Raw genomic sequence first — 288,358 nt, forward strand, 5'->3', positions numbered from 1 at the left:
AAAAAGAGAAGATCAATGAATAGGTCATGCAACTAAAAAGTTAGAAAAAACAAATTAAAAAACCCAATTAAATACCAAATTAGAAATTCTGAAACTCAAGGAGAAATTAATAAACTTGAAACTAAGAAAACTATTAAACTAATAAATAAAACTAAGAATTGATTTTATGAAAAAAATAAAATAAATTTTGCTTAATTTTATTAGGAAAAGGAAAGAAAAATCACCATCATCAAAAATGAAAAAAGGTGAACTTACCACCAAGGAAAAAGAAATTAAAGCAGTAAATACGAGCTATTGTGCTCAACTGTATGGATGAATATTTACAAAAATATCAATTGTCCATATTAACAGAAGAAGAAATAAATTACTTAAATAGTCACATTTTAGAAAAAGAAATGAACATGCCATTAATGAATTCCCTAAAAAATCTCCAGGGCCAGATGAATTCACAAGTGAATTCTAAGAAACATTTAAAGAACAATTAATTCTAGTACTATGTAAACTATTTGGAAAAATAGGTTATCAAAGAGTACTGGCCAGATTTCTTCTAACACAAATATAGTACTGATACTAAAACCAGGAAGAGCCAAAACAGAGAAAGAAAAATAAAGACTAATCTCTGTAAGGAATATTGATGGAAAATTTTAAAATAAAATAATAGCAATGAGATTATAGCAACTTATCAGGAGGATAATATACTATGACTGAGTGGGATATATACCAGGATTGCAGGGATGGTTCAATATGAGGAAAACTATTACCATAATTAACCACATCAATGACAAAACTATCAGAAATCATAAGATAATCTCAATAGATGCAGAAAAAAGTTTTGACAAAATACAGCACCCATTCCTATTAAAAACACTAGAGAGAATAGGAATAAAGAGGACTTTCCTTAAAACAATGACTATCTATCTAAAACAAAGAGCAAGCATTATTTGTAATGGAGAAAAACTGGATATATTCCCAATAAGATCAGGGGTGAAACAAGGATGCTCATTATCTTCACTATTATTTATCATTATATTGGAATAATTGGCTTTAGCAATAGGAAAAGAAGAACAAATTAAAGAAAGAAGAATAAGCAATGAGGAAATAAAATGATCACTCTTTGCAAATTATATGATACTATACTTAAAGAATCCTAGAAAATCATCTCAAAACCTATTCAAAACAATTAACAGTTTACAAATCATCAGCACACATACACACAGCACACACTTATGTGTGTGTGTATGTGTAACTGACAAAACTTAACAGCAAGATATAGAAAGAGACATCTCACATCCCATACCAAAATAAGATCAAAAAGGTACGTGATTTTGGGATAATGGATGATACTATAAACAAATTGGGAGAACAAGGGATGATTTACCTACCAGATCTATAGGAATTTGTGACCAAAGAAAAACTAGAAAACATCATGAAAGGCAAAATGGACAACTTTGATTAGATTAAAAAGCTTCTGCACAAGCAAAACCAACAGAAACAAAATTAAAAGGGAAGTACAAATTGGAAAAAAAAATCTTTAGCGTCAGTGTGTCTGATAAAGGTCTCATTTCTAAAACATACAAAGAACTGTGTCAAATGTATATGAATACAATTGATAAATAGTGAAGGATAAGAACAGAAAAATTGGAGGTTAATGAAATTAAATCCAACTATAGTTACATGAGAAAATGCTCTAAATCACTACTGTTTAGAGAAATAGAAATTAAAGCAACTCTTGAGGTACCACTTCAAACCTTTCAGATTGGCTAAGATGACAGGAAAAGGAAAAGATAATGATAACTGTTGAGGGGTATTGGGAAAACTGGAACACTAATGCATTGTTGGTGAAGTTGTAAACTGATTCACCCATTCTGGAAAGCAATGTAGAACTATGCCCAAAGGCTATAAAACCATGCATATGTGGTTTTGACCCAGCAGTGACATTACTGGGTCTTTGCCATAAGGAAATCATAAAGGAGAGAAAAAAGACTCACATGTACAAAAATATTTATAGGTGCTCTTTTTGTTGTAATTAAGAATGGGAAAATGAGTAGATGCCCATCAATTGTGGAATGGCTGAACAAGTAATGAAATATTGTTCTATGAAAAATGATGAACAAGTTGATTTTAGAAAGATCTGGGAAGATTTACATGAAATTATGCTGAGTTAACCAGGAATACATGGTACATAATAACAGCAAGAATTTTCAATGATCAACCGTGAAAGACTTGGTTTTGAGAGCCAAGATAGGGGAAAGCAGACATGACTCTCTGTGATCTCCTCTGACCTTCTCTCAAACCAACAGCAGATTAAGCCTCTAAACTGGCTTTGGAGTCTCAGAACCCACAAATATTTGGAGTACAACACATTTCCAGAAGAAGATACTTTGGAAGAACTTCAGAACAGGGCTGTTTCAAATAGGCAAGGGGACAGTCTGCCAAGCCCAGACCACAGCATAGGGATCCCTGGTAAAAAGCTGGAGTGGGGAGTCATAGCTTCCATGCACCTGGGAATCTTCTATGAGCCTCTTAGGCTACTCTGTCCTGGTTGTAAGTGGATAATTTAGAAGATTTGCTACAAAAGGCAAATTGTAAACCACTGAGCCCCGGAAGAATGCTGGATGTAGCCACCATTACCCAGCACTGGAAATCAATCAGCAGAACTGCCCCAGGGCAAACTAAAGCAGCTGTCACTCCTTTTTGTTAAGAGCAGACCTCAAGCTTTAAAAAAAATGAGCAAAAAACCAAAAATAACTCTCACCATAGACAGCTTTTATGGAGAGAGAACAGACCTTAAATCCTGAGGTTCCTAAAGGCAAATCAACTACAGATGAACCCTCAAAGGGGGAGATGAACTGGTCCCCATTTCAAAAGGATTTCTTGGAAGATTGCATAAAGGATTCTAAAAAACAGATGAAAAATTGGGAAAGGAAATGAGATCTTTGCAAGAAGGGTTGGTTTTTCCATCTACAAAATAGATTTGATGAAATGGATAAAGCATATAATATCTTACAAAATAGATATGTAAAAAAATAACAATTCATTGAAAAGCAAAATTTGTGAAATAGGAAAAAATGCAATGAACAAAACAATTCAATTGGCCAAATACAAAAAGAGCTTAAAAATGTAACTGAGGAAAATAAGACACTAAAAATTAGAATTGAACAAATAGAAGTGAATGACTCAATAAGACTTTGAGAATCAAACAAAAACAAAAAAAAAAATGAAAAAAAAATAGAAGAAATTATGAAATACCTCCTGGGAAAAACAACTGACCTGAAAAATAGATTTAGGAGAGACAATCTAAGGATTATTGGACCTCCTGAAAGCCATGCTGGAAAAAAGAACCTAGACATTATCTTATAGGAAAATCATAAAGGGAAATGACCTCAATGTTTTAGAATCAGAAGGTAAAATAGCCATCAAAAGAATTCACTGATCACCTGCTGAAAGAGACCCCAAAATTAAAACTCCAGGGAATATTGTGACTAAATTTTAGAACTATCACACCAAGGAAAAGATATTTTAAGCAGCCAGAAAGAAACTATTTAAATACTAAGGAGACACAATTAGGATTACCCAGCATCTGGCAGCTTCCACCTTAAAGGGTCAAAGAGCCTGGAATCTTATATTCCAAAAGGGGAAAGGAACATGGGATGTAGCCATGAATCAAATATCCAGCTAAACTGAGCATTATCTTTCAAGGAAGAATATGGACATTCAGTGATATGGGTGAATTTCATTTATTTCTGATGAAAAGACCAGAGCTGAAGAAAAAAATTAATCTCCAAATACTGAACTCAAGAGAAGTATAAAAGGGTAAAAAAGGAAAGAACTCTTGAGAACTATATTTCTGTATACTTAGAGTATACTTAGAGAATATGAATATAATTTGATTTTATTATGATAATTTGAAAAAGAAACTAGAGGTGTAAAGGGGATTATATAGGAAAAAAGAGAGAAGGAGGTAAAATGAGGGAAATTACATCTCACACAAAGATAAAGAAGAACTATTATAATTGAGGAAAAGAAGGGAGGAGGATGAGCACTGTGTGAATCTTGCTCTTCTCAGATTTGGCTCTAAGAGAGAATATTAAACATAATTGTTATCATAAAGAAACTTGTCTCACCTTATAAGGAAGTAGGAGGGAAAGGGGGGGAAATGGAAACACTAAGAGAAGGGAAAAAGAAGTATTAGGGGAAAGGTGTAAAAAAGGGAGAGGGGCTCTAAAAGGGGAAGGCAGTTTGAGGAAGATGGTCATCAAAAGCAAAATACTGAGGATGAGGGAAGGGGGAAAGGAAAGAGAAAAGCATAATTTAGGGTAAATAAGATGGCAGGAAATACAGAATTTGTCATTTTAACTGTGAATGTGAATGGGATGAACTCTCCCATAAAATGGAAGCAGATAGCAAACTGAATTAAAAGACAGAATTCTACAATATGTTGTTTACAAGAAGCATTTCAAGCAGAATGATAATACAGAGGGAAAATAAAAGGCTGGAACAGAATTTATTATGCTTCAGGTGAAGTAAAAAAAGCAGGGGTAGCAATCCTGATCTCAGATCAAGTAAAAGCAAAGATAGATCTAATTAAAAGAGATAAGGAAGGAAACTATATTTTACTAAAGGGTACCATAGGTAATGAAGCAATATCAATACTGAGCATATATGCACCAAGTGGTAAAGCATCCAGATTCCTAGAGGAGAAATCAAGAGAGATGCAAGAAGAAATAGACAGCAAAACTACAATGGTGGGGGATTTCAGAACTAGATGAATTGAACCACAAAATAAATTTAAAAAGAAGTTAAAGAGGTAAACAGAATGTTAGAAAAGTAGGTATGAAAGATCTTTGGATAAAATGTTGGAGAAAATTGAATGGAGACAGAAAGGCATTTCCTTTTTTCTTGGTGGTTCATGGAACCTATACAAAAATTGCCTATGTTATTAAGACATTAAAAACCTCATAATCAAATGCAGAAAGGCAGAAATAATAAATGCATTTTTCAGGTCATGATGCAATAAAAATTACATTCATATAAGGCCAGGAGAAAAAGACCAAAAATTAATTGGAAATTAAATAATCTAATCCTAAAGAATTAATGGGTGAAACAACAAATCACAGGCACAATCAACAACATCATCCAAGAGAATGACAGTAATGAGATAATATACCAAAATTTGTGGGATGCGGCCAAAGTGGTAATAAGGGGAAATTTTATATCTATATATATTTACTTGCATAAAATAGAAAGAGAGAAGATGAATGAATTGGGCTTACAACTAAAAAAACTAGAAAAAAGAACAAAAAAAATTAAATACCAAATTTGAAATTCTGAAAATAATAGAGGAGATTAATAAAACTGAAAATAAGAAAACTATTGAATTACTAAATAAAACTGAGTTGGTTTTATGAAAAACCAACAAAATATATAAAATTTTAATTATTTTGATTAAGAAAAGGAAAGAAGAAAATCAAATTGTTAGTCTCAAAAATTAAAAGAGAGAACTTTCCACTACTGAAGAAGAAATTGGAGCAATAATTAGGAGTTACTTTGCCCAACTATATGCCAATAAATTTGATAATCTAAATGAAAGGGAGGAATATCTGCAAAAATATAGATTGCCCAGGTTAACAGAAGAGAAAATAAATTATTTAAATATTTCCCATTTAGAAAAAGAAATAGAACAAGGTATTAATTGACTCACTAAGAAAAAATTGCCAGGGCTACATGGATTTACATGTGAATTCAACCAAATATTTAAATAACAATTAACTCCAATATTATATAAACTATTTGAAAAAGTAGGAAAAGAAGGACTCCTATCAAATTTCTTTTATGATACAGACATGGTACCAATATCTAAACCAGGTAGGATGAAAACAGAGAAGGAAAATTATAGACCAATTTCCTTAATGAATGTTGATGCAAAAATCTTAAACAAAATATTAGCAAAGAGATTACAAAAAATCATCCCCAGGATAATAGACCATGCCAAGTAGGATTTTTATGAGGAATACAGGGGTTGCTTCAATATTAGGAAAACTATTAGCACAATTGCCTATATCAATAACCAAACTAACAAAAACCATATGATTATCTCAATACATGCAGAAGCATTTGATAAAATCCAACATCCATTCCTATTAAAAACAGTAGACAATATAGAAATAAATGGATTTTTCCTTAAATGGTTGCATCTATTTAAAACCATCAGCAAACATCATATGTAATGGGGATAAACTAGAACTATTCCCAATAAAATCAGCAGTGAAACAAGGTTGCCCACTATCACCATTTCTATTCAATATTGTATAAGAAATGCTAGTTTTGGCAATAAGAGAAGAAAAAGAGATTAAAGGAATTAAAGTAGATAATGAGGAAACCAAACTATCACTCTTTGCAGATGATATGATGGTATACTTAAAGAACCCTAGAGACTAAACTAAAAAACTATTAAAAATAATCCATAACTTTAGCAAAGTTGCAGGATACAAAATAAATCCACATAAACCATCAGCATTTGTATTACATTACTAATAAAATGCAACAGCAAGGGATACAAAGACAAATTTCATTTAAAATACCTGTTGATAGTATAAAATATTTGGGAATCTATCTGCCAAGGGAAAGTCAGGAACTATATGAGCAAAACTACAAACACTTTTGATATAAATAAAGTCAGATCTAAACAACTGAAAAAATATCAAGTACTCCTGGATAAGTTGAGCGAATATAATAAAGATGACAATACTATTTAATCTGTTTATTTAGTGCTATACGAATCAAACTCCCAAGAAACTATTTTAATGACCTAAAAAAATAACAACAAATTTCATCTGGAAGAACAAAGTCAAGAATTTCAATGGAATTAATGAAAAAAAATTCAAATGAACATGACCTAGATGAACCCAGATCTAAAACTATATCATACAGCAGTGATCATCAAAACTACTTGGTACTGGCTAAGACATAGACTAGTCAAACAGTAGATTAGTTTAGGTTCATAGGACAAAATAATCACTGACTATAGCAATCTAGTATTTGACAAACTCAAAGGCCCCAGCTTTTAGGATAACTCACTATTTGACAAAAATGCTGGGAAAATTGGAAACTAGTATGGCATAAATTAGGCATTGACCCATATCTAACACTCTTTCCCAAGATAAGGTTGTAATGGGTTTATGATTTAGACATAAAGAGTGATATTATAAGCAAATTAGAAGAACATAGGATAGTTTGCCTTTCAGAGATGTGGAGAAGGAAAGAATTTATGTCCTAAGGAAAAAACTGGAACACAAAATTGAACGCCAAATAGATAATTTTGATTATATTAAGTTAAAACCTTTTTGTACAAACAAAACTAATGCAGACAAGATCAGAAGAGAAGCAATAAAGTGGGAAAACATTTTTGCATATAAGGGTTCTAATAAAGGCCTCGTTTCTAAAATATATAGAGAATTGACTCAAATTTATAAGAATTCAAGCCATTCTCCAATTGATAAGTGGTCACAGAATATGAACAGACAATTTTCAGATGAAGAAATTAAAACCATTTCTTATCATATGAAAAGGTGTTATAAATCACTATTGATCAATGAAATGCAAATTAAGACAACTCTGAGATACCACTACACACCTCTCAGATTGGTTAAGATGACAGGAAAAGATAATGACAAATGTTGAAGGGCATGTGGTAAACTGTGACACTGATATATTGTTGGTGGAGTTGTGAACATTCTGGAGAGCAATTTGGAACTATGCTCAAAAAGTTATCAAACTGTGCAGTGTTTCTACTGGGATTATATCCCAAAAGCATCTTAAAGGAGGGAAAGAGGCAAATGTTTGTGGCAGCCCTCTTTGTAATGGCTAGAAACTGGAAACTGAGTGGATGCCCATCAGTTGGAGAATGGCTAAACAAGTTATGATATATGAAAGCTATGGAATATTAATGTTCCATAAGAAACGATCAGGAGGATGATTTTAGGACGCCTGGAGGGACTTACATGAACTGATGCTAAGTGAAATGAGCAGAACCAGGAGATCATTGTACAGAGCAACAAGAAGATTATATGACAATCAATTCTGATGATTATAACTCTTTCCAACAATGAGATGACTGATGTTGGTTCCAATGATCTTGTGATGAAGAGAGCCATCTACACCCAAAGAGAGGAACTAAGTGTGGGTCATAACATAACATTCTCACTTTTTTGTCATTGTTCTCTTGCATTTTGTTTTCTTACTCATTTACTTTCCTTTTTGATCTGATTTTTTTTTTTTTGTGCGGCAAGAGAATTGTACAAATATGTTTATATATATTGGATTGCTTGCCATCTAGGGCTGGTGGTGAGGGGAAGGAGAGGGAAATCTGAAACACAAGGCTATGCAAGGGTCAATGCTGAAAAATTATTTGTGCATATGTTTTGAAAATAAAAAGTTTTAAAATAAATTTAAAACGAAAGACTTAATTCTGCCCAGTGGTTTTAATATTCGAAAGCAGTCCCAATAGACTTTGGACAGAAAATGCCAGCTGCATTCAGAAAAAGAAGTAAGGAAACTGAATGAAAATGAACACATGCTACATTTACTTCTTTTTTCTATTTTTTTGTCTTCTATTTTGCTCTGATTTTTCCCTCACACATATTTTATAAAGCAATGAATATTAAAAATAATTTACTAGGAAAAAAAGAAATTTTGAGCAAGACATAGTGGCATATATCCATAATCCCTCCTATTGGGGAGCTTATGGCATCTGATAGATGGCTTGAGTCTGAATTCTGAACTTAACATTAGACCTAAAAATGATTATATGTCCACAGTAAGTCTAGCACCAACTTGATGGGAAGGACTACCAGACTGCCTAAGGAGCTAACTAGCCCAGAACGGAAATAGAGCAGAGCAAAGGCAATGAGGCAATGAGGAGTGGGATCACTTCCATCCTAAATAAGGATACATAATGTAAAGAGGAGAGACAGAGCCATAGAGAGACAGAGGTAGGGAAAAAATCAACAGAGACAGAAAAAGGCAAAGTGAAATGGGGAGAGAAAGAGAGATGTAAGAGAAGGAGGGAGATAGGGAGATGTGGGAATGATGCAGCTATTTTATAGATGCTTTAGGTTTCTTTTTTAGAGCATCTGACAAGTGCTTCTTCTAACTTCCTCCTCATAGTGTATAAATGACCCTGAATTGTCAAAAAAAAAATGCAAGCTCTGGGAGAGGCTACCAAGTTGGAAAGGTTTCTTCTAGTATAATTCTGAATGGATTGTAATTTTTTTTTGAAAATAACTTCACAAATCTTACAGAAGCCATATGGCCATCAGTTGATAAATTCATTTTATTCTGTTTTGTTTTGGCTAGGAAAACTTACCACATGATCTCTGAAGGTTGAAAGACTTCCTATTAAATCTTTGCTTGGGGCCAACATTCAGAATGATGACAGTTCAGATACAGTAAGCCTTTCTTGATCAATTCCCTAGCAACCAGTTTTGAGTGTCCTCCTCCAGGCATGCCGAAATTCTTTTTTATTTATCATGGATTTATTTATGCTATGGATATATTTTGTTTACATTTACTTATGTCCTTGTTATTCCCCACCTCATCTTTTCTCCAAGTAGAATGTAATTAGTCCATGACCTGATAGATGAAGGAATCTTAAGTAGATTCTTAAAATGTATGGCCATTCTTTCAATCAGTGAAAATGTCAGTAATATCTCAAAGTTTAGATTTGGAAATATTAAATTTGCATCAATTTCCAAATGGAAGAAAAGCTCTGTGATACCTATCATTTTTGTAAATGGACTTTCAGTCTGCCTCATGTTTGGTCTATGACACATGACCATATGTAGAGTTAATTGGGGATGATGTGGGGAATCATGACAAATGGATGTTGTCTTAGGTAGATGAATGCAATTAGAAGCCTTGAAAATGTGCATAAAATTGGAATTTGTTCTGGTATTATGAAGATGACCAATGAAAAGAGTGGAAAATTGGGTTAAAAAATTTCACTCTACTGGGCAGAGAGATGGCTATATTTATACCAGCTGTTCCTTTTCCAAGGCAGTCAACACCCTCAATCACTTTCAGTCATTCTGGCAGCCCCAGCCACAGATTTTTTTTAGTTTGATGAAAGAATTCATCAATTTTTAATCAATGTGAACTGATACCCTGATTAAAGAGTCCACAGGGAATAAAGATTCTTTCTAATAATGTCAGTCATGTTTTTTAAGGTAATCTTTATAAATCAAATTAAACAAAGAGGCATACCAAGTATACCAAGTAGAACATTGGTTGGGAAGTTAAAAGACTTAGATTTTAGTCCCTGCTCTAAAGTTAAATAGAATATGACAATTTGAAAGGCATTTAATCTCCCAAGTTTCTGTTTTCTTGTATATGTAAAGAGATACTACATAATGTTGCCTCAACCAACCTTGTTTCATAATAATGTCATTAATATATTATAATGCATCTCCACTATAAACTGGTAAAAACCTGATGAACATTTTGCATTTGCTGAAGGTGCGGATTATGTGGTAGGGCTGGCCTAACCCCTGTATTTAATGTTCTCTGTACCCTCAGTTTCCACATTGTTTAAAATATATACATAAGCATTGCTCATATAGAACTAGCTGTTCTTTATAACCTTATCTCATCTAATGTGTTTTCAAAATATTAACAATGAACATTATTGAGTAAATTTACTCCCTTCTACACAGTGTTTCTATTATATTTACTTTTTTAATGATTCCTGTAAATGACCTTCCATCTAAGACCTGTATTTATTCCCTCCATCCTATTGTAATGATCTTCTTTTTCACTTCTGTCTCATAGAATTCTTTCTTTTAAAGCCCAGTTCAGATACAGTAAGTCTTTCTTGATCAACTCCCTAGCAACCAGTTTTGAGTGTCCTCCTCCAGGCATGCCGAAATTCTTTTTATTTATTATGGATTTATTTATGCTATGGATATATTTTGCTTACATTTGCTTATGTCCTTGTTATTCCCCACCTCATCTTTTCTCCAAGTAGAATGTAAGTTCTTTAAAAACAAGAATTGTTTCATTTATATCTTTCAGTTTTAAGTTCCTAGAATAAGTATCTGCCACAGAGTAACACTTGATAAATTCTTGTTGAATTAAATTGATACCATGTAATAGTGGAATTTGACGGAAGGATTTGATTAGATAATATCTCTTTTTAAGATTCAAGAAAAAGAAAGGATGGAAGGAAGGAAGAGAGAAAAGGGGAGTTAGAGAGGGAGGAAGGAAGAAAGAAAAAAAGGAAGGGAGAGAAGCAGCAAGGGAGGAAGGAAGGAAGGAAAAATGGAAGGAAGGAAGGAAGGAAGGAAGGAAAAAAGGAAGGAAGGAAGGAAGGAAGGAAGGAAGGAAGGAAGGAAGGAAGGAAGAAAGGAAGGAAGGAAGAAAGAAAGAAAGGAAGGAAGGAAAAAAGGAAGGAAAGAAGGAAGAAAGGAAGGAAGGAAAGAAGGAAGGAAGGAAAGAAGGAAGGAAGGAAGGAAGGAAAAAGAAGGAAGAAAGGAAGGAAGGAAGGAAGGAAGGAAGGAAGAAAAAAAGGAAGGAAGGAAGGAAGAAAGGAAGGAAGGAAGGAAGGAAGGAAGGAAGGAAGAAAGGAAGAAAGGAAGGAAGGAAGGAAGGAAGCAAGAAAGGAAGGAAAGCAGGAAGGAAGGAAGAAAGGAAGGAAAGAAGGAAGGAAGGAAGAAAGGAAGGAAGGAAGGAAGAAAAGAAGGAAAGAAGGATGGAAATAGTCTTCAACTGGCATTAAGTCCATCCTCTCTATCTGAGCACAGTTAACATGTTTCATCATGATTTCTTTAGAACTGTGGTTGGTTATTGTGTTGATCAGAATTTCTAAGTCTTATAGTTAATCATGATTACAATATTACTGTTACAGTGTACAATCTTCTAAATTTGCTCACTTCACTTTGCATAAGTTAGTTTGTCTTTGCAAGTTTTTCTAAATCTATCCCTTTCATTATTTCTTAAATTTAAATAATATTCCATCACATTTATATACCATAGCTTATTCTGCCATATGCCAATTGATGGGTATCCCTTCAGTTCCTGATTCTTTGACACCACAAAAAGAACTGTTATAAATGTCTTTGTAATTATAGATCCTCTTCTCCTTTCTTTGATCTGTTTGGAATATAGACCTAGTGGTGTTATTGCTGAGTCAAAAGATATACAGAGTTTAATAGCTTTTGGTATATAGTTTCAACTTACTTTACAGAATAATTGGCCTAGTTCACAGACTTGCCAACAATGTGTTAAAATATGTATTTTTCTCTATCCCCACTATCATTTTTCATTTTAATTTTCCTTTCTTGTCATCTCAGCCAGTCTAATGACTGCAAATTATTATCTCAGAGTTGTTTAAATTTGTATTTCTCTAATTATTAATGGTTTCTTCTTCTAAAAATATCTACTCTTTTGACTATTAATTGAAGAATCGTTTTTCTTGTGAATTGGACTCAATTCCCTATACATATTAGGAATAAGACCTTTATCAGAGAAACTGGCTGCAAAGATCCCCCCACCAATCTATTCTAATTTTAATTTCATTGGTTTTGTTTGTGCAAAACCTTTAAAAACGTTATGCAATCAAAACTGTTCATTTTGCCTCCTATGAACTTTTCTGTCTCTTATTTGGTGATAACCTCTTTCCTTATTTATAGTTCTGACATAATTTCTTCCATGTTCCACAAATTTATAATGTCATGCTCTATGTGCTGATTATATGTCCATTTGGAATTTATCTTGGAATATGTTGTGAGATATTGATTTATACCTAGTTTCTGCCATTATTTCCTACATTTCTGACAGTTTTTTTCCTTGTTGTAAGTTCTTACCACAATAACTGGGATCTTTGATTTATAAAGATTAGGTTACTATGCTTATTTACTTTTGCATATGGCATTCTTACTTTGTTCCAACAATAAATATGTTTGTTTCTAACCCAGGACCAAATTATTTTGATGATTACAGTTTTAAAGTAGTTTAAGATATAGTAGTAGTAATATATTTTAATTTTTCCCCATTGGTTTCCCTTAATATTCTTAATCTTGTATTCCATAGATGAATTTTTAAAAATATTTTTATAGCTTTATAAAATAATACTTTGGATATTTAATAGGTATGTCGCTTAATAAAGAAATTAATATAGGTTGCATTATCATTTTAATTATATTGGCTTACCTACCTATGCAATCAAAATTTATCCAATTATTTAAATATCCCTTTCTTTGGGTGGCATATTTCATAATTTAAGTTTATATAGTTATAGTGTGTGTCTTGGCAGGTAGACTCCCCAGTATTTTACATTGTCTTTAGTTATTTAAAATGGAATTTCTCTTTTTATATCTTCCATATGGGCTTTGTTAGTATTATGTAGATGATTCAAGTGAGTTTATTTTATATCTTTCAACTTTGTTGAAGTTTTGGATTGTTTTAATTAGTTATTTTAAATGATTCTCTAGGGTTCTTTAAATATGCCATTTCATCTGCAAAAAGAAATGTTTTGTTTCTTCTTTTCCTATGCTTAATTTTTCAGTTTCTTTTTCCTTGTCTTATTGTTACATCTAGCATTTCTAGTACAGTGTTGGATAGTGATGGTAATAATGGATATCCTTGTTTCACTCCTGATTTTACTCAAAAAGTTTCTAGCTTAACCTTATTATAGATAATGCTTATTCTTGGTTATAGATGGATGTTCCTTTTTAGTTTGAAGAAGGTTACATTTTTTTCTATACTTTCTAATGGCTTTAATATGCGCATGTGTTATATTTTGTCAAAAGCTCTTTCTGCATCTGTTGTGAAATTATCTTACAATTTTTATTGATTTTGTTACTAATAAGGTTAATTGTGCTTATGATTTTCCTAATATTGTTCCACCTCTTTAAATATTTGTGGAAATATCCTCTGCTAACAACTTTAGATATCTAGGTTTTGGTTGTCTATGGAAATCATGGTTCAATAAGACCTGGATAAATTAAATCTATAACTAAAATCAAAACATATTTTAATTTGAAATTATTGTTGTCACCTTTCTTTCATATCAAATTATTTTTAATTAATGTTTCTTACATAGTGCAGAATGATTTAATCAAGTTTTCTTTTGTTTCTCCCATCCTGAGGGATAAGTGCCCTGTAGACTAAAAGTTAGTTATAGAGAAGAAAAAGATGAGAAAATGGAGAAAAAAGAGGTAACAACAAATAATTAATTTTAATAACCTAAAATAACTGATCATTGGATAGATAGGACAGTCTCTCTATCCATGCAAATTGGCTCTTGCTTTGTCACTGATAGATAGTTCAAGGAGCAACAGTCCTTAATCCCTTTTGTAATGAAGTGAAGCCTATGAATTCATTCTCAAAATAATGGTTTGGAATAGGTAAAATAAAATATAAAGGATAACAAAAGAAACCAATTACATTGAAATTCAATTTTCTATATGTTAAAATAAATTCAAAGAATATAGGTTAATAAGCCTTGCTCTAAACAGTTACCTGGACACTGACAGATTATTTGACTTATTCAGGGTCACAATATGTATCAGAGATAATACTTAATCTCAGGTCCTTCTAACCTGAGACTGTTTCTCTATTTACTAAATCATTCTGCTGCTTACATATAATTAATATGAAATAAGTATAAAAGAAAGGGACAAAAGTAGTTCCACTGAAATCTGAATAGGGATAATTTTTATCCCCAAGTGTCAGAAAAGGTCTTATGGAAGAGATATCATTTGAATTAGGTCTTGAAGTATGAGAGGAATTTTAGCAAATAGAGATTGGGAGGGAGGTGTCCATTCTAGGTATGGGGCTGTGGTTAGGAAAACTATGGAGATGAGGGAGTACAGTATGAGAATAGGGGATGGAAAGTAATATGTTACAGATAAGACCAATACTTATTTGTGATTTTTATCCCATCTCCATCCTCCATCAATTTATCTCCATAATAGTCACTTCTATAGCTCATTTTTGTACCTTTCTATCTACTTGATTTTTTTATTGGTTACAGCAATTCTCTTCTTAAAAAAAATAAACAAAAAACCTACGCTTGAGTCAGAAGAACCACATAAATGATAAATATAAAGACAACAGTGATATAGAATGGAAAAAAAGTAAAACAAAATACTATTTATTATGATTATAATGACCAAGCTTAGACTTGGAGAAGAGTTGAGAAATTATATTTCCTACCCTACAATGCTATGATGGACTTTAAAGATTGAGCATTTCATATACTGTTAGATGTGGTTGGTATACTAATTAGTTTTGTTGACCAGTTTTTTTTCTTCTTTGTTTTAATCTTCATTAAAAAAGGAAGATTTTCTTGAGTAAATTGTCTAACTTCCTATGTGTAGTAGATGAGAAAGTATATGTTTCGGTATTCAAGTGGTTTAAAAACAAAAATAACAGTAAAAAGAAAAAATACAGCTTCAAAATTCCTTTGATCCTATTATTCTCTCAAACTATCATCCTTGAGCTTTCTCAAGCCAAACCTCCTAAAATAATTTGTCCCAAATTTAATGTCCCCAACTTCTCATTCACTCCACAATCTCTTGCAATCTGGCTTTCAACCTTATTAATCATTTTATAAGGCTTTTCTATTACCAATGACTCCTTAATCACCAAATCTGATAGTACATTATTAGTTTAAATTAGTTTAATTCTTCTTGCCTTTGGTAATTGACTAGCTCCCTCTTCCTAGGTAGTGTCTCTTTCATGGGCTTTCTGGGCTACTCTTGCTTATTTTTCCTCCTTCCTGCCCGATTACCCCTTCTTAGTCTTCTTTGAGTCATTTATTTTACTAACTGTAGGCAAACTCTAAAGCTCTCTCCTGGGCTATTTTCTCTGCTTCTATCATCTTACAGATATCATCAGTATCACAGGGTTCAATTATCATCCCTAAGCAAAAGCATCCTTATCCAACCTTGGTATCAGTCCTGAACTGCCATACTGTTTTTTCACCAGCTGCTTCATGGACATTTCATGCTTGATGTTTCATAGGCATTTCATACTCATCATGTCCAAAAGAAAACTCATTACTTTTCCCTCTCTCCCATTCTATACCTTTCCCTAACTTCCCTGTTTTTTTTCTCAAAGTTACTACCATTCTTCCTATCAACAAGACTCATCACCTCAGTCATTTTCATTCATCATTCTCTCTCATCCCACATAACTAAACAGAAGCCAAACACTAGTTTTGCAAATCCACATTTTTTGCATCCTCTCCTTCCTATACACTAACATTGCCAACCACCCTAAGATCAGACCCTCATCTTTTTTGCTTGAATTACTCTAATAGGGGAAACAAAAGGAATGGTACAATATCACAAAGGTTGAAATGATAGTATCACAAAGTTCAATATTTCATTTTTCTCTCTTTTTATGTATACTAATTCTGTTTCTTCAATCAGATTGCAGATCTCATAGATTGAGTTCATGCCTTAGACTTCATTTGTGCCCCCTTCCAATGCCTTCTCTATAGTAGACACCCAATAAATAATTTGTTAATTTGTTAGGCAGTGAAATATAGTAAAGAGTCAACTCCATAATCAGGAAGACATGGATTCAAATCCTAGCTCTAACATATGTATGTGTGTGTATGTGTGTGTGTGTGTGTGTGTATATATATATATATATATATATATATATACTCAAATAAATGCATGCATTTGATCTGTGGAAGTTACATAACCTCTCAGTAATCCAGGCAACTCCCTAAAACTATGTAAATTACAGATGTCTATCAGTGAAAGGAATTTCCATGCTAGAAGTTCCTCCACACTAATGAACTTACAGATACAGATCGAGGAAAAATAATATTAGATGTATAATATGAAACGTGACATGGTGATATACTAAGTTGGTGAATGCTATGTTTAATCTTTGGAGAGATCTTTTTATGTTAAAAATCACATAAATATCTTGGAAGAAGTCTCAGCATTGGAGAAGATTTTGTTACTAAATAGATGGAAGCATGTTAAAAACTTGCATTAATGTTAATTTAAGATAAATGTCAATAGGAAAATTATAACATTATAATTTATACATTATACATTTATACAAAATTATAACATATAATAATTATAATAAAAATTAGAAAATGAAGAGTTAAACTCAAAGCTCATATATTGTTCAAGTATCCCAAGGAAAAAAATGTTCCTGATAATGAGCTATAGCTGCTATCTAGATCCAGGATTGGCTAGAATAAGGGGGAAAGGATACGAAACATGATCAAGAAGAATGACAGAAACCAATTCCTTTCTTATATCTTGCTTTAATATTCTTTGAAGACTAAAAAGAGAAAGATTATTAAGAATGGGGAGTATTAGATAAAACAAGGACTATTTAGAGCAACATCACTGTGACAGAAACCAGGACTTAAGAGTAGTGGGAATAAAAGTCATGACAGCATTTATAAGCCATGGCTGATTAAGAAAATATTGACCCAATGAAGAATTCTGAAGGACAAATGCTTGGTATTGGTGCTTGGTATCAGTGATTTAAAGTAATATTATGATCATTGGTTTTATTTTTCCTATAGCTCCATCACTAAGGAGAGAATTTATGCTTGTTGGGGGACACAAATATAACACTTCCACAATAGTTTCATTGCAAGTTAACATTAAATAATGTACAGTACAAAACATATTAAAATTGCAGCTGGTTTTAATTATTTACTGTTAGATTTTTGGCATGGTTATTACTCTTTCCCCAGTGAGTTACTGTAGAAAAACAATTTATAATGCAATAAAGGAAAGAAAGCACTGGTTGGGGACATTTCCAATTCTCTCTTAGGCCAGCCATAAGACTGTGTGGACCAGCAGCCCTACTTGAACGAGTCATTTGTCAAAGGCAACTAGAAGTACCTACAAGCTAAATTATTTCTTTACATGCAATTCTGTTGATACTTCTTCCAAGCACTTAGCAGATTTTTCTTAACTTGTGATGTAAAAAAAATAATATTGGATTTTGGAGTAATGGATTTTTGTTTCAAAAACTCTCTCCTTAGTACTTATATAATTCTGAGTAAGTCACTTAAATACTCACCTTTGTTTCTCTATCTGTAAAATAGATTTGTATGATCTTTTGGATGCTTTTCAACTTTAAATCCAGTTCACAATTTATGATCATGTTTCTACTGAGTACTTTCTGTCCCTTATATTATTTGTATCTTTTTGCCATCCACAGTAATTATCTGAGCTGTTATCAATGTTCCTAAGTAAAGAAGGAGAAAGTCTAGGAGAGAGAGAGAAGCAGTGCAATGACCTTTGCGTCTGGAAATACAGGGGCTAGATTTGAATCTCAATTCTATTGTTAATTAATTGTATGATTTGATTATTATGATAATGATAATTAAATATATGATTAATCTGGTCACTTAACTTGTCTGTACATCAGTATCTCCATATTCAAAACGAAAGTATATGAACTAGATGATATCACAGTTCATTTCCACTCTAAATCCTCTAAAATAACAATAAAAATTGTGGAAATATCAAAAATTTTAGGGCATAATACTAGAATTGTGTCAATTATGTCTTTTCCCTTCTCAAATCAAATATCACCTTTTCCATGAAAGGTTACCTGATCTCCTCCTTCCCCAGTTAAAAGTATTTCCCCTCACCTATTTTTCCTACTGTGTTTTTATCATATTTCTCTTCTAACTTCTCTTCTTCCTTCTTTTTCCCTCATTTAAATTCATTATAAATTACTTATGTAATCTATGATGTGCAAAAACTGGAGATATCAAATTGAAAATATCATTATGCTTTTTTATAGGAGTTTATAATTTTAAAAGGTGAGGAAAACCTCATAGACAAACAAATGTGCTACTGAGTAAAGTTCAAAAGCCTCAACGGAGAAATTCAGACAAATGATCCAGGAACAATAGATAAGAGAGTTGGGGGTAGGGGGAAAGGAGAGAGCAGAAATCAAGTAAAGTACTATAGAGAATCGATTGGCCTAGCAGAGATGTGAGAGGCAAGGAGGTGTAGAAAACAGGAAGGAAGATCTGAGTTCAAATTTGCCTCAAATGCTAAAAGCTGGATGATACTTCTAACTCCTGAGATTCAATATCTTCATTTTCAAAATGAATATTAATATTTATATGAATATATCCAAATATGAATATAAGTAGACATAAATATTCAAAATGAATATATATCTCTATAGATTTCAATCTGGGCAATGTTCAATGCATAGAGGGCTTAAAGTTCAAATTTAGCCTCAGATACTTAGTAGCTGTGTAACCCTGGGGCAAGTGACTTCATTTTGTTCACCTCAGTTTGCTCATCAGTAAAACGAACTGGAGAAAACCCCACAGATAGTCCATGGGGTCATGAAAAATTAGATACGACTGAATAACTGAATAACAACAATATCAGTTTACGTTTATAGAAAGAGATACAAATATGTCACATTTCCTATGGCCTTAAACATGTTTCCCAAAATCACCTTGGCTTCTCACTTTTAATTCATTATCATTCAGATAGTCTCACAGGCTAAAAAAAATACCTCTACCTTATAGAGGTATTTCAGTTGCTCTGTCAGATCAGATAGTGAATTTGGTGTTTTCAGAATACAAGACAACAGATTTCCATGTAATTTATTAAAATTAGTTCAATAAAATGTATTTAATGTCCATATTGTGCCATGTGCTAATAGAAATACAAAGGTAAATAGATATAGCACCCGGCTTCTAGTTGCTTACCATTTAATATAATTAAAACAAAGTCAAAATACATGTATTGCAAAGCACAAAATGCTGTGAGAATTCACAACAATATTAGAGTTCATAAAAGTAAATTTTGACTAGAATGATCAGGAATAGGAAGGGCTTGCTGTCAGAGGGAGGGGACATCAGAAATTACTCCAAAGAGAAGATAGTTTTCCACAAGCAGGAATGAGGAATGTCATAATGTGTTGGTGTTTTTTCTTCTTTAAAATAATAATAAAATGATTCTCTCTGAGAGAAAGCAGGTTTCTCAGAGACGTTTTCTGGAGGCAGCTTTAGTTTCAGTTACAAGTAAATAATCACCCAAAATCTCAACCAGCTGATAAAAGTTCAGATCTTTTATTGTGTCCTTCAATATAACCCGGTTAGCTCAGACCTATCTCTCTGCTTGGTTCCAAGAGCTCTTGCAGCTTTGTCCTTGGCTTCTGCCTCTGCTTTCTTCAGCCTCCCGCCAACACCAAGGTGGAAGATGCAATGAATCTCTCTTGCCTCGAAGAGAGGGCTTGTGGGCTTCCTCGCAGAGTGCTCCTTTGCAACCCCAGTCAATGTTCCAGAGAAAAATTCTTTTTCAGCTCTAAGAGCTTCCTCCATATATATGATGTCCCAAAGGCTAACTCCTCCTCTGGAGAGAATGGGATTCTCTCTGGGAGATAACCCAGAGTGCTCTCTGGCCCTAAGAACTTCAGGGGAGGTGTGAACACAAGCACTATTGTCTATTAGTTGTACTTAGTACCTTGTTTCAAGTTCTGGCCCAAAACATCTCCTTCCAAGATTAAATCAATCATATTGAAACATGCTAAATTAGATAAATATTGTCTCTATCAACTCTAATGGCTTAACAGTTTGTAAAGATTCCAACATCTCCCCTTTTCTTTTGATTTAGAACATAGGTGGTCATAACCTCCCTGACTTCTCAAGGAGGTGAGAACCCCAAAAAGGTGACCACGCCTTCCCTGACTGCTCAAAAAGGAGTGAAAACACCATAAAAAGAAGGTGGTCAGCCCTCCCTGACATCTCAGGAAGGGAGATGAAAACACCAAAGGAAAATAGAAAATCAAATCAGATTAGCAGGTTTCTAAAGGGGCTCACTTGAAACAGGTATGAAACAAGGTGTACACAAATCCATCAATATGGGAGGCATTACACATAGTTACATACATATAGCAATATAACACAGGCTAGTAGTAATGTAACAAATAACATGAATTAACATGAGAATTTACACATTGTCCATTAGTTCATGTGCCAGGAATTCAATAATTCCTATAAGCTTTGAAGTAAACAATTTTTCATAACATGAATCAACATACAGAATTATACATGTCCATAAGTCCAGGTACTGAGGCAATGATATGTTGGTAAATGTTTAACAGTTGGCTCTCTGAAAAAAATGAATGCATGACACACTTTTAAGTTTAATTTACATTATTACTATTTTCATCATCATTTCCTTAAGTCAACAATTAATAAAGAAAAAAATAATTCAAGTCCTGATTTGTATTTGTCAATTTATGAGATTTAAATGCTCAAACTGAATTCTTTTTCCATTTTGCATATTTTTCATTTTTTCCAATTAAATGTAAAGACAATTTTTAATATTCATTCAGTATTTATTTTTAAAGAGTTTGAGTCCAAAATTTTCTCATTTCTTTCCTCCTCTCCCCTCTCTCTCTATAAAGAGAAGAATTTTAAATAAGTTATATATATATATATATGCAATAAAGTAAAATATTTCCATATTAGTTATTTTGTGAAAGAAGAAACAGACCAAAAGGAAGAAAAAACATCAAAAGGATAAAGAAAGTAAAAATAGTATGCTTTAATCTGTATTAAGATCCTATCAGTTCTTTCTCTGGAGGTGGATAGCATTTTCCATCATGTGTTCTTTGAAATTATCTTAGATCATTGTTGATGAAAAGAGCTAAGTTCACACTGAAAATTTAGTAATTCACTCTTGGGAGTCTATTTGAGCTGTCTCTAGCACATCTCTGTTTTGAAGGCAGTGTAAAACAAAGGAGGAACGTCATAGAATCCTAAACTTAGAGTTGAAAAGAGAGCTTTGGATGTCATTGGATACAGTCTTCTCATTTTGCAGGTAAGGACTGACAAGGCAAGACAATGAGCATTTATTAAATACAAATAGATACAAATATAAGCAAAAATAGCACAGTCTCTGCCTTCAAGAGCTTACCTTCTTAAACTTCTCTAGATAGAACCGGGCATGTGAAGGACAAATGTATGAGCCAACTTTGAATGCCCAGAGGAGGAATGTAAACATCCTTTGACATCAAGTAATTTAGGTTATTAAAATGGTTTCAAACATTGCATCAAACATTTTTTAATCCAATGTTTATATTATTTTGACACAGTTTTTCTAAATGTTTATTTAGGCTTTTATGAAAAGAAAACTTAAATCCCTCTCATTCTCATTCTCTGAAATTCTATTGGGGGAAAAGAAGGCTGATTCCATGTAAAAAGAAATAGTCCTTCATATATCTTTGAAACAAATTTTCATACTTGGATTTATGTGTTTTACTATTTCCGAGTCTGCCATAATGTACTGAAATATCAATCAATCTATTTGCATATTAGGGAAGAAAATTAAAGCAAATATTTTCATATTATCTTCTACTGAAAGATAGAGAATAGATAAGGGTGAAAACTAATTGGATTTAATTTAAAAGGTAGAATATAATTGCAAGCTCTCTTTGGTCACTATAAACCTCCATGTATAAATTACATTTGTAAATATGTAAATACATTACAAAGCAATTTCAGGACTATTCTTATATATGGAACAAAATGTTCTAATGTATGTAACCTATTAATGTCTCAAGCTATAGTTGCACTTAAAGCTACCATGTGAGCCACTTATTTATTTTACGAAAGGAGATAAGCTGAGTGCATACTGTGCCGGTTTGTTTTTTTCTCTACTTCTGGCTGACAAAAAAATCACTTGCCAAATTTGTGATTAATTTTCAAAGGGAGCATGAATTAGTTGCAACAACAAAGAGCCTGTCACTAGAGCTAAGAAAAGAAAAATTCCCAGTGGAACTCCTGTCAGAATAAGTAATATTCGAAGTTAAGTATCTATAGCTGTTGCCCTTTTTGTAAGCTCACTCAGTTTCTGAAGTTCTTCTAAGATTTGTGTCTCCTGACAGAGAGGAGAGGCAGCAGCTGGGGACCCAGGCATGGCAAATGATCAGGACACATGATCTGAGGAAGTTATCAAGGGTTGATTTTAGCAGATTGTTTATTAACTAACTCTTTAGGACCATTAGAAATTCATGTTGGAGAGTGGAGAAAAGAATCTGAGAATAATTAGGTAGAGGGTAATAAAAGATCAGTTTGGTCAGCATAGGGAGATGGAATATCAATAAATAGAAATGGAGATAATTAAATTATGACAGTGTCTTAAACTTTATAATTCCTAATCCCCTTCCCTTAGTAATGTGAAAGATTACTATTTTCAGTTTACTGCTTGTTATATCTCACTTCATTTAATCAGCTATTAAACTTTTTCTTAGATTTTTTTTTCTCTTAAGGCTCTACGATACTTTACTCCACATCTAGCCCTGACAGCTTTACCCCCAGACATATAGAGATCCTATCACCAAAGGCCCCTTATCCATAATCCATTCTGTTTCTTCTTTGCCCCTTCACCTATATCTACTCCTCAAGCAGATCTAAACCCATAATTAAAATTATGAGTGCTAGACAGAGTTTTCAATGATACAGGTAGCAGAAAAGCTATGTATTTATTTAAATTAAATATTCCATTATTCACTACCTGATATCTGGGAAAAGGAAAGGGGAGTAATTCCTTGTTCTCCATATGCAAAACACCCTTTCTAGGTACAGTTGTCATGGATACTGCTTTAAAGAGCCAACTAAGGCAGGACTTGAGTCCTCAATAGTTTCTAAGAAATCTACATAAATGTTAGGGGAGCTTTCTAAATAAGTAGCAGGATAAGCATAATGGAAGAGCTTCTTGTTCCTTGTCTGAAAAGGTTAGAAGAAACTCTCAGTGATCTACATAAGTTTGTAACTGAGAAAAAGAAGATCCATGGGTATAATACATTTGGATAGGGAAACTCCTTCCCACTCCCCACCCCATAAGCAAATGAATAAAATAAGACAATCCCTATTTTTTTGACACTGGATGAAATAGCTAGAATATGAAATCCTTTTTTTTTTTTAAAGCTAGTTCTTCCACAGTGTTATATTCTTAGCACCAACATGATCACTAATAACATAAAATCAATAACAATAACTACATTATAATAATATATAATAGATATATTAATATGTTATATATTAACATATGATATAACTGATATATAATATATATAGTGTTTACTGTGTGACAGGCTCTGTGCTAAACACTTTAAAATTATTACCTCACAAAATTGATCCTCACAGTAACTGCAAAATAGGTGCTATTATTATCCCCATTTTCCAGATGAAGAAACTGAGAAGTTCACATTAAGCAACTCATTCAAGGGCGAGGAAACTGAGGGAACAAGAATTAAATGACTTGCCCAGGATTATATAGCTAATAAAAATCTGAGGCCAGATTTGATTCAAGTATTTCTGATTCTAAGCCTGGCCCTACATGTACTAGGCTCAACTTACAGAGTCCATTTACGATGCAAATGTAATTCAGTTCAAAAAACATTGATACTTGGAAGGAACAAAAGTTTTTGCTAGAGTGAAAATGTGAAAATATATTTATGTTTCTAAGAAACATACTTGGCCAAATTCTTCCAATTTTCTAAGTCATTTTTAGTAGTATTAAATACTCAGGGAAACTGAAGCAACATGGTATAGAAGAAGGACACTTGGATTTGGAGTCAGGGGAGGTGAGTTCAGATGCTAGAACTACATTTATTATCAGTGTGACTTCAGGTAAATAAATTCATCTCTTTGGGTCTTAGTGAATGAAAAAATTGTACTAAATAATGCCTATATCCCCTTTAAATTCTACATCCTATGAGGTTCCTATGACGGAACAGTAAAGTAATATGTTACTCACCATTCTGTAATATTTCCTGAATAACTTTATTTATTCATTCATTCATAAATTTAGTTTTGGTAAGGCAATTTAGGTTAAATGACTTGCCCAGGGTCACACTGTTAGAAATGTTAAATGTCTGAATTCATATTTGAACTCAGGTCTTCCTTACTCCAGGGCTGGTGCTCTATCCACTGTGCCATCTTGCTGTCACCTGAATGACTTTAAAGGTGAATTTTCCTCCTAGATTTTTTATCAATAGTAACTTGCAAAATGGAAGAATCTAATTCAATCTTGGTGCTATTAAAGCAGTATCCAAATAGAATTCTACAAACCTAAGTTAATAAGTAATTGCAATTGATTATGTTTGTATCCTAAATCTATTGTAATAATAATTAACATGTATAAAGTGCCTTAAGGCTTGCAAAGAAGTTTAGGTACATTTTCTGAAGGAATTCTCACACTAACCCTATGAGGTAAGAACTATTAGCAACTCCATTTTATGAAATGAGGAAACTGAAAAGTACCTTTATGCATTTTTACATTTAATCTCCATTAACACCTTCTCCATCATTTTCTTTAGTTTAAGGAATAAAAACCCAATAAATTAACTGTGATTGGCAATGCTTGTTCATTTTCAAAGTGTAAATACTCAAACTGAAAATTTAACCATTTACTCTAGTGAGAAGATTAGAACTGATTCCAGCATATTGCTAGCCAAAGATAACAAGAGTTAAAAATGGAGCCTTGAACTTACATGTAAGAAACAGGAATACATAAAAGATTTCTGCATCTTAAGAAATTAGTCTAAACGATCAAGTCTGATGAACATTGACTCTTCCCAACAATGAGATGATTGATTCCAGTTCCAATGATCTTGTGATGAAGAGAACCATCCGCACCCAAAGAGATGACTATAGGAACTGAATATCAATTACAATATAACATTCTCACTCTTTTTGTTGCTGTTCACTTGCATTTTGCTTTCTTACTCATTTTTTTATCTTTTTGATCTGATTTTTCTTGTGTAGCAAGAGAATTGTCTAAATATGTTTGCACATATTGGATTTAACATATATTTTAACATGTTTAACATATACTTAATTGCTTGCCATCTAAAGGAGTGGGAGGGGAGCAGGAGGAGAAAATCCAAAACACAAAGCTATGCAAGGATCAGTGTTGTCAAATTATCCATGCATTTGTTTTGAAAATAAAAAGTTTTATGTAAAAAAAAAAATTAGGCTAAACTTGATAAACTATACATTTTTAATGCCTTCAAAGAAGAATCTATCTTACAGAAAAAAAAATTTAATCTTCAGAGGTAAGAAGGCACTCAAGTTCCAAAAAAGTGTTTTTCCTTGCTCCCAAGTCTCTCTGAATATCTTTTATTTTCTTGTTTTTTCACTATTTTCAATAGACTCATTCCCTCTAGACTGCCTCACCTTCTTCTTGCTAAGAAATAACTCTGCTTGCTCATTCATTGATTCTTGAGTCCCCATTACCAATACCCCATCACCTTTTCTTGAATAGCCCTAACTATGCTTTTTATTTCATTCTCAGTTCTATTCTCTCTCTGAATTGTTCCATTATCTACCTTGACCTAGTAGGATTACCTTTCTCCAAGGGATGTGATGGCATTAATTTATAGAAGCTCTTGAGCTAATTGCTAAATTATCAATGTAAGCATTTATACCTGGGAAAAAGGCAAATACTATAAATCAAGACTTCATCTATTGTTTTGTTAATTACCTAGACAAGAAAGTGATGGGGAAAATATTAATAATGCAGATTAAACTTATGCATACATTTTTATATACGTTTTGTATATATACATATATATAATATATGTATATATTTTTTAAAAAATTGATCACCACACTCCTGCATTTCTTTCTCCTCTACTTTATCCTCCCTTTTTATATTTTGTCTTCTAGTATTAGAATATAGACTTTTTGAGAGTAGGATCCAATGTGTTTAGATTTTTTTTTAATCTCTAGGACTTAGTACATTGTCTGGCATATAGAAGGAGCTTATTAAATGTTTTTCCCCTATTTATCATAATCAAAAGGCAAAATAATTTTTAAAGGGAACAATAGGGGCAGCTAGGTATTGCAGTGGATAGAGCACCAGTCCCCAAATCAGGAACACATGAAGTCAAATTTAATCTCAAATACTTATTAGCTGTATGACTGAGCAAGTCACTTAACCCTGATTGCCTCCTAAAATTAAATAGAATTCATATAATATATGTAATGATACTTATAGGTTATATGTGAAATATATAAAAATAACAGAATTTTAAAATAAAGTGAAAAATAACAATTTTTTTATTAAAATACTTTAAGCTTTTAGAACTATCTAATTGTGCTTAGGTCTTCCATGACTACTATTATTATTTTTTTTTTACATATTTTATTTTATTTAATAGCTTTTTATTTACAGGTTATATGCATGGGTAACTTTACAGCATTAACAATTGTCAAACCTCTTCTTCCAGTTTTTCACCTCTTACCCCCCACCCCCTCCCCCAGATGGCAGGATGACCAGTAGATGTTTAATATATTAAAATATAAATTAGATATGCAATAAGTATACATGACCAAACTGTTATTTTGCTGTACAAAAAGAATCAGACTCTGAAATACTGTACAATTAGCTTGTGAAGGAAATAAAAAATGCAGGTGGGCATAAATATAGGGATTGGGAGTTCAATGTAATGGTTTTTAGTCATCACCCAGAGTTCTTTCTCTGGGCATAGCTGGTTCAATTCATTACTGCTCCATTGGAAATGATTTGGTTGATCTCCTTGCTGAGGATGGCCAGGTCCATCAGAACTGGTCATCATACAGTATTGTTGTTGAAGTATATAATGATCTCCTGGTCCTGCTCGTTTCACTCAGCATCAGTTCGTGTAAGTCTCTCCAGGCCTTTCTGAAATCATCCTGTTGGTCATTTCTTACAGAACAATAATATTCCATAATTTTCATATACCACAATTTATTCAGCCATTCTCCAACTGATGGACATCCATTCAGTTTCCAGTTTCTAGCCACTACAAAGAAGGCTGCCACAAACATTCGTGCACATACAGGTCCCTTTCCCTTCTTTATAATCTCTTTGGGATATAAACCCAGTAGTAACACTGCTGGATCAAAGGGTATGCACAGTTTGATAACTTTTTGAGCATAGTTCCAAACTACTCTCCAAAATGGTTGGATTCGTTCACAACTCCACCAACAATGCATCAATGTCCCAGTTTTCCCGCATCCCCTCCAACAATCATCATTATTTTTTCCTGTCATCTTAGCCAATCTGACAGGTGTGTAGTGGTATCTTAGAGTTGTCTTAATTTGCATTTCTCTGATTAATAATGACTTGGAGCATCTTTTCATATGACTAGAAATAGTTTCAATTTCTTCATCTGAGAATTGTCTATTCATATCCTTTGACCATTTTTCAATTGGAGAATGGCTTGATTTTTTATAAATTAGAGTTAATTCTCTATATATTTTGGAAATGAGGCCTTTATCAGAACTTTTGACTGTAAAAATATTTTCCCAGTTTATTGCTTCCCTTCTAATCTTGCATGACTACTATTATAAAAGAGATAGACCTATTTAAAATGAGAAGTAGGATAAAGATTTTTCAGAATTATATGTTTGAAAGATTGAGAGGGTGTATACTGGGTGAGGAGGATTTTTCACTTTTAGAACCTGAGTATATTCTGCCAAAGGAAAGCAGGTGCTTTTCTCTTTAATGAGGTTCTATTTATATGAATGCACATTTAGCCACTACCAGACAGGGATGCAGGGAATCAGGAAGAGAAAGGCTGATGTCTGTCTCTGAGAAGGAAATGCCAAAGGATGACTATATACTATGGAATGAGGGCAGTAAAAGGGGAAACTTGGCAAAGATGAAGGTATGTCATTCCAATTCTGGATATGGTAACAATGAATACCATCCAGAATACCTAGAGGAAACCTATGGTGAGATGGTAACATTTTATGAGAGTAGCCAAAGGGTTGTCAGTTGTATAGGGAATGACAGAAACAGATGCTGAAATTTTGCCATACAGATGGCATTTGCTTCTCAAAAGTAGGAAATTGTGTTTTTATTCATGTAAAGATAGGGGATTGGGTTTTATTCATGATAGCAGTGTAGTGATGAGATTGATAAGAGGAAAGGATCTGAAGAAGAGAAGAAAAATTTGAAGAAAAAGAAGACTACTTTGAATTCTGCATGTGGGAAAACTATCATGGAAAAATAAACTACCTGGAGTCAAGACAGATCATCTGCATCCAGAGAGAAGACTAATTTTCCCCTTTTTGATCTGATTTTTTTGTGCAGCAAGATAGTTGTATAAATATATGTACTTATATTGTATTTAACATATATATTTAATTATGTTTAACATATATTGGATTACTTGCCATCTAGAGGAAGGGATGGAGGGAAGGGAGGGGAATTGGAGCACAAGGTTTTTCAAGGGTCAGTGTTGAAAAATTATCCTTGCATATGTTTTGAAAATAAAAAAAAATTATAATTATGGAGCACTTTTAAAGGTTTACTGTTGCCCTAGTCAAATCTTAATAAAATTCAACAGAAAAAAAGAAAAGCAAATATAAAATTATTCTGATAATATAATAGATTAATAATTTATAAATTTTCTAGATTATGCTCATTAATGAAGGGAGAAATGACCTAGAAAAACAGGGAAGTAGAATAATATGATAGAGAAGTAGCTCGAAATATAAGGTTTTACATTCAGATACACATATGGTGAGACAATTGAAAGAGAGAAAATCTAGAAAGACATGGAAAGAAGAAGAAAATGCAAAAAAGAGAGAACCGCTTACAAAGAGATATGGGCCTTCATAAAGTAACATTCTTCCATCTTGAGGCCTTTCACTTCTAGCTCTACCTTGTCTCTTTGTTTTGCAATAGTAGGAAGAAATGGACATATTTCTTGCTACTTGCCCTATGCACTGAGTAAAATTAGGTTGTGTTTTCATTAAAATTTCCATTCCCCTGTTGTAAGAAGAAAACAAACCTATTAAAATAAAAATACTTCTATGACCAACTGAGTATCTTATTCATAGCCTTAGGTCTACCAGATGACTAATTCTATACAAATTTATTTTTCTATTTTTCTTTTTCATTTATTAAATTTTTAAAAATACTTATTAATGTTTACCTGGGAAAATAGAAACTGAAGTGAAATATCAATCTGACATCACCCAATTCTAATAACTTGATTCAATACAATATCAGAACTACTTAGTCAAACAATAATCTCTGCTTAGAAAGCATTTTTCAATTTTGGCATTTTAAATGGTCTATTGATATTAGTACAAAAAGTATGCTAAATCTAACAATACAAGTGGAGGAACAAAATAACAATGGCTTTTGCTACATAGAATTTTTCTCTTTCCTTTTTGAGACTTTTTTGAGTCTTGAAAGAATAATGCATGTAGTCATCATGCTCACTGGGGCAGTCATCAAACTCAAAAGTTTGTAAACTAGAGGGACATTGTCATCTAGAAACTTTTGAGTGTTTCTTGGCATGTATATGATTGTATCTGGAAATGGAAAACTTTATTCAAGCTATTTCTGCACAAGAACACATAGGTTTTTCTGGATTCAAGCAACTGCATGAAATTTTGGTCTTGTCACTCAGTACAGACAATAGAGATATCATGCCTACTCATTTATGTAAGACGAAGAGCAACTTTCATCTGGCATATATGAAGGAATTGTTTAATAATGTCAAATTTCAGTGGTAAGTTCAATTTTCACTTTGTTATTAGTATATTTTAGTAATTATCAATATGTGCACAAATGCTTGGGGTACTTTTTAATGTGTATTCTGAATATACAAAGAGTGTGATCTGTGGCATACCAAGGACAGTTTTGGGTGAGCCAGTGTAAAAAACACACATATATACATAGACACAAATGTGCATACGCACACACACACACACATATTCTATTACTAATGAGCAAATTTTCAATAACTATCTTCATTCATTCTATTCATCTATAATCATTTGTATTTTTATTTATCTATATATTTATTTATCTACAAAGATTCAGCATGAGATTATTTGCCCCCTCGGATTCTTAGCAGAAAATTTTCTACCCTGGGAATAGAAGGTATTCTAAAGAAATCATGGTCATAAGATCAATAAAGTTTGCCATATATAAGCAAGGTCATCTGTTCACTTTTTCTCTCTTTCCAGATTAGGACTGGTTTTTTTGCTACACATTTAATCAGAGCAAGATGCTTCCTCAATGGGGCAGCCACTTGGCTGCTAAACTATAAGGATTCTATGGGTAGCCCTTATGGATAATTATTAAACCTCAAGTAATTTTTCCCATTGACAAATTAGCCAATAACAATCAAACTCAAGCAAAACAGTTATTGTAAATGAAAATCAGATACTTACTATTTACATAATATTTCAATAGTTCTCTTTAATCATACTTTCCCAACAATAATAGTGTCCATGGAGAGTGTGGGCATCCATATAAATGGTCAAGGCAATAAAGTATATTAGAAGAAAATACTTGTGGTGAGGAAAATTCATAATTATGACTTTGGTGTCATCTTCTTGTCTTAGGAACTAATTATAAAATTTCTTTGATGAATATAGCTTCTGTCTTGAGTAGATATGTACATGGTCTGCTTAACTAGCAGCCCACTGAAAATGATGTCTCAGCTGAACTAACCCAATTTAAGAGGCTTTTTTGAAGTCCTATTTCCAATCTGTTCCTCTATTAAGTTGGTCTGAGCCCACGATTGCAACTGCATTATTTGCCACTTTTATCTTCAGGTTTAGCTAATGCCTTCAGCGAAAGCTCTTTTAGGAGATGTTCAGAGATTTTATATACATTTTATTGGGGAAGAAAATTTATACAAATATTACTTTTTAAAATAAAGATAGGGATTGGATCCATGATTTTATTGGCATAGAGATCTCCTTCTACAATTGTAGATTAGTATTTTCTTAGTAACTTATAGCCTTAGAGAACTGTCTGTAGCACTGAGAGGTTAAATGATTTGATGATATCACATAGCTGGGTTATTTCTAGCTCTGAGATCAGATCTCTATCCATTATGTGTGTAATGTGTTTTGCCAAAACTGGTTCACCCAAACTGTCCTTGGCATGCCATAAGTCACACTTTTTGTATATTCAGAATATATATTAAAAGATATCTCAAGCATTTGTGGACATGTTTATAATTGCTATCATAAACTAATAACAAAGTGAATATTGAACTTACTAGGAGAGGAAGGAAGGTGGATAAGGAAAGGCATTAACAAGCATAACAATTTAACAAATGTTTCAAAGAGGCAGAAGTAACAAAAGATTGCATTCCAGTCATGGAGTTATCATAAACTCTAGAGAGTAAGGGATCATGAGTAATGAGTTAACAGAATTGAAAGGGAGGTTGGAATCCTTGTGAAAGGCACTAAAAGTCATACAGGGGAGATCATAATTAATCTTAGAGACAATGAGTTTTGTTGTATGTTGACTTAGGAAGTGATATGATTAGATCTGTGCTGTTAGGAAAATCATTTTTAGCATCTTGTGCAGGGTGGATTATAAAAGAGCAAGAAGATAACTTAGGAAGCTATTTCAATGCCTTTGAGAGACCCTGATGAGAGTCTGAACTATGGAGACTGTATGAATTTGAAAATGAAATAGATATATAAGATGTTGTAGAAATAGAAATAACAAGATTTGTCAATTGTTTGTATGTGTGAGTTAAAGAAGAGTAGGAACTAAAGACAACTATGTTTTGAATTTAGGTGATTCCAAAGATGATAGTACCAATAAGAGAAATGGGAACATTGAGAAAGGTATAATATTATGGGGAAATCAAATAAAATCTGTTTTAGGCATATCAAATTTGAGATTCCTATGAGATGTCCTGTTTTAAATGTTTTTAAATGCCCTGTGGGTAGTTGGAGATTCAGAATTTGAACCCAGGAGGTGGAGTAGGTATTTGAAGGAATTCTATTAAATGAGGGATCTTAAGGAAGTTTCAGTCATGTGTTTTGTGTAACTTTTTGTTGAGAACATGAGAACATGCTTATAGTTATCTGATGGAATTTTAGGAAAAACACAAAGAAGTTGGAAGGCCATCCTTTCTTGTGCATTAAGCAATGAGCATCTTTTATTGCATGCCTGTGTTTATGCCAGAAACCTGGCCAATTCCTTGAGTAAACACAATATCCCTAAAGGAATGAACATTTTTATTTCTGATGGGCTGCAGCATTTTGTACCTGGGAGGAAGCTACATCTCAAGATTCACTTATGAAATGAGAATACTTAGCATAATGCTTCTTTGTTCTCAACATATAAAAAACCCTTAGTGGAAGGAGACTTTGAGGATTTTGGCTAGGAAGTCTTGTATAAACTTGTTTAGCAATGTCTCCCACTCAAGACTTTGAGTAGATGCAACCATGAGTCCTCCCAGTCAAAGAATTAAGATGTTGGTGGTTCTCCGGGGTGGTAATGCTGTTTGTTTGTTAGTTATAGTGGACACTGTGTTTGGTAATTTTGTAATACTTTTGTGCTCTGAGTTTCCTCTTCTCTTATGTCGTATTTAAATCAAGGTTCTCAGCAGTAATAAACTTGTATCAAATCTCTTTAAAACTATGCCTATTGAACATGAATTCAGAACCTAGATTAATCCTACTGGAATGGAGATATTCCATTTGACTCTTAAAGATATAACAATCTCCATAATATCTCAGGGAGAACCATTTGGAACAGATATAATATATTTACTTTATATATAATATTTTTTGCTTTCCCACTTACATGTAGAACATTTTTTAACATTTGCTTTTAATGGCAGAAACTAGACATTGACCCACACTTAACACCATACACCAAGATAAGGTCAAAATGGGTTCATGACCTAGGCATAAAGAATGAGATTATAAATAAATTAGAGGAACACAGGATAGTTTACCTCTCAGACCTGTGGAAGAGGAAGGAATTTATGACCAAAGAAGAACTAGAGATCATTACTGATCACAAAATAGAAAATTTTGATTATATCAAACTGAAAAGTTTTTGTACAAACAAAACTAATGCAGACAAGATTAGAAGGGAAGCAACAAACTGGGAAAATATTTTTATAGTCAAAGGTTCTGATAAAGGTCTCATTTCCAAAATATATACAGAATTGACTCTAATTTATAAGAAATCAAGCTATTCTCCAATTGATAAATGGTCAAAGGATATGAACAGACAATTCTCAGACAAAGAAATTGAAGCTATTTCTAACTATATGAAAAGATGCTCCAAGTCATTATTAATCAGAGAAATGCAAATTAAGACAACTCTGAGATACCACTACATACCTGTCAGACTGGCTAGAATGACAGGGAAAAATAATGTGGAATGTTGGAGGGGATGTGGAAAGCAGGGACACTAATACATTGTTGGTGGAATTGTGAATACATCCAACCATTCTGGAGAGCAATTTGGAACTATGCTCAAAAAGTTATCAAACTGGACCTGTATGTGCACGAATGTTTGTGGCAGCCCTCTTTGTAGTGGCTAGAAACTGGAAACTGAATGGATGCCCATCAGTTGGAGAATGGCTGAATAAATTGTGGTATAAGAATATTATGGAATATTTTTGTTCTGTAAGAAATGACCAACAGGAGGATTTCAGAAAGGCCTGGAGAGACTTACACGAACTGATGCTGAGTGAAACGAGCAGGACCAGGAGATCATTATATACTTCAACAACAATACTATATAATGACCAGTTCTGATGGGCCTGGCCATCCTCAGCAAGGAGATCAACCAAATCATTTCCAATGGAGCAGTAATGAACTGAACTAGCTAGCCAGAGAAAGAACTCTGGGTGATGACTAAAAACCATTACATTGAATTCCCAATCCCTATATTTATGCCCACCTGCATTTTTGATTTCCTTCACAAGCTAATTGTACAATATTTCAGAGTCTGATTGTTTTTGTACAGCAAAATAACGGTTTGGTCATGTATACTTATTGTGTATCTAATTTATATTTTAATATATTTAACATCTACTGGTCATCCTGCCATCTGGGAGGGGGTGGGGGTAAGAGGTGAAAAATTGGAACAAGAGGTTTGGCAATTGTTAATGCTGTAAAGTTACCCATACATATAACCTGTAAATAAAAGGCTATTAAATAAATAAAAAAAAATTATCAAACTGTGCATACCCTTTGATCCAGCAGTATTACTACTGGGCTTATATCCCAAAGAGATCATAAAGAAGGGAAAGGGATCTGTATGTACACGAATGTTTGTGGCAGCCCTCTTTGTAGTGGGAAGAAACTGGAAACTGAGTGGATGCCCATCAATTGGAGAATGACTGAATAAATTGTGGTATATGAATATTATGGAATATTATTGTTCGGTAAGAAATGACCAACAGGATGATTTCAGAAAGGCCTGGAGAGACTTACATGAACTGATGCTGAGTGAGATGAGCAGGACCAGGAGATCATTATATACTTCAATAACAATACTATATGATGACCAATTCTGATGGACCTGGCCATCCTCAGCAATGAGATGAACCAAATCAGTTCCAATGGAGCAGTAATGAACTGAACCAGCTATGCCCAGCCAAAAAACTCTGGGAGATGACTAAGAACTATTAAAATTAATTCGAATCCCTATATTTTTGCCCACCTGCATTTTTGATTTCCTTCACAAGCTAATTGTACAATATTTCAGAGTCCGATTCTTTTTGTACAGCAAAATAATGATTTGGTCATGTATATGTATTTTGTATCTAATTTATACTTTAATATATTTAACATCTACTGGTCATCCTGCCATCTAGGGGAAGGGGTCGAGGGAAGGAGGGGAAAAATTGGAACAAGAGGTTTGGCAATTCTCAATGCTGTAAAGTTACCCATACATATAACCTGTAAATAAAAGGCTATTAAAAAATTTGTTTTTAAAACTTTTTGAATTCCAGATTGTCTTCCTTTCTCCCCATTTCCACATTCCCTTTAATAAGGCACATGTGAAGTTATGCAAAACATTTTCAGAAAAGTCATGTTGTGAAAGAAAAACATAGATTCCTCCAATCCCCCCCAAAAAAACTAAAGAAAAATAAAGTAAAAAAGTGCTTTAATCTGTATTCTACCACAATCAGTTCTTTCTCTGAATATGTATAGTATTTTTCATCATAAGTCTTTCAGAGTAGTCATGGATCATTGTAATGTTGAGAATAATAAAGTCATTCCCATCTGATTCCAGAACATTGCTATTATTTTATGCACAGTTCATTTCACTTTGCTTGAGCTCATGGAGTACTTTCCAGGTTTTTCTGAGAGCATCCTGCTTATCATTTCCCATAGAACAATAATATGATAATAATAGGGTGTGTGTGTGTGTGTGTGTGTGTGTGTGTGTGTGTCTATAAAACAATATTAGTTGAAAAAGAATATCAGTAGCCAGTATACAATTGGTTTAAAAGATTGAGAGAATTAGGAAGGAAAGTCAAGGAATGAAGACAAGTTGGAGATTTTTGGTCTATGTTTCTTTTTTCTTGTTCAGCTATGAAAGAAAGGAGAAATATGGGAAAGTAACTTGAGAGCTGATAACAGTTTTCTAACAAACAATGCTTTATTATTGATTTATCTGTTCTTCCTGAACATATTATATATCTCCATTAGCCATAATCTATTCACATGTATTTGTGCACCAAACTTCTATAATACTTGTGAGATAATGTTTAGCTCCTATGTTAAGTCTGAAATTTATTTAGTTACATAATGTCAACACTGAGATATGTACATGTGATTGTGTGTAGACATGCATGTCTAGCCATGCATTTTTAACCTATCTCATATTTCTTTTGGGCTAATGCAATTCTGCTTTTTTCATAGAGCACAGCACCTTCTTTAATGAGGGCATGCCATGCTGAGAGGTTCTCTGGCAGTGTTCCCATGTCATACAACTGATTCTAAAGTTCTTAAGAGATGCCTTGAGAGTGTCCTTGTATTGCTTTTTTTCTGACTATCCTGTGAGGACTTGTCCTGTGCTCCATAAAATTTTTATCTATTTGTTTATTCATCTATCTATCTATCTATCTATCTAACTATTTGTTTGTTTGTTTTGGCAAGCACACATTTGACATTCAAACAATGTGGCCAGCCCAATAGAGTTGTGCTCTCTTCAGTAGAGTTAGAATGCCTGGCAGTTTAGTTTGAGAAAGGACCTAATTGTCTGGTATCTTATCTTTCCAGGTGGTCTTCTCAATCTCTCTAAGGCAATTCAAATGGAAGTGACTTCGTTTCCTGGCTTGGTGCTGGTATACTGTTCAAGTTTCACAGGTATGCAACAATGAGGTCAGTACATGGGCTCTGTAGACCTTCAGTTTGATAGTCTAATACCTTTCCTCTGCCCCATTTTCCTTTGGAACCTCCCAAAACACTGAATTAGCTCTGACAATGCATATGTCAATTTCATTATCAATGTAGGCATCCCTGGAAATTACACTGCCAAAGTAAGTGAATTTATTCACAGCATTCAAAACTTCACCACATATGGATGGTGAATTTTCTTGATATTAATTGTTAGGCCAAATTAGCACAAGCAGCAGAGAATTGATCCATTCTTTGTTGCATTTTTACTTCAGAGGCTGCATTGAGTGCACAATCTCTGCAGACAAAAGATTATGCACCAATATCCCTTTCACTTTAGTTTTGGTTTGTAATTTTTTCAAATTGAAGAATTTATCATCAGTGCAGTAGCTGACTTTGATAACATGTTTATCCTCATTGAAGGCTTTTGACAATACAGCTGGAAACATCAGAGCAAGCACACAGCTTTGTTTCACTCCATTGGTTACTGGGTGGGAAGGGGGTGGAGCCAAGATGGTGGAGAAGGCACACACGACTTTCTAAGCTCCTCTCATTCCCTTCACAACAAATTATTAAATTTAGCCTCAAAAATAGCTCTTCACTGCTTAAATTCATGAAAATTAGAAGCACTACAATTTACCAACCAAAGATAATCTGGAAGATTGCCAGGAAAGGTTTGTCCTGAGGGGCCAGGAACAGACTAGGGCAGGCAGTGAGAGACTAGCATCCTGAGCAGACCAGGGAAGGGTGTGATCTCTGTGGCTAGAGAAGTTATAGAGACGACTCTGCTACAGGTTAACTGCTCTGCCTTGATTACAAAGCAGTAAACTGGCAGAGAAATTAAAGCCTAAAACAGAGGGTACTGTAAAAAATGCCAGAACCTAACAAGATCTGGTTGTAACCACTCAAACCCAGAAGTGACTCAGGCAGACCCATAACACAGCCCTGCAGCCACATCCTGCAGTTTGGAGCTTTTGCGGGGGCAGGTACAAATCTGCAAAGCAGGGAGGCACAGCCCGGGGCAGCCTCTAATCTTCAGAGTGTTGGGCTCAGTCCGGGGCAATAGAACTTCCCCAGCAGACTGTGCTTCCCCGGGCAGAGACACTTCCAGTACCTGCAGGGCCATTCACTGCTCAGCTGCTAATACCCACAGCCCCAGGGAGGGATTTGGCTTGGGGTAGTGAAACTCTCACTGCTCAGCGTCTAGCCCCAGGGCAGTCGTTATCCCACACAGCAGGAGTTCTTTGCAGGGCACTTTCCCAGCTCGGTCCTGCAGGCATGAGTTACTTCCAGGTGGGGAACTCTTTCCCAGAGCACTCCAGTACCTCGCTGCTTTTTGTAGCTGGCTGGCAGGACAGCTACCCATCCATACACCTATCACTGTTTTGCAGAGGAAGCTGGTAACCTCTTGGCTCTGAAGGCAGACCCTACAGGCTTTAACAAAATGAGTAAAAAAATCAAAAGGACGATTGATAGTTTCTATACAGAAAGAGAGCAGCTTTTCAACCCTGAAGAGACTAATAGCAGACAGTCTCCAGACAATTGTTGGGCCCCAATAAAAAAGGCCCTCCTAGAAGAGACTATTAAAAACCTTAAAAGAGAACTAGAAGAAAAATGGGGAAAGAAAAGAGAAGCTATGCAAGAGAGAAACAACTTCCTGAAATGTGAATTGGAAAAGGCAAAAAACTCCAAAGAAGTGCAGGGAAACAAAATTTGTGAATTGGAAAAAGAAAATAACTCACTTAAAAAAAATTAATGAAATGGGAAAAAATTCCATAGAGCAAAATAACTCATTTAAAAACTCAATTGGGCATATAAAAAAAGAAGTAAAAAAAGTTAATGAAGAAAATAACTCACTGAAATCAGAACTGAACAAATAGAAATGACTGATTCATTGAGACATCAAGAATAAGTCAAGTAAAACCAAAAAAAAATGAAAGATTGGAAAAAAATGTCAAGTATTTACTTGGAAAAACAACAGACCTGGAAAACAGATCTAAGAGAGAGAACCTGAGGATCACTGGACTACCTGAAAATTATGATGAAAAATAAAGAGTCTAGATACTATTTTACAGGAATCATCAAAGAGAACAGCCCAGAAGTAATAGAACCGGAAGGTAAAATAGGCGTTGAAAGAATTCATTGAACACCTTCTGAAAAAGACCCTAAAATAAAGACTCTGAAAAATATTGTGGCCAAATTTCAGAATTTTCAGACTAAAGAAAAAATATTAAAAGCAGCCAGGAAAAAACAATTCAAATACTGAGGTGCCACAATAAGGGTCACACAAGATCTGGCTGCCTCAACATTAAAGGATCGAAGGCCCTGGAATCTGATATTCTGAAAGGCAAAAGAACTTGGAATGCAGCCAAGAATAAACTACCCAGCTAAGCTGAGCATTTTTTTTTCCATGAAAGACGATGGACATTTAATGAAACAGAGGAATTCCATTTGTTTCTAAGGAAAAAAACCAGACAAACAAAAAATTTGATCTCCAACAATAGGACTCAAGAGAAGTAGAAAAAAGTAAAAGGAACTCTTGAGAACTGTATTTCTGTTGTGGATATACATAAAAACCACATGTATAAATTGATTTTACTGATATAATATAAAAAAGGGAAATAGAAATGGAAAGGCAATAGTGTAAGAAAAAGGGAACAGGGGAGATAAAAAGAGGGAAACTACATGTGACAATGAGGCAACGGGAAACCAATCATATCTGAGGGAACTTAGAGAGGGGGAGGAACATTGTGCAAATCTTACTCTCATCAGAGTTGGCTCAAAGAGGAAATAATTGACATATTTGTTTTACAGAGAATCTTCTCTAACCTCATTAAAAAGTGGGAGAGGAAAAGGGAAAAGGAAAAAGAGTAATAAGGGAAGGGTACAAGAAAGGGGAAGGGATTCAAAGGGAGGAAGGAGGGATACTAAAGAGGGAGAGCTGAGTGATGAAAGTGGGACCAATAAGTTTAATACTAGGGAAGGGGGGAAGGAGGGCAAGAAAAAGAAAAGCATAATCTGGGGATATTAGGATGGCAGGAAATAAAGAATTAATAATTTTAACCATAAATGTGAATGGGATGAACTCTCCCATAAAGAGGAGGCGGATTGCAGACTGGATCAAAAGTCAGAACCCTACAATATGTTGTTTGCCGGAAACACATTTAAAACAGGGGAGATACATACAGAGTAAAGGTAAAAGTCTGGAGCAGAATCTATTATGCTTCAGGTGAAGTAAAAAAGGGGAGCATCCATTCAGATCACAAAGCAAAATTGATCTAATTAAAAGAGATAAGGAAGGAAACTGTATCTTGCTAAAAGGTACTATAGACAATGAAGCAATATCAATATTAAATATATATGCACCAAGTGGTATAGCATCTAACTTCCTAAAGGAGAAGTTAAGAGAGTTGGGAGAAGAAATACACAGCAAAATTATAATAGCAGGAGATCTCAATCTTGCACTCTCAGATTTCGATAAATCAAATCACAAAACAAATAAGAAAGAAATTAAAGAGATAAATAGAATATTAGAAAAATTAGGTATGATAGATCTCTGGAGAAAACTGAATGGTGACATATACTTTTCTTATACTTACTTTTCTTTCCACACTCATTTCCCAGTATTCTTTTGCTGGTGTAGATGGTTCTGTTCATTACTGATCAATTGGAACTGATTTGGATTTTCTCATTGTTGAAAAGAACCACTTCTATCAGAACACATCCTCATATGGTATCGTTGAGATATATAATGATCTCCTGGTTCTGCTCATTTCACTTAACATCAGTTCATGTAAGTCTCTCCAAGCCTCTCTGTATTCATCCTTCTGGTCATTTCTTACAGAACAATAATATTCCATTACATTCATATACAATAACTTATTCAACCATTCTCCAATTGATGGGCATCCATTCATTTTCCAGTGTCTAGCCACTATAAAAAGTGTTGCCACGAACATTTTTGCACATACAGGTGTAATGTGCCAGAACTCTGGAGAAAGGTGTTAACTCAATGGAATTGATAATACAATGGTTATCTAGTTTAGCATGGTGATGAATAGTTCTCTGGTTCAGTATGATTGATTTAATCTTACAACAAATAATAGTTCCCTAATGATGTAATGATTGGTTTATATTCAATATACTGTAATGATATAATTGTAATAGAGTATATAAACTGTGAACAAAATCAGCCACAGACATTCCATCTTTGACCAGTCTCCTGGGGCTCTCCTGCCTCCTGCATACCTCTACTGAAACCAAGACCTATTCCAGAGGCACTCCAGAAAGCTAGCCTGGCCCCAGGCAAAGGAGGCAGACCAGGAAGGAGATAATAAAGGCTTTGGACTTTCTGCTGAGACCAAGGCTGGTCAGAAGGCCCTCCAGAAAGCTAGCTAGAGTATTACATACAGGACCCTTTCCCTTCTTTAATATTTCTTTGGGATATAAGATCAGTAGAAACACTGCTGGATCAAAGGATATCACCGTTTGATAATTTTTTGAGTATAGTTCCAAATTGCTCTCCAGAATAGTTGGATCCATTCACAACTCCACCAACAATGCATAGTGTCCCAGTTTTCCCATATCCCCTCCAAAATTCATAATCATCTTTTCCTGTCATCTTAGCCAATCTGAGAGGTGTGTAGTGGTATCTCAGAATTGCCTTAATTTGCATTTCTCTGATCAATAATGAGCACCTTTTCATATTAATAGAAATAGTTTCGATTTCTTCATGCAAAAAAATTCATATCCTTTGACAATTTGTCAATTGGAGAATGGCTTGATTTCTTATAAATTAGACTCAATTCTCTATATATTTTGGACATAAGGCCTGTATCAGAACCTTTGACTGTAAAAATGTTTTCCCAGTTTATTGCTTCCCTTCTAATCTTGTCTGCATTAGTTTTGTTTGTGCAAAAGCTTTTTAACTTGATATAATCAAAATTTTCTATTTTGTAATCATTAATGATCTCTAGTTCTTCTTTGGTCACAAATTCCTTCCTCCTCCACAGGCCTGAGAGGTAAACTTTCCTATGTTCTTCTAATTTATTTATAATCTCATTCTTTATACTTAGATCATGAACCCATTTTGATCTTATCTTAGTGTATGGTGTTAAGTGTGGGTCAATGCCTAGTTTCTGCCATACTAATTTCCAATTTTTCCAGCAGTTTTTGTCAAATAGTGAATTCTTCTCCCAAATGTTGGGGTCTTTGGGTTTGTCAAATACTAGATTGCTATATTTATTGACTATTTTGTCCTGTGAACCTAACCTATTCTACTGATCAACTAGTTTATTTCTTAGCCAATACCAAATGGTTTTGGTGATCACTGCTTTATAATATAGTTTTAGATGAGACACAGCTAGACCATCTTTATTTGATTTTTTTTTTCATTAATTCCCTTGAAATTCTTGATCTTTTGTTCTTCCAGATGAATTTTGTTGTTATTTTTTCTAGGTAATTAAAATAGTTTCTTGGGAATCTGATTGGTATAGCACTAAATAAATAGATTGGTTTAGATAGTATTGTCATTATTATAGTCACTTGACCTATCCAAGAGCACTTAATACTTTTCCAATTGTTTAGATCTGACTTTATTTGTGTGGAAAGTGTTTTGTAGTTTTGCTCACACAATTCCTGATTTTCCCTTGGCAGATAGTTTCCCAAATATTTTATACTATTGACTTATTTTAAATGGAATTTTTTTTTGGATCTCTTGCTGTTGGATTTTGTTAGTGATGTATATAAATGCTGAGGATTTATGTGGATTTATTTTGTCTCCTGCAACTTTGCTAAAAGTTGTATATAGAAATAATACAAGCTATTAGAAATAATTTTTTAGTAGAATCTCTGGGGTTCCCTAAATATACCATCATATCATCTGCAAAAAGTGATAATTTGGTTTCTCATTACCTATTCTAATTCCTTTAATCTCTTTTTCATGTCTTATTGCTGTAGCTAGCATTTCTAATACAATATTGAGTAGTAATGGTGATAGTGAACAACTTTGTTTCACTTCTGATTTTATTGGGAATGATTCCAGTTTATCACCATTACATATGATGCTTACTGATGGTTTTAAATAGATGCTACTGACTATTTTAAGGAAAAGTTCATTTATTCCTATAATCTCTAGTGTTTTTAATAGGAATGGGTGTTGGATTTTATGAAATGCTTTTTCTGCATCTATTGAGATGATCATATGCTTTTTGTTAATTTGGTTATTGATATAGTCAATCATGTTAATAGTTTTCCTAATATTGAACCAGCCCTGCATTCCTGGTATAAATCCTACTTGGTCACAGTGTAATTATCCTGGGGATGATTTTCTGAAGTCTTTTTGTTAATATTTTATTTAAGATTTTTGCATCAATGTTAATTAGGGAGACTGGTGTATACTTTTCTTTCTCTGTTTTTGTCCTACCTGACAAATGTCTGTGTCATAAAAGGAATTTGGTAGGATTCCTTCAATCCCTAATTTTTTTTTTTTTTTTTTTGCTGATGCAATTTGGGTTAAGTGACTTGCCTGGGTTACTCAGGTCCTCTTGACTTCAGGGCTAGTGCTCCAATCCCTATTTTTTCAAATAATTTATATACCATTGGAGTTAATTGTTCTTTAAATGTTTGTTAGAATTCACATGTAAATCCATCTGGTCCTGAGGATTTTTTCTTAGGGAGTTGATTAATAGCTTGTTCTATTTCTTTTTCTAAAATGGGACTGTTTAACCAATTTACATCTTCCTCTGTTAATCTAGGCAACCTATATTTTTGAAGGTATTCATCCATTTTATTCAAGTTATCAACTTTATTGGAATGAAGTTGGGCAAAGTAATTCCCAATTATTGCTCAAATTTCCTCTTCATTAGTGACAACTTCCTCCTTTTCATTTTTAAGACTAACAATTTGACTTTCCTCTTACCTTTTTCTAATCAAATTTACCAAGGGTTTATTTATTTTTTTGTTTTTTTTAATAGAACTAACTCTAAGTTTTATTTATTAATTCAATAGTTTTTTTAATTTCAATTTTATTGATCTCTCCTTTTATTTTTAGAATTTTAAGTTTCGTGTTTGGGTGTTTTTAATTTATTCTTTTTCTAGTTTTCTTAATTGCAAGCCCAGTTCACTGATTTTTTTTTCTTTCTCTATTTTATAATGCAAGAAGTCCTCAAAAGATATAAAATGTCCCCTTATTACCACTTTTGGCTGCATCCCACACATTTTGGTATGTCATCTCATTATTGTCATTCTCTTTGATGAAATTATTATGTCTATGATTTGCTGTTTCACTCAATCATTCTTTAGGATGAGATTATTTAGTTTCCAATTACTTTTTGGTCTATTTTCCCCTAGCTTTTTATTGAATGTAAATTTCATTGCATTGTTATCTAAAAGGATGCACGTACTATTTCTGCCTTTCTGTATTTGAGTTTGAGATCTTTATGTCCTAATAAATGGTCAATTTTTATATAGTTTTCATGATCTGCTGAAAAAAAAGTGTATTCCTTTCTGTTTCCATTTAATTTTCTTCAAAGATCTATCATACCTAACTTTTCTAGTGTTCTATTTACCTCTTTAACTTCTTTCTTATTTATTTTGTGGTTTGATTTATCTAGTTCTGACAGTGCAAGGTTGAGATCTCCCACTATTCTAGTTTTGCTGCCTATTTCTTCTTGCAGTTCTCTTAATTTCTCCTTTAGGAATTTAGATGCTATACCACTTGATGCATATATGTTTATTATTAAAATCGGTTCATTATCTATGCTGTAGGGGCAGCTTGGAAATATCTCACGACCCCATAAACAGATGGCAGCGGGTTCTTTTGTTGTTTTTGTTGTTTTTGTCACAGGAAGCAACAGTGAAGCAACAGTGGGATGGCAGTGACTGCGCTGGGATCAACAGTTGCCTGCTTGTGCTGAGTCACTCCTGGTGCTGGGTGGGTGGCCAGGTCCCAAGAGACTCTAGCATTTTGTTATAGCCCTATATAGTTATAGTTTTACCCCCTATGTTTATAGCTTCTCTGCTGATCTACTGGCTTGCTGCCAGAGCAGAGTAGCCAACACTGTGATAAAGTTCTCCCAACAGATTTTTAGCCAGTGAAGACCACCTTCCATCCCCCTCCCATCTGCTAAATGTGAGCTGCTCTCACTGCCTATCTGCCTGAGTCTGCACCTGGCCTAGGCCTGTTCTGTCCCTGCTCATGAGCAAAACAGACCTGTTCTGGTGAATTTTGAGATTATCTTCTGTTGGTAATATGTTGTATCCCCAATATTCTTGGGTTTTGATGGTCCAGCACTAATTCAGAGGCTGAGTTTCATTAAATAATTTGAGGGTTAGAACTCAGAAAGTGTGTGTCCTCTCTGCCATCTTGGCTCTTCCCCCTCAGTAATTATTTTCTAAACATGAATTCATTTTAATGTATAGCAATTGGTGTGAAATTAAGCTGTAAAAAGCATTTTTTGGCTCAGTTATCAAAATTAAAATGCTTTTCAGACATTCACAATGTCTTGCAAGAAGTGTTTGCCCTTTCCACTAAACTTTGTAAAAGAGACTTGTATATTGTATGTAAACCTGGGGAAAATCATTGGGAACTTAATAAGAAGCAATGAAAATAGTAATGATGATGATGATGATAGTGATTTGCCTAAGATTATATAGCTAGTAAATAATAAGACTGAATTTTGAACAAAAAATGTGTTATTTCTTATTCTGTACATTTTGTAATGGGCTGAAGCTGAGCAGATGCACTGAAGTTCGAGCACTTAAGGCTAATTAGCAATTGGACAATACTCTACTAATATATGCTTAGAGAAAGAATGGCCCTGCCCACTCTCTGTGGAAATTTGATGTGTTGTATAGGAGATTGTGTAGAAGATTTGGTGTGTGGAGTTTGAGAGCCAGTGGCACTGCTGACCAGATTCGTGTCACAATTGCTCTCACTTCATATCGCCATTCCCCTTCATCAAAAATCAAGGATTTTTCTTTATCCTGACTCTGGCTGATTTTAAAATACTCTGGGTGCTAAATGCAATCATCACACAGTTTCAATTACCACTAATTGCAAAAAAGATAAAGTCATTAGATTTTTTTTTTTCTGAATTTAAACATCATATTTTTTCTAACTTCTGATATTTCATCCTCAAGGAACCTGTATATGTGGTGGAATATGGAGTGAATAGGTCTAAGGACCAGAACAAAATAATCAGAACATCCCAATCTTGGAAAGGACCATCTAATTCAACTTTTATGTATATGGTAATCCAATATGTGTGCTATTATTGGAAGTTATTCAAATGGTCAATAATATAGCCTAGTCTAAATGTTTTATAATGAGAAAAATAATCTAAATAAATTAAGTTAAAAAGGAATTAATATCCAAATGTATGAAAAGGAAAGAGGTGTAATGAATGAGCTGGTACCTGAGTTTTCTGGATCAAATCATCAAATTAAACCTTTCTCCTGGAACTTGATGCCTGCTCTTGTTATAAGCATTTCTTTATCCTGGTAAAAATATTGAAAACTTTTGACAAGCTTTAAATGGAAATTATACCTGATGATATTTTTACTTTCTATTGTTCCATTATATTATTTACTATGTACCTACTCCTTCTAACCTTTCTAATTTCTTTGGAAAGTATCACTTTCTTTAATTCACCGACTTCACAACATAATTATTTTCAACTCTTCACTTACACTAATCCTCACCAACTAAACTGTTGCCATGTCTTGTTGATTCTACTTCTATACTATCTTTTCTATCTTGCTCATTTTCTCTATTCACACTACAACTACCCAGGGTCAAGCCTTCATTGCATCTCACCTTGAATATTATTATATCTTCCTAATTATTTTCCTTTGTTTACCTTCACAGCTCTTCAATCCATCTTCTACAAAGATGCTAAATTTATATTCCTAAAGCATACATCTTATACCTCACTCCCCTGCTCAAATATCATCAGTTGCTTTATATTTTCTTATGGATAGCACAGAAAACTTCTCTTTGTCTTTTAAAAACCTTCAAAATCTGACACCAACATACTTCAGCTCCATATTCTCTATATGTGTCCTAGACAAACAGGCCAACTTGCTATTCACTAAACATGACATTCTAACTCCTGCCTTTGCATAAATTATTCCCTATGACCACAATGATTTCTATCTTTACTTTCTGCCTTTCTTCAACTCTCAGTTCAAGTATGAGTTTCATTTCATGTATGCACATATATAATACACACATTTATACATATATATATATACATATGCATTTATACAAACACATATATGCATGTATATTTTTTCACTTGTTCAGTATCTGACTTCTTGTGACTATAATTAGGGTTTTCTTGGCAAAGATTCTTTACCATTTCCTTTTTTATTTAATTTTTCATATGGGAAATCTGAGGCAAATACAGTTAAGGAATTTTTCCAGAGTCACATAGCCAGGAAATTTCTGAGGCCAAATTTGAGGATTATTTTTCCTGACTACAGGCCTTACACTGTATCCATTGTGCTATCTAGCATACGTGTGTGTATATACAAACACACACACACACACACACACACACATATATACATACATACACACACACACACACACACACACACATATATATGTGCATATATGTATCTAAATCAGCTAGCACAAGAGAATTTAACACATAGTGAAAATTGTTTAACACATAGTGGAAACTGTATACTAAAATTTGGGATTAAATCAATCAATCCACAAAGACTTAACTACCTACTATATGATGAACACTTTGGGAATTTAGGGAGTAGCCTAGTTCTAGGACAAAAACTTAAGTATCTTTGCAATAGCACTACATTTTCAGAACTATATTTTTTATTGAAAAAAAATATATTTTCCATTTAACTTATCTTTGAGTATTTCAGTGCAATTCTATATTTGGAAATTTTATGAAAAAATAAGAGATGATTTTGTTTGACTAAAATGATCTCCCTTTTTGTCTGGGTGTCGCAATTTATTTATATATGGCACTTCAAGCACACTTCTGAGTTTTGGATTTCAGAATATAGTCTGGGAGATGAATTTAGCAACTATTAGAAATCAACAATATAGCAGTTAGGCAACTGTTAAATGTAGAAAAACCCAAGATGCCCTGACGTACCAGTGCCTTAATGATGCTCTAAGTTTTTATGACTTACTAGTTAGAAAACATGCTGCAAGAATTTTTATGACCATTTTTAAACAACCAAACACACTTCTCAATACATAACTTAAAACATCTACACAGTAATCTTATCAACTTGTTTTATTCTAGTCTTTATTAGATGTTTGTTTCCAATTTGATATTTCTCAGCTAAAAAGAAATATAATAAATTTGGAAAAAGCTAAGGGACTGCACACAAATATTTAAGAAAAGTAAAATAGAATGTATGAAAACATATCTTTTTTATAATAATTCTATTTCATCCAGGGAAGAAAAGGACTTAGAATGGTTTATTGTTTTAACTACATTACTAGGGTTTGACCTAAGGAAAATAATGGAGGTTGACACAAGTATCTTCGGCAGTCTAAGTTCTTTTGTCCATATCATTTTACCTCTTCCTCAGTGCCACCAACCATTCTCTAGCATCCAATGTCCATAAAAATTGATCTTTACCTCCTTATCTAAACTAGTATTCAGAGCATTCATCATTGATTAGTAAAATGACAACCTGTAGTACACCCTAAAATCATATATAAAGGGATTAAATTTCAAAGAGGTGATTTGATGTGTCAAACACTGAGTGGGGATAGAATTTGTGGGCAATGGGAATTTTTCAACACCTTTGAAATCATATAATTTCAACTTAAAGTTAAGCCATTGAACACAAAGATTATTCATCAGATCTTATTCATTTTCACAGAGGAAGTAAAATTGCAAAAGATTTGCAGGTCAGATTTAAGGAGTCACTTTATAATATCGAAAGTTGGGTAGCAGCTATTAAGTGAGAAAAATAGGTATAATCTCCTCATCTAGCAATTTTTGAAGATGTCTGATAGAATACTTTAGGAAGCTGATCAACAAGAGACAATTTTTATCACATGATCATAGATTTAGAGCTGGAAAATATCTTAGAAGCTACCAAGTTCAACTATTTTATTTTATAGATAAAGAATCTGCTTCTCAGTTTGAGTGATTTACCCAGAATCACAAAATTAGCAATTTCATGATGCAGAAATTCATCATAGGACTTCATTACTGTGAACCCAGCACCAACTAAGCCATATTGCCTCTTCTATAATTACTTCTTAACTTTGAATATGATTGTGGTTTTTTAACCAGATGCTTGCTGAAAGATCTGAAAATTAAGGCTATAAAATACATCATCATGCATTTATTAGGAATAGATTTTTTTGCCAGATTCTGTGTTAGGTGCTAGAGATAAAAATTAAAAAAAACCTGTCCTCAAAAAGCTAACATTCTGATAGAAATATTTATATTTAATTGTATTATATAGAACCAGTTTTCTTTTTGGCTTTTTCCTCTCTGGAAATAGAGGATGTCTCTTTTAATAGTTTGTGTTTCCCATCTCTAATTAAACATTAAATTAAAAAATCTTAAAAAGTAAAAATGAGATCGATAAAATTGAATTTAAGAAAAGCATTGAATTAATTAATAAAACTAGGAGTTGGTTTTATTTAAAATAGTTAAATCATTAGCTAATATGATTTTTATGAGGAAATCTCTTTTTTGTTTTTTAAAATTTTTTATTTAATATTTTCCCATTACATTTAAAACAATTTTTTACATATTTTTTCACTTTTGAGTTCCAGATTCTATTTCTTATCCCCACCTCCAGTCCTCCTTAAGAAATCATATGTTAAGTTAGCAAAACATTTCATCTTTGTAAAAGTCGTGTTGTGAAAGAAAATATAGAAATCCCACCCTAATTTTTAAAAAAATCCTTCAAGAAAAATAGTTTTGAGAGAGAGACAGAGAAAGAGAGAGAGAGACAATATACTTCCATTTGAATTTAGACACAATAAATTGCTTCTCTAGACATGGATAAGCTTTTTCATTGTAGGTCTTTCAGAGAAGTTGTAGATCATTGTATTGCTGAGAATAGCAAAGTCATTTATAGCTGCTCATCCCGGAACATTGCTATTACTTTGTATACAGTACATGTCACTTTGCTAGAATTCATGGAAGACTTTCCAGGTTTTTTTCTGAGAGCACTCTGCTCATCATGATATGCCATGATAGTCACATACCACAATTTATTCAATCATTCATCAATTGATGGACATCCCCTCAATATCCAATTTTTTGCCCTGAGAAGAGAGCTGCTACAAATATTTTTTTTTAACATATATGTCCTTTTCCTTATTAAAAAAAACTCTTTTGATATTCATGCCTACTATTGGTATTGTTACATCAAAGAATATGCATTAATTTATAGCCCTTTGGGCAAAGATTATATCGGACCATTTATCAATTGGGAAATGACTCATTTTTTAAAATAAATTTCATTCAGTTTCCTCTATGTTTGAGAAATAAGGTCTTTTCAGAGAAACTTGCTTCAAAATTCTGACTATTGCTAACTGTATTTCCCTCCATTTATTCTATTCTCTCTCTCCTTTCACTTTGTCTCAAAAATGTTTTGCTCCCTGCATGACTCCCTATCCCAATTTGCCCTGTCTTTTATCACCCTCCCCCCTTTCCATATCCCATTCCCCTCCCATTTTCTTGCAGCTTAAGATGGATTTCCATACTCATGTATGTTATTTCTTCTCAGCCAATTTTGACAGAAATAAAGTTCACTCACTTCCCCTCTCCTCCCCTCTTCTTCTCCACTGCAAAAGCTTTTTTCACCTCTTTTTTATGGCAAATAAATTACACCACTTTACTTCTCTCTTTTTCTTTCTAGTACAATTCTCTCACATCCCATAAATTCATCATTTTTTTATATTCCCTTCATATTCAACTCACACCTGTTTCCTTGGTCTACATATATTCCTTCACGCTGCCATAATAATAACAATGTTCTAAGAAGTTACAAGTATCATCTTCCCATGTAGGAGTATAAACTTATAAACCTCATTATGTCCCTTTCCTGATTACCTCCTTATGCTTCTCCTGAGCAAATTTTCCATTTAGCTCTGATTTCTTCATCACAAATGTTTGAAACTCCTACATTATATTGAATGTCTACATTTCCCCCTGAAGGATTACACCCAATTTTGCTGGCTTCACCTAGTTAATTTTTTTTTTTGGAAAAAAAAGAAAAAAAATGCAATCACTAAATATATAGTATATATAAATAGTATAAAAAATGAAAAGAGTGAATATATCACCGATGAAGTTGAAATCAAAGCAATTATAAAGAGTTATTTCAATGAATTGGAAGAATATTTACAAAAATGTAAAATGCCTAGATTAATAAAAGAGAAAACAGAAAATCTAAATAAATCTATTTTAGAAGTAAAACTTGAATAGGTCATAAACAAATTCCTAAGAAAAAAGCATCAGGACTAGGGGAATTAACAAGTGAATTCCATCAAACATTTAAAGATCAATTAATACCAATTATTTGTAAATAAGTAAATTATTTGAAAAAAATGTTAGGACAAAAGAGTCCTAACAAACTCCTTTTATGAAAATTTAAATATGATGCCAATGTCTAACCCAGGAGGAGCAAAAACAGAAAAAGTTATTCATCAATTTACTCATGAATATGTATGGAAAAATCCTAAACAAAATATTAGCTAAGAGAGTACAATAATATATCACAAAGATTATGCATGGTGACCTAGTGGTATTTATAATGGGAATTTAGGGGTAACTGAACTTAAGAAAAACTGTTAAGAAAAGTAACAAAAACCATATGACTATATCAATAAATGCAGAAAAGGCTTTTGAAAATATTCTATGCTCATTGCTATTAAAAATCCTTGAAAGCATAAGGATAAATAGATTTTTTTTTCCTTTAAATAATCAGAAGCGTCTACATAAAACCATTAGCCTCATTTGTAATGGACGTGAGCTAGAAGCATTCCCAATAAAATTAGGAGTGAAACAATTATCACCACTATTATTCAATTATTATTATTAGAAATACTAGCAATAATTATAAAAGTAGAAAAACAAACTGAAGGAATCAGCATGGGCATTGAAGTAACAAAAGTATCTCTTTTTGAAGATGATACGATACTTGGAAAATCCTAGAGATTCAACTAAAAAGTTGATTGAAACAAAAATTATAGCAAAGTAACAGGTTATAAATTAAATAAACATAGTATTTCTATTTATTGCTAACAAAACCCTGCCAGAAGACATAATAAGAGATATCCCACTTAAAATAAATATGGTCAATATAAAATACCTGGAATTTTATGCAAAGATAAACCTAAGAACAACATGAACATAATTATAAAACACTTTTTTTATAAAAAGTCAAATTTTAATGATTGGAGAAATATTAATTGTGGCATGGGTAGGTAGAACTAACATAATAAAAATGATAATTTGCCAATATTATTCTGTGTATTCAATGTAATTCCAATTATTTTATTGAGCTGAAAAAAATAATGAAAAGTTTTATTTGGAAGGAATAAGAAGTCAAGATAATCTAAGGAATTAATGAAAAATGCAAAATGAATTAGAAATATCAAGTCTTAAACTATATTATAAGTCATTAATTATCAAAACTATCTGGCACAGGCTATGAAATAGAAAGGTAGATTGATGGAACAAAACAGATATACATAATAGTAAATGATTATAATCACCTTGTATTCAACAAATGTAAAAATTTAAGCTTTGGGGATAAGAATTCATTATTTGGGGAAAATTCTTAAAAAAAAAAAAAACCTGAAAAGCATTCTGTCAGAAATTTGGCATAGACTATAATCTTATACTACTTACCAAGATTTTGTCAAAACAGATACATATCCTAGATATTAAAAAAAAAAACAACATAGGTAGATTAGAAGAACATGGAACATATTATCTATCAAACATGAGGACAGGAGAAGAATTTATGAATAAAAATGAGATGGTATTGTACAATATGAAACAGATAATTTTGGTTACATTAAGTTAAAAAGGTTTTGTACAAATAAAACCAATATGGCCAAGATTAGCAAGAAAACAAAATTGGGAGAAAGTTTAAAGGCAGTTTTTCAAATAAAAAAAAAGTCATATCTCAAATATATAGAGAACCTTGCCAAATTTATAAGGATATGAATCATTATCCAACTGATAAGTGGTCAAAAGATATAAAAAGTCAGTTTTTCACTGAACAAATCAAAACTAGATATTTCCATATGACAAAATACTCTAAATCATTATTGGTTGGATGTAATGTCCAAGCTAGCTTTCTGGATGTCCTCCTGATGGCATTGATCTTAGCAGGATAGTCACCACAAGGGTGGACAGGAATAGAGTCTAAAGTATTTATTGTCTTTTTCACAGTCTGACTCTTTCAAGTCTGTGTCTGTCACAGTCTGACTTAGTCTCAGTCTCATCCAGTCTTCTCCAGCAGTCTGACAGTCTGCCAATCTCAACTAGTCTCAGTCTCAGTCTTTGTTCCCAGTCCTCTCAGTCCTTAAATACCCTATTACAATTACATCATTACAGTATATTGAGTATGTGCCAACTGTAGAACTATTACATCACCATGCTTCTACTAAGTATATGTAAACTAGAGAATCATTATCTCATCAATTCCACTGAGTAAACACCTTGTTGTAAGTATCCTTGTTTCAAGTATACTTATGCAGAGTTCTGGCCCTCTACAGGGGGAGAAATCAAATTAAATACAACTGAGATATCTCATACTTATCAGACTGACTAAAATGATAGAAGAGAAAATGATAAATGTTTGAGGGAATGTAGAAAAATTGGGACAGTTATACACTGTTGGTACAACTGTGAACTGCTCCAATCACTTTAGAAAGCAATCTGGGATTATGCCCCAAGAGTTATAAAATCACAAATACCTTTTGACCCAGCAATCACATCTATTTCCCAAGGTGATCAGGGGAAAAGGAAAAGAACTTATATATTCTAAAACATTTTTTAATAGTTCTCTTTGTATTGACAAAGAACAGGAAATTGAGGGATGCCTATCAAATGGGAAGTGGCTAAACAAGTTGTTGTATATTATTAGAATAGAATAGTATCATTCTATAAGCAATGATGAGCAGTTTGACTTTAGGGAAAAATATGAAAAGACTTGCATAAAATAACAGAGTGATTTGAGCATACAAGAAAATTCTATATACAGTAACGGCAATGTTGTTCAAAGAACAATTGTTAATGACCAACTTATTTTGAGTTGTATTAATACTTAAATCAATACTTAATCAACTACAAAAAACCTTTGAAGGAAGATGCTATCCACCTCCAGAGAAAGAACTGATAAATAGAAATATGTGATTTTACGTATATAAACATATACATGTTTATATAACAGTAGTCTTTTGTAGTGTGAGATGAGAAAAACAGAGGAAAAAATAATAACTGCACAGCAGAGAACAAAAGAACTTAAAAGGAAGCACTGAAAAATATGTAGGGATTTTTTTTACAATTTTTTTTAAAAAAAAGTAAACAATCTGAAATGAAGATTCATGGAGATTAAATGGATTTTTAAAAAATATTTAAGTCCAAAATGGATAAGAAATTTTAAAAATATTTTAATCCTGTCTTTAACATCTAATGTCTCTGACATTCTTAGCTCTGTCATCTGAATATTTGATAAGCATACAATCTATGTCTTATTCAAATCATTGTTTTACATTCTTTAAACATGTACAGAGCCAACTATAGTTTCCCGGGACTTTCTACTTGAGACCTCCTTCCAAGTTTACATTGAACTATAAATGACAACACTGCATCTGGCAACTTTATCATTTCTGAATCTACCTCATTATATAACATCTACCAACATTTTTGATCCACTTCTCCAACTTTTCTACAGTAATGATAGAAAAAATTTTATGAAATCCTTTATTAAAATCTAAATAAAGTGAATGTACATCACTTTTTGGATTTTCTAGTACAGTAACCCTGTCCAAAATATCTAGTCATGACTTATTCTCACTGAAGCCAGTTCCCTTTCTAGATATTCACTTAGCAGTCCTTTAATAAAGCATTCTTTAATTTCACTAAATATTAAAGTTCTTGCTTACTAATGTGTAATTTCCTTTGCTTATTCTTGTCACTTCAAGATTATCTCTCTGAGCAATTTGGAACTTGCCAAAAGGGCAAACTGTGCATATCCTTTGTTTCATCAGTGTCTTTGTTGGGTCTGTATTCCAAAGAGATCATAAAAAAGGGAAAAAGATCCATTTGTACAAAAATGTTTGTGGCAGCCCTTTTTGTAGTGGCAAGAAACTGGAAACTGAGTGGATGCCTATCAGTCAGAGAATGGCTGAATAAGTTATGGTATATGAATCTTATGGAATATTATTGTTCTATAATAAATGATCAGCAAGATGATTTCAGAGAAGTTTGGAGAAACTGACATGAACTGATGCTAAGTGAAGTGAGTAAAACCAAGAGAACATCATATACAGCAGCAACAGGATTATGTGATGATGAACGTGGCTCTTTTCAATAATGAGATGATTCAGGCCAAATTTAATAGACTTGTGATGGAGAGAGCCATCACACCCAGAAAGAAGATAATGGGAACTGAACATGGATTACAACACGGTATTTTCACCTTTTTGTTGTTTGCTTACTTTTTTTTTCTCATTTTTTTCCTTTTAGATCCGATTTTTCTTGCGTAGCATGATAATTGTGTAAATATGTATATAAGAATTGCACATGGTTAACATTTATTTGATTACTTTCTGCCTAGGGGAGAGGTGGAGGGAAGGAAAAAAGAAAAATTTGGAACACAAGGTTTGTAAGGGTGAATGTTGAAAACTATCTTTGCATATGTTTTGAAAATAAAAGCTATTTTTTAAAGATTATCTTTAAGCTGCCATCTTTCAATATCCTCTTCTCTGAGGTTTACTCTATCCAGATCTGTTACCCTTCAGGCTCTCAGGTCACTCTCCCTCTTAAGGAACTCATTTCTTGGCTAATCATCTTTCTCTCCATCCAAATTTTTGCTATTATTTTGTGGGACTACTTCAATGTTCATGTTAATGCTCTCACAAACACTCTGTTCTCCAAGTTCCATAACTACATAACCTCATGACCTCCCAGTACTCAAAAAAAAAAAAAATACTGATTTCTCATTACCTCTAGTATTAAATGAGAATTCACCTGTTTGATAGGTAAATATATTTGAAATGAAGTTAAATCTGTAATTCCTGCTGCATGATACTATTTGGTCCAGCCAGACTGGCCTTTTAGACCCACATGAAATCATGCTCAGAGGTAAACGATTCTGAAGGCACTAATAAGGCAATTTTTTTTTAAATATTTCAAAGAGATAAAGATACTGAGTAAATGGATACAAATATCCATGAACAATATCATTTTGACGGTGAATGATCACATCAGCTGTTGAACTATATAACTAATTTTTCATCTCTATAACATGAGAATGAGATGTGCACATAATGAGATCTGTGACTGCTCAAGGGATTTTGACCTAACGATCTATAGAAGAAGAATCCATTTGATAAAGAGTATTTACTGCTTATGTTTTAACCCATGGGTATCTCATGGGCATCTCACTGATTTTTCCCATTAGCATACATATTCAATTCAATGAACATTTATTAAGCACTTACCATATGTCAAACTAATACAAAAAATGGTTTCTTCCCTCAAGAAGCTCACATTGTTTTGGAAAGAAATAATATGAACTCAGACATATAAGCACAAAACAAATGCACAAAATTTGGGATGAGGCTTACAATAAAATCATTAAAGGCTTTATGTACAAATGACAGTTGATTCTGAAAGAAGTTAATGATTCTATTATGTAGAAATGAGGAGGGATTAAATTCTTGAAATAGTGAACAGCATATTCAGATGGAACATTAAGTAGAATAAACAGCAAGTTTTACAGTTTATCTGGAATAAGGAATACAAAAAGAAAAATAATGTTTAATAAGACTGGAAAAGCAGGTTGAAATTGAAAATGATGAAAAGTATAGAAGAATTTCCAGTTTATCTTAAAAGCCTTTGGGAATTATTGGGGAAGAAGGATATAGCATATATGAACCTATGTTTATAGATGGGGGTGGAGGGGGATAGTAGACTGGAAGTATGGGGAGACTAATTAAGTAGGTTATTGAAATAGTATATGACAGATGTGATAAGACCATGAGTGAGAATGGTAGCAATGTGAGTGAATGGATGCAAGCTATTACAGAGATAGAATCTATGAGACTATATAACTAACTTGAATGTGGGGGAATGAGAGAAAGAGCAAAAAAGTAAACAGGATATATCCCAGGCTGAGAAATTGTGTGATTAGAAATATGATAGAACAGAAATAAGTTGTTAAGTTAATATGTTAATAAATAATAATGATTAGTATTATTTTATATTATATAATATTATACATATAAAAATAATAAGTAAAAATAAAATAAATTAAGGAAGTTAATAAGGAAATTAAAAAGACTAAAGAGTTTTTGAGAAAATAAAACTGAATCTGATTTTGTTTATGTTGAGGTTATCATATCTATACATATCTATCTCTATATATATAATATGTAAAGTATGGATGATAATGATAATCCAACAAAAGAGACTAGGTCATATGGGTGAAAAGAGAGCTAGAATAGAGTAGTATTAGAAAAACTATATTATTCAGGTAGAAAGAAGGTGGTAAATGCTATTGTGAAGTCAAGAGTTAAGATTGAGAAGATACCATTGGATCCATCAATTGAGATCCATTAGAATCATCAAAGACTATTATACTAACTGCAGGAAAACAAAGATAGAATAAGGCAGCAAGATGATATAATGGATAGAGTGCTGGTCCGGAATTAGGAAGACCTGAGTTCAAATATGACTTCAGGCACTTTCTAGCTATGTGAACCTGGCCAAGTCACTTAACTTCTTTTTACCTCAATTTCTGTATAATTGGAGATGTTATATCTGTATAAGGGAGACATTAACAGAAGGTTATTATCTTGGAAGATTGCTATGAGAATCAAATGAGATAATAATTTTAAAGTGCTTCTCTCAATGCCTAGTACATAATAGATACTATATAAATGTTTATTTCCACTCCTCATCCATTAAGATAAAACTTTCCTTGTCTCCAAGGTTATCATCAATTAAAGAGGAAGGGGATATAAGACATAAGGTATTTTTGTTTTTAATTTTAATGTAATTTCATCTATGTAGAAAGAGAGGTCCTGGTAAGGAATGCTATCTGGCAAAGTAGCCTAGCAGCTTCTCTATAATCCATAGACTTAGACAATTACCTAAAAACTGAGGTGTTAAATAAATTTCCCAGAGTCACATGTCCAATATATGTTTAAAGTCAAACTTAAATCCACGTGCTCTCACTCTGAAAACAGCTCTCTGTCCTCTATACCACATTGTCTCTTGAAATTTATTCACAAATTGCCTGATACAAACCACAGTATTATTTAGGATCACATGAATATTTAGGGATAAATACTTGGAGAACTATTTGAGGAAGAAAAGTATATGAGAGAGGTACAGACCACAGGGCCATATAAAATCTAAAGTCTATTACTCACTGGTGCAATAAGGAAAGACTCCATGCAGGCTCAACTTTAAAGAATGGGAAGGAATTCAAAAGGGACAAAAAGGTACTTTGACTTCTACACAGAAAAATCATAGAAGGCATCCTGATACTATCTGACCTATCTGGTTCTATATGTTGAGATAATACTGGGTGAAAGGCATTATAGAAGATTCAAGATAGTTCTTGCCCTCCATCACTAATGTAGAAAGAATATATGGAAATCATTATAAGATCTAATTCAGCCTACTCTCCACAATGCAAGAATGATGATTCTAGGTATGAACCATTGTAACACCTGATTTGATAAAAGGGATGGGAGAGATTATTCTGTTTGTAGCTTCAACACTTTTCACAGTATTCAACAACAAAAAAAGAGGATTCCATCTGTGTGTAGGAGCCAGGGACAGGTTGACTTCATCACATCCTGCTGAAGAATTAATTCAAAATAGTCTGTTCATGTTGATGCTCCAGTTGCTGTCATTTCTGATGATGTTTCTTCTTCCATATTTAATACCAACTCCATTAGTATAGTGAAGGTAGGGCAGCTCATGCCAATTCAGTTCTTCATTTGAAAAATCAAGCTAACTACTTCTGTTGTTTCTTTTGAGGGGTTATTATGAGGAAAGTTTTTTTTTTCCCAAATGTAAAGTACTCTGTATGTATGTTATTAATCATGATATATTCCTTCTTTGTTCTTTATTCATTGATTTTCTTTTTTTTTAATTAAAATTTTAAAAAATTTCTTTGGCAGTACAAAATGTAGCCTTGGTAGCTCTCCTCAAAGGATAGGGGGCTTGCATAAATTAAAAAAGAAATGAGGGATTTGGGCATATGTGACTATGGAGATAAGAAAATTCAACATCAAATGAGAAGTAAACCAGGGAAACACATGGCTATCTTAGGTACTCTCCAGAATCAAAGAAGTTATCTGGTACATAGCCTACACACAAGAAGGAAACTATTGAGGGTATGGTTTTCTACTGGAACACTATTAGTTAAGGAGTTAAAGTGACAGTCAATCATGTATGAGAGGAAGAATTTGAACTCAAATCTCTAAATACTGTGCAATACTGACTCTTGTGTATTTTTATTTTTTAAGTAGACCTATGATTAGATAGATAGAGAATTGTATGGCAAAAGAGAGATCTTATATATATAGATAAGCATACATAGATAGCTATATAAAGATATAGTAATATTATATATAAATATCCACAGAGGTGTAGATAGAAAGAGATAAATGAAAGGCTATTTTTTTTTTATGAAAGCACCAGTGTCTACCTTCCCAACACCACTTTTATATACCCAAATGTATACACATTTTATGTGTTTATGTTTTATATATATAAACATTCACATACACATATTATATATATGTGTGTGTGTGTGTGTATGTGTGTGTATATGTGTGTGAGTGTGTACGTCTCTTGAGAAAGTGATCCGGCAATGAGTTAGACCTAGACTTGAACAAAAGGGACAAAAGCCTGTATTGAATTTGGAGAACTGTGCTGCACTTTCAATGATCCCAAACTGTTTATTTCCTCAAAATCCCATTTTTGATACCATTATATTCCAGATGTTATATGACTGTGAATAAACAGAATATTAGGATTGTAGAAGAATCAAAATCATAAGTAATTTAAAGAACCATAAGAAATATATATATGATATAAGTAAGCGCCAGCACTTGATTATCTATGTCTTTCATGCAAGAACTGATCCATCAGTTAATCAATCAAAATTTATTAAAAGCCTACTTTGTGCTAGGCAAAATGCAGCTGTTAGAGATAAAATATTTTTTTGAAAAACTCCTGCAATCATGAAACTTATATTCTGCTTAGGAAAGGCAGCATGTACACATAAGTCTGTTTGTGTAAATACACATAAATTTACATACTTAGGTAAATATGTATCCATATTGTATATGAAATATATATTACTATATACAAATTTAATTAGAAAGAAACAGTAACAGTTGGAAAATAAGCTGGAAAAGATTCATGTAGCAGGTATTATCTGAACTTAACTCTGAAGAAAATTAGGAATTCTAAGAGGTTGAGAAAAGAAGTAACTACTATTCCTGGAATGGGGAATTATCTGTGAATAAGCACTGGGATAGGAATTAGGATTTTCTACATGTGGATCAGGAAGGGCAAGTTGGCAGGGGCAAAAAGTATATAAAAGGGAATGATATGTAACAAAATTGGAACTATATGTTGATTTCTACTTCAAGTGTATGTACAGATCAAAAAGTTGTGTTTTACATCTGATTCTAGAGCCAATTAGAAATCATTAGAGTTTATTGAGTACTAAGGTGATATAGTCAAAATGGTGCTTTGTTGAACTGTGAGACTTAAGTGTTTCAGAGACCATAAACACGTATATTTTAAATCCCATAGCAAAACATCAAGATTTTGGGATGATGAACCACGTACTGAGCTCCCTGAGTAAGGGAGAGTTACTTCAAAGTAATGGTAATAACCATGACAATCTGAATTTGATAATAGATCTGAATAGAGAGAGCCTCAAAGCAAAAGGGATTGTTGAAAAATGGAAACAGAGACACAAGTGGCAATGAGAAGCAATATTGTATGCCTAGTGATTGGAACATAGTACTCACTTCACTGCCTTTTTTCATTATTTTTTCATTCATTCATTTGCTCTAAAACCAGGGTGTGGTAGAGCAGAAGAAAAAGTACAATTAATAATGAAAATGATGGCCAGAGATTCATTGTTTGATGGGGACATGCATGTCCCCATGAGTGCCAGAAGACAGACAATAGGAGAAATAAAGTTTGTGAACAATGGAAAGGGAATTCCAAAAGCCATAATTTAAAGAAGCAGCACATATATTGAAGGAATAATACTGGGATTAATGAGAATGAAAGAATAGAAAGTGGTAATAGAGGGGAATGTGGTTCATACTTAGGTAGACAGGGTTTTCGTAACACTGAGAAAAGAAGAGGGAAAAATGGTAGCTTGCCCATCAAAGTAGTTGTAGTATTGTGACTTATTCCTAGAGAGAGAAAATCATGTTATATAAGATATATATAACTAGAAAAGAAGATGTCATATAATAAGAGATATAAGAGTTCCAGTCTGAATGAGATTGTTACCTCCAGTTTATTACTAGAACTATAGGAAGAAAAGTTAGAGGACCAATAATGGAGAATTTGCGGACAGACAAGCATAAGATTTGATTAAGATGAGGAGATATGAAATTATCTTTATTAATTAATCTTTAAAGAATGGGAAGGAATTCAAAAGGGACAAAAAGGTACTTTGACTTCTACACAGAAAAATCATAAAAGGCATCCTGATACTATCTGACCTATCTGGTTCTATATGTTGAGATAATACTGGGTGAAAGGCATTATAGAAAATTCAAGATAGTTCTTGCCCTCCATCACTAATGTAGAAAGAATATATGGAAATCATTATAAGATCTAATTCAGCCTACTCTCCACAATGCAAGAATGATAATTCTAGGTATGAACCATTGTAACACCTGATTTGATAAAAGGGATGGGAGAGATTATTCTGTTTGTAGCTTCAACACTTTTCACAGTATTCAACAACAAAAAAAGAGGATTCCATCTGTGTGTAGGAGCCAGGGACAGGTTGACTTCATCACATCCTGCTGAAGAATTAATTCAAAATAGTCTGTTCATGTTGATGCTCCAGTTGCTGTCATTTCTGATGATGTTGCTTCTCCCATATTTAATACCAACTCCATTAGTATAGTGAAGGTAGGGCAGCTCATGCTCATATTACCTCATGTGGTAATAGAGGGGAATGTGGTTCATACTTAGGTAGATAGGGTTTTCGTAACACTGAGAAAAGAAGAGGGAAAAATGGTAGTTTGCCCATCAAAGTAGTTGTAGTATTGTGACTTATTCCTAGAGAGATAAAATCATGTTATATAAGATATATATAACTAGAAAAGATGTCATGTAATAAGAGATATAAGAGTTCCAGTCTGAATGAGATTGTTACCTCCAGTTTATTACTAGAACTATAGGAAGAAAAGTTAGAGGACCAATAATGGAGAATTTGCAGACAGACAAATATAAGATTTGATTAAGATGAGGAGATATGAAATTGTGGGAGTACTGTATCAGGAAATATGAAAAAATCAAGATATGGTGATGATAACGATAATCATCATCATCATCTATTAGACTGGCTAATGTCCACAGGAGAAGATCCTCCTTCTTGACCTCAATTCATAATTTAATAGCATGTATTTTCCAGTTTTTCTATATCCAACAAATTTTCACAAAACTTAACAGGGAAACATAAAATCATGAAAAAGGGTATAATCCTATTTATAGATGAGGAAACTGAGACAAACAGATCAAGTGACTTGTACAGGGCCAAAGACTAATGAACAGTACTGCAAAATCTTATTATTGTTTCCATTTTTTTTCAAATTCCTGAATAATGGAGGAATTGAAATCATTGTTATATCTTTCCCTCAACCATTGCTTTTATAACCATATGTTTAGCCCTTCATAATACCATAAAAAGACAAATATCTTACTTTAATGAAAGGTATATTCTAAATACTGTTCTGTAAGAAATGACCAACAGGATGATTTCAGAAAGGCCTGGAGAGACTTACATGAACTGATGCTGAGTGAAATGAGCAGGACCAGGAGATCATTATATACTTCAACAACAATACTATATGATGACCAGTTCTGATGGACCTGGCCATCCTCAGCAACGAGATCAACCAAATCATTTCCAATGGAGCAGTAATGAACTGAACCAACTACGCCCAGAGAAAGAACTTTGGGAGATGACTAAAAACCATTACATTGAATTCCCAATCCCTATATTTATGCCCACCTGCATTTTTGATTTCCTTCACAAGCTAATTGTACAATATTTCAGAGTCTGATTCTTTTTATACAGCAAAATAATGTTTTGGTCATGTATACTTATTGTGGATCTAATTTATATTTTAATATATTTAACATCTAATGGTCATCCTGCCATCTAGGGGAGGGGGTGGGGGGTAAGAGGTGAAAAATTGGAACAAGAGGTTTGGCAGTTGTTAATGCTGTAAAGTTATCCATGCATATAACCTGTAAATAAAAGGCTATTAAATAAAAAAAAAAGAAAGGTATATTCTAATACATAAACTTTAGTTAAGCAAGATCAATCTGAACCTAAATGAAAAAAGACAAACGAACAACTGACAATTTGAAAATAGAAAACTAATACATTTTTGTCTATTGTCCACTACCTGCTTGAATTGATTAAAAAAAAAATCTCTTAATTCTAGTGTTTATCTTTATTACCAGATCTTCTAGTTAGCTATCTTTCTTACAACTTAATAAGAGACAGTAATAATTGTAATAACTGGAAAACTAGAAACTCATTCATTTAAACAATTAGTACCTTTTGAAACAAAACTATTAAAATGTCCAGGATAGAATTCTATAGTGCTTCCATTTGGCTTCCAATGCCTAAACCATTAAAAATCTATATTTCCACAGTAAAAGAAAAATAAAAAATGGTACTATAACACCTACTGCCTTCAATCTTCTGATAGCTGCAAAAAGATAAACCTTGTTTTGTCAAGTTTTAAAATTTGTGAAGTTTTTTTGACAAGAAATTTTCTATAGTGTGAATTTTTCTACTACTTTGTAGATTTGAGTTTGTAAAGGGTAAGCATTCAAAAGGCTCTTTATTTGTTTCAAGGTAATCTGAGGAAACGTGATATATGAATGAATAGAAAGTGAGCATTTTCTATATGCAAGTACATAGAAGGAACAAATAGAAAAGTGATGACAGTCTTTCCTCTCAAGTTGCTCACATTATGTAGAGGAGGTTTCATTTGAAAGTGAGATTGAAATATCTGATGCTTCTTAGAATGCTGCAGCAAAGTATGTGGTAAAACACCTTTTAAATAATTTCTACCAATAAAATCAATATCTGCATCTGATTTTGAGCCATTTGATGCAGAAGTCTTTGGTGTTAAAAACTTTGTTTTTTTTTTTTTTTTCCATTAAATGTGGTTACTAAAGATCCAGGTGCTTTAGAACTTGAAGAAGCAGTTTGCTAGATCATATTTTCATGGGGGTTGCTTTCTAGATGAATGTTTAATGGATTTGGGGAAGGCTTGAAGCAGGATCTGAAGTGAGGGAGGGATTACCTTTCTCAAGGCTTTTGTGTTAAAAGTTATGCTATCTTTATTGGGCTCTGAGGCGTCAATCAACATGGTACTAGTGATTTAATTCACCTCTCATATGCTATTTTCTTTTTCTCTTTCAGGCTGCTTGTTGTTTCAACTAAATTGGCTCACCTGCATGATGGGTGGTAGTTGGTTATCATTTGGTAGGGACGCTGGTTCCCTTCTTCATAACAGTTTCTTCCCTAGAAGATGACTGTGGCTCTGAGGGAGTAAGACTGGTAATCTGTGAAGTATTGTCATTTTTAGGCTCTTGGGCTTACCCATTAATGGCAACTGGCCATTGGTTGGCATTAACAGTGACAAGAAAAGTAGGTCCATTCTACCACAGATAGCTCTCTCAAGCTAAAATACTATTCATTGGTTTGGGAGGAGAGGCATTGCTATTCCATGGCTCTTAGGTTCAGTGTCCTAGATTGTCTGAGTGGTAGTCAAGGTGGTCTGACTCATCTGACCTCCTGTCTCTACCTTAAAGTACAATGGAAAAAGAATAGAACATGAATTCATAAAAGATGGGTTTAAATGTTGATTCAAAGGATCATATTAATTTAGAATTGGAAGGAATCTTAGAGGCCACTCAATCCAACAGTATCATTTTATAGATAAGGAAATTGAGGATCAAAGAGGTTAAGTGAGTTGCCATAGTTATACAGCTAATAAGTATCAGAAGTAGGATTTTAACTCAACTTTTTCTGATTGCAAACTATGTCACACTGCTTTCTTATAGTGTGTGACCACTTATATAAGGTTTCCTTATCTGTAAAATAGTTATAGCAATATTTATGGTACCTTTTTCTAAGGGTCTTTTTTCAAGAAACTTTCTTGTATACCTAAAGATATATGCAATATTAGCGTTACAACATTTTTATGAGGTAAGTCCTTAGTAAAAGTGTGTTATTTTTAGTCAACATGCCTAAAAGTCAGCTAACTCTGTATATAGCAAACTTCAGGGACTTTAATAGCACTAGGTTCATGTTTCACTACTAATTTTTCATGCTATTTGTCCCCAAGCAATAAAATACTCTTTTGATAAAGAATATATTCATCTCACACCAGATATTGAATCTAAGAAACATATATTTAAATAGTGAAAAACTACCTTATAAAGACAGAAATACCCTTGGTAAATGGTCAAAATAGTAACATGTTATATTTTTAAATTCATTTTTAATATCACTTAGTCACCTCTAAATTGTGCCATCATTGAACTATTTAATATACATAATCAATGAACTATTATTTAGGTCCTCTGGTAAGTGTTGAGTTAATAGAAAGGCACATCTCTGCCATTCTTTAGAAATTATGTTTTTAATTAGTGGCAAGCCAACTGCAAAAGGGCTTGCAAGTCCATTTCAGATGCTTAGTCAAAGTTAATCAAAATTTCCCATCTGCATTGGGCCCAGCAACAAAATTAGACTGGAATACTCTAGAGAATGTACTTCCTTGAAATACTGCAAATGCTGCTTGCTCTCTCACTCTCTCTCTCTGGGAGAGCCCAGAAATAGTACAAAAATAATTGTTATTATTATTTTGAAAAGGGAATATGATTCCATTTCCTTCTCTACATATTTCAAGTCATTTTATTTTTTCCTGGAGGACTAAATGGCAGTTTGGATAGCAAGATTGTTGGACGCAGACTTTTAGACATAAAAATACATGAGTGGTCCCTTGTGTCCCCCTCAATTCATTCTTCCTTGGTTTTTCACTGTCTTTGCCATTGTCACCTTTTAAAAAAAATGGGGAAGAGAGGTAATCTCTGAATTCAAGCATGGTGAAAGGAATGAGTCTCAGGAAAAAAAAAATGTTGATCCTGAGAGCAAACTCCCAAGGAAGGAATAATTCCTAATATCAGCATCAGTATCATCATCATCATCATCACCACCACCACCACCACCACCATCATCATTTGTTGTTACCATTATTAAAATATTTATATAGTACTTTATGTTTCACATACATTGCATTTAAATCTCTTACAACTCTGAGGGATAGGTGAGAAAAGTATTATTTTCACGTAAACATGTGGAAACAGACTCAGAGAGACTAAACATCTTGTTATGGGTCATACTAATAGATCATATTTCTATAGAAACTTCAATATTTTAATACCTAGTGTTTATATAGTATTTCAACATTAACAAAATGCTCTATACATATTTTATTTATCCTCCTAACCACCCTGGGAAGTAGATGCTATTATTATCTCTGTATTGCAAATAAAAACTGAGTGAGGTTTGTCCCAAGTATCAACCTACAATCTGTATCTAGATCAATTGAACCATTTCTTCCTTACAGGATGAAGTATCCATTCCAAATGTTTACAATGCTTTTATTCATGGATTTTGTCCTTTGGACAGATGCCAGGAAAAAATAATTTAAAAGCTAGATACTTCTTATTAAGTTATAAAATATGAATTTAGAATTGAATAGTCTTGTTCAAACTTTCTTCTACAACCACACACACACAACTGGAAAGATTATTCTCTCATTCACCTGGGAAAAGAAGAGAGAAGAAAGGAAAGGGAAGTCACACAACACAGAGAAATAGAAAAGAGAAAGGAAAAGAAAAAAAAAAGAAAAAAAAAAAAAAAAGAGAGGAAAAGAGAAAAAGGAAACAAGGAAGAAGGAAAGAAAGAAAGAAGATATAGAAAAAAGAGAGAAAGGGAGAGAAAAAGATAGGAATAGAAAGAAAGAAGAGGAAAGGAGAAAGGGAAAAGAAAAAGAAGAAGAAGGAGAAAAGAGAAGGAAAAGAAATAAAAGAAAAAAAAGCCCAAAAATGCCAAAACCAAACACCATTAAATTTACTCAACTTTCAACCCCTTTGAAAACCCAAAGGAAACCCCTCCATATTTCAATAAAAATGTAATTACAATAAAATAATAAAAATTAAATTAAAATAGTAGAATTTAAAAATCATTAGTAATACTAGATATAAAAAATTGACTAGAACTCCAAGCAAACTCCCTACCTACTAAAAAACAAAAGAAACACAATAAAGAAAAAAATAAACAAAAAATATATTTTAACACAAATTAACTCCAATTAAAAGACAAAATTTGGCAATCACTAACCCAATACCATGCAAAAATAAACCTATTAATAAAAAAATAAAAAAAAAATCCCCACCCTCTCTAATATTTAAAACAACTTTGAGCCAAAAAACCAAACTTACTGAAACCCCAACACTGCTGTAGCACCGGTCCACTTCACCACTCACACATCACCCATTCTTCCACCTCTCCTTCTTCACAAAACCAAAAACACATTTTCCCCAACACAACCTATCTTCATCCAACACAATCTTCACATTTAAGCCCGGAAAACCAAGACCAAAACCCTCCATTGATAAACAACAACAAAACTATTCTTACACTAAACCAGAACTTTTTGCTAAAAACCAAAACCATCCTCCCTTAAACCCCACCCCAACCCAAACCGTCATTAAGAAAACATGGGTTCCAACCTGGGACAGATAGCAGATTTGGGTATAAAACCGCATCCCCGGACGAGGAAGGCAGACCTAGATAACTGGTCCGGTTACAAGAATGTCCCCAAACATTCAAGAACATCCCATGGGCTTTATTATAAATTCATAACACAAGACCCCTAGAAAAGAAAACCGGCCCCCACCCTTCCCAAACCTTACCATGATATTAAGGAAAAGACAAAAAGGTTAAACCAATCCCCACGGCATGAACCTATGAGCAAGGTGGGTGACCTTCCCTCAGGAGCCCACCCCAGGAGCAAGGATTACTCTCCTCCACCAACCACTAGGATGGAAGAGGGCATGGGGGCATGACAGGACCAATCTGAGAGGCCAAGAGGGCTTAATGAAGGCCAAAGAAAGGGTGGACATCCGGAGCTAACCACTCTATGTTTCCAACCCAGTCCAATGCTCATCAAAAGTCAGATCCCCCAACTTGAAACATTAAGATCTTAAAAGGCCTGCATTATAGGCCCATCAGCCATGTTAAGAGCTTACGCTTTCAAATCACTCAGCTGAACCATGTAGGTATCTAGAACCTGACAAAATTACAGGCTTTCTGAATATAGTGAGCTCTTGAGGATACCCAACAAAATATCAAATATCGTTATCCAATCCCTATGACCAGGTATAGGTCCATATGCAGACTCACAGCAAGGTTAATTATCCTGCAGCATAGCAAATTGTGCTAATGCTATCGCCGTAACTTAGATTCACAATAATGACAAAAGTGAGGCCTTCAAAAAATCAAGGCCAGATGACCTTGCCTGCTTTAACTAAGACTCATCACAAAACTATAAATCCAACAAACAATGTTTAACAAGGCAACTCCAAGAAAATTATGGTTGCAGAAGGATTACTAGGACAGTAAGGATGCCCTTTAGAGGATTCAAAAGACCCACCACAGGCACAAACGCCTTTTATAGCCAGACTATGATCAGACTTCCAAGATCCCAACATGGTAGACAGGGTCCCTTCCAGCAAGGACTTCTAGAAAGACGGCCAATGCTTTCATGTGGTAAAGTAGGAATCTAAAGCTCCAATGTTGGTATAGAGGCAAGAGTGAGAAACAGGGTGGAGAACAAGACCCAGTACCCCATGTCCAAATGCAACAGAGGCTTCCATTGGGCCTCAGAATGTAGACAGGTTCAGGGAACGGGATGAGGGGCCCAGCCCCAGGGCCCCAGGCAAAAACTTCCAGGGGCATGATAGCAATGGTCACCAGAGAGTGCCTAGACGGCCAATACCCAAAAGACCAATCACCAGAAGCCAATGGATGGCAGAAAGGATTACACAATCCAATCAGCCCAGGAAGCAACCTGATGGGAGAAAGAGATTACAATTAGGGAGAATAGAGTTGTATGCAGCTGGAGACAACTGAGATACCCCCTGGAAGGTGAAATCTGTTCCTCTCCAGCCTATGGATCCCTTGCCTCCAAGGCACAGTAGGTTTGACCATTTTACCTCCTGAGAGCCGTACAAAACAGGTGTCCATCCACATACTGATGGAAACTGGGAATTGTAGATAAATCCCAGTCACCAACACAGGCAGACAATGTGGACTTATCACCCAGGAGAAATAGTAGCATCAGGTTTACTCATACAGAATCCTAATAAGCAGCCTGGTGATAGCCACCCAGATTCTGATTCCAGATCACAAAATCCAGCAATTTACTGGAAGCAGCTGTAAAACAAGACCTAAGCCACAATCTATATAAATGGCCTTCCATTGGAAGGATTGGAAACACTTTGCAGATTCGGACGGTATGGGTGCCAGCCCATCACTGGCCAAAGATTAAACAAACCCACATGTCTGTGTAGGAGGATCAGCACTATTAGTGCCCCTATGAGATGGACCTTTGAAGGCAAAACAGGAGTTTTATTCCTTTATAGTTGAAAAATCCCCATCAATCTTGGGAAGAGACGTTTTTACAGCATAGGGTTAAAATAAGTACTTCATTTTAACAGGGCTTGCTGTTGGCTCAACACTTTCACCTGTTCCTATCCAATGGAAAACGATACACCCAGTGTGGATACAGTGCCCTTAAGAAAAAAAAATTCACCTTATTAGATATAGTACAGAACAGCTTGACCAAGGACATTGAAACCTTCTTAAGTCCTTGAATTCCCAGTGTTTAGAAAAAAATCTGGAAAAATGGAGGATTTAACGGATTTAAGAAAAGTGAAGGACAGATGGAAACTAGGAACCTTCAGCCTGACTTCCATCTCCTAATTCAGTTGCTAAGAACCTCTTAATGAATATTAAGTATTGTTTCTATTCTATCCCTCTGGATAAGGAGACATGAAAAATTTCCTTTCATGCCCACAATTAGCTGAGCCTTTATAAAAGATATAAAGGACATTTTGCCACAGGAAGAAAACAGCCCTACTTATGTCAAATGTATGTTTTTCTTGTCAGTAAGAAAAGCATTCCCAAAAATTATACTATTACTTACATGGATGACATTTTGGATGTCACCTGAGGAAAAATGTTAGAGGAATGTCTACAAAGACCATAGAAACACTAAGGAATTACAAATTATAATAGCACCAGAAAAAATTAAAACATGCTCCTTTTCAATATTTAGGATATAAGTATACCCTAAGGTGCTTACAGTTCAAAAACTCTCCTTAAGAACAGAAAACTAAACACATTGAATGATTTTCAGAAATTGATAGGAGATATCCAATGGATGTGACCAGTGTTAGTTTGACTACCTATCAGTTACAACCGTTATATGACATTTAAGGACAGTGCTTTAAGTTCACCACGCCAGCTTAAAAAGCTCAAGAAGGCTTTTGGAAAATTGAACTGGCTTTTATCAATGTGTTGAAAGAGCACTCAAAAAACCCTTGGAATATCCATTTTTGCCACACAAGAGCACCACTCCCATCAAGGACACAGTGTGATAGAATGGTGAACCTCCCGCACAAACCAGATCAAAGCCTTACACCTACCCAGTGCTTGTTTAGAATTTTATTAAAGCCACTACATCAGTAAATTATCTGGACAAGACTTGATAAAATATAATTTTATACCAATACACAATGTGTGTGTTGTGAGAATTCCCAAGTGGAAATTTATTATATGGCTCCAAATTTTTACATGGTCTCCATTAAAGATAACTAGACTATTACATATTGATGGACTCTTGAAGAAAAAGTTTCTAAAGTTCCTCTTCAAAGACCAACAATCTTCACGGATGCATCCAAACATAATATTTGTGCTGTTACCTCATGATCTGACATAGTAATCAGAAACTCCTTTCAATCCACTCACAGAATAATTTATGCAATCATTCTAGCCTTCTTATTATCCAGGAGAACATTATAATATCTGATTCGCCTATTCAGAGTTGGTACAAAAATTGCCAAGCCCAAATAAAATTTGCAGCCTCTAATATATATCAACTCTTTAAAACTTCAAAACAAATGAAAACATCCAGGTAAGAATCTATATATTCATGTCCATTCTCATAGTGGACTTCCAGTCCCATATTTGATGGCAAATTCAAAGGCAAGATAGCCTTCTAACTATTTGGTCAATACCCCTTTGTTCCAAAGCTCAGGCATCTCATTCTAAATATCATCAGGCTGCTCGAGCTTTACATTTACAAAATAACAAAAGAGGACTAGAGCATAGTAAAAGCCTGTACGGCTTTTCCTCCGCCTACACTCTCAGGAAAAAATTGTTTGAGACCAATGAAATTGGCAAATGGATTGACCTTATAAATCTTTTGGTCGTCTTCTTTCATCCATGTTGTTAGACACCTTTTCAGGATTCACTTTTGCATAGCAGCAAAAACAGCAGTTCACTAACTCCAACATTTCCATTATGGTATACCAGTAAGAAAAAAGAAATGTTCATATTGAAACATTTTGCACATTTTTGTGCCGTATAGATTTTACAATCCTTCTGAAGGCAATAGTAGAGAGAGAAACAGAGATAAAGACATCCTCAAAAAAAAAAGGGGAACCACAAGGCAACCCTAGAAGAACTTCTAAATCTTCTTTATACTATTAACTTTGATTTTGACAAAGATGCACTGGCTCCGTGAAGGTTTATAATCCACGGAAGGTCAGTGTCCAGTGCAAGCAGCTCCCATCTTTATATGCCAGGATTAAAAAGTGGTAATGGAAAGGACCAGATAGGCTAACTGCTTTGGGGAGAGGGTTTGCTTTTCTACAGGTGCAAAGGAATAGATGGGTAACGAGCAATTCGCCTTGTCCTTCCAGAAGGGAGCAGACCTTTGAAACAAAGGAGAAGACCAGAAATTGGTGGTGCTGTGTGATTGTGCTCCATTGAAAGAGCGTGGGATGGCGTTTGACTATGGACATCAAAGATTGTTGGACTTCAAAACCCTCAGGAATCCTTGGATTCTCTGAGCCATAGGACTTGAAACCCTCTGGAATCATTGGATTCTCTGAGACATGGACTTGAAAACTCTCAGGAATTCTTGATTCTTGAGAAATGATAAGACTGTTACAACACTTAAAATCTGCTTGGAATCATTGGATTTCTAACACATAAAAGACTTTTTGGACTTAAAAACTCGGGGATCTGGATTCCTGACATGAACAATGGACAATAGGATTGGTTTTGTACTATCTCTTGGCTGCTGAAGAAGGTGTATGTGTGACTGTTGTTTAACCACTTTAGGACTTTGGTGATCTTTTCCAACACCATGTTGATTTATTTGTTTGTATTCCATCTTCGTGTACAATTTATGTTTGTTACACCACACGAGCCTGATGACTGGGGGAGGGTCATCCCTAATACCTCTGCGTTATTGCTATGTGTGTAATACCTCCATGCTGATGGTTTGTGATAATAAGACCCTTCAGCCAGAAACCCGCTAGCAACCCCTTTTTTGGTGTTTTATCTCCCTTCCTGAGATGTGTGGGCGTGATATCTCCTTTTAGCGCTTTCACTGCCTTTTTCTGAGAAGTCAGGAGGTGATACCTCCTTTACCTCCTTCCCTGAGAAGTTAGAGGTTGTGATCACCTCTTGGGCTCTGACCTTCTGAGGAGTCAGGGGATGGCATGACCACCTGTGTTCTAAAATAAAGAAAGCGGGAGATGTGGGCTGAGATTTGAGCTGATGCACTGAGGTCCCAAGTACATGAGGCTAGATAGTAATTGGCTATACTTTATATATAATGATTGGATAAAGAATGGTCCTGCCCACCTCTGTGCAGAATCCTGATGTGTTGTATAGGAAATACATTTTGGTGGGTGGAGGCAGAGAGAGAGGAAGAGAAGCTGGGGAGATTGGGCTGGGTTCGAGACTCTGGCTGTTGGTTGTGTGGTGCTGGTCGAGCTAGCTTTGACTCATGCAACACATTGCTATCGATTCCTCTTCCACCTCCTTCTTACTGAGAATAAGAGACGATTTTTCCCCTAACCTGAATTCCTGTCTCGGGCTGATCTTAAAATACACGATCTTCACACTGAGTGGAATTTTTAAAAGGTCCATTGAAAAGATCAGAGACTGTGGGAATAGGAGTATAGAATGTTTCCTGTGCTGGTAGTTGTGATCAGCATTTTTATTGATTTTGGAGAATTTTGGGGTTTTTAAACCACTTTTAGCTTTAATTTTAAGGAATGGCTTTCAGAATAGGGGAGAATGAGAAATATATTTTAAAAATAAATTTGATATAACAAAAAGCATTAAAAAAAAACAAAAATTAATGCTATGATTTATGTACTAGGCTTTGACAGATAGCTTTATTATAAAGAATCCTTTCTTGTAATGGTATTTATTCTAAAGATATTCTAATTGTATCCTATTTCTAATGATGTAATCTTTTTGAAAGCAAAGGCTGTGGAATTTGTGTTTTTGTATCTTTAGTGTTTGGCACATAGTAGGCACTCAAACACTTTTAAATTTTTAATTTATACTTATTTGAATCATGGGAGCAAGTTCATGAATCTAAGGATTAATTAAATGATAATGTTCTACTGATAAATTTTCCTAAGGATCAGGAAGTCAGAGTGTTCTGACATCATTCAACTTCAAAATCTTCCTCTATCTAAGGAAATGCATTTTATTATTATCCAGAATTGATATGCTTTCAGAAAGCAGCACTATCTTCAGAGTAATACAGACTTCAAATAGGTTTTAATTTCTGAATCTCTTTTCACAGTTGGTGTTACCACCTTTTGAAATTGATGACTGTGTTTTACTAGAATTTTTAGACTTCTCTCTTGATTTACTGATCTCTATTCACACTCCAGATGGCTTAGAAGAGAATTCAATGTACAGATGAAGCTTCTATCAACTTTTTGACTTTTTATTGCTGCTAGATTCCTTGAAATTACCTATTCCCTCTTATATTTTAACAAGAATCAGATGCATAGATACCCCCATCCTCACCTACTGTCATTAATTTGTGCTTTCAAAATGTGATGCCAAGAGAAATGGTATTACAAGGTCAGTTAGTTCCATGAAAACAATGTTAACAAATATTTTGCATCAGTGTTGGATTTTTTTTTTTTAATTTACAATAGGGTTTGGTTCTAATAAAGTGATGATATTGCTAAATAACATTTTTTGCAACCACTCTCTCTGTGTCTCTTTGTCTCTCTGTTTCTCTGTCTCCATGTCTCTCTGTCTCTGTCTCTGTGTGTCTCTCTCTGTCTCAATCTCTCTCTGTCTCTGTCTCTCTCCCTCCTCCCTCCCTCCCTTTTTCCCTTTCCTCTCTGTCTCTCTCTTTGTCTGTCTCTGTCTCTCTCTGTCTCTGTCTCTCTCCCTCCTCCCTCCCTCTTTTCCCTTTCCCTCTCTCTGTTTCTCTCTGTCTCTCTGTCTCTCTCTCTCTCTCTCTCGTGTGTGTGTGTGTGTGTGTGTGTGTGTGTGTGTCCCTCTCCCTCTTTTACAAAGAATAGGCATCTCTCTTTTATTGAGTCATAAGGAACAATTTGCTTGCCTGAGATAAAAATTAGCCATTTCACTGAGGGCTTTAAATACCTAAATTCTGCAGGCAGCATATTAAAAGTTTGAGTGTTGAGAGAAAAAGAAAAAAGGACCAACATTTAGAAAAGAATCTATATCCTTACCTTTAGGGTGGGGGATTAGAGAGAATTTCCTTTCATCCTTTATTATCTGTGACATCTGTCTTTAAAGCTATTCAATGAAGACACCCCATTTAGGAGTTGCAGAATTAGTTCAAGAGATTTTGTGACATATGAGCAAGTAGAGAACTCAGACAGATAAGGATATAGAGTAGCAGTCAATGAAAGTTACAAGTAGTTTCAAAGAGTGACCTCTGGCAGCAGAGAAGAGAGTTGGCTATGAGTTCAAGTGAGCTAGCCCTAGCAATCAAAATTTGAATTTTGTAAGGACTCCATAGAAGATAAAGGACTTCAGGGCTCACAGTCTCAAAGAAATACTTTTGGCCATGTGAACTCTTCATGCTGTTTTAGTAAATGCCTTTGCTTAAAGCTAATCAAATCTATTACCTGATGTTCAAGGGAAGCATACTACTGGAAAATTGTTAACTTATTTAAAAAGAGTATATATTTGTTAAATAACTACTATATGTCAGGAACTGTGTTAAATGCTTTACAAATATTATCTCACTTGACATGGAAGGAGTCATGCCCAGAATACTCTCCTACCCAAAGTAGCTGTAGCAGTTCAGTATAAGTTGTGGAAGTAGCCTAAAGGGGAGAGTATGTTATGTTATTTTATCATATACATATCATATTATATATGTGTTCATGTGTATATTTGTGCCTGTATGTATATATTTCTTCTATGTAGGGTATACATTAGTCTAATAGAGAAAAAGTAGGTATTATAAGATTCCTAAACAAAAATTTGAACCTTGGTTCTCAAAACAATAGTGATTTTGTGAGCATCATGCAAAAATTAAGTAATTAACTGGAACTCTAACCAGTAGTAATTAAACTGCACAAAAATGAATTTTTACAGGTAAATTGATTAAAATTTTTTCCCAAAGGTCAGATAATATAGTGTTAGATATAAGAAAAAGAATTCTAAATGTTTCATTCACATCCTCAGATAATGCATTGTTCACATAAGAAAAAAAATTTAGTCTAGGTGACAAAATAATTGGTTATTTTTTATATTATTAGTATCAACTGTTGTTAAATATGTTTATATATTATATTTATTTATTCACAATATATTTATATGATGGTAAGAGGATAAATATTTATTATATAATACAATACTATACAGTATAATTTACCATGCTATATTTTTGTTGTATTGCATTGTATAATAAATATTGTAAATAACATGATATTGTATTATATGTAATATGTAATGATATGACAATATAATACAATGTTATGTGATGTAATTTATACATAAATTTCCATTCTATTCTACTCATTTATGCAATAATACATGTTTTGAAAATGAGCATGTTCCAACGTGATGATATTGGGGAAAATGGAGAATTTATTTTGAGTATAAATGTGAATTTTGAGGAATGGAATTTCCTCTGTGAAACAGAATTCTGAAAACTATACTGCACAAAACTAACACATTACAACTCTTACTGTACCCACTTTCACAAATAAACTTCAGGTTTTTGTCTACCTTCTGGTGCTACAGGACTTGTAAAGGGAGAAGGGCTGATATGTACCTCTCCCACTTCCATGCTAAATTTCATGGCCTCTGGTCTCAAGATAGGGAGTTGCCACCTCCCTAATTTGCATGTATAGCTCCAACACATGCCAAGCAGCAGCCAGAGATTTCCAATTTATTTAGATATTTATGCATTTTAACCATTTAATATGTATAAAGTCATACCACCATTTTTATTAGGCATCTCTTTTTTTATTATTATTACTGTGTCACTAATGAAGTTTTTGAGCATTCTGCCCCAATCCTATTTTCCCCATAAGCTTTATTTTTTACTGCACAATTTTGTGGTATTATGGAAATTGTCACTGGATTTAGATGCAGTCATTTTACCATTTAGTAATTATTTGACTTTAGTCATTTCACTTCTATATTTATTTTCTTACCTATAAAATAGAGATAATAAGAACAATGTACTTTGTTATTTTAGAATAAATTTTTAGTGTTCTCTTTTGTTTTTATATTACATACACTTCTCATATTCTCCTCCATATTCTTTAACAGAGAGCTATTACTTATAATAAAGACTTTGTTAAAAAATAGGAATAAGAAAGGGTAAAATATAATACAAAATTAACTGATATGTCTCCAACAAAATCTGACATGCCCATGATCCCTTCCACCATTGCAAAAATGAATAACAAATAAATAAGGATATATTTCTTCTCATTCCTTATTTTGATCCCAACTGTATCATAATTTTATATTATTCATTTTAAATTTTGTTATTGTTGTTTCAATAGCAATGAACTTTATAACCATAAAATGTTATTCACAAGATAATTACACAAAAATGAATGTGTTCAGGATTAAACCTAACTATTGAAATATTAGGGGCAGCTAAGTGGTACAGTGGATAGAATACCAGGCCTGCATCAAGAAAACTCATCTTCCTGAGTTCAAATGTAACCTCAGATAGTTATTGGACAAGTCACTTAATCCTGTTTCTTTTAATTTCCTCATTTGTAAAATGATCTGAAAGGGAAATGGTAAACCATTCCAGTATTTTGCAATGAAAACCCCCAAATTGGGGTCAACTGAAAGTGACTGAAAAACAACAATTCAAATATTTGTACTTTATACATGAAAGGAGTTAAACCAGATTTGCTTTGGGTTTTATCTTAGAAGTCCTTTCTCCATTAATATGACACCAAGCTTATTCTTATTTTAATCAATCATCCATGCCCTCCTATAGATTTTTATTTCTGATATTTCTTTCTGATATAGTATTGTAATCCAAGAGTGATGTCAAATTAGAATATTCTATTCTATCATGGGAGAAAAAGAGAAAAATAAGCTAAAAATTATTTACTCAATAAACTCAGTCTTGTAGCTGTGATTAATGGGAGAAAAGTTTATAGATATTTTAGGACAACTTAGACTTTGGTATCACCTAAAATAGCTTTTCAAGCTCATCATATCAGGAATGATTCAGATATAACAGACAAAATTAATCATGTTAATTAATGCATGCCAGGTTTAGATACTATAGACTGAAAACAGGACTGTCCTAGAGTTCAGTTAGTAATATGTGAAACTCCAATGGTATCACCAGAATATATAGCATATCCTAAAAGTCATAATATTGTTTTAGCTTATCAAATAATAAAACTAAAGTAGATTTTTGGGTCACCCTGATGTGTTTTCATTCATACATATGCATATATACAAATATGCTTACATATATAGGAATATGTATGTAAATATATGTTCACAAATATATTAAGTCCCTTCCTTCTCTTGGGAAAAAAGTAAAGCAGGAAACTGGAACACAATCAAAATCCACCTCTTCTAAAATCCTCTGTTTGCTGACTCAGAATCCTTGGAACCATCCACACAGACCTCCTGCTATATTGGTAGTGTACAATTCTCTATGGTTTTATGATACCCCATAGTCTATCTTCATAAAACTTGGAATGTAAGAAATTTATCTCTTTGAAGTCAGTTTTTCATTCTCAAATCCAATAGAAGGTAAGATTTTGAGGGCAGGTCCATTATTACTTTTGAATGTGTGCATCTAAAACCCAACATGATGCTTGATACATGATAGTTACCTAATGATAAATGCTCACTTTATAGATTTCAAATAACTTTCATTTATGGCAACAGTTCAAATCATATTAAAATAGCTTTATATTTTTCTTTTTTTTTTTAAATATAAGAAGCTTCTGAATAGCACCATCTGGGAGATGTATATGACCAAATCAAATCTGTGTAATATTCCTCTGAAGTTCGTTGCTACTGGTAAACAGACCATGCCTCACTGAGCAGCGCTAACTCCTGAAGTCTTCATCCCATTAAATATCCTTGAAGTTCCAAATCCTGTCTCTGCCTTAATTTGATACTCTCAGATTTTCCTTTTTTGGCTACAGATTTTCACGACAGCTGTGGTTATCTAACATGCAGAAAGACTTCACAGACATTAAAAATGAATGAATACTTTAAAAATTTTTTTAATTTGATCAACAAAAATTTTAGAAAGGCATGCATCTGACAAGTGAAGGTGTATAAAACTGCAACTGAAGAATATACTAGTACATAATTGCATATATTTTGAAACATATTCCTTTAAAAGGATAAGGGGAAGCCTCATATTCAAGAATGTGTGCTTTTTATCCTCATAGTTTATATTTCCATTTGTAAAAGAAGCAGCACAGAGTGTTCTCACCTACAATAGATGTTTTTCTCAGAGTATTTTTTTTAATTGCAGCTTTCCAAAAGATTTAGTTGCATATTCATAACCAATGGTAACATGATGCCAAATGCAGAATCAATTATTCAGTGAGTACTTTGTATGGCACTTCAAGGAATTCAATGAAACTATTGAAGCTGGACACTCTTTTAAGAATTTTTTTTGGGGTAGCTGGATGTCACAGTGGACAGAGTGCTGGCTCTAAAGTCAGGAGGGCTTGAGTTCAAATCTGGTCTCAGAAACTTAATACTTTCTAGCTGTGTGACCTTGGGCAAGTCACTTCACCCCAATTTACTCAGCAAAAAAAAAAAAAAATTCATTTTCCAAAAATCAATCTAGCTAGCTAGCTAACTTCCTATCTATTTATCTACCTACCTAATCTTCCGTCATCCTATTAATCTATTTATCCATCTGTTATGTTCCTATTAGTCCATCCATCATTACCTATCATCTATCCATCCATCCATCTATCTATCTATCTATCTATCTATCTATCTGAAGCCTAATTCTTTCAGTATGGAAGCAATGTGGCCCATTTCCATTGTTGACCTGGAAGAGAAGCTTTGATCTGATCTCTTTTCCAACTTAGGCTACTTCAATCCTTAGGCAACCATGAGAGGCTCGGGATATTGAGGGCAGACAGGACAGATATATGATAGCTTTAACCCTATTGAAGTTAATAGCTCCAGAGTTCAAAGGATCTACCAGTCACAGTCTGTCAGTAGCAGAGATTATACCCTGTGCCACCAGTCCTCCATGATCCCCATGACTCCTTTTTAAAAATGTTTAATGATTGTTAGAATTGTATTGTGAAGCCTTATACCTCTGGAAAAAGTGGAGCATAAATAATATGATTTTTTTATGGGGATAATAAATAGCATCAACCTCCTGGGTTCTTATGAAGTTCAATTGGGATAATAATTATAAGGTTCTTAGCTTAATATCTAGGGCAAATTAAGAAGCATATTAATGTTAGATAGAAGTAAGAATAGTAATCATAATAAATGAGGAAGAAAACCAGTAGTAATAGTAGTAAAAGGGGAAGAAAACCAGTAAAGTGTGTGTCATAAAAGTGGACACATAGTAAATGCTGACTGAAATTCTTTGGCTTTCGTAGAAATGGCATCAAGTATATAAAAAAATAAAGAAGTTTAGAACGCTGGAATTGGAACTAAGAGAAGGAAATAATAGGCAGTCACAAGAAGGGCAGGGAAGGGGTTACAGCATTGGAAAAAGTAAGAAGGATTGGTTATAAATATATTTTAAATGCCAAAAATTTCTATTCTATGGCATAAATGTATTTGTATATTTGTGTGTGATGTAAATTCACAAGTATTATGCTAAAAATTAAAAATTCAGAAAAACTATAACATAATGAATTTTTTAAATGCTATGCATTTAAAAAAAGTTTGGTTTTACATATTTAAGGTCCTTTTTCTATAGTTGATCTTTATTGTTATTTGTTGGTCATTTCAGTTGTGTCCAACTCTTCATGACCCCATCTGGAGTTTTCTTGCAAAGCTATTGAAATGGTTTGTCAATTCCTTCTCCAGCTTCTTTTACAGATGAACAACTGAGGCAATCAGAGCCACACAGCTTAGACACACAGTGTCCAAGACTACATTTGAACTCAAGAAGATAAGTTTTCCTGGCTCCAGGACCAATATTCTATATATTATGCCACCTAACTGCCCATGTCTAATGACCTTCACTGTATTAATGAAAGGAAGACTGGAATGGCAAGAATTCCACATTTGGAGTCATAAAGACTGAATTTGAATTCCATCTTTAGTGCATAACTTTGGATAAATCATTAAAAATTTCCCAAAATCTGAAATTCAAAGGATTATTTTGAGGATAAATGATTTTGTGTAAAGTGTTTTGTGCATCTCAAAGGTGTATTTAAAATTTAGTGATGATGATGATGGGTGATACAGTGAGAAGAGTTCAGAGGACCAGAATTCAAATCCTTCAGCTTTCACTTTCTACCTTTGTAGCCTGAAAGTTGTACCCTTCTAGGTCACAGTTTATTTGTATAATGGATGGTTTCAGAGAGACTTTTAAACTCCTTTCTGGCACAATTGATATGCTTTGCTATGCTATGCTGTAATATTGTGCTATGCTATGCTATGCTATGATATGATATACTTATGGAAGCAACAAAATATGCCTTCATTCAGGATAGGCTTCAAAGACTTATTACTTATGTGACTAACCCCTCTGGACCTCAGGAACTCACTAGGATTTCTATGCAAAATTCTAGATAGCTCTAAATATTCCTTGATGGGTATAGTTTCCATGTAATTAGTTCTCTCCCAAGATGATTGCTAGACTGGTAAAATCACTTCTCTTTTCTGTATTCCCAACTATTGAGCATGTTTTGTTTTGTTTTTTTCCTTATCCCAACATCCTTTTTGACTGAGTGGCCCAGGTTGTTCCACAAGCAATGCCAACTATAAACAAATCTTCAATATCTAGTGTTCAATCAACTAAAAGTATTTGTCTTGTCCAAGCCATACTTGATTTTTATACTGCCTTGATTCTGTGCACTGAAACTATCTTTAGAAACAAACTAATCCTGAGAGAATGAGCCAGTTTTTCTGCCTTTGACAAGACTGGGAATAATAACTCATCAATAACTTTTCCATGATGTCCTATGATTCAAAATCAGTAAAAGGTCACAAACAAAACTTGAAGTTGTTGCTGCTGCTATTGCTGCCGCTGCTGTTATATTTGTTTTGTTTTGTTTTTTTATAGAAAGAAGGGGGAAGAGAATCTCAGCTGGAAACTGAAAGAGTTTCCAGTTTATTTTGAATTGGGAATTAGGTTTCAGTTGGCTTACTATTTTCTCTCGTCAGTGGGGACAGATTTTGCCTATGTTCTGCACTAAGCCTAGGGCAGATACTCACACAATTCTTATAAATTGCTTATCTACACAGAATCCAGGACTCCATTGAGGTTTGCTGAGCTAAGTAACTACGGGTGTGTATTGAATCTTGCTGCAGGGTTTCCTATCTCCCCTGACACTTACAGAAGCCATTATTTCAGCAGTGAGTGAATTGATATGCGCAAGTGTTTCCGGAGCTCCCTTAGTTCAACAGGATGATAAAACCAATTCTGCTTTGGAGGTTTGTTTGTTTGTTTTGTTTTGTTTTTAGCAAGCCAGACACCATTGTCTTAAATGCCAAGATAGGTTTCATCTCTTCAGATATATTTTATGCATGAGGCAGTAGAAAGAGTCCCGAACTTAGAATCTCTCAGAGATCTGAATTCAAATCCAAGTCACTCTTCCTTTCTGTATGAGCTTTGGCATTTCACCTCTCTGGAGCTCAGATACCTCTTTTCATGAGAGCATTGGACTAGATTATCTTAAAGGTTCCTTCCAGCTCTAGATCCATGATTCTACTCAATTGCATATATTTCTTTAAAAGAAAGTGTCAAAAAAAAAAAAAAAAAAAGAAAGAAAGAAAGAAAGTGTCTCCAGTTCTCAATTACATTGATTTTAAAGTGAGAGAAATGAAATGATGGGATGATGTGAAAAAATAAAAACAAATGTCCATATACATACTTGTTTTTGTTTTTTTTTTAACATAATCAACGTACTTTTGTTCTCTCTGGTTTCTCTTGTTTATATTAGCAATAGTAATAGATCACAAACCAGTTCAGTTGGAAATTAAATCCTTACCTAAATAAGTCAACAGGAGAAAGAGCACTAAATAAATCAAGATGGCCCTCCCTTTCACAATTAAGGACCTATTTGTGATTTACTGGGTCAGCTATCCATTATCTTCCTCCCTTGATTATGTTGCTTCTTCAGAATCAATCTTCATCAAAGGACACTGCCACTATCCACCTTCTCTGCTCCTACTCCAGATTCATTTCTGGAGAAGGCCATGATGCCAAAATTTGATGTTTTCATGTTGCCTAATTTCTACTGGTTTCCTCACTGCTGCTCATCAATCCTTTTATTCTCCCTAATTGATCTCTATTTTCCTTGTCCAAAATAAGTATTACAATCTTTTTTCTGTCTCCTCAAGTCCCCTGTACTTTTTAAGTTTTCTTCTTTCTTAGTTGGCTTTTCATAAATTGCCAAGAAAACCAACACCATCTATAAGTAACTCTTCACCTCTTCACTCCATTACCCAAATCAGCTACTGGCAGTCATGTTTTCCTCCTTTGCCTCAGTTTCTGAAAAACTGTTTTTTCTCATTTTCAAGGTTAGATGGACCTTTACTTGTATCATTAATTCCACTCTTCCTCTAGGAACTTGGTACATTGATCATTTCCACCCTCTTCAATCTTCAATCTTTCCACATCATCTGACCCACATCATCTACCTACAAATATGCCTTAAAAATATTTCATTTAATCCTGCCATTCTGGCATTATATTGTCCCAAATTTCTTCTGGTTTTCTACCTATGTGATCTCTGCTCTTTAGGTTCCTCTGTTTTAGCATTTTTCCTAAAAGTAATATACTTTGAAGTTCTGTCCTTTTTTTCTATTTTCTCTCCACATTCTTATCTGGTGATCTTATCTGTTTCTATGGGTTAAATTATCATCTTTATGGGGTTGCTACTAAAATCCAGCCTGATTCTTCTGTTCAAGTTCAAGTTACATATCACATCTTCCTGCTAGACAAGTCCATCTAGACTTTTTCCATAAGTATCTTTAATTCATCAAATACAAATACAACCCCTCATTTTCCTTCTTAGACTTTCCCCTCTTCCAACTTCTTTATAGTTGTCTGAAAGGCAGTCTCATTATCCTCATCATCCCTGTGAATTGATCTTTTAGCCATGGATTAGAGGTTCTTTGCTGTCTCTTACTCCACCAATCATTTTGTTAGGCCTTGTGAATTTATTCCTATTATTTAGTTTCCCCTGGGGTCAACACCTTAATACAGACCTTCCTTACTTATTGCCTGGTCTACTGTAGTAACTCTCAAATGTTATTCTTATTCTTGGGCTCTCACCTATCCCCATCAAACCCTTATAAATCTGCAAAAATAATTTTCTCAAAGCTCAAATGGAAGCATACTATTACTTTACTTAAAAACAAACAACAACAACAAAACATTCTGTGACTTTCTATTCCCTCTAGAATAAAATACAGGCTTTTCATTCAGCTTGGCATTTACAGTCTTCCACAATTTGGGTCTAATTTACGTTTTTTAAACCTGATTTCAATGGCTGACCTTTTTGTACTCCATCTTTTAATCAAACTGAATTACTGTCTCTTCAGCAAAGGCAATATTCCATCTCTTATCTCTGTGCATTTGTACAAGCTATCTTTCATCATGCATGGGATGCATTCCTGGATTCAGATTATTTAATTTTTGACTTCCCTAAAAGTTCAAATCAGATATCTTTAGTCTCTATCTGGCATTAACATTCTACTTTCCCCCCTCACCCCAAACTCTGATATGTTCAAGTTGACCATTTTTTGCAGGATCCAACTCAGATGCCTCCTCGTTAAGAAAGAATTCCCTAATTCACAATTTCCTCTAAATTCCCAGATTTTAGTGTTCTCTTCTTCCTCAGATTACTTTGTATTTATTATTCAAACACACTTTGTATTCTGCCAATAAGTGAATCCCTATATGGGGACACAGATCTTTTATTTCTTTTTTCCTTTTATATTTTAATATCCACCCTACCCCCCCCACCCCGATTTAACACAGTCTTATACACACTAACATTTAAATGTTGAATTGTGTGCAATAGGTGACCAAAAGCCTTCTGGCATTCAAATTATCTAAATTTTCCATAGAGCTTTGGTCACAGGAGGTACTAAAGAAACATTTAATTAAATATGTTCTATGAAGAAATGCTTTATTAAACATGAACAATTCTCTACTGAACCATTCCTTGGTGTATAAGTGGGCTAGGGCTTGTAAACTATTGCCCATAAAAGGGTAATCAAGTTAATATGCTCACTTTGCAACCCCTCTATGAAACTCATATGAAAGTTCAAGTTAGATTCCCTGTCTAGTGTTTAGTGAGACTGCCAGTGATTAAATAATATTTCAGACCCTTGCTGAATTAATTCATTAATTCATTTATTCAATAAATGTACTCAACAAACTAGTCATGGTGGAGTCAAGGAGCAGGGACAGTTCTAAAGTTTCATGGAGGAGGTAGCATCTGAATTGAATCTTGAAGGAAATAAGGGACTTTGCAGATAAAAGAGAGGAGGTGGGGGAAGGAGGAAAGTGTAGTTCATTCCAACTATACTCCAGGCATAGACTTTAACATTAAAGACCCCAGGGTAATCTTAAGTATTTTTTATCACTACAGTGACAACAAATAAGAACCTAAGAGATATATGAATTATAAAGTTTATATTACAAAAAAAGACCAAAAAAGTCTAGAAACTTCTAGGTTATATTATTTCTTTCCTGAGCAGAACATGCTTAGGAAAAAGGCAGTAAGTATGAATTATGATCATGAGAAAAATCTGCAATGCAGCATTTGGAAGATTTTAGCTTTCTATGTATATTTCCACCATTGTCAGGTGGAAAATTGGGGGATGAGGGAGGAGAAGTTTTTTTGTTTGTTTGTTTGTTTTTGGCAAGATAATTGCAAATAATTAGTTTGATAAATTTTTGTTGATTTTATCAATAGTGTTGATATCATAGAGATTCTGAGTCAAGTAGGGGAATATAGGACAGTTGTGAAGAACGTTTAGAAATGCAAGAAACTTCATTTTTAATTGTGAGAACCTGAAATGAATATTCATGTTTAAGATAGAGATTAGACTATATACCCTCTAAGGTCCATTCCAGGTTTATAATTCTATCAAGCTTTACCCCCAGTTTTTTTTCTGAGATTTACCTTTCCCTTAAGTAACTTCAGTAAAGTTAGTAACCTTTAGTAACAGGTAGAAGAATTTTTAAATTTACATTCACTCATTAAAATGATGTGTCAATCAAATTATCAATCAATCGCTGTAAAAGAAGCTAATATCCAAAGTACTCAGCTAGGTGCTAGTGGTGATAAAGACCAATAATACAGAGTTCCTGCTTGTAAGAAAATTTTTATCCAGCAAAGGTGATGGGATATACATAAGTTATTAAAATTCAAAATAGAAGGCAATGAGCACAACACTGGGGTCCATATATAATGCTTCAATTCTAGATATCACTCCCATGACCTAAGTCAGGTGTTTCACTTGTGACTTAGAGAGCATTTATTCACCAAAATTGAATGTGATTTAGTCAGACAAGCTGAGAATGTGATCGTTTCAATTTGACTTAAACAATGCACTTTGATTGAAGGCTTGCTTCGGCAGTACTGATTCTAACATGTGAATCTGCCAGGAGCTAAAAAGCTGAACAGAGACTCTTTTATGTGGTCCATTCTGTGATGATATGAGGGAGCTCTATCAGCCTTGGTAACTTTTCTGTGCTTTCAGGGCTGATCAAACCCAGAGTCATAAGCACAGTGACTAGATAAAGATGTTTCAAAACTGTAAGCAGCATTGGTCTTATCTACAATGCTACAGCATTTCTTAACTATACTGACATGTTTCAAGCTTAATAGGTACAAATTGACATGCTGGAAACCAAGGAGAAGTATAGACACTGGATTCAGATGAATGAAGTCAGGCTGCATGACCTTATATCCCGAAATATTTCTGTGTTCTTTTCCTTTTTATTTGAACAATGAAAACCACTTGCAATGATTCATCCTGTGCTATTTTCTTTCAGAGAGCATTCAAATGTCTGATTCACAGAAAAAAGTCTTTAAGTGAAGACTTTCCACATATTCTTGTGTAATTTATTTTAGTACATGTAACACCCGGTTTGGTCTTTAGTGAAGCTTTTAACCAAGTCATTTTATTTAGCAGCTGCCCATGATTCCTGGGGCTAGAAGAGATTACAAAGATTCTCTACAAATAGACTTTCATAGCTAGAAGAGGTACTCATCTAGTCCAACCCACTCATTTTTAAGGGGAAAGGAGATGAGTCTTAGAGAGGTTAATCATTTGCCCAAGGCCACAATTAGGTGGCCTACCTACAACAACCCGGGTGTCATGATTCTCAGTTCCATGCTCATTTCACTTGGATTCTGGTCCAAATAGTCACAAATGATGCTTTCTGTTTAGAATGAGAGAGATTAGGGACAAGACTGGAGATCTGAGTATTGTGGGAAAAAAATTGGAATAGTCATGGGGGGGTGAGAGAATATAATAGGGAATTGGTAAGAAGTAAATAAACATTGTGAGCTGCAGTGAGATATAGCTAACTGACCAGGTATGTTATAACTCAGTACTGCATACTCATTGGCAATTAGGTGGAACAGCTGAAAGTCAGAGTGTATCAGTACCTACCTACTATTATGTTCCATCCATTGTGCTAAGATATAGAGAAAAAGAAAAAAAAAAAAAAAAACTCATCCCTCTTCACAAGGAGATCACAGTGTAATGGAGAAGCGCACGTGCAAACAACTATGTACAGACAAGATACTAAATACTGGATCTGGAGTGCCATGGGACATCTTTGCCTGTCTGAGTTTTCTCATCTGTAAAATGTGGATAATAATAGTACCCAACTCCCAGAGTTGTGATGATAAAATGAGATACAAGCATTTTATAAACATTAAAGTGCTACATGCATGTTAGCTTATCATTATTACTTATTTTTATTACATAAATATGAAAATTGAAAAGCATATAGTGTTCAAAAGAAGCAGATTTCGTTCCTGAAAGGAGTGTTGAAGTAGCCATACAGAGAGTTATATATAGTATTAGGAATTATATAGAGACAAATCTATATCTTTATTTGTAGATATAGATAAATATATGCATGTATATTTCTGTGGAAATACACAAACCAGATCAAAGAAAATTAAGTACAACATTGGGAGAATATGAAATTGGGGTGAGGTGAGTCTGGGAGTGCTATACTGTGGTAAGTAAATATCAGAGACAGTCCAACCAGAAGCTATTTTGGATGAAATGGGTGGTATGATTATAAAGGATAAGAAATGAAACTCTTTTACCCATTTTTCTAACAAGAAGAAAAATCTGCAGATTGGGAAAAATAAATTGAAACAAAAATCATTATCAGAAAAGTGATAGCCAAAGTTAATGAAAAGAGTGTAAAAGAAAACATGCCTAATTCTATTGAGTTCTATTCACTATCTCATAGTATGGGATAATGGATAATATTGAAAGAGAATGACATAGGTATCATGTGATTATAAATAAGAAAATGTTTGGAATTCTGAAAGGTTGAAGCAAGCAGGCTTTTGACTATGAATCTTGACAACACTATAGAACATATAGTTAAAGAGATAGCTTGTAGCATCTAAGAATGATAGTCATAATTTCTAAGAGCCTTCAAGGATTTAAGAACATACTATATTAGGCTAAATTAATTTCCTTTATTTTGCTACTAATGCACATATATACATATATATAATTATATATATATACATAAACACTATATATATATATATATATATATATATATATTTTATAATATTCTTTGGACAACATAGAGAACCTCACAATCTGAGATCTGTAAACACTTTAAAAATATTTTGATAAGACTATTTCAGTATAATTATCTTTGTAATACTATGTATTTTATGTATTTAAAAACCTTCTTAAAAAAGGGCACATTGATTTCACTAGACTACCAAAGTGGTCAATAACACACACACAAAAAGCTTAAAAGCCCTGAGAACTAGAGATGTAGACAGGATTGATAAATATATTAAGATAAAGTCAAACTATTTCTATGACTAAAGTCAAAGATAGGAATCAGTGACACTTGTGATCAGATTTCTAGTAAAAATACGTTAGAGCTCTGTGTGCCTATGATCAACAGGGAATGAAATAGTAGAAAGAGAGGATAATTTAATGATGATCAAGTCACTAAATGATCAAGTCATTTAATCAATGACTCGATGGAATTACAGATGGCAAGCATGCTTATTAAAACTGTAGCTGACATGAAGTTAATAGAGCTAGCTAACATTCTGGATGGCAAAATAGAGGGCCAAAGAACTTCTGACAGACTAATGTTATAAGAAGGAATTTAGATTTCAATACTTCATTATTCCAGTGGAAATTCCTGGCTTGCTCCATGTGATTTTGTCACATGTCCTTTTGCCTAATATAAGAAACAAAACATGTTACCAAGAACTCCATTGACTCACCAATGAATGAAGGAAAGATTGATCTTGCATCCTTGCAAGAATGATGTACCCCAATTTTGTATAATGGTCACACACCTACAGAAGCCAAGTCAAGCCTTTTTATGGGGTTTAGTTAGCCCTATTTCTTCCTTCTGCATCTTGACCAATCAGGATCCTTTCCAGATTACCATTCTCCCTTATAATGTATGTAACATACCCAATTTTAAGCAAAATGTGACCTGAGCAGTTCTTCTTTGAGCTGATAGGATTGGTCTCTTCTCTACTCTTTCAATCCTTCCTTGTCCAAGAAGGAAACTCCTCTTTCTTATCACATAGCCAGTCCCTGCCCCTAAGGAGCTCACATTCTTCATGCTTATGTAGGAAGATTATCTGAGGAGGGGAAGGGTAAAGTCCAGGGACCTCCCTTTCAAATCTAAACCTCCACTCCTGATGTTCTTGTTTAAGTTTCTAATTTGTTTCATTTCTCCAATTTAATTTTTATAACTGTGGAAATCAAATAAATGCCCATCCATTTCTCACACCTAGTCATATATTTCTCTGATTTTTATAACATTCCTCAGGGATACTTCATACCCACCATGTATCTCTTCTTTCTATGCTGGATTGGTTTACCATTGAATACCCAGGAAATAGAACAAATCACAATCATATATTCCTTTGCCACAACACACATACTGCCCACTCCAACTGACAGGGGTATTTGCTTTGGATGAATCTAAAAGAGATCTTGCTATAATTTCTTATCCCTTCTTCTATTCTCTAAACTGCTACAAAATGAAATACTGAGAGTATTCACTTGTCCATAAACTCTATGTAGGAAGCCACCAGGGAAAAAAAAGCCATTTTTTTTTTCTTTTCAGATGGAAGTAACAAACAGAAACAAATGATCCACTTTACCAGAACTGAATTCTTAATTAAAGGGGAAGGAAGGAAGAACTGGCTAATTATCAAATATATCAAATATTTCCTACAGATTCAATTTCTCACTCACTCACCACCTGGTTAGATATTAATCTATGGCAGTAGTGAAAGATCTGAAATAAAGCTCTTTCTTTTACATTACTGTTTAAAGCATTTTCTTTCCCTTTAAATTTTGCCTGTGTCTCTCACCATCATTTACTAAGATAGTGATGTTGGGATTTGCAGTTAGCCTCTCCTCTGCATCAAAAATTAACAGAAAACAATCAAGTAAGTTTTTAAGTGTACAGGGAGAAGCAGCATGATAAAATGGAGATCTAGCCTCTGCATTAAAAATACCTGGGTTCATGTTCTACCTCTGATCCACACAGGTATATAGGCACTTAGGTGATGCAAAGAATAAAGTACTAGACTTGGAATCACAAAAATCTGAGTTCAACTACTACCTCAGATATTTTCTGTGTAATCGTGAGCTAGTCCCACCTCTATCTCCTTTAATTTCCTCATCTATATGAGCTCCTATTTCACCGTGTTGTTGTGAGGATAAAATGAGACAATATGTGCTTCACAAAACTCGAAATGCTATGTAAATATTATTACTATTATTATAATGCAAGGTAGGTCTTTACTTCTTAAAAGCCAAAGTCATTTAACTCTTAATAGACTTGGGTAAATACCAAGGAGTGAAGCAGTTATTGACCATCATGGGGAAGGAGTTTCCGAATAAATAGCTTTTTATACCAATTAAATCATAAGCCCTGTTCTCTTCCTCCTTACCCCTCCCCAATTGTGGGGGATGCGGAGAAGAATGAGGTACAATTCTCTTGAAAATGATTCCAATCTTATTTGTACAGATTTAGAGATTATAAAATATCATCATTCCATGGAATCCTCTTATTATGATTAGGTAGAGAGGACAACAGAATACGGGGTTTGCTCCCTGCCTACATAAAGTCCACACTCTTGGGTCCAGAAAGGTAGGGCAGAATTGCTCTTTTCCAAAGCTGTGTCCTCAGCAACCAGGAAACTCAAAGGATAAGAAATACTTCTGAGAAGACAGAAAATACAAAGGCAATAGCTATTGTCTGCAGTTGGCATTTCAGGGAGTCCGCAGAGGCCATTCAGCCACACAAAGCAACACTGTGAGGCTGATACCGCATTAAAGCAAAAGTGGAATGAGTTTCTAGCCTTTTGTAATGTCGGCTTGATCATCATTAAATTAACTATCCACACTGCCTACCATCTCAACCCCTGTCAGCAGCCAAACTCTAGGCTTGCCAAGAGATTCATGAGAAGCGATTGTCTGAAACATCATTTAAACTTGCTAACTTGCTCTTTTAGGGGATCAAAGCACTTCCTTAGAGTCATTGGCTATTCTCAAAAAGAGGGAAATGAGAAAATGCCCTAGTATTTACCAATCGTTGAGCAACCTCCTTACCCAGAATTTCCAAAGTGACAATGGAAATCTTTAAATATCTAGAGGCTAATATCCAAAATGCTTTTCAGCTGTTACCTTAATCTATCCTTCAGCCTCAACAATTAGAGATTTGAGGGGAATGCTGGTAAATGTTTAATAACTCTCTGGGGAAAAAAAAAATGTATACAAACATTGAATTTAATCTTCATTATCATTTTCTTAGCTCTAGATAGTCAACAAAACAATAAATCAAAACTTGATTTGTATATAGCTTTTGGAGATGGAGGTATAAATACTCATACTAAAAAATTAACCATCAGTTAAACAATTTAACCATGCCCTCCAACAAACTCCTCCTCCACCTCATGGAGATTTGCTTCCTGAGAAGACAAACTAACTCCCAAGCTGGGAAAACCCCAAATAGCCTCAAAGACTCTGATTGATTCCAAAGCTTTCCTTTCCTATTTATCAATTGCCCTCTGATTTTCTGGACTATTCTTATTGCCCTTGAAACACCAGGAGAATGACAAGTATTCAAAGAAAAATAGAGATAGGGACTAAACCTCTGCTTTTATTATATGGAAAATATCTACCAAAGAAGGTACTTACACATTTGCAACTCACACACTCTTAAGAGTTGCCTGGGCATTTGTAGCAAGCCTGGCTCTGAAGCTAGCTCTCTATTAATATCACAGCTAGTGAAGAAGGATAGGTTCCTAAAAATCCTCCTCCTTCTTCCTCCCTGCAACTCAAGAGACGGAATAAGTTCACAATGGCAAGTTTGAACCATAGCAGGACCCAGTTAGTGAGATCTGGACGCTGACAGTGACATTTATGTATTTCCATTTCTTTCTGCATAATTTGAAATTTGGACTTATTGGATGCCATGATGACATGGGCTTTGACTGAACTCTGAGACAAGAGCAGATGGCCTGAAGTTGAAGGTTCAAACAGTCAGTGATAAAAATCTGTAAAAATGAATGCTGCAGAGGGAATATGGATGCTGAACAGAGGCAAAGATGAGTGCATGAGAGAATCATTGTTATGATGAACAGCTGTTAGTAATCTTGGAGATTGGTAATCAAGGAGGGAATGCTATATCTCTCCCACCATATTTCCCCGTTCTATAATCTGGGTCTTGAGATGAGATCTAAGATGTTTCATCCACTCCTTTACTCCTTACACGTAGGTTTGGAATTGTTCACCATCCTCCAGAATCCCACAGAGAAGGAGCTAAATGATTAGGGTTGAATGGTTTCGTTCAAGGATGATTAAGCTTTTTAAGATCACAGAATCTTAAGAGCTGGGAGGGGCCTCAGTGGCCATGTAATACAGCTCATATCCAAAAAGAAGTTCCCACTATGACATATCACCCAAGTGGTCATCTAGCTTCTGCTTGAAGACTTCCAATAGAGAGAAACACACTACCTATTCAGGTAGCTTATTCTACTTTTGGACAGTTTCCATAGTTAGGAAAGTTTTCCTGAACTTAAATCTAAATTTTTCTTTTCTTTTTTTTTAAACTTCCACTTGTTGCTCCTGATTGTGTTTTCTAAGAGCAAACAGAACAAGCCTAATCTCTCTTCCATATGACAATACTTCAAGGATTTCAAGACAGCTTTTGTGCCTGAACGCCAAGCTTTCTCTTCATATATATATATATATATATATATATATATATATATATATATATATATTGATATAATCCATCTTCAAAGAGTTAACATCTTAGATGTAGGAACAAAATTAATGAAGAGTAATAATCAAGGAATTAGTAAATGGTAAACTCATTATTAAGTATAATAAGGGAGTTGTTATGGAGGAGTAATGGAGGAGATAATTTTGGACCAGATATGGCTTCACAGAGAAGGAACTGTACCTGGTCCTTGAAGGAAAATTAAGATTTAGATGAGCATAATTTTTGATGAGAGAGAACATGAGATAGGTCTAGTGGAAGAGTATTACACATGTGCATGGAACAAAGAGTAGCTTGACCTTAAGCAAATCATTCAAGTTCTACAATTTCTTCATCTATAAAATAAGGAAGTTGAATTTGGTAGATGACTTGGAAGGTCCCTTCCAGCTCATTGAAGCTATGACTACTAGTGAGGTGATTCTGAGACTGTTCTCTTCTGATAATTACCTTCCATTTCTTATTTCTGGATGTAAATCCTTTGCAATTATCTTCTTGGGATAATTTGTATTTAGCATTTATTCATTTATAAAGTATGACTTAAAAATGAAAAATGAAGTTTAACTCGACTCTATTTCATTACTTGAAAAAATGATTCTAAAACATCTGCAACTTCATAAGTCAGTGTTTTGAAATACTTGTAGAAGACATTTTATAAATTCTTCATATTAGTTTAGCATAAATGTTTTGGTGACATTAGATGTTTTATAATTGAGAGCAGAATGGATGTATTTCTCTACACTCTTCTTGGTGACTTCTTGGACCAAGATATTCTTTAACTTTTACTCACATTTAAAGAGCAAACCAATTAGTTTCTGATGAGTCTGGTGTAATAATGAGACCCATGAGGATAGTATTTCTTTCTTTTGATTCCAGTTAGCATTCCTTTGTTAACTTGATGCTTAATAGGTAGAAGTTTGTTGTGTTGGTTTTCAGTGATGGACTCTATACCAGAAATAATCAACTACTCAAATAGGCCAAAAATAGGGGAGCAATCTCAAAATTTGAGTACTAAGGTTAAATACAAAAGATCATTAAGAATGCAGAAAAAGGGGCTCAGATACTTGAGAAAGGCATTCTAAATTGTTTAGTACTAGACATGCTTGATTTATTTTCTTCCCCAAAGTCTCCTGATGCCCCAAAAAGATCGGTTTTAATATTTGGGGACTGAATTTAATGAATGATTAACTATTCTTTGTGGTGTTTTTCTTCTTTAAAATATAATAGTGGTTCTCTCTGGGAGGAGGTTTCTTGGGGAGGTTTTCTGGAGGCAGCCTTAGTTTCAGTTAAGAGTAATAATCACCCAAACGCAGCCAGGTGCTAAAAGTTCAGATCTTTTATTGTGTCATTCAATATAGCCCAGTTAGCTTTCCTTAGAGGTCTATCTTTCTGCTTGGTTCTAAGAGCTCTTGCAGCTTTGTCCCTTGCTTCTGCCTCTGCTTTCTTCAGCCTCCAGCCAGCACCTCCTTGCCTGGGGCTGGGCAGCTTTCTGGAGAGCCTTTCAGACCCGTGTTGGTCTCAGTGGGGGGAAGTGCGAGAGCCCAGCCACCACAGCTGTGTGAGATGAAGTGAATCTGGTTGCGTCTCTGAGAGTGAGCTTCTGCTGAACTAACCGACGTGCCCTTCTTCAATCTAATTCAGCTGAACTCCCTGAGAGAGCCTCTGTCTGTTTCTTATATATGATCTCTCAAAGGTTAACTCCTCTTCTGGGAGAATGGGATGATGGATTTCTCCCAGAGTGCTCTCTGGCCCTGAGAGCTTCAAGGGAGGTGTGAATTCAGATATCTCATACTAAACCCTGAAATCTTCAAACCTGTGAACTCCAATGAGTACTTAAATACTTCTTATTTATATGAGCTCTCTAAAGGTGTGAACACAAGCATTGTTTCTATCAGTTGTACTTAGTACCTTGTTTCTTCTGGCCCATAACACGTCCTTTTAGGATCAGATCAATCATACTGAACCATGCTAAATTAGATAATTATTGTCTCTATCAACTCTAATGACTCAACATTTTGTAAAGATTCCAACAATTCTTCAACTTGTTATGTCCAGGCTCTTCCCTGAAAGTACTCAGGCCCTGTATATGATGGGTGTTCAGGGATTCTGGTCTAGGGGTGTGAGTTTGTCTTCAAAAGAAAAGTTGCTTTCTTTATTACTGTTAAGGTGGAGAGTATTCTTTGGCTCACACTTGTCACCAACTATTAATACCAGGAGAAAGCATTACAAATAGTAATAGAATATAAACTCATGTGTCTAAACTAAGAGCAAATAGAAATTAAGAGTTATACAGACTAGAATATGCCCAAGAATACATAAAATTAAAGTTGCCCTTCAGTTGAGAGTGAGATAAGACAGCTCAAATTAGGAAAGGGAGAACATCTTATGAAGGAAACAATATTTCTAAAATTGTGGTCTCTGGTGGTCAGAAATATTAAAGGATCACCTCTGGTAATGTCCACATCTTGGAAAGCTTCAGTGGGCTACTTAACTCTTCACTGACTCCCAGGAAGTAAGTTCTACAAGGCTCTCTCTAAATAGTCTCTGGAAGAAGTATAACTAAGGCTATTAGCACAAATAAACAGTGTTTGAAGTCATCATTCTTTCAGGCAATAAAGAGATATGTCTGCCTTTTTCTACTCAGGAGCGCACAAAATTCCTCCAGGCTTGAGTGGAAGCTGGGCTACAATAATTTTAAATCATTCATTCAGTCAGTTGGTCAATTAGTCAACAAATATTTTTCAAGTGCCTATTACATATGCACTGTGCTAGGGACTACAGAAAGCTTTTTGTTGGTTTTTGCCTTAGTCTTGACTTATGATTTCACTGAGTTAAGAAACAACCTCTACCAATGTAGTTGCAAATGTGTTACAGAAAATACAAGGATAAATAAAACAAATTTTAAAATAACTCCTGACCATTAGGGAGCTTAATATCCTAGATTGGTAGAGTGTGTGACATCTACACAAATATTATTTCAAACAATAAAGACACATAAGAGAAGTATAATCAAAGGGCTAGCAGTTCAGTTGAAAAATCGATCATTTTTTATTGTATGAGGGATCATAGAAGGATTTTTTTGAGGGGATAGCACTTCAACAGGACCTTGAAATGGGTAAGATTTTAAAAGAAGTGCATAAGGAAAGAGGGCATTCTGGGAATATAGTATAGTATAAAGAAGCATTGGAGACATTTAAGTAAAGGATCTATTAGAATCATGCTAAGCAATTCATTTCACATTAAAATTTATGACCCTAAGTGGTGATAAATACAACTAGAATGGTAAAAAGGTAATGACTGGTCTTGCTATGCTTCAGTTTCTCTGAATCATTCTGCCTCAGTTTCCCTGGATTGTTCTGCTTCAGTTTCCCTGGTGGTAACTCCCCTTCCTGGCCATTAAGACTGAGATAATTAGGCCTGGGAGCCCTGGCCACTCTGGCATTCCAAAGAGTCATAAAACTACAGGTGGCTTATTTCGAATGTTTGGGCATCTTTCAGACATCCTGTCTCCAAGCTTCTTCCCTCTCAACTTATCAGAATTTATGATCCTTGCTCCTTACCTCCAACCTGTCAGAACAGAAGTTATGGTCCTTCCTGGAGTTCTGGCTCATCAGTGCTCTGCCCCTTCTTGCCTTTGTTTCCTTGATCGTTGGAGCCCTTTAAGAGTCTCTGGAATCTCTTGCTCTTTGCTCAAAGCATTCTTTGAGACAAGAATCCTATTCAGCTGGCTATTTGGCCATAGATCTTGTTTGGTCAACAGTCCAACTCTCCACTATTAAAATATTAAAAACCCTCTCTAATCTCTATCTTGCCTAAGTTTTTCCAGCATTACAGTCTTGGAGGGCAGGACTAAGGAGTTGGGCATTTATTTCCACACCAGCAACCACATTTCTTTTGGATAAGATCCAAGTGTTTGAATCTTAGGAAGAAAAGAACTTTGGACATTTTTTTGCCTGATGTTTGGATCATCTTTGTGCTTCAAACACTCATGGAATTAGCATTCCTAATGCCTAATGGTGGTATCTTTTGTCAGGAAGTCTTTTTCCTGAGTTCAGATCTGGCTTCAGACACTTACTGACTGTGTGACCCTGGGCAAATCATTTCATGCTGTTTGCCTTGGATTCTTCATTTGTCAAATGAGCTAGAGAGGAAATGGCAAACCACCCCAGTATTTCTGCCAAGAAAAATCCCAAAAGGGGTCACAGATTAGGAAAAAACTGGAAACAAGTGAACAAAATTTTCAGAGTTGTGCTGTCCCATTTTCTCCAGCATAGCCAATTGTAATGTCCCACAACTAGCCAGAACCTCTCATTTCTGACAAGTCAATTAAAAAAAAAACCTCTTTTCTCATAGGAATTGATGACTTCACTGAGGTGGCCAATATAACCTGCTTTGTTAACAGTTGTCACTGTTAATAAACTAATTATGCTCAGAGAATTTCATTTGCATACCACAAGAATCAAACTTTCTCCTAGAATGGGCACTCAAGATCTCTCAGAATCTGATACTACTTAGCCTCTGCAGTTTTGTGTCATTACTAAACATTTAGAGAATACAGGAATTCGATGGAATCTTATCTAATTTTATCTAAATATGTCAATGAATCTCCTCTTTAAGATAATAAGTACTTTATATGAAGTCTTCTGATGAAGAATCATATGGTTGTAGTATCTGAGACTTGAAACTGTAATATATCTTGAAGTTCTTGTCCTGCATATTTAACAAATACAGGCTCAGGAAATTTAAGTGACTTGTCCAAAATCACTAAGGCAAAACTCAGAATTGAACCCAAGTTCTTTCTAAATCCATCATGCTTTCCACTAACTTCATCACACTGCCTTTCACTTATATATTTTTAATAAGAATGGAAAAACTTACTTGTACCTTGGGCTTTGTAGTTCAGAAGAAACCATGATTTTCTTGACATATAGAGAGAACAGCCAATATATTAAGTAAAGATTTGAAGTTGCTGGGCTGAGTTGAATGTTTCATGTGAAGTAGTCTACAAAGACTGGATCTGCTCCTTTTTAATGCAATTTTAAAAGTCTTATGTATTCTCTGGTACAAAATTTATGGAAAAATTTCTATGTTAGCTTTGAGATTCATATGGGACTGATCACACATGAGATTTCTTAAAGAGTCAGTCTATGTGAGATAGATCTTGAAGAAGAGGAGACTTCAGAAATGATCTGTAGCAATAGCTGCAGTGGGAAGATGAGAAATTGGAAGCAACCAGTAGTACAGGAGCAAGGAGAAATTGAAAAATAGAATGAAAACAGCAGAAACTGAAAAAAAAAGAGAACTCAAAGTTGGGCTGTCTTCCTTCTCTTCCTCTTCCTTCCTTTCCTGTTTCTCTTTTTCCCTCCCTCCCTCCATTCCTCCCTTTTTCCTTTCCTCCCTTCCTTCTTCCCTCCATACCTTTCTTCTTTCCCTCCTTCCCTCCTACTCCTCTTTTTTCTTTTCTCTCTCTTATCCATCTCCCTTTCTCTTCTTCTTTTTCTTACTCCTTTTTCTTTTCCATGATTTTTTCATTTCTAGAGTTGAATGCTTGAAAATTCTAGCTTCTTCATTTTGTATGTATAAAATCTTCACCAGAACTACTGGGTTCTAAAAAGTCTGAGATTTATAAATGAAGTTATAAAAATAGTGAAATATTTTATTCAACACTTTCATTACATAAAGAAAAGTATTTTCTCCTAAAAATGACCTCAAAAGAGAAGAGATAATTTTACACGAACAATACTTCATCATAGAAAAAATATGTTATAAGCTTATATCATTTATTAATATTGTTTGAAACTGGGTTTATGGAATGTTTGTGGCAGCCCTTTTTGTAGTGGCTAAAAACTGGAAACTGAATGGATGTCCATCAGTTGGAGAATGGTTGAATAAATTGTGGTATATGAAAATTATGGAATATTACTGTTCTGTAAGAAATGACCAACAGGATAACTTCAGAAAGGCCTGGAGAGACTTACACGAACTGATGCTGAGTGAAATGAGCAGGACCAGGAGATCATTATATACTTCAACAACAATACTAGATGATGACCAGTTCTGATGGATCAGGCCATCCTCAGCAACGAGATCAACCAAATCATTTCTAATGGAGCAGTAATGAACTGAACTAGCTATGCCCAGAAAAAGAACTCTGGGAGATGACTAAAAACCATTACATTGAATTCCCAATCCCTATATTTATGCACACCTGCATTTTTGATTTCCTTCACAAGCTAATTGTACAATATTTCAGAGTCTGATTCTTTTTTTACAGCAAAATAACGTTTTGGTCAGGTATACTTATTGTGTATCTAATTTATATTTTAATATATTTAACATCTACTGGTCATCCTGCCATCTAGGGGAGGGGGTGGGGGGGGTAAGAGGTGAAAAATTGGAACAAGAGGTTTGGCAATTGTTAATGCTGTAAAGTTACCCATGTATATATCCTGTAAATAAAAGGCTATTAAATAAAAATAAAAATTTAAAAAAAAAAAAAAAGAAAGAAACTGGGTTTATGTATCTAGAAAATTATCCAATCCAAAAACCTACTGTAGAGGTCAAATTGATCTCAGAAAACCTTCAGGAAAACTAAATGGCTTTAAGGAATGTTTAGATCCCTTCCAGTGCTTGTTTTGGGTCCACCCACTGTTTGTATTTTGGGTTTCCCAAATTAGATTGACTTACCTGCTGATAGATCTCAAATTGCTCTTCTCATGGAGATTGCCTCTATAGGAGGCCAATCAGGCAAAAATCTTTATGCCCTTCTCTGAACTTTATATAGTCTAAACTAATCTAAAAGGTTGTAGAGAGACCTGCCCCTTCCTTCAGGTATTTTCTCTTTCTATGAAATGGCCCAATGCATTATTTCTAAAACACATTTCATATTTTGAGGGTTGTTCTCACAAACAAAACATTAATTCAATTCCATTAAGACAATCTTTTTTTATTAACAAAAAACTGATTCTTCTTTTATACAAGGAACAGAGACAAAAAAAAATTGCCATTTTTCCATAAATTTTGTACCAGAGAATACATAAGACTTTTAAAATTGCATTAAAAAGGAGCAGATCCAGTCTTTGTAGACTACTTCACATGAAACATTCAATTCAGCCCAGCAACTTCAAATCTTTACTTAATATATTGGCTGTTCTTTCTATATGTCAAGAAAATCATGGTTTCTACAGGGGCTGCTCATCTGCCATAGAGTCAAACCTGAGAGGTTCAATAGTTACTTCATAGATTATTACTCTGTTGATAAGAAAGTACGACTTCACCACTTGGCTTAATGAACTCAGGGGAGCTTCTTCAACTGTAGATTGAGACACTTGAATGGGAGCTAGTATACCATTTCCACATTGGCAATTTTTCCCTTTCCTGCTCTTCCTTTTTTTTTTTTTTTCTGCTCCTTTCCCTTCTTACTCCTCTTTAATGCTTCTTTTCCATTTATTTTGACTTTGAATCCTTCTTTGGCTCAAATCCATCTTCTCCTTTACCTCTAAACCCTTTCTGCCTTTATCTTGAGTTCTTCTCTTATGCTGTAGTCCTTCTCTTTCTTCCTCTCTCTCCTACCTTCAATTTCAATTCACAAATTTCCTATACCCAAATTCATTTGTTGGTTTTCTTCAAAATTCTAAAGCTCTCCAAAACACTTTCTTACCTCACCTCTACTTTTCATATATCTTTAGTTTAGTATGTCCAAGTATCTGTATGCTTGCTCAGGCTCTTCCATTCTTCCTAATTAACTTCGTTAACATTTTGTTCTTGACATCCCTTATATCTAGATTACACTAATTCTTGTAGAATTTATGCCTACTATGTACACAATAATGGCTAGGTATTGTGGACACAAAGAAAACAACATAGTTCTGAACCTCAGGGAATTTATAAGGGAGCAGGGATAGAAAACATGCAGAAATATATATTTTTTAAAACATACAATATAATAAGAGGAAAGGATAAATATAGGCAAAGTCCTCTAGGAAAATCTAAGATTTTTTTAGCTAGGAGTGTAGGTGAAAAGCAAGGAAATTTTCAGGAAAGAGGTGGTACTGAGAATTATAATGTGGACAAAGCAACTAGGGCTATTGAAACTTATAAGGAACTAAAAATTAAAACACTGATATTCGTAAATTATCCAAGTTTAAATTTTAAGTTATAGTCTAATAATTCATGTATGTTCCTTAATCTATTTAGCAAGAAAAATTATTGATTTTAATAATTTGTCAGTTGGAATGCTCTTTCATCGCCTTTTCTGTTTACCACCATGGCTGTGAACAAAAGGAGCTCCTTCTTTGACAATCATCCTTCATCATAAGGTGTGGCATTTTCCTCAGCACTGGTCTAGGATAGTTCTTTTTATTTTTCTTTATAAAGCTTTATGTTCAAAACATATGCATAGATAGTTTTCAACAGTCACACTTGCAAAATCTTTTGTTCCAATTTTTTTCTCCTTCCCTTCCCCCATTTCCTGCTCTAGACAGTAAATAATCCAACATGGTAAACATGTGCAGTTCTTCTATACGTATTTCCACATTTATCATGCTGCACAAGAAAAATCAGATCTAAAAGGGGAAAAAAATAGATTAAAAAATGAAAGCAAATAGCAAAAAGTGAACATACTATGTTGTGACTCACACTCAATCCCCACACTCGGCTCTCTGGATACAGATGGCTCTTTCCATCACAAGATGATTGGAATTGGCCTGAATCACCTCACCGTTGAAAAGAGCCACATCCAACAGAATTGCTTGTCATCAGATACTCTTGTTCCTGTGTACAATGTTCTCCTGGTTCTACTGGTTCTACTCACTTTACTTAGCCTAAGTTCATGTCTCTCCAGGTCTTTCTAAAATCATGCTGATAATTATTTGTTATAGAACAATAATATTTCATCATATTCATGTCTTATAACTTATTCAACCATTTCCCAGCTGATGGGCATCCATTCGTTTCCAGTTCCTTGCCCCTACAAAAGGGCTGCTACTTTTTATTTATTCATTTTAATTAAAGCTTTTTATTTTCAAAATATAACATGGATAATTTTCAACATTCACCCCTACAAAACCCTTGTCCTAATTTTTTCCCATCTCTTCCCTTACCACCTTACTCAGTTGGCAAGTGAACCAATATATGTTAAACATGTGCAATTCCTTTATACATATTTCCACTAATATCATGCTGCACAAGAAAAATCAGATTAAAAAAGGAAAAAAATAAGAAAAAACAAAATGTAAGCAAAAACAACAAAAAGAGTGAAATATTTTGTTGTGGTCTACATTCATTTCTCACTGGCCTCTCTCTTGGTGCATAAGTCTTTCTTTATCACAAGACTATTAGAACTGCTGAACCATCTCATTGTTGAAAAGAGCCATGTCCATCAGAATTGCTTGTCATATAATCTTGCTGCTGCTGCGTACAATGATCTCCTGGTTCTGCTCATTTCATTCAGCATCAATTCATGTAAGTCTCTCCAGGCCTTTCTGAAATCATCCTTTCTTATGGAACATTTCTTAGGAAACAATAATATTCCATAACATTCATATACCATAACTTATCAGCCATTTTCCAACTGATGGGCATCCACTCAGTTTCCAGTTTCTTGCCACTACAAAAAGAGCTGCCACAAACATTTTTGCACATATGGGTCCCTTTCCCTTCTTTAATATCTCTTTAGGATATAAGCCTAGTAGAAACACTGCTGGATCAAAGGGTATGCATAGTTTGATAGCCCTTTGGTCATAATTCCATATTGCTCTCCAGAATAGTTGGATCAGTTCACCAATCCATGAACAATGTATTAATGTCACAATTTTCCCACATTCCCTCCAATATTCATCATCATCTTTTCCTCTCATCTTAGCCAATCTGAGAGGTGTATAGTGGTACCTCAGAGTTATCCTGATTTTCATTTCTCTGATCAATAGTGATTTAGAATATTTTTTCATATGACTAGAAACAGTCTTAATTTATTCATCTGAAAATTATCTATTCATATCCTTTGATCATTTATCAATAGAAAAATGGCTTATTTCTTATAAATTTGAATCAATTCTCTATATATTTTAAAAATGTGGCCTTTATTAGATCTTAGAGGTAAAAAATTTTCCCCAGTTTTCTGCTTCCCTTTTAATCTTGTCTGTATTGGTTTTGTTTGTACAAAATGTTTTTAACTTAATATATTCAAAATGATCGATTTTGTATTCTAAATTGTACTGTAGTTTTGTTTTGTTTTGTTTTGTTTTGTTTTGTTTTTGCTACAAATTTCTTTTTTCTCCAAGGATCTGAGAGGTAGATTATCCTTGATTTTTCTAATTTGCTTATAAAACTACTCTTTATGTCTAAATCATGAACTCATTTCAACCTTATATTGTACAGGATGTTAGGTATTAGGTGTTAGTATGGCTTGGTTTCTGCCATACTAATTTCCAATTTACTAGCAATTTTTGTAAAATAGTGAGTTCTTAGCCCAAAAGCTAGAGTCTTTAGGTTTATCAAACACTAGATTACTATAATCATTGACTATTGTATCATAGACTATTGTGTTCTACCCATGAGCACTTGATATTTTTCCAATTGATTAGATCTAACTTTATTTGTAGGGAAAGTATTTTGTAATTGTGTTTATGTACTTCCTGATTTTGTCTTGGCAGGTACACTCCCAAATAGTTTATACTATCTATAGTTATTTTAAATGGAATTATGCTAATAGTTTTCCTAATATTGAACCAGCACTGCATTCCTGATATAAATCCTATTTGGTCATGGTATATTATTCTGGGAATAACTTGTTGTAATCTCTTTCCTAATATTTTATTTAAGATTTTTACATCCATATTCATTAGGGAAATTGGCCTATCATTTTCTTTCTCTGTTTTGATCCTACCTGATTTATGTAATAGCACCATATATGTGTCACAAAAAGAATTTGGTAGGATACCTTCTTTCTCTATTTTTCCAAAGAGTTTGCATAGTATTAAAATTAGTTGCTCTTTAAATTAAAATCTCCATCTAGTCCAGGAGATTTTTTCTAAGAAGTTGATTAATAGATTGTTCCATTTCTTTTTCTAAAATGGGACTATTTAAATAATTTATTTCCTCCTCTGTTAATCTGGGCAATCTATATTTTTTAAAGTACTCATCAATTTCATTTAAATTTTCAAATTTATTGGCATACAGTTGGGCAAAATAGCTCCTAATTATTTCCTTAATTTCCTCTTCATTGGTGCAAATTTTACCCTTTTCATTTTTGATACTAGCAATTTGATTTTCTTCTTTCCTTTTTCTAATCAAAGTAACTAAAAGTTTACATATTTTGTTTTTTTGCATAAAATCAACTCAGTTTGTTTATTATTTCAATAGTATTTTTTTACTTTCAATTTTATTAATTTCTCCCTTTATTTTCAAAATTTCAAATCTGATATTTAATTGTGGGGTTTTAATTTGTTTTTTTTTTTCTAGTTTTTGTTTAGTTGTGTGCCCAATTCATTAATCTTTTTTGTCTATTTTATGCAAATAAGCATGTAGAAATATAAAATTTCCCCTAAGAACTGCTTTTATTGTATCCATAAATTTTGGTATGTTGTTTTATTATTGTCATTCTCTTGGATGAAATTATCAATTGTGTTTGTGCTTTGTTTTTTCACCCACTCATTCTTTAGGATTAGATTATTTAGTTTCCAATTGATTTTTGGTTTATTTTTCTCTGGCCCTTTATTACATGACATTTTTATTGCATCACAATCTGGAAAAGATGCCTTAGCTATTTCTGCCTTTTTGAATTTGATTTTGAGGTTTTTATGCCCTAATACATGGTCAATTTTATGTAGATTCCATGTAGTGCTGAGAAATAGTGTATTCCTTTCTGTCTTCATTCAGTTTTCTTCAAAGATCTATCATGCCTAACTTTTCTAAAATTATATTTACCTTTTTAACTTCTTTCTCATTTATTTTATAGTTTGATTTATCTAGTTCTGATAGAGCAAGGTTGAGATCCTCCATTTGTATAGTTTCACTGTCTTAATTTCTCCTCTAGGAATTTTGTATGCTACACCACTTGGTGCATATATATTTAGTATTGATATTACTTCTCTTTGTATGGTACCCTTTAGTAAAATGTAGTTTCCTTTCTTATCTCTTTTAACTGAATCTATTTTTACTTTTGCTTGATCAGAGATCAGAATCACTACCCCTGCTTTTTTTTTTTTAATTTCAGTGGAAGCATAATAGATTCTGCTCCAGCCTTTTACATTTACTCTGTATGTATGTCTGTTTTAAATGTGTTTATTGTAAACAGTCAACTGTAAGATTCTGACTTTTACTGCAGTTTGCTATCTGTTTCTGTTTTATGGGAGAGTTCATCCTATTAACATTCCCACCATCTTATTTTCCCCAAGTTGTTCCTTTCCTCCTTTTCTTTCTCCTTAGTATTTTGCTTCTGACCACCATCTCCCTCAAACACCCCTTGTCTTTTATAGCTCCTTCCTCCTTTCTTATCCCTTTCCCCTTCTACTTCTGTTGTCCTGTCTATTAGCCTCCCTCTTTCCTTTCCCCTTTCCCCTCTCACTTCCCTACAGGTTGATACAAGTTTTTCTATCAAACTAAATATATCTGATATTCTCTCTTTGAGCCAAATCATATAATGCTCATTCCCTTTCCTTTCTTCCCCTCAATTGTAATAGCGTTTAATAGGGTTTTTTGCCTCTTCATGTGATGTAATTTACAACATTTTACCTCCCCTTTCGTGTTCTTTCAGTATGATTCCTTTTCCACTCCTAGTTTCTTTTTTATATCATCACAATAAAGTCAAATTTTACTTGCACCTTGAAAGTATACCCCTAACTAGACACAGTTCTCAAGAGTTAAACATGTCCTCTTTTCATTTAGGGATATAAACTTTTTAACCTTGAAAAAAAACTTTTGTTTCTTACCTTTTTACCCTTTTATGCTTCTCTTGATTTATGTATTTAAAGATCAGATTTTCTGTTCAGCTCTGATCTTTTCTTAAAATATAAATGAAATTCAACTGTTTCATTGAATGCCCATCTTTCTACCTGATTAGTAATGCTCAATTTTTCTGGATAGTTGATTCTTAGCTGTAATTCAAGGTCCTTTGCCCTTTGGAATATCATATTCCAGGACCTTCAGTCTTTTAAAGTGGAAGCTGCTAGTTCCTGAGCCATCCTGATTGTAGCTCCCCGATATTTGAATTGTTTCTTTCTGGCTACTTGCAGTATTTTCTCCTTGGTGTGATAATTCTGAAATTTAGCTACAATATTGAAGTTTTCATTTGGGAATCTCTTTCAGGAGATGATCAGTGAATTCTTTCAATGGATATTTTATCCTCGGATTCTAGGACATTGGGGCAGTTTTCCTTGATGATTTCTTGAAAGATGTTGTTTAGGTTCATTTTTTCATTATGGTTTTCAGGTAGTCCAATAATTCTTAGACTGTCTCTCCTAGATCTATTTTCCAGTCAATTGTTTTTCCAATGAGGTATTTTATATATTCTTCTATTTTTTCATTTTTTGGTTTTGTTTGAATGATTCTTGATGTCTCATTGAGTCATTCACTTTCACTGGTTCAATTCTAATTTTTAGTGAATTATTTTCTTTAGTTAGCTTTTTTATCTCCTTTTGTATTTTGCCAAGTGAACTTTTAAAGCTGTTTTGCTGATCGAATCATTTTTCTATTTCACAAATTCTGTTTTTCAAAAAGTTATTTTCTTTTTCCAGTTTATCAAATGTATTTTTTAGGGAGTTATATTCTTTTTCCATTTCACCAAATCTATTTTTAAGGAATTTTCTTCAGATAATTTATATATTTCCTTTTCTAAATTTTCCTGCAAAACTCTCACTTCTTTTCTCCATTTTTCTTCTAACTCTCTTTTAAGATCCTTTTTGAATTCTTCCAAGAGAGCCTTGTGAGATGGAGACCAACTCATATCACCCTTTGAAGTCTTATCTGGAGATGGTTTGCCTTTAGCACCCTCAAGGATTTGAGATCTGTTCTTCTTTGTCTCCATAAAAGCTATTTACAATCTGAGCTCTTTTTGCCTTTTTATTTATTTTTAAAGTTGAGATCTGCTCTTAGGGCAAAGGGTTGATTGTTCCAAGCTTCCTCTACAGGTCACAGTGGCTTCCCATTTACCTGGGGCTGATGTTTCTGGCTTCCTTCCCTTGCTGGGTGGAACTGGCCAAGTCTGGACTATTATGCTGGGATTGGGGCTCACTATTTGCCTTCTGTAGTTATGTTGAAGCTCTTCTGCTGATCCACTGGCTTCTGAACCAGAACAGAGTAGCCAATGCTATTATATTTTAGCTAAGAGTCTCTCAGTCAATCCCTCCAGAACATGGAGACCACTTTGCATAGGTTCCTGCATTGGGCCTGTGCTGGTCCATCTCTCCTCCCTCCTCCCCTTTCCCCCCACCCAATTGAGACAGACCTTTCCTGAAGTTCTTCCAAAATATCTTTTCCTGGAAATTTGTTACAATCCAAATAAGTGTGTGTTCTATTACTCCAAAACTCATTCAGAGGCTTAATCTGGTGTTAATCTGAGGGACACTCAGAAGAGCTCAGAAAAAGACCTGTCTATTCTCTGCCATCTTAGCTCCATTCTTAAGATGGTTCCAACGTTATTCCTGGACATTAGCATCCTGGGATATGTCCTTTCCCTCTCAGCTAATTGGGAATTAAGTGATTCAGTAGTTAAAGCAGAGCTCTGAACTTGAAATCAGGGAGAACTGAGTTCAAATCTCAAATACTTACTATGTCAGTAAGACACTTAGCCTCTGATTGATTGTTTCTTTAACTGTTGAATTAAAATACTAATAGCACCTAATTTACAAGGTAATTGTAAGGATCAAATGAGATAATATTTATAAAGTAGTTAGTACATAGCCTGGGACATAAAAGATAAGTAAATAGATGTTTATTTCCTTTCTTCCCATGGTGATGTTCTAAGGTCTCATCTCACAATAATTGAAGTTATCTTAATCATTTCTTAGATTATATTCACATTCTGAATTACAAAGATGATATGAGGGCACATTTAGCAGCTCCCATTAGGTGCTGCTTTCCCTAGAGAACCAAAGAGCTATTTATGGTTTTAGTGGTATCTAAGCTAAGCCATGAAAAAAAAAAAAAGATTTCAAAAGGTACAGATGAGGAGAGAGTATATTCTGACCTGTTTGAATGCAGAAAGGTAAGAAAAAGCAAAATAAGATTGGACAGCCAAATAATTAGTAAACTAGATTAGCTAGAATATAGAGTTTCTGAATTGAAATGTGAGAATAAATTTTAAAAGGTATATTGTAATCAAATTATAAAAGTCCTGGAATGTCTGCCTGAGGAGTTTGTATTATGTCCTTTATGCAATGGAGACATGCTGGGGACTTTTAGGCACAGGACTGACATGGTCAGATCTGTGTTTTTGGAAGACAATTTTGGCAGCTGTGAAGAATGGTTAAGGGAGATAAGAAACTGGAAGCAAGAAGACTAACTAGAAGATACGACATTTTCCACTATAATTGTAGCACACAATGCAAAGATGTGAATAATATAATTTAAACCTGAAAAGATAGGGCAGTTCAGGATTATGAATTATGAATTAAATGCCAGGTAAAAAAACTATATTCTTTAACAATGATACCACCATCCTAATCATCATAGACCCAAAATCCCATTCTTATTTTCCATCTCTCTTTCACTTCCTTAAGATTTAGTCACTCTTTTTCCTGACATAAGATCATTTCCTGCATTTCACAAATTAAACTTATAAGAATCAACTATAACAACACAGGCAATTACAAGATTAGTGGAAATAATTTGTTTCCTGCCTGGAAATATTCAAGTCTAATTTAGGAAAAGCATATACTTGGTCTGTGTGCAATGGATTCCCTCCCCATCCCCACCCCCATTCATTCAGTAATAGATGTAGTAGACAATTTGTTCAGTGAAGAGGGAGAAACCTATGGATTTCAGCATACCCAAGATCTCATATGTTTTGCCAAGAGAGGTGTTGCTAGCAATGCTTTTCCCAAATTGACCTATTTCCTTTATCACATCTAACCACATGAAATCATTTTGCTTCAGAACACTATTTCCCTTGCCCTATTATTCTCAATGCACTCTGTCTCAGGGGCAAACTTGAAATATGATGCCAATATTGGATGGAGTTACTGTTTCCCAGGTAACCAGGAACACACGATGTATTAAGGCTCTGGATTAAAGCAGAGAACTGATAGTTCTGTCAAACCAGTGCTTCCATTAGGATTGAGAGTTTGTCTATTTTGAACCAAGATTCAGAAATACCCTAGAGGATCACCCTGAACTTTGATCTATCGTTCAAGTCCTTTTAGTTTTATAGCCAATAAAAAAAAAGTAGGAGGAAAAAAAGAAATGTATGATTAAGTAGAAGACAAAGAGAGAAGCTGGAGTTAACCTGGCAGCAGTGTCTTAACATCTGATCCAGTTTTGATCTTTGTTTCAATCATTTCTACTGCACTGAGAGGAGTTTTTTGGTCCAGCCTGTTTATTTATTGTTAATAGATGAAACTCTCACACAGGTTTGTCTTCAATGCCTTTGTAACTCAGTTTAGAAACATTTGGATTCATAATTTTTCTTGAAACTGTAATATGCCTATTAAGGTTTTGGGACATATTAAGAAGGCTTCGCATCTTCCCCTATTTCCACTGCAGAGTAAAGTGGAAAGATTGCTGTATTTGAATCGAGAGTCACAAGACTGTTTGAAACCCAGAACTGCAAGTGGTTTTCTGTGTGATCTTGGATAACTGAGCCTCAGTTCTTCTCTAAATGGCAGGGTTTGCATTAGTTGACCTCTAAGTCCTAAACACAAGAGCCTGGGATCTTCCTTCCAACATCTACCAGCGTTAGCCATAGCAACAATTGCCACAAACACTTTTTTATTTTTAAAATTGGACCTGTAGTTTCATAAATGTAAAAAGTTCCTGATGAGGCACTTCTCTTAATGCAGTTTATCATCTTCTGTACAGTTTATATGCTAAGAGAGTTGCTTGGGACACTGAAAAGTTAAGGGACTTGTTCAGTCATACAGCCTGGTTATGTCAAAGGTAAAGGCTTGAACCTAGTTCTTCCAGATTTGAAGACCAGCTCTCCATCTATTTTATCATACTACCTCTTTAACAAGGATTTAAATATGAAAGTATTTAATTTTATACATTACATTTATTTTAATATTTGATTAATTCCTAACCAGAGAAGTAGTCACTTCCTCCCTTCATTAGGCCAGAATCACCCATACCTTCTCATCTCAGGAAATTATCACCCACATCTTTCCATTAAATCTTCCCAAAATCACCACCCCTTCTGTCAGTCAGAATAAATAAATAGACATTTATTAAGTACCTTCTGGTTACCAGGTGCTGCAATAGAGCTAAGCACTGGAGATATAAAGAAGCAAAAAGTAGTCTCTACTTCAAGAAGCCTCTAACTTTTCGTGATTCTGTGATGTCCAAAGTCCTAGAGACCTTTTTGTCAGTTCATATTTTGCATTTTATCTGTGCAGGTTGATCCTGGTGGGTGAATTTTCTCTACCTTTATAGATCAACAACCACTCTGCAACATGTTAACTGAGAGAGTCACCAGAGGCACTGAAGAATTAAGTGATTTGTCCAGAATAACACAGGTTGCTGGTGTCAGAAACTTGATGTGAACCCACAAGCCAGCTCCATTTCTCAAAGTTGTTGCCAAGCTAAAATGAGACAACTTATTCTATAGCACTTTGCAAAGCTTAAGGTGCTATATAAATACCTTGTTGTTGTTCATTCATTTCAATCATGTCCTATTCTTCATGATATTGCTTGGAATTTTCTTGGTAAAACTACTAGAATGAAATCATTCCCTTCTCCAGCTTATTTTATAAATGAGGAAAATAAGGCAAAAAGAGTTAGGTGACTTGCTCAAGATCATACAACTAGAAAGTGTTTGAGACCATATTTGAACCATGGTTTTCCTGATTTCAGGGCTAGAGTTCTATCCACTGTATCACTTGTATAAATGCTAACTATAAATATAGACATACATATATATGTTAATTATAAGTGCTGACTATGGCTTTTGTTATTATTTGACTAAATCTTGCATATTACTTCTTGCACACAAGTCATCATTGATAATATGTTGCAACTGATCAAATCCAACTTCAACTGCTTACTAGTTGTATGACCCTGCACAAATCATTTAATTGCGATTACATCTGGATCTGTGCTACGTTTTTTTCCTTAACTTGCCATGTTACAGGGTTTTAATCACTGATTGGGTATTGCCTCAGTCAAACTGAGACCTGTTAAAGATTTATCTTAAAAAGATCAAGTTCTCTTACTGCAGCCAGGGCCATCTCCTGTCATCTTAGTTTATATCTTGCAACTGGACCCAGATGGGTGCAAGGAGAAACTGAGGTTGGTGACTTTGCACAGCCCTTACTCATTTCTATCCAATTCACTTGCATGTCATGGTACCACTTCCCTGATGTCACAGGGTTCTTTGAGAACAAAGGAAAAACAACAGTTTTAATTTTTTTTTTTTACTAATTTTTTTGAGATCATATGTATGAGAGGTAGGTACTACTAAGTTTTTCAGCTGACTTGTTACAGTTCAGTTTCCCACACTTCTCTTCTTTTTTTTATTTTTAAAGCTTTTTATTTTCAAAACATATGCATAGTTTTCAACATTCACCCTTGCAAAACTTTGTGTTACAATTTTTTACACCCTTCCTTCCCCCCATCCCTCCCCTAGATAGCAAGTAATCTGTTAAACATGCTACACTTCTCTTGAGATCAAATTTGTCTTCAAGGGTACTCATATTTCAGACTTCCTGAAGAATGCAGAATTTCTCATAGCAATAGAATACTTACTTATGGAGTACTTGTCCCTGTGTCAGGGAGACCTGGACATCTATGGCTGTATAACCAAGTCATTTAACCTTGAATTGGTTGTATGACCTGGGAGACACTGGCACAAGATTGCCCAGCATGGTGTGCCCTGATCAAAGAATGTGCTGTACTCCAGGAGCAAAGCAAAATTGAATTAGCTCAGAAGAAACAGGAGATGCACAAAGTTAGAGAATCCACCCCAAAAGTTTATAAAGACTATTTGTGTCTAATCTGTAGCAGGACATTGTGAGCTTATCTTGCTCTGATCAGCCATAGTCAGACACCCTGTAACTTGACTCTATAGTAATGTCAATTTGTTCATCTTTGAGAAATAAGAACACAAGCAAACAATCCAGGCAACTTTCTTAGACCACAACCTATAGAAAAGATGAAGACCTACGTGGGTAATTTGGCCCTATAACTTCTTATATCAGTGAAATTATAGTCCAACCCTCCTCAATATACATAGCCAACTAGCTAGTTATAAGGGAATGATAAGAGATAGAGATAGACAGACAAGAGAGGGAGAATGAGAATATTTATTAAGCATTTACTATGTGCAAAAAAGATAACTCCAAGAAGCTCTTATCCTAATGAGGGAAGACAACATATGAAAAGTAGCTAGAAAGGGAGAAAAGGATGGCAAGGACAAAGTGGGAAAATCTGGAGAATATACACATGGAAATATATAGAAATGATTATATATGTAGACAAACTCAGGTATACACATATCTAAAAGTATGGGTATGTGTGTATAAGCCATCAAATTTCATAAATATATTTATATTTCCTGTCATTTTTTTCTTGTTTTTGTTTTAGATAAATGGTAGCTAGTTAATCAACTCATGAGATATTCCCTCTGCAACCTGAAAGTAATTTAGTTGTTTAGAAATTTATAGGGATTATATCCATCTCATGAGCATATGCTGAGTTTATTCCTTTGCCCCTAGAGTGGTTGCTAGGACTCATTTAAAACAAAGTTACTTATTTATTTAGCAAAATTTAGTGCTGGGAATTGTTCTCTCAGATAACTTAAGGCTGGGAAAATTTACACCTGTAATCACTCAGCATATTCACATGCTGATAAGAGCAGCAGGTGAGCTCTTGTTTTCACTCATGAGGTTTTTAGGGATGTGAGAGTCTTAAATTGGAGGCTTTTACTAAAATGAGTTGTACTAAAGAAGCATTTACCTTTGTAAGAAACTCTTACTGAAATAGAAGGACCTCTTTCGCCTGACGCAATTCTCATAAAAAAAATCTGATAATTTTGGTTAGGAAATACACCTGTTGGATCTGTATGTATTTATTAAAGAATGGCTTTTGGTATCAGAAAGTTAATCAAGATCACAAACTAGCATTTAAAGAACAAAAACAAAAACAAAAAGCAAACTTTTAACATGTACTCTGGATCATTTTTATTTATCCCCTGAAACAAATGCATAGATTTAAGAATAACATAAGACCCAAGTAGAAAACCCTACATGTCACCCCTTCCAAGATATCTCAGTGTATCTTGGGAGAACAACCTGATACAGGAATGTAGGATGGGGCATGTGAGCCAAATGAGACACAGTAGGGCAGGCAAAACACTTAGCTCTCTTAGGAAAGGTTTAGAGCTCAGATATGCTGATTTCAACTTCTAACATGACTACACAAGCAAGAAAGGGAGAATGGGGGAGACTTGAATTGGACATGATAATATGATATCTGGATATATGGTAATGATCTCTGGTGGGTGTATTATGCTCATTTTATGACAAGACATTTATTTAACCTTTTATTCCTTGTCCTCACTTTGTGTCAGGTCTGGAATTTGATATAATTTGATCCCTAAGTGAGAGAAGTAAAAAATCTCTGTTTCTAAGAGAGAAACAAAATAATCCATCTTCCTTATCCCCAATTCTTCCTGCTTTTTGCCATTAATCACTCAAAAGTCAGGATTAATAGCTACCAAATTTCCAGTTTTACATCAACAAGTGTGAGTACTAGACACTTTTGTCCTGTAGACAAGGAAAGGAAAATACTTACTCTCCTCCCTGGTGTCTTCCTGATATGATGCCTTATATTTCTATATGGCTGTCCAAATGAAAGCTCTTTCTTCTGCCTCTTGTAAAATTAATTACAGATTTGCTTATGCATCACCAAACTGGTGATGGGCAATTTGTTGAAATGAAAAAGTCAAAGAAGAACTGAGTGCTAGAAGTCCTATAGATATCTCTACTACAAGACTCACAAAATAAGTACTAAATAGATATTTGGTCACTTTATGCTCTGAGACTGGTTCTAGTTACTGATCCTAGACAAGTGACTTGGTTTCTGTAGATTTCTAGAGACTCAAGGACTGAGAGCTAGTTCTTGTTTCCCAAGTCTTCAAATGGGGTATCTCATTCCCTTCAGGCTTATATCTTCCCTAGAATTCAGGAATACCTGTTATTTACTATCCCATATGACCAAAGAGCTTTTACTGTTTTTCACTTATCATCTACATGATCAGATCTTAAATATTTGGAATGTCCAACTAGGGAAACTCATATTACTCTCACATACTGATTACATACTCAATGATCACAACAACCTGGAAGATGGAAGCCTCAATAAACTGGTTATTTCTTCTTGCTCTGATGGACATGCTCCAGAGCTGCTTATCCCTGTGATTCAGAGCTGACATTTGCTGTAGTGAATATTCTTTCTTTATTTTGATAATAGATTTTTATTTTCAAAATCCATGCAAAGATAGTTTTCAACATTCACCTTTGTAAAGTCTTGTGTTCCCAGTTTTTCTCCCTCCCTTTCCTTTACCACCTTCCCCTAGATAGTAAGTAATCCAACATAGATTAATCATATGCAATTCTTCTAAACATATTTCTACATTCATCGTGTTGCACAAGAAAAATCAGATCAAAAAGGAAAAATAAAACTGAGAAAGAAAAAAAGCAAGAAAACAACAGTAAAAAAGATGAAAATCTATGCTGTGATCCACATTCAGTCCCCACGGTCCTCCTTCTGGATGTAGATGGCTCTCTCCATCACAGGTCTATTGGAATTGGTGTGAATCACCTCACTGTTGAAAAGAGCCAAGTTCATTTAGTGAACATTCTTTACTCCTCTTAGTTCACCTAGATATACAAGTTCTCCCTCTTCATAATCCATATTATTTTCTATTTTCCTCTTCTACCATAGCCTCTGGAATCCTACTGTTTTGTTTGTTTGTTTGTTTATTTTTAATTTTTTTCCTAATTACATGCAAAACCAATTTTAAGTCTTTTTTTTTTTAAATTTTGAGTTCCAAATTCTCTCCATTCATCTTCCCCACTCTCCCCTTTCAGAAGACAAGCAATTTGACACAGATTAAACACGTATTATCATGCAATGCACATTTACATTGTGAGTCATCCTGTGAAAGTAATTACAGATTATAAAAACACAAGTAGGAGCAGCTAGGTGGTAGAGTGGATAGAGCACAAGCCCTGAAGTCAAGAGGACCCTGTGTACAAATCTGGCCTCAGACACTTAACACTTCCTAGCTGTGTGATCCTGGGCAAGTTACTTAACCCCAATTGCAAAGGAAAGAAGGAAAGAAGAAAGGAAGGAAGGAAGGAAGGAAGGAAGGAAGGAAGGAAGGAAGGAAGGAAGGAAGGAAGGAAGGAAGGAAGGAAGGAAGGAAGGAAGGAAAACACAAGAAAAAGAAAAAGCATCTTTGATTTGCATTCAGGTCCTATCAGTTATTTTTCTGGAGATGGACAAATAAAATATCATAAATTTTATAGAATTATCTTGGATCATTGTATTGTGGAGAATAACTGTTACTAATAGTAGATGAATATTCATGATATTGTTATTACTGTGTACAATGTTCTTCTATTTCTGCTCATTTCACTTTGCTTTAGTTCATGTAAGTCTTACCAAGCTTTTTCTGAGAGCACCCTGATCATCATTTCTTAAAGCATAATAGTATTCCAACCCAAACATGTATACCTTGTTCAAGTCATATCCCAGATGATAGATATTTTCTCAGTTTCTAATTCTTTTGCTACCACTAAAAGAGCTGCTATCAATATTTTTATGCATGTGGTTTCTTTTCCTTATTTTTTTTTTAATTTTTTGGTCTGCAGACCTAGTAATGGTATTGCTTGGTCAAAGGATATGCATGGTTTTTAGATCTTTGGGCATAGTTCCTAAGGGCTCTCTAAAATGGTTGAATCAAAATGCAACTTCACTAATAACATATTTGTGTTTTAATTTTCTCACATCTCCTCCAACATTTGTCATTTTCCTTTTCTATTTTATTAGCCAATCTGATAAGTTTGAGATAGAGTAGCTCAGAGTTAACTTACATCTCTCATCAATAGAGATTTGAGAGCATTTTTTATATAACTTTTTATTCTACTTTCTTTCTCCTTTTATCCTGTCCTTTCTCAAATGTTTTGTTTCTATAGTTTACCTCTCCAGACTGGCCTATCTTCTATCACTTCCCCCACTTCTCTTATCCCCTTCTCTTTCTACTTTCCTGTATGAAAAGGTAGATTTTTACATTCAATGGAGTGCATATTATTCCCTTTTTGAGTCAATTCTGATGAGAGCCATGTGCTCCCCCTCCCACTTTCCATTTTCCCTTCCACTGTAAAATCTCTTTCAGGATTCTTTTACATCAGATAATTTATCTCATTCTACCTCTCCCTTTCCCCTTCTTCCAAAGCATTCTTTTTTTTCATCCCTTAATTTATTTTTAGATAATTATACCAGCACATTCAACTCACATCTCTTTTTCCTTTGTTTATTCCATCCCACTTTATTATTAACAAACTTCCCTTCATCCTAGGTCTTCTCACTTCATATTCTATCTTACTGGTCTGAATGAAAACTGAGTTTCTCCAGAAGATACAATAAAAAAATATCATAGCAAAACTGAACAAAAGTCAGAGATTCAAAAGATTTTTCTTGTTTCAATAAGGAGAAAGAGTCAAGTTGCTCTGTACTCTGTTTCTAATTCAATGTGACATGGTTTTACATTTTTTTTATAGGTTTGAGCACTAGTGGAAAAGTGTCAAAGATTTTTCAACAAATGGAAGTGTTTCTATGCTTATATTCTTAAACTGAAATTTCCATGTTTTACATTCCAAAATATTTTGCTCTATAAGAATCTCATGAACTTGTCATATCAGTTCTGCTAAATCATTCTTGTTCTTCCTCTTTAATACCCTGAGTAGAAGGAAGAGTAGGTATCATGCTTGAAAGCATCTTTGCCATCATTACTCTAATCTCTCATCCTTTGGGATCTAAGTTATACATCTATATCAGCCTAGACTACATGCCTGTAGTGCTAATCTATCAACTTTCAGACCATTTTCCTTTCTTTCTCAAGGAGCACTTTACTTAGCTCACACTTTTCCTTTCTACTTCAACCACCATCTGTACACTCAGAGTCTTCAATAGACAAATTAATGTCCTCTTGAACATCCTGGCCTCCTCTTTCATCAACCTTCTCCATTTCAATGATATATACTACTATTTAAACAGAGGGTGTTGCTGTTAATCATACTTAGTTTAGCATAATGGTCCAAAATTCTGAAATTCCACTGCCTTCTAAACTTGTTCTCTCCTACTAGTTCAGCTCTTCCAAACCAAGTCTTTATTATCCCCCTTGTGGCCTTCTGTTCCCCCATCCTTTCTTATTTTTCCACTCTATCACTCCTACTTTGACTTCAACTAATTGGATTCACTAACTGGACTCAATGTTTGACCAGTTTAATGATATATCAGTCTCTACTCTTTATTACCTTCTGAATCATTGCATTATCACTCACATTTCACCAACTCCAATCCCAACCCTGGATTACTTTTAACCACTTCATTTCCGCATTCCTACATGTGAGCAGCTAAACCCTTTTAAAGAAAGCCAATCTTCACTTCAAACTTTCCTATTTCTGTTAAGAACACTATTGCCTTAACAATATTGGATACACATGTTCACAATTTCCAAATCATTCATGTTACTTCATTCTCTTATTTCTATATCCAATTAAATCTTGTTTATTCTCCTTCCATATAGAATTTTCCTCTTCCCTGACCTCAGATTCAGATTCTGATACTCTTTTCTCTGGACTATTATAATAGCCTCTAATTTCTCATCTCTCTGATCCATCTCCCCCTGCCCCAAATTACAAAATTAAAATTACGAAAACACAAATCTGACTATGCTATTCCCTACTTAAAAAATAAACAAAAACTGTAATGGCTTGTCTTGAGAAAAAAAATGAAATGCCTTAGGCAAGCATTTAAAATTTTCTACAATCTGGTTCCTATCTACTTTTCCAGACATTTAATATTTTCTCACTTATTCTGTACCCCAGGCAAACTGGTCAGAAGCTTATAGTCAAATTGGATATGTCCCTTATTAGTAGGGACATTTGTATTTGTATTTTGTATTTCTATCTCCAATAATTAGCACAATGTGTAGCAAGTTTTTCAATAGAAGGTATTAGGCAAATTCTTAATGATGAATCAATTCTTATTACATTCCCTATCTGTATACCTTTGCACAAGTTATATTCCATTTCTATATTCTATTTCCTTATCTCTTCCATCTCTTAAATTCCCTAGTTTATTTTCTGAGCCCTGCCCTGCCCCCCCCATCCCAATCCCTACTTCATTCTTCTTATTTGTGTCTTCTTCTTGAGATTACTTGGTACTTACTCAACATACTAGCTGTATTCATCCAGTATAAGTTTCTTTGAGGGCAGGGATTTTTTTCATTGTATCTTTTTGTCCCCTCATATATTGTCCTGCACAAAGAAGATGCTTAACAAATGCTGACAATGAATGGTAAAAACAAAATAGAAATCCAGAGGGAAAATAACAGCTAACAAAATTTGAAGAGGGAAATATTTCAACTACTGGAATAATGAAGGGTTTCCTGAGTAGGTAAAGAACACTACTTGGGTTTTAATGGAAGAAAAAGACTTTTAAGGGCAAAGGTGTGAATTAGATGCATTGTAAGCATAGGAGATAAAATAACCTGCAAAATTGATGAGATGTGGGAGTTAAGAGAGATCTTATGTTGGAGCACTCAGTGACCCCAAAGTTTTTCGGTCTGAATAACTAGGAAGAAGTAGTTTCATCAAGTGAAATAGACAGCCTGGAAAAGAGGGCAAATTTTAGTTCAAAGACAATAAGTTCAATTTTGGACATTTGAGTTTGAAGTGCTATAGTAATATCTATATATCCAGTAGGATGTTGGAGATGTGGCACTCTATGTGTCCCATGGAGAAAAGACATTGCATCTATACATATTAGAACCATATGAATAAAAGTGATCCATTAAATCATGAAAGTCTATAATGTCATGATCAGAAAATTCTCTTAACTAGAGAAATGAGCCTCTTGGGAGATATGTCCTCATCAAATTAAAGATAGGAGGCCAAACTAAAAACAAACAAACAAAAAAAAAAAACATGTATTAGCTGGTAAAGAAACTGCTGATCACGGCTTCAGTGTCCTAGGGTACAGATTTAGTTTTAATAACTTTTCAAGCTTATTTAGAATACAGAATCAATCAGTAGCATTCTGCATCAACTTAGGATAAATATATACTGTTATTCATCAGAGAAACTGGAATAGAGAAAAGAGAAATCATTCACAGGAAAAGGGGTGTCTGGGGAATGTCATGCAGCTAGCAAAATTTCTCATCAGAATAAGACATTTCTCATTTAAGGACAGAAGACAAGAGAAGGTAATGAAATACCTTTACACCTGAGGGAGTTAAAAGTCCTTTTAGACAAAACTACAGGGTTGAAGTAACCATTTAGACTAAAGTGGAGTTGTCACTTATCCAACAACAACAAAAAGTAGTTGTAACAAGTCACTGAAATATACATTTTACATAGTGTTTTATATTTTATTTCTCCTTACTTTCCACTATTATGCCACCAGGTATGTGCAGATTTCTACAGAATTTGTCTATCAAGCTTTCATGAAATTATTGTACTATTTTTCCTCTGTATTTCCAAGTAAGAAGTATAAAGAAACACTTAAGTAATGAGAATTATGACATCACTAAGGGGGAAAGTATAAAAAAAAAATCTAAGGACAGAAGTTCAGGGTTTGTCCATAGTCTGTAATCTGGAAAGTAAAAAAAGTAGAAGGTAAGGAAGGTTATTGAGAAATGTTCAGAAAGGAAGGGGAAGCAGGAAAAATCAGTAACAAAAAGTTAGGAAAAAAAGAATATATGAGAGAGTTACAGAAAGGTAAAGAAGGATTTGAGAAAAGGCCATTGGATTTTCCTAAAATACATCTTTCAGTTAGACGTTGTTTGGTGGAGTTTTGATAGAATGATGGAAATGAGACCAAGTTTCTCAGTGTAGAAGAAATGGGGTGCTGAGGAAATAAAATCTGTGAATTTTAGCTATTAGTGGGAGACCAAAGATAGGATGATATTTTGAAATGATAGGAGAAATTAAAAATTTGGGGGTTGTATTTAGAAAACAGAAGGTGATCTATTTGCAGGTGATGGAAAGAGGAACCAGGAAAGAAGATATTGAAGATAAAGGAGGATGATTCTTTTGTGTAGTCAGAGAAGAAAAGCTATTGCTACTCTTCACCAAAACTAATTCTGTGTTCTTAATTCTCTTTCCTTCTGTCTCCTTCATGACTTTGTTCTTCTCTTTCTCATGCATCTTTAGTTTCCCTACTTCCACCATTTCCTTGCTATCTTCCTATTGTGTGGGATGGCAATCCCTTACTCAAAATGACTACTCAGAAATTTCTCAAAGTGAAGATTAGAAGCTTTATTTGAATCTTGTGAGAAGCAGGCAGTCTGCTCACTAGGTTCTCAAAGAGAGGAGGCCTATTTTACAAAGGCTAAGAGATGATTTAAATAGTAAAAAACCACAAGAACCCATGATCCCCTCCCCTTATCTGGCTAATTTTCACTGCCTGCTCAAGTGGAAGTAGCAAAGGTTTACTAAATTCTAGTCAAGTCGATCTAGTTGACTTATTACAAGTGTGTTTGCCTAAATTTACTGTGGTCAGCTTGTTACAATGTTTACAACTGCTTGCTTGAGCTGATATGAGCATTCTATTGTAATGTTTGTACAAAGAATTTCATTTTTCCCAAACCCATCAGACCTTCATATACTAAAATTTAGTTTATAGGTTCAATCTACCTTACTTAATGATTTTATGAGAAACCACATAATCCCTCACAATAAGGAGATTTATTTAGAGGTAAGTAATCAATTAAGCCAGAGGGGTTAAAGGTTTCTAAAATAAATAAGGAGACTTGGTTTATCTCAGACTTTCTCAATCAACAAATAGAGCTAGTTTGTAGGCTTCTTGAATATCCCCAGGCCTTAAATTGTTATTCAGGTTCTTCTCTAAGCAGTTGAGTAAAGGTCAAGCAGTTATCTCTTAAATGTTTTCTGCTGGAAGAACAAGAATTTGCTCTTCTTCCAGAGGCTTAATGATTAACAGATCCTTGGTACTGAGTCTTGAATTACTCAAAGTTATTATTCTGAGAACTCCTCAGTTTCCTGTTTACTCACTATGAACATGCTCATACTTCTCCAATCCTAAAAAAAAAGCCCTTAAAATTTATAATCCTGATATTTAACCCAGCTTATATATCATCAAGAAATATATCATCTTCCTATTGGATACTCCCCACCCCCCACCCCCAGCTTCAGAGAAACCATACTGCCTTCATTCTCTCTCTACTGCTTTAACCTCTCGTATTTTGTCTCCTCTGGCTTTTCATAATTTTCCCAACACATTAAGGCAGTACTATTCACTTTGCTTAGTTGGAATCCTCTCTCTCTCTCTATTGAATTGCTATCTGTCTTTTAATGATTAAAGCAAATGCCACTTCATATATACAGCCTTTCCTAATATAATATCTGTGATTGTCCTTCCTATCTGGGACTTACATAGCTTTGTTTTACAACTAAACAGTGAAGTTTCATGTAATGTTATATATTATCCTTCACCTTTGTTTGTAACCTAACCTCTTATTAGAATAGAAACACCTAAAGGTCAATGCCCTTTTATCAACATTTATATGAATTAATAGTATTCTGAATTTAAAAGTCACTTAATAAATGTTTATTGAGTGAATGAAGCAAGTGCCTAGATATAGGAGAGAATGGAATCAAAAGTATAATAAAAAGAATAGCCTTGACAAAGAAGAAAGCTATTTCATCCTGAAAATAAAGAATCAAAGAAAAACATGGGTAAAGATCTAAAAGAGGCTTTAAGGGGAGCCTCCTTCTATCAAAATACTCTTTACTAATAGTTCTTATTACTTGGCAAGATTTTCTATGCTTTATTGAAGCTAAATGTTTTATTTATTTATATGATGACAACAAGCAATAAATACTGTTAATTTTAATACTATTAAATTTAGTTAATTTAACTGAAAAATGACTTATGGCATGCTATTTTCTTTAATGTAGCTAGTTAGGGAAATAGCACAACTCAATCTTTTATTTTTGGACTCAAATATCCACATGGGGGGGTTATTCAATTAAAGATATACACATTGGAAGTTATTTCTGGGGTTCCAAAAATTTGAGGAACTTTTAAAAACTTTGAAAAATGGAAATAAAAACTGGTACAAATAAAATCAACTCAATATAGAAATCCATAATCACCAAATTTCAGAGAAGAAAGCAAATTGGTGATCTTTTAGTTCAGATGATTATTGAATTTAATTTCTTCTATAATGTGTCTAACAAGTGACCACACAATTTCAGAGGCATTTTTAATTATTAGAACTTCTTCTCTGTGTTACACTTACAGGTACCTTTTTATATCTTCCATTTATGGATCTTAATTCTGTTCTCTCAGGTCAGAACAATATAATCTCCTCTACCCCAAAATTATTATTTCTTTGGCTGTTGTGACTGTTTAAACCAATGTGCTATTTTGGGGTGTTTGGAAATGTTTCATCTTATTAATAAGAAACCATAGCATAGTAAACAATAAAAGCAAATGATTTTTAATTATTTTCATAACTAACTTATTTAAAATAATATTTGAATACATACAATTCAAATAGTACCAAAGAATTTGGTGGATTTGACATGTATTTTATCTTTGAGAATTTTAGGAAATTATATATGATTACAATAAAACTATTGAGGTTCAAAAGGAGATCCCCAAAAGTTGGGATCACAGACTGGTGTCTTGAGATATTTCAAAAAGAATTTGCAGGCTTGAACCCATTTCCAAGTCAAGGGGCAAAGTTTATTGTAATTGTAATGCCAGTTGAAGCAGGTTAAGTTCCAAAATTTAACAAAGAACCAGGAGCAAGAGGACAAATTTATAAGAAAAAAAAAAAAACCCAGAGAGATCTGATTTTTCATGTCACTGATATGCTAATTTTATGACCCAGAGGTAACCCTATTGCTCTCCCAAATCTATTTCATATTTACCACTCCTTATGCCTATGTTATCTCTTCATTTTGTCTAAAACCTCTATTACATAAATATACCTTTTGGTAAAGAGAATGGCCATTGTGAATTTGTCATATGTTTATTTCAAACTAGGAATTGCTATCCTGACCTCATCAAGAAGGTATATAATATAATGAATATTTGACTGATAAAGTCACGTGGGAAAAGAATGAGTTATATGTCATTCCTTTTGTCCTATTTTCTCCCAAAATTGTACCAAGGATGCTTTCACTGATCCTACAGAGAATAAGCTTATATCCAAATATGCTTATTCAACATTGTATTCACTTTTGCAATAATCCCTAGCTTATTAAATATAGAGTAATTGCAATGTATTTCCTTATCCCAGAATTATTTCCATCAAATTCCATAAAAAAGATAAGAATGAAATAATAAAACTCTTCATTCATATAGTATTAAAAAAATCAAACCTGTTATTTCATAAGACTTTTTCTAAAGATCCAACTCCCTTTTCCAATGTAAATCATTAATTATTAAAAATTAATCTTAAAATGGTATATGGCACTGAAAATTTAAAAGACTTGCCTGGATTCACAAAGAAGAATGTTTTAGAGGCCAGACTTGATCCCAGGTTTGTGATGGGGGATGGAAGAGACACTTTATTATTTATTTTGTTTAAATCTAGTTTTATGTACAACCCATAACTTTAATATAAAGATCAGGCTTATCATTGAGCTCCAGAGAATGCCTTAATTTCACCCAGGTCTTATTTTGAGTACACCTAAAGCTTATGTTTTGGGATTAAAAATTGAATTGACTTACCTTCTGATAAACACTTCAAACCTCTCTTTTCTGGAGACTACTTACTTACTGCCTTATGCCCCTATGTGAACTTTATATAACATAACCCTTACATATACTAAACAGGAAGCCAAACCTTCTTCTAGCTCTTTCTTTTACCAAATGACTAACTGAATTTTTTTAAAGATATTTCAGGTTTGGGGGGTTTGTTCTCACTACTAAACAATTTAACCAATACATTGTTTAACCAATACATAAAGCAATTTTGCACAGTGCTATTTACAAAAAACAAAACAAAACAAAATAAAATAGTATAATAATATAATAGAGGAGTAGCTTCAGAGGCAGGAAAACCTGGATTCAAGATAACCTTAATACAAGCTGGCTATTCATTTACCATTGAAAGAGCCTTCAAGTTGTAGAACAATAAGCAGAGAGAGCTTGCTCAACAGTGGGTTTTTTTTTAAATAATAACTTTTTATGTTCAAAATATATGCAGATAGTTTTCTACATTCACCCTTGCAAAACCCTGTGTTCCAAATTTTTCTTTTTCCCTTCGTTCACCCCTCCCTTAGACATAGAGTAATCCAATATATATGTTAAGCTTGTGCAATTATTTTACATGTATATTTTCACATTTAGCATGCTATACAAGAAAAACCAGATCAAAAATCACCAATGTTTCAAAGAAAATCACAGATTCCCATTGAAAATAATTTATGGTAGGGCAGTTAGACAACACAGTGGATAGAGCTTGGGCCCTAGGGTCAGGTAGACCTGAGTTAAATTCCACTTTCAGACATTTGACACTTACTAGCTATGTAACCTTGGGCAAGTGACTTAGTCCTAATTGTTTTGCCAATAATAATAATAACAACTTTTTTGCAAAATACTTTTCATACATTATCTTATTTGATCTCGTTTAAATGAGATCAAATAAGATTTCACTTGACTAAATGATTTGCTAAATGCATGATGTAATAAAAGGATTTTAACATGTTAAGAACAATTCCTTTATACATGATAATAAATTATTCTACTATTTATGACATGGTTTCTTGGGGCATTTTTTACTTCTTAGCACTCTGAGTGTTTTGAGGTACTTTTTTATGCTATTAGCATATATTACTATTATTATAATTCATTTCTTCAAAAATATTATATCATGAAGACATATTAATTCAGATCATCAGTTCCTTTATTTACTTGGAAATAATGGATCACATTTTGCTATGTAAGAATAAAACTTATCTGTTAAATGTAACTGGTTAATAGTTATTTCAAAGTTGCAATGACACATTGTTAATCCTTTCCTAGAGATCTTCAAGCAAATGCTGGCCAGATAAACAGAGAGAGAATTAGTTTTTTAAAAGGCCTGTGAAGGTTCTTCTCTGATTTTGTAAATGGAGGAGGAATGAAGTAGAGCCTCACAATAGATGATCTTTTTAAATTAAAAAAAATATTTTTTGTCTATGATATATCAACAGATAGAGACATACAACCACTATTGAAGAGCTGTTGTTAGTGCTATGACCTATTTTTTATAAATTTAATTAAAATTTTTAAATGAACCCTCCCACTCACCTCAGTTACAAAGAGGGGGGAAAAGACAAACAAAATCCTTTTTTAACAAATATTCATAATTGAGTAAATCAAACAAAAAATTGACTGTATTTAAAATAGTGTACCCCAAAAGTCTTAGTCAAGCTTAATAAGATTTTGAGCATAGTCAGTATATGTACATATTTGTGTATGTATATATGTATGCATGCATATATATGGTATCTTAAAAGTCAGTGCAATTTTTAGCTTATATATGCTTATATGCAGTATACATACTTACATATGTGGATGTATGTATCATTCTACACTCTTTGTCTTGAATGATTTTCTGGAGTTATAGATGGTCATTATTTATTACCTATTATTGCACAATAATTTATATGTCTTTCAGAAGAGTACCTTTAAAAAAAAAAGAAAATTGTGAACTTACTGATATTGATCAAATTACTGAAGAGCTAATTATTTAGCTCTCTCTCTCTCTATATATATATATAATATATATAATATCTATCTATCTATATATATATAATATATAACAATTATTATTTCCTAGCTTGCCTTGTTCCCTAGGATGTGTAGGAATTTTTGAAATATAATGCTCTGAAAAGCTAATAATTTTTACACTAGTAACACCTTTAATATTTTTAAATATTATTTATTTTATCCTTTTCTCATTCTTTTAAAAAATTTCTCTTCTGAATGTTTTGTATTTTACATAACATGTTAAAATAATAATACATATATGAAATTCATTACATGAATGTTTATACAAAATCTTAGATTAATTTAGTATTAAGATTCAATAGCTTACAATCACACTAAAGCTTTTGTCTATATTCTATACATATTAGTAGCACATATTTAAGTGCTTTTTATGAGTGGAATTCATTTTTTAAAATTCATTATTTTTATAATATCTTTTTACTTTCAAAATATATGCAAAGATAGTTAACATTTACCTTTGCAAAACCTTGTGTTCCACATTTTTCTCCCTCCCTCCCCACTTTTCCCTTCCCCTAAACAGCAAGTTATACATTATAAGTTGAACATGTGCCATTCTTCTAAACATAGTACCATATTTATCATGTTGCACAAGAAAAATCAGATCAAAAGGAGGGAAATGAGAAAAAACCCCAGCAAGCAAGCAAAAATAGCAACAAAAAACATGAAAATACTCTGTTGTGATCGATATTCAGTTCCCATAGTTTTCTCTCTGGATGCAGATAGCTCTCTCCATCACAAAACCAGGCACTGGCCTGAATCACCTCATTGTTGAAAAGAGCCATGACCATAAGAGTTGATGATCATCACGCAATTTTGTTGTTGCTACGTACCATGATCTCTTGTTTCTACCCACTTCACTCAGATTCTGATGGAATTCTAAATAAAAAAAAAGTTTGGAGAACACTATACTAAAGAATCATAGAGGAGGCAGAGTCAAAATGGCGGAAAGTATACAGGTCTTCATAATCTTACTCTCATCAGTTTTGGCTCAGAGAGCATATCAGGCATATTTAGCTCCACAGAGGAACTTGTCTCATCCTATAGGAAAGTAGGAGGGAAAAGGGCAAAGGAAAGGGGGAGGCTAATAGAAGGGAAAACAGAAGTAGTAGGGAAAAAAATAAGAAAGAGGAAAGGGGCTGTAAAAGAGGAAGGTTGTTTGAGGGAAGTGATAATCAAAAGCAAAACACTGGAAAAGAGGGAAAAGGATAGAAAAAAGAAAAACATAACTTGGGGAAAACAAGATAGCAAGAAATATAGAATTTGTCATTTTAACTGTGAATGGGAATGGGATGAACTCTCCCATAAAAGCGAAGAGGATAGCAGATTGGATTAAAAGCCAGAATCCTACAATATATTGTTTATAAGAAACACATTTAAAACAGAGAGATACATACAAGATAAAGGTAAAACATTGGAGCGGAATCTATTATGCTTCAACTGAAGTAAAAAATGCAGGAGAAGCAATCCTGATTTCAGATCATGCAAAAGCAAAAATTGATCTAATTAAAAGAGACAAGGAAGGAAACTACATCTTGCTAAAGGGTACCATAGATAATGAAGTAATATCAATACTAAACAAAAATGCACCAAGTGGTATAGCAGTCAGATTTCTAGAAGAGAGCTGCAAAAAGAAATAGACAGCAAAACTCTACTAGTGGAGGATCTCAACCTTGTTCTCTCAGAACTAGATAAATTAAACTACAAAATAAATGAGAAAGAAGTTAAGGAGAAAAAATAGAATTTCAGAAAAGTTAAGTATAATAGGACTTTGGAAAAAGTTGAATGGAGACAGAAAAGAATATACTATTTTTTCTCAATGGTACATAGAACCTACACAAAAATTGACTTATGTATTAGGGCATAAAAACCTCAAAATCAAATGCAGAAAGGCAGAAATATTAAATGCATGTTTTCAGATCATGATGCAATGAATGTCAAATGCAATAAAAGACCAGGGGAAAATAGACCAAAAATTAATTGGAAGCTAAATAATCTAATTCTAAAGAATGAGTGGGTGAAACAACAAATCATAGAAACAATTGATAATTTCATCCAAGAAAATGACAATAATGAGACAGCATACCAAAATGTTTGGGATGCAGCCAAAGAAATTTTTGGGGAAGTTTGTATATCTCCGGATGCTTACTTGCATAAAATAAACAAAGTTCAATGAATTGGGCATGCAACTAAAAAGCCAAAAAAAGAACAAATTAAAAATCCCCAATTAAATACCAAATATGAAATTCTGAAAATAAAGATTAATAAAATTGAAAGTAAGAAAACTATTGAATTAATAAACAAAACCAAGAGTTAGTTTGGTGAAAGAACCAATGAAATAGATAAACTTTTAGTTAATTTGATTAGAAAAAGGAAAGAAGAAAATCCAATTGTTAATATCAAAAATGAAAAGGGAGAACTTTCCACCAATGAAGAGGAAATTAAAGCAATAAGTAAGAGTTATTTTGCCTAACTATATGTCAATAAATTGGATAATCTAAGTGAAATGGATGAATACAAAAATATAGGTTGCCCAGATTAACAGAAGAAGAAATAAATTACTTAAATAGTCCCATTTTAGAAAAAGAAATTGAACAAGCTGTTAATTCCCTAAGAAAAATCTCCAGGGCCAGATGGATTTACACATGAATTCTACCAAATAATTAGAGTGCAATTAATTCCAATACCATGCAAACTATTTGGAAAAATAGGGAAAGAAGGAATCCTACCAAATTCTTTTTGTGACACAGACATAGTGCTGATAACTAAATGAGGTGGGATCAAAACAGAGAAGGAAAATTATAGACCAATTTCTCTAATGAATATGAATGCAAAAATTTTAAATAAAATATTAGCAAAGAGATTATCCCCAAGATAATATATGATGACCAAGTAAGATTTATACCAGGAATGCAAGAATGGTTCAATATTAGGAAAATTATTAGCATAATTGACTGTATCAGTAACCAAACTAACAAAAATCATATGATTATCTCAATAGATACAGAAAAAGCATTTGACAAAATCCAACACCCATTTAGGAATAAGTGGAATTTTCATTAAAATGATCAGTAGCATCTACTGAAAACCATCAATAAGCTTCAGATATAGTGCTGATGAATTAGATCCATTTTCAATAAGGTCAGAGGTGAAACAAGGTTGCCCACTATCATCATTACTCTTCAATATTGTATTAGATAGGTTAACTTTGGCAATAAGAGAAAAAAAATGAAATTAATGGAATTAGGGTAGGTAATGAGAAAACCAAAGTATCTTTCTTTGCAGAGGATTTGATGGTATACTTAGAGAATTCTAGAGAATCAACTAAAAATTACTAGAAACAATCCACAACTTCAGCAAAGTATCAAGATACAAAATAAATCCACAGAAAACATCAGTATTTCTATATGCTACTAACAAAACCAGCAGCAAGATAGACAAAGAGAAATTCCATTTAAAATAACTGTAGGTAATATAACATATTTCAAAGTCAACCTGCTAAGGGAAAGTCAGGAACTACATGAACACAATTACAAAACACTCTCCACACAAATGAAGTCAGATCTTATCAAATGGAAAAATATCAAGTGCTCATGGATAGGCCAGGGGAATATAATACAAATGACAATATTAACTAAATTAATCAACTTATTCAGTGCCATACCAATCAAACTCCCAAGAAATTATTTTACAGACCTAGAAATAATAATAAAGTTCATCTGAGCAAAGATGAACAAGAGCTAAAATTTCAAGGGAATTAATGAAAAAAATCCAAATGAAGGTGACATAGTTGTACCAAACCTAAATTTATATTATAAATCATGGGTCATCAAAACCATTTGGTACTAGTGATCATTGGATTAGATTAGATTCACAGGACAAAATACTCAATGACTATAGTAATCTAACATATGACAAACCCAAAGACTTCAGCTTTTTGTGATAAGAACACTATTTGACAAAAAGTGCTGGGAAAATTGGAAATTAGCATGACAGAAACTAGGCATTGACCCCATACCTAACACCTTACACTAAGATAAGATTGAAATAGGTTCATGATTTAAACATAAAGACTGATATTATAAGCAAATTATAAGAACAAAGGATAGTTTATCTCTCAGATCTGTGGAGAAGGAAGGAATTTGTAGCCAAAGAAGAACTGGAGTACATTATTAAATGCAAATAATTTTGATTATTTTAAGTTAAAAAGGTTTTGTACCAACAAAACCAATACAGATGAGATTAGAAGGGAAGCAATAATCTGGGGGAAATTTTTACATTCAAGAGTTCTGAGAAATGCCTCATTTCTAAAATATATAGAGAATTGACTCAAAGTTATAAGAATTCAAGCCATTCCCCAATTGATAAATGGTCAAAGGATATGAACAGACAATTTTCAGATGAAGAAATTGAAACCATTTCTAATCACATGAAAATGTGCTCTAAATCACTATTGATTAGAGAAATGCAACTGTGAGATACCACTCTCAGATTGACTAAGAGGACAGGAAAAGATAATGATGACTGTTGGAGGAGATGTGGAAAAACTGGGGCACTGATACATTGTTGGTGGAGTTGTGAATGAATCCAACCATTCTGGAGAGCAATCTGGAATTATGCCCCAAAAGTTATCAAACTGTGCATATCTTTTGATCCAGCAGTGTTTTTCCTGGGCCTGTATCCCAAAGAGATCATAAAGGGAAAGGGACTCACATGTGCAAATATGTTTGTCAGTCCTTTTATTAGTGGCAAGAAACTGGAAACTGAGTGGATGTCTATCAATTGGAGAATAGCTGAATAATATGAATGTTATGGAATATTATTGTTCTATAAGAAATGATTGACAGGGTGATTTCAAAGAGACCTGGAGAAAATTACATAAACTGATGCTAAATGAAATGAGTAGGACCAGTAGATCATTCTACATAGCAACAACAAGATTATGTGATGATCAATTATGATGGATCTTTTCAACAATGAGATGATTCAGACCAATTCCAATGGTTTTGTGATGAAGAGAGCCATTTAACGCAGAGAGAAGACAGTGGGAACTGAGTATGGATCATAACATAGCATTTTCACTCTTTTAGTTGTTATTTGCTTGCGTTTTATTTTCTTCCTCATTTATTTTTTCTTTTTTGAGAAATGATTGGAGGAAGAGCCAAGATGGTGGAGAACAGATATGACTTTCTGTGATCTTCTCTGACCTTTTCTCAAACCAACAGCAGATTAAACATCTAAATTGTTTTTTAAGTCAAAAAATCCACAAATATTTGGAATACAACGTATTCCCAGAAGATACCTCAGAAGAACTTCAGAACCTTGCCTGTCTCAAACAGACAGGCAAGGGGACAGTCGGCAAAACCTAGACCTCAGCATAGGGAGATGGGGCAAGAAGCTAGAGTAGAGAGTCAAAGTGTTGCTGCTTCCACACACCTGGGAATCTTCTGTGAGCCTCTTAGGCCACTCTGTCCTTGTAAAAGGCAAATTGTAAATCACTGAATCCCAGAAGAATGCCGGACCTAGACATTACTCAGCACTGGAAATCAATCAACAGAACTGCCCCAGGGCAAATTAAAGCAGCTGTCACTCCTTTGCATTGAAAAGACCTCAAGCCTTAAAAAATGAATAAAAAACAAAACAAAACAAAAAAAACTCTCACCATAGACAGCTTTTATGGAGAGACAGAACAGATCTCAAATCCTGAGGTTCCTAAAGGAAAAGCACTTCCAGAAGAAGTCTCAAATACAGACATGAGCTGGTCCCCATTTCTTTCTTTGAAGATTGCATAAAGGATCTTAAAAGAGAGTTAGAAGAAAAATGGGGAAATGAAAAGAGATCATTTCAAGAAGGAATGGAAAAAAATAGAAAAAGAATTCAATGAACAAAAAAATTTAATTGGCCAATTGCAAAAGGAGTTAAGAAAAGTAATTGAAGAAAATAAAAAAAAAATTAGAACTGAACAAATGGAAGTGAATGACTCAATAAGACTTCAAAAATCAATCAAACAAAAACAAAAAAGTGAAAAAAATAGAAGAAAATATGAAATATCTCCTAGGAAAAACAATTGACCTGGAAAATAGATCTGGGAGAATCTAAGGATTATTGGCCTTCCTGAAAGCCATGATGAAAAAAAGAACATAGACATTATCTTTAAGGAAATCATAAAAGAAAAATGATAATTGTGGAAATATGTTTAGAACAGTTGCACATGTTTAACATATATTGGATTACTTGCCCTTTATGGGAGGAAGTAGAGAAAAGAGAGGGAAAAAATTTGGAACACAAAGTTGTACAAGGATGAATGTTGAAAATTATCTATGCATATGTTTTGAAAATAAAAACCTTCAATAAATAAATAAATATTTTTCCAAAAAATGAAAAAAAAAACAGAAATAAATGGAAGCAATGCAAGGCAACAGTAAAAGCTCAACTGAGAGTCATTACAATAGCATGGATTTGTAATGTACCAATTGGCGAAGACTGATTTTTTCTTGCAATATTTTGCTGCTCTGGTTCAGGACCAAAAAAATATAGATGGAAAGGATAACCTAGGCTTGGGGTTTATGTATCCATAAAAATTAAATTTAGATCTTTTACATTACAAAATACTTTACAAAACTCTCTCTTAAGACACCTACAACAATATTTTGAACTAGCAGGGTAAACATTGCAATTTCTGTTTTAAGGCAGGTCAAAAAAGATGAATGATGGAAAGAGCTCCAGCATTTGAAGGCACTTTCTCTTTAAGAAATAGAACAAATGGGACACCTTTATGGAAGGAAGTAGAGAAAAGAGAGGGAAAAAATTTGGAACACAAAGTTGTACAAGGATGAATGTTGAAAATTATCTATGCATATGTTTTGAAAATAAAAACCTTCAATAAATAAATAAATATTTTTCAAAAAAATGAAAAAAAAACAGAAATAAATGGAAGCAATGCAATGCAACAGTAAAAGCTCAACTGAGAGTCATTACAATAGCATGGATTTGTAATGTACCAATTAGCGAAGACTGATTTTTTCTTGCAATATTTTGCTGCTCTGGTTCAGGACCAAAAAAATATAGATGGAAAGAATAACCTAGGCTTGGGGTTTATGTATCCATAAAAATTAAATTTAGATCTTTTACATTACAAAATACTTTACAAAACTCTCTCTTAAGACACCTACAACAATATTTTGAAGCAGCAGGGTAAACATTGCAATTTCTGTTTTAAGGCAGGTCAAAAAAGATGAATGATGGCAAGAGCTCCAGCATTTGAAGGCACTTTCTCTTTAAGAAATAGAACAAATGGGACAGATCCAAGATGGAGGAATAATGTCAGAAACCCAGCTTACCCTCCCAGCATAGTCTTCCAAAAAAGCATTTTAAAATAATGCATGAAGCTCCAAATCATTATTGATTAGAGAAATGTAAATTAAGAAAACTCTGAGATACTACTATACACCTCTCAGATTGGCTAGGATGACAGGAAAAGATAATGATGAATGTTGGAGGGGATGTGGAAAAACTGGGACACTGATACATTATTAGTGTACTTGTGAATGCATCCAAACATTTTGGAAAGCAATTTGCAACTATGCTCAAAAAGTTATCAAATTATGCATAACCTTTGGCCCAGCAGTGTTACTAGCCCAATGTTCTGGGCTTATATGCCAAAGAGATCTTAAAAAAGGGAAAGGAACCCATATGTGCAAAAATCTTTGTGGCAGCCCTTTTATAGTGGCAAGGAACTGGAAACTGAATGGATGCCCATCACTTGGAGAATGGCTGAATAAATTATAGTATATTAATGTTATGGAATATTATTGTTCTGTAAGAAATGACCAGCAGGTTGATTTCAGAAAGGCCTAGAGAGACTTACATGAAGTGAAGCTATTAGAATCCTTACAAAGTGATAAGTCAGTTGCCTAATTTAGCATGGTACTTAGCAAATCCTCTAGCTCACTAATGTATTTAAGTACTCATTGGAGTTCACACTTTTGGGAGATTCACAAGTCAGTATTCAATATGAGATTGACAGGTCAGAAACCCACAATCCCACTCTCTCAGAGGAGGAGTCAACCTTGGATTCACACCTCCCATAATCCCACTCTCAGAGAAGGAGTCAACCTTTGAGAGAGCATAAAAACAGCTGAGCTCAGTCAGGAAGGTAAGTTGAAAAGATTCAGAGTGGAGGAGCATCAGTTCAGAAGAAGCCCACTCTCGGAGGCAGAGCCAGATTCATTCATCCCATCTCATACCACCGTAATGGCAGGCTCTTCTCCTTTGCTTCTCCACTGAAAGATAGGCTACCCGGGCCCAAGGAAAGAGACAAGACTTGGAAGGAGAGAATAAACGTTTGGATTTTATCTTCTGGCTGCATTTGAAGTGATTATTACTCTGAACCGAAACTAAGGCTGCCTCCAGAAAACTTCCCCAAGAAACCTGCTCAGAGAGAACCATTATATTTTAAAGAAGAGAACACCACATGATGCTGAGTGAAATGAGCAGAACCAGGAGATCATTGTACACTTCAACAACAATATTATATGATGATCAATTCTGATGGATGTAGCTCTCTTCAACAACGAGATGAACCAAATCAGTTCCAATTGTTCAATAATGAAGCTACAGCCAGTGAAAGAAGTATGGGAAATGAGTGTGGACCACAATCTAGCATTTCCATTCCTTTTGTTATTGTCCACTTGCATTTTTGTTTTCCTTCTCAGGTTATTTTTACCTTATTTCTAAATCTTACTTTTCTTGTGCAGCAAGATAACTGTATAAATATGTATACATTTATTGCATTTAACATATACTTTAACATAATTAGCATGTATTGGTCTACCTGCCATTTAGGGGAGGGGGTAGGGGGAAGGAGGGGAAAAGTTGGAACAGAAGGTTTTTCAAGGCTCAGTGCTAAAAAATTACCCATGCCTATATTTTGTAAATAAAAAATTATAATTTTAAAAATTAATTAATTAATGCATCAAATCAGATTTTGGAATAGTAGAGCCAATAAAAAGTTAGTGTGAGCCATTTTTCCATCCCAAGACAATTTAGGAGGTCAATAGGACAAATCTGTGACCTTGGGGATGGTTGGGGTGCAGCTAAGTGCAAGTCACAGGAACAACAGCAGTACTCCTCAGAAATGCTGACAACAGGGGCAGCAGCAACTTTGGGAGCCAACAAGAGGATTGGACAAATGTTCAGAAAGAGACTACCAAGAACCCTTTGCTGGTACTCAATGCAAAATTTGTTGTATTGTCTATACACAGTTCCTTGTTGCAGTTTCAGGGTGAAAAGGACCACTAATATTTGTGACTACTGAAGTAGGGGATCTAGTCACTGTTTTAGGGGCAAAAGGAGCTCTATCACTTATAGCTTTGGGACAGCATGATCCTTTCCTACATAAACACAAGAACCCAAAGCTAGGACAGTAGTGCTCACATCTCTCCTTGGATAATACCACCTTGGAAGAACTGAAAATTTATAGACATTCCAGAATTAGCTTTCAAAACAGTGGCATGAAAAATTTGAAGTGTTGAACAGTGTCCCTCCATCCCAGGAGCAGAACTCATTTTTAACATAATATCAACAGTGAAGAAATAGGCTGGGGAAAAGAGTAAACAAAAAAATTACCTTATCATAAAACACAGACACACACACACACACACACACACACACAACTCAGACAAAGACATCTATGTGAAAACATCTACAAGCAAAACCTTAAAGAGGAAAAAAAGTTAATTGGACACAAGTACAACAAAAATTTCTGGAAGAACTCAAAAATATTTTAATTAAATAAGAGAAAACTTGGGAAAAGCAATGCAAGAAATGAAAGAAAATTATGAAAAGAGAGTTAACGTTTGGTAAAAGAGGCACACAAAAATAGAGTGCTAAAGAAAGTACTACTTAAAAAGTCAAATTTGTTCAAATGGAAAAAGAGGCACAAAAGTTCACTGAAGAAAATCATTCCTTTAAAATTAGAATCAGGCTAGAGGAAGCTAATAATTTCATGAGACATCCAGAAACAGCCCCCCCTCCAAAAAAAATCAAAGAATGAAAAAATAGAAAAAAGTATGAAATATGAGAAAAACAACCAGCTTGGAAAATAGATCAAGGTCAGATAATTTAAGAATTATTGTACTATTTGAAAGTCATAAAAAAGCTAAAATATCATTTTTCAGGAAATTATCAAGAAAAATTACATTGACATTGTCAATCCATAGGATAAAATAGAAATTCCAAGAATCTACTTATCACCTTTTGAAAGAGATCCCAAAATGAAAACTTCCAGGAACACTATAGTCAAATTTCAGAGCTTTCAAATCAAGAACAAAATAGTGCAAGCATCCAGAAAGAAACAATTCATATATAGTGAAGCCCCAATAAGGACCATATAAGATTTAGCAGCTTTCACATTAAGGAAGCAGAGGTCTTTTAACATGATATTCCAGAAAGCAAAAGAACTAGGATTACAACCAAGAATAATCTATCCAACAAAACTAAGTATAATTCTTCAGGGTGAAAATATGTTATTTAATGAAATAGAGAACTTTCAAGAATTCCTGATGAAAGTATTAAATTTGAATAAAAAAATGACATTCCAACTGAAGACTAGAGAGAAGCATAAAATATAAACATGAAAGAGTAATCATACAGGATTCAATAAAATTAAATTTTATATTCTTATATGTATTTATTAATGATTTTATCATTATTAGGGCAGTTAGAAGAAATAAACATACAGAGCACAGTTATGAACTAATAGGATCAGATTATCTCAAAAATGAAGGAATTAAAATGAGTGATGCTTTGGGGAAAAGAAAAGGAAGAAGAATGGGGGAAATTATTTCACACAGAAGAAATGAAAAGGAAATTATACAATAGAGGGACATATGAGATGGTAGCAGACAGTGTTTGAAACTCATTTGTTGTATTTGGTTCAAAGAGAGAATATAGTATATTCACTCAATATAGAAATTTATTTTACCCAACAGCAAAATAGGAAGGAAGAGTGTAAGGAAAGAGAGGGAGAAACTTATAGAAGAAGGGTAAGATTAAAGGAAATAGTGATCAGAAGCAAAATAAATTTCTGAAGAAGGGTAGAGCATAAAGATAGACACACAGAGAAAAAAAAGGCAGAGACAGAGATAAAGAAGGCTAAACAAAGAAAAATATGATAAAGAGAAATACATAGTTAGTAATTATGACTGTAAATGTGGATGCAATAAACTCAACCATAAAAAGTAAATAGCAAAATGATTAGAAACCAGAATCCAACAATACATGTTTACAAACAATATACTGTTTACAAGTAATATACTTGGAAAAGATATACCCAGATTAATAATAAGATGCTGGAGCAAAATCTGTCATATTTCTTCTGAAGTTTAAAAACAAAAAGGCAGAGGCAGCAGTCATAATAGCTAATACAAAAGCAAAACCATACCCAATTTAAAAAGATAAGCAAGGGAACTACATTTTGCTAAAATGTACTATAGATAATGGAGTAATAATAATAATAATAATATTGTGGGTGTGTATATGTCCACCAAATAGAATGGCATTCACGTTCTTAAAGAAAAAGGTAAACGAATTTCAATAGAAAATAAGAAAAAAACTATACTCCTGGGGTACCTCAACTTTCCCCTCTAAGAACTAGATAAAATCAAACATGAAAAAATAAGAAATAAGTTAAGGAGATGAATAGAATTTTAGAAAAAATAGATAAGACAGACCTTTGAAGAAAAGTGGTTGAGAATAACTGTACATGGAACTTTCCCCCAAATTAGTCATGTATCAGGGCATAAGAACTTCATAAAAAGTATAAAAGCAGCAATATTAAATACATCTTTTATATACCATAATGTTATAAAGATAACACCAAATAAAGGGCTATGGAAATAAAGATTAAATTTAACTGGAAATCAAATATTCTAATCCAAAAGAATGAATAGGTTAAAGAATTCATCATAGAAATAATATTTTCATTAAAGAGAATGTTAACAATTAGACAACATGCCAATTTATGTGATGCAGCTAACATTCATATGTCTAAGTATTTATATCCACAAAATAGAAAAAAAGAGCAGATCAATGAATTGGGCATGTGACTTAAAAAAAATCTGAGAGGGGATATGGAAAAAAATTGAACATTAATGCATTCCTGCAGAGAAGTGAAATGATCCAACCATTCTGAAAAGTAATTTGGAACTATGCCCAAAGGGCTATAAGACTGTGTATACTCTTTGATCTAGCAATACCACTATTTAGTTAGGTCTCTATCCCAAAGAGATTAAAAAAATGGAAAGGGCATATATGTACAAAAATATTTATAGCAGCTCTTTTTTGCGATGGCAAAGAATTGGACATTGAGAGGATGCCCAGCAATTAGGGAATGACCAAACAAACTGTGCTGTTTGATTGTGATGAAATACTATTGTGTTATAAGAAATGATGAACAAGATGATTTTAGGAATAACTCTGAAGACATATGAACTGATGCAAAGTGAAGCAAGCAGAACAAGGAAAACATTATACTCAATCCCATCAATATTGTACAACATCCACCTGTGATTGACTTAGCTATTCTGATCAATACATTGATCCAAAACAGTTCTGAAGACCTATGACAAAAAATGTTATCCACCTTCAGAAAAAGAACTGATAGAGTCTGATTGCATATTGAACCATAATTTTTCATTTTATTTTTCTTGCCATTTTCTTCAACATAACTAATATGGAAATGTTTTGCATGATGTCACATGTAAAATTGATATTTCATTTCTTGTCTCCTCATTGGGTAGATGAGGAGTGAGAAGAAGAAAAAGAATTCAGAATTCAAAAATTGAATGTGAAATGTTAAATAAATGTTACAAATAAATAATTTTCTAAAAAAAGAAAATAGCAACAATGAGTAGCATATATACAGACAGATACAATATAAAAGCATATGCTGCCAAAATATATGATGAATAATTCAAAATGTAATTCAAAAATATTAGCACAAAGCAAGGTGCCAAGGAGGAAGGTACAAAAGTGCAATTGCATTTCTACTATATTGAGGCTATGATCCAGAGTGTATTTAAACACATGACATTTTGGAGTCTACACTGATGTGCTATTTAAACCATCCTTATACATAAGAAATTTCAAAGAGATTTGATGTAGGATCATTATGAAAGCAGAAGATGACTGAAACATTGATTTCAGATGATATGAGTACCAGATATGTTCTCCAACTTACTACCTTAATTCATTTTTTTCACAGTTTGTTTTTTAAAACACATTAAGGTGTAAAACTACTTAACAAATTCCACAAAGCATTAGAAAACACCTTATGGGCACATGGCATCATATTGATTCCAAAGTTTCTATAATTGGCAAAGAGTTATTCTTTGGCTGTCACTATTCATGATGGTGGCAGCCATCTATATGGTGCTGGGGAAGTTACTTAATGTCTCTGGACTTCAAATTTTTCATCTTTAAAAAGAAAGAGTTTATCAGGAACTCATAACCTTTCTTGTGTCCATGACCCCTTGTCAGTCTGGTGAGTCCTATTGTCCCCTTATTAGAATGTTTAGTGTCAAATTTCTATTCAAATTTATAGATTCTCTGGTCAAGAACTAGATAGTCTTTGAGGCCCCTTCTATAATCCACCAAATTCTATGACCCATTAGTAAATTCAATCAAATTCGATTTAATAAATATTTATTAAATAAATAATATTTGGAAGTCACTCTACAAAGTGCTGGGGAGGTACAAAGATGAAAAATTACTATCCCTAGCCTCATACAGTGCAGGATCATGGTTATTGTGATTTTAGAATCCTTAATTTTTCCCCCTCTTGTACCTGCATTTATGTGTATGGTCAGCACAGAGACTCTGGGAACCTGACTGGTTTATTTGTTAACCTTATAGCATCTGAATGGGCTCCCAGGACTTTTGTTATTCTGTGCCAGAATCTAGACAGTCACACCACTGAGGGACTTGAGAAGCAATGTCCCAGATTCAGCCTAAGTCTGCATATCTGACTGTTCAATGAGTTCATTGTTCTTTCCCTGGAAGAGCAATGTCCTGCCAAAAGGCACCAGGAAGTGCTTAGTCTGTTCTCTGCTTGCTTGCATTTTATCCTCTGATTCTTTTAATACTTGTCTCCTCTGTTAATGTTAGAGGTAACTGGCTCAAAGGACTGGGTCTGGAGCCTGGAAGAGTGAAGTTCAAATCCCACCTCAAACACTTGCTAGCTGTGTGGCCCTAAGTAAATCACTTCTGTTTGCAGAACTTTCTTTAACTATAAGATGGGAATATGATAATAGAACCTACTCCACAGTGTGGTTGTGAACATCAAATGGGAATTTGTAATATGAAAAGTGTTTAGCATAGGGCCAATCCTTATTAATGTTTATTCTCTCCAACTTGTCCCAATCAATGGACTTCTATTCTCAATTTCTATTCCTGATATTGATTGGACCTTCTGTTCAATTATTCTAGACCCTGTCCATCCTGGGGTCTGTGCTCTGCATGTTCATGGCAATCATTTGGTGATCACCTTCCTGATTGTATTCCCTTATTATGTACTCTAGATCCTTTGTCAGTATAGATAAATATCTTTATACTATGCTAATTCTCTTTATAGTTCGGAAGAGAAATCTGAGAGCCAAGGGTTAGAAAACATGAACATATTATATAATAACAGAAAGAATGATTTATTAAATATATAAGCCACTTTAATGTGTATAAGCTATTTCCTGTCACAACCTCATACCTCTAAGGCCATGGGTGAAAAAATTGAATACAAGCTCAGAATTAAAGTAACTTGTCCATCATCACACAGCTCATTCAACATTTGGTACCTATTAAATATTCAGCATATCTGGATACACACATACATACACACACACACACACACACACATGCTGAGCAGACATACACAAAAAGTATTTTCTACACTCAGGGAGATTATATTTGGGTGTGAGGTAAAAATAAGGTATGAAGAACAACAAAAAAACCTGATAAGCAAATGCAAGATAATTTCACAAAGGAGAAAGCACTAACAGCTAGGAAAATTAGAAAAGACAAATGAAGTGAATCATAAAGGGAGGTAAGGATTCTAAGAATTTGCTAAGGGGAACTATTAATACTTTATTTTGCTGCCAATAGAAAGGGCTAGCATGCTTATTTTCTGACAAAAAAAAAAAACATTTTCCCACTTTTTAATGAATTTGCTTATGAGAAGCTCTCTCCCTCTCCCTCCAATAAATTAAAACATTAGGATTGAGATATGAATATGGCAACAATTTGGACTAAACTTCAGTACTAGAAGTCTTCAGTCTTTGAAGTCCTAGTTGTCTCAAGAGAGGCCAAGAGAAATGCTTTTTGGATCACTAAAACTGTTAAAAGTTTTGCCAAAAAGTCTCAAAGTAAATAATTTGTCAAATTTTTGTGGGAGCAGTCAGTATAGAAATCAAACTTTCTGTTTGTACTTTTTGTTTGACTGTAGACATGAGGAAGATCCATGCTGGGTTATTGATGTTATTTATTGATTTCTAATATTCTAATTAAAATTTTATTTGGTGTGCCTTTGAATTAGAGGCACATATCCTCTATATGTTTATTCCCAGTGACATAATGAATGTTCCAGAAGCAATGGGATAATCATAGATGTCTTTGAGGAGAAAGAAACACCAAAAGGGGATATGGAAAGATGTCTCCTCATATTATGAGGGCTGAGCTGTAAGCCAAATAAATTGGGAGTCCAAAAATGCAGACTCTAGAAATATGAATCTGGTTATTCCACATGCAAAGATACGGGGCTTAAGTAAAAGTGGCCAACTTTCTGAGAATCAAAGAATTTTGAAGATGAACCACAGTACCTTCTAGTACCAACTAGTGTGCATAGCAGGTGGACTTCTTAATAGATAGAAAGTGGTTTGTACTGCTAAATCACAAACCTCCTACTCCAAAGTTAGGACTGTGACTTGTTTACATTGCTCAGCTAGAAAATTTGGTGGAGAAATTTAAATCCAGAATTTCCAACTACAATTCAAACTCAAGCTTACTAAATCCTAAGTCTACCACTATTTCCACTAATAGGAAATGTACTAACAATAGAATGATCCTTTCTTGTTTGTCCAAAACATAGTAATAGGAGTCAAGTTAGCTTTGTCATGATGGTAAGGATATAGATTCTAGGTCAGCTCAGAGAAGAAAGGCAGGGGACTCTTGTTCCACTCTCCCAGTTAATGAATTCCACAAGCTGAGTTGTAGAACTAAAAGTAATCATTTGGCTTTGATGAGGTGATAAACTTTCTTATTAAGCTAACAACAGCAGAAAGAAGTGTTAACTTTTGAAATCCCAAAGCAATAAATGGCTAGCTCAAGGTTGTGAATAGCTAAAGACCTTTTGAAAATAGTTTCCCTAGCATAATGTGAAAAATCACATTTTCATCAAATAGGGGAATTTAAAATCAGGGAAATTATTTTTTTTTCTTTTTGCCCTTGTAACAAATATGCATAGTCAAGCAAACAAATAGCCACAATTGCAGGATCCCAAAAAGTAAATCTCTATTTTTGAATCTATTACCTCTGTCAAAAGTTAGTTGGCATGTTTCTGCAGTCATTGAATTGATCAGAATTCTTGCTTTGTAAAGTTGTTTTACATATATGTATATGTATGTACCTGTATTTGTATGCATGTGTATATGTACAGGTACTTATGTATAAACACACATACTTATACACAAATGCATACACACATGTATGTATGCGTGTATACATGCACACACACATATAATTTTATAAATCATTGTCCTTTTCTTGCTCACTCTACTCTGCTTTAATTCACACATGTTTCCCCAAGTTTATCTGAAAATATTTTCTTATTTCTTACAGTGTAATAATAAATCACATTAGTATACCACAATTTGTTTAGCCATTCCCTCTTTGATAGAAAACCCTTTAATTTTCTGTACTTTATTACCATGAAAAGAGTAGCTTTTTTTGTACATATGAGTCTTTTTTTTATCTTCCTTTAATCTCTGTAAGGCAGAGTTTTTGTTTTTTTTTTTAAGATAGGGTCCATGAATGGGTATGTGCATGTGTGTGTGTGTATGTGTGTGTATGTGTATACACATCCAAATAAAGGATTCACAGACTTTACCAGCCTGCTAAATGGGTCTCTAACATACACATACACACACATACAGATTAATATTAATAATGTATTGAATATAATAATGTATTCTTTAATGGAATAGTACACCTGGGTCAAAAGTGGTGCAAGGTTTAATGGTTTTAGGAACATAGTTCTAAATAGTTTTCTGGATCAATATACAGTTCCATTCATGTGCTTTCTTCCTTGTAGTCCCTTCAACAATTGCCATTTTCTTTTCATGATTTTTGTCCAAAAAAGATGGGTGGAACCTCTGAAGTGGTTTAATTGGCATTTTTTCATATTAGTATCATAATAATATAGAGAATGAATAATTTGGAGCATTTAATTTCTTTTGGAATATTAATAGATTTAATAACAAAATTACACTAAAACTTTTGGAAAATCTTGTAATAGTTCCAGTCCCATGGATTGAACATTTGAACAATCACTTTTGTTGACTTTGTTGACTATGATTCCCAAATGTGTATCTTCAGTACCTATTCCTATGTTCATATCTCTACTGAATGTATCTACTTGCATATCTTTCCAATACTTTAATGTACACATATATAAAATAAAATTCATCATATTCTACTCCAAATAGGTCATTTTGAATCCTCCATTTCAGTCAGACTCTCTCTATTGTGGTGTAATGTTTAGCTGACATTTTAAATAGCACATCCATATTTACAAAACCTTTTAACATATACTATTTCATTGTGTTCTTATAGCAATCTAGGGAAATAGATACTACATGTATAATTATCTCCATATGTCACATTGAGGAAATTAAGGCCCAGAAAAGTGAAATGACTTGTTGCCCAAGATTACTTTAACTGGGAAACTTAAATACAAAATAAGAAACAAATACAAAAGAAAAAGAAAAAAAATTATAATGTGTACAGCAGAATGTGCTGTAAGAGAGGATTCAATATAAAGTAATAAATTTCCATTTCTAGAAAACCTTTATAATAAATACAATACATGGTATTCAAGCTGTTAAGTTTTTCTTTGCTTCTAATTTGTCTTTTGTTCTCTGAGATGCACTTTTTACCTTTTTCTCCCTTCCTCCCTTTCCCCACCAAGAAGTGTATGTGTGTGTGTGTATATATATATATATATGAATGTATACATGTGTGTTTACATATACAATATTCTTTAATGTCCATAAATATGCATACATATACACGTATACATTTCTACACATATAAGAACACACAGTTTTTCATGTTTTTCCAAATCAAACAGCTCATCTTTTTTTTAGACCACAGCAATATTCCAACTCAATCACATTTTGAGAGACTCTGTATGCCTCTATTCTTGGCTGCCCGGATTTTATTTATATAAGAAATGTTTAATTTAAAATAATCAAAATTATCCATTTTATACTTCAACAATTCTCTTACTTTGTAATATGGTTTCAATAGAATATGTAATATGGATTCAATAGAATCTGCTTTCTTTACATATTTCTTTTCCTGATTTCTTTGAAGTTATTGATCTTTTCTTATTCTAACTGAACTTTGTAATTACCTTTTTCTAACTCAGTAAAATAATTTTTGGTAATTTAATTGGGATTGTATTACATAAATAGATTAGTAAAATTTTCCTACCCATGAACAATAAATATTACTTTAATTATTTAGATATGACTTAATTTGTATAAAGTATTTGTATAAAAAGTATTATAGTTCCATATGGGTGAGTTCATCCCATTCACATTCTGAGTATATTTTCCTTCTTTCTATCATCCCATTCTCTTCTTCTCACCCTGTTCCTATCTCTTCTCACTCCTTTGTTTTACTTCATTCCTGATAAGAGTAAATTTTGGTACTACCCATGCCCTCCCTACTTGCTTCTTGTGTATTTCTTTTTCTTTTTTTTTAAACCTCATTTATAGGACATAATTGCTCCTTTTTTCTCTCCCTACACAATTTTCTTTATGTTTTAGAATTACTCCATCATACCACAGCTCAGCCCAAGTCTTTCTTTCAAACTACTTAAATAAAAATGAGAGTCATAAAAGAATTGATAATATCTTCATATATAAGAAGTAAATGATCTGACCTTTTTGAGTTCCTTATAATTGTTTTTAATGTTTACTCTATATTTCTCCTGGATTATATCTTGAATTTTCTCTTAAATTCTACTGTTTTTTATATTGGGGCCAGAACTTGAAACAAAGCGTTAACTCAATGGAATTGATAGAAACAATGCTTACGTTTACACCTTTGAGAGTTCACACATTAGCTCACACATTAGTTCACAAGTTTGGGAGATTCACAAGTCAGAATTCAGTATGAGATTCACAAGTTTACACCTCCCACAATCCTACTCTCTCACAGCAGGAGTCAACCTTTGGGTTCACACTTTTAAGAGATCATATATAAGAAGCTCTTAGAGCTTCTGTCAGGAGTCAGTTGAGGAGATTGAGAAGATAGAGACTGCAGTTGGGCAGAACTGGGGATTTGGAAGAGGAGAGGCTGAAGCTGGCAGAGGCAGAGGCAGAGGCAAAGGACAAGCAACAAGAGCTCTCGAAACCAAGGAAAGCTATCTGGGCTATTTTGGAAGAGACCATAAAGGAACTGTACTTTTAACAAGCTGGCTGCATTTGAGGTGATTATTATTTGGAACTGAAACTAAGGCTGCCTCCAGAAAACCTCCCCAAGAAACCTGCTCCCGGAGAATCATTATATTTTAGAAAAAAAAAGAACATTACAGTTTTTGTCACAAATATCTAAAATTCTTTCACTTCATTATTCATTTTTTTTTCAATTCAGAATTATGCTTAACTTTGCTGGGTAAGTTACCCTTGTTTGTAAGCCCAGCTCTTTTGCACAACATATATTCCAAGTATTCTGAGATCTATAATCTTTCAATGTAGTAGCTTCTAAGTCTTGTAACTCTATGATTTTTAAATCTTTTGGGACTTTCACTATTCATCTTGATTTTTGTCTTGCCACAGATCTTCAATGACTATAGAAGAGAACAAATTTGACAGCTCTGTACAGTTCTGCTTCAATGTACATCCAATGTACATGCAAGTCATCAACCCATAAATCACTGGTTCTCTTTGAAAACAAAAGACAAATAAAAACAACCTGATAAAATGATATCCATCTTTTAATGTCAAATGTTACCAGTGTCATGAATTCTTACCTGATCCCTTCAGCTGAAATAGCAATAATAATGCCTAATATAGTATTTTATATAGTATTTTCATTGTAGTAGTAGACATATAAATGTGTATACACATATATATGCATACCTACAAATCTATTTAGATCAAGATCTAGATATATGCATGTATGTTTCTGTTTATACAAGGTATCTCAAAAGTTGTAGTGAAGTTTTAAACTCTAATCTAAAAAAATTTAGGAATATCTTGAAGAACCAAGCTGTAGCTATTCTCAATATGCTATTTTAGTCCATAAAGAAAGTCAATATTAAAGTAAAATTTTTTTTTATCTCAAAGCACAAAAAAAGAAAAGATCTTGTGTGATTTGATACTGCTGGTCTTCCAGTGTTGATAATTTAAATCTGAACCAAGACTTTGGGACACAATGTATATTATAGCATCTCATTTGATCCTTACATCAGTAAGGATGATTACCATCATTATTCTTTTTTACAGATAAGGAAATTGAGGCAGAGATAGAGACAGGGTGATCTAGTTTATAGGTATCTGAGGAAGGATTCAAACTGAGTTTTTCATGATTCTAAATTTAACTTGATCAATTATACCATACAGCTTCAGGTAAGAAGTAATTGATCTCTCACTCTTATGAAAAACACTTAGCATTTTGTTTCTATGTCTTATATAGCATAGGGTTTTCAATATCATATGCTAGGTCACAGAGGATCAAAGTCTTCATCAATACCTACTATCTTACAAATGTTTATTGACTGACAAACCAATGAAATCTCAGATTCTTTAGGTGTTGAAATTTCTTCCTCTTACAAATGCTAAAAATGCTACTTTACTTATAAAAATAGTCATTGATAAGTATTAAATATCTAATACACCTGGAAGTTCCTTTTCTTTAAAATCTTGCTTTAAAGTGACATTTCTTTTATAGTATTTTTCTGACATCATGTTAATTATGATTATCTCAGACCTGTGGAAGGGGAAGGTCTTTATGACCAAAGCAGAACTAGAGATCATTACTGATCACAAAATAGAAAATTTCGATTATACCAAACTGAAAAGTTTTTGTACAAACAAAACTAATGCAGACAAGATTAGAAGGGAAGCAATAAACTGGGAAAATATTTTTACAGTCAAAAGGTTCTGATAAAGGCCTCATTTCCAAAATATATAGAGAATTAACTCTAATTTATAAAAAATCAAGCCATTCTCCAGTTGAAAAATGGTCAAAGGATATGAACAGACAATTCTCAGATGAAGAAATGGAAACTATTTCTAGTCATATGAAAAGATGCTGCAAGTCATTATTAATCAGAGAAATGCAAATTAAGACAACTCTAAGATACCACTACACACCTGTCAGATTGGCTAAGATGACAGGAAAAAATAATGATGATTGTTGGAGGGGATGTGGGAAAACTGGGACATTGATTCATTGTTGGTGGAGTTGTGAACGAATCCAACCATTTTGGAGAGTAGTTTGGAACTATGCTCAAAAAGTTATCAAACTGTGCATACCCTTTGATCCAGCAGTGTTACTACTGGGATTATATCCCAAAGAGATTATAAAGAAGGGAAAGGGACCTGTATGTGCACGAATGTTTGTGGCAGCCCTTTTTGTAGTGGCTAAAAACTGGAAACTGAATGGATGTCCATCAGTTGGAGAATGGCTGAATAAATTGTGGTATATGAATATTATGGAATATTACTGTTCTGTAAGAAATGACCAACAGGATGATTTCAGAAAGGCCTGGAGAGACTTACACGAACTGATGCTGAGTGAAATGAGCAGGACCAGGAGATCATTATATACTTCAACAACAATACTATATGATGACCAGTTCTGATGGACCAGGCCATCCTCAGCAACGAGATCAACCAAATCATTTCTAATGGAGCAGTAATGAACTGAACCAGCTATGCCCAGAAAAAGAACTCTGGGAGATGACTAAAAACCATTACATTGAATTCCCAATCCCTATATTTATGCACACCTGCATTTTTGATTTCCTTCACAAGCTAATTGTACAATATTTCAGAGTCTGATTCTTTTTGTACAGCAAAATAACGTTTTGGTCATGTATACTTATTGTGTATCTAATTTATATTTTAATATATTTAACATCTACTGGTCATCCTGCCATCTAGGGGAGGGGGTGAGGGGGTAAGAGGTGAAAAATTGGAACAAGAGGTTTGGCAATTGTTAATGCTGTAAAGTTACCCATGTATATATCCTGTAAATAAAAGGCTATTAAATTAAAAAAAAAAAAAAGAAAAAGAAAAGGTCAACTTCTGGGATTGTCTTTGTCTATTAATACCATAGATCTCACATCTAAGAAAAAAAATAATGTCTTCTAATAAGACATATTTTAAACTGCAGACATGAAGTCCTCAGGGTCTAGATAAGATTCTAAGGAATTAATATGAAAACTAAAATAAATTTATGATTACAAACACTATACTATACACACCACACACACACACACACACACACACACAGATAAACATACTCTTTCCTCTCTCCATCAAATCTGTTAAAAAAAGATCAGTCCTGGGGCTAATTTTGAAACAGATGAAATGTTTTTCCCTTATCATTCTACATGTTTCTTTATTTCTCTTTTCTCCCTAAAGGATCTTAGCATTGCCCTCTATGATATTCCAATATGCCCTATTCTGGTCATCTTCACAGATAGCATTCCAAATAATTATAACTTCTTAATCCCTAATGTTGATAAAACTGAATACACACAAAATCTCAGAACTAGGCAAATCCCACAGAGAGTTTCCAGTTCTAGGAGCAGCAACACTCCCACTGAGTCAAGTCTCCTTAAACTTGAAATATTAAAATCATAAAGTTCTGAGTCATATATATATACACATATATTTTACATATATGTATATATATGTATATATGTGTGTGTATATATATATGTGTATATATATATATATATATATAAAATGAAAACAATAAATATGGACTTAAATGGACTTCAGTAGATAGTGGAGGATAGAAGGGCCAAGTGTGCTATCATGCCTAGAGTCATGAAAAGTCAGACCTGACTTAACAATTGGACAACAATTAAAAACAATAACCAAAACAACAACAAAAACAGAACAAGATCCAGAGGCAAAGCATCAGAATATCTAGAGTAAGTCCATTCAGGAGGGGACCTTAAAGATGACATTCTAACCCAGATGTTCTTAGTCTTCTTTCCCTCCTTCCTTCCTTCCTTCTCTCTCTGTCTCTCAGTTTCTCTCTGTCTCTCAGTCTCTCTCTGTCTCTCTGTCTCTGTCTCTTTCTCTCTCTGTGTGTCTCTCTCTCCCTCTCTCTTTCTGTCCTCTGCCTGTCTCTCTCTCTTGGCGTGCCGTGGTAAAGCCTCCTTAGAATAATGCTTTTAAATAATTTGAGGAATTGCTAAATTTCGGGTAGAGGTTAGTGAAAATAAAGTCTCTCCCCCTCCACCCCCACCTTCAAGTTCACTGGTCCTTTGAAATCCATTCACAAATCCCAGATCAAGAATCAGTTAAGTTTTTTTGATCACTTAATGAGTTAATACAATTCAATTCAGTTCAGGATATTATTTGTAGTCCCGATCCTTTAAAATGGGTATGCAAGGATGAAAAATGAGAGTCCTTGGCCTCAAGCAATGCAGCAGCATGATTACTATAATTATGGAGTTCTTTTGTTTAATTGACTTCAGCATTTGTGCATGATAGGCCACTAGTCCTATGGGAGAGGTCACCAGAATTCACTATTAATCCCAGTTAAATAATACTTTATCTAACACCCTTACACTTGAGGAAACTAAAGATTAGATAAATTGTTTTGCCCAAAGTATTTACATCTGGATTATATAGACCCCAGAAAAAAAAAAAAGCTGTGAAAGAGAGGTCAGAAATAGCAATCACTTTGAAACAAAATGGCAGAGGTAGCAATCATGATTTCAGAAAAAGCAAAAGAAAAAAAGAGACCACATTAAAAGATATAACCAGGAAAATCACATTTTGCTAAATAGTACCATAAACAATAAATATATTTTTTTAATTTGCAGCAAGTTTTTCTGATAAAAGCCTTGTTTTTCAAGTATATAGAGAAATGAATAAAATATGTAAAAATGAAAGCCATTCTGGAATAGATTTATAACCATTCTAAGCCATCAAAACCCAAACCAAGAGCAAGTGAGCCTTGGTCTGGAGCCTATTATTGGCTGGTCAATGAGAGTTGGAGCAATTTGGGTTTAAAGGCATAATCAAGTATTTCCATTTGAATTCCAATAGGCTTTATCAAAGTCTGGTTTTTCAGAGTTATATTTCAAGAAATCATAAATGAAAACTACATGAAACAAAAGATTTAACTTCCTCAGTTAAAAAGAAAAGAAAAGAAAAGAATGATAGAATAAATAAGGAAGGAAGAAAAAGTTCCAGTCCCCAAATCCCAAGATGCCTTCTTAGGTTTAAGAGATCACAATTTATATTCCTTTGGGCAGAGCACCCACATGTAAGGGTTCAACTCTTCACAGTGGCAGAGGAGGAAGAGGAAAAGAAGGAGGAGGAGAATAATTGTGTTGTGAATAATAAGGGAATGATTTCAAAAAACATTTCAAGATCTTTAAGAACTGATGCAAAATAAATGCACAGTAACAGCAATGTTGTGATGATGATCAACAGTGAAAGATCTGGCTACTCTGATCAGTACAGTATTCCAAGACAATTGATAGAATCAATCGACAATTGATTCCAAGACTCCTGATAAAAAAATTTTGGTATGCACCTTCAGAGAAAGAACTGATAGTCTAAGTGCAAATTGGAGAATGATTTTCTCATTTCCTTTTTTTTTTTTTTTTGCAATATAACTAGTATGCAAATATGTTTTGCATGATTTCACATCTGTAATTGATACATTGCTTGCCTCCTCAGTGGGTGGAGGAGGGGTGGAAAAGGAGATAATATGGAACTCAGAACTTCAAGAGAAAAGAATATTAAGGTTAAACAATATTTTTTAAAAAGAAAAAGGAAAGGAAAGAAAAACAGGTTGACATACTCCAGGTTAAGAATCCCTGTTATAAAGGATGGAATGAAGGAATCACATTGGAGGCCAAGAAACTGGTTAAGAGTTCATTAAAATATTCCAAGTGAATGATAATAAGTGCCAGTATTGGAATCTTGGGTTCTTCCAGCCTATTTAAATGTCTCTGAAAGACATATTGTCACTATTTTCCTTTAGCAAGACAGGGGGATGCTGGATATCATGGTAATAGTGCTCAAGGCAAGAGATGGAATAGGAGGGGATATGTGAGTGTATGTTCATCATCAGAATTAACTATGAAGAGGTATCCAGGCACTATTTCAATAACATTAAGAATTTACCAACATTCACACCTCTGTTCCTAATGCTGGGGTTCACCATCTTGTTTTAGATAGCCATGATTTTTTTGAACATCTTCAAAAACTATATTTAGCATTTCAGCACTATTTCAGCTCACTCAGATACAAAGCTATCCAGCCTAATTAAAAAAAACTGTTTTCCCCTAAATGAAATAAATGAAAATGTTTACTGGCACATACTTAGAGACCATGACCCAAGAATAGTTTATTTTTTAAGAGGAGAAAAAAGAAAATATGCCTTCTGTACTTGAGTTGTAAAAAGGAATAGAAAATTGACATGATAAAAATAGATTTGTGGGATGAATACCTTTTCATATTACAATAGCTTTTATAAAGGAACAGACCTGTACATAGAATACCATCTTGGCACAGTCAGATTATCAAGTTTCTGCTGCATTAATTTTGAATTATATCTAATCTTTTGCAAAAAGAGAGAAAATGAAACCTTGAAGGCTTTGAGACAGTTTGGAGCAGAATTTCTATCTAAATGTTGTGCTTGAGTAAATGTAGAATCAATGCAGAAAATATCAGTGATCATTATAAATCTTGGAGGAAGGGGTGAATTCCCTCCAACATGATGAACAGAAATCCTCTGATGTTCCCTCAAGGGTTCTTGTGATGTCCATAGAAGATATTGATTAGGGAAAAAATGTAATTCCACATGGGCTCAAGTTGGAAATAAAACTAGGTTTCTAATGATGCTTCTGAGAATTCAAAGAAAGACAGGAAATTGATGAGGATGAGGGAATTTAAACTTAATTGTAATTTTAATCAATTTCATACATTTTGCTCACATCATGATTTCTTCAGTTAGGTCTCTATATCTCTTATACCAAGTGAGTACTTAGGAGTCACCAGTTCCAAATTTTGAATTGATTATGGAATTTCAAAAACAAAGGATGAGCAAAAAAAAGAAATAAATAAAAGGAATTTCCAAAACACTCATTAAATGCCAACTACTGTTGCTAAGTGATAGGGAGAAGACTATAAAAGGGAGACAATCTCTGTACTTAAGGACCATATATTCTAGGAGACAGGACATCTATGGAAGGATGATTTAAAAAAAAAAAAAAGAAAGCCATCTAGAGGATACACAAAGATAATGATCCATGGGGCAGTCGATTGGTATTCCTATTCCAGAAACAATGGTAATATGAAACTATTGATTTGATTAACTTTATGGGGTGTATATATATGTACTTTGGATCAAAAAAATCAACTTCATATTTGCAAAATGCGTGAAGTATTCAAGTCTACTCATTGTGCATATGATTTAAAAATTTTAGTGGTTTACAAACTTAAAATGAATCGATAGTGTTATAACAATCAATAAACACTAATGTAATCTTTGATTGCATTAATAAAAAATCTAGAGTGAGAACTAATTTTCTTAATATATTCTTTTATGTTTAGAGCATACTTCAGATACTACATACATACTGAGCATCATATTTTATGTAGGACTTTGACACATTCAAAGTCAAGAAGCCAGGTTGATGAAGGGACTTCAATGTATGATATACAAAAACAAGTTGAGGGAATTAGTATTCATCTTTAAAAAAAAAGATGTTTTTGGAGGTGAGAACAAGTAATCAGGGGTAACTATCTTCTTCTAAAGGCTAACTCACAAAAATGTTGTTTGACTTGATTAAAAATAAAATAAGTTTCAGAGTAGATTTCTACTCAGTGAAAATAAAAAAGGAAAAAATCCTAACAAATAGATCTGTCAAGTCTAAGACTTTTCTTCTTGCAAGAACTAGTGAATTGGAAACCAGAATGGTAGATTAACAGAAAAAAGTATTGCAAAGCTCTCCTTGCACCCCTTGATACACATAGTTCTTCCTCAATTATCCACACAAAATATACTAGACTAAAGCCTGATTAGAAAGCCAGTTGATCATTTTTTCATCTAGATAATCATATTGAAACAGGTAGAAGGATCTGGAGATAACAGGGACCAGGGCTAGTCAGAAGCATAAAAATCATTAGCCTTTTAATGCAGGAATCAAAAGAGGATTGAATACCAGAGCAAAGAGATTTCAGACCCATATTGAAGGGCCTGACCTTATAAAGATGTAGGAACATATGTCAACTGGCATCTCTATAATTCTGAGATCTATACATCTGGGATAGATAAGGAAGTGAACCTGCAACAAAGGGTGCCTGGAATGAAGAATGATCATGAATCCTAGGCTGTATGCTAAGAAAGTATCAAGTACAGAAGCAAATAGTAACTATGTGGCTCTGACTCCAAGAGGGAAACAATGTCTTACCTCTAGCTTCCAACCTAGTCTAAGATCTGCAAAATTAGGGGGTGAAATCTTAAAACCAAAGGGAATTATACAATTATATTATTCTGGACTCGCACAGCTTTCTAGTTTATGAAGGAGGCGATTATGTAGGCCATCCCCACTTATTTCTGCATTTTTTTGATCACTCATCCTTCCCTATTTGCCTCAAAATCTCTAGATCCATTCCCTCCCACTCCAAGTACCAGTTATTTCCAGCAGCTCCAACTTTTCTCCTTTCTGAAGCAGGACCTTCAAGCACCAAATCCCTACAAATGATACTTGGCACAAGGTCCCCATTTTCAATTCACAAAATATCTTTTTTCAACCATAGGGGCTGTTCATCAATGGCATCCCCTCCCACAACCCAAACAAAACTTCTCCCTTCCTCCTGTTTTCCAATTCTTTATGTCACCTCAGCCACTGCCCCTCAAGTTCTCTTCTTCCTGAGAGAGAATAGGAGTCACCTTCCCCTCATTGCTAGGCCAGTATCTAAAGGCACATCACAATATTCTCTCTGTCTTATTCTTATCCTACCCCCTTACATAGTAGAACTCCATATTAAAAAGATAGGAAAGAGATAAATTATTCTCAATAGAGGGAAGGCATTGGTTTTAAGCTTCCTCTTAGTGTAGTATTTTAAATAGACCATGAAGGAAGTCCACAAAATCAGGAGATAAAAGTGAATAGGAACAATAAAAAGGCAAGTGCAAATGAACTACAGAGTGTGACTGTATAGAATGAAGGTAGGACATAGAGAGAAGAAAGTAAGATGCAAAAAGAGCAAAAAAGTGAGGTGGGAGGGTAAGTTATGAAGGACTATCCCAACCAAAAAGAGGAGGTGATTGTGGTGGTACCAGGGAGATATTAGAATATATTAAGTAAAAGGGTACCCTGGTTCAATCTGTACATTAGGAAAATAATTTTGACAAATAAATTTGATGGAGGGTGTAATAGAGTAAAAAAGAGACTTTTATCAGAAAGACAAACTAGCTAGCAATTGCAATAGGCCAGGCATGAGGTGATGAGGACTTGTACTAAGATGGTAGTAGGGTTAAAGGAGAGAAAAGGGCAGATATTAGAGATGTTATGAAAATAAAATTGAAAGACATTGGAAAAAAAACCCTGATATGAAAAAACCAAGGATAAGGTGATAAGCATGGATGACTGAGAAGATGGTGGTACCCTCAATAGTAATAAAAAAAAAATGAGAAAAAGGGAGGGTTGCTAGGGGAAGAAAAGAGCTCAGTTTTGGACATTTTAAATTTAAATGTCTATTAAGGATAGCCAATTTGGGACATCTAATAAGGATCTAATAATAGATGCAAGTATAGAAAATCAACAGAGAGGATCAGGCTAGATAAATAAATTTGAGAGTCATCAGTACAGAGATGATAATAGTATCAATGGGGGTTAATGAGAATCACTAAGTGCAATTTTATAGAAGAGTAGAGGACTGAGGACAGAGCCCTCTATGGAACCCAAAGGTAATGGGTGTGACATGAACGAACATGCAGCAAAGGAACTCAAGAAAGTTTAGTCAATTGGACCTAGATGTTCTCTCCAAAAGTGCAGTTCTTGTCCACTAATTAAGCTGAAAGAATGAGTAAACAAAAAGAGAATCCCACCGTAAAGAAATCTGATGAAAGGGATACTCAAGACACAAAACCAGAAGCAAATGACTCCAAAACTTTTATAAAGAAAGCTTCAAAAAAACACTTCAGCACAAATTCAATAATAAATTCAGTTATAAGAAGGTAGATTTACACAGACTTAAAAAGAACACTAACTAAGGAGAGTTAAAAACAAGAGAAAGACAAAAAGGAAGGAAGAGAGGGAAGGAGGAAGGAGGGAGGGACAAGGAGGAAGGAAGGAAGGAAGGAAGGAAGGAAGGAAGGAAGGAAGGAAGGAAGGAAGGAAGGAAGGAAGGAAGGAAGGAAGGAAGAAAGGAAGAAAGGAAGGAAAGAGAGCATAAACCCATTAATGAGTTTGAAAGAGGGAAAAAGAAGAGTGGCAGAGAAGAACTGAAACAGATCACACTAAATATAGAGCACTGATATTGAGCACTGGTGTTGAGCTTGTTCTTCTTCACCACCATCTTTTTTATAAAGAATGCAAAGAGGAAAAGGAAGCAAAGAGAAAGAAAAGTATAATATTATGAAGGTTAATAAATAATTAATGATCATAACTATGAATGTGGATAGGATGAATTCATCCAATAAATGGAAGACAGAAGAATAAAATAGGAAGTAGAATCAAATAATATGTTGTTTTTCATAAACACAACTGAAACAGAAAAAAATTAACAGAACTGAAAATAAAAGAGTTAGAAATTCAGGGGTCCTCAAACTATGTCTTTTGGGCCAGATGCAGCAGCTGAGAACATTTATCCCCTTCACTCAGGGCTATTAAGTTTCTTTATTTAAAGGCCCACAAAACAAGTTTTTGTTTTTCCTATAGTCCGGCCCTCCAACAGTCTGAGGGACAGTGAACTGGCCCCCTATTTAAAAAGTTTGAGGACCCCTGAGCGAGATCAAAATCTTTTATGCTATATCTAAAATGAAGTAAAAAAGACATAGTTATCAATCACCTCTTCTGACATTACAACAACAAAAAATAAGCTTAATATAAATAGATAAGAATAATATATTGTTTGGCAAATATCACAAAATGAAAATACTATGTCAATTGACTTATTCAGCGCCATACCTAATGACCAAAAATTACTTTGTAGATATAAAATAATAATAATAACAATGAAATTCATATCAAGGAACAAAAGACCAATAACTTCAAGGAAAATAATGGGAAAATAGTGGGAAGGAATTGAGTCTAGTAGCACAAGTTCTCAAAATCTCAAAAAAAATTTAAATTCTATGAAGGAGGTAAGGCAAGTATTACTGGGATTTTACAAAGAAATATGTTGGCACTAACTCTGGTCCTAGATTTGTGCCTATGAAAAATGATCCCCTCAAACTAGGCCCGTAATAGTCCACGTGGAGAAAAGAAGACAAGGTAGAATCGACATGTTAATCTCCTTGATTGGGAGTTCCAGGCCAAAGGCTTATATTTCTTCTGTACCTTGCAACACATCTCAGCTGGCTTAACAACCAGATGGAAATATAGTAAAAGTGCTAAAAAGCAAGTGAAATGTTATGGTTTATTTTTAGCTTTTAAACAAATACACACGAAATATGAAAAATATGGAAATATATATGAGTACAAAATGTAGCAGAATGTTTCCAAGTTAAATTAAAATTCCTCTGAAACTACTTTAATTTTCTTTTTAAGCTATTCCCTTTCATAATGTCTCCAAATTTCTTCAAAATTTTTTTCTTTCCCTTTCCTTGACTGTGTTTTCTTTATTTTTCATTGCAAATTTAACTTCTAACATTTTCTGGATGTTGTTGATAAAAAAGTTTTTTAGGAGCCCTCCAAGATAAATCCCATCCTTTGAAGACAGGCTCTTCTTTTTGGAAATGTATTCTAAGCTGCTTTTTGTCATTCCTAGATGACTGTCTGTTACAGTTCTAAGAGAAGTTGCAGAAAATCAGAACAACTTATTGTTGTCATCGAGATTTACTGATCTCCATCTTTCTTAATTATCTTCCATGAAATGAGTCTTGAGGAATTTTCATAATAATTTGACAGTAACTTCAGGACCAATATTGCTATTACTTCTTAAGGTTTTATAAAATCAATCTACTGCTTCATAGGCGATAAAACAGTTGTCATGTATTTTAAAGTGCTACCAATGTTTTCTGAGAGGCATTTCTGCTTGAAAATATGTAGTCACTTTATTTCACAACCTGATGGCCTGGAAGGGGCCCCAAATCACCTGCTCTCCATGTTTCCTAACTCCATTAGTATTGCTGGTGTCTTTTCAAGGTAGTACCCTATTCTGAGCACTGGAGCCCGGAAGCTTCAACTATCTGCTCTTGAGCTTCTGCACCAAATCTGCTTTCAGGCAATGTGACAGTTTGAATGGAGATTCTTTTGGAGATATTATTGGTCCCCATGTGACTCACCAGAAGTTAATAATTATTGATCTCAACAATTCTCAGGAGGCTTTCTACAACTTTCTGAATATCTGTCCAGAAATAATAGGACTTGATTATTCATGCCAAGTTTTGATTTAGGCTTTTTTTTTTGACTGCTCGGGCTTCCTCAGTAGGGAGTCCCATACCATTGCATGTCCCTCTCCTCTCTTCTCCTCATCTAATAGTCCCCTGACCGCATAATATGCACCTTCATCCTAAACTCTGAAGTTGAAGAGGCTTTTCTTCCTGTTATGTGCCATAGATCCCATCTCATCTCTTCAATTCTTCTGAAGCATTATCCCCCAACATCATTTCCTTCTAATCTTAAATCTCTCTTGTAGGGAATTCCCAGATGTTTTCAAATGAATTCGTTTCCCCCTTTCTGAAAGTACTCTAAATAAAATACTTACTAGCTATCTTCACACATCTCTCCCTCTTTTTTTCTGATAAACTCTTTGAAAAAGAGTGATCTGCAACAGGGGCCTACAATTTATTCTCCTCTTACTCTTCAAAAACTTTTGCAATCTGGCTTTCTCCATCATTATTCAATCAAAATTGTAGGTTAGCTATTCTCTGATCCAGCTGAGTGTGGTGCCCAATGATGAACAGGGAGAGGACAAACAGGGAAAGAATAAATTAAAAAAAAAAACCATAAAAGACTGGGAGGGAAATATTTTTGAAGGAAAAGCAGCTTATATATTTTTTTTTACTCTGAAAGTGATAATATTTAAGGAAGAATCTTGAGATAATCAATGAATAATCAAAGTATTATGCCTCACTTATTTTCCCATATGGAATTTCTTTGATAGGAGGCACATTAAGACTTTGAGCGGTTATGATAAGTCACTTCAGGGACTGGAAGAGAAGAAGGATTAGTTATAGCTTCCTTGGACCAAGAAGAAAATGGGTGAAAATTACAAAGATACTGACTTAGGCTGAGCGTTAAAAATAAAGCTTTCTGACCATTAAAGCTGTTTAAATAGAGAGATAGCTACCTTAAGTAATGGACAGTTAGCAATAGAACAATGAGCATGGTATCAGGAAGACTTATTTCCCTGAGTTTAAATCTGGTCTTAGACATTTACTAGATGTGTGATCCTGAGAAAGTTACTTAATCCTGTCTGCCTCAATTTATTCATCTATAAAATGAGCTGGAGAAGGAAATGGCAAAAAAACCTAGTATCTTTACCAAGAAAATTCCAGATGTGGTCTTGAACATTCAAATATGACTGAACAACCTCAATTTTAGAAAATAGAGGCCTTCTCCTAAGTGGAGCCTTTCAAGCTGAAGCTGATGGCCACTTTTCTGGGTTGTTGTAAAGTGTTATCCCATTCACATCCTAGTTGGATTAGTTAAGATTACTTCCAATTCAGTTTAAGATCCCATAAAATTAGTTTTTTTCATCTCCAGGAAAGAGAATATTTAACCACAGTAATAGTTTATGTTGACTGGATTTATTAGCCCCAAATCTGTTATGTTTCATTATTTCTCTCTATCATTAAATCAAAAGTTTTTCATTGAGAATAAAAAGAAATGCAATATTCTGGAGTTCTCTAATTGTTGAAGTGAGAAATAACACAACTTTGCTTATAACAGCAGTTACATTAAACTGAAGCAGAAATGTGCTTCTTCACCCAAACTGTGTCTAGTAGAAGCATAAAAACCTAATCCTGGGTTTTACTGAATAAATAAAATAATTGTTTGTTTTCATTCTTACTCTTTGTAAATCTGTATTGTCTTATATTTTATTTTTTAAAATTTATTTATTTAATAGCCTTTTATTTACAGGTTATATGCATGGGTAACTTTACAGCATTAACAATTCCCAAACCTCTTGTTCCAATTTTTCACCTCTTAGCCCCCACCCACTCCCCCAGATGGCAGGATGACCAGTAGATGTTAAATATATTAAAATATAAATTAGATACACAATAAGTATACATGACCAAACCCTTATTTTGCTGTACAAAAAGAATCAGACTCTGAAATATTGTACAATTAGCTTGTGAAGGAAATCAAAAATGCAGGTGGGCATAAATATAGGGATTGGGAGTTCAATGTAATGGTTTTTAGTCATCACCCAGAGTTCTTTCTCTGGGCGTAGCTGGTTCAGTTCATTACTGCTCCATTGGGAATGATTTGGTTGATCTCCTTGCTGAGGATGGCCTGGTCCATCAGAACTGGTCATCATATAGTATTGTTCTCCTGGTCCTGCTCATTTCACTCAGCATCAGTTCGTGTAAGTCTCTCCAGGCCTTTCTGAAATTATCCTGTTGGTCATTTCTTACAGAACAATCATATTCCATAATATTCATATACCACAGTTTATTCAGCCATTCTCCAATTGATGGGCATCCATTCAGTTTCCAGTTTCTAGCCACTACAAAGAGGGCTGCCACAAACATTCGTGCACATACAGGTCCCTTTCCCTTCTTTATAATCTCTTTGGGATATAAGCCCAGTAGTAACACTGCTGGATCAAAGGATATGCACAGTTTGATAACTTTTTGAGCATAGTTCCAAACTACTCTCCAGAATGGTTGGATTCGTTCACAACTCCACCAACAATGCATCAATGTCCCAGTTTTCCCGCATCCCCTCCAACAATCATCATTATTTTTTCCTGTCATCTTAGCCAATCTGACAGGTGTATAGTGGTATCTTAGAGTTGTCTTAATTTGCATTTCTCTGATTAATAATGACTTGGAGCATCTTTTCATATGACTAGAAATAGTTTCTATTTCTTCATCTGAGAATTGTCTGTTCATATCCTTTGACCAAAATCCTCCATTTTTCAATTGGAGAATGGCTTGATTTTTTATAAATAGGAGTTAATTCTCTATATATTTTGGAAATGAGGCCTTTATCAGAACCTTTGACTGTAAAAATATTTTCCCAGTTTATTGCTTCCCTTCTAATCTTGTCTGCATTATTCAGTTTGGTATAATCGAAATTTTCTATTTTGTGATCAAAATTTTCTATTTTGTGATCAGTAATGATCTCTAGTTCTTCTTTGGTCATAAAGTCCTTCCCCTTCCACAGGTCTGAGAGGTAAACTATCCTGCGTTCCTCTAATTTATTAATAATTTCATTCTCTATGCTTAGGTCATGAACCCATATTGACCTTATTTGGTGTACGGTGTTAAGTGTGGATCAATGCCTAGTTTCTGCCATATTAGTTTCCAATTTTCCCAGCAATTTTTATCAAACAGTAAGTTCTTATCCCAAAATCTGGGGTCTTTGGGTTGGTCCAAGACTAGGTTGCTATATTTGTTGACTGTTTTATCCCTTGAACCTAACCTATTCCACTGATCAACTAATCTATTCCTTAGCCAATACCAAATGGTTTTGGTAACTGCTGCTCTATAATATAGTTTTAGATCTGGTACAGCTAAGCCACCTTCATTTGATTTTTTTTTTCATTAATTCCCTTGAAATTCTTGATCTTTTGTTTTTCCACATGAATTTTGTTGTTATTTTTTTCTAGGTCATTAAAATAGTTTTTTGGGAGTCTGATTGGTATAGTGCTAAATAAATAGATTAGTTTAGGTAATATTGTCATCTTTATTATATTTGCTTATCTTATCTTGTTATAGGGTGTGACATGATGGTTTATGCCTAGTTTCTGCTATATTATTTTCCAATTTTCCCAGCTATTTTTTTCAAATAGTGAGTTCTTATCCCAGAAGCTGAATTCTTTGAGTTTATCAAAAACTAGATTATTATAGTCATTGACTATTATGTCTTGTATGCCTAATCTATTCCACTGATCCCTCACTCTATTTTGTAGCCAATACCAATTGGTTTTGATGACTGCCACTTTATAATATAGTTTTATGTCTTCTATGACTAGCCAATATCCATTGCATTTTTTCATTGATTTCCCTTGATATTATTGAGCTTTTGTTCTTCCAGATGAATTTTGTTACTTTTTTTTAACTATAAAATATTTTTTTACAGTTTAACTAGTTTGCCACTGAATAGGTAGGTTGATTTAGGTAGAATTGTCAGTTTTATTTATATTAGTTCATTCTATCCATGAGCAATTAATATTTTCCAGCTGACTAGATACAACTTGATTTGTGTGAAAAGTGTTTAGTAATTGTGTTCATATAAGTTTCTGAGTTGGTCTTGGCAGGTGGACTCCCAAATACTTTATATTTTCTATAGTTATTTTAAAAGAAAATTCTCTTTCTATCTCTTACTGCTAGGTTTTGTTGGTAATATACAGAAATGCTTATTTTTATGTATATTTATTTTATATCCTGCAATTTTGCTAAGGTTATTAATTGGTTTTTTTGTTTGATTGTTTAGGATTCTCTAAATATACCATCACATCATCAACAAAGAATGAAAGTTTTATTACTTCATTGTCTACTCTAATTCCTTCAATTTCTTTTTCTTCTCTTATTTCTTATTTCTTCTCTTATTAGTACAATATTAGATAATAGTGGTGACAATGGGCATCCTTTGTTTTATCCTTGATTTTATTTGGAATGCTTCTAATTTATTTACTTTTTATATATGTATATATATTTATGTGTGTGTGTGTGTGTGTGTGTGTGTGTGTGTATGTGTGTGTGTGTGTGTGTGTGTGTTGTGTATACTTTGCTAATATTCATCAGGAAAATTGGTCAATTTTCTTTCTCGGTTTCGCCTCTTCTTGTTTAAGATATTAGCACCATATCTGTGTCATAAACGAAACTTAGTAAAATTCCATCTTCACTTTTTTTTCAAATAATTTATATAATTTTGGAATTAATTGTTTGGTAGAGTTCATTTGTAAATCCATCAGTCCTTGAAGATTTTTTTCTGTGGGAGTTCATTGATGGCTTGTTTAATTTCTTTCTTTAAAATGTGGCATTTCAATATTTTATTTCTTCTTCTATTAAACTGGGAAATATTCATCCATTTCAATTAGATTGTTAGATTTATTGCCCTACAGTTTGGCAAAATAGATCGTAATTATTGCAGTAATTTACTCTTCATAGGAGGTGAATTCATCCTTTTAATTTTTGAAACTAGTAATTTGTTTTTCTTCTTTAATTTTTCTAATCAAATTAAGCAAGGGTTTATCTATTTTAGGGGGTATTTTTTATAAAACCACTTTATGTTTTATTTATGAGTCAATAGTTTTCTTACTTTCAATTTTTATTAATCTCTCCTTTGATTTTCAGAATTTTTAATTCAGTATTTAGAGATTTTTAATCTGTTCTTTTTTTTTTTTTAGCTTTTTTAGTTGCATATCCAATTTGTTGACCTCCTCTTTCTCTATTTTATTCCTGAAAGCATCTAGAGATATACAATTTTTCCTAAGAACTGTTTTGGTTGCCTCCCATAAGTTTTGGAATGTTGGCTCATCATTGTCATTCTGTTTGATGAAATTATTGACTGTTTCTGTGATTTGTTATTTGACCTCATTCTTCAGGATTAAATTATTTTATTTCCAATTAATTTTCACCTATTTTTCCATAACCCTTTATTACACATAATTTTTATTACATCATGATCTGAAAAGGATGCATTTACTATTTCTGCTTTTTTTGCATTTGATTGTGCAGTGTTTATGCCCTAATATATGATCAATTTTTGTGTAGGTTCCATGTATTGCTTAGTAAAAAAACTATATTCCTTTCTATCTCCATTCTGTTTTCTCCAGAGGTATATCATACCTAACTTTTCTAAAATTCTTTTGCCTCCTTAATTTATTTCTTGTTTATTTTGTGGTTAAAATTTTCTAGTTCTGAGAAGAGGAGGTTGAGATCCTTCACCAGTATAGTTTTTCTGTCTCCTTCTTCCTATAACTCACTTAACTTTTCCTCTCAGAATGTGGATATTATGCTCCTTGGTTCATATATATTTAATACTGATAATACTTCATTATCCATGGTACCCTTTAGTAATATGTAGTTCCCTTTCTTATCTCTTTTAATTAGATCTATGCTTGCTTTTGCTTTGTCTAATATTAGGATTGCTACCCTGATATATTTATTTCACATGGAGCTCTATATATTTTGTTCAGGCCTTTTACCTTTACTTTATGCATATTTCTTCATTTCAAATGTGTTTCTTGTATATAATATATTATAGGAGTCTAGCTTTTAATCCACTTTACTATAAAGTTCATCCCATTCACATGCATATTAATGATTACTAACTCTATATTTCCCTCCATTCTTTATTCCTCATTTATATTTGTCTCTCTCCTTCCATCCTTTCCCTACTCATCAGTGTTTTGCTTCTGCCCCCTAACCTCCCTTTTATCAGTTTTCCCTTTTTCTTACCCCTTTCCTCTTCTACTTCTGCCCTTCTATCAGCTTTCCCTGTTCCATTTTCTTTTTCCATTTCCCTCCTATTTTCATATAGGGTAAGATAAATTTCTATAGCCAATAAGGTATGTATGTTATTTCTTCTTTGAGCCAAATCTGGTGAGATTAAGATTAAAACAATGCCCATTCTCCTTCCTTATTTCCTTCTACTGTAATAGGTTTTTTGTGCCTCTTGATGTGATGTAATTTACTCCATTTAACCTCTCCTTTCCTCTTCTCCCAGCACAATTTTTTTTCCTACCACTTAAACTTCTTTTTTATATCATCACATCAAAATCAACTGACACCACTCACTTTGTCTTGGAAAAACACTTCTAACCATCCCAACAAAGATTTAGTTCTCAAGAGTTTTACAAATATCATCTTCCTCTTTAGGGATGCAAATGACACATTTTTTTTTCTTGCTTGCTTATCATTTTTTAATGCTTCTCTTGGGTCTTGTATTTGGAAATCAAATTTTCTGTTCAGTTCTGGTCTTTTCATCAGAAAAAGTTGTAACTCTCCTATTTCATTTAATATCCATATTTTTCCCTAAAAGATTATACTTAAATTTTCTGGGTAATTGGTTCTTAATTATAATCCAAGTTCCTTTGCCTTATGGAATATCATATTCCAGCACCTATAGTCCTTTGATGAAGAATCTCCCAAGAAAACTGTTGCAAAAAATAGCAATAAATGAATGCTTAGAATAAAAGAAAGTGATTAGAAATTTTCAGAAAAGAACATAGTCTCCACAAAAAATATCCTTGGAAGAAATTCATACACACAAGACCTTCTAGAGTGATTCAAAACCATAATCACAGTAAAAGATATAAAAGTGAATTCTGACACTGATAATATTAGAAGTAAAACTGTTGAAACAAAAAAGATGGTAGAAAGTGTGGTGTGCTTTCTAGAGCCCCCAACTTGGGGTGCCAAAATATACTATGCTTTCTAGAGTCCCCATGCTGGGGTGCCAAAATATGCCATCTGGACTATGGAGGATCTCAAGACCAGCCCAAGTCCTTGGTCTTAGTGGAGGAGTAAAGAAGGCAAGAGACCCACGAGGATGGTCAAAGATGGTCAAGTCCTCTCAGCCCTTAAATACCTTAGTATGATTATATAATAATATACAGCACACTAAGCATGAGCCAACTAGAGAACCATTACATCATCATATCACACTGAGCAAGTGCTAACTATAAGCACACTGCAAATGATATGTAAATACCTCTCTTTACTGTAAGTATCCCTTGTTTCAAGTAGAACACAGGTGGTCATGCCCTCCTTGACTTCTCAGGAAGGGTGAGAGCCCTTAGGGGAAATGGGGAGCCAAACAAGACATTGTCAGAAGGTTCCCTCTGGGCTAAAGGAAGTTCTTCTGCTATCTGTGGCCCTCTACAAGAAAGCTTCAGTATAACTGAATTTTCTAATAGGAGAAAGAAAAATACAATAATACAAGAAAAACAAACAATACATATATTTGTCTGTGTGTATATATATATTTATATACATATATGTATATATATATCTGTATGTACGTATTACCAAGATATTTCATTCCCTCACATACACTGATGTCAAGAAATGTCAAAATATAGATTGGTTTAATTTTGAGTGTTTTACCAACAATTTCACACAATTTCTCTATCTACAATTAATTTCATAGAGGTAATTTTTGCAAATATTTATTATAAACATTGAAATATGAGTTACTTAAATATCCTATGCATTTTTGTTATTTGTTATTGCTTTTGGATTAAATTCAAGTCATTTATTTGTGTCTTTTCAAGAGAAGTTGTGATCTATAATTTTATTTTGTTGTAATTTTCTTTGGTTATCTGGTTTCTTTCATAGTAAAAATATCCACCAAAATTGAAAAAAAGCAGTTCTTGCACAGCATTTCCAATCATTGGTCTTTGGGTAAATTTCTTATATTTGGAGTACCAAAAAACCAAGTTAATGTTTATATATATTAAAAATTGAATAAATAAGCTAATACCATTAAATACCTAACAGAGAAAGGAAGGTTTTATCTTTCACAGCTATGAATTGGTCATGAATTTTACCAAATCACAAGACTGACTATTATATTGGTATATAAAAACTAGATGATTTTGATATATATATATATATATATGTATAATTAGCTTTCACCCCAATAATATGAATATAGATATCATCAAAAGTATCTATATTGACTAAGAAAGTCTTGGCATGAAACATCTCTTATAAAAACATCTAAAATCTGATAGGGAAATGACATACCTCTATAAGGGCAAAAAACCATTTCTCCTTTGATATCATAAAAGTATATACTTATAAAGGGATTAATATAAACTATCAAAATATTTTTTTAAATGTTCAGAATTCCTACCAATAAGAGAATATAACCTGAAATAACTGAGGTTCCATCTAGCAGAAATAAATCAACACAGATAGTAAATGTTGGAAAAATTCAAAACTAAAAAACAGTAGAGCTGTCAAGAAAGATATACTAATCCATTAATTGGGCAGCTGTTATAACTGTTTTGGGAAACAATTGGGAATTATGACAAGTATGACAAAGGTAATCAGAAAGCCTTTTCTTTGCTTAGCATTTTACTAGACTAGGCCACTTCCTATGAAACTTGTCTATTTACTTGCTAGACACGTGCCCTTCACTGGCCCTTTGGTTTACATAACTGAAGGATTTTATTTAAAATGTTGTTCAGTCACTTCAGTCATGTTCAATTCTTCATGAACCCATTTGGAGTTGTTGAGATTTTTTGGCAAAGATACTATTTCCTTCTCTGGCTCATTTAAAAGACAAAGAAACTGAGGCAAGCAAGATTAAACAGGATAGCCAAGAATCATATAGCTAGCAAGTGTCTGAGGCTGGATTTGAACTCAAGAAGATGAGTCTTCCAAGTCCAGTATTCTATCCACTGCACTACTGGCTGTCCAGTACTGGCAGATAAATGGTGACTAAACTAGGGAAGAACTACCCCTCAGCTGACTCTAAAATTATAGAAAAGGTCCACTCCCTTACCTTTTTGTGCCCTGTTTAGAAATAAAAGATTTCTCTCTGTTCCCCTCAGTGCCAGTGGCCATGACCAATCACTGTTCAAGCACATAGCGATGGTAACCACCAAGTGCTTACCTAGGTCTGCCAGATGCAGGACTTTGAATATCTTGCTTCTCCTTCAGCTTTACATTTCTTCTCTTAATTTTACTCTCTTCATCAGTAATACAGAGATAAAAATACATTTAGTCCATAACTCATAGGGTTGCTGTGAAACCCAAATGCAACCGTTAACAGTAACTAGGTTCTGTATGGTGCTTTAAAACTTATGATGTGCTTATATATTTCATTAGATCTTTACAACAATGAGAAGTAGATGCTTTTTCATTCCCATTTTAAAGATGAAGTAACTGAAGATGAGAGCAGCCAAGTTATTTATACAGGATTAAACAGCTAGTAAATGTCTAAAATGGTATTTGAACTAAGCTCTTCCTGAATTCTAATCTAGTACTTTATCGATTATGTCAAGCTGCTTTTCAGATACTATTTGGGAAGGGTTTTGTAGACCTTTAAGTATTAGGAAAATGCCATTTATTCTTAATACCCCAATCCAATGTATTTTCCATTAATCGATGCTGCCTGTAAGGGCCTTTTAACCTCTAACATTCTATGAAATGAGACAGAAATATATTCATATGTAAGAGAAATATTTTATACCCCAGTTTCCATAAATACAGAAAGCCTAATCTTCTCAAGTGAATCATGTTCAATCAGGGATATAAAATAGTTGCGAACAAGGTCTAGACACTTCTCTTGAATCAATCAATTGATGGATGAAGAGAAGTCCTTAATCAATTTAGATGAAGTGAAAACACTAGATAAAATGGGGTGATACAAGTCTAAAGAAAATGTGTTGGAATTGACTGAAAAGAGTCACTCTCCTCTATAACCTGCTAGTTTAGAACTCTAAGTGAATGTCTGGTTACCTAGAAGATAGAGTAATTCCAGCCAAATCCCTGAAAGTCAAATGTTAGAAGGTGGGAATAAGGAAGAAAAGGAGAATCTCACAATCTATTGACCAGCTGAAAAGTTGGAGTTCGGGCCTCTTATCAGCATTATAGATCATTCCCACAATAGTTGACAGAAGTATCTAAACTGGAAGCTGAAAACAAAGTTGACACACCAAGGAAAGCAACCTTAGGACTTTTCAAGGAGCTTATCAGAAATCTACACCATGTCCAACAGTAGTAATTCATAGGAATTCCATGAAGGGAAAAAAAATGAATTTCAACATCAAGACCCTTAATATCATAGCTGTGCTATCATGCAATAGGAGATTAAGGATTAATGACAATATTGGTACAAAATATGCTTTGGTGTCATAGGCAAACATAAAGTAAAGTGTAAAAGGAATATAGTACTGAGGAGATACAAAGTTTAAGTAAGCATGTAGTTCCTTCCCTCGTGGAATTTTAAGTTTTTTTTATGTTCTTTTATGTATATAATTGAGAAAGAAGGGGAGAATATGTTATGATGTAGAATGCCATCTAAGAATGACTTAATGTCCCCATGGCTCCACATTTTATACCCTTATGTAGATGGTGCCCTGGTTTGTAAATCATTTTATATCCTGCACCATGACAGAATCTCTGGTTTTTTTTTTTTTAACTCATATCACTTGAAAATGAAAAACCAACACAAGCTTAGATCTACTCTACTTTGTGATTTAAAAAAAAAATCTTAGAAATGTGATTCTTTTACTACTACCACCACTACAACATTCACATGGACCAGACTGAATGAACATAACTTTTAATTGGCTTATGTAATCATCCTATAAAATAAAAGCAGAAAGGCTATCAGAATTAAGCCTATGATAGTGTCACACTCACGCTACCTCATTCATACAGTCAACTGGTTCACTTTGATTATTTCCAATAGAACAGGGAAGTTGGTAGAATTTTAGAACTGAAAAATTTGAGACAGTTACTAAGTCTAATTTCCTTGTTTTATAGATCAGGAAATGGAATCCCAGAGAGCTGAAAGAATTGCTCAATTCAATAGATAAGCAATAAGTAATACTACTAATAATAGAAAACATTTTCATGGTTCTTTAAAATTTGTATAGTAATTTGCATGCATGATATCATTTGAAATTTACAAAAAACCAGTGAAGTAGCCACTCATGTTTCACATATTTTTATGTAAAATATATATAACTCTTTAACTCCCTGAGTGAATTCATATTATACATAACTCTTTTTTTGGACATATTTAGAAATTGATTTTGAGAGAGATTGACTTGTTCAGAGTTACCCAGGAAGTATCCAAGGTAGGGTTTGAACTTAGATCTTCCAAGTTCCAAGTGAGATATCTGTCCAATATTGTAGGTAAGCAGTATGTAGATGATGCCCTGGTTTGTAAGTCAATTACATTTGCACCAAGACAGAATCTCAATCTGTTATTGTTGTTGTTGTTTTTAACACATGTCACTGGACCTGAGGACAGGGAGAACTGAAAAAGAGTCCAAACCTAAAACTTTAAAAATCCAACTCTAGGGTTGATTAACAACTTCACCTTGAAGAAGTTATAAATTTTGTGCCTGTTTCTTTTCTTCTAAAATAGAGATTGTAGGATTATAGATAGGGCCCTGAAGGAATCTTCAGAGAGTATTTCATTCACCAGCACCCCTCATTTTACAGATAAGGTAATTGAAAGTTCAGGAGGCTGAGAAAGTAATGATAGGAAAACTTATATAGTGCTTATTTAATATATGCCACTCATAGTGCTAAGGGCCTTAAAATTATCACTCTCATTTGCTCTTATAACAAACCTTGGAGGTAAATGTTATTTCTATTCCCAATTTACAAATGAGGATAATGAGGCAAACAGAAGTTTGTCCAGGGTCACATAGCTAATAAGTGTCGGAAATCATATTTATTTACAGATCTTTCTGGCTCGAAGCCTGTTGCTCTATACGCTATGCCATTTAGCTGCCCCCCCACCCCATTCCAGGTCACACAGGTATGATGATAGCCAACTTAATTTAATTACCCACAATAATGTGGGGGCCACATTAAATCATTAGAAGTAAAAGTTCTTTGGAGAAGAATAACATTTATATTATAAAAGTACAAAGTAATATTAAAGAGGTCTCTGCTTAGAGTAAAATAAAGAGAGTTTACAACAAACCGTTACAGATGACCCCCTGGTAGGCAGGTCAAATCACTGGTTTTCAGCAGCACCCAGAGCTTATTCACATCCTTTGTCCTAGGGAGTTCATTTCCCTCCAGCAGAGCTCCTTCCTCCACTTAGTATTATTCATTTTTGCACCTGGGAGTTGACATTAATTATTACACTCATTTAGTTTGGCTGCTCAGCAACTATTTTCAAATTATAGCATTCAGTCACTGTGTTCCATGTGTTAGCAGCTGAATAAGAGGCTTTAATACCAGAAGCTTCATGGACATTTGATTATATAACTTTTGCAAGCCTTAAAATGGTGCACAGAAAAAAAGCCATGGTGATTTCAGCACCATCAACACATATGGGAATTCAAGTTAAAATTGAAATAACCATGAATATGTTGAGTCTTGAGTATATACTCAAAGGTACCTGATGGGACATACATAAGAAATGTAAGCATAGTCCCATATCTCACAGAAATAGCTATAAGGAATAGTAAATGTGAGACACTGTTCAAATGGTGTGCAATGGATTAATTGGGGAGAGGAGGTAACAAGCAATATGCTAAAGGATTTAGGAATATTATCTTTTTTGAGACTCAAAGAAGGGATAAGTAATAGATAAATGAAATAGACACAATAATATGATTTAGAACTAAAAGAAACCTCAGGGATTATCTAGTACAACTCTGTTATTTTTAAGGTGAAGAAATTCAGTCCCAGGAAGGTCAAAAAAATTTTCCAAAGTCATATAGGTTATGTGGATAAGAGATGAGATTTAAGCCAAAATCCTATGACTCCAGAACTAGGACAGACTTACTAAGGATAGCTAGACCTTGGATAGATAAAGAGGAATAAGCACCAGGAAAGATACAGTGTGACATAGTAGATAGAGGGATAGTCTTAAAGTAAGGAATATTGGGCAGATATCTTAAGATTATAAATTCCAGAGCAGAGACCAGTTGACATTGGGAAGTTATATTAGAATCAAGAGAGCTTACAATAAACTTGCTCTGGCAGGTGATTTATAATTTGGGACTTACAGGAAGCCAGAGTTGTGGATAAGAGGGACAGTTGTAAAAATGCCCAGAGTCATGAGATGGGGCTTCTTGTTGATAAGAAGATCCTCAAGTATACAAATTTTTTTTACCAGCACTATTTAGGAGAGCAAAAGGGCTGGAAACAAAAGTAGGTGTCCATTGAATCAGAATTTTCTAAATACATTGTGTTTCCTGAAGGTTATAGAGGATGACAGCATTGTAAAAAATGAATGTCATGAATGCAAAGAAGTTTGTAAAGAGTTACATGAATAGCTGCAGAGCGAAGTAACTAGAAGCAATGCCAGCAATGCAAATGAAAAGATCAAACACAAAACAAGCAAAGATAATATTGCAGGATTTAAAAAAAAAGATATGAGAAAATACCTTTACACATTACCCTTCACATTACCTCCCACAGAAATGGGAGATCAGTACCTTTCCTTATCAACAATTTCATTTTTCTTCTTTCTCATGCTAGAATTCTAAATGAAAATAAAACATACCAGCCAAAGTAAAAAATCAGAAGCTAATGGAGACACATAAAGAAGAATGTCATGTGTGTGAATATGTGTGGATCTTATCACTTTCCCAGGTGAGAGTGCAGCTACACTAATATTTTAAAGGTACAGAAAATCTCTAGCCATTGTGGGAAATAGAATTACAATGTAGCACTGGAAGAGATCCCAGAAGTTAACCATTTCACTTTTCAGGAAAATAAACTGAGACCTAGGAAGTTAATATAATTATAACAAGGTCATATAGGTAGAAAATAGAAAAAGTAGGATTTGAATCCATGTATTCTGGATTCATATAAAACACTCTGGATTATGCTATAGAGCCTCCATTAGAATGCAATTAAAATATTTACCCATCTAAATTGTTCTCATTCTCAAACAGGATCTGAGTTTGTTGCAGTAACTGTATGATAGTCAAATATTTGGAAAATATATCAAAAGCAAGATTGGGGACAATTAAAAGCAAAGTGGTGGTCAAGGTTAGACTTGTAAAGTCATTCCCCTTTACAACATCTTCTTTCTCTGTTAAAGTACTGTGGTGTGGTGGAAAGAGCAGTGAACTAGGATTTAGAATGAGGGGGGAAATGTGCTCTGACCCTCAGCTGGGTATCCTAGGGCACTCAGCAAGTCTGCAATTATTTCTCGTTCTTCCCATTGTTGCCAGATATAAATGTGGAAACCCAGTTAGGATTTCCTGAAGAACAAAAGCATCTGCTGCATTCATTGCCAATATTCTGTGTTAAGATGTTAAAGCTTAAATGTCCTAAGACTTTTGGGACATCCATACACATCCTATTTTAAAATAGTAAGAGGGCTCTGATGTACAGGGTACATCAGGATAGAAACTGAAGAGATTTTAAAAAATAATCCTGTGGGAGAAGGAATGAAGTTCAAGCCTTGTGTTTTCATGCTAGGTGTGTAGGTCTGTGAGGGTCTCAGGAGCCTGCGGGTACTATAGCTGTTGCTGATGTCTGCTGAGAAATATTTCAATACCCTCTGTTCCAGTGACTGAACTCTGGAGTTGATTTTGAACGTTTGTATTTTGACATGTCAAGCCCTCAGGGAGACTAGAAATGTCTTACTTATCTTTAGTGTGCGGAAACCTACATTTTGTTTTATGGCTTTGAAAATCTTAGACACACACACACACACACACACACACACACACATATTCACTCAACAGCCAACAGCAGTATCCTGACACAGCAGCTGCAGAATAACATTTTAGAGTCAGTGGCTGTTTCTGAAGCATACTACAGTAAAGTTCATTTGCTTATTTCTTAAGGGGCTAGAAGGAGACCAAATGATTTTGGTCATGTCTGACACTGCCTCTCCATCCCCCCAAAAAAGCAAGACATGACCTGAATGATGAAGAAAGCAATAGAGGATCTCCAATCAAACAAGACCAACCCACTCTAGATCTTGATCTGAGGTTTAGAAAACATTTACACTATGAGAAACCTATAAATTTTAAATACTCAAATATACCTCTGATCCCTTAGATGTCCCTTCCAATGATACAGACAGAAACTAATCTATGCTGGCCCATCCTGTATGACTGTCTAAAGACCATTAAATTCTTAAAACAACAACAACAAAAAAAACATTGAGTATGTTTTTTATGCTACTTTTTATTTAAGTAGCAGAGACTAGATTAGAGTAGTTTTCCATGGAGTGCTGAACCAAGACTTCTGTAGCTGTGCCCTGGCCATTTAATCTGAGGAAACATAGAACTCAAGGTTGAAAGGGTTTAACCCTTTTATATGATTCACAAAAAGTGAATGATTTTTTAGTTTTCTCCCAAGCCACTCCACTCTATGTAAAGTACAAGAAGAAATACTTAATCACTTAAAAAGGACAGTTTCTCTCTCTCTATTTCCATCTCTGTCTCTCTCTCTGTGTCTCTCTCTGTCTCTCTGTCTCTCTTTGTCTCTGACTGTCTGTCTCTCCCTCTGTCTCTGTCTTTATATATAATCTCTGACTCTGTCTCTCTCTCTCTATCTCTCTCTCTCTGTCTCTCTCTGTCTCTCTCTCTCTCTCTCTCTCTCTCTCTCTCTATATATATATATATATATATATATATCTGTCTCTCTTGTCTCTGTTCCTTTCTCTGTCTCTCTGTGTCCTCTCTCTGTCTCTCTATCTCTGTCTGTCTCTGTCTCTGTTTCTCTCTCTCCTCGTGCTTTTTTCCCATTTTTCTCTCTCTTCCTTCTACTTTTTGTTGTCTGCCCTTCATTCTTGATGAGGATCAAAGACAGCAGAAGGATGAAGTTTTGACTTGCAAGTGAATTGGATTTAAGTGAGGCAGGGCTATACACACAGTCTTACTCTTTCTTCCAGAATCATCTGAGTCCAGTGGCAAGACATAGGTCATGACTAACTCACATGCAGTGGGAGACTTTGACATTTTTAAGTTAAGCTTAAATTTAAAATCTGGGAAAGATCTCAGTTTCTCTAATGCAACACCCATTCAAAGCCTAGATAATTTTGCCTTCACAAAATAATCAGTCAGAGAGGGAAAGACCCTCAGATTTTCTGACTAGAACAGAAAACAATTGCTATTTATACTCACTTTAAATCTTCAAAAGCCAAACAATAAGTGAGGTTTGGGCTGGGACACTGGGACACTGAGAAGTGAATTGCCAAGAGTCAAACTATTGGTTCAGCCTCTAAGAATGGCTCTCCATCTACTACTCTTAGATGCCTCTCAATCTTATTTGAGTGAATTTACTAGTTAATTTCATTGATTAATTCATCAAATTTGTGTCTGTCTGTGTTGGCAAAATAGGAACTATTTGTTTGAGTAAATCAATCAGTAAGTAAAAATCATAGAATATTTAGATGTATGTAAGCAAAAAGTATTCTCAAAATTTGAATTGTGGCAAATTTTCCATCTAGCTCATAAAGATGAGATTTTTAATTCAGGAAATGTAGAATTGAAGGTCTCAATATAGCTTTCAAAGAGCCTTTCATTCTAAACAATCCACACATAAGATTCTAATCCTATCTGCATCTGTGTAATTTTTAAAAAGCATTGAAATTGAAATATCGTCGAATCATTGATTGTAAGCCAGAAAAGACCTTCAGAGATCTAGTCTCACATATTTATATCAGAGATGAGCAAAAGTACAGAAAGTTAGTGATTTGCTCAGGACTATCCAACTATCAAGAGGCAGAGTTGGGATTTAGAGACCAGATTCTGCCATTTACTAACTGACTCCTAACATTAAATCAAAATGTCTTTGAATATTATATATATATACATATATATGTATTTATATTTATATTATTTATAGGACAAAGCCCTTTGAAAACTCTTAAGAATTATGAAAATAGGAACTATTCTAAAACCTATTTGTTTGGAATTGGATATGTTGGGAAGAAAAGAGAAAATCTGTAAGAGCCTTGCATATTACCTTCCTATTTATTCAGTTTAATGGTGCCCAACTCAAGCCAGGAAGAATCAAATACACTTCTGACACGTACTACTGATTGTGTGACTCTGGGAGAATAATTTTCTGGCTCTCAATGTCCTTTTATATTTTCTAAAACAATAAGTTATAGAGAATGTGTCAACTTGGCAGAAGGAATTTGCATATATAGAATTTCCTAATATCAGGTAAATAACAGATCTATTCCCTATCCCCTAAAGGACTTAAATGAATAGTAGCAATGCAACCTGCTATCCTCTGTTTTTTATTCACTTATGCTTTATGCCTTAGTTTTTTTTTTTTTCAAATGGAAAGATAAAGTATTAAGTGATAGAAGCCTTTCTCTAATCAAAAATAGAATTAAGTTGTTTGAAAGTTGGGAATGTTTTGTTTTCATCTTGATATTCCCCATGGCCATCATATTGCTTCACATAGTAAGCATTAATAAATGTTAGTTGAATTGAATTAAAATAGATGAAGTTGTTTGTGGTGAGGCATCAGATTATAAAATCATTTAATTCTTCTTTTAACTACTTTGGAAAGATAAAGATGAGTTTGCAACTTAATTCTCTGTTTTAAATTGCTTTTTTTCCCTAGGTAACAGCTTGCTTCAAACAGAAATTTATGCAGTGATCTCTGTAATTAATATAGGTCAATTCACATTCAAGCTAAAAAGATAAGAGAAACATAATACAAATGCTTATTTCATCAATATACATTTATCAAGAATAAAAATTTCATTTCCTTACTATGTATGAAATAATTTTATAGCACACTGACAAGATTATACTTGCAGAAGTGAACCAATCAAGATGGTTTTGAAATTTGAATAAATTATTCTCTACCAAGAATCACAAGCTGTAACTTTGAATTTTAGTTTGAATATTCAATGGACTACAAAGATTTCAAAGACTATATTAGAACTGATTTTTCTTATTTTTTGAAATATGAAATGAAGGAAATGATCACTCCAAGATTATTGACATTTTTTCCTATTTTTTTATACCTGGGTCCTACAGGCCCAGCTGACAAATAAATGACCATCATACATACAATGAGAGAACACAATCTACTGAGATTGCTCCACTGAGTTCCTAATATTCACTCTGAAATAGCCCATAGTAAATCTCTAGTTATTTACTTTAACTGTTCTCTAGGGGTTTTGAGGTGCTTCTGCTGTAATAAGAACCTTTCAATTTGGAAGGGGAGGAGTGAATGAGGGGAACTCATTTATCTTTCTTTCTAGACAGCTGTCCTAGATAATGCAAATTAGCTCAAAGCTACTTTGAAAACAAATTTTAAAAGAAGAATTGCTCCAGAGGACCTGGGCAAATTCATGTCCCAGGTACAACAATCCACATTCTTATACTACTTTAAAGGTATATAAAGCACTTTTTTCACACTTATTATTGTATAAGTAATTATTAGAAATAGTATTTAATTAGGTTCAGACTCACGAATTCTTAAGTAGAGGAAAATGTCAATGTGGAAACACCATCCATCCCACTAACAAAATGGTGAAGCATTGAAAGATTCAATGAAGTGCACAAAATTAAGTAGCCAGTATAAGTCAGGGTTAAAAATTAGGCTAACATCGTCAAAACTATGAGACCAGATTTCCATTACACCACCATGCTGCCTCTGACAGTAATACAATTCTCCCTTCCACATTGCAACATTCCACATTCCCCCTTGCCCACATTGCACAGTTTCTATGGATGTAAATTGGCATAAAAAAATTAAATGGGAATTTGGGGGGAGTTTTTCAGAAGCTGTAGATGACATCTGAAGACCAGCATATGACACAGAAAAGTTTAGAAACTCAGAATATGCATAAAATAGATCAACATATTTTATCTTTTAATGCGATAATTCAGACATCTCTGATATGAAGGAAGGACCAAAATATTTTACTCAGATTTTTCAGATCACAGGAATGCCATTCCCCTAACCCCCATAATGTGGAAGGGTTAAATAATTAGTAAAACCTTCAAGTTGCAGAAGTCTTGTGTTCAAGACTTGACTTTGGAAAGTATCTCAGTGCCCCAGGCAATTTAGGCTTATAAATTCCTTGTGAGAAATTGATCTGAGTCAGTATAGAGTTTCTACACAGAATAATGGAATCAGAGGTAGTAGTTGTTATTGTTGTTGTTTAGACTTCTCAATAACCTATCCCATTCAGAAAGCCTTCACCAAATAAAAGCATTTTAGAGAAGAAAAATAAAACTTAAAGCAATTAAATGTCTTGACCACCACTACATTGATATTTTGAACAGAACCTGGAAACAGATTACATCATTTTTGTCAAAATAATAATTTCTTTATGTTTAAGATTAAATGGATATTTTCCTGTATAATATATATTTCAAATATGCAATCAGTCATCAAGCATTTATTAAATACTTATTATAGTCTAGACACTGAATTTTACACAGGAACTAGAGTATCAATTAAAAAAATACTGAAAGTTGTCTGTAGTATATTTACATATCTGTCAGTACAAAAATATGTGCTAATTGAGATATTGGTATGCATTCAAAGAATATTAATGTGTCTTCACTTTAATTTCAAGAATAAAAACATGCATGGTACTTGAAGTACTATTTTTTCATGGTTAATTTATTTATTAGTTCTCAATTTTATTTTATTTCAGTCATATTTTATTTTTCCAAATACATGCAAAAATAATTTTCAACATTCACCTTTGCAAAACTTTGTGTTCCAAATTTTTCTTCCTCTCCTCCTCCTCCCCAAAACTGCACACAATCTGATATAGATTAAATCTGTGCAATTCTTGAAATACTCATCTTCAAAAAGAGTTAAGATATTCACAATTGCAGTTTGGGCAGTTAGATTTGCACTACTGGCTAATCCTTTTGTATAAGCATGAATGGTTCAATTAGAGTTGAATTTCCAATGACACCTGGTACAGTCAAACCAAAGATTTATATGCACCTGACTTGCTACTTATACTGCTAGAATTAACTTTTTATATCACTAAATAAAACAGATATCAGAAACATTTGGGAGAGCTGTCAAATAAAACCATTTCTTCCTTATGAAATAAGCTATACTTATCAAAAGAGAGATGTATGTTGAGGTAAATCAGTCATTTTAAACACATTCTGAATACTTTTTCCCCCTTTTGATGAATTAAGTTGAAAAAAGACTCAACCAGTTTCCTGCTTTTCACACATTTCCAATAAATGAAATAGTAAAATGATAAAATAGATTTTTAATAATTTCATTTTGACTAGCTCTATACTTTCACCAGTATAAGATGCTACAGATGGGAAATTCCTTCCACATCTATCAATGCAGAATGTCAATCTGTACCAGCCCTTCAATTTAATTTATAGTCTTAGTCCATGAGTCATTAAGAAGTTATGACTTGCCCTGGATCACATACATAGTGTGTTTTATGGTGAGACTTGAACCCAAATCTTCCTAGATCCAATGATGTGTTTCTACCCATTGTATCATAATCCCTTCAGATACATGAGGGTGGATGGGGGTGCTTCTATGCTTTGCAGTAGGATGTCACTTATTCTAGGGGGCAGAGCAATTGCCTACAGAGTAGGGAATATAAGGAAGTTTTTATTGTTCTTACCACTGTTTTTGGCTTCAGGGGCCTTTTCTTTTGACCTTCACTGGTCATATCATCATATTTCTAGAGCTAGAAGGGTTCTAGGATTATAGGCCCCCAGGAGGGACCTTATAATTCCTCTAGTCCAATCCTATTATTCTCTACATGAAGAGAAACAGGATAGAGCAAACAGCTTACCTAATGAAAGAACCAGCACTCAATCTCAGATCTTCTAACACTAGACCCAGGGTTCTTTTATACTAAACTGCTCGAAGGTGTTTTAGAGTTGCTGCACCTTCATTTTCTGCAGGAGACAATTGAGGAAAAAGAAATTAAATAACTTGTTCAAAGTCACAAAGGTAGAAAGAAAAATCAGTTTCACTTAAAAACTTTAAAATTTTCAGATAGGATTAGGAACTCAGTCACTTTATCACATATGGAGTTTGTAGCATTAGAATGGGAATTTAAACTGTGAAGAGTTAACTGAGATAGAGAACAGGGGGAATGATAGAGCAATAATCAGAAAGAATACTGACTCAGAGGGCAGAAGCCTGGAATTCAAATTCTATCTCATTGTTACTTACATGAACTTCAATAAGTTATTTAACCTTCCCAGACTTCATATTCCTCAGCTATAAAGCAAGACGCTATAACTAGATGACCTTGTAATTCTAGATCAATAATCCTATGATCATAGAATTGAAGAGAAAATTTTGTGTGCTTGGGGGCAATGGTTCATGTTAGACTCATTTTCTAATGGTGAATATGAATTAGGACTAAGTAGGGCAAGGGAGTAAGGCCACTCCTTAGTGAATTGCACTCAATTGTGCATAAAGATTCATCACATACATGTGTGTATACATTTTTCCAATATGCAATTGATTTTCATAAATTATATTTTCTTCAGAACATATTCCACTTCTGAATTACTCTTTTTTAAGGGAAAAAAAAACCTTTCTACCTTTTCAGGCATTCAGGTTTACAACCTGGATGCCATCCTCAACTCTTATCAAATCAGTTTAAGAGGTCCTGATAATTCTATTTCCACAGAATCCGTAGTATGCAACCTTTTTTTCGATAGGCCATAATTACCACCTTCATTCAGATCCTCATCATCTCTTACTTGGACTACTGCAAAAGCTCCCTAATTATTTTCCTTGTCTCATTTCCAAATCATCCTTTAAACATCTGCCAATAATGATATTCCTGAATTGAAGGTCTGACCTTGTCACTCAATAAAATTCAGTGGCTTCCTATTATGTTTAAAATCCAATATTTTACATCTTTATTTTACCATTTTTATTAATTTCTATTTCATGCAAATTGCATAAAGTGCATTATTAAAGGGATGACGTGAGGATTTAGAAAGGTAAATAGTAATCACCAGTATGGCTTCATTTATGTGAACTAACCATGTTTCCTTTTTTTTTTTTTAAGGTTAATAAAACTTCCATGCCAAAATTCATATGTACCAATCAGCTTATCTAGCAGTGATTCTGAGATGCTGGACTCCATCTATCTTGCTTCTCTGTCAGTTTCTCTTTTCACTCATTTCATTGTACCTTCTGGCACCCTTGATGTATTATCAATAAAATGCCTCGACCAGCAGCCACACAACCAGCAGCTTGACCTTGACCTTTTTCTACCACTCTATATCTTTTGACACTTGAGGAAACCAAAATCTTTCCAGGAGACAATGAATTCTTAGTGGTTCCCTTTCTAGTGTGTTCCAAACATATTGGATGAGGAAGTGCTTCTCACTGCCACTTCCAAACTTACCCACTGCTGAAATAGTCTATAACTTCTCAGTTGAGACTGACCTGATAGCTGTATCATATTTTACAGATCCTCTTTGCCATGGATATTGATTTCAGTTACACACACACATACAACACTCTCCTACCCCAATCAAAGATCTCAGTATCTGGATAATAGTGTTCCATTCTATCCCTACTTATGACAATATTACTTATGAATTTTAACATACAAATCAATGTTCTTTTGATCAGCTTGGATGTTCATTAATGATAGCCACCCACAACTTAACTCTATTTCAGCTACCTATGTGTGTGATCATAAATTTGATTCAAACATTATCCATAATTGTGCCAATCTGGAACTCTTAGATTATTTTTTTCTGATCACAAGCTCTTGTTTTTTTTCTCTTTCCCTTTCTCTTATTCTACCTAAATGTATTGTTATTTTTAATTTTATTTTTCAAAATAAACATCACTATTTCCATGTACACAGAAGAACGAGAGGATGGGACATGAAGCCATGAATCTCTTATGTACAGCTAGCATTAAAAAAAATTCAATCAGTTCAAAGCCACCCTTAAAAGTTTATCACTCTCGCTTTGAACGTCTTTCTGTTCTGATCTATGCTACAGTGAAATATTTCTTTTCTTTCTTCTTTGTTTGGCATCACCATCATTAGTCTCCTTCCTTTCCCAAATTTCTAGCAATATCTATCTATCTATATATATTTAATTATATCTATATGATCCATATAATATTTAATAATTTAATAAAATAAAATTTAATTTAATTTAAATTTAATAAATTCATATGGCCTTGATGTGAATTATTACTACAGCTAATTAAGTGTATGACTATATCAAATAACAATAGTGATAAATGGGCATCTTTAATTTTTACAAAATCTTTTTTGACGTCTCTGAAATTTATTACAAATAATGTTATTTTTTATTTTAACTAGACGCTATTAATCATAATAAGAATATAATAGATAGATATAAAACAATCTGAGATGATGCCTTCTTGTGGTGCCTTAGTTTTATTTTGCTCGATAACCAGATAATACAAAGGAAAGAAAAATTGAAATATAGAGACACATTGATTAATAAATCTTGACTTTGAACCTCTAGAATCCCATTGGCTGACATCTCTCTATTTTGTCCTTATCTTAACTTTGGTCATGAACTCATCCTCATCCAAATTTTCCATTATTCTTTAAATTTACTGATAATGTGAGTTTTTATTTTCTAGGTCATGTTTTTATTTGAAGCTTAGATGGCGGGAGATATATAAGTGCATGGTTTGAAATTTCATTCTAGTTTCTGATTCATTTCTCTACAGTTTTTGCAGCAGTTTTTCTTAAAAGGTTAGTTCTAATGGCAGTAGTTGGAATCTAAGTTTATTGGCTGCTATGTGTGGATTTGCTTCTATATACTGTCTAATCTGTTTATTTACCATTTTTAACCAGTACTAAGTACATATATATATATATATATATATATATATATTTTGCATTGCATGATTTCAGAATGATGCTGCTAGGCTGCCCCCCCCCCCCCATACACATCGTTTCTCTTGAGACTCCTCTGTTCTGTGAGATCATTTTTTTCTCTCCTAGCTCTATAAAATAAACCATTGATAGTATAGTTGATATAGCACTCAAAAAATAAATAAATATTTATGGAATTGCCATTTTTATTATGTTGTCAAGGACTAGCTATTAGCAATTAATAGTTTTCCAATTATTTGTCTCTGTTTTTTATTTTGATAAAGTGTTTTAGAATTGTATTAATCTAATTTCAGTGTGCATCTCATTAAGCTATCTTATTAAGCTATATTCCATATTCTGTAGTTGTTTTTAGTGGAATTTATCTATCTGATGTGATTTTTGGTAATATTTTTAAAAGACAATTATCTTTCTCATTATTATTAGTGCCATTTTGCTAAAGTCATTATTTCAATTTTTTTAAATGAATCTCTAAGATTCTCCATGTAGGCTATAGTATTATTTTCAAAAAAGTGATAATTTTATCTTTGATTATCTTTATAGCTTTAATTTCTTTTACTGTCTTAGTACCCTCCTCAGCCACTCCATCAGATTTTATAGGTTCCTCCCAGAACTTCCATCTTAAGTAGGCTACTCAATCCACTCATATCTTCATTTCCCTCCATTTTCTTCTATACTCCTGACTTTCTTCTCAGACTTTCTCCAACAATATCCCCATAATATTAGTAGCTTCATTATCTCCCGCCAATCCCAATCCTTTTAACTTTCTCTTAAATGTTGTTTTAACTCTAAGATACCACTACACACCTGTCAGATTGGCTAAGACGACAGGAAAAAATAATGATGATTGTTGGAGGGGATGCGGGAAAACTGGGACATTGATGCATTGTTGGTGGAGTTGTGAACGAATCCAACCATTTTGGAGAGTAGTTTGGAACTATGCTCAAAAAGTTATCAAACTGTGCATACCCTTTGATCCAGCAGTGTTACTACTGGGATTATATCCCAAAGAGATTATAAAGAAGGGAAAGGGACCTGTATGTGCACGAATGTTTGTGGCAGCCCTTTTTATAGTGGCTAGAAACTGGAAACTGAATGGATGTTCATCAGTTGGAGAATGGCTGAATAAATTGTGATATATGAATATAAATGACCAACAGGATGATTTCAGAAAGGCCTGGAGAGACTTACACGAACTGATGCTGAGTGAAATGAGCAGGACCAGGAGATCATTATATACTTCAACAACAATACTATATGATGACCAGTTCTGATGGACCAGGCCATCCTCAGCAACGAGATCAACCAAATCATTTCTAATGGAGCAGTAATGAACTGAACTAGCTATGCCCAGAAAAAGAACTCTGGGAGATGACTAAAAACCATTACATTTAATTCCCAATCCCTATATTTATGCACACCTGCATTTTTGATTTCCTTCACAAGCTAATTGTACAATATTTCAGAGTCTGATTCTTTTTCTACAGCAAAATAACGTTTTGGTCAGGTATACTTATTGTGTATCTAATTTATATTTTAATATATTTAACATCTACTGGTCATCCTGCCATCTAGGGGAGGGGGTGAGGGGGTAAGAGGTGAAAAATTGGAACAAGAGGTTTGGCAATTGTTAATGCTGTAAAGTTACCCATGTATATATCCTGTAAATAAAAGGCTATTAAATAAAAAAAAAATAAAAAATAAATAAAAAAAACTTTCTCTTAAATGTTGTCTTAAGCCATTGGAATGTAAGCTCTTTGAGGCACTTTCTTTTCTGCTTGTATTTGTGTTTTCAGCACTTGGCACATTACCTAGCACATAGTTAGCATTTAATAAATGCTTATGGTGTTGTTGTGAATTATTGCTAAAACTAATTAATATATAAATGTATCAAATGATATAGTAATAATGGGAATCTTTAGTTTTTACAAAACCTTTTTGAGGTCTCTGATATTTCTCCATTACATATTATGTTGACTTATTATTTTAAATAGACACTATTTATCGTATTAAGAAACAAACCAATGAGTAATTTCATTTTTCTTAAAAGAACAACAAAAAATTGCCAAAGTTTTAAAGAGAAAGGAGAGATCAATCACAATAAAGAAGAGGAAATGAGGAATATAACTTAAACATATCTCGTGTCTCAACATAACTGAAAATGCAAATGAAATAGATCAGTATTTATTAAGATATAAAATTCCCAGGTTAGAACATGGAATAGGTGATCTAAAAACAACACATATTTCAGGAAATCAATCAAATTATCACCAAATTCCCAAAGAAAAAACCTTTGGCCATCTGGTTTACAAATGAATTCTATTAAATATTTTAAAATAATTAACCCTTATATTATACAAAGTCTTCACAAAAAGAAGAGCAAGAAGAAACCTTACAAAATGGGATAAGTATAGACCAGACATCCAAATAAGGTAGATATCAAACCAAAAAATGTTCATTTTAATTATAAAATAACAAAAAGTTACATTATTTTATTAAGTCAGACAAGAAATCTTCAACAGAATATAGCATCTAGTGGTTTAGTGCATGTAAAACATTAAATTTTTTAAAAATTATCAGCCTTTGTATACATCTAAAACTAAAAACTAGTATTTTTACAACAGAAGCTTTCACAATAAGATCAGGCATAAAGTAGTAACATCCATTGCTACCACTATGATTTGATACAGTGCTGAAATTACTAATTATCACAAAGGGGGAAAAATGATTAGATAAGTATAGGCATAGAGAAGGCAAAATTGTCTTTTTGTATAACCAAAGTGATGATATTTTTATGAAGAAAAAAGTTCATTAAAATAGCAAAAATATCATTACAAAAAAAAATCTAAAATCATGCCTTTCAGTATGTCACTGGAAAATTCAGGTAGGGAGGTTTTAAAGAATAATTCCATTTCAATAGTAAAATGCTAAAATTATATGGCAATCAAACTACCATGATACACTAAAGATTTTTACAAATACAACTACAAAAAGTGTTCTTTACAGAACTAAAGGAAGACTTAAATAATTGTAGAAATAATGCTCATGTTAATGGCCAGACTATCACAATATAATAAATTATAGATTTAGTGCTATACCAATCAAACTGCCAAGGCAGTGCTTTATGGAACTAGTAAACATTATGATACACTTTCTTTGAAAGGAAAATGTTAAGAATTTCCATGGAAATAATGAAAGCATCAAATGATGAAGACAAACTGATTTGTCTAATCTCAAAACTCTACAAAGTAATAATCATAAAAAGTATTTGGTATTACTCAAAAAATAGTTCCATGGATCAGTGAAACAAATTAAGCTAGCAAAATCCAGAATCTAACACAGTATACCAGTTCTATAAACCAAAGAATACAAAATAATAGGGGAAGGAATCTTTGACCAGAAGTTCTAGAAAAATAGAAAACAGTCCAAAAAAACCAGATTAAGTCCATCTTCTTCTATAATATATCACAATATTCCCTAAACATAGTGACAAATAGAAAAAGTCAAATCATTTTAAAAATTAATTATAAACAAAAAGAAAATCTTTCAAATTTTTAATAAGGAAAAAAATCTTAAAATCAAAGAGGAATAGAAGATAAAATACATTATTACACAAAATTGAAATTTTGAATGATTCAAATAAATATATCTTGAAAAATAAGAGAAGCAATAATCATGACTACAAAATTTATGCACCACAAGTATCATATAAAAGGCTAACTTCTAAGACATAAAAGGAAAAGGAATGGATACAAATATATGATACTGAGAAAAACAAGAAGTTTTAAAAAGAAGAAATATAAACTCTCAACAATCTGAAGAACAAATGCCCAAAATTAATAATAAGATTAAAACAACTTAAAATAACCTTAATCTTTCAACCCTGTACTCATTAAGTTGTCAAAGATAACAAAATACAGGAAAAATCAGTGTTGGAGGGGCCATAAGAAGTCAAATACACTAATGTACTGTTGGGAGAACTCCTAATTGTTCTCAGTCTTCTGTAAAATTATTTGAAATTACATAATAAGTGAAAATGTGCTGCTTATAGCTTTTAAAAATATTTATTCATTGAAAACTTAAAAACAAAATAGAAAAGGCATTTCCATGTGCTCAGCAGAACATAAGAGAAGATTCAAAATATGAAACGATATATTTTCATTTCAAGAAAGTCTAGATAATAAATACTACACATTTTTGCCAATGGATTGCTTTACTGATTCAGCAGCCAAAGGAAAAACGAAAAAAAGGGGAAGAGTCAGACAATGAGAAAAGATGAATAGGAATTGAATTGTGAATATGCTAATGACTCAAAGTAACCTTGAGGACAGTACCTAAGATGTCACATTTTCAGGTTTTCTGCAGCTGGCCAAAACTATATAGTAATATTTGATGCATTTGTTTCATTAGTCTTTTCATAACTGTACTAAGAAACTATACTGCTAAGCATCACAGAACTATCGGTATAGAGTCAGAAGGGACCTTGGTGAATATCTAATCTTAACCCACTAATTTTTATAGATAAAGAAATGGAATCAGTAGTGATTAATTAGCATGAACAAGATTATACAGGCAGAGTCAGTATTTAAGTCCCAGTACTCTGATTTAAAACTGAGGAAAATTAATAGTATGCTGTACTATTAATAACTAATGTTACTATATTATTTTGTGATCAATTTTTCCCCTCCTTTTTGGTAGATCCCACTTCTGAAGCTTTTGCAGTTACTCCCAACCTTCCAGACAACAGCTCCTTAACCAGCTTGGGCTAAACCCTTCCTCCCCTTCTCTCCCATTTCCCTCTCCCTTCTCTTTATTTCATAAACAGAAATCATCTTGAACTAGACTTTCCCTAGGGGTTATGTTCTTTATGCTGGCTTTTTCTTTATCAAAATTGAGGGGTGAGCTGGTCTATAAAAGGGAAATCAAATCAGGGAGATCCTCATTAGGATGGTTTTTCTAGTTAAGGCATCTGAGTCTCATAAAGCAAGTAATTTAAATGTCAGAGAAGGGTATAATCAGCCACAACCAAAAAGGACAGTCTACTACTTCTAGCAGCAAACTATTCCTTTCATCTGAGGATGAGCCCTGCCCTGCCCTCCCCACCTCACTGCCCCCATACTCATTCAACAATGAATAGAGAGAAGCTGAGAACTATTAAGCCACTTCCTCAATGAAATGTTCACCATTTGGGATTATGCTGCCTTTGTCAGGGAACATCCAAATCAAGTATTGTCAGGCTAGTCAGAAGGAAGACTCCCCGAAATTTAAGAAACCCTCACTTCCAGATTTTTTGGCACAAATGGAGGAAGGTGAGACACCTTTATTAATAGGTAAATAATATCTTATACTAATAAGTAAATTGAGAATTCTAATAGGTCAATACTAGACATCTTATTAATAATACTAATAGGTAAATTAAAATTACTGATACATAATAGACATCTTATTAATAAATTGTTTTGTTTTGTTTTTTGGCATGGAAAATTGTCTCAGGATGCCCTGTTGTTAAATTTCACTCACAACAAAACCTGCCACTCTGATATCAGGATGCCATTTAAGCAGTAGTGATTATTCAATGATCTATAAAAAATACTGTATTTTCACAAATTCATGCAAATAATTTTTAAAAATTCATTTAAAAATCATTTTTAAAATATTCCATTAGCTGTGTATTCATAAAAAATTCAGTTGTTAAAGGTAAAGTCATATAGCAGAAAGGATACTGACTCCAAGGAGCTGGATTCAAATCTCTCCTCTGACATATCCTACTTGTGTTACTTTGGACAAGTCACAACCTTCCTGGGCCTCAATTCCTTCAACTGTAAAAAGATGATATTAGAATATGTAGTCTCTGAGATTTCCTCAGCTCTGAATCTATGATCCTATGATCTTTCTATCTGTGTAGTACCTTCTTTTATGTGGAAAAAAAGCAAAAAGGTAAGACAGATTGCCTACTCTTCATGAGATGAATATTGGGGAAATGTGCTCCATGGTCAATAAAAGGTAGGGTGAAATTTTTGACTAAGGGGATCCAGTTCTGAAACTGTCATTAAAAAAACTTGTACTTCCACCTCTCACCTCAGAAATGATCAATAGGGTTCTAGTAAGTATTAAACAATAGTTTTCAGGGAGGGGAAGAATGTCTAAAACACTTTTTTCATTTAATCTGCAATCTTAACATTTTTTCCCATGTCTAGAAAAACAATAAAACAACAAATCAAACCTTGATCTATATATTTGTCCATTTCCAAGGTATAAATATTCTCACTGAATATTTAATTTAGGGATAGATATTAGAAGCTGTTTTGTTCTGGCTCCAGGATATCCTTGAACAAAAGGCCTAGGGTTCTTAGCCAAGGATCTTTGCTCTATTTGAAAAATCATAGCAAAACCTCAGCTATGGACAGCAGCTGAATGTGAAACTGTGGGATCCAGGAAACTTATTTCTCCAGCTAAGACGCTGTCCCCTATGATGACCAAGTCTTCTCTACCAAGAGAACGATCATTTAGTAGAGATGCTCACACAGTAGTAAATTTCTTCAAAATTATCCAAATAGACATGGGACATTGAAGTCCAGCAATTCAGAGGTATAAAAAGATAGAAAGGCTCAATAGTTTTGGAGATTAAAATGGATTGAGACTCTGAAGTATGCGCATTTATGAAAGGCTTTGGTTACATTTATTCCTTACAGATGTGCCTCACTATCTTTGTAATTTAAGTTTTTGCCTATTTTCCCCATGGATATAATATATATTTGTGGGAAAGTGTCTCCCAAGTAATGGAAGAGAGATTATAAAATCTGTTCTTGTTAAGGAGTGAATGTCTTTGCTAAGGTAGGATGACTAAGGATGACTATTTTATTATTTTTAATTTATTACTTATTAATTTTTAACATCCTTTTCTTTTTAAAGTTTGAGTTTCATATTCTTTTCCTTCTTCCCTCCTACACACTGAAAAGACAAGCAATATGATATCAATTATACATGTGAAATCATGTAAAAGATATTTCCACATTTTTTTCAAAAAAGCAAGAAACAAAAGGTGAGAAAATTTCGCTTCAATTTGCCCTCAGAATTCATCAGTTTTTTCTCTGGATATACATGGCATTTTTTCATTGTGAATCCTTTGGGATACACTTAGACCATTGTATTGATCAGAGTGCTATTAATGTGCACAATAATCTCCCCGTTGTTTTCACTTCACTTTGAATATTGTTAAGTCATACAATGTTTGGTTTTGTTTTGGTATTTTCATGAAACCACCCACCTCATCATTTCTTATAGTATTCTAGTACTCCATCACAATTATATGCTATTCCCTAATTGATGGTATCCCCTTGATTTCCAATTCTTTGCCACAACCAAAAGAGTTTCTATCAAATATTTTCATATATAGAGATCCTTTTCATTTCTCTTTGATCCCTTTGGTCTACAGACTTAGTAGTGGTATTCCTGGGTCAAAGAATATGCACAATTTTATATCACTTACATCTTAGTTCCAAAACGTTCTCCAGAATAATTGGACCATCTCTGCTCCATCAACAGTTTATTTGTGTACCTATATTCCCCTCATCATCTTTAACTCTTGTCATTTCTGAAACATTCTGTCTAAGAATTGTTTTTATTTGCATTTCTCAAATCAATAGTGATTTCAAGCATTTTTATATGACTATAGATAGCTTTTATTTTTTCTTCTGAAAACAGCCTACTTATAACCTTTGACCATTTTTCAATTGGAAAACAGATCTTACCTTTCTAAATTTGACTCAGTTCTATTCTCTTGCTCTCTCTCTCTCTCTCTCTCTCTCTCTCTTTTTCTCTCTGTCTCTCTCTCTGTCACTTTCTCTCTCTCTCTCTGTCTGTGTATGTGTGTATCTATGAGAAATGACACCTTTATTAGAAAAATAATTGTTCTAAAAATTTTTATATTACTTCATTGTCTGTGGTACCTTTTAGCAAAATGTAGTTTTTCTGATTATCTTTTAATTAGGTCTCTTTTTGATTGCTGCCTCTGACTATTTTACTTCAGTTGAAGCACATTCTATTCTGCTGCAGCCCTTAATTTTAACGCTATTTTTCTTTTAACCACTGCCTCTTCTAATTTGCTCTTCCCTTTAACATCTCCTTCCTTTCTCTTATCCCCTATCTCTCCTATTTCCCTATTGAGTAAGTTACATTTCTATACACAAGTGAATGTATGTATATATGCATATATAATTATATATGGATGGATAGATGGATATATATTCTTCCCTCTTAGAACCAATTCTGATGAGAGCCAGGTTCAAGCACTGCCTGCCACCTTCCCCCAATCTCTCCATTATAAAACTCTTTTTGCATGTCTCTTTTATGTGAGGAAAATTTCCCCTTTCTACTTTTTTCTCCACATCTCTCAGTGGGTCCTTCTTTTTAACCCCTTATTTATTTTTTTTTTTGGAGATCATTCCGACATAATTGAGTCACCCCCATGCCCTCTATCTTTATAAATTCCTCTTAGCTGCTCTACTAATGGTAACGTTCTTAGGAGTTACATGTATCCTCTTCCATAAAGGAAAAAAGAAGCAGTTTAATTTTATTGGGTCCCTTATGATTATTCTTTCATGTTTACCTTTTTTATACTTCTCTTGGGTAATCTGTTTGAATGTCAGATTTTCTATTCAGTTTTTATCCAGAGTACTTGAAAGTCCTCAGTTCATTAAATATCCACATTATTAAATATACATTTTTCCTCTGAGGTATTGCACTCAGTTTTTTCCAGATAGGAGATTCTTGGTTGTAATGCTATCTCCTTTGCCATCCAAAATATCATGTTTCAAACCCTCTACTTCTTTAATGTGGAAGCCACTAAACTTGTGTGATCCTGACTGTGGCACCATATTTGAATTATTTGTTTGTTTGTTTGTTTTTATATTACTGAGATTTCCATCTGTCTGCTTGCCTATTTACCTCTCTGAAGTATGTCTGTAAAAAGAAAAATGATTTTTTTTAGTTGAGGAGGGAAGAGGAAAAAAGTTAAATTAAATGGATCTACACAATGAAAAAACATGATGTTACATTGATTTATACACTCATGGACCACATATTCTGTGGTTCATAGAAGAGTCTTCTCTTCTACTTTGGGAACAACTTGGATTTTATTTTAAAAAAATAACTTGGAACATTCAGATTTGTTTTGGAGACGGCATTTTTTTATTTACATCTTTGCAGTCATGTTCAATCTCTACTTACCTCACTGTATCAGTCCCTACCTTCCATTTTTCTCTTTATTATTCATACTTATCATTTATTACAGCACAGTAATATTTCATTATATTTATGTCCCCTAATTTGTTTGGCCTTTCCCCAATCTGGCTTTCCCCCACTCTTTGCTATTACAAAAAAAATGATTGCTATAAATATTATATATATATATATATATATATATATATATATATATATGCCTTATATGCCTTTCTTTTTGTCACTCGCTACTTAAGCAATATGTTTAGCAATGAAATCTCTGAGTTAAAGCATATAGACATTTTATCCACTTTATTTGAATAATTTGGATAATTCAAATTGTTTACAGAAGTGTTGTGCTGGGACTTCCAGCCAAGATGGTGGAGAGGACACACACATCTATCAAAGGTCTTTCTTGTCCTCAGAATATTTTTTTTTCATGACAAGGCCTCGGAAATTATATTTGACTGAAAAAAACCCACAAATACATTACCAACAGAATATATCTTCGAAATTCACCAGATAAGGTCTATTTTTGCTCATGGGCAGGGGCAATTAGACCAGGCACAGAGTGAAGGCAGGCAGTGAGAGCACAGAAGGCAGCTCACATTGAGCAGACCAGAGTGGGGCAGGGTGTGATCTCAGCCAGCAGAAAATCTGCGGGGAGAACTTTACCACAGTGTGGCTATTTTGTCCTGGCAGCAAGCCAGTAGATCAGCAGAGAAGGTATAAACACAGGGGGTAAAGACTATAATCCTGAAACACTAGGGTCTCTCAAGACCTGGCCACACCCATACAACAAAGTGACTCAGCACACTCTCAGAATCTCAGAGTGCAGACACAGCACAGCCATTGCTGTCCTGCTGCTGCCTCACTGCTACCTCCTGCTATCTGTAGAGGAAGCTTGGTAATATCATACAGCGCAAAAAGCAGACCACATTTGCTTTGTTGTTTGTTTGTTTGTTTTCTTTGATTCTTTTTTGACAAAATGAGCAAAAAAATTAAAGCATGCTCTAACTATAGATAGATTCCATACAGATTGAGAGCAGACTTCAACCCTGAGAAGACTAAAAACAGATTGTCTCTAGATGAAACCTCAAAGGGGGATATGATCTCATCCCCACCACACAAGACTCTCATAGAAGAAATTAAAAAGACTCTTACAAGAGAGTTAGAAGAAAAATGGGAAAAGGAAAGGGAAGCTTGGCAAGAAGATCTAGATAAATCATCCCACTCATTTCAAGATAGAGTGGATAAACAAATCAAATCCCTGAAAAACAGAATTAGTGAATTGGAAAAAGAAAATAGCTCTCTAAAAAATAAAATTGGTGAAATGGAAAAAAATTTCATAGAACAAAACAACTCACCTAAAAACTCAATTGGACAATTATGAAAAGAAATAAAAAAGTAAATGAAGAAAATAATTCATTAAAAATCAGAATTGAACAAATGGAAATGAATGACTCGAGGTGACACCAAGAATCAGTCAAGCAAAAAAAAAAAAATGACACAATGGAAAAAAATTGTCAAATATCTACTTAGGAAAACAACAGACCTGGAAAATAGCTCTAAGAGAGACAATCTGAGAATTATTGGACTTCCTGAAAATTATGATGAAAAAAAGAGCCTAGACACTATTTTCCAGGAAATCATCGAAGAAAATTGCCCAGATGTTATAGAAACAGAGGGTAAAATAGACATTGAAAGAATTCATCGATCAACTACTGAAAGAGACCCCAAAATCAAAACTCCAAGAAATATTGTGGCTAAACGAGAACTATCAGAGCAAGGAAAAAATACTACAAGCAGCTAGGAAAAAAACAGTTAAAATATGGAGGAGCCACATTAAGGATTAAGCAGGATGTAGCAGTGTCCATATTAAGGGATGGAAGGGCTTGGAATATGATATTCTGAAAGACTAAGGAACTTGGTATGCAACCAAGAATAACTTACTCAACCAAAATGAGCACTTTTTTAGGGAAGAAGATGGGCATTCAATGAAATAGGTGCATCCCATCTATTTCTGATGAAAAAAAACAGAACTAAACAAAAAGTTTGATCTCCAACTATAGGACTCAAGAGAAATATAAAAAGGTAAAAAGAAATCTTGGGAACTATATTTCTGTTATAAATATACATAAAGTACACATGAATAATTTGGTTTTATACTTATAATATAAAAAAGAAATTAGAAGTGGAAAAGAAATTGTACCAGAAAAAAGGGTAAAATGGGAGTACTATATCTCACCGAGAGGCAAAGGAAACCTATTATATCTGAGGGAAAGAAGGGAGGGGATGAACATAGTGTGTATCTGAATCTCATCAGAATTGACTTAAAGAGAAAAATACTAGACATATTTGATTTACAGAGAAACTTCTCCCACCTCATGGAAAAGTGAAAAGGGAAGGAGTAAGCTAAGTAGAAAGGAATACAGAAATTGTGAGGATTTCAAATTTAGTAATTGATTGGGGGTTTTTAATTTGGTCTTTTTCTAGCTTTTTAAGTTGCAAGCCCAATTCATTGACCTTCTGTTTCTCTATTTTGTTCAAGTAAGCCTCTAAGGATATAAAGTTTCCCTTATTACCACTTTGGCTGCATCCCACAAATTTTGGTATGATGTCTCACCATTGTCATTATCTTGAGTGAAGTTATTAATTGTGTCTATAATTTGCTGTTTCACCCAATCATTCTTTAAGATGACATTATTTAGTTTCCAATTACTTTTTGATTTATTTACACCTAACTTTTTGTTGAATGTAGTTTTTATTGCATTGTGATCTGGAAAGAAAGCATTTACTATTTCTGCCTTCCTGCATTTAATTTTGAGGTCTTTATGTCCTAATATATGGTCAGTTTTTGTATAGGTTCCATGAACTGCTGAGAAGAAAGTATACTTCTTTCTGTCACCATTCAGTTTTCTCCAGAGATCTATCATACCTAATTTTTCTAATATTTACCTCTTTAATTTCTTTCTTATTTGTTTTGTGATTTGATTTATCTAAATCTGAGAGTGAAAGATTGAGATCTCCTGCTATTATGGTTTTGCTGTCTATTTCTTGTAACTCTCTTAACTTCTCCTTTAGGAAGTTAGATGCTATACCACTTGGTGCATATATGTTGTCTATAGTACCTTTTAGCAAGATATAGTTTCCTTCCTTATCTCCTTTAATTAGATCAATTTTTACTTTTGCTTGATCTGAGATAAGGATGGCTACCCCTGCTTTTTTGACTTCACCTGAAGCATAATAGATTCTACTCCAGCCTTTTATCTTTACTCTATGTATCTCCCTGTTTTAAATGTGTTTCCTGTAAACAACATATTGTAGCGTTCTGACTTTTGATGCAGTTTGCTATCTGCCTCCTCTTTATGGGGGAGTTCATCCCATTCATATTTACGGTTAAAATTATTAATTCTGTGTTTCCTGCCATCCTTATATCCCCAGATTATGCTTTTCTTTTTCTTGCCCTCCTTCCCCCCTTACTTAGTACTAAACTTATTGGTCCCACTTGTGTCACTCAGCTCTCCCTCTTTAGTATCCATCCTTCCTCCCTTTGAATCCCTTCCCCTTTCTTGTACCCTTCCCTTATTACTCTTTTTCCTTTTCCCTTTTCCTCTCCCACTTTTTAATGAGGTGAGAGAAGATTCTCTGTAAAACAAACGTGTCAATTATTTCCTCTTTGAGCCAACTCTGATGAGAGTAAGATTTACACAATGTTCCTCCCCCTCTCTAAGTTCCCTCAGATATGATAGGTTTCCTTTGCCTCATTGTCGCATGTAGTTTCCCTCTTTTTAGCTCCCTTTTTCCTTTTTTCTGACACTATTCCCTTTCCATTTCTACTTCCCTTTTTTATGCTATATCAGTAAAATCAAATTATACATGTGGTTTTTATGTATATCTACAACAGAAATACAGTTCTCAAGATTTCCTTTTACCTTTTTCTACTTGTCTTGACTCCTGTTGTTGGAGATCAAATTTTTTGTTTAAGTCTGGTTTTTTCTTTAGAAACAGGTGAATTCTTCTGTTTCATTAAATGTATATCTTCTTCCATGGAAAAAATACTCAGCTTAGCTGGGTAGTTTATTCTTGACTGCATTCCAAATTCTTTTGCCTTTAGGAATATCAAATTCCAGGCCTTTTGATCCTTTAATGTTGAGGTAGCCAGATCTTGTGTGACCCTTATTGTGGCACCTTGGTATTTGAACTGTTTTTTCCTGGCTGCTTGTAGAATTTTTTCTTTAGTCTGAAAATTCTGAAGTTTGGCCACAATATTCCTCATAGTCTTTATTTTAGGGTCTTCTTCAGAAGGTGTTCAATGGATTCTTTCAATGCATATTTTACCTTCCAGTTCTATTACTTCTGGGCAGTTCTCTTTAATGATTTCCTGTAAAATAGTATCTAGGCTCTTTTTTTCATCATAATTTTTGAGTAGTTCGATGATCTAAGGATCACCTAAGAGTTATCTCTCCTAGATCTATTTTCCAGGTTTGTTGTTTTTCCAAGTAAATATTTGACATTTTTTCCAATCTTTCATTTTTTTGGTTTTGCTTGACTGATTCTTCCTGTCTCAATGAATCAGTTGAGGAGGGATCCTAAAAAGGGAGGGCTGTGAGAAGCAAGTGAGCTCATAAGTTTAATACTGGGGAAGGGGTAAAGGGGAAGGAAAGGAGAAAAATATAAGAAGGGGTTAACGAGATGGCAGGTAATACAGAGTAAGTAATTTTAACCATAAATGTGAACAGGGTAAACTCCCCCATAAAAAGGAAGTGGTTAGCAGAATGGATTAAAAGCCAGAATCGTACAATATGTTGTTTACAGGAAATACACTTGAAGCAGGGAGATACATACAGAGTAAAGGTTAAAGGCTGGAGCAGAATCTACTATGCTTCAGGTGAAGTCAAGAAAAGCAGGGGTAGCCATCCTGATCTCAGAACAAGCAAAAGCAAAAAATGATCTAATTAAAAGAGATAAGGAAGCACACTATATCTTGTTAAAGGATATCATAGATAATAAAGCAATATCAATATTAAACATATTGATACCTCCAAGTGGTATGACATCTAAATTCCTAAAGGGAAAGTTAAGAGAGTTGCAAGATGAAATAGACAGCAAAACTATAATAGTAGGAGATCTCAACCTTGTTCTCTCAGAACTAGATAAATCAAACTACATAATAAATAAGAAAGAAGTTAAAAAAGTAAATAGAATACTAGAAAAGTTAGACATGATAGATATCTGGAGAAAACGAAATGGAGACAGAAAGGAGTACACTTTCTTTTCAGCAGTTCCTGGAACCTATACAAAAATTGACCATATATTAGGACATAAAAACCTCAAATTCAAATGCAGAAAGGCAGAAATAGTAAATGCATCCTTTTCAGATCATGATGCAATGAAAAATACATTCAATAAAAAGCCAGGGGAAAATAGAAGAAAAATAATTGGAAACTAAGTAATCTCATTGTAATGAATGATTGAGTGAAACAGCAAACAATAGACATAATTAATAACTTAATATGACAATAATGAGATGTCATACCAAAATGTATGGGATGCAGCCAAAGTGGTAATAAGGGGAAATTTTATATCTCTAGAAGCCTAGTTGCATAAAATAGAGAGAGAGAGAGAAGGTCAATGAATTGGACTTACAACTAAAAAAGCTAGAAAAGGAACAAACTAAAACCCCCCCAGTCAAACACTAAACTTGAAATTCTAAAAATAAAAGGAGAGATTAATAAAATTGAAAATAAAAAAAGCTATTGAATTAATAAATGAAACCAAGAGTTGGTTTTATGAAAAAAAAACAACAAAATAGATAAACCCTTAGTAAATCTGATTTAAAAAAGGAAAGAGAAAAATCAAATTGTTAGTCTTAAAAATGAAAAGGGAGAACTCGCCACTTCATGTAGAGGAAATCAGAGCAATAATTAGGAGTTACTTTGCCCAACTTTATGCCAATTATTTGATAACTTACAGGAAATGGAAGAATACCTTCAAAAATATAGCTTGCCCAGATTAACAGAGGAAGAAGTAAATTGGTCAAACAGTCCCATTTTAGAAAAAGAAATAGAACAAGCTATTAATCAACTACCTAAGAAAAAATCCCCAGGACCAGATGGATTTACATGTGAATTCTACCAAACTTTTAAAGAACAATTAACCCCAATGCTATATAAACTATTTGAAAAAATAGGGAATGAAGGAGCCCTACCAAATTCCTTTTATGACACTGACCAGATAGGTTGAAAACAGAGAAAGAAAATTACAGACCAATCTCCCTCATGAATATTGATGTTAAAGTCTTAAATAAGATATTAGCAAAAAGACTACAGAAAATCATCCCCAGGATAATGTACTATAACCAAATAGGATTTATAACAGGAATGCAGGGCTGGTTCAATATTAGGAAAACTATTATCATAATTGACTATATCGATAACCAAATTAACAAAAAATCATATGATCATCTCAATAAATGCAGAAAAAGCATTTGAAAAAAATCCAACATCCATTCGTAATAAAAAACACTTTAGAGTACAGGAATAAAAGGACTTTCCCTTAAAATAGTCAGGAGCATCTAATTAAAACCATCAGTAAACATCATATGTAATGGGTATAAATTGGAACCATTTCCAATAAGATCAGGAATGAAACAAGGCTGCCCACTATCACCATTACTATTCAATATTGTGTTAGAAATGCTAGCTTCAGCATCAAAAGTTGAGAAAGAGATTAAAGGAATAAGAGTAGGTAATGAGGAAACTAAAGTATCACTCTTTGCAGATGATATGGTGGTATACTTACAAAACCCAAGAGATTCTACTAAAAAGCTATTAGAAATAATCTAGAACTTTAGCAATGTTGCAGGATACAAAATAAATCCACATAAATCCTCAGCATTTTTGTACATCACCAACAAAATCCAACAGCAAGAGATATAAAGAAAAAATTCATTCAAAATAACTGTAGATAGCATAAAATATTTGGGAGTCTAAAGGAAAGTCAGGAATTATATGAGCAAAATTCAAAACATTTTCTACACAAATAAAGTTAGATTTAAATAACTGGAAAAATATTAAGTGCTCTTGGATAAGCCAAGCAAATGTAATGAAGATGACAATACTATCTAAACTAATCTATTTACTTAATGCTATATCAATCAGATTCCCAAGAAACTATTTTAATGACCTAGAAAAAATATAGCAACAAAATTCATATGGAAGAACAAAAGGTCAAGAATTTCAAGGGAACTAATGAAAAAAAAAAACAAATGAAGGTAGCCTAGCTATACTTGATCTAAAACTATATTATAAAGCAGTGGTCACCAAAACCATTTGGTATTGGCTAAGAAATTGGCTAGATGATCAATGGAATAACTTAGGTTCACAGGACAAAATAGTTAATAACTATTGCAATATAGTATTTGACAAACCCAAAGATCCCAACTTTTGGGATATGAATTCACTATTTGACAAAAACTGCTGGGAAAATTGGAAATTAATATGGCAGAAACTAGGCATTGACCCACACTTAACACTGTACACTAAGATAAGATCAAAATGGATACATGATTTAGGCATAAAGAACAAGATTATAAATAAATTAGAGGAACATATGATAGTTTACCTCTCAGACTTGTGGAGGAGGAAGGAATTTGTGACCAAAGAAGAACTAGAGATCATTATTGATCACAAAATAGAAACTTTTGCTTATATCACATTAAAAAGCTTTTGTACAAACAAAACTAATGCAAACAAGATTAGAAGGGAAGCAATAAACTGAGAAAACATCTTCATAGTTAAAGGTTCCGATAAGTCTCATTTCCAAAATATATAGAGAATTGTCTCTAATTTATAAGAAATCAAGTCATTCTCAGTTGTTAAGTAGTCAAAAGATATGAACAGACAATTTTCAGATGATGAAATTAAACCTATTTCTACTCATATGAAAGGGTGTTCCAAATCACTACTGATCAGAGAAATGCAGATTCCACTACACACCTGTCAGACTGGCTAACATGACAGGAAAAGATAGTGAGGAATGCTGGAGGGGATATGGGAAAACTGGGACACTAATGCATTGTTGGTGGAGTTGTGAATGCATCTAGCCATTCTGGACAGCAATTTGAAATTATGCTCAAAAAGTTATCAAACTGTGCATACTCTTTGATTCAGCAGCATTACTACTGGACTTACATCCCAAAGAAATAGTAAAGAAGGAAAAGGGACCTGTATGTGCCAACATGTTTGTGGCAGGCCTTTTTGTAGTGGCTAGAAACTGGAAAATGAATGGATGCCCATCAATTGGAAAATTGTTGGTTAAACTGTGGTATATGAATGTTATGGAATATTATTGTTCTGTAAGAAATGACCAGCAGGATGAATATAGAGAGGCTTGGAGAGACTTACTTATATGAACTGATCTGAGTGAAATGAGTAAAACCAGGAGATCATTATACACTTCAACAACAATACTGTATGAGGATGTATTCTGATGGAAGTGGATATCTTCAACAAAGAGAAGGTCTAATTCAGTTCCAATTGATTAGTAATGGACAGAATCAGCTACACCCAGAGAAGAAACACTGGGAAATGAATGTGGACTACTTGAATTTTTGTTTTTCTTCCCAGGTTATTTTTACCTTCTAATCTAATTCTTCTTGTGCAACAAGAGAACTGTATGGATCTGAACACATATATTGTATCTAGGATATACTATAACATATTTAACATGTATAAAACTGCCTGCCATCTAGGGGAGGGGTTGGATGGAGGGAAGGGAAAAGTTGGAACAGAAGTGAGTGCAAGGGACAGTGTTATAAAAATTACCCATGCATATGGTCTGTCAATAAAAAGCTATAATTAAAAAAAAAAAAGTGTTGTGCTCATTGACTACTGCACAAACAGTGCTGTGGTATCCCTATCTTCCCACAAGCTATTCCCATCTTTTATCATCTAACCCAATTTCTGGATCTGAAGTTCCATTGTTGTTTTGATGTACATTTTTCTTATTAGTGACTTGGAACATACTTTTATATGATTGTTAATGGTTTGCAATTCTTCTTTTGAGAATAGTTCATTCATATCCTATGACTATTGTGAATTGGCTTTTAGTCATATATTTCTAATAGTTATATATCTTATCTTGGATATGAAAACCATTATTAGAGATTTATTTAAAAGTTTTATTTAATCTGAAAGTACATATCCCATTTCACAACTGTAGCACCCACCAACTTGTTTTTAAAAAAAAATTCTTTAAAATGAACAAAAATCTATTTTCTCTCCCTCCTGTTGTCCATCACTCCAAAAAAGAAAAGATAAAGAAAAAAATTACTTTTTTAACATACACACACACACACACACACACACACACACACACACACATATATATATATATATATATATATATTCAAGTAATATAATTTTCTTTACAGCATCTGTATCTCATTCTGCATTCTAAATACATCACCTTTCTCTCAGAATTTTGTAGTATGTTTCATGATTTATTCTTTAGAATCATAGATGTTCCTTGTACTAATCTTAGGTCTTACACTTTTTAAAAATTATTTGTCTTTACATTTTATTTATTGTATTTGTTATTATATGTATCATTATTCTGGCTTTGCTTTTACCAGTCTTCATTAATTTATGAAATCTTCCTTTATTATGGAAGAAATTGTTCTGATCCTGCTTACTTCATTATATCCTTTCATATAAGATATGCCATGTTTCTTTGAAATCATTTATTTCCTTATTTATTATAGCACAATAGTATTCTGTCACTTTCATATATCACAACTTATTCAGTCATTCCTCAATTGATGGGTACCTCTTTAGTTTCTAGAAAGAGTTGTAGCTACAGGGCATTTTCCTATTTATCTGATGGCTTTTGTTTAGCCTAGCAGTGACATAACTAAGTCAAAAGGAACGCAATATTATTAACTTTTTGTGTGTAATTTGGAATTCCTTTCCACAATAGTCTTATTCCTTCCCAGGTCCACCAAGAAAGCACTAATGTGTCTGTTTTCCCACATCCTTTCTAACATTTATCTTTTTTTGTGATCTTCACTTGGAATCTCAGAATTGCTTTAATATGAATATCTCCAATTAGTAATGATTTGGAGAATGTTTTTATGTGGTTATAGATACCTTGCATTGCTTTTCTTAAGAACTGCTTCTTCATAGTGTTAAAATATTTATCAACTGGGAAATAGCACTTTTCTTATAAATTCAAATTAGTTCCTCATATATCTTAGAAACAAGACTTTAATCAGAGAAATTTATTGCAAAGATTTTTCGGCCAGTTAATTGTTGAACTTTTAATCTTTGCTTTATTGGATTTGCTTGTACAACATCTTTTTAATTTTATTTAACCAAAATTATCTGTTTTAATATCTGTGATCCTCAACTTTCTCCAATTCAAACTGTACATACCCTTTGACCCAGCAGTGCCATTACCTAAGGAAATCATAAAGGAGGGAAAAGGACTCACATGTGCAAAAGTGTTTATAGAAGGTCTTTTTATGGTAGCAAAGAATTGGAAAATGAGTAGATGCCCATCATTTGAGGAATGGCTGAACAAACTGTGGCACACGAAGGTAATGAAATATTATTGTTCTATAAAAATGATGAACAAGCTGATTTTAGAAAGACCTGGAAAGATTTACATGAAATGATGCTGAATCAAACAAAGAGAAGCAGAAATACATTTTACACAGTAACAGCAAGAATGTGTAATGATCAACTATGAAAGACTTCGTTCTTCTCAGTGTTACAATGATCCAAAACAATCCCAATAGACTTTGGATAGAAAATGCCATCTGCATCTAGAGAAAGAACTAAGGGGACTTAATGTAAATGAACACATACTATGTTTACTTCTTTTTTTCCATTTTTTAAAATCTCTCCCAGGATTTTTCCCTTTTGCTCTGATTTTTCTCTTCCAATGTGATTCATAAAGCAATGTGTATTAAAAACAGATAAATTTCTAGAAAAGGGGGAAAAAAAGAAAACTTACAGATAGCCAGAATGAACTTTGAAATCAATAGAAGTCCAGAACAGACATCCCCCCAACCTCTGCTCCCACACAAACATACACACTGGAATTGAGTAGAGTGAATTCACAATTCACATTCACAATTAAGCATTATACTAGAATAATGAGCATACAAATCAAAAAATCCCTAAACACTATAAAGCAAAGCAATAAATGGAGCTTTCTGTAAAATGAAAACAAAATAATGTGTAACTAAAGTCAAGAGCACGTATTTTCTACAATGAGGACAAGTTAAAGCCCTTTCCAATGAAGACAAGGGTGATAAAAGAATGTTTAATAGAATTTCCATTATCACCATTACTTTTCAATATTGTTTTAGAAATGTTAGCTATGTAAATAAGGCTAGAACTACTACTTTTACAGATTACATGATGGTTTATGTAGAATACCTTCAAGTAGATAAATACAAAACCAGAAACCAAATTGAAATAATTAACTCCAGCAAAATATCTGAAGAGAGGAGAAAAACAAGACAGAAAAACAATCACCAGCATTTCTCTATATTACCAACAAAATCCTGTAGGAAGAGATAGAAAGAAAATTCCTTTTGTTTCTTTTTCTTTTTTTTTTTAAGAACCACAGACACTATGAACTGCATGATGTTCTGTCAAGATGTAAAGGATTTATATTTTTAAAAATTACAGAACATTCTTCACACAAATAAATATAAATTTAAATAATTGATAAGTATCCCTTGTTCTTGGGTAGGCTGAGCTAAAATAATTAAAATAACAGTGCTACCTAAATGGATTTATTTATTCAGTGTCATACCATATGAACTAAGAATTATGTTAGAAAAATAGAGGAGGAAAAATCATAACAAAATTCACCTGGAGGAATAAAAGATCCAGAATATAAACAGAATCAATGAAAAATTGAAAGGGGACCTAGCAATATCAGATTTTTAATTTTATTACTAAGCTATAATTATCAACACAATGGACGGCAAACAAAAGTTGATGAGTGGAACAGTATTTTTGTACACAAAAATAGAAGCAAATGAGCACAGTAAGACAGATCTTTGGCCCTGAAAAATCCAATGATGGCAGTTACTGTAACAAGAACTCACTCCTTGACAAAAGCTGTCTATTAAAATGGAAACTAGGGATGTTTATACATAACAGGGTTAATTTTTCTTGTCTTCTTAATATTTGAGGAAGATGAATAAAGGAGAAAGATATTTTTAAACTGAAAATAATTTTTTAAAAAGAGAAAAGCAATTTGAAATCATAAAAACAAAGTCACTAAATTGTTATTATCCTTTAACACAGAAATTCCACTGATGTGGACTGATTCTTTCCCCTGTCAGGAAAAAGCCCATGTAACTAATGTTAAGTTTAACTAATTCCCATACTATTCTGTTTGTATGGAGTGATTGTGAGGACTCCACTGTCTATCCCCATCTTTAAACAACCTTTGAAATATTGATTAGCATATTTTTTAGATAAGTCTGGGACCAAGTCTGCCAAGCATTATATCTGGCTTCTACTTAACCCATCATTCTAAGTTACCAATTCTTCTCTGAGAAACCCTCAAAGTTATATTTCCCTTATAAAAGATCTTCTTATGATGAAGATCTTTGCCAAGTTCTTTCCAGGACTAATTCTATTATAAAGTACTCTATCTCCCTCCTCATAGTGCCTTCCCTTTAATGGTCTCTTTCCCTTTAACTAAGTCTTGTTTGTCTGCTAAACTCCTGTATGGATCTAATCTGCCTATCAATGGCATAATCTTTTAATATTTTTCCAAAGTCCTTTCTTTGGTAATCCTATTGCTTTCCTACCTCTGTTTCATATTTGCCACTCCTGATGCCTATTTTACCTCTTATTTTGTCTATAACCTCTTCTAAATAAACTTCTCTACCTTTTGGCAAAATAAAACCTTTCTCCTAGTCATGTTTCTCTAATTTGTTTATGAAATAATTTTTTATATGAAAGACATCTATCTAGGGTTTACTTGATATAAGATTTAAGGTGTTGGTCTAAATCTAATTTCTTCCATACTGCTAACCAATTTTCCCTGCAGTTTTTGTCAAATAGTACACAGTAGTTGGTGTCTTTGTATTTATCAGATACTGCTACAAAATATATTTTCTTTCACATGATGTATACCTAATCTGTTTCACTGATGAATCTACTTTTTAACCAGTGCAAAACTGTTTTGAGAATAACTGCTTTGTCTTGTATTTTGAGATTTAGCATGACTAGACTCCTTTTGGTCCATTATTTTCTCTATTTCTCACAACTAATTGGGAAAACAATTGATCTGGAAAATAGATCTAGAAGAGACAATATAAAGATTATTGGATTTTCTGAAAACCATGATAAAAAAAGAGCATAGACACTATTTTTTTGGGAAATCATCAAAGAGAACTGCTCTGATGTCATAGAATCAGAAGGTAAAATGACCATTGAAAGAATTCACCAAACACCTACTGAAAGACACCCTAAAATTAAAACCCCAAGGAATATCATGGCTAAATTTCAGAATTGGACCAAGGGAAAATTATTACAAGCAGCCAGAAAAAAAACAATTCAAATATCAAGGAGCCACAATAAGGATTAAACAGGACTGGCAGGTTGCACTTTAAAGAATCAAAGGGCCTAGAATCTGATATTCTGAAAGGTGAAGGAACTTGGAATGCAGTCAAGAATAAATTACCCTGCTAAACTGAGCATTTTCTTTCAGAGAAGAAGGTAGACATTCAATGAAATAGGTGAATTCCATTTATTTCTGATGAAAGGACCAGAACTAAACAAAAAAGTTGACCTCCAAATATAGAACTCGAGAAGCATATAAAGGTAAAAAGAAAAGAAATCTTGAGAACTGCATTTTTGTTATGGGTATACATAGAGAATGCATGTATAATCTGATTTTACTGTTATAATATAAAAAAAACTAGGGAGGTGGAAAAGGGATTGTAACAGAAACGAAGAGAAAAGTGGAGGTAAAATGAAGGAAATTACAGAAAAAGCAAAGAAGCCCTATTATAATTGAGGGAAAGAAGAGCAGGTGATGAACATTGTGTGAATCTTACTCTCATCAGATTTGGCTCAAAGAAATAATATTAGACATATTTGCTTTCACTGAGGAACTTCTCTCACTTTATAGAAAAGTTGGAGGGGAAAGGGGGAAAGGGAAGGGGTAGATTAAACAGAAGGGAAACAGAAATAATAGGGGAAAGATAAAAGAAAGGGGAGGATCTCTACAAAGGGAGGACTGCTTGAGACAAGTAGTACTCATAAGTAAAATATTGGGGAGGAGGGAAAGGGAAAAGAGGAAGAGAAAAGTATAATTTGGGGTTAATAAGATGGCAGGAAATACAGAACTAGTAGTTTTAAGCATAACTGTGAATCGGGTGAACTCTCCCATAAAGCACAGATGAATAGCAGACTGAATTAAAAGCCAGAATCCTACAATATGTTGTTTACAAGAAACACATTTAAAGCAGAGCGATACACATAGAATAAAGGTAAAAGGCTGAAGCAGAATCTATTATGCTTCAGGTAAAGTAAAAAAAGTTTAATCTCAGATCAAGCAAAAGCAAAATAAAAGGGATAAGGAAGGGTACTATATGTTGCTAAAGGGTACCATAAATAATGAAGCAATATCAATATTAAATATATATACACCAAGTGGTGTAGCATCTAAATTACTAAAGGAAAAGTTAAGAGAGTTGCAAGATGAAATAGATAGCAAAACTATAACAGTGGGAGATCTCAACCTTGTTCTCTCAGAACTAGATAAATCAAATCATAAAATAAATAAAAAAGAAGTTAAAGAGATAAATAGAATACTAGAAAAGTTAAGTATGATAGATCTTTGGAGAAAATGAATGGAGAAATAAAGGAATATACTTTATTCTCAGCAGTTCATGGAACCTATAGAAAAATTGACCATATATTAGGACATAAATACATCAAAATCAAATGAAGAAAGGCTGAAATAGTAAGTGCATTTTTTTCAGATCATAATGCAATAAAAATTACTTTCAATAAAAGTCCAGGAGAAAATAGACCCAAAGTAATTGGAAACTAAATAATCTCATCCTAAAGAATGAATGGGTGACAGCTTTTGAGATAAGAATTCACTGTTTGACAAAAACTGCTGGGAAAAATGGAAATTCGTATGGCAGAAACTAAGCATTGACCCACACTTAACACTGTACAACATGATAAGATCAAAATGGGTTCATGATCTAGGTATAAAGAATGAGATTATAAATAAATTAGAAGAATATAATTTGTCTCTCAGACCTGTGGAGGAGGAAGGAATTTATGACCAAAGAAGAACTAGAGATCACTATTGATCACAAAACAGAAAATTTTGATTATATCAAATTGAAATGGTTTTGTACAAACAAAACTAATGCAGACAAAATTAGAAGGGAAGCAATAAACTGGGAAAACATTTTTACAGTCAAAAGTTCTGATAAAGACCTCATTTTCAAAATATATAGAGAATTGACTCTAATTTCTGCTGGGAAAAGTGGAAATTAGTATGGCAGAAAGTAGGCATTGACCCACACTTACCACTGTACACCAAGATAAGATCAAAATGGGTTCATGATCTAGGCATAAAGAATGAGAATATAAATAAATTAGAAGAATATAGTTTGTCTCTCAGACCTGTGGAGGAGGAAGGAATTTATGACCAAAGAAGAACTAGAGATCATTATTGATCACAAAACAGAAAATTTTGATTATATCAAATTGAAAAGGTTTTGTACAAACAAAACTAATGCAGACAAAATTAGAAGGGAAGCAATAAACTGGGAAAACATTTTTACAGTCAAAAGTTCTGATAAAGGCCTCATTTTCAAAATATATAGAGAATTGACTCTAATTTATAAGAAATCAAGTCCTAAGAGCTTCTTGCTTATATGTTGTACACTGAGTATAAACCAATAATTATATCATGAGGAAACTATTATTTGTTGTAGGATTAAATAAATGCTAAACTAGACCATTGTCTACTCAATTTCACTTAGTACCTTGTTTCAAGTTCTGGCCCATAATATCTCCTTGTAGGATTAAATCAATCATACTAAACCATGCTAAATTAGGTAACTATTGTCTCTATCAATACCACTGACTTAGTACCTTGTAAGAATCCTTTGTTTCAAGTTCAGAGTTCTGGCCCATAAGACCAAAATTTGTGGAATACATTCAAAGAAGTAATAAGGGAAAATTTTATATCTCTAGATGCTTACTTGCATAAAATACAGAAAGAGAAGATCAATGAATTGGACTTGCAACTAAAAAAGCTAAAAAAATAACAAATTAAAAATCCCCAATCAAACACCAAACTTGAAATTCTAAAAATAAAAGGAGAGATTAATAAAATTGAAAGTAAAAAAACACCTATTGAATTAATAAATAAAACTAAGAGTTGTTTTTATGAAAAAAAAAAACACATAATAGATAAACCTTTACTTAATTTGATTAGAAAAAGAAAATAGGAAAATCAAATTATTAGTCTCAAAAATGAAAAGGGAGAACTTTCCACCAAGGAAGAGGAAATTAGAACAATAATTAGAGTTATTTTGCCCAACTTTATGCCAATAAATTTGATAACCTAAGTGAAATGGAGGAATATCTACAAAAATATAGATTGCCCAGGTTAACAAAAGAGGAAATAAATTACTTAAATAGCCCCATTTTATTTTATTTTATTTTTTTATTTAATAGCCTTTTATTTACAGGATATATGCATGGGTAACTTTACAGCATTAACAATTGCCAAACCTCTTGTTCCAATTTTTCACCTTTTACCCCCCCACCCCCTCCCCTAGATAATAGCCCCATTTTAGAAAGAGAAATAGAACAAGCTATTAATCAACTCCCTAAGAAAAAAACCCATAAGACCAGATAGATTTACATGTGAATTCTACCAAACATTTAAAGAACAATTATATCCAATACTGTATAAACTATTTGAAAAAATAGGGACTGAAGAACTCCTACCTAATTCCTTTTTTGTCACAGACATGGTACTTATACTTAACCAGGTATGACAAAAACAGAGAAAGAAAATTATAGACCAATCTCCCTAATGGATATTGATGCAAAAATGTTAAATAAAATATTAGCAAAGAGATTACATAAAATCACCCCCAGAATAATATACCATGGCCAAGTAGGATTTATACCAGGAATGCAGGGCTGGTTCAATATTAGGAAAACTATTAGCATAATTGACTTTATCAATGGCCAAATTATCAAAAAACATATGATCATCTTAATAGATGCAGAAAAAGCATTTGATAAAATCCAACATTCATTCCTAATAAAAACATTTGAGAGTATAGGAATTAATAGACTTTTCCTTAAAAGAGTCAGGAGCATCTATTTAAAACCATCAGTAAGCATCATATGTAATGGGGATAAACTGGAACCATTCCCAATAAAATCAAGGGCAAAACAAAGTTGCCCACTTTAGCAATTATTATTCAATATTGTATTAGAAATGTAAGCTTTGACAATAAGAGAAGAAAATGAAATTAAAGGGATTAGAGGTAATGAGGAAACCAAATTATCACTCTTTGCAGATGATATGATAGTATACTTAGAGAACCATAGAGAATCAACTAAAAAAACTATTAGAAATAATCCCACAACTTTAGCAAAGTTTCAGGATACAAAATAAATCCTCATAAATCATTAGCATTTTTATACATCACTAACAAAACTGAACAGCAAGAAATACAGAGAGAAATTCCATTTAAAATTACTGTTGATCATATAAATTATTTGGGAATCTGTCTGCCAAGGGGAAGTCAGGAAGTTTATAAGCAAAACCACAAAATACTTTCCACACAAATAAAGTCAGATTTAAACAATTGGAAAAATGTCAAGTGCTCTTGGATAAGTCAAGCAAATATAATAAAGATGACAATATTACCTAAACTAATCTACTATTTTGTGCTATTCCAATCAACTCCCAAGAAACTATTTTACTGACCTAGACATAATAACAACAAAATTCATCTGGTTTAATGTCCAGACTAGCTCTTAGGAGGATCTTGGGACCAGGGTTGATTATAGTGGAGGAGTGCAAAAGGGAGGAAAGCCACCAGAAGTATGGTCAAAGATGGAATTTCTCATTTCTACTCTTCTCAGCCCTTAAATACCTGGGTATGATTACATCATTACAGTACACTAAGTATGTGTGAACTAGAGAACCATTATCTTATCAATTCCACTGAGTAAACACCCTGCTGAAGTATACTTTTCCAGAGTTCCAGCCTTCTACATCTCTCGCTTTCTTTTGTTTCAGAACACAGATAGTCACACCCTCTCTGACTTCTTAGAAAGGGAGGTAAAAACACCAAAAAGGAGGTGATCATACACATAGAGTTAACTGCCAGGTTCTTTCAGTGGCACACATTGTCAGAGATGGAATCACCTGATGTTTCTTGGGTCTTTTCCTTGTTTCAAGGGTTTCTCTGTCTCTCTCCAATGGACAAGCTGAATACAGTTTGTAGGCACCCATCTGATTCCTTCTCCATCTGTGGAATTACGAGCAAACCCTCTCCTCCAAGCAGTTAATCTATCTGATCCCTTCCATTCACCACTTTCTGGATCTCTCCACACTACCTGGTGATTATCTAAATATAGTGGAGCTGCTCTCACTGGACACTCCCCTTCTGGCAGGTTATGAAACCTGTCTGCCAGAGCCAGTGCATCTTTATCCAAAAAAAAAAAAGTAATAATAGTGTAAAGAGATAAATTTAAAAGTTCTTTGGGGTTACCTGTGGCTCTCCCTTTCTTTTGTTTTTGGAAGAGCGTCTTGATGTCTCTGTTTCTCCTCTCTACTATTGCCTGTCCTTGAGGATTAAAAAGTAGGTCAGTGGTGTGTAAAATCTGATACTGTGCACAAAACAGTGCAAAACATTTAGAAGTATATACAAGTCCTTTATCTGTTTTTATTGCTTTTGGCTCACCCATAATTGCAAAAGCTTATATAAGGAATTTAGTGACCACTTGGGCAGTCTCTTTTGCTGCTGGTATTGCAAAAGTAAATCCTGAAAAGGTGTCTACTACAACATGGATAAAAGACAGATGACCAAAAAATTTATAATGGGTCACATCCATGTGCCAAATTTCAGTGGGTCTCAAATTCAAACCACAAGGGTTCTTCCCTGGAGGGAGTATAGGAGCATGGAAAGGAAGGTAAGCTGTACAGGCTTATACTATGCTCCTAGCTTCTTCTTTTGTTATCCCAAGTTGCAAACATAAAAATCGAGCATCTTGATAATATTTACGATGAGATTCTTGGGCTACCTGAAATAAAGGAGTATTGGCTAACATGGTTAGAAGGCAATCTGACTTTGAATTTCCATAAAAAATAAGACCTGGAAATCCATTATGAGAGTGGACATGCAAGATATAAATCTTACCTGGACACTTTCTCACTTGCTTTTGAAGTTTCTTAAAGAGCTAATATATATATTGGAAGCTACAAATTTTATTTGGGCTGTGGTAATTCTTTGTACCACACCTTCTGAATAAGCTGAATCAGATATTATATTTACATCTTCTGGATAATAAGTAAGAGCTAGAATTATTGCATACAATTCATTCTGCTGAGAGGACTGAAAAAAAATTCTGACCACTGTCTTTATAGTTGTCATGAGAGTATATAGCACAAACGCTATTTTTGGATGCCTCTGTAAAGATAGTTGGTCCTTTAAGCAGAACCTTAGAAACCTTTTCTTCAAAAATCCATCACTAATTATGTAATATCTGGGTTATCTTTAATGGAGACCCATATGCAAAATTTGGAGATGTGATTACTAAAATTTGCCACTCTGGGATGGTTTCACAGCATACATTCATTTGTGCATTGGTATAAAATGTGTGTATCTTGTCAGGTCTTATCCCAGATAATTGTACCACTCTCTTAATAACCTTTAATAGCATTCTAGCCAAAAGTACTGGGTAAGGAGAAAGGCTTGGTCTGGTTGTGCTGGGAGAGCGACCCACTCTTATCACACTGCATCCTTGATGAAAAACTGCTATTGGTGCCTCTTTTGTAGTAAAAACTGTTATTTTCAATGGTTTCTGAGTAACTCTTTCAACCATATTTGATAAAGGCAGTTCAACTTCTCTCAAAGCCTCTTGATCTTCTTTTGTAAGCTGACATGATGACTAAAGCAGTGTCTCCCCTGAAAATGTCATATAATGTTGTAATTGATAGGTAGTTAAGCTAACATTGGACCCGTCCATTGGATATCTCCTATCAATTTCTGAAAGTCATTTAAGTTGTTCAACTTCTCTGTTCTTAAAGAAAGCTTTTATACTGTGAGTACCTTAGGATATGAAGTATATCCTAAATATTGAAAAGGAATGTGTCTTTGAATTTTTTCTGGAGCTATATAAAATTTGTAGTTCCTTAGTATTTTTATGGTCTTTTTGTAGACGTACTTCTAACATTTGCTCCTCAGATGTACACCCCTAGATATCATCAATGTAATGTAATAACATAACTTTTGGAAATGCTTTTCTTACTGAAGTAAGAGCAGCAGCAACATACATTTGACACATAGTAGAGCTATTTTTCATTGACTATGGCAAAACTGTGCATTAATATCTTTTATAAGGCTCAGCTAAATTAACACTGGGTCCTGAAAAGGCAAATCTTTTCATAGTCTCCTTATCCAGAGGGAAAGAATAGAAACAATCCTTAATGTCTATAACCCAAAAAGGCCATTCTCTAGGCAACTGAGTAGAAAATGGAAGTTCAGGCTAAAAAGTTCCCATAGTTTCCATCTTTTCATTTACTTTTCTTAAATTAGTCAACATCCTCCATTTTCCAGATTTCTTTTTTACAATACAGGGGAATTCCAAGGACTTAGAGAAGGTTTTAATTGTCCTTGGTCAATTTGCTCTTGTACTATATCTAATAAAGCCTCAATTTTTTCACTTGTTAAGGACCACTGTTCTACCTACACTGGTGTATCAGTTTTCCATTGACTGGGAACAGGTGAGAGTTCAGGCAGGCCTTCAACAGCAGCCCTGCCTAAAAAGCCAAAGTACTTCATTGTAATTCTAACTGTTGTAAAATGTCTCTTCCCCATAGATTGATGGAGATTATTATCTACTACAAAAGGAGTAAAAACTCCTGTATCACCTTTAAATATTCATCTCAGGGGGATAGCACTAACTTCAGCTGCTCTTGATCCTCCTATACCAAACATATCAGTGTCTGCCTTAATCTCTGGCCAATGACTGGGTCACTTGGCACCTCTAATGATTGTATGATCTGCATCCATGCCTCCTAAACCCTTTTAATGATATGCCATTTACATAGATAGTGAGCATAGGATGGTCAGCTGTAACAACTGTAGTCCAGAATATTCCTGGATTCTGTTGCTGGGAGTCAAAATTTGGATAAATATCACCAGATTATCTATCAGGAGTGTGTATCAGTAAATCTGATGCTACTACTTCTCCTGCATGATAAGTCACACATTGCCTACCTGTATTAGTGACTGGGATATTAGCTACACATTCCCCAGTTTCCCAAATCAGTATATGGATGAACACTATTTTGTAAGCACTCTCAGGAGATGAAATGGTCAAGCCTACTGTGTCTGGCGGCAAAAGATCTATAGGCCAGACAGGGACAGATTTCACCTCTCCAGGGCATATCTCAGTAGTCTTAGCTGCATAAAACTTTATTCTCCCCAATTGTAATCCTTTTCCCCCATCAAGTTGCTTCTTGGCTGATTGATCATGTTGGAGTACTGAACTTCTAAAGACTCTCTGGGTGTAACATCAGTTGCCATCATGCTCCAAGTATTTTTTGCCTGGGGCCCTGAAGCCAAGCCCCACTTTCCATTTCCCTGATGTCCAATGGAAACCTCTGTTGCATTTTAGACATGGGGTTTGGGGTCTTCTCTGTCTTCTCACTCTTTCTCTGTGTCACAATTGAGCTTTCAGATGCTCTACTTTACCACATTGAAAGCATTGACAAGTCTGCCTGGAAGTCCCTTGCCAAAAGGGACTCTGTCTTCCCATGTTCAGATCTTGAGAAGTCTGCATCATAGCCTCAGTATAAACAATCTTTGTGCCCATTGTAACACAGTGTCTTATGATCTCCTCTAAATGAGCATCCTTGTGTAGTCCTAGTATAATTCTTCTATAAAACTCATTAGCATTTTCTCTAGCAACTTGTTTTATCATTATTTCTGTTGCTGCATTTTCACCAATAGTTTGTATGATAGCTGTCTGTAGACATCCCACAAAATCAGCAAAGGATTTATTTATACCTTGTGCTATTTTTGTGAAGGCTTCCCCTTTATTTTGTCTTCCTGGGAGGGTGCCTCATGCTTTGATAGCAGCAGAAGCAATTTGCTCATATGCTGCTATAGGGTAATTAATCTGCGCTAAAGTGTCTGCATAGGAACGTAAACCTGCTAATTATCAAAGATGACTGGTATATTAACTCCAGGTTGCCTATTTCATTGGGCTTGTATTCTACAGAGTTCACTATACTCAGAAAGCCACAACAAGTACCCAGGTTCTAAACATGTCTTTGCTATAGATTTCCAATTATTAGGAGATAAAATTTCATAAGCCAAATTCTCTAATACCATCTTAACATAGATGATGTAGACCCATAAAGAGTGCAAACCTTTTTCAGATCTTTAATAATTTCCAGATTAAAAGGAGTATATCTTCTTCTTTCTTGACCTGAAAAGTCAAACTCTTCAATCATAGGGTATACTTCTATTTTCAAACCAGATGTATCCTGTCCTTCATTTTTAGCTTTAATTAGTGCCTTTTGTAATTATGTCATAGGGGCTGGACAAAACTGCTGCATGAGTAGTGTTGATGGTGTCACTGTCTCGCCACTCCTCCTCCTCCCTCCATCCAGGAAGGCAAAATTGAGGGGGGAGGGTCATGAGATAGAGAATGCCCTAAGGGCTCCTCCTGAGAAGCACTACACTCCTTAATTTCATCAGCATTTTACTTAACTCCTTTCTTGTCCAATTCATCTTGCTTTTCAGCTGCTTTGTCAGTACCATCCCACTCCTGCTCTTTCTCCTTTTTCCTTATTTTAAAATGTGTGGGATTCTTTAATGCCAATTGTATTATGTTGTATATACAGAATGTTTCCTTAGGAATTGAATCAGGATCATTCTCATTGTAATATTCAATTAGTTGCCCTCCCACTATTTTACACTTATCTGGCTGTAATTTTTTTTCCTTAGAGAACCAAGGAGATATGCACTCTAATATTTCTAAGAGTTCAATCATCTGCTCTCAAGTTACCAACAAATCTTGTTTCTTTATTAACATAACTATGGATGCTACATACTTCCCTTAGGGTGGGGAAGGCTCTTTTCTTAGTATTTTCCCCATTTCAGCTGAAAAACAAAAATGACTAGTTTAGCCTTTACCAAAGTTTCCTGCTTGTCTATTTTTGTACTCAGTGCTGTTTCCAGGCTATGGGAACTTCTCCATTAAGTTTATGATTGTGTCAGTCAAACTGCTGAGTGTAGATCCTTATGTCCAGAGACTCAAAATGTAGTGTGCTTCTTTCAGTGCCTCACATTTGGACACCAAAATGTAATGTTCAGACTAGCTCTCCAGAGGATCTCCTTGATCTTAGTGGAGGAGTTCAGGAGGCAAGAGAACCACCAGGAGAATAGTCAAAGATGTAATGTCTCATTTCCAGTACTTTCAGCCCTTAAATACCTTATTATAATATATAGTATAGGATAATAAATACTCTATATTGTATATGCCAACTACAGTGGTTATATCATTATATCAAACTGGAGTGATTATATCATTATATCATAGTAGAGTAATTATGTCATTACATCATACTAGATATATGTAAACTAGAGAATCATTATCTCATCAATTACACTGAGTAAACACCCTGTTGTAAGTATCCTTGTTTCAAGTATACTTTTCCAGAGTTCCAGCCCTCTACAATCTGGAAAAACAAAAAGTCAAGAATTTCAAGGGAATTAATGAAAAAAAAGTAAATGAAGGTAGCCTAGCTGTACCAGATCTAAAACTATATTATAAAGCCGTGGTCATCAAAACCATTTGGTACTGGTTAAGAAATAGAGCAGGTGATCAGTGAAATAGGTTAGGCTCACAGAACAAAGTAGTTAATGACCATAGCAATCTAGTGTTTGACAAACCCAAAGACCCCAGCTTTTGAGATAAGAATTTACTATTTGACAAAAACTGCTGGGAAAAATTGGAAACTAGATTGGCAGAAGCTAGGCATTGACCACACCTAACACTGTATACCAAGATAAGATTGAAATGAGTTCATGATCTAGACATAAAGAATGATATTATAAATAAATTGGAAGAACATAAGATAGTTTATCTCTCACATCTATGGAGGGGAGGAGGAAGGGATTTTGTGACCAAAGAACAACTAGAGACACTGTAGTGTTTAGACACTACAGATCACAAAAAAGATAATTTTGATTATATTAAGTTTAAAAGTTTTTGTACAAACAAAATTAATTGAGATAAGATTAGAAGGGAAGCAATACACTGGGAAACATTTTTACATTCAAAGGTTCTGATAAAGGCCTCATTTCCAAAATATATAGAGAATTGACTGAAATTTATAAGAAATCAAGCCATTCTCCAGTTGATAAATGATCAAAGGATATGAACAGGCAATTTTCAGGTGAAGAAATTGAAACTATTTTTAGCCATATGAATAGGTGCTTCAAATCACTATTGATCAGAGAAATGCAAATTAAGACAAGTCTGAGATACCGCTACATATCTTTCAGATTGGCTAAGCTGATAGTAAAAGATAATGGCAAATTTTGAAGGGGATGTGGAAAAACTGGGACACTGATACATTTTTGGTAGAATTGTGAATGGAACCAACCATTCTGGAGAGCAATCTGGAACTATGCTCAAAAAACTATCAAACTCTGCATACCCTTTGACCCAGCAGTGTTTCTATTGGGCCTATGTAGCAAAGAGATCTTAAAGGAAGGAAAGGACCCACATGTGTAAAAATGTTTGTGATAGTGGTAAGAAACTGGAAACTGAATGGATGCCCATCATTTGGAGAATAGCTGAATAAGTTTTGGCATATAAATGTTATGGAATATTATTGCTCTGTAAGAAATGACCAGCAGGATGATTTCAGAGAAGCCTGGAGAGACTTACATGAACTGATGCTAAATAAAATGAGCAGAACCAGGAGATCATTATACACTGCAACAACAAGACTATACAATGATCGTGGCTCTCTTCAGCAATGAGGTGATTCAAACCAATTCCCATTGTTTGGTGATGAAGAGGGTCATCTACACCCAAAGAGAGGATTGTAGAAGCTGAGTATGGACCACAACATAGCATCCTCACTCTTTCTGTCGTTGTTTGCTTGCATTTTGTTTTCTTTCCCAGTTTTTATTTTCCTTCTTGATCCAATTTTTTTGTGCAGCAAGATAAGTATAAATATGTATATGTATATTGGATTTACATATATTTTAACATATTTAACATGTATTGAACGACCTGACATCTAGGGGAGGAGATGGAGGAAAGGAGGGGATAATTTGGAGCAGAAGGCTTTGCAAGGATCAATATTGAAAAATTACCCATGCATATGTTTTGTAAATAAAAAGCTTTAATAAAAAAAAGGATTTATCCAAGGCTATTAGAGAGAAATTGTGTTATCTCTTTATTGTAGTTTTAGTATTTATTCCTCCTAGAAAATAATTTTCTTTTTCCTTTAAGTATTTAGAAGGCATGCCATTCAATCATATATGCTAGTAATTAAAATCAGTTCCTTCTGTGATTTACCCTTCAGCCAAATTATTTTCCTCTTTATCTTTTTAAGTCTATTTTTTTTTTTGCTATTGTCTTGTCTAAATTCATAATTGCTACCATCATTTTTTGGTTCTCAGCTAAAACATAATAGATCTTGTCCAAACCACTTTTTTATGTGGATCTTCATGTTTAAAGTGTGTTTCTTGGAATGTATAGTTGGAATTTGTTTTCTAATATCTTCCTTTTTGTAGTTAAATTTATCCTATTTTGTTTTCTAATCTCTTCTGCTATATTCTTTCTTTTTGTAGTTAAATTTATCCTATTTACACTCACAATTATTTTTGTTAATTGCTTATTTCCTTCTATTCTAGTTCCTTATACTTTTTTTCTCTATCTTCCTATTTCAATTTATTGTTATTCTTATTTTTCTTTCCCCCTTTCAACCTTTTTGTTAGTATTCCCGCTCTATGATTAATTCCACCCCCTCACACTACTCCTTTTGCCTCTTTCTATTCCTATCTGTATGCTCACTGAGTTGAATATATTTCTATGTCAAACTTGTGTAGTGCCCTCTTTTTACCAGTTTAAATGAAAATAAAATTCAAGTGATACACATCCCCTCTATTCATTCTGTGTTTTTATGAGGTGTTTGGTTATTTTTCCTCTTTGCACATAGGTTTTTTTTTAAAACCTTACAGCCTAAGAGATATTTAATAGAAAGATTTTCCCAAGGCAACCACTTCCCTTGCTATCCAAAATACATTAACTTTTGTGTTTATACAAATTTCTCAATTCCACATAACCAAAATTATCTCTGTAATTTTTTCTAATTCCTGCTATTTGTAGTTAAGAACTCATCTCCTAACCAATGTGGTGAAAGGCATAAGATCTTCATCTCTTTTAATTGATTTGTGGCATTATTCTTAATATGCAGATTATATATCATTTCAACTTATTGTGGAATTTAGTATATGATATATAGAATTCTGGCTTGCTAAAGATTATCTCTTTTCTAATTACATGATTGATCTACATATTTTTCTGTTCATATACTTCCTCAGTGATGTTCTTTCCATATATAAAAGAACCATATTATAGTAAAAATATCTTTTATATGTTATTCAAATTGTATCCATGCAGGTTCTATTAGTTCCACTAAAGTAATAATTACTAAATTACCAGTATGCTAGTAATTACTAAAATAATATTATTATATGCTTCAAAAACAGTAACTATTGCTCTACTACTGAATTCTAAATCATTCTCTTTAACTTTACTGCCTTAGTTTTCATATAAGTAAAAATGGAAACATAGTAACTTCACAAAATACTTTTGTGATCTTAGATGCTTTGCCAAGTGTTATTGTTGCTAATTTTATGTTTCATACATTTCCTAAAGTTTGTTACAATGATGGGAACATTTCAAAAAGGTCCTTCAGAAGCTTAAATTAGAGTTTTCCCCCATAACTTGAAAGTAATTTTTCTGATGGTTATCTGAATCTCTTTCATCTAAACATTACACTCAAATATTCAGCATATTCCCTCCCTTCACAAGTTTTGCTTCTTGATGGATCAAAAATATAGTGAAAATAAATTATCTCCAAGGATTTAAATGTTATTACTTCTAGGCTAATTGGCCCTCCAAAACACCAAGATATATCAAAAATCAAAGAACGGCTGTGAGTTACCTAGAAATTCCAAATAGGTTGAAAGGGAATTCAATCAACTGAAATGCCAAAAGAAAATTCTAGGGAAGCCCAATAGCTTTCTCAGATACACACATACACACCCACACACACACACATGTGTGTGTGTGCACGTGGATGTGGGGGTGTGTATAAAATCTCAAAAGTTAGGTAAATGTTCCAATTTTCTGTGTTTGTAAATGGAAATTGTAGTGTTGAATCAATAAAGAATTAAAAGTTACTTTGTTGGTTTTAATTGATTAGATAGATCTCACTTAAATTTATTAGTGAAACTTATTAGGATGAAGATTCCTTATTCCAATTGATCTCATGATAATTAAACATAAAAAATTCATACCAAAAAAATCAAACCAAATGAGTATTCCATATAGTTTCTTTAGAAGCATATTATTATTTTTCCTATAATAGTTTTTAGTCATGAAGACAGATGTGATTCAATTCAAATCCCTACATTTTCTTATTGCCTGATTGAATATAGACTATTACCATTAAGTTTTTAGATCCATCTGTTACTAAAGACATTCCTAAGCTGTTTTCAATGACTTTAGTGGGAATCAGTTAATACAGCCAGTCAACTGGCAAGTGGAACAAGCAAGAAGATGAAGGGGTATTCCTGTAAAGGAGAGATTGCCCTTTGAATATTTAATTCACTTAGTCATCTCACCTCTTGCCTATCTATGGTGGTCTGTCTAACTCTGTTGCCCATAGATCTGTAACCCTGAAGAGCAAGCCTGTTTAACTCCTATCTGAAGGTTCAGACCCATGCTTAGCTTCAGGAATAAACTTTAACATAGATGAAGTGTGAAAGGGAAAAAGACACTATTTAAAGCCTAACTATTCTCTATGATTAAAGAAGACCTGAATTCAAATCCAGCTTCTGACTGACACATACTGGCTATGTGATCCTAGATAAATCTCCCAAACAACTCTAAAATTAAAAATGGCTGAGTAGGTGTTAGTGACATACATTTGCAGAGGGAATTTCCTGACCCGTTCTTCCAAACACCATTAAAATCACAAGTCCTGTCAAACATATAAGTCCTATAACATATAATTAACATTTTTCTGTGTATATATGATACAGAGAGAAAGACTAACAATTATCTTACAGCTACAAAGCATTTTATAAAATGCTTTACATACACCCATTTCATTTGATATAGCAACTTTGCAAGATAAATAATGAAGACATTATTGTTTACATTTTATAGATAATAAAAACAATCCTTCAGAGAGATTGCATAAATTATCCAAAGTCATATAACTAATGAATTATCATTCATTGTATTCTTGAATACAAGCCTACAGATTACTAATTCAGGAATTTTCTTCTATGCTGCACTGCATTCCCTCCCCTCCCCCCAAATAGATACAAGATCTGCATTCTCAAGCAAGGTCAATTTGTTCATTTGTTTTGACAACTATATATTTATTATAAGGGAGAATTATTTACTCAGGGAGGTAGATTAAAATGAGGAGTTATTAGTAGCCTAAACATAGGTCAGACAGAAAAAAACAAAAATATTGTGACAGTTTGATTTTTGTTCTCAAAGAAGTTCAATGACACCAGGTGAGTATCTCGACATGCAAGTGAATTGGATTTAAGTGATTTTCCTCCAGAATCATCTGAGTCCAGTGACAAGACATAGGTCAGCATGACTAACAACAACCCAAGATGCAGTGGAAGGCTCTGACCTTTTTAGGCTTTCTTTACATGGTCCCAATTTGTTCACTCATTCATTAGTTAAAGAGTAGGAAAGAATTTAGGCCAAATATGACTTAGTTTGAGAGGGGAAGATACTCAGAGCTTCTCACCAGAAACTTAGGAGAAAAGAGAAAAGACAGGGCAGTAGGGATTTCCTTTTTTCATTGCTAATGGCAACTTGTATTAGAAAAAGGCAACAGAAGATTAATTTTGAAATCTAGGAGCTAAATTTTCAAAATGCTTTGGCCAAGTTTATTCAATTCTTATCCATTCTTCATGGATGATTTCAATTCTTTCCTAAACCATTTAAGCATCTATTATCTTCTTTCACTAAAATTCTATCTATATTTCTAGTTTGACCCCAAATCATTTAGCAGTTCTAATTCGTGTTGTTTTGGGGTATCTTTCATTGTTCTTATTAATGAAGTGACCTCCCCAATTAGGGTGTAAGTCCCTTCCTAACAAAGGCTATGGCTTATATTTCTTAAGTCCAAATAGTTTTAGGCACATAATTCTATGACTATTGCCTGTTGATCTAAGGATCCAGATCCAAAATGCAATTCTCATTTGTAGGTCTTGTGACCTTCTTCTTTTTTTTTATAATAATAGCTTTTTAATTTTTCAAAAAACAAGCCAAAATGGTTTTCAACATTCATCCCTGAAAAACTTTGTGTTTCAAATCCCTTTCCCTCCCTCCCCTATTCCCCAAACAAGGTATCTCCCATTGGAATTGGCCTGAATCATCTCATTGTTGAAAAGAGCCAAGTCCATCACAATTGTTCATCACATTATCTTGTTGTTGTTGTGTATAATGTTCTCTTGATTCTACTCCTTTCACTTAATATCAGTTCATATAAGTCTCTCCAGGCCATTTTGAAATCATCTTGCTGATTGTTTGTTATAGAACAATAATATTCCATAACATTCACATACCATAACTTATTCAGCCATTCTCCAACTGATGGGCATCTAAGAGCTGCCACAAATATTTTTGTACATGTGGGTTCTTTTTATGGCATTTTTCTTTATAAGAACCTTGTATTCTGGAAATTCTTTATAGAGGTTGGCAACTAGATGTTACACTATAAAGTGCTGGGCCTATAGTCAAGAAGACCAGAGACATTTATAAGATTTGTAACCATGGGTACATCACTTGTAACCTTTTTCTCTCAGTTTCCTCATCTTTAAAGTGGGAATAATATATCTCAGAGATATTTTGAGGATAATATTTATTATTCATATTTATAAAGTAATTTATAAATATTATAAATTTTTATATATTTATATTTATAATATTTATAAATTTATAATTATAAATAAATAAATAAATTTATAAAGTACTTTTGCAAACATCAAATTGCTGTATAAATGGTGATGATGATTTTTCAGAAAGAAAGCATTCCTTCCATATGGGGTGGAAAAGGAGAGTTTCCAACAAAGAAGGGATATGAGATTTGAATTAAAAGGAGAGAAAAAGGCATGAACAAAAGTATAAGGGCAATGTAAAGAAAATGAGTCATGTTGTGAGAATGATTATCAAACTAGTTTGAAGGAAGAATTCCTCTAGAAAGGGATTCTTAGCCAGAAACACTGGCTAGCAAAGGTTACTAAGTAGTAACTTGGTCCAAATAAATGAATAAATGAATCTGGAAGGCAAGCAACTTTGAAAAACTAATTAACCAAAATCTGATCAACAGAACAACCAATAACAATTCCAAAACACTCATGATAAAAAACAATCCTATATGCCTCTAGTTAGAGATTGAATGGAGTCAGAGTACCAGTTGAAACGCCTACATATATAGTATATACTGTTTATATTTGTATATGTGTACATGCACATATTTGCATAGTTTGTGTATATATATATATATATATATATATATATATATATATAGGGTTTTTTAACCTGACCAATGACAGAATTTTTTTTCTGTTTTACTATATGTTTGTAACTGACTTTAAACAATATGTAACTGTTTTTCTTGCTTTCTCAAAGGAAAGGAGGAAAGAAAAGGCAGAGAATATGAATGTGAAAATTAAATAAAGTTGATTTTTAAGCAGTTTGGAATCCCTGCTCTAGAAGAATAATGTGAATGGAAATATATGTTGATAACAAATGAGAAAGGAATTTAAATGTCAGCCCCAAAACTATAGACTTGGAATGCAACAGGAAAGAGATCAGGCATGAGAGTCAAGGAACCTACATCTTAGCCTCAACCCTATCATTAAATAAATCTCTAATACTAGAAATGTCAGCCTTTCTGGGTCTTAGACGCCTTATCTATAAGTGATATAGTGAATTAGATGACTTTAAAGGAAACTTTTATGCCTGACATTTAAAATTCTATGATTGATCAATCACATCCTTGTATATACTGAAGGTTCTTAGGAATTAGTCTAGTTTTCCCAGACGAGTCCAGTCTGATCTTCTGCAATCTATATCAAGCACCTATAAAGTTTAAGATACTATCCTATGATCTTTCCCAGTAAGATCTGGAGTGAAGCAAGGTTGCCCACTGTCACCATTATTATTCAATATTGTATTAGAAACACTAGCCTCGGCAATAAGAGTTGAGAAAGAGATTAAAGGAATCAGAATAGGCAGTGAGGAAACCAAACTATCACTCTTTGCAGATGATATGGTGGTATACTTAGAGAACCCTAGAGATTCTATGCAAAAGCTATTAGAAATAATCCATAACTTTAGCAAAGTTGCAGGTTATAAGATAAATCCCATAAATCCTCAGCATTTTTATACATCACCAACAAAATCCAACAGCAAGAGATACAAAGAGAAATTCCATTCAGAATAACTGTCGACAGCATAAAATATTTGAGAATCTATCTACCAAAGGAAAGTCAGGAATTATATGAGCTAAATTACAAAAAACTTTCCACACAAATAAAGTCAGACTTAAACAAGAAAAATATCAAGTGCTCCTGGATAGGTCGAGCGAATATAATAAAGATGACAATACTCCCTAAACTAATCTATTTATTTAGTGCTATACCAATCAGACTTCCAAGAAAATATTTTAATGATCTAGAAAAAATAACAACAAAATTCATATGGAATAATAAAAGGTCAAGAATCTCAAAAGAATTAATGAAAAAAAAAATCAAATGAAGGTGGCCTAGCTGTACCTGATCTAAAACTATATTATAAAGCAGCAGTCACCAAAACCATTTGGTATTGGCTAAGAAATAGATTAGTTGATCAGTGGAACAGGTTAGGTTCACAAGACAGAATAGTCAACTATAGCAATTTAGTGTTTGACAAACCCAAAGATCCTAACTTTTGGGATAAGAATTCATTATTTGACAAAAACTGCTGGGATAACTGGAAATTAGTATGGCAGAAATTAGGCATGGACCCACACTTAACACCGTATACCAAGATAAGATCAAAATGGGTCCATGATTTAGACATAAAGAACGAGATTATAAACAAATTGGAGGAACATAGGATAGTTTATCTCTCAGACTTGTGGAGGAGGAAGAAATTTGTGACTAAAGACGAACTAGAGACCATTATTGATCACAAAATAGAAAATTTTGATTACATCAAATTAAAAAGCTTCTGTACAAACAAAACTAATGTAAACAAGATTAGAAGGGAAGCAACAAACTGGGAAAACATCTTCACAGTTAAAGGTTCTGATAAAGGCCTCATTTCCAAAATATATAGAGAACTGACTCTAATTTATAAGAAACCAAGCCATTCTCCAATTGATAAATGGTCAAAGGATATGAACAGACAATTTTCAGATGATGAAATTGAAATTATTACCACTCATATGAAAGAGTGTTCCAAATCATTATTAATCAGAGAAATGCAAATTAAGACAACTCTGAGATACCACTACACACCTGTCAGATTGGCTAAGATGACAGGAAAAAATAATGATGATTGTTGGAGGGGATGCGGGAAAACTGGGACACTGATACATTGTTGGTGGAGTTGTGAACGAATCCAACCATTCTGGAGAGCAATCTGGAATTATGCCCAAAAAGTTATCAAACTGTGCATACCCTTTGATCCAGCAGTGTTTCTACTGGGCTTATACCCCAAGGAGATACTAAAGAAGGGAAAGGGACCAGTATGTGCCAAAATGTTTGTGGCAGCCCTGTTTGTAGTGGCTAGAAGCTGGAAACTGAGTGGATGCCCATCAATTGGAGAATGGTTGGGTAAATTGTGGTATATGAATGTTATGGAATATTATTGTTCTGTAAGAAATGACCAGCAGGATGAATACAGAGAGGCTTGGAGAGAATTACATGAACTGATGCTAAGTGAAATGAGCAGAACCAAGAGATCATTATATACATCAACAACGATACTGTATGAAGATGTAATCTGATGGAAGTGGATTTCTTTGACAAAGAGACCTAATTCAGTTTCAATTGATCAATGATGGACAGAAGCAGCTACACCCAAAGAAAAAACACTGGGAAATGAATGTAAACTGTTTACATTTTTGTTTTTCTTCCCGGGTTATTTTTACCTTCTGAATCCAATTCTCCCTGTGCAACAAGAGAACTGTTTGGATCTGCACACATACATTGTATCTAGGATATACTAGGATATATTCAACATATATAGGACTGCTTGCCATCTAGGGGAGGGGGTGAAGGGTGGGAGGGAAAAATCGGAACAGAAGTGAGTGCAAGGGATAATGTTGTAAAAAAAATTACCCTGGCATGGATTCTGTCAATAAAAAGTTACTATAATAAAAAAAAAGATACTATCCTATGCACTGGAAATACAAAATTTACTCAATAATCAGTGAGCATAGTAATTGAAACTGACAAAGAATTCCTTTGGATATTTACATAGAGCTGGGAGAATTTGATTCACCTCCCACTCAGGTAAGGTAAGTAGAAGAGATTCCGCTCAGAATTTTTTATGAGTTTTTATACCCCACAGAACTGAAAATTGTACTATCTACTTCTTTTTTGTAAATAACAGGCTTTATGGTATTGGTGTAGAGATGGCCTTGAGATTCATTACTAAGGAATAAAGTATGTAAAATCAATGGATAAAAGTGATTTTTCCCAAATGGAAAATACACTGGCCAATAAATTGGTTGTTTTACACAAAGGGCTTGGGTGATACCTGTGCTCTCACAGAGCATTCAAATAGGCAGGGATACAGAGATGGATGAACAACATGAACAGAGTAAGGTTGAGTCTGGATTAATGTATTTGTTTATGGCTTAGTTTCTCAGAAAGAAATATAAATTCATTCACCAATAAGGCAAACACAATGCATTTTATCCATGACAATCCACAAAATCAGTTAATAAAAAACAAGGATTAAGCAATTTCTAATGCTTATTTTGTCGGCTGGTAAGTCATTTTTAATAACAAAATCAAAATCATTCATGAAAAGTTGAAAGGTCATCATCAGAGATTGGTGCATGCTTTTCTTCCATTACATTTTACATGAGCTATTTGCCACATTGCCAACTAACTGTCTAGAGGTCCATTTTTTAATTCACAGATGAGCTAATGCATTCATGCAGATGATCATAAAGGGAAGGGGTTCACCTTGCATTAGCCTTGACTCATCACAATAAATTTAAAATGTTACCAGAAATAGTTGTCCATGTACTTTTTTTGTAAGTGACCTACATGCCATAATTTAAACATTTGCATGTCTCAGTGCCTTGATGGAGGGCATTCAGCTTGTCTAAAAAGCTCAGTTTCTCAAGGGAACATGCACTGCAAAGACAGAGAAACAGATTCAGTACATGATGATGACATCAGGAGTTAGTCAAGATATCAGCAGTGACCTTATAAATCTCCCAAGTGCCAAGAATCCCATGAGGGGCTTAAGGATGGCGTCAATTCTGATGCAATATAGAATTAATAAGAATATTTTTATTTTCTCCCACTTTTTTCCTTTTTCTTTTGTGCCTTTATAGCAGGAGAGTTACAGTTGTCTTTGCCTTTTTTAGATATTGAAATTCATTCCATCTTTTATTTCCAGCCACCTCTTTTTCAAGTTATTCTCATGTGTAGCCTTTGTAAGTTGTTTTCAGTCTTCATCTAGTACTTTCATTACTAGTTTGACCTCAAAATGCTTTTTTTCCTTTTTCTTTTGCTGACCATCAAGGGGGTAAGAAGAATATAAAATGGAACTTAGATTTTAAAATAATCATTCCATTATTTGTTTATCAAAGCTCTTAATGTTGTTTTCTCAAAGTCCATATGTGCTAAGTGTCCAGGTAACATTTCTGTCACACTTAACACACTTGTACTGCAAACTAAAGTCACATGCCCTGACTAATGAAACACTATACCCAATTCCATTCTGTGTACAGCAAACAATCAATCAGTAACATTTATTAGATGCCTACCAAATATTGTGCCCTTTATTAAACATATAAAAACAAACAGGAAATATGCCATGTTCTCAAAGAAATTAACATTCTATTAAAGGAGGCATATACATCCATAAATGTTACATATTTGTGTATATATTTTCAAAATGTATATATATGCATGGATTAATGTACTTACATGTATATGTATATGTATATGATGTAGCCATAATGGAAACAAAATTAATGCATAAATTCATACATCATTTTACTCTATTCACTTTATCTTATTTTTCAATTACCATGCCATCTTTTGTTTGATGAGTTTGTCTAAGGTTTACAGGATCGTAGATTTAGAAATCATTTAGTCTCACCTATGTTTTTATAAGGGAAGAAATTAAGGGACCAAGAGAACAAATGATTTGGATACACATATACAAGATTGCAATAATCAGAATCAGGATCTGAATTCAGTTTCTCTGACCCCAGATCCTGAATCTTTACCCTGTACTTTTCTGGATCTAAGTATCTTTATCTAGAGCAGGGTTCTTAAACTTTTTCCACTCATAATCCCTTTTTGTCTGACAAATTTTTATGCAATCCCAGGTATATAGGTTTATAAAATAGGCATACAAATCAAACATTTATTCATAATAAATTATAATTTCACAACCCCTACATTCATTTTTGAGACCCCATTTGGGTTTTTGAACCACAGTTTAAGAAGCTTTGACATTTCCAAGGAGATTTTAAAGAAAGGAAAGGGACCTGTATGTGCAAGAATGCTTGTGGCGGCCCTCTTTGTAGTGGCCAGAAATTGGAAACTAAGCAGATGCCCATCAATTGGAGAATGGCTGAATAAACTGTGGTATATGAATGTTAGGGAATATTATTGTTCTGTAAGAAATAACCAGCAGGATGATTTCAGAAAGACCTGGAGAGACTTACATGAACTGATGCTGAGTGAAATGAGCAGGACCAGAAGATAATTATATACTTCAACAACAATACTATATGATGATCAATTCTGATGAACATGGCCCTCTTCAACAATGAGATGAATCAAATCAGTTCCAATAGAGCAGTAATGAATTGAACCAGCTACACCCAGCGAAAGAACTCTGGGAGATGACTATGAACCCTACATAGAATTCCCAATCCCTCTATTTTTGTCCACCTGCATTTTTTATTTTCTTCACAGGCTAATTGTACACTATTTCAAAGTCCAATTCTTTTTGTACAGCAAAATAACTATTTGGACATGTATACATATATTGTATTTAACTTATACTTTAACATATTTAACATGTGTTGGTCAACCTACCAATTGGGGGAAGGGGTGGGGGTAAGGAGTGGAAAAATTGGAACAAAAGGTTTTGCAATTGTCAATGCTGAAAAATTACCCATGCATATGTCTTGTAAATAAAAAGCTATAATAATGATAAAAAAGAAGCTTTGATATTTTAGAGAATGAAAACTTTGGACTAGATGACCCTTGAGATTCCTTTGAACTCTAAGATCCTATGAGCCAAAGTTCCCTTCGAGTTCCAAATGTGTGAAACTGTGATCCTTGAAAAATGGTGAGAGACAGAGCTCAGTGATTGTATACTTAAGTAGATTCAGAGTTAATTGAACTATCAAATCCAAAGCAAGGTAATTTATGGATCAATAGCAACCTGGAAGGAAGTCTCTATTAGATAAAGGTTCAAATGGCAGCCTCATCAAATTGTCAATGACACGAAGCTGGTAAATAGATCTCTCACACTGGAAAACAATACTGGGACTTAAATTTATTGTCAAGATAATATGATAAACCAAATTAACAAGATTAAAGTCTATAAGAATAAATGTGAAATGGCTGTATTTAGATTTACTATATCAACTGTACAATTAATTCAAGTGGTTGATAAAGAAAAAATATATCTGTTTCATTGGATCAGAAAGAGTAACATGCATCATGTAGCAATAAAAAAGCAAATGTAGTTTTGTGATCTGACTCAGGCAATATATAACAATAATTCTCATTTGTTCTGGACTACACTCAAATGGACACTGGGAGTCAAACAACTTGATTTTGACTCATGATACTGCTAATATTACCTGTGTGAAACTTGCAAATTCTTTGGAATCCTGTATGCCTCAGTTTCCTGAGGGGATATGGACTAAATGAAGTCTAATGTCTTTTCCATCTCTAAATTTTATGATTCTATGTTTCTAACTAACTGGTTTGTATTTATAGTCAGATATTTTAAATTGTAGATGCATGTTTATAGTGAGACAGAGGCAGAGGGATTCATATATCTATCTTGCTTCTTTTCTTTTTTCACTGTGCACTGAGGCCAATTCATGACCTACTTTTAAATGTGCTGGTTCTTCAATAACTCATCGTTGGCTTCCATGGTCATTTCTAGGGATGTCCCCTAGAAATTTCTTATCCATGTGTGGGAAAATATATATGATGTTAGAGACCAAGTTTACTAAGATAGTCCAAACTAGTCATAGGAGGTAGAGGTCAAGAAGGTGAAGTCCAAGAGGAGTTCCACATATTATTCAATTAGTGTGAATAAATTGATTTTATGGAGTCATTACTTACATTTAGATGGAGATTATTTAAAGTTGTGATTATATAAAATATGAAAATAAACTTCAGCATAATAGAAATATGCAGTATCAATTTGAATAATGCAACTGCTTTGAGTAATTCATTATTCTCATTAATTGCAACCTGGCTGTACCAAATATCCCAAAAGCCATAAACAAGGAAAGATTAAGAGAAAAGATCAGATCACTGGGAAAGCTAGCTGTAGGACTCAGGAAATTAAACAGAACTCTATGACCTTATCACATGTTTCTTCCAGGTTCCATGCTGTATTTCATCTCCACCTCATTTTCATGAAATGGGAAAACACAGAAAGATGAGAGTAGAGCATACACATATAGGGCAGCATAAATATAATTTATCTCTCAAACAACAAGATCACACCTTTACCTGAGTTACATGCACATAGATACGCATACATATTTATGTAGAATAACACACAGATATATACCCGCACATATGTATGTATATGTATAAATGAATGTGTTTAATTTCCATCACCTTTGAAAATGAGCAATTTATCATGCTAGTTGTGGCTAAATGGTTTCAAGCATTAGATCAGCTCTATGTAGTATATAAATTTCTATAAATAACCTTAAGCATGATCTAATATTTATCCTTGACTTTTTCTCCCCACATAATAAGACTTCAACCTGTTTATCTTCTAGATCTCTGAATTTCTCTCTACTTTCAAAAAAAAAAAAAGAAAAGAAAATATCTCCATATTTAGATCCTATATTTGCATAATGAATCTTTTGACTCTTTGGAGAGACTATTTGATCTACTCAAAAAAAGAAGAATGACTATGAGGAAACCCAGTTCTATTTCTTTGTTCATATTTGTTTATTCTTTGACATTTCTAATAATTAATCAGATACATGTCCCTGGTAAAATTGCTTGCCATTTCTCAGTATTCTTGTAAGTAAAGTAACTAAAAATTTCAAATAGTTAATAGCAGGAAAATAGGTGAGAGGAGAAGAGCAAAACAGAAGGCCACAGAGTCTAAAGGGAGAATCACAAGTAAACAATGCATATGTATACCCAGCAGGGTGTCACTGATAACAGTGGGTACTTCCCTTACATCAATCAATACTTCTTTTCTCAGAAACAAAACAAAACAAAATAAAACATGCTCTCGTCTTTTCATTTTTCTTTGCTGTGATGATTGTGGAAGAATATAAGTATGAGATGTATATATCATCTCTTTAAAAACATAGATGATTTCTTTTAAGATTCTATTTCATTCATGAATACAGGAGGGAGATACATTTTAATTTTTGGCCATTACTAACAAAGCTATAGTCATTTAAATCCAACAAAGTAATGTTCCATTACTCCAATCCCGTTTTGTTATGTCCACCAAGGAAATAAGCAATTAACTGAGTTTCTCCCCAGGAAAGGAAATTTGATTTGGCACAATGGATAGAGCATTGGCTCTGGAGCCAGAAGACCTTGGTTAATTTCTGCCTCATGTCATTTAGCCTCTGTAGGTCTCAGTTTCTTTATCTGCAAAATAAAAAATATATATATATCCTGGAAGGCCTTTGAAGTCCCTGCAGCTTTAAATCTATGATCCGATCAACATGGATATCATAAATCTAACTTCTGCATAAGTCAAATAATCAATCAAGTCCCACTTGCACCCTATTCCCCAGGGGCACAAAAGTGTTGCTATCTTTCCCCTCTCCCTAAATGCCCCTTAATTGCTAGTCCTGGACATCCTGCTTCTGTTGTTATTATTATTGAAATTTGCACAACTTTTTATACACTCAGTCTGAAATTAAATCAAGGAGTTTCTGACAAAAGCCCTAATGTCGGTGTACTTCAGTACTTCAGTTATCTTGACTTACTGTTTGCTGATTTTGCCTTCTTATGAAGAATAAAAAAGCTTAATTTTCACTCCTCATCCTTTAAGTGCTGGTGAATCTCAAATGTCAGCTCTGGAAATAAAGAACTCATTTCTTTTATGTCTATTCTCATCTCCTTTACCTTTGGGAGGAAAATCATATTTATAAATCATAGATTTAGAGTATGAATAGACCTTAGAAGTTATGGAGTCCAACATCTACTTAGGGAGATAAGGAAACTGAGACCCAGAGAGATAACTGATTTGTCCAAGTTAAAACAAATAATTAATGGCAGAACTGGGATATGAATCCTGGTTTTCATCCTCTAAATATGTCTCTTTCCATAGTTATCTTGCTTACTTCTAACTTGTAATGGGGAGATGGAGATAGACACCTTTACAAAGACACCACTATTCAGGTTATTCTGAATTATATGGGGAAGTCTGAATCAGCACCTGCTCCATTGTTATTCAATCCACTATCAGACTAATGGTTAGAGTAAGTAATTGTAGGATGGTTGGTTAGATCCTAGGCAGGATAATGTTTGATCTTGCTTTACTCTGCCCTTTTCCCATAATTGTAGTGAGCAAGTTCCTGTGGTACTTCAGTGTGGAGCTGTTTGCTGTTCCAGAGGTACAGCATGAGAAATAAGGAAATCGATGAAGATGAAAACTGTGATCAGATATAGCATAACTTTGGTCATCTGTATGCTATCAGTCAAATTTTCTTCTAATTAACTCTTTCTAGAGATGATTTCTTAATGGACACTGCACAAAATTTACCACAGGGACAAGAAAAGAGAAGAGTAGAATTAGAGGAAGCAAACACTTTAGGAAAAACAAGATATATGTTATCATATAGTCAATATGTAGATTGGTTTGCTTAAATTTTCTAATATTACAAGATAGGGATTTGATACAAGGGGACCTAACAGGAGATGACTGTCATTTATTACCAAAAGACTAAAATAAAACTTCAACAAAAATTTAAACATATTTCCACATTTGTCATTTTGTAAAAAGGAAAAAAAGGGGAAAATCACAAGAAAGAAAAAACAAGCAAACAAAGATGAAAATACTATGCTTTGATCCACATTCAGTCTCCAGAGTTCTCTTTCTGAATGCAGATGCTATTTTCTATGTCAAGTCTATTAGAATTGTCTTAAATCACTGGGAAAAACAAACTTAAAAAAATCTATTTCCCAAGTTCTTTCTCTGATCAAGAATATTTTAATTCCCTGTACAGGAGTACCCTGGAGGTTAGGAGGCTAGGGGTAGGAATAACTTAATTTAATTTCTGGGAATAAAGCCTCGTGTTTCTGAAATTCAAATTTATAAAGCCCAAAATAAAATTTCATTAATTAATGATTACTAATTGCCTTAAATATTGCAGAATGCTTTGCTTTAGCTGAGCTAGCATCACTAATTGCAATTTAATTAAAAACACATTTCAGAATTTTTGTTCCTAATTTTTTGTCCCTAATATAAATATTACAAGTCTGCAGATAGCACCTAAATATTTGACATATTAGTGTGTGTGTGTGTGTGTGTGTGTGTATGTGTGTGTGTAGCTATGGCTATTTCTGGGAGATAGTACAGATGGACAATGAGTTAAACAATAGGAAGAGAATGTTTTAGTTTGAAAAATTAGCTTGAAACTAGATTGAAAATCTCTTTTAATAAACTTAAACTTCCTACAAAAACCAAGGTCCACTTTTTAAATAACAGTGTTTTATTGTTTTATGTCCAAGAAAAATAGAATACAACAGTGTCTCGAGAATTAAAGATGAATATAACACAAGAGAGCAATGGAACTACATATGGCAGGTGTGTGAGAAGACTGAAGCATTAAACTAATGAAGAATTTCAAAGAAAAGAGTAAAAAATGTCATCAGAGAATGTTACTATAGGAGACGAGAATGGGCTGGCCATATGACAAGAACAACAGATAACAGGTAGAACACGTAGAGAGTTTCTCAAGTACTTGTGAAAGTAAGAAACACCTTACAGGATACTGGATAGCCTTTCTATGGTAAACTTATTAGAGATTGTGCGCAAGAGTATTATAAAATGGGCAGGCATGAATCTCCATTTTTGAAGGGAGCTTCCAAATCAATGAGACAAAGATCCATTTGAGTATTTATCCAAGGAGGAAAGAAATATATATGGCATCTATAGCGTGTCCTATATGTCTTCCTATTCTAATAAACATACATGTATACATGCATACTTATATAATATTATCTCACATTTTTAAAGGGAGAGGTATCAGATTCATGATTTTATTGGTATAGAAAATTCCTAATGATAAAATTTTCTATTTTAATTCTAAACAAGCACTTGATTGGCAATTTATAAATAGAGTTGCCCACCTTAAATTTATAGAATAAGCTGAGGTTGTAACTCTTGTGAGTACGAATGAACATTTGAGCTTGGGCAGTCCATCATTCTGTCACTGATGCACTAGATTTGTAATCAGGGGACCTATGTTCCAATTTCAGGTCATCCAATTATTACCTAGGTAACTTTAAATAAGTCACTTACACTCGAGGATCTCACCATCATCATTATATTTATATTGCACTTATTTTCCAGGTATTCTGCTAAACACTTTACAATTTTTATCTCACTTGAGCCTCACAGCCTTGGGAGGAAATAAGTATTATTATCCTTATTTTGCATACAAGGAAACCTAGATAGACAAAGTGATTTGTCTGATGTTATATGGCTAATTAAGTTTCTGAGGCTGAATTTGAACTTAGGTTTCCTAACTCTTGACTTCTGATGTTCTATCCAATGTACTATCTAGCTGTCATAAAACTGCCATAAAAGTCCATTTTACAGAATTATAGATTTAGAGGTAGAAGGAACCTCAGAGGCCAACTTATCAAAATTCCTTATTTTTGAGTTGAAGAAACAGAAGCCTAACTGGAACGTTTATTATTATTATTATAACTTTTTATTGACAGAGCCCATGCTGGGGTTTTTTTTTTTTTTTTTTACAATACTATCCCTTGCACTCACTTCTGTTCCGACTTTTCCCCTCCCTCCCTTTACTCCTTCCCCCAGATGGCAAGCAGTCCTATACAAGTTAAATATGTCACAGTGTATCCTAGATACAATATATGTGTGCAGAACCGAACAGTTCTCTTATTGCACAGGAAGAATTGGATTCAGAATGTTAAAATAACCTGGGAAGAAAAACAGAAATGCAAGCAGTTTACATTTATTTCCCAGTGTTCTTTCTTTGGGTGTAGCTGCTTCTGTCCATTCTTGATCAATTCAAACTGAGTTAGATCTCTTTGTCAAAGAAATTCACTTCCATCAGAATACACCTCACACAGTATCGTTGTTGAGGTATATAATGATCTCCTGGTTTTGCTCATTTTACTTAGCATCAGTTCATGTAAGTCTCGCCAATCCTCTCTGTATTCATCTTGCTGGTCATTTCTTACAGAACAATAATATTCCATAACATTCATATACCATAATTTACTCAACCATTCTCCAATTGATGGACATCCATTAATTTTCCAGTTTCTAGCCACTACAAACAGTGCTGCCACAAACATTTTGGCACATACAAGTCCCTTTCCCTTCTTTAATACCTCTTTGGGGTATAAGACCAGTAGAAACACTGCTGGATCAAAGGGTATGCACAGTTTGATAACTTTTTGAGCACAGTTCCAAATTGCTCTCCAGAATGGATGGATGTATTCACAATTCCACCAACAATGTATCAGTGTCCCTGTTTTCCCACATCCCCTCCAACATTCTATATTATCTTCCCCTGTCATTCTAGCCAATCTGACAGGTATGTAGTGGTATCTCAGAGTTGTCTTAATTTGCATTTCTCTGATTAATAATGACTTAGAGCATCTTTTTATATGGCTAGAAATAGTTTCAATTTCTTCGTCTGAGAATTGTCTGTTCATATCCTTTGACCATTTATCAATTGGAGAATGGCTTGATTTCTTATAAATTAGAGTCAATCCTCTATATATTTTGGAAATGAGGCCTTTATCAGAACTTTTGACTGTAAAAATGTTTTCCCAGTTTATTGTTTTCCTTCTAATCTTGTCTGCATTAGTTTTGTTTGTACAAAAACTTCAATTTGATATAATCAAAATTTTCTATTTTGTGATCAATAATGATCTCTAGTTCTTCTTTGGTCATAAATTCCTTTCTTTTCCACAGATCTGAGAGGTAAACTATCCTATGCTCTTCCAATTTATTTATAATCTCATTCTTTATGCCTAGGTCATGAACCCATTTTGACCTTATCTTGGTGGATGGTGTTAAGTGTGGGTCAATGCCTACTTTCTGCCATACTAATTTCCAATTTTCCCAGCAATTTTTGTCAAATAATGAGTTCTTATCCCAAAAACTGGGGTCTTTGGGTTTGTCAAACACTAGATTATTAAAGTTATTGGCTGTTTTGTCCTTTGAACCTAACCTATTCCATTGATCAACTAGTGTATTTCTTAGCCAATACCAGATGGTTTTAGTAATTGCTGCTTTATAATATAATTTTAGATCTGGTGCATCAAGGTCACCTTCATTTGATTTTTTTTTTCATTAATTCTCTTGAAATTCTTGACCTTTTGTTTTTCCATATGAACTTTGTTGTTATTTTTTTTTAGGTCATTAAAATAGTTTTTTGGGAGTCTGATTGGTATAGCGCTAAACAAATACATTAGTTTAGGTAGTATTGTCATCTTTATTATATTTGCTTGCCCAATCCAAGAGCATTTAATATTTTTCCAGTTGGTTAGATCAGATTTAATTCTAACTGGATCGATTTGCCCAACATTATACTGTAGTAAATAATGGAGGTATCATTTGAATACAGGTCCTCTGACTTGGCAGCTAAGTGACTCAAGAGTACCAAGCCAAGAATCTAGAAAACTCATCTTCCTGAGTGCAAATCTGCCCTCAAACACTATGTGACCCTAAGCAAATCTCTTCACTGTTTGCCTCAGTTTCTTCATCTATAATATAAAATAGAATCATGGAGAGAAATGGCAAACTGCTCCAGTATCTTTGCCAAGAAAATCCCAAATAGAATCATGGAGAGTAGAATATAACTGAAAAATGACTCAACAATCTCTGACTCAAAAGTTATAGCTCTTTCCAGTGTACCACAATAGTTTACATGTTTCCTAAAGTGTAAATGTAGGAGATAGATAACTAGATAACTTCTAAGTTTTCATATAACTCAAAAGCTAGGATCCTATGAGCTTAAAAATTACTAATTCTTAAAATCCCCCTAACTATTACACTGCTAGAAACTAGTGAAAGTAAAAGTTGGCTCACTATCATCATTGTTCTTTCAAGCAAATTTGAAAAGAGCAGCTTGAGAAATCCTGAGGCTAATCTAGTTTCCTCTAAGAATGGAAACAGGACTAGCAAAGGGGGAGGGAAGAAAATTGCATTATTAAGCTTATGATTCACAAACAAGTAGCTGTGGACTCAAAATTTCATTTTGTCCAGTTCTTCATCCTAGATAACTCAATAAACATTGCCACAGACTTACTCAGAACTGGACTGAAGCCCACAATTGAAATAATGTTTAAAACTATTTAAAGGGGATTTTTAAAAGAAAAAAAAAAGAATCTGCCTCAATCTATTACACAAACAAAAACTCTGAGAATGTACAAAGTGACAATATGTTTGGGTTTTTTGGACTGCTGAGATAACTGGTGGTACTATGAATAGAGTGCTGGGCCAGTAATCAGAAAGCCATGAGCACAAATTTGGTCTTTGATATTTACTAGCAGTATGACTCTGGCCAAGTAACTTAATCTCTGCTTGCTTCAGCTTTCTCAACTTTAAAATGGGGAAAATACAGCACCCATCCCACAGAATTGTTGTGAGGATCAAATTAAATAATATTTGTAAAAAACATTTAACATACCTGGCATATAGAAAATGCTTTCTAAATGCTTCCCCTACTTAATTCTAAGAACTCATCAGAATATTAATCTAAGGTAAGGAGGACCTGAATTCAAATCTAGCTTCGGACACTTGACACTTAATAGCTATGTGACTCTGGGGAAGACACTTAATTCAGATTGCCTCATCAAAACACAAACACACACACAATATTTGATATACTGTAGTCACAAACTTTGAAATAAAAGACACCTTAGAGATCTTAGAGGGCAGATAATGTAGCTAGATCAATTTAGAAAAGTGCCTTCAGCCATAATTTGATCTGTGGTATCAAATCCAACACTCTGTATTGCACCATTCTGCTTCAAGGAATTCACAAGCTTGTGAAAATAATCACTTTGTACCCTGAAAAGTTAGTTGTACCAGCAGCTGAGACTCATGTTCTGAAATGGTCTGTGGGTTAAACCATATAACTCAATGAAGCAGTCAATGTGTGAGTCCATGACCTGGTATTTGACTTTTTATGTCTTTAATACCTTCATTTTGTATTACTGGGCTATCGTTATCTGTGTTGTACTTTCCTCCCCTTTTAAACTGCCCCATGAGGGCAGGATCTATGTCTTAAACTTTGTACACATCCCAGTGCTCTATACATACTGAATAAATCAATGAACTTATTATTTTTATTGTTGAATTGTTCAATTGATCCTAGAATTTATTTTAAAACTACATTTCAAAATTTGTGAAGTACCAAGAAGTAGCAAGGTGGCAAGGTACCTAAAACCAAGAGAATATCATGTTAAGTCTTGCTCTAAAGCATAGCCACAGGAATAAGATGGAGGTCTATTAGCCTAGAATAAGAAAAAAACAGCCAGGAGAACAGTCAATATTCAGAAAAATAGAAGATAGGGAATAGGCCTGTGATTTCATTTAGTATAGAGAATTCCCAATTACAGAAGATACCTCTACTAAAATAAATCAGCGCTTTCTGGGATTAGCAAATTATAAAGGGCATTAAGAAGCTAACTGTCTTGCCTATGGTCTCACAATAAGTGCTTATCAGAAGTGAGTATTGTTTAATCCAAGGCGTTATCTACCCATTGTGCCATATTGTTTTTCCTCCAGATAAACACAAGCATAAAATGCATCTTGGAGGATCATCAGGTTCTATCCTCCAGGTGGGTTTTCCTGATCAGGCAAGTGATTCTTTTAAAAGATAAAATAAAACAATAAAAAAAAAAAAACTTTGTCAATATTTAAAAAGAGAGTCGAAGAACTGAACTCTGCTTTTTTATATGAGTAGTGTCATAACTTTTCCCCTCTAAATATAGTTGTGGGTTTTTTTCCAGAACAGTATGTGTGGTGCTTTTTCTTTTTGGAACCATTTTTGGTTGGGTGGCATCCAATGTAGAAAGATTAATTATAGTTGTCTTTGACAGAACAACTATTGGATAAAAAGAGAATAGCAATTGCAAGATGACTATTCTTGAAAAAATAAAATGCAATTATTTTATGCAAAAAATGATAGCTTACCATACTGTTCTTACAAAATATATGTTTGTATTAATACAAAGGAAAATTTCATATGTTACCATTGGTGTGACTAAGAAACTTTCATTTTTTAAAATGGTAAATGGAAAAAATGATGTGAATCCAAAAAGTCTGAGTTCAAATTCTACTTTCTTTAGATACTACCTATATGATTCTGGGCATGTAATTTAACTTCTCTCAGACTCAAATTCTTCGTCTGTAAAATGGGGATAATCATAGACCTACAAGTCAGGTTGTTGGGAGGATGAATCAAAATAATGCATGTAAAGTGTTTTCATTAATGCCAGCTATCATCATCATCATCATCAATCATTGTTATATTTGGCTATGTGAGAGTAACATTTGAGTAGTAATATAAATGTAACTGTAGTCATTAATAATAAAATATGTTTGGCTTTAAAAGGAAATTCAAAATGCATTTTTTAGGGATTTAGGTGAATAGGAATATTGGTCTTCATTTGGTGCTCTCATGTTTGGGGAGAATGGAATGTTCTCATTATTACTCAATTCAGTTTGAAAGCACAACTGTATAAGAGGAAAATAATGATGTTATGCACAATACTAACATCTCTCATTTACATATAGAAAGCTTTTTAACTATGTTTGATTTTTAAAGGATTACAGAGGTTTTTTAATGCTCATCTTTTTATTTTTTTATTTTCCTTTTTTTTTTAATTTTTAGAGCTTTTTATTTTCTGCATCTGCACTCAGGGGGCTCTTTCCAAAACAAGACCATTGGAACTGGACTGAATCACTTCAATGTTGAAAAGAGCCAAATCTATAAGAATTGATCATTGTATAATCTTTTTGTTACTGTGTACCATGTTCTCCTGGTTCTACACACGTCACTTGGCATCAGTCATGTAAGTCTCTCCAGGTCTCTTTGAAATCATCCTGCTGGTCTTTTCTTACAGAACAATAATATTACATAACATTCATCTACCATAACTTATTCAGCCATTCTCCAATTGATGAGCATCCACTCTGTTTCCAGTTTCCTGCCACTACAAAAAGAGTTTTTTGGCGACATTTTTGACCAGGTGGGTCCCTCTCCTTCTTTTATTATCTCTTTGGGATACAAGCCCAGACACTGCCGGATGAAAGGATATGCACAATTTGATAGCCCTTTGATCATAATTCTAAATTGTTCTCCAGAATGATTGGATCCATTCACAGTTCCACCAACAATGTATCAGTGTCCAGTTTTCCAACATCTCCTCCAACATTCATCATTATCTTTTCCTGCCATCTTAAGCCAATCTGAAAGATGTATAGTGGTACCTCAGAGTTGTCTTAATTTGCATTTTTTTTGATTAATGGTTATTTAGAGAACTTTTTCATATGACTAGAAATGGTTTTAATTTCTTCATCTGAAAATTGCCTATTCATATCCTTGATCATTTATCAATTAGAGAATGGCTTGAATTGTTATAAATTTGAGTCAATTTTCTATATATTTTAGAAGTGAGGCCTTTATCAGAACCCTTAAATGTAAAATATTTCCCCCAGATTATGCTTCCCTTCTAATCTTGTCTATATTTGTTTTATTTGTACAAAAATTTTTTAACTTAATATAATCAAAATTATCCATTTTACATTCTATAATATACTCCAGTTCTTCTTTGGCCACAAATTTCTTCCTTCTCCACAGATCTGAGAGGTAGAGGTTTGTTCTAATTTGCTTATAATATCACTTTTTTATGTCTAAATTATTAACTCATTTCAACCTTATCTTGCTATAGGATGTTAGGTGTGGGTTACTAATTTCCATTTCCCCAGCAATTTCTGTCAAATAGTGAATTCTTATAGAAAAAGATAGGGTCTGGATTTATCAAATACTAGATAACTATAGTCATTGACTATTGTGTCTTGTAAACGTAACCTATTCCACTGATTGAATACTTTATTCTTAGCCAGAACCAAATGGTTTTGATGACCACTTTAATGCTTATGTTTTTCTTTTTTTGCTTTTTGCTGAGGCAATTGGGGTTAAGTGATTTGTCAGGATCACACAGTTAGGAAGTGTTAAGTGTCTGAAGCCAGATTTGAACTCAGGTCCTTTTGACTTCAGGGCTGTGCTCTCTCTGCTGTGCCACCTAGCTGCCCCAATGCTCATCTTTTGATGCAAATATTTGAAATAACACAAAATATGGAATTTTAATTAATAGAAATATTCTTATCTAGATAAGGAAAGAAAAGAAAGATAATTTGAAAACAAACTTTGAGGACTTATCCTACTGGAATGCCTTGCTGGTGTTTTTAGGTTTACAAATTCTGTTTGTCCCTCTATGGAAGAAGGAGGACTAATGAATGAAAATTAGAAGGGAGCAATTTTTTTTTCTCAGTATAAGAAAAAAAAAAACATAAAATATACTGTGGCAGAATGAAGAGAAAAAAGTCAAGAAGAACTGAATTCAAATCTTGCTTCTGACACATACTTAGTTGTGCCTCAAAGTGATTCTTTAGGACTAGGACTAGATAATTTATTCACCAGCTTTAAATCAATTTATGGCTAGTAATCTACATTATTAGATAGAGTTTCTATACTGTTGAAATCATAAACTCAGACAAATAGCAATATACTTAGGAAAGTTGTCATAGATTTGATGTGTAATGGGTATTGTATTTCTTGCCTTCTCAATGGGTGTAAAGGTAGAGAGAGGAAGATTTGGAACTGCAAATAAAAATGAAAAAAAAATAAAAGTATAATGACAATTTGTATTGCACCCTCTCCCAGTGGAATATGCTGCTTTAGAACATAGTGAGTTTTCCATCAATGAAAGTCATTGAGCAGAGGATGAGTATTAGATTGCCAAGACTAAGTTATTTCTGAAGTTTCTTCCATGTTTGAAATTCTATAATTCTGTCAATGATTTAGCATCAATTAACAATCAATAATTAGTACATACATGAAAATTCCTTTGTTTCAAACCTGTGGTGGGGGAAAGAGACAAAAGATTTCTTCTATTTCACTATGACTGAAAAAAAAGATATTACAAATATGGAAAAGATTGGAGGAAGTGACCACCAAACTCTTTCATACCATTAGTATTCAGTCATTCTTCAAGGTTAGAAACATTTCTTATTTCTCTAAAGCACCCATCAAACAGTCCTCTGTGATTATGCATGAGCACTAGTTTTACCACAGAGGTAGTTATGACTTCAGACTCATTGAAGAAAGCAAAATTGAACTGAATTGAACCTTAAGGAATGATCTCATTTCCTTGTAACTCATAATTTCAATTTTCTGTGTTACTAATACACTAGCATGGCTATTTTTCTTTGTTTAATAAACTTTCTTAATTAAAATCCTCATCTTTATCTACTACCCACATTTGCTGTCAAATAAATAGTTCAACAACTTTAATCTAATGCCGCTTTTATTTGGGCTATATTTTCAAATCCATGCACACATTGTGGAAGGAAAGAAGGAAACATGCCTTTATTAAGCACTTGCCATGTTCCAAGCATTGTGACTAATAATCATCTTAAAACATAGCTCTGATCATAACATTAACCTGTTCAGAAAATTTTAATGTTTCCCCACTTGCCTTTTAGAAATTATTTGGTCTGCATTTTCCTGTCTTTACAAACTTGTCTTCCAAATATGCCTCTTAATGAATTCTAGATCCCATCCCTATCAAGTTGTTCACTACTTCTCAAACCAGATATGCATACTCATCCTTCCAAGACTTTGATCACAGTGAACTTTCCACCTCTTTCATTATTTTCACCTGTAGAAATCATACCCATCTTTCCAGACACAACTCAATCTCTAACTTTCCCTTCAAGAATTTTCTGTTATCTCTCTAATTTCCTCTTCATTGCTGGAAAGTTCTCCCTTTTCATTTTTAAGACTACTAATTTCATTTTCCTCCCTCCTTTTTCTAATCAGATTTACCAAAGACTTATCTATTTTATTGGCTTTTTCATAGAACCAACTCTTAGTTTTATTAATTAGTTCAATAGGTTTTTTACTTTCAATATTTTTAATTTCTCCTTTTAATTTTAGAATAAGGAGTTATTTTGCTCAACTTTATGCCAATAAATTTGATAACCTAAGTGAAATGGATGACTACCTCCAAAAATATTGACTTCCCAGACTAACAGAGGAGGAAGTAAATTGCTTGAATAGTCCCATTTCAGAAAAAGAAATAGAACAGGCAATTAAACAACTCCCTAAGAAAAAATCCCCAGGACCAGATGGATTTACATGTGAATTTTACCAAACATTTAAAGAACAATTGGCCCCAATGCTATATAAATTATTTGATAAAATAGGGAATGAAGGAGTCCTACCAAATTCCTTCTATGACACAGACGTGGTACTGATACCTAAACCAGGTAGGCTGAAAACAGAGAAAGAAAATTATAGACCAATCTCCCTAATGAATATTGATGCTAAAATCTTAAATAAGATATTAGCAAAAAGACTACAGAAAATCATCTCCAAGATAATACACTATGATCAAGTAGGATTTATACCAGGAATGCAGGGCTGGTTCAATATTAGGAAAACTATCAATATAATTGGCCATGTTAATAACCAAATTAACAAAAACCATATGATCATCTCAATAGATGCAGAAAAAGCATTTGATGAAATCCAACATCCATTACTATTAAAAACACTTGAGAGTATAGGAATAAATGGACTTTTCCTTAAAATAATCAGCAGCATCTATTTAAAACCATCAGTAAGCATCATATGTAATGGAGACAAACTGCAACCATTCCCAATAAGATCTGGAGTGAAACAAGGTTGCCCACTATCACCGTTACTATTTAATATTGTATTAGAAACGCTAGCTTTAGCAATAAGAGCTGAGAAAGAGATTAAAGGAATAAGAATAGGCAATGAGGAAACCAAATTATCACTCTTTGCCGATGACATGATGGTATACTTAGAGAACCCCAGAGATTCTACTAAAAAGTTATTAGAAATAATCCACAACTTTAGCAAAGTTGCTGGTTATAAAATAAACCCACATAAGTCATCAGCATTCTTATATATCACTAACAAAATCCAACAGTCAGAGTTACAAAGAGAAATTCCATTTAAAGTAACTACTGATAATATAAAATATTTAGGAATCTATCTGCCAAGGGAAAATCAGAAACTTTATGAGCAAAATTACAGACCACTTTTCACACAAATTAAGTCTGATCTAACTAATTGGAAAAATATTAAATGCTCTTGGATAGGGCGAGCAAATATAATAAAGATGACAATATTACCTAAACTAATCTATTTATTTAGCGCTATACCAATCAGACTCCCAAAAAACTATTTTAATGACCTAGAAAAAATAACAACAAAATTCATATGGAAAAACAAAAGGTTAAGAATTTCAAGGGAATTAATGAAAAAAAATGAAATGAAGGTGGCTTAGCTGTACCAGATCTAAAATTATATTATAGAGCAGCATTTACCAAAAATATTTGGTATTGGCTAAGGAATAGATTAGTTGATCAGTGGAATAGATTAGGTTCAAGGGATAAAACAGTCAACAAATATAGCAACCTAGTCTTTGACAAACCCAAAGATCCCAGCTTTTGGGATAAGAACTTACTGTTTGATAAAAATTGCTGGGAAAATTGGAAACTAATATGGCAAAAACTAGGCATTGATCCATACTTAACACCGTACACCAAGATAAGGTCAAAATGGGTTCATGACCTAGGCATAAAGAATGAAATTATTAATAAATTAGAGGAACACAGGATAGTTTACCTCTCAGACCTGTGGAAGGGGAAGGTCTTTATGACCAAAGCAGAACTAGAGATCATTATTGATCACAAAATAGAAAATTTCGATTATACCAAACTGAAAAGTTTTTGTACAAACAAAACTAATGCAGACAAGATTAGAAGGAAGCAATAAACTGGGAAAATATTTTTACAGTCAAAGGTTCTGATAAAGGCCTCATTTCCAAAATATATAGAGAATTAACTCTAATTTATAAAACATCAAGCCATTCTCCAATTGAAAAATGGTCAAAGGATATGAACAGACAATTCTCAGATGAAGAAATTGAAACTATTTCTAGTCATATGAAAAGATGCTCCAAGTCATTACTAATCAGAGAAATGCAAATTAAGACAACTCTAAGATACCACTACACACCTGTCAGATTGGCTAAGATGACAGGAAAAAATAATGATTGTTGGAGGGGATGCGGGAAAACTGGGACATTGATGCATTGTTGGTGGAGTTGTGAACGAATCCAACCATTTTGGAGAGCAGTTTGGAACTATGCTCAAAAAGTTATCAAACTGTGCATACCCTTTGATCCAGCAGTGTTACTACTGGGATTATATCCCAAAGAGATTATAAAGAAGGGAAAGGGACCTGTATGTGCACGAATGTTTGTGGCAGCCCTTTTGTAGTGGCTAAAACTGGAAACTGAATGGATGTCCATCAGTTGGAGAATGCTGAATAAATTGTGGTATATGAATATTATGGAATATTACTGTTCTGTAAGAAATGACCAACAGGATGATTTCAGAAAGGCCTGGAGAGACTTACACGAACTGATGCTGAGTGAAATGAGCAGGACCAGGAGATCATTATATACTTCAACAACAATACTATATGATGACCAGTTCTGATGGACCAGGCCATCCTCAGCAACGAGATCAACCAAATCATTTCCAATGGAACAGTAATGAACTGAACCAGCTATGCCCAGAAAAAGAACTCTGGGAGATGACTAAAAACCATTACACTGAATTCCCAATCCCTATACTTATGCCCACCTGCATTTTTGATTTCCTTCACAAGCTAATTGTACAATATTTCAGTCTGATTCTTTTTGTACAGCAAAATAACGTTTTAGTCATGTATACTTATTGTGTATCTAATTTATATTTTAATGTATTTAACATCTACTGGTCATCCTGTCATCTAGGGAGGGGGTGGGGGGTAAGAGGTAAAAAATTGGAACAAGAGGTTTGGCAATTGTTAATGCTGTAAAGTTACCCATGCATATATCCTGTAAATAAAAGGCTATTAAAAATAAATAAATAAAACAATGGATGCAACCTAAAAAAAAAAAAAAAAGAATTTTCTGTTATCCAGTATTTGGACACAACCTCTACCTCCTCTTTTGTCTTCATTGTTCTTATTGTAATTTTAATAACTACCCACATACAAAAAAAATGCTTTTTAAGATTTACATAGCTCTTTCCTCACAAAAACATATGAGATAGATAATGAAATATTATCATTTCTTTCCATGCACATGTGCTTGTTTTTTGTTTCAAAGATCTTGTGAACTGAGAATCTTTTAGCTTTGGCAATGGTATTTTATTGGCATCCACAGACAGCATCCAAAAATTCACACAAACAAGGTTATTTTCCCTAAAAACAGGAGTATAGATTTATCAAGCAAGCTGAATGAAAATGTACATTGATTATTTTAGAATAACTTAATGTGAAAAATTCAAATTGTTGTTCATCAAAATAAGAATGTGCTCAGCTTTGCAGTAGGAATTTAGTTTTAATGAATAGGCAGGGCTTATGATTAAAGAGAGAAAAATGTACAAAAAGACAGGATACTAGAACCAGAAGTGAAGCTAAAAGTATTCAATGAAAGTACGTAAAGAATAATAAGTCAGAATAATAATGATTCTGTTGGCAGGAACAAACTTAACTGGGAAAAGTTAGATTTATGATTAGATAAGGAAAAAAAAAAAAACAGAGAAATCCTGGATACTTTAGTTCCCAGAAAAAAAGGAAAGAGTTCTGAGGGAAAAAAGGAGTTTGAAAAGCATTTTCTGAATGATTCTCTAAGTCAGAAAAAGAGAAAAGAAATACACACATATATACACACATATCATTTCTTTTAAAAGGAGTAGTAATGGCATAAGAGAAGGGGAAAAAATTCCCCAAATCAGAAGCAGCAACAAAAGAGATGCCGTCCCCCAAAATATTGCATTTACACTTCAATATATAGGATTTCCTAAAAGTCTTTGAGCAATTTTAAATTATTAAAGAAATGTTTAAGTTACTAAAGTGATTAAAGCTTAAAACTACACTCTGATTTTTAGGACAAACTATATGTTTTTCAAATCACACACTGTACTAAAATTTATATAGAAAACTTATGTGCATCTATCCACATTTGTATATCTATATATAATCTATCTCTATATTTACATAGTACTCATTTCCCCTGAGATCGGTCCCCAAATACCTACTGAAAATCTCTACTTGGATGACCCATGGATATCTACAAAACAGAACCCATGATCTATCCATGTTGAACCTATCCCCCATCTTTTAAGTATCCTATTTCAATCATAACCAGCACTGTCCTTCCAGCACCAAATTTATATACTTGGTATTATTCTCAATTCTTCATGCATTCCTGTCCCATAGCTGATCAATTGCCAAGTTCTGCTTCTTCTGCCTCATCAATATCTCTGCCATTCCTCCCTTCACTCTACTCATGGAGCTACCACCCTTGATTAGGACTTATCACCTTCCCACGCCCACTCCCATACTATTACAAGTCTCCTAAATGATTTCCCCACTTCCAGTACCTTCTTTCTTCAACTCATCATTCATGTAAGCTGCAAAATTGAAATTCTCAAAACAAAATTCTTATCTTGTCATCTCCTACTAAAGAAGCTTCAGTGATTTTCTATTGAGTTTAAATTAAAACATAAATTCTTTTGCTAGACACTTAAAATCCTTCATAATCTTATTACCATTTTTTCAGCCTGATTTCCCTTTGTTACCTTTCACACATTCTATATGTCTATCAAATTTGCCTAATTAATATTCCCCATATTAAATATTCTATCTCCCATATCCATATCTTTGTGCAGGGTGTCCCTTATGATTATGAAAGGTGTGTTGGGGAATTTCTATAACACCACTTAATTTCATGTAAAGTAATCAAAGTGGAGATTCAAATGTGTGAATAGGATGCTTTATATCAATGATCTCTCTGAGATGTGAATCTCTTTGATGAGTAAAAAAAAATCATATAATTGACTGAGAGGATCAGGATTCTGTATAAAACATTAGTGAGTTCACAGTGAATTCATTCCTAAAGAATCCAGCCAGTAGTGGAAAATTTTAATCCTGGAGTTGTGGTTGCCAGCCCTTGTGAAGAAATTGCTTTTGAGGAAGCAGAGCTCTTCAAATGGTTATATCAAAGGAGAAAGAGGACCAATGGGAGACAATTAATCCAACTCAGAACAGGGATTTACACCAAGGACACACACAGACAAGAATGTATGAAAAAAGAAACTTAAAGGAAGATGTAATTTCAAAACTTGAACAAGAAAAGAATGTTAATTTTAGACTGCTGACTTCCACTCTATAAATTGTGTGGCTTTTACACTCAACTACTATAGAGATAACTGTCTCAAACATAGGTGCTTGAACTGGTGCAAAATAGGGGCAGGAGGAAAGGGGGTTGATACTTTTATTTTCAATTACATGTCAAGACAATTGTTAATATTTATTTTTATTTTTATAAAGATTTTTTTATTGAGTACTCAGTTTTTCTCCCTACATTTCACTTCCTCCTCCATAATTTGTAAGCAATTTGACATAGTTATATATGTGCAATTATGTGAAACATACTTCCATATCACTCATGTCATAAAAGAAAAAGAACAAAAGGGGGAAAAAAGCTACAAACAAGTAAATAAAGTGAAAATAGTGTACTTTGGTCTAATTCAGACTCCATAAATATTTTCCATTATGAGTCTTTTGGAATTGTCTTGGATCATTATATTGCTGAGAAATCCTAAATTAAACATAGATGATGATGCTAAATTTTGCTGGTACTGTGTACGATATTCTCCTGGTTCTAATCACTTCACTGAGCTTCAGTTTCTCTAAGTCATTCTAGGTGTTTTTGCAATCTGCCTGCTCATCAATTGTTTTTAGTGCAACAGTATTTCATTACATTCACATATCACAACTTGTTCAGCCATTCCCCAATTAATGAGCATTCCCTCAATTTCTAATTCTTTGCCATCCTAAAAGGTTGCTATAAATATTTTTGTATATGTAGGTCCTTTTTCCTTTTTTATGATCTCTTTGGGATACAGATCTGGTAATAATATTGTTTGATCAAAGAGAACGGTTTCATAGCCCTTTACGTAGACTTTCAAATTGCTCTTTAGAATGGTTGGATCACTTCTCTACTTTAAAATGGTGCAATAATGTCCCAGTTTTCTCACATCTTCTCCAATATTTATCATTTCTTTTTCTAACTTATTCACCAATATGATAAGTGAGAGGTAATTGTGATACACACAAACACACATACACACAGAGAGAAAATAAAAAAGATCAAGAACCCCTCAATCTAGATAACTAATGAGAGAAAAGTGGCCCAGGTTCTGGACCAAATTTCTGAAGCATTACTTAGGGTGTTGGATTAGAAAAGATTTATGAAGCTGGTGAAGTAATCTCCCAGAATCCCTAGCTAGGAGGCAGAGTTTCCAGGGGGTAATAGACACTATTTACTCTACCTTATCAGAAAATGATTAGCCCACACACACCCTGCAACCTAAATTAATTTCAAATCACCCTGAGAAGACATTCAAGTCTCTTGCATCATCACAAAATGACATAAAGTAGAGAAGAGTTTTTTTTTCCTTCCCTAATTTATGCTCATTTCCACATTGTACAGCGTAAAGAGAACCAAATTTGGAGTCCTGAGACCTGAATTCAATTTGCATTGGGAATTAGACAAATGTCTTGATCTCTCTAGACTTTTCATTTGCCTCACATGTTAAATAAAGGAGTAAGGCTATGTGACTTCAAGGTCTCTTCCAGTTCTAAACTAATGATTTTTATGTTAATCCAAACTATATTGGCAGAAGGAAACAGGGGCTTTATTTTCAGTTTGTATGATAATTAAGAACTTTAAATCATGAAAGTTAATTTTAATTTTAAATGAAATATTTATATAATTTTTATAAATTGACCAGATTCTTTCTGGACTTGATGTATCTGATAAAATGCTCATCTCTAGAGACATCTGGATTGTGGGGAGGTGGGGGAAGAGGGAAGGCTCATGATGAATTCAGTCCTAAAAGTTTACTTGTATTATAAGCAATTTTCTTAGTCTTAATCATTTATTATTCCAAGTTCATAATAAAATTTAGCTTCTATAGCTAAAGTTCACAGGATCTTAAATATGGAATTGAACAGAATCTTAAAAGGGCATCTAGATAAATTCCCTCATTCTACATATGACGGAAATGAGAGGCAGAGAAATTAATGACTTAACCAAAATCATATAAATAGAATGTGGCAAAGTTTTGATTAGAAGCTAGTTAAACCAAACACTTTCCTACTGTACCACTCTGCCTTCTTTATCCAGGTACATACATGCATGAGAAATAGCTAGTGAAAATGGCCAGAATCAGAAAGAGAAAGGGCTACAGTAAGGTATAAAAAGACTAGAAAAACAAAAAGGTTTTGATTATGAAGGACTTTGAAAACCAGAGGATTTTATATTGAATCCTGAACCAACAGAGAGTCACTAGAGTCTATTGAGAAAGGAGGTGACATGATCAGACTTTATTTTAGGGAGATCATTTTGGCAACTGAATGGAGACTGGATTAGAAGGAAGCGAGACTTCGTAGAACCTTTTTCATGTTAGTGCTAAGCACTTAAGTTACTTTGTAGACTTAATGACAGGCATTCGGTCATTTTTTAAAATAACATATTTTGGTTGGACTAAATCTTCCCTGAGACCCTTTCTAGCTAGAAAATTCTATAACCTGCATTTATATTCAACCTGATGTGAAGATGAGGATTTTATCATGTGATGACTGGACTGAATTAAGTCCGGGAAATCAGTTATGAATCAGTTACCTTCTGACACAGGAAACTTTAAAGTCTGTTTGAAAAAAGCTGGTGTCTGTGCTATTACTTGTGATTTGTGTTCTATCCTAAAAATCTCTTATGGTTTCCTCACTCCTCCATCTTAGTCTCTTGAACCAGGGGAAAAACACTCTTATTTCTTGCTTCCTGTCACAAAAATAGTGTGATCAAGAGAAATGAAGGTTTGAGAAATCATGAACTTAAAGGATATAGGTTTTCTATCTAAGAGCCCAATGTCCTTATTGCCTTATGACATATGATAGAAGATATGATATGCTTAGGAGTTCACAAATTTGAACTCTCAGGAAATGAGCAAAAAGAGCCTTATTTCCTGAAATACTCTTCCCCTTTCTAACACAGTTCCAATATATGAAGTTTCAGGACATGAACAATCCCAAAGTTCAAAACAATTGACACCTAAATATACCAAATGATTCTTCTATATTATCTTTTTGTGATCAATTCTGCTACACCCTCTCTCTCTCTAACCTCCCATTACATCCCCACCCCAGTAAGTGAACTGCCCTTGAATTGTAGTCCTACCTGGTGGATGACAGAAATCTGTCTTATCCAAAGACTTCTCCATCATATATTTTCTTTCCTGTCAATGGAATCATTTTATGGTCTCCTACCTTTTCCATCATTCAATTCAGTTCCATATTGTAAACAATATCAAAAATAACAACAACAATAAATTAATAACAGCTAGCATTTATAGAGTGTCTCCTTTTTTCCATGCACTGTGCTAAGTGCTTTATAAATATTATCTCATTTGAGCTTCAGGACAATGCTGGGAGGTAGATGCTATTAGTATTCCCATAATACAGAAAGGAAATTGAGAAACAAACATTTGTTTGAACTCAAGATTTTCTGACTCTGGGCCCAACACTCTGTTCACCATATTACCTAGCTCTCTTTTTATATATATGACCTAGTTTAATTCTCTTTTATCTACTCTTTTCCCTTTCAACTTTTCATCATAGTAAATTTAGAGCTAAAATGGGGCCTTAATCACAATCTAATTCAAAATCTGAGATGTTAAGTTACTTGGGCAAAAGAGTAAATGGCATAGCTTGGACTTGGGACCCAAGCCTTCTGACTCCAGAGCCAGTGCATTTTATTTGTCATCACTTTTGACCCCTTATCTAATTACTATCTCCTTACCTGTCTCTTTATTATAGATGACTGATCTCCCTGATATTTTCTCATATCTTCTTGAATAAATGTAGACTCTTAAATCACTATGTCTCTCATAAGACTGTGAGTCAAGGATCATTATAAATTGCCAACTTAATGCAGGATACAAAATAAATCCACATAAATAATCAGCATTTTTATACATCACCAACAAAATCCAACAGCAGGAGATATAAAGAGAAATTCCATTAAAAATAACTGTCAATAGCATGAAATATTTGGGAATCTACCTACCAAAGGAAACTCAGGAATTATATGAACAAAATTACAAAAAAACTTTCCACATAAATAAAGTCAGATTTAAATAATTTGAAAAATATTAAGTGCTCTTGGATAGGCCGAGTGAATATAATAAAGATGACAATACTCCCTAGACTAATCTATTTATTTAGTGCTATACCAGTCAGACTTCCAAGAAAATATTTTAACGATCTAGAAAAAATAACAACAAAATTCATATGGAAGAACAAAAGGTCAAGAATCTCAAGGGAATTAATGAAAAAAAAATTAAATGAAGGTGGCCTAGCTGTACCTGACCTAAAATTATATTATAAAGCAGCAGTCACCAAAACCATTTGGTATTGGCTAAGAAATAATTAGTTGATCAGTGGAATAGATTAGGTTCACAAGACAAAATAGTCAACTATAGCAATCTAGTGTTTGACAAACCCAGAGATCCTAAATTTTGGGATAGGAATTCATTATTTGACAAAAACTTCTGGGAAAACTGGAAATTAGTATGGCAAAAATTAGGCATGGACCCACACTTAACAGCATATACCAAGACAAGATCAAAATGGGTCCATGATTTAGGCATAAAAAGAACGAGATTATAAATAAATTAGAGGAACATAGGATAGTTTATCTCTCAGACTTGTGGAGGAGGAAGAAATTTGTGACCAAAGACGAAGTAGAGAGCATTATTGATCACAAAATAGAAAATTTTGATTACATCAAATTAAAAAGCTTTTGTACAAACAAAACTAATGCAAATTGCCAACTTAATAGTAGATTCACCCACAAAATTTCATGTCCTGAACATGTGCAATCACAAACATAAGTTTATACTATCAGTACCCCAATAAGAACAGAGTTCTCCCATAGATAAAACCACTCTATCCTAAACCAGGTATTTCAAGCACTAACCTGAGAGAAAAGAAATATACTTCACTCTCTGGAGAAAATGATAGAAAGCCCACAGCTACAGGGCCCTTATCCTTCAGTTAATATGGTTCTATTAAACACACTTTTACATGACTAGCTCAGAAAGACCATATATATCATTTTGGATAACCTTAGCAAATTGAAGTATTTAGATAACAATGGGAGATATTTCCTTGTTTATTTCTGTATCTAGGGCTATGTGACAAGGAAAATAGGATTTCCTTCCCGCTTGTGTCCCCAAACAAATATCCCTCAAGCTATATACCAAATCAGAGAAAACAATGCCATGTGTTTAAATTTTATTACCCAAGGACAGCTAGATGGTGCAGTGGTTAGAGTACCAGCTCCAAAGTCAGGAGGATCTGAGTTCAAATCTGGTCTCAGACATCCAACATTTCTAGCTATATGACCCTAAGCAAATCACTTAACCCTAATTATTCGCCTAAAAATTAAATAAATAAATTATATTACCCAGAAACTCAAGCACCTTGGCAATCTTTTCTCTATCCACAGAAATTTGTCTCCACATGCCATTCCATGTCCTTATTTATGTATTTATTCAGTATGTACATATATGATTTTATATACATATATGTGTATACAACTATTTCAGATCATATCTATTTGGCTTTTAGAATCATGTTTCTAGACAATTAAATAATCTATGTGGATATACATATCACACATGAATACATATGGTAGATAGATAGATACATAGATGCACAAACAATACTGGAATTGCTTCTTTTTTGTCTCAGTACTCCAGTTTCTTAGTGAGCCTTCTACAAATAGTCTTTTAATAAATGCTTGTAGATTAATTGATTGCAGATAAACACATACCTAATAACTACCAGTGGCAGAATTTGCACTCATATTTGTTTTAACTCAAAGTCCAGAATTCTTTCCATTATGTGGCAAGACCTCTAAATTTGAGGCCTTATAACCCTATAATAAAGGGTAATAATATTTTATTACAAGGTTTGCATATTTCTGTTTATGTTGCCCAATATACCCTCACATTAGAGCACATTGTATGTCTCCCTCAGAAAACAGTCCTTATTATATGGTAGTTTAGTATCAAAAGCTATATTTAGCATGCAATGCCCCAAACTAAATTGAATAATTGTGGATAGCCCCCCAAACAAGTGTAATTTGGAATGAGATTATCAAGATTAATTAGAGTAATTAGCTGCTTCTATTTCTGCTTATGTCAAGGAATCCTTTGCAGAAGAGTGACTACATGAAATATTCATGAATACTATATACACAGTAGTGCATGGCTATTGGCACCAAATGACACTAAAACCCTATCCAATGAAGCTTACTGGGAAGAAGCAGGTACTGATATAGGAAATGGCTTTATAGAAAAATAGAACTCTGCTTAGACCAAGGGACAAGCAAAATAAAATAGATAATAGGTACTTCATCAACCTTAAAAAAATGTACTTTATATTCTCTTTCTCCCTCCTTTCTTCTTCTTCTTCTTCTTCTTCTTCTTCTTCTTCTTCTTCTTCTTCTTCTTCTTCTTCTTCTTCTTCTTCTTCTTCTTCTTCTTCTTCTTCTTCTTCTTCTCTCTCTCTCTCTTTCTTCTTCTTCTTCTTCTTCTTCTTCTTCTCTCTCTCTCTCTCTCTCTCTCTTCTCTTCCTCCTCCTCCTCCTCCTTCTCCTCCTCTTTCTCTTTCTCTCTCTCTAATGTCTAATTTGCAACCTGGCCTCCCATTCTGCCTCCCTGATTCCATATTGGTGTTGAACTTCCTAAGGACATTTCCTTAGCCCACTGCATTTCAGAATTTTTAAGCTCAAACTATCTCCCAACCCTAGCTTGCCTGGTAGCTGGGATTATAAGCATGCACCACTACCTTGCTCAGCTACATAGTATTTTCTAAGATTTTAAGTGTAAGAGAAAAAGTATTTCTGTACTTTTTCTTAACATTAATGAATGGGAAAAAGAATTTATTAAACTCTTAGTATTTGTAAAGGACTGTAGTGAATTGTAGGGTTACAAATAGGAAAAAGAAGAGGTTAAGGCTAGGTTTAAGGAGAATGCAGTCATGAGTACAAGAGCCTGGGAACATTAGTATTTTTCCCCATCTCTCTATTGCATCAAACCCCTGGCTCATCTTAGCACTTGAAGCTATCACTATGGTGATCAATTCTTGTGGAGAAGAGGTTTCCCATCCTTGCAACCACCAATACCAACTGCTGATTTCATTCCAAATGACAATTGTTTAGAGAACTGTCCACAATTACTCAAATTAGTTTAGGATACATCATGCTAAATATAGCTTTTGATGCTACTACTATATAATAATGATTGTTTTCCCAGCAAAATATGCAATGTTCTCTAATGTGGGGATTTATTAGGCAACATGAAAAGAAATAGGCAAGTATTGTAATAAATGTTACTATTCTTTAGTATGAGTCTATAAACAAATTTGAAGTCCTCAAATTCAGAGGTACTTCCAAAGGAAAGAATGCTAGGCTTTGAGTTAAGACACACATGAGTGAAAATCCTGTCACCAGTGTCATGGAGCTCCCATTCTAATGACATAAAAGATATGGGATTTCCAGATAGAAGTCAAATGCAAAGGCCCCATAGTCTTTAAGATGAAATAGCAAAGCAGACATGTATCTTCTTTAATGTTTTTCCATACTATTTCCTGTTGTTGAACTATTTGAAAGTGGTAAGAGACTGTGATCGCAAAAGAATTCTCTTTTCTGGGTTTTCAGTTGTTATGGCTGCTGATAATCTTGGATGCTGCAGAGAAATCTGCCAGGTTATATCTCTGCAGGAAGTCTTTCTCTGGATGATGAACAGGTGAAAGTATGGCCACTGATATTGGAGATGATGATATTCCCAAGGCATTTGGTCTTACCTCCCATTCATGGAAGATGATCAGCCCCTGATGTTGGTGGTGGCAAAGTAGGAAAGCCCCTTCTCCAAAAGAGTTGATCACCATGCTGATGGCTGAGATGAGAGAAGGGCAAGTGGTCCAGTAGAAAGAAGAGATGGGGAAAGGGGGACCCTGCTGTTTCCAGGGCTCTTGTACTCATGACCCTCAAATATCTCTATCATGATGTTTCAAGTTACAATGGTGATTTTACTCAGAGAATGACAGGATAGTTCGGTGATTCAACTCTCTCATCTTTTGTTTCCCTCCAGGTACCTTTCTAGTTTGATGTACATGTTTCATTGATGGCAGTCAGCAATTGATGGACATTTTTATAATGTACAATAACACATTAAACAGTTCTAGAATAATATTTGCCTTCTATTCCACTGTGACTCCTGGGTCTTTCTGTACCATTCCAGAATCCTAGAACTCATTTCCTTTTTCACTAATGTGTATGTGGGAGAAGTGTGTGTGTGTGTGTGTGTAAGAATTTGACTATTCCGTGTTAAAATCCAAATGGATTAACTGAAGCAGGACAATGTTTGGGAAATCATTTCATAAACTGTCGATTGCAAATTTAAAATTATATCTGTGAAAGTTTTAAACTAATTTTTGTTCCACTAAACAAAGAACATTTCTTGAAGCAAATTAAAAAGCTTTTTTTTTATTGTCTTCATTTCAGGATTCTATTCTTTCTGCAAATTATATTGGCACTTATGGAGCATGAGCAGGAAACTGTTTTCATACCTTAATAGTCACTCTTCATACTAAAGAACTTAAAATTTATCCATGCTTCCCTTCTTATTTCTTTGGAGTGGAATACAGACCTGTGGTTTCATTTGTGTAAGAAATATATAATTAGGAATCTCCCCCTAAGATTTGCAACTGCTCTGCAATTTAGCAGCCTGCGTTATTGAAAAATTGAGACTCATAGTTACTTAGATGGCATGTCTCACAAGCAGAACTCGAATCTTTCTGATATTCATATTAACTTTCTCATGCCACACTGCCTCTAATGAAACTGGTCACAGGGTCAGCTAGATAGTGCATAAAGTCAGGAGAACCTGAGTTCAAATGTGACCTCAGATACTAAACAGATATTAATTCTGTGATCCTGAGCAAATCATTTAACTCCAATGGCCTTACACAAAAAGAAAAATAATGAAAAGAAACTGATTATTTAAATTAATTTATTGTTAACATTTATGATAAGGCTACTTTGAATAGCAGAGAGAGAGTATTGAACTTGGAAACAGAAAGCTCTGGATTCAAATTCTTTCACTGTCAATAATAATAATGATGATAATAATAACAGCATTTATGTAGTATTTAATGGTTTGTGAAACACTGTACAGATACGATCTTATTTTGTTTCATAATAACTCTGGAAGATAGGTGCTATTTTTATCTCCATTTTATGGATGAAGAAACTGAGGGTAAATAGTTTAAGTGACTTGCACAGGATCAGAAAACTAGTAGGATTTTGAGGCAGGATTTTGATTCTTTTCTTGATCTCAAGTCATATGTACCATGCCACCTACTTTCCTCCACAAATCTCTTTGGACTCCCAGAAAAATTCCAAGATTTTGCTATTAAATTATAGAAAATCTATGAACTGTTCTTCATGAGTAGAAGGAGTTCCCATATCAGAAATTACTCATATACTGACAAAAGTTATGGACCTTTGCAACATAGAGCACCTATTAAAATATTCTTTAAACATGCTATTAATATCATTGGTCTTAACTTACACTAAAGAAGTTTGTGTGCCTTAAATTCATTTCTTAAAAATAAGATATATATTTTAAATCTAATAAGCAAAACATGTTTTTCATTTTGCCTTCAAAAAGGTGAATGGTTCAGAATATTGAGTGATTCAGCTAAACCAGAAAAGCAAAACACTTATATTTACATCCCTCTTCCCTCACTGAATAATTAAATCTAGTGGAGGGAGGAGGGAGGGAAGAAAAGAAGCTATAAATAGCAACAAGCCATTAGAATCCTTTTGATTTATTTTCTAAATGGAATAAACAAATAGCTGCAAAGTTCTATCTGCAAAAAATCCATGAAATGATAATATGCTGTTCTTCATATGTATGAAGATGACATTACCAATCTAACATCAATATGGACACATTTTTGCTTTTAGTTTTTCAATTGGGGTGATAGATATGGATTAAATTCTCTTTTCCTGTATCTAGTCATATTTAGAGTGTGTTTAGAGTTTGCCAGATTAGAATTTTTCTCTGCATTTTAAATAACCAGTTTTATAATTGATAAAAATGAATTCAGAGTTCTTCCCTAGGGAGAATGAAGATGAAGCTGATAAAAGAAGCTTTCTCTCATACTCCATCCTATCAAGGGGAGAGTTGGCAAGGGGAGAAAAAATAGAAAATATACTAAAAAGCTTTAAAAATGTATATCAAGAAATAACATTTGTTCAAGGTATCACCAGAGAGAAACAACAGAGGGTTTCATTTTGTTTGGTTGTTTTTTGTTTTTTGTTTTCTAGCTACCTTGTACAAAAAGAACCCAGGAACTTGGCAGCTAGCTATTAATCATCTAATTGATCCATTTGATTTCAATAAACAAATGAAAAAACAGCTGCCTTTTCCTTTTCTTTCTTCACTAATAACAGTATTAATATGATCAACTTTGAGATATGCAAATTTCAAAGCTTTTTGGAGGAAGGACACCCAACATCTGGGCTCTGAGCTGCTATTCTATTCTATGCCCAAACACTTCTCATGCTTCTACCCACCTTCTTTCCTATATTTTAGTCTATCCAGGACTTTCCTTCCTTCCTCCCTTTTCTTATTCTTTCCTCCTTTTTTTATCCCACCCTACCTTCCTCTTTCTTTCTTCCTTCTTCTCTTCCTTCCCTCTTCCTTTCCTTTTCTTTTTTCTCTCCTCTTCCTTTCCTTCTTTCCCCTACTTCTTTCCCCTTTCTTTCTCTCATCTTTCCTCCTCTTTTCTCATTCCTTCCTTCTCTCTTCCTTTTTAAAACCTTTTCCTCCCCCTTTCTTTCTTCTTCCTTTTCTTTCTCCTTCCTTCACTTTCCTTTTCTTTGTTCTTTCCCTCTTCCTTCCTTCCTTCCTTTTTCCTTTATCTTTCCTTATCTCATTTCTTTCTTTCTTCCAGCTTCTTTCCTTCCTTCCTTTCATAGTTTCTTGAAGAATCAGGAAAGATATTATAGCATTAGACTTAGTTACTAGTCATGTAATTTTTTTTTTAATTTACAGGTGATAAGTATGGATCAAACTTCATAAGACAGTGCTTAGCATATAAAAGGTAATTATTATTTTTTTATTTTTTATTAATTTTAATTAGATCAGGTTCAATAAAAATTATTTATATCAAAACATGTAATACCCCAAACCTGCTTTGATCAGTATTAAACACAATAGAGTTAGAGTTCAACAGAAACCCTTAGAATTCTTTTTAATGGGATTTCATTTGAGAACAATTTCTATTCCATCATTAGGATTGCTGCTGAGTTAAAATCTGAATGTGTGATTTATTCAAGTCACAAAAGAAACCAGATGCCCTTTCAGGGAAGAACTCAGATTTCTTCATGTTAAGCTGATGTTTTAAAAGTTCTATAATTTTATCATTGTGAATATTCCAATGAAGCACAAGAAAAGCTCTTTAAGAATTTATATGGCCAAAAACCCAAGTCCCAAACCATTTACTGATGGACAAATATTATGATGATGCCTTTTTTATACTGCTGAGATTTACTGTCAAAAGAAAGCATACAGTACACTATTTAGGTTCAGAAGTAAAGCCTTTCTAGTTTTATAGAAGTTGCTTATGTGCTATACTTATTTCAGAATTGAAAAGCACCTATTTAATTCATAGGTGAATTAATTCAACCCATTTTAAAAATAAAAATCCAAAATCCTATATTATTAACCAGGTAATCATCTAGCCAATGCTTGAAAATCCCATACAAATTCATAGAATCATAGAATTCATAGAATCTCTACTCAGCTGTGAAATTGAACTGTCTTAAAGCAAGGTTTGCCCTTGTCAAACCTTGCCCTCTGCCTTACCCCCACTCCATTCAATAAACCACAGTGGCTCCCTGTTACCTTCTGGATAAAATAAAAAATTCTCTGTCATCTGACTTTTAAAGCTCTTCATAAGCCCGCATCTTCCTACTTTTTCCAGTCCTCTTATACATCTCTCCCTTCCATGTATTCTGCAATCTAGTGACACTGGCTTCTTCACTATTCCCCCAGCAAGATAGTTCATCACTCTAATCTGGGCCTTTTCACTCACCATCTCCCATATAAGGAATCTCTCCTTCCTCATCTCCAACTCATGAATTACCCCAAGTTTTGGCAAAAAGAAACCCCAAGTTTCTACAATATGTATTTCTTGATTTCCTTTCATCTAATGTCTTATTTCTGTTGAATATATCCAAATTATCCTATCAGATAATTTAATCTTGCTATATATATTGTTTGTACATCAATTTTTAAATAATTGAAGAATATTTTCAATTTAATTTAGAGTTTAGTGAAAATAGGTGATTCTTTTACTATCCAAGTGTACAACTTTACTGAAACTTATCCATAGACCTCTTGAGTATTTTTGGTCTCCAGGTTAATAAAACCTGTAATCAAGGGAAAAGGGAAGGAGTCCAGGACAGACTTTTAAGGAAGATCCAAGCTAGTAGACATAACTTGGATAATCCATCAAAGGATACTGAGAAGGTATGATCAGGAGGTAGAAGATACACATAGGAGAAAACAGTGTCACAAAAGCCTAGACAGCAGAAAATGTTTATGTAGGAAAGAGTGATAAACAATATCAAAAAAGAATATCAAAAAAGTATTTTAAATTATGAAGATTAGGGGTGAACCATTAGATTGAATGATCAAGAGATTATTGGTAACTTGGAAGAAAATAGTTTCATTTCCATGATCACATTGGAAAGTAGAACATAGAGGGTTTAGAGGAAGGAAATACTTTGTGTAAACAGCTTTTCAAAGAAAAAATTAGCAGAAAAGGATAAGAGAGATAGAATCAAAGCTATCATAGTTGATTGGTTCAAATGATTATATATAAAGAAAGATGAAAGATTAGAGAAATAGTGTTGGTATAATAGTGGAACAATCTGATGGAGAAAACAAGAGGGCAGGAGATAAAGATTATATGTAGAACCATTTCTTTGTGGGAAATGGAAGTAAAGTAGATAATAGAAGAGTTATACAAGTGATGCAAGAAGAAGAAGAGAGGAAAAAGCTCTTAGTGAATGATTCATAAAGGATCTTATTCCCCTCCCAATCATGAAGAATTATTGTCTCTGACCTTGGAAATCATCATTGCTGGATTGTCTACCACTTGACTAAACAACTGCTAAAATTTCTCCTGCTATTTAAAGTCCCAGCAAGTGTGGGTTTTTTTTTTTGTTTGTTTGTTTGGTTAACCAACCATGCTATTTCCATCTTGGCCCAATTAAAATGATTTCGCCTCTGATATAGAGATCACGGATATAAATAAGTTCACACATTTTAAAAAATGTAATCATGTCTATTGTTTGATTTAATGACTGATGTGGGAATGTTGAACTTCATCCTTTATCCTCCTTCAAATATTCTCTTCTTCAAAGTAAACATCAAGCAAGTAGGAGGAGAACCAGGAGATAGAATTTTTGTGAAAACAAGGACAGAAGTATGGGAAAAGAAAAGAAAGGAATAAGCATTTATACAATAACTACTATGTGTCAGACACTGTGCAAGAGCACTTTTTTGCAAAAATTATCTCATTTGATCCTCACAAGAATCCTACAAGGTAGGTGCCATTTTTGTCTGTTTTACAATGAAGGAAACTGAAGAAAATAGAGATTAAGAAACATGCGTACAATCTCACAGAGAGTAAGTACCTATGATGGATTTGAATATAGATCTTCCTGACTCTAAGGCTGGCATAGCACTCCCTTGCTATCTCTGCTAGAGCAATCAAATATGTCAAAAATATATACTAATAGCCAATATTCATAGAGTACTTTAAGATTTGCAAAGTACTTTACCTATACATTTTCTCATTTAATATTAATATTCTGTATATCTTATTTATTCATTGAAAGTCTTTTATTTATAAAGTTTTTATTACATAGATGACATTACTTAGAAGTAAAAAAGGTTTTAAACTTGTAATTATAATTTGATGTTACTGATTTTAAACCATTTCTCTAAATGGTTTAGAAACTAGAAAAGGATCATCAGAAGAGTAAGAAGACTGGAGTTTATTCCTCATATATAGTATCTTCTGGATTTCATGATATCCTCATTACTCTCTTCTTGACAATTGAACCTGTATACTATCTATGCCATCTACACTTACACTAAAATATCTTTAATTATTTCATATCATCATCACTTTTCATCTGGACTATTATAAGAGTCTTCCACATAGGAAGTTAAGTCTTTTTTCGTTTGTTGTTAAGTCAAATACAATCTTTTGCAGTCATGACTTTTTGTGACACCATTTGGAATTTTCTTGACAAAAACACTGAAGCAGTTTTCCATTTCCTTCTCTGGCTCATTCTACAATAGAGCAAACTGAGGCAGATGGGATTAAGTTACTTTCACAGGATCATGCAGCTAGTAAGGGTGTGAGGCCAGATTTCAATTCATGAAGATGAATCTTCCTGCTTCTGGGCCCATCATGCTAGCCATTACATTACTCAGAAGTCTACACCATCTGAAAATATTTTAAAAACTTGGAGATAGCTCCCTTGACTCTTTTCTCCAAGCTAAAGATTATCAATTACTTGATGCTTTCAACAAGCCTTTATATGGCATGAATTAAAGACCATTCACCACCTGAGTTATTCTTCTCTGGATTCGTTTAGGCTTATCAATGTCCTTGTTAAACTATAGTGCTATGAACTGAAAACATTACTACTCAGGAGGTCTGATGATGGCAGAGAGTGAGAATATTATCTTCCTATTCCCTGAATTTCTTTAGAGATGTCATTAATACTAACTAGGATTTATATAACATTCAAGGTATTTCATTTAATGTTCACAATATTGTGAAATGAATATCATTATTATTTGTATTTTATAGATGAAGAAACAAAGTCTTACTTTAGTTACTCTCTTACATATAAGAGACTACATAGTTTCCCAGGGTCACACAATAAGAATCTGAGGCTGAATTTGAATATAGATCTTCTTGATTCTAGGCACTTTATCCATTGCATCATCTAGATGGAACAATGCCAGATGATCTATTATATTGAAGTACAGCTTAAGTGATTATATGAAAATATTAGCATTGTGTCCATTAGAACTTTCAGCAAATCTGGCCCTCTTGACCTGCAGTTGTCATTTTCAAGCTTCAGTCATAATTGATAGAAATGGCCTTGACTTTTAACATCCCATTATATGTCATGTTCTGCTTTATAACATCAATGGAACCTCTTAGCCAAGAAGAAAACATGCAGATATGTTTTAGTCAGAAAATGGACATTTTGGTTTGAGATGCTGGCAAAACAGTAGCTTTGGCAGTGATGGCAGGTGAGCATTCAATGATTGTATAAAATGAGTCATTTTATTTTTGCTATCATGAAGATTAAGCCATATCAGAGGGTTGCTGTTGAGTATTTTTTTGAAATGAAAAGTTTATTTAGAATAAAATTAACTTAAAACTTAAGACAGAAAAATCAATTTGCTGAACCATATTTTCTATGAAACAAGTGTTTTCTTATTGATCTCTCAGGATCTTTTTTGTTTCAATTCCTATTCCTTTTGAGTGTCTTTGTTTCTTTATTACATCATTCAAGAAATGCTTCCCTTTGTTTAGCTTCTCTGGCTCTCTTAGGACTCTGCTTCCCTTCTTTCTCCATAAGTATAAAGGTTAAAGATACTTAAATCTCACCTTATGAATTTTGAATCTGGCCTTAGGCTAAGAAAGAAAATCATTTGAAATTTTAGGCAAAAAAATAATGAATATGAAGTCTGCCATATAAGCAAGAATCGCCATGGAGACCAGAGCATGAGTAATCCCCATGGAGATTCTCATAAACACTATTCCCTTGAAATTATTAGAATAGATAATCAGCTAGGGATTGGTTTTGAAAGGAAATACTTTACATGGGTAGATACCAATTCACAAATTTGGTGTGAGCACATAAATCATGAAGACCATCATAAGTTAAGTCATCCAACTATTTTGAGTCATATTACTGAATCATTGATGAGAAAGAAAGACCCTATAAACCTTTTGCTCCTGAGGAATGCTGGGAAAACAGTCTGGCAAATGTAATAAGCATCAATGAGCTGAGAATACTCTCAGTTGAGATGGCAGATAACCACACTAATGGCAAGGTTCCTGCTTTGTTGGAGAAACATTTCAATGTACAGAACTAGAAAATAATAACAAAGGTCTTCTGTAAGAACAAAAGATCAAGAATTCCAAGGGAATTAATGAAAAAATGCAAACAAAGGTGGTCTAGCTGTAGCAGATATAAAACTGTAGAACTATATATACATATATAAATGTAAATATACACACATATATATGTAGTGGTCATCAAAACCATTTGGTATTGGCTAAGAAATAGAATAGTTGATCAGTGGAATAGGTTAAGTTCACAAGACACAATAGTCAATGACTACAGTAAAACAGTATGGCAGAAAGTAAGCACTGACCAACATCTAACACCCTATACCAAAATAAATTTGAACTGGGTTCATGATTTAGAATAAAGATTGATACTATAAGCAAATTAGAAGAACAAAGGATAGTCTACCTCTCAGATCTGTGGAGAAGGAAGGAATTTATGACCAAAAAGAACTAGAGTACGTTTTGAAGTACAAAATGAATAATTTTGATTTTATTAAGTTAAAAAGTTAAAAAAACAAAACTAATGCAGACAAGATTAGAAGGGAATCAATAAAATGGAAAAACATTTTTACATTCGACGATTCTGATAAAGGCCTCATTTCTAAAATATATAGAGAATTTTCTCAAATTTATAAGAATTCAAGCCATTCTCCAATTGATAAATGGCCAAAGGATATGAACAGAATTTTCAGATAAAGAAATTAAAACCATTTCTAGTCATAGGAAAAGGTGTTCTAAATCACTCTTAATCAAAGAAATGCAAGTTAAAACAGCTCTAAGATTCCACTACATACCTCTCAGATTGGCTAAGGTGACAGAAAAAGATAATGATAAATGTTGGAGGGAACGTGGCAAAATGGGGACAGTAATATATTGTTGGTGTAGTTGTGAACTGTTCCAACCATTCTGAAGAGCAATTTGGAACTATGCCCAAAGGGCAATAAAACTATGCATACCAAAGAGATAGTTAAAAAGGGAAAATGACCCACATGTACACAGCAGCAACAATACTGTATGGTGATTAACTTTGATGCATGTGGCTCTTTTCAACAATGAAATGATTCAGGCCAGTTTCAACGGTCTTGTGATGGAGAGAGCCATCTGCACCCAGAGAGAGTACTGTGGGGACTGAATGTGGAGCACACCACAGTACTTTCACCTTTTTTGTTGTTTGCTTGCTTTTTGTTTTCTTTCTCATGTTTTCCCCTTTTTGAACTGGTTTTTCTTGTGCCAGCATGTTAAATGTAGAAGTATGTATAGAAGAATTGCACAAATTTAACCTATATTGGATTACTTGCTATCTAAGGAAGGAAAAAAGGAAGGAGAAAAATTTGGAACAAAAGATTTTTTAAGGATGAATATTGAAAATTATATTTGCGTATATTTGAAAATAAAAAGCTATTATTTAAAAAATAAGTCCAAAGTCACAAAAAAGAAAAGAGGAAACTTTTCATAGTCATACGAGTTTCATTAAGTCAGAACATAGCTATATTAGGTACTTCTTTCTAAGTAGTGAGTATTTAAATTTCTTGCAAACTTTCAAATAAGATACTATTTCAATCCAGAAAAAAATAACAAGAAACAGTTCAATGCATAGAGTACTAGATCCAGAAACAGGAAGACCTAATTTCAAATTTGATTTCAGATACTTCTGGCTATATAACATTGGTAAGTCATTTAATTATTTAATTATTACAGGTAAAGTTTCTACACCTGTAAAATGAATAATAATATCAATTTCCCAGAGTTTTTGTGTGGATCAAATGAGATATCCTCTGTAAAATTCTTTATAAATGACCTCTATTAATAAAGAGGCAGTTTATTGAGGAAACGAAATCATTGAATCTGTCTTTGAATCCAGCCCAGATTTCCACAAGCAGGAAGCATCCCCATGAAAGGGAAGAAGAAAATGAAGTTAGCTCTTCCAAATATTATCTAGCCTCTAGGTAATGAGGCACTAGATAACAGCACTATTTAAAGAAAAAAGGGAAAGAAAGTGACTTTCATCACTTGCCTTTGGTTACTCATTTGGGGATAATTTTCTATTTTTTATAAAAGGAGTTTTTTAATGGAAAAATTGATGTACAAATAAAAAATTAATAAAAAAATAAAAATATATAGAGGCAGCTAAATAATATAGTAGAACTAGTAGAGTCAGAAAGACTTTTCTTCAAATTTAGTCTTAGACACTTACTAGCTGTGTTATGCTGGTCAAATCATTTAACCCTGCCTACCTCAGTTTCTTCATTTGTTAAATAGGAATGACAATAAAAGCATCTACTCTCTAGTGCTATTGTAAGAATAAAATGAGATATTTGTAAAATGCTCACCAATTTTAAAATACCATGTAAAATACCATTTATAATCCATTATTATTATTATTAGAATTAAGAAGTTTACAGAAAGGACATGGTCAAACAGGATTTTTCTTCTCTTCTTTTAGATGTTTTGTCAACATTTTTCCATTGACTATGTCTTCCTGAAGCATGGAATGGTTCTTGGAAGTGTATATTACAAAGTTTTATTTTTGCTCCATCAAGGCTGCAACAGTTCTATCAATGAGCTAATAAATCAACTTTCCTCTTAACTAATTGGCCTGGAATCAACCTTTTAAAAAGGAATATGGAATATTATTAAATTTAGTAAATATGTTTAATTGCCTAATATATGCAAATCTATTATGGTATATTTTAAGGATAAAACAATATACAACCTCTTTTATAAAGAGTCTTACAAGGGAAAGGAAAGAGAAGAGTAGACATTTATATAGTGGCAACTATATCCATATATATATATATATATATATATATATATATATATATATACGATAATAAGAGATTTTACAGTTAAGTGACTTGCAGGTTCACACAGCTAGTAAATGTCTGAGGCAGGGTTTCAACCCAGGTCTTCCTGATTCCAGACACAATGTTCTACTTCATCTATCACCATTTGCTATCATGAAAATTGATTATGGAATCAGAGGATATGAGTTCAAATCCTTTTTCAGAAACTTAGTATCTGTAAAATGAGGCATTTGGACTAGATGGCTTTCCAAATTGAACAATATAACAAAGCAGAAAAGCTAAATTCATGATACTGTACACAATGAATACTATGATAAATTCATAGAAGTTCAAACATAATGACATTAGTTTTTAGAAGGGAGAGAACCTCACAATTACAGAATTGGGAAAAGTTTCTGAGAGGAGAAATCTAAGTTTTGAAGGAAATATGTTTAGGCATTGGGATGACATACACAAAGATCTAAATAAGGAAAAAGCAATACAGTACTGGGGGGGAGCGGTGATAATTAGACCAATTGTAAGGAGAGCAACATGAAATTATGTTGGTCAGATAGTCTGGAGCTAGGTTTTGGAAAACTTAGAATATCAATTCAAGGAGGTATCTTGAATTTGACTTGTCTACTAATTGGCTATCTGTAAAAAGAAGGGAAGAATCTGAGATAAATCTCAGTGACTAGGAGAATAATAGTGTTGTCAAAAGAGAAAAAAAATTAGAATAGTTTGAGGAACAAAAAGATGAATAGTTAAATTTCATATATATTGAGTCTTAAATAACAGATCCAACTATCTCTGTCTAATCTTATCACACAGTATTCCCCTTCAGATAGTCAAAACTTTAATCAAACTGAACCACTTTCTGTCCCAAATTCTAATTTTGCTCCCCTTTGCTCACACCATCTCTTATAAATAGAATAGCCTGCCCCATCTTGGTCTATTGAAGTGTTTACCTTCATTTAAAGGATAACTCCATGTTATTTCCTCCAGGAAGTCTCTGCATTTTATTTCTCCCTCTACCACTTTCTAATTATATTTTGTGGCCTCTCCTTTGTCCCTATATCATTTTGTCATGTGACACAAAAGGTTATTTCTGTGTACTTCTATGCAAGTGTAATACTAAAAACAGTTCTAAATTTAAATTTTCAATGGGAACATTTACATTTCAGGGATGGGTTTATTGTTTTGTTGATTGCCTAAATTTAATAAAAAGGTGTAAAAATGTTAATAATATAGATTAAATTTTTAAAGTGTTGCAGGATTACATTTGGTCAGGGAGAAGAGAGGAGGCAGTTGTTAAATATCAGAACCAGGAAAATATTGTATGCAGAAAACAATATTTTATAATGATCAACTGTGATTGATTTAATTATTCTCAGCAATATAATGATCTAAGACAATTCCAAAGGATTCATGATGGAAAATGCTATCCACATCTAAAGAAAGAACTAAAGCAGTTTGAGTACAAATTGAAGCATACTATTTTTCACTTACTTTAATTTTGGGGGAGGTTTAATTTTTTTGGTCTGTATTTTCTTTCACAACATGACCAATATAGAAATATGTTCCATGTGATTACACATGTATAACCTTTGTCAAATTGCTTGTCATCTCAAAGAAAATGTAGGGGAGAGAGAAAGGAGAGAATATGGAATTCAAAAAAAAATTTAAAGTGAATATTAAAAATTATTTTTAATTAGTAGAAAATTGGAGATTTTCTATTGTAATGAAATTGGAGTTGGAAAATTGGAAAAAATAAAAAAAATATTCAAAAAAATAAATAGCATCACCTTTCTAGCACCTGTCGTTAGACTGTAAATTTTTTAAGAATAAGAGTTATATTAACAAATAGTTAAAAGCAGAGTAATAGGCTAGGAAAATAAGCAGAAAGGAAAACATTTTCTGACCATTGAAAGTTATGGTGACAAGGAAGATGAAAATACACATGCAGAGGATGATAACAACTTAAAAGCTCCTACATCCAAAGCCTCCAAGAAAAATAAGAATTGGACTCAAGTCAGAAGAGCTCAAAAGGGACTTTGAAAATTAAGTAAGAGAGATAGAAGAAAAATTAGGGAAAGAATCAAATGGAAATACAAAAAGCTAATAAGGAGGAAAATGCTTTAAAAAGTAAAATTGGCCAGTTAGAAAAGGAGATACAAAAGCTCATTGAAGAAAATAATTCCTTAAAAAATAGAATTGAGCACATGGAAGTTAATTATAAGAAATCAAGATACAATGAAGCAAATAGAAAAAAATTTTAAAAAAGAAAAAAATGTGAAATATCTCATTGGAAAAACAACTGACCTAGAAAATAGATCCCAGAGAGATGATTTTAAAATTATTAGTCTAATTAAAAGACATCAAAAAAGAGTCTAAATAACATCTTTCAAGAAATTATCAAGGAAAACTGTTCCTGATATTCCAAAACCAGATAGTAAAATAGAAATTGAAATAATACACTAATCATCTCCCAAGAGAGATCCCAAAATGAAAACTTCCAGAAATATTATAGCCAAATCCCAGAACTCCCCAGTTAAGAAGAAAATATTACAAGCATCCAGAAGGAAATAATTCAAGTATAGTGGAGTCACTGTCAGGATAACACAAGGTTTAGCAGCTTCTGCATAAAAGGACATGAAGGTTTAAAATGATATTCTGGAAAGCAATGGAATTAAGATTGGAATCAAAAATCACCTGTCCAGCAAAAATGACTATAATCTTTCATAAAAAAGGTGTTCATTCAATGAAACAGATGATTTTCAAGCATTAGTGAGGAAAAGACCAAAGAAGAATGAAAATTTTAATTTTCAAATACAGGACTTTGAAGAAGTAAAAGGAGATAATCAGGAAAGTGATCTCATACGGGACTTAATAAGGTTTATCTGTTTACATTCCTACATGGGAGGATGATACTTGTATGTCATTAGAAAGTTCTCATTATTATGGCAGTTAGAAGGAGTATATATTGACAGAAGGCATGGATGTGAGTTGAATATGAAGGGATAAATCTTTTTTTAAAAAATGATGAAATTAAAGGATAAGAGAGGAATGTCCTGGGAGAAAGGGAAAATGACAAGTAGAATGCTGCAAATTATCTATCATAAAATAGAGAGGCAAGAAAAAGTTTTTACAAAGTGGAGGGGAAGAGGCAGAAGAGAGGGTGGGTGAACCTTGCTTTCATCAGAATTGGATCAAATAGGAAATAGCATACATACTCAATAGGGGTATAGAAATCTATCTTACCCTGCAAGAAAAAGGAAGAAAATTATCTTATCCCACAGGAAAATAGGAGAGGAATGAGATATGGGAATGGGCAAGAGGATGAAAATAGAGAGGGTATATTGGGGGAAAGAGTGGTCTATAGCAAAACACTTTTGAGGAGGGACAGGATGAAAGGAGAGAGAATAAATGGGGGGGAAATATAATTAGCAATAGTAATTATAAAAATATTTTGAAGTTTTTCTGAAAAGGCCTCATTTCTCAAATAGAGAGAACTGAGTCGAACTTATAAAATTAAGAGCCATGACCCAATTGACAAATGATCAAAAGATATGATCTGTGTCCAATGGGCTGTAAATTCATGCATATTCTTTGACCTAACAACACCATTACTAGGTATGAATACCAAAAGAGAGTCAGAAAAACAAACCAAAACAAAACAAAAAGGGAAATGACTTGTATGTACAAAAATCTTGATAGCAGTTCTCTTCTCAGGCCAAAAAAAAAAAAAATGTAAATTGAGGGATGCCCTTCAGTTGGGGAATGAATCAATGAACTATGATATATATTTGTGATGGAATATTATCATTCTCTGGGAATTGATGAGCAGGATGATCTCAGGGGAACAAAAACACCTGGAAAGTCCTCCATGAACAAAGTGAAATATATTGTATATAAAGTAATAGCAATGTTCTAGGATGACCAGCTGTAAAGGGCTTTGCTATTCTCAGTAGAACAATGATCCACAACTACTCAGAAGGACTTATAATGAAAAATCCTATGCACACTCAGGGAAATAATATATTGTGTCTGAATACAAACGGAAGCCTTCTCTCTTTTTCTTTTCAATTTAAGTTTTCTTAAGGATTTTTATTTTCATTAGGGTGGAAGATCTATGTTTTCTTTTACAACTTGACTTTTATGGAAATGTTTTGCATAACTTCACATGTAGTTTCTTAATTGTGGATGGGGATAAGGGAGAGAACCTACAACTCAAAAATCTTAAAAACAAATATTTAAAAATTGTTTTTGATATAAATAAAAGAAAGAAAGAAGAGTAATTAAAATCATGCAATGGATAATTTTGTCAAGGAGCTATGTAAAGAAAAAATAAAAGATTAAGGTCACAAAGGTAAGAATAGATAAAGAAGACTGGAAAATTGAGTTTTAAAGGATCAGGTTATAAGACAATCTTGAAGAAATTGTATATATGTTGAATATCAGAAAGAAAAGAGTAGAAAGGGGCCACGAGAGAGAAGAAAATTGGCATGAGTAGTTCTAATGAATCAAATGAGATGTTGTAGTAAACTTTTTAACCTTGGGTTGCTACGGACATGAAAAATACTACATAAGAAGTCTACAAGCTAATAATAATTTGTAATTTTAACTTCTATGACTTTTTTGGAGGTAATTATAGAAAAATGTTTAGTTTTAATTAAGAGTTGGAAATGCTGAATTCATGAGTTCATGGTCTAAGATTCTGTGTTCCATTTTGAAACCATTCAGACAGGTACTGGGAATAGAAAGGTGGTTTCTTGACTTTTTGATCTTCAGTTTTAGCTTTCTGAGAAAATGTTAACATCCACTGTTGCTATAGTTACTGTTGGCTAAGAGGGTGTTACTGTACTGAGCAGACAAAAGTAGAAACCGATGCTGAGACATGAGTAATGTTTGCTGAGACATCTTTCTCAGCACCCTGCTTTATGGTGAAGTTAGGAGCAAACTGAAACAATTGCCCCTTTCGTTCTGAGGTTTTCCATTTCCACCAAGAAAGGAAGCAAAATTTAAAAATCTCTCTCTCTCTCTCTCTCTCTCTCTCTCTCTCTCTCTCTATCTATCTCTTTCTCTCTTTCTCATACACACAGACCATATTTTCTTTATGTGCAAGCTGCCAATGAACTTTACTCTTTCTCTGGGTTTTTTGCTCTTCATTTGATTTTATTTATCCTCTTTTATGTAAATACCTCTTGGCAAAGGCAATTTCCTCAACTAGAGATTACAAACATGTTCAAACACCTTTGCAAATTGGAAGAACTCCTTTTAAGGTAGCTCATCTTGATAAGGGAAAGTTTGGAAGAAGAGAGAGATTAATAATCTAAAGAAAATCAAGTCTCTAACCAGATATTCTTAACCTTTTTATATCATGGTTCCCTTTGGGAATTTGGAAAAGACTATTGACCCTTCCCAGAATAACATTTTTAAAAATGTATAATATTAAATATATAAGATTATAAAGAAAATTGATTACATTGAAACACAGTTATTAAAAAAGTACCCCATGGAGCCAAAGTTAAAAATACTTGCTAACACATACTAGAGGTAATTTTGAAAGCCAAGACTTAAGAAGGAAAGTTCATTACCAGATGCAGTGTGCACATGCCATTTTAGGTTCTTTGCTGGTATTTACATGAGAAACACCAGCCTTCTTGGGGAAGCTAGGTGGTGCAGTAGATAGAGTACCAGCCCTGAAGTCAGGAGAACCTGAGTTCAAATCTGGTCTCAGACACTTAACACTTCCTAGCTGTGGGACCCTGGGCAAGTCACTTAATCCCAATTATCTCAGCAAAAAAAGGGAAAAAAAGAACAGCCTTCTTTATCTAATATACTTTCCATGTTTCCTTTATTTAACTTACCTTCCAACTTACATATAGAGAAATATTTACATGAGGTGCTGAGCATTCTCATTTATTCCAATCTATAACATGCAAGGACATCAAATTATTTCTTTATCATGTGATTATTAGCATAAATTAATGGTTGTCAAACTCTGTCTTTCTTTATATTCTTTATAAATAGAGGACCACTACTAAAGAGCTTTTTCTTGGGGATTATCTAATTGTATTTACTATATTATAAATTTTAAAATCTTAGCATTATTACAAAAATAATTTGACCTCCTCAACCCACTGAAAGGGTTTTGAGGATCCCCAGGGATCCACACTTTAAGCATCATTGGATAGAGTATAGGGAAGGGTGGGATCTGGTTAAGAATGATGAGGTTATTAGACAATAACTCTGTCTTTGAATATATATTCTATAAATGGCCTAAACATCTCTAAACCCATCATTAGCCCTTTGATAATTTCTCATTAATGGGGTTTGAACAGACACTCTTGTCCTCAATATTCACTGGCCCACTAATACCATCTAAAGGATGAATTACTGTTTCTTGGCACTTAGGAATTTTAATTGGTTAGCAATGGCATTTGGGTTTATTGGTCCAATCATAGTTAGTACAGATCTTGTACTTAGTCTTTAGTAGGGCACAGGCACAGAATTAATAATATGACAAAGACCTCAGATGAGAGACACATCTAAGAGTGGGACTCCACCCAATGAGTGTATATGGGTTCCTGGACCACATGTGGAGAAACTTGCCTAGCCACATAGCCTCCCCACAAGGAAATGCTCAATCCCATCAGTGTCTGTTATGATAAAGCAATGGCAGAGTAGTGAAGAATTTGTTGGAGGAAGGAGTACACAACTAGGCAACACCAAGTTCTTGAATCAGTTCTCCTGAGGTACAGAACATATTCCTGGATAATGCTTAATTCTTAGGCCTAGCTTTTTGGCAAAGAGAATTCAATGGTCTTGAAGCTGAACAGAGTCATGGCATGAAAGAGTAAATTAAAGTGATTTTCACTAGTTCTGTGACTTTTAAGGGACTTAAAGAGTCTTAGTTTTTGTTTTTATTTTTTGAGTAGAGTCTCAAAATTTAATAGTATTACTATAAGTATGGAGGCATGTATTAGTCCCCAGGAGGCTCACTGAATGGAGTGGAGTTGAGTCTCTTCTAATGCCTGAAGTTTTACTATTTTCAGGGAAGCTTCACCTACTCTCTTATGCTGTGAATCTGGAAGAATGTGTGCATTGTTAGAGAATTTGGAGGGTCATCAGAGATGGTATAAGAATTGTATAGAATGAGAAATCAAGAGTGAGTCATTTGTGCTTCAACTTTTCTTTGAACTGAAATAGATCCTGACTTGTATTTGATGTATTATTAACTTGAAAACTTGTGAGGAAACTGGAGGGGGTCTTTTTAATTTTTATTTTGTAAAAATCTAGAAATGAATTATATAATGTTATTCCTAATCAGCAAAGTGAGCCTAAAAGAATAAATTATGTAATGAAAAAAAATCAAATGAAGGTGACCTAGCTGTACCAGATATAAAATTATATTATAAAGCAGCAGTTAACAAAAAGATTTGTTACTGGTTAAGAAATAGATTAGGTGATCAGTGGAATAGGTTAGGTTCAAAGGACAAAACAGTCAATAATTTTAATACTCTAGTGTTTACAAACCCAAAGACCCCAGCTTTTGGGATAAGAACTCACTGTTTGACAAAAATTTCTGGGAAAATTGAAAACTAGTATGTTAGAAACTAGGCATTGATCCACACTTAACACCATCCACCAAGATAAGATCAAAATGGGTTCATGACCTAGGCATAAAGAATGAGATTATAAATAAATTAGAGGAACACAGGACAGTTTTTAGCTCTCAGACCTGTGGAAGAGGAAAGAATTTATGACCAAAGAAGAACTAGAGATCATTATTGATCGCAAAATAGAAAATTTTGATTATATCAAATTGAAAAGTTTTTGTACAAACAAAACTAATGCAGACAAGATTAGAAGGAAAGCAATAAAATGGGAAACATTTTTACAGTCAAAGGTTCTTATAAAGGCCTCATTTCCAAAATATATAGAGAATTGACTCTAATTTATAAGAGATCAAGCCATTCTCCAATTGATAAATGGTCAAAGAATATGAACAGGCAATTCTCAGATGAAGAAATTGAAAGTATTTCTAGCCATATGAAAAGATGGTCCAAGTCATTATTAATCAGAGAAATGCAAATTAAGACAACTCTGAGATACCACTACACACCTGTCAGACAGGCTAGAATGAAAGGGAAAGATAATGCAGAATGTTGGCGGGGATGTGGGAAAACAGGGACACTGATACATTGTTGGTGGAATTGTGAATACATCCAGCCATTCTGGAGAGCAATTTGGAACTATGCTCAAAAAGTTATCAAACTGTGCATACCCTTTGACCCAGTAGTGTTACTACTAGGTTTATATCCCAAAGAGATCTTAAAGAAGGGAAAGGGACCTGTATGTACAAGAATGTTTGTGGCACCCCTCTTTGTAGTGGCCAGAAACTAGAAACTGAGTAGATGTCCTTAGAGAATGGCTGAATAAATTGTGGTATATGAATATTATGGAATATTATTGTTCTGTAAGAAATGACCAACAGCATGATTTCAGAAAGGTCTGGAGAGAGACTTAGATGAACTGATGCTGAGTGAAATGAGCAGGACCAGGAGATCATTACATACTTCAACAACAATACAATATGATGATCAATTCTGATGGACCTGGCCATCTTCAGCAATGAGATGAACCAAATCAGTTCCAATGGAGCAGTAATGAACTGAATCACCAGCTACACCCAGCAAAAGAACTCTGGGAGATGACTAAAAACCATTACATTGAATTCCCAATCCCCATATTTTTGCCTGCCTGCATTTTTGATTTCTTTCACAGGCTAATTGTACAATATTTCAGAGTCCGATTTTTTTTTTGTACAGCAAAATAAAGGTTTGGACATGTATACTTATTTTGTATTTAATTTATACTTTAACATATTTAACATGTATTGGTCATCCTGCCATCTAGAGGAGGGGATGGGGGGAAGGAGAGGAAAAATTGGAATGAAAGGTTTGGCAATTGTCAATGCTGTAAAATTACCCATGCACATAACTTGTAAATAAAAAGCTATTAAAATTTAAAAAATAATAAATTATGAGTTATTCCCCATCTCATAATTTAACCTAGACCATGAAAACAAAAAACAGCAGTTCACTTGTCAGAAGTAAGTTCAGAAGTAAGAGTAGATTGTGACTTCTTGAGGACAGGACAGATATTTGCTTTGCTTCTTTTTATCCTTAGTACAGTACCGTTCTCATAATGGGTGCTTACTAAATATTTGTTGAACTTATAATAATAGTTCACAATTATATAGTGCTTTGTAGTCCAAAAGGTGCTTTCTAAACAAAATCCTTAGGAAGTAGATTACTATTCCTTTTTTATTTTTTATCTCCCCTTTTTGTACAAATAAGGAAGCTAAAGCTCAATGAGATTAAATGTCTTGCACATATTTATAAACTAGTACTTTTTTTCTTGGTCAGAAGAATGTTCTTTTTTGCGAATACAGTAGTCTTTCTACTACATAAGAGGCATCATGGTACGTGGGGTAGAGTACCCTACTCATTTTCAGACTTACCTTCACATTCCCCTTTTAAACCATATTCACATTGATTAATCATGACCTATCTAGGCCTCAGTTTCTTAGCTATAAAATAAGCAGATTGGACTAGATGGCTTCTAAGATCCTTTCTAGATGTATAGAAATAGCTCTATGAAATTATGAATCTACTTTACTGACTTCTTATGTAAATGACTCTAGTTTTTCATGGGGAATTACAGCAGAAGTTGTATTGAGAGAGTTCTGCTAAGAATCTGGCAAATTATTTCATCATCCAGTGGTATCTATTCTGTTAATAATTTGCCAATGATGTCTGGTCAAGAAATTTTTCATTTTCTCATTTCAGAAAGGTGTTTCTTATGGAAAGAAACTTGATTATAATTCAAGCTACACAGATGGCAGGTGCTGTAGAAGTGAAAAGGATTATTATTCTCAGAGGCCTCCACAAGGGTATATTTTATTGGCAAGGCCCTTTTCAAGCACACTATATTAGAATGTGCCTCACTTTTAAGGACATTTTGTTCCCAATATTAAAATACAATTGCAACAAAGTACAACCAATACTTATGCACACAAAGTCCATAACATGGATTGATAAATATGAAATGTTCACAATGATATACTGTTGTTATGATGCTGAATTATAAAATAGTTGGAACAAGACATAATATGCCACCTGTTTGTCATACCTAGATATATCTTAATGAAACCTTTAGATGGATTGCCTATAATTTTGGTGCACATGGGTTTTAATTAATTATAATCCACTGAATTTTCTGTTACATCCCACTCTACCACCATATCTCCTATAGGGCAATATGAGTTCAACAAAATCTAACTATTTTTTTGGCTTGGAGGCAAATAGATATAGATACATTTATATGCACAGATGTGTATAAATTGGTCCTTCCAAGGAAACAGTATAATAAATTTGTTATATAAAATTTATTTATTTAAATGTAACACAGTGAATAAACAAAAGACATTTATTAAGTACTTGCTATGTGCAATATGCATCCAAATGCTGAGTATACAAATAGAAATATAAGATACTTCCCATTCTCAAGGAGCTCACATTCTAATAGTTAAGACAATGCATATAAAAAGTTTCAGGTACAAGACAACAGAAAGGTCTTATGGATGCAGCAGCAGAACAGATGTCAATGATTTTTTTAAGGTTATTTCCACTGATAAAATCTTATCCATATTTGTGGGGGGAACCATTTGATAGTGTCAAAGATTTTGAACTTGCTTCCTTGGAACTTTAGTAGGTGTGAATATTGTACTCACAAAAGCAGTTGCCAAAGCTGCATCTCCATCAGAATTTCTGTGGGAGATGGATATTACTTCCAGGGCTTTTGGATTTGCTTTTTCAGTGAAAGCAGATGGCCATTATATGGTATTAGTGGTGGTGAAGCCATACCAAGTCCCCTCAGTAATGGCTGTGAGATCCATTAGAAACAGTCTGGGAGGGCTGGCAGTGCTATCCCTAAGGCTTTTGGATTCAGAATCCTATTTTGTCTCCATTGAGGATTGGGGCCAGATTGTGCCTGATATGGTGGTTTGATTTACTTTTAATATGCTGCTTTTAATTTCACTCAGTGCCTTGCTGTTTCAGTTATTTTGGCTTGCTTGCTCCTTAAGCAGAAATCATTTGACATTAGATGGGAATGGTGGCCCTTTCTCTACAGGAGTTGCTTTTTGAGGTGATGTTTGCAAGAACTGAGCCAGAATTCAGTAACATGGGGGCCATGGATCCTACCACTCTAGGAATCTTGAACTTACTTTTTGAATTCTAATAATAACAATGGTCATAATACTACTTTTATTCAACTAGAAAATGTAGTCTATTCACTTGTGCAATAGTCCACATATAATGAATATAAAAGAATAGTCACAAGACAGTGACTTGTTTCAGATCTACTACTATCCGAATTCCATCCAAAAATATAAAAATGAGGTAATAATATTATAATTGCATTATATGTGTAACTATAAAATTATCAATTATAACCCCCCAGTTAGAATTAATTATAATAGTTCCTATTATCATTATTATAACAGTGACCAAACCACAATAACACATAAAAGAAAATTGTTTCGGAAGAGGACATATCTGTCGGTATCTTTTAAGTTTATGAGCAATTTGTATGTCTGTGTTCATGAGGATTCCTCTACCTATGTATATACCAAGCTAATAAAAAGAATTAGGATCATTATATGAACCAGACCTGTGATTTTGTAGGGATAAAAAATTTCAGATGAAGAAACTTAATTCCTACTTATGCATAATAGCAACTGTTCTGCACCTTTCATTCATAGAGATTTGCCTGGGGCACTGAGAGATTGTGATTTATCCAAGTCATTATGCCTTGGATATTCACAAAATATCCTATTTTATAAACAAATCTATTTTTAATAAATGGTATATGGTGCATTAGTACAATATCTTATAATGTCTTTTGTGTATACATTTGAATTAATTCCAAAGACATGTACTCTTTAACTATAAAGTCATTGTTTAGTTTCCTTTCTTCTTCATTCCTATATTGCTTTCTCTTCTTTTCTCTTCCTTCCTATATTGCTTTCTCTTTTTTTCTCTTCCCTCCTATCTTCTTCCCTTCTTTCCTTCCTTTACTCTTTCTTTTATGTGGGTTCTGTCAATGACATAAAAAATTATTTGAGATAGAAAGTTTGGGTAGATCACTGTCCTATAATACTAAGCAATTTCATCCCTTCATTCTCCCTTCTGTAACACTTTCTAAATTAATATACCCTTTGTTTGGAAGAGGGAAAGGAGCAAGTATAAGAGGGCAGAAAGAATACAGAAATGTTAACTGAAGGATAATTTCCCAGAAAATCAAAGAAATATATGATAGGGATATTGAAATAAAAAGCCTATGGTGAATTAAGTTTGTAATGCTCAGGGAGCCACATTTATGCTACAAAAGTGTTAAATAATTGTAATACAATATTTCTATACCTATTAGTTATCTGATTGGAAGAGACACTCTACCTATATAAGGAGTGTCATCAGTCCCTCTATTTCATGTCTTGTGGCCTGATTTTCATCTTGTACAAGAATTACAGCTATATTGCAGTTATAGATGTCACAAAGTTCCTTTAACATTCATTGCACCATTATTTCCATAGTAACTAATGAGTCCTAATGGGCATATAGCACAGAGAGATGAAAGTAAAGTAATAAAAAGTTAAAAAGAATAAAACATTATTAGGCTGAACACATATAGTACTAAAAATATAATTATGTGAGCTACTATGCAATTTTATTGATACAGATTTGCAAAGACCTACATAACTCATGTTTCCACAGCCAATGAATAATGACAATAGCACATTTTTAAAACAATAAAATGTTAGAGGACCTAACAACAATTGTATTTATTGCTTAAATACTGTGTAGTATTTCTTTGAGGATCTACTAAGTTGGCTGTCATTTTCATAAATAATTTTTTGTTTAACAGCTACAAGATCCATCATTTCCTGCCAACTAGTTTAAAAAACAAAAAGATTCTAAATGCACATGTGCATGCTAAAGACTCACAGTGTAGTATTTTTGCTTAATAATTGACCCCATCAAGCTAGTTGGTGGAAGGCAAAGAAAATTTGCAAGATAGGGAGGTAGGTCCAAGTGAAACACTGTTTCAGCCAAAGAAATGGACTCAAGAAAAAAGTGCACTAAAGACATATGAAATGGATGAGCCTAGGGAAAACTAACATATATTGTGGTAGTTATTATTTGAATTATGTGAATTTTTTGTTGGGGTTTTAGAGAAACAGAAGGTAGAATTCCTGTCTTCACCAAGTTTATAATCCACATGTTATGATTAATATGATAACTCTCAAACTAGTAGGAAAAGTCTGCTAATTGAAAACATGAAGAAAGAAAGTACCATTTGTTAGATGAATAATAATAGAACATTATTCTATTCAGAAATAGAATAATAGAACCTTATTCTATTCAGCACTGGACAAATTAATGGGCTTATAGCATCATAGATAGATTGAGAGTTTAAAGGATCTTTGAGGTTGCAAATAAGTAAACCTAAGCCCAGAAAGGGGCCAACAAGGAAATAGAGGCAACATTTCTCTGCTAACAATCACCTCCAATGTCATTTGGTGAAATAAGGATGAATATGTGATCCTAAAGGTTTGTGGACTATTTATTTTACAGGACTCACAAAATTGGAAAGTCTCTATGTACAGTTTGTTAGTGAATTATGTGGAAGTTACTTAAGAACCCAATCATCTCAATGGACCTAAGTTGATCCCCAGAAAATTGACTACAGTATAAAATTTTTTCATCTTTACCAGAGTCATTGATAGAAAATTGGTATTAAAGTTTAAAGGGCTTTGCGATTTAGGTTGGTGAAGAATGTATAGTCATCCATTATTTTACAGATCTTTGAAGTCTAGTGAGGCTACATGATCTAGTATCTGATGTCAAGTACTTTCTTTATTGTAAAGGGTAGGAAGAAGCAAATGATTTGATGATCAATCAATTTTAAATGTGAAAATAGAAGCTTAGAGAGCTGATGACCCTTCTCAGTCAAAGACAAATAGGAAATATTTAGTGGGAAGCATAAACAGTAGAATCAAGGTCACAGGGCAGAAAGGTGATTTTGAGACTAGAACAGAAAGAAAAAAGGACAATCAGAAAGAGGAATAGCAGCAGAGCTGTTCAGTTTACAGAGGAAGTGGGTTCAAATTCAGATTTCCTATTTCACTTTAGTTAAGTTCCTTCAGCTGGGGTTTAATTTTTTTCTCTGAAAAATGAGCATCTGGAGTAAAATTATCCCTAAAATCTCCTGTTTCAAATCTTCTGATCTGTGATTCCTATTGGTGGTAGTTGAAGAATAAATGGAAATAAATAAGATTACCTGTTATGCCAGAAGATGATTAGAGAAATGCAAAGTTGAAAACTGAACCATGAAAGGTCACTAGGAAATGAAAAAAAGAGATGTACTTTGGAAGTCACCATTAGAGAAGAATGAAAGAATAAATTGATCCTGGCAGGCTTCCCTTCTCTATGACAGAAGAAGAGGCAGGGAAGCTGCCTTGCAGTATACCAACAAAATGTTTTTTTTTTTAACCACTACTATCATTATATTTTTCTTCTCAAACCAAGATTAATTAATGTAATGATGTGGGAGATGAAAACACTCATATTTTAGCTATTGATAAATAAAGGGTCTCTCTTCCCTATCTTAAAATAATTTATGGCTGATGTAGAAATAAAATAAACAGTGAAATGCCAAATAAATCACTGCTCTTTGACAACATTGAATCCTTCTGCTGAAAAAAAAACCTGTGTTAATAATCAAAATATTCTGCTAAAAAAAATCAAAATGCAATAAAACCTCACTAATTTAGAGCAGTTGGAAGGAGGCCAGTATGAATTAGGAAAGAATCCATTGTTTTAATGCAACTTTATTACCTTCACATATATATATTAATTGAAACAAGTATTACTTGTTTCAAGTTCCCATGGAAAGTGCTATAATGAATACATAAAATGATAGAATAATACTAATAGCTGATATTCAAAGAGGAATATAAAATTTGCAAAGTATTTTAAAATGTATTGTCTTCTTTTGATCTTCACTATACATTCCACAGATGGAAACAATGAAATGTGGAGAAATTAAATGAGTTTCCCAGGGATATGCAACTGATAAGTATCTAGATAGGATTCAGACTTTGGGATTTTTCAGTCCATGTCTCTCTCCATAATGCCAGCCTGCTCCAACTAAATACCAATACAGTGAAAACAGGGGAAACTTAATAGAAGGTCTCTGAAGTAAAAGTAGAAAAGAAAAAGGAAGAAACAAGAAATTGCTAAAAGTCAGAATCTAGAATTGCTTTATATATGAGGAGAAGAAGGTTTAAAACTTTTTTTTCATTGTAAATAAAATAAAAGACACCTAAAGCTGGAAATTAGTAAATTAGATATGTGTAGCAAACTGGACATTGGATATTTGATATGGATTGTTTCAAAAGATTAGTATATAGTTGTGAGGATAAGATGGTCTTATAACTGTATGGAAAAGTATTTATTCATAAGATTATAGATTTAAAGTTTCAAGAAACTTTAGAGTACATCTTCATCAACCATCTTACTTTAAGATGAAAATACTAAAAGGACCAAAGAAAATAAACAACTTGGTCAAGATCACAGTTATCTATTATATGTTATATCAGTTATCTCTGCCTTATAGGAATGAAAAGCAGATTTCTAAATCTGAGACATATTTTGTGCCATTTTACATTCAGAAGCAAGACTTCTACTTGTTATAAAGGATACCAATTTGAAGATTCATGCTCATGTGATGAGTGGAGTTTGTTTCAGAGGATTGTTTGGTGAGAGACATATGTAGTTCCAAAATTTCAGGTAGAATAGAAAGATTGAAAACTGCAAATGTAAAGTAAGCTGATCCCACAACATATTCCTGAATTCTTGTTTACTTCCTTAGAGACTTTCAGGTTTTTCCTTTTGGGTGAGACTGGGCCTTTCTTTTGGATTGAGCTGAAATCTCATCATTTTCACAGCTTTAGAATTCATTCATTCTGTTACTTTTTGTTACAAAATTTCTGGGTTTTTCAAGATAAATGAGCTTATTCACATATAACTATTTGTAATGATCTTTTGTAGAACCAGAATTTTGCAGGAAGGGGCCAAGCTGGTGAGTACAAGCAGGTGTTATTTATCACCACTCATGTGAACAATTTAAATAGCCTTCTAATTAATCTCTCTATCTCAATCTTTTGACTTTTAGTCCATCTTCCTAGCTGTCAAAAGTGATTTTCCAAAAGTGAAAATCTGACTATGTCATTCCCTACTGAATAAGCACCAGTGACTGTCATTCTCCTACTCCCTATTGGCTTTAGAGTAAAATGAAAACTCACAACCTACTACCAATCTACCTTTTGACAATAACTACATCTTATCCCTTTTTCTATGTCTATGGCTCAGTCAAACTTGCTTTTTTGTTATTTGCTTAGTAAGATACTCTATATCACTTCTCTTTCCCTTTGCACTATTGGCCCCCATACCTGGAATACATTCTTTCTTTACTCTGCTTCTTAGAATTTCTTATTTACTTCAACATTTAACCCAGTTGCCATTATACATGATTCTTTTTCTGATCCTGTAGTTAGTACTGCCTGACTTCCAAAAATGCCTTGGATAGGTGTGTTTTATATGTCTACATATGTAAAGATTTATTTTATGGGTAAAAATCTTCAAGTTGAATGTTAGCTGTTTGAGGACTTATAAAAATATTTCTTTGTTTTTTTTATATCCTCATATAAAGCAGGTACTTTATAGTAGGTGCTAAACATGCTTATTGCTTATTGGCACATGTACCTTCTATAAACCATGGACTACATGGAATAGCAAAGATAATGTAGATCAAAAGGAATTAGTGAAAAAGCACACCAAAATAAAGGTGCTATTAGTCAAAAAGAGGAATATCAACCAGTAGAGGAGTATAAAACATTTGACTTAAAATATATGAACACAAATTAACAAAGAGTGAGAATTAAATAAGGTGAAATTGAGATGCTAATTTTAAAAGGGTTTTTAATTGAAGAAGAGCCTACTTGTGAGTCTCAGAAAGATATTGGATACTGGGGATGGGGGATGGCTCAGAAATGATTAGCAAAAGAATTTTAGAAAGTAAGGAGACAAAAATGTTCAGGTATAAAGTGGAATTAAAGTAAAAGTAGATCTAATTAATAAATATGTTATTTTTTTCCAGAGAAAATAGAACCTTTATATCTGTAAGGAAAACTCTCCTAAGGATATAATATTGAGTAGCAGAGAGCCTTCAAAAGGCTAATGGATAATGGCCTAAGGATAATGAAGATAAAGAGATAAGTGCCAGTTCTATTCTTCTAAATTTCATCTCAGACATCCTAGACAAAATATTCAAGTTGCCTACTTCAAATATCTCATGGAAACACCACAGGGTTTGGATTCAGAAGATTATATGAACAATATCCAAGGTAATTTTCTGACTAAAAAGGAGAGAGAGAATGAAATTGCAGCAAAATTACTATGGAATTCAGTTCAAATTCCACTTTTTGAAGAAGGCCTTTCTCAGTGTTTCTTAATACCTAATGCCTTCTCTTAGAGGTTACATTCTATTTATATAGTATACATTTATATTACATAGTAATTTGTGTTATTTCCTTTATTAAAATGTGATAGCCTCAAGAGCACAGATCATGTCTCTGCTTTTCTTTGTTCGTAGCATTCTTCAAAGCACAAAGCATTCAATAAATGGTTCTTGACTGAAAAGCTGATTATCTAGTCAATTGAGGAAATTTCAGATCAATTTTCAAAAAAAAATCTCATATATGTATTTACATATCAGAGATCCATGATGTAATAGTAATAGTATACTTGGTCTGGGAAGATTCATGGTTAAACAATAGCTAGAGTATTATGTTCAATTTCAGACACTGTAGTTTATCAATAAATTTGACCTTATATTCAAATTAAAGAAGGAAAGTTGAATAGCGATAATGTCATACAATCATCAGTTGAAGAAACTGAGAGATTTTAATCTGAATAATAGAAAGCTTAGAGGAAGATATGGTGACCATTTTGAAGTTTTTGAAAGGTTTTCATGTGTAGGAGCATTAGATTTGTTCTTCTTATCCCCAAAGGACAAAACTAAGAATAATAGGAAGAATTTGCAGGGAAATTTTTCCTGACAATTAAATTTCTTCAAATGTGGAACAGCGCATTTCAGTAAACAATGAGTCTTTTATCAGTGAATGGACATTTCTTTATGGTTTCATAAAAATAATTCCTGTTCAGAAGTAGGATGGACTAGGAGACTTCTAAATTCCCTACCAATTCAAATATTCTGCTATTTAGATCTTTAATTAGAAGGACAGTTACTCCCAAGTCAGTAGAATACTAAGTAAACAAATTATTTCTTAATACCCAGAGGAATCATACTATATTTCATTTGAATAGCACTATATTTGGAGTCAGAGGACCTGCTTAGCTGACATTTACATAGCAACATACAAAATTTCAATTGATCCTCACAACTCTAAGAAATAGTATTATAATTATAATTATTCTTGTTTTACAAATGAGGAAACTGGACTTCAAGAGGTTATGACCAGGATGACAGAGATATTAAGTTTTAAAGATGGAATATAAATACAGTATCTGATGATTCCCAGTCTAGTTCTCTTTGCTGCTACTACTACTACTATTATTTATTTCTACTATTACTTATCAGTTTATTTTTCTGAGCCTGAGTTTTATCACATGTAAAATTAAGATGTTAGACTAGATGATCACTGTCTTTCAGTTATAAATTTTTCATTATCCTGTGAACCCAATTGCTTTCTTCACTTTTATTTCCATAGTTGATCCTTTCTTCCTAAAGAATTCAAATAATTTTATCTGATCTCATCTCTGAATTATCAGTTATTTCAAGTTCTAAAATAAAAATTAATAAGGTTTTATAATAATAAATCAAAATAGGAGAAACAACTCTTCTGATATTATATTATCAAAGCTAAGAAAAGGGAGGAAGAGGGATTAAAAAGGTTAGTACCATTTACAAATAGTTCAGTTCTTCACAAAGAGACTGAAGCTTACTTTATTTTTTCCTAGAATTTTATTATTTAGAACATAGAAGGCATCCTATTATAGAGATTCCCAGAGAATTTCTTCCTAACATTTATCCGTTTCTAAATGTGGTGCTAGCCATGGTCCTGAAAGGCAAAACTGCATAATGAGATTTGCCAGAAATCACTTGAAGATCTAGCTCTCAGTGCCCTCCAACTTGTCTATGGTACAGCCAACATCATCAGCTGGATAATTAGTGGGCACCATGCTGGCAAGAAAGCTGTATAATCTATGTAACAATAACATTAAGAAAAAATCAACATCCTGGGGATGATGCCAGTGATCAGAGCACTGTAATTGCTATAATTAAAAGCAAATCAAATACTGAAGTGAAAGTAGGTCAGTCATCAGCTTGGTTTTATCCTGATGTGACTAGAAAAGGAAAATGACATTAATGGCAAACAAGATACTAGAGCACTTCAGGAAGAAAATGTATTGAGTTTCTTAGTTGGGTACATTGCTGGATATTCATAGACAACTTCATTAATACATCTAAGTTCCTTAAGAGTGAGTTACCATTCAAAGGTGTGAGGGGATGTTATCTCATTTGAGACCTAATGAAGGACAATGAACATTTAATTATATCCTGTCTTGAACTTGCATTTTGTGCTTTTGTCTCCTCTTCCCAACAGATGGTACCCTCCCTGAAACTAGGGATTGTGTCTTATAGTTCTTTTGTTTCTCCAAGACACTGGTTACA

The sequence above is a fragment of the Sarcophilus harrisii genome, chromosome 3 (genome assembly GCF_902635505.1).
Source record: "Sarcophilus harrisii chromosome 3, mSarHar1.11, whole genome shotgun sequence".
In the NCBI taxonomy this organism is placed as follows: domain Eukaryota; kingdom Metazoa; phylum Chordata; class Mammalia; order Dasyuromorphia; family Dasyuridae; genus Sarcophilus; species Sarcophilus harrisii.